General features: G+C 42.8%; 6 protein-coding genes and 3 long non-coding RNA genes across 16 annotated transcripts in view; 4 read left to right on the top strand and 5 right to left on the bottom strand.

Annotated features, from left to right (window-relative positions):
* Positions 1-78,750, bottom strand: part of ETV6 (ETS variant transcription factor 6) — a 143,320-nt gene extending 64,570 nt beyond the window's left edge. The window contains exons 1-2 of one of the 3 annotated variants that reach the window (XM_087764668.1): positions 78,269-78,749; positions 31,479-31,608 (exon numbers count right to left, since the gene is read on the bottom strand). In XM_087764668.1, coding sequence (XP_087620794.1) covers positions 31,479-31,608; positions 78,269-78,301 — 163 coding nt within the window. In that variant the 5' untranslated portion in view covers positions 78,302-78,749. Of the gene's footprint in view, positions 1-31,478; positions 31,609-78,268 lie in introns of all 3 variants that reach the window. The other 2 variants (XM_087764669.1, XM_087764670.1) reach the window with 2 other exon arrangements.
* A 38,624-nt stretch (positions 78,751-117,374) lies between these two features.
* LOC104012712 (protein mono-ADP-ribosyltransferase PARP12-like) lies at positions 117,375-147,213 on the top strand. Its single transcript, XM_087768127.1, has 12 exons — positions 117,375-117,791; positions 121,167-121,299; positions 127,989-128,241; positions 130,735-130,836; positions 133,199-133,322; positions 134,520-134,685; positions 137,189-137,309; positions 137,867-137,963; positions 138,402-138,480; positions 142,557-142,687; positions 144,445-144,596; positions 145,231-147,213. Exons 1-12 carry the CDS (start codon positions 117,505-117,507, stop codon positions 145,512-145,514), a joined length of 1,929 nt encoding a protein of 642 aa, XP_087624253.1. The 5' UTR covers positions 117,375-117,504; the 3' UTR covers positions 145,515-147,213.
* Positions 147,214-150,889: 3,676 nt separating this feature from the next.
* On the bottom strand, positions 150,890-171,914 carry TTC38 (tetratricopeptide repeat domain 38). Of its 2 annotated transcripts, none has more exons than XM_087768128.1 (14): positions 171,777-171,914; positions 168,425-168,502; positions 167,892-167,973; positions 167,356-167,527; positions 166,307-166,480; positions 163,976-164,051; positions 162,826-162,945; positions 160,268-160,327; positions 159,126-159,164; positions 158,203-158,284; positions 157,039-157,204; positions 154,076-154,235; positions 153,714-153,787; positions 150,890-152,885 (listed from the first exon to the last, which is right to left on the bottom strand). In XM_087768128.1, exons 1-14 carry the CDS (start codon positions 171,798-171,800, stop codon positions 152,792-152,794), a joined length of 1,401 nt encoding a protein of 466 aa, XP_087624254.1. In that variant the 5' UTR covers positions 171,801-171,914; the 3' UTR covers positions 150,890-152,791. The 2 variants fall into 2 exon arrangements, with proteins under 2 accessions (XP_087624254.1, XP_087624255.1); XM_087768129.1 differs by having other exon boundaries at positions 152,860-152,967.
* Positions 171,915-172,262: 348 nt separating this feature from the next.
* Positions 172,263-180,227, top strand: PKDREJ (polycystin family receptor for egg jelly). The gene has a single exon (XM_087766529.1). The coding sequence runs from the start codon at positions 172,263-172,265 to the stop codon at positions 180,225-180,227; it is 7,965 nt and encodes a 2,654-aa protein (XP_087622655.1).
* Positions 180,228-181,610: 1,383 nt separating this feature from the next.
* On the top strand, positions 181,611-208,491 carry CDPF1 (cysteine rich DPF motif domain containing 1). 2 transcript variants are annotated; one of them, XM_087764358.1, is made up of 5 exons: positions 181,611-181,735; positions 182,035-182,173; positions 192,542-192,665; positions 194,923-195,034; positions 200,955-208,491. In XM_087764358.1, the coding sequence occupies exons 3-5, from the start codon at positions 192,553-192,555 to the stop codon at positions 201,102-201,104; spliced, it is 375 nt and encodes a 124-aa protein (XP_087620484.1). In that variant the 5' UTR covers positions 181,611-181,735; positions 182,035-182,173; positions 192,542-192,552; the 3' UTR covers positions 201,105-208,491. The 2 variants fall into 2 exon arrangements, with proteins under 2 accessions (XP_087620484.1, XP_087620485.1); XM_087764359.1 differs by having other exon boundaries at positions 182,035-182,378.
* PPARA (peroxisome proliferator activated receptor alpha) lies at positions 204,801-250,212 on the bottom strand. Of its 4 annotated transcripts, XR_015706268.1 has the most exons (10): positions 249,591-249,848; positions 249,151-249,350; positions 246,623-246,749; positions 224,965-225,209; positions 222,080-222,240; positions 220,563-220,701; positions 217,780-217,982; positions 214,394-214,841; positions 212,293-212,667; positions 204,801-206,436 (listed from the first exon to the last, which is right to left on the bottom strand). XR_015706268.1 is itself a non-coding variant. In XM_087764356.1 (9 exons), the coding sequence occupies exons 4-9, from the start codon at positions 225,170-225,172 to the stop codon at positions 212,420-212,422; spliced, it is 1,407 nt and encodes a 468-aa protein (XP_087620482.1). In that variant the 5' UTR covers positions 225,173-225,209; positions 246,623-246,749; positions 249,151-249,350; positions 250,075-250,212; the 3' UTR covers positions 204,801-212,419. The 4 variants fall into 4 exon arrangements, 3 of the variants coding, with proteins under 3 accessions (XP_087620482.1, XP_087620481.1, XP_087620483.1); XM_087764356.1 differs by lacking the exon at positions 249,591-249,848 and adding an exon at positions 250,075-250,212 and having other exon boundaries at positions 204,801-212,667; XM_087764355.1 differs by having other exon boundaries at positions 204,801-212,667.
* A 963-nt stretch (positions 250,213-251,175) lies between these two features.
* LOC148054720 (uncharacterized) lies at positions 251,176-252,474 on the top strand. The gene is made up of 3 exons (XR_015706272.1): positions 251,176-251,250; positions 251,453-251,595; positions 252,343-252,474. It is a non-coding gene; the product is annotated as an uncharacterized LOC148054720 (long non-coding RNA).
* A 5,248-nt stretch (positions 252,475-257,722) lies between these two features.
* LOC148054719 (uncharacterized) lies at positions 257,723-261,921 on the bottom strand. Its single transcript, XR_015706269.1, has 5 exons — positions 261,637-261,921; positions 260,521-260,849; positions 259,493-259,635; positions 258,335-258,482; positions 257,723-257,800 (listed from the first exon to the last, which is right to left on the bottom strand). It is a non-coding gene; the product is annotated as an uncharacterized LOC148054719 (long non-coding RNA).
* An 803-nt stretch (positions 261,922-262,724) lies between these two features.
* Positions 262,725-284,623, bottom strand: LOC148054718 (uncharacterized). The gene is made up of 4 exons (XR_015706271.1): positions 283,189-284,623; positions 282,848-283,089; positions 282,044-282,142; positions 262,725-263,090 (listed from the first exon to the last, which is right to left on the bottom strand). It is a non-coding gene; the product is annotated as an uncharacterized LOC148054718 (long non-coding RNA).
* Between the last annotated feature and the right edge of the window lie 3,735 nt (positions 284,624-288,358).

The raw sequence follows: 288,358 nt of genomic DNA, 5'->3' as shown, positions 1-288,358 counted from the left end.
GTAGAGGACTTGGAATTTGATATACGGATCATTTGTACATATGCAAGTACCTGGGGTTAGTTTCCACTCAGGGTTCCAAGACTTTTAGGGACATTTAGATGTGTAATAGGATTTTGTTTTCCCCATTACATCTCTCTAAAAATGTCCCTGGCTTCTCACTATTTCCATTCTTCTAGCTTTCAGACACTATTTCCTCATTGGCAGCTCCCTATCTTCCTCTCCCATTCTCAGACAGTGAGACATAAAGGCACTGAATTTTAACTATATACTTAAACACACCCATCTGCAAGTAAATGCAGAGAAAGAAGGAGGAATACAGTGCAAAGCAGCATAGGGATGACTGTAGTTTCTGAAGCAGGCATAGTACATTGTATAGATGAAGTGAATCAGGTAGCCAGGATGATGACTGGCTATTTGATCCAGATCCATCTTTTAAAATCCACGGTAGGCAGCAACAAATTTCTGCAAATCATCAATAGTTGACGAAGCAGATGTATACACACACACACTGAATGACCTAAAGAACTCAATCAGCACATCCAGCTATAAACAGAGAACATGGACGTATTAGGTGCATATACTGATAACCCCCTCGCTCCTTCCCACTGACAAAAAATTGCTGACTGACTCTGAGACCTGCTGTGATCTACATCACAACAAAATTCTTCTCGCTTATTTATCAGCTGCTGTTAAATGCACACATCAGACAATCAACAAGCGAGAAGAGTTATTGGTAGGGTGACCTCATTCAGCATCTCATTCCTGTCTCAGAAAAACAAGCCTCCTGGCGTTTAGAGTGAAGTCCTAATGGTCAAAGCTTACTATTAACAATCGTAACTATTTCTAAGAGCAGTCCCCTGAATTGGAAGACAGACCAAAAGCCGAGACGTAATTAAATGTGCTTAGAGATGTGAGCAGGGCTTGTGTTGCAAGAAGCACTCTCAGAGCGGGGCACAGCAATCTAGGAAATTACAGCCTGTGAACACCAAAACCTGCCCTCCTAAGAAAACCACCAGGAAGCAGGCCTGATAGGAGGAAAATACTACAGCCTTTTCTTCTCTGCTCCTAACAGCATTTTGCCAAGGACTTGCATGTGTTTTAGAGTCAAGAAGCAGGAGAGGACAGACAGGTGAGGCGAGACAGCTCCTGACCTCTCCTCCAGTGACAAACAGGAGCCTTCACTAGCTGCAGACCCCAGATAGATAGCAGGCAGCTGCAGAAGCCTGGTGCCACCAGAGCTCCTTGCCCTACTCTTTTATTCCCTGACACCATCCCACCCACAGCAATACCTGAGCTCAGTACAGTGGTCTTCCGACAGTCCTAGGTGGGCTTAGGAGATATGTCCACATCCTCCAGCCTCTCCCGGGCCTGACTCACCCAATAGATGAGTTACACTGAAGGACATCACTTGGAAGTAAGTTCCTTGCTGTAATCTCAAAATCATTACTTCAGCTATCTATTCTCTGCTTCCTAAAAGCTGTTACTCTTATCTAAACCAAAAAGCGGCCATAAATCACACTAGTAGAGGAGGTGTGCAGCCTCCCTCGTAGTACACGTAAGGGTAAAAGCCAGAACCTTCAGCATCCAAAGCACAGCGGTCAGCTCTGCAGTTAAAAACCATAAAGCCCCTCATTTACATGGCAGAAGCTTGGGTGACGTTGACTGTAAAGTGATGACCAGCACCAGGGATATGAACTCCTGAATTTCGGATGAGCCTCCTTTGACAAGCTGCAAAGAACATCTCCTACGCTGGCTCCATGCATGGTGTCTGCCTCTACATCCACCTCAGAGGGGTGGGACATTATTCGCTTAGTGTCATCAGCAAAAGTCAGAACATTGAGTCCCAATGTTCAATGTTAAATATGCCCATGCACACACCCGTACACAGACCACTCATACAGGTGCCAACCAATGCTTTTATAATGCAGCGAAACAAGGACCTTGCCTGAATAAAGCAACATAGCAGTTTTTTTCCTGCAGTACACTTAAAAAAAAGCAGATGCTGGACAGATAAATAGTAAAGCAAATTGCGGACACAGAGTTTATTGCCACTTGACTTCTTTTGATCCCCCATCACGCTTCTAAGAAAGTGAAGTTGTCTCATTCTTCTGAGCTGTGTACTTTATTGATACCTATTCAGCTGTGGAGACAAGGCGGAAGGGCTTTTACAATCGCACAGCAGCAGGAGATTGAGACATCTTCCCGAGGGGCCTTTTCCAGTCATGTTTATTCTAACTTTCCTTGGGATGATCTCAGCTTCCATGATTTTTAGATTAAAAGTATTTCAGAAAGCAGGGGGAGGAAATAATGAAGACTGAGGTTTTTTTACAAGATCTGATACAGCCTCACTTCTTGTCTCTTTTTCTTCTTTGTGTGTGTGTATGGAATTTACAATTTAATACCAAGTTCCTCTGAGAGGACAATGAACCACAGTCAGTGTTTTCCTGTGAGATTTAGGCTAAGGCAAAAGCTCAAGGAGCTTTGGCAAATGTGAACACGTTTACAGGGCTTCTTTCTGCCCCATACATACTTCTAAAGCTGAAAAAACGTGCCTTGCCAGGAAATAAGCCTCAGGAAAAATTGCTTCCTTGTCCCTTTTTCCCCGGCTGCTCTCACTTTTGAGGAGTAGAGGCTTCATGCCTGTAAATCGGCTGTTTTAAAAAGAAGGGGAAAACATCATAACCGATTAAGTACTATTATCAGGCTGTGGGGAGTATGTTTTTCACTGTTTTGGAGAACACAGATGAGGATTACTGGATTCTGCATCTCGCACTATTGATGACAGCTCTGCACTCACCGCTTCAGCTGCAGCCGGTGGGAGCTAGCCAGGCTGGCTACAATTCAGATGCAGCAGCAAAAGACAATTTGACTGGGACCCTGTGCATGCTGGCTCACTAGACTAAGGCTGACTTGGGGATGCCCATGAGAGTGGTGCGAGCAAGCCCTTAAATAGGCTATTTAACTGTACCTCGGGCCACAGTTTTATGAGTACTTTAGGTTGGTTTAAAGTGGCACTGCCACAATAAATCAGTCCTACCTACTCCCATCTCATGTTCCAGTTTTCATACTGCTCCCTTGAAACCTTGTTAGTGTTCAAGTAGCTGTACAAGCAGTCTGATCAAGGAAATGACGCAGGTAAAATAAAAAAAAAAAAAGACTATTTTCTCCCAACATTAGTTTTAACCCAGAGGAATTTCTCAGTCTGAATATTTGCACAGTGAAAAAAGAAATTTTGCCAGTGGCCAGCATGCAGGTGGGAAGAACAGCCAGAGCAACGGGAGGGCGGGACTGGCATTTTTCAGCAGTGGCACTACATTACTTTGGTTTACAGTATTTGGGGGAACTGCAGCCTCAATTTTCCCCTTCTCTGAAATGGACAACGGTAATAACACTAATACCACCTTCCTCAAGAGGACTGTACAGGTTTTGGAAGACCCGCAGCAAAAACAGTATTTGGGGATCTTGGGATGAAAAGCATCATCGTAATATATACTCACTTGCTTTTATTAGCAGCCAAACCAAGGACTACATTAGCAAACGATCTCCTGTGAACGCTACTTTTGTCAATGGCATGGAGCATTACCAAGGCTTTAATATTGCCTCTGTGCCAGATATAGACAATTACCATGCTGTCAAGGTCTTCGACTCCTTAATCCTGCGAAAATAATGTCAAACAAATTGTCTTCGGCATACCAAACAATTTATTCATAAAAGAGGCTTAATCTCTTAATGGTTATTTGTTGAACAGTGTCTTGCTGTGTTGAAGAGAATTACGATAGTTGATAGTTGGACTCCTTGTACATGTTTTGTTATTATTGTGTTACTGATGATTAAAGTCCTAACCATGAAGGAAATGCCGGGGGGTGGAGTGACGGACAAAATGCTGAGTTTTTAATTTGTTAATTGGGGATCTTGGGATCCCAATCTTACGTTTTTAATTTGTTAATTTTTTAATTTGTTCAGCTGGCAAGTGGGGTTTTCTTGGCTTCCCTCCCCCTTCTGATGCTGCACCATTCAGTAAAGTTTCCTCTATCACTTTCTATGACACTTCTGCATCAGTAGGGAAGTCAGTGCTGTGGCAAAACAAGAAGCACCAGCTCTGAAGACTGGCATGATCAACAAGGCCTCTACCATGTACACTAGAGAAGAGCTAGTTTACATGACTTTGCCTCAGCCATGGGCTAACCCTGACACAGAGAGGCCATCTTGAGCTGTGAGAACCTGTTTCGCTCTCTGATTCCCCTGAGCCTGGCAGATTAGCCCTGAGCTCACGGCTACACCTACAGTTGGTTTAATGATATGGGGTGGATGCACATGGACAGTTCTTCACTGAGGACAGGGCAGAGACCATCCGCTCATTTAACAGAAGCCACTGAATCACCATCAAGTGTTTATTTACGATCACTGCTAGCATGATTTGGACTCAAACCAAATCTATTAGCGTTCCCCTGAGCCAGCTTGTTCTCCCTTCTCACTGCCCTCCCCTCCTCACTTCCCCCCATGACTGGAATAAAAATTGATGTTTAGTGGGTCTGTGATGTACGTTACATGGGTTTTATACCCCATCTGCTAGGCCATCTTGTGGGTTTTGGAGAAGTAGAGTTGGTGTGGTGCTGAGCAAACAAAGTGTATACCAATAAGAAGGGCAGAATAACAAAGTTAAAAAAGAAACGAAACCCAAAAACCCAACAGATAGGAGGACTAAGGCATATGGAAGCCCATCTTCAAAACACATTTGAATGCCAGTGTGTTTGAGGGTATGGGAGGAGAGGGGGGAAAGCGATGAGTCAGAAAAAGCTGTTGAAGAAGCAGCTTCAGGTCTTGCAACCAGAGCTTAGCCAGTTGAAGCTGTTCAGTGTCCCTGCCTATGGCTGCATGAGAGGCTTAGAGTCAGAGAATATGGATCATCTCGCTGGAACAATTCCTCCAGCGCAGCCTGAGATTCGCTCATCTACCTTCTTTATTATCTCTGCAAAGGAGATTCCAGTTTCAGTGCCTTGTTTCTCCCACAACAAGCACGGAATATGATGAAGCAGGACCTGGTCCACAACAACCAGGGCTACAGGAATAGTAGACTCCGACTGAACTTCCTAATTTCCTGTAACCTTAAGAACATCAGAGAGCCTCATGGGAAAGAGCAGACTGGAAATATTGGCTCTGAATCAACCCCGGCAACACTGTTTCATTGTTTTCTGAAGCTCTTGAAGATACCTGGACTATGGAAAGCTTACGTCCTCCACTTACAATGGCTTACTTAAGGTGGAAATTTTTGTGCGTTACTGGACTGATTCTGTTGAATCTCCCTTAAAACAACGAGACAACTTTATGTCTTTCCTAACTCAGTCAGTCTTCTAAAGTTGAAGACACCTCTGTGGCACTGCCAAGGAACTTGGCTTTTCGAAGACAGCTACTGTCTTTTGATAGCCATCTCTTTATACTTACATGTTTAGTAGTTGTTTTTATATTTACCTGGAAAGTAAATAGTTGGAAGTCTATGACCGATAGAAACCACCCAGGTCACTAAACTACTAATAACGTGAGGTAACAAAAGGGAAGTAATTAAGTGTAATACATATCAAGGCCTTTAAAATAAGACAAAAGATAAATATTGGTACTGGTCTCCAACTTGGTACCCAAGCTTAATTCTCCTTTTCCTTTTACACAAGTTCTGCATTGCTGCAGATCAGTTCAATTGCTGTCCTTCTGAAATGACATTGGTAGATCGAAACCACCTTTACATCAAACACAGTCAAATCAGTGCCTCTTAAAATGAATTAAGATTATATTGCCTTTCATACTACAGAAACCCTGCGGAAAATACAAAACCTGCATTTGTTTTTACGTGCTTGAAGAGAAATTTGCAACAAAATCCCACACAGGAAACAATGTCAGAGATACTCTTTCTGAAGTTCCCAGCGTGCGCATTCACCACTAGAAGTAAAAAAAAAAACAAGCCAATTAGCCTTGCTTACAGTAATTGCACCAGAACATTTTCCAAAATGCAGCCATCATCTTTGTCAGTGTACGCAGACTCTTGTGACCATTTTGGGGATGGACCATGGAGCAGAATTAAGCTGTCAACAGCAGTATAGCCACATTCAAAGTCCTGATAACTACAAACGAGGAAAGATCTCCCTGGATCACGTTTTGTTTGTTCTCTGTGCTCTCCTGAGTCACTGTTGTATGCTACAGACTCGCCATCCATCTAGGGCAGGCTTTGGAAACACAGATGCGGTGAGATAAGACATTACGGGGCTCCAGCCTCTCTCAGCATTGCTCAGTGCAAAGGCATGCTCCTGCGTTCAGTTACCCTTCCTCAAATGGTCGCAGCTCTTTTACACTAAAGGCAGGCCTGTTAGATAAACTTATAATTGCCAATGCCTTTTGACCCATATTCCCTATTCTTCCAACCTCTTCAGACAGAATTATTGCTAATACTCCGGGGATACTGGCAAGAAGCACCTTTCATCAGCAGATTTCAAAGTATTTTCTAAGAATTAATGTGTTTATCCTTGCAAAGGACCTTTTTCTAGGTAGGGAAAGTAAGTAGCATCCTGCAATAAAGTGTCACAGCCAGTAAAGGATTGCAGAAGGCTTGATAACCTGTAGATCATTAAATACAGCAAATGGGACAGTTTTTACCAATAATGCAAGCCTTGGGCAAACTCACTTAAGTGAAGAATGACACATAAACTCTCTGTTTGACAGTCAGATAAAGAAACCACATCCATCATTCTGCTGAGGAGTCTCACCAGTTGATTATCGCCCAATAAAATGTAAGAGTATATTGATTCATTCATATTCATTGACTAAGCCTTCAGAAAATCAACCTCTTCTGCTGGAATAATGTGTTTTGCACACATTTGCAAGTCACATGATGCCAAATATGCCACTCTCCTGTCCCAAAGCAGGTAGCTTATGCCTGGATCCCTGTTTTTCTTCTTTCACAGAGCTGACTGGAGGTATCTTGCCTACCCTCGCTTCTTGGTTTCACAGAAAACACCTATTCTATAATTCCCTAACTCCAGATGTAATCCTTTTGCTGATCTCACCGCTCTCGTTTTCTCAGTCTCAACTCTAACCCTTCCAGAAATATACACACCTACAGTCTGCAGGGGGCAAGGGTTTTCGAGGCACGTGATAACTACAGGAAAGTCAATAAATCTCAAGTTTTGCACACATCTCGGGCATCCTCGTAAATCTTGACTTGGAAGACTTCACCGAGAACTCCAGATTTGTGCAAGTAGCACACAGAGCTTTAAGGCCACAAGGCACTGGTTTAGAAGGGACCTCTAAGTGGATCACCCTTCAGAAAGTATCCCCAAATTGAATCCTCTCTATGATAATCCTGTTTAAAATAGTACCAGCTCCATCAGCTGCTTAGACTGCTTGAGCCATTAATCCTGCTGGATGGCTCTTCTAGAATCTCACTCCTCTGATAGCTATACACCTTACATATCCCAGATCAATTTGTTCATGGCCATTACTGGTTTTGGTTTTCACTCATGCAAAGTCAGAGGTTGGTACTTTACTTACCTTAATCGCTTAATTATCGTAATTTCTGTAAGACTTATCCCTGCCGTAGCCGAGCACCCTTGTAATAATGAAAGCTCTAGTACTGAGAGATGAAAAAGGTATTCTGCCCTTCCAGGCGTAACATGCGTGACAGGGCCTGATGTGAATTTATACAGTGGAAACACCAGTAAAACAATACAGCCTAGTAGATCATTTATGGGAGCATACCTAGGACATAGGCTGGTGGGCAAGCTTAAGGTTTCTAGGTGAGAATACAAGGTTATTTCATTTAAGTCCAGGATGTTGCTGAAAGCTGAAATGCAGATCATTGCCGGGTTGGTGCCCATGCATCTTTCACAGAAATCTTCGTGGTGGAGTTGGAAATTCTTATTATATCCTAGAGCTAGCTATCGTCACAGACCATACTGAATCCTATGGAAGTACAAAGGAAAATCTCTAATGCGCTAGGAAACACTTTAGATTCTCATTGCACAGTTTTAACACCTATAGCAGCATTGCTCGTATCTCCCCCTTAGTGCTACTTCTTTGACTGAATGGTAAATCTCATGCACTAACCCCCCGAACAACCCCTGTGGTTTGCTACTGCACACAAACACTTAGCCAGGTACTATTCATACCCACTTGTGTGTTCAGTCAATGAACAGGGAAGAAGAAAGGTATATTTATTCCCTCTGCTGCAACAGCTACAGAGAGTCCACAGCCCTTCAATGCTAAGGCATCAGCGCTCACATTTATTTAATAACTCAGATTGTTTCTTGAAATTGTGCAATTCAGCCCATGGAAATTTCCTTGTTTGCATAATTCTGTCATGTTGATATTGTTGGGGTTAAACTCAAAACAAAATGTTGCACGATGATGATTTTAAAACTGAAAAATCTCTTTTGGTAGAAGTAGGGGGAGGATTTTTATTTTTTTTTAAGTTGACTTCCAGTAAGGCTTGGAGGTCATTTTGAGTTGAACAAATTGCAGTCACAAGTCATGCTCTTCTGAGCATAAGCAACACAATTCCCAGAGTCTTAGACATAACAGCTAAAACGGTATTTAGAAGTTCTGGCTCATCCGCTCCCAGATTTCCTGGACACTGGTTTAACACATGCTAGAAAAATCTGACTTAGTAGCGATGGAATACAGAAGTTCAATTCTACCGTTCTTCTGTTTCCTGCCCAGAATTTCTCATGCAGGCACAAAACTCCACCCGTAACCCCTAGGCAGGGACTACAGAGCTCTTTGAGGGCTGCCACTCACCAGTAGCTAAAGCATCATCCCGATTTTCATGGGAAATCTGACTGATCTGCTGTCATGCTTGTTGTGCCTCCTTTGTGCTTCTCTTCTTCCTTTCTGCATTTTAAGTTGTGGCATTAAGCTGCCCAGCCACATTACTCACAGTATGATGGCAAGCAGGCTTTGATTTTACTTATTTTGTTATATCAGAATAGTTCAGTATTTTCCAATCAGGACCATGAATCTGTAGCTGCTAATGATGTAAACAGGCCCACTGATGGTGGGTTAAAAAAGAAAGAACAAGGAGATGTCGAAGACCTGTACTTTTAAAATACTCTTGCCTTTTCAAATAGTTAACAGAAAAGAGCTACTTCTAACCGGTGAGTTTTCATTAGTCAATGGTACGTCACCAACGGCCTTTTCCAGGAAATGTGTAATCAGGGCACTCCCTCGACTCATACTGGATTTAAAAATAATAATAATTATTTTATATGACTAACTTCCTTAGAAAGGAAATTTCCCTAAGAAAAATATCACTTTGTGTCTCTTACAATTTTTTTCAGGTATAAGCAATTAGTGTCAGCATGAAGAGAGAGATCACCTCTCTTCACGTGCTTCAGAAAGGCTAACTGTCCATCCCCAAAAACATTTAAACCAGACACTTATGGTCACATTAGTCTAGCTAGGCAGAGTTGAATCTCTTGACACGTGTAAAAGGGACAAGGGAAATTCAAGTGATTATGGTGTCAAGTATTCCAGCTCTCGGTCTGTATGTGTTTTGAGACTACTCTTCAGTGTGAGCCTGCCACAACTCCTGCCATCCTGCTACAGTCCCGAGGCTGCTGAACTGAGAAGACATTCTGTGAGAAGGACATATACTTCCTTTTCCAATTCTAGTTTGTGGATTTCAGGGAGTCTTTTGAACTATTTCCAAGAAGGCTTTGAAAAATAATCAAAAAACCAAACCTACTGTCAATACACCTTGCTTAGCTACATACTGGTGGCCACCTGCCCTGGAAAAAAAATGAAAGAGCGGCATTGAAAAAAACCTGTAAATTACTAAAGACGATGAAGGGTCTGACTTTGCCTATCTTATCTCTGCCTTATGCTGAATTTTAATCCAGGTCTTCACTACTAAAAAAAGTAGTGCACTGATTCACTATGTTATCCATGCTTTAGTAAAGTGAGGTACGTGGGAAGCTGCATCTTTTTTCACCCTTTCCCTTCAAGTAACATTTGTTCAAATACTGAGAGACAGATTCCTGGAGAAAATCATTACATCCTTCAGCCGTTAAGGAGTTAAGCATTTTCATATACAATCAGGCAAAGGAACTGAAAACCCCTAAATAGGGATTGTGCAAGAGAGGAAATGCACGTCCATAATTTTCACTTTCAACCTCAGGGTTCTCCATGCCAATCCACTTTCTCATGGGAAGCAAATGCAGCTGGTGTAGAGCTGTCTCTGATGCCATGTTGAAATGCTGTCATAGTGACAGCTTGGGCAACATACCAACTAGCACTGCTGCACATGTAATTCTCCCTCCCTCCAGATCCCCAAGAGATGAACCTGTCTCAAAGTTAGGCTCTCGCAGGGTTGACTGGAAAGCTTTATTTTATTCTTAATTGAATAACTCCCTCAACACAAACATATAGATATTTAAAGGAAGTCAAACACAGTCAGAGTGTTTACATTTCTTTCCTGTTAACATTTCTTGCTGCAATATATCTGCGATTGTAAATTACACTGAGGTGAAAAAGGAAGCCTTTCAAATGATCGGGATGAGATCCAGCTTGATAAAATACCAGTTACTCTCCCAACAGCCTGCGAGTCAGAGTAGTAGAAGAATCCAAAGAATGGCTACCTTGAAATGATCTTTGGCTCACATATTCCTTCCCCAACTTTTCTGACACCGAGCCTGCTGAGCTTTCAAAAGCATTGCACATAACTTCTTGCAGCAGCATAGGAGAAGCAGACAGTACAGTGAGAGAAACGCCTGCAAATATTTGGTGTAAGCACCCCACAAGCAGAGATTTAGAGTGGTCCGAGTCAGTATAATTCAGAAGACGGAAACCTAGCTTGATCAAAGGAAAAGGGAGGCTGAATGCCAGCCTCCTATGGGCAAGACTTAATTGTCTCACAAGGGAAGTCACAGAAATTCCACCGAAGCAGACAAGCATATAACGAAATGAACTATTCTGGAGCGGGGACATGTACCATACCCCTCGCCATCTCCAGCTTTCTCATTTCAAGCAGAAATACACACTACACAGAGGGACAGAGCTCACGATAAGGCTCTAGAATGTCACCTGCGAGAACAAGTGTAGTAAGATGCATCCAACCTCACCTCTCCAGTCTTTCCTTTGTCCTCAAAGACCTTGCATTGTAGGAGCTACTCCTGTGATAGGAATAATTGCCTACAATTTATTTAAACTCCATCACTGCTAGTTTTTAGCTGATTAGAGAAATCCCTGTTGACCCACTACTACCAAAAGTAAAAGATAAGATTTCCGTCTTCTGCCAACCCAGCAAGAACGTCTACTAGGAATCTCTGGGCTTTCCACATGGAAGTAGGAACAATACCCTTAGAGATCAGTCATGCGGTTGTGATTTTCGTGTCCTTTTTCAACCTCATTTCCTTCCAGCACTCTTTTGATATCATGCCAAGAACAAACAGTGTGTGCGTTTAAAGCAATAAAAAACCAGCACAAATTAAGTGTCCTCCCACCCGCATTTTACTGGAACTTACTATCATTAAGCTGAATAGTGAGCTTGGAGTGGCACCTGATTAACAATGCAAACCTTTGTTACAAAAAAAAAACAACCTTGGTGGAACCGTTCTGTCCTACGTGCAGCTCAACAATTGTGCTCCCACTCAGATTTCCTCCTGGTGTGGCTACAGCTGCCGCCATTGCAGAACGTTACCTAGATTTTAGTTCTGAGTAGATAAGAAGTAATTCTGTTTAGTTTTCACTAAAAAAGAAAAAAAAAGGTTACAGAAATTAGTTCTTTGTTCTTTGGGGGGAAAGATGAGAGACTGCGAGTTCACAGTTTGGGAAGGAGGGATGGCAAATCCCAGAACTGATTGAGGCTGTGTCAAGCACACAGAGAGGCATACATCACCCTAGCCTAAGAAAGAGGCAGGCAATAAGTTTCTTTAGGTGGAGATTAGCTGAACAAAATACATGAGCAAGGGCAGAAAGAAGAGCAACTTGTGCAAACAGTATATGGTATGTTGATTTTAATCCATGTAATGCTATCAAAAAGTGGTGACAGCATAAAAGTCCTGAGCCCAGTGTTTATCCACCCTTTGTAGTCAGATTGCCTATACTTCCGGGTGCCTCACTCAAAACGAAACAGGCTGAGCAGTAAGCCTGTCAAAATGTCCCACACAAGGCTCCATCCAAGGTATGTGGTCCACGTTAGGCAAATGCTAACAATTTAGCCTCTAAGCCCTTCCAAGCTGAGGAGGCACTGTATCTGGCACGGAAGCTGTTTCTGAGAGAACATCCTCAACTCCAAATCTACCTCTACAAGAAATCTCAATGCAAAAATTACCAAGTGTCTTACAAAACAGATTTAAAACAACACAGGTATTTCCATACTGTTCTGTGCTGATCTATACCTTGACTACAGAATGTCTTCTTAAAACCACTACTACTTATAACTATATCGGGTGTTGCCATTTGAGTATTTCCACACAACTTTCATCAGTTTAGGAAAGAGAACACCTCAAAATGCAAGCCATGGTGAGGATCTTTCAGCTATGAACCGTTTAGTTTTCAACCCAGTGTGGCGCAATGATACACCTGAACGAAGAAGAGAGTCTAGTACCATGCAGCAGAAGTCTGGTTCCCTGAGGACCTCCAGCTCCGAGGCTGGCATGTCCATAGTACAGGCTTCTCAGGACAGATCCTTCCTAACTTTAATTTAAGCAGCAGCGCCATCTCTTTGGACAGCTGTAAGACAGCCCTGGCCGCAGCACAGTCGGATTTGCCTTCATGGTGCTGTCATGCATCGTGGGCACATGCTACTGTGCAGTATGCCAATCACAACGAGCAAAGTTCTACGTTTCAGACTTTACACTTTGCATATCTGTACAATGTGAGGAATGATTACACATCGTTATTGATGAGATAACTTACCAAATTAATACTGGAGTCCTGTTTCTTGAATACCTCCAGGACTACCAAACCCAAGAATCTGAAAATGAGGCAACACGCCTTCAACAAAGAGAAGGTAAAAACTGCTGAAGCTATAAAAAATATATCATATACATATGATCACACACAGACATATTTTTCTTCGGCATCCTTTGTATCTGACTTCTGAGCCCTGTGAATCACCTTTTCTAGCTTTTCTTTACACAGGCCAGAAACTTGCTTTAAAAAATACAAATAAAAACTCAAATTCCTTCATTGTCATGTGACTCCAGCAGATGCATTTTTAAGAAAAACTTCCCAAAACTGCAGCACTCACTACAAAATCATGCAATGTTCCGCCAGTGATTTGCGTGTTTCAAAACTCCTAAGAAACTCCCTAAGCAATGGAGAGGGATAAGGCCTCCTTGGCACAACAAGGTATGTAACACACACCAATTTAGGGGACTCTTGCAAAGAATTAAAGCAGCTTTAATTGCCAGCTGAATAGGAGGCAGGGAATAAAGGCCTTCTCTCAAGGGAGAAAAGAAAATGCTGATGCCACACTTGTAGCAGTGCACGTCAGATCACTTTGTGGAACTAAATATTGTGAGCAGAATCACCCATCAAGTTTACAGATGATATAGTTGAGACAGAGAAAGATGACGTGAAACTCTTGCTTGTTTGCTCCCTCTGCCCCCGTGCCACCTGAAATCACATCCTCCATCTGCAGTTACAATGTGCTCGGCAACCTAAGCAGTCTAATCGAAGCTCTTCACCCAGTTCACCTCAGCTCACAGCTATAGGCATCCCTTAGGGCAGAGAGACCCAAAAGCACTCGCCCTCACTTTTCAACAGATTAGGATGGTGCAGAGCAGGGAAATAATACGACCCGGTTTGTGCCTATTGAGAACTCGGCTGTACCAGCCTGAGCTCTCTGGGGATGCCCTCCCTCCATTGTGTCTTGGCTGGGATGGAGCAAAGGTCCTTTTTTCCTCTTATTTAACAGGAAATAGATATCTGCAACCCTTCCTCCCAGCTATTTTCATGACCATACCAAGACGTTCCTTATTACAGGCACTGACTTAAACTCTGTTAATACCCCTAATTTCTCCTTGTGACAACCATGTCGGCAGCCACGGCACCCAGTTTTCACGGCAGCCACGTGCCATTTCTACACCTTACATCCAGGGCCCTCGCTGTGCCGGCTAGCAAAGCAGGGCTTAAACCAGAGCTGCCTGCTGCATGGGGAAAGCAGTACATTTAGCAAACCATCTCCAACATTACACTCCTTTGCCTCTTGGTTAGAGGGGGCTGCAAAAGATAGATGAGAGGGCAGAAAATAGCAGGGGAGGGAGAAAGGGGGAGGGAGGGTAGGAAAGTGAGATGTACAGGGAGGAAGGCTGGGGGGGAAGGACATGCTCCACTAAGGAGAATCCTGTCAGGATGCAATTTCTTTTTATTCTGCACGGGAGTATAATGGTGCACTGCCTGAGCTCTCTCAATAGCTGTTTTGAAGCGAACCAGGCTGGTATGTCTTTAATTTATCATTTCATTATGAAACGGTTTCCCTTCCAAGAAGCCTTCAAGTCAGGAAGCTCTGTCTGCCCACACAGGAAATTCCTTTGCAGCAACTTCCCCAAAAAGGAAATTTCCCTCAGAAGTGAGCCCAGCTCACGCCTTTGAGCAGAGCTGTTTGAAGAGACTCTGGCATGCAAGCCCCGCATACACCCTTGCTTGCTTACTGCAGCTGGCGTGCCGGGATCAGCGGCTCTGCCCTCGCACAGGCGTGCAGAGACCCCACCGCACCCGGCTTTTCTCCTGCTCCCCCCTCCCCAAAGACAGCCAGGAGCATTCAGAGGAGATGAGTTGCTGAGCTTTTACTAGCAAAAAAACTCTCTATTCAGGAGACAGACACAGGACACACATAGGGAGCTGAGAAAGAGCAGGGGAAGAGGAGGGGGAGCTGTAGAAAAAAGCTTCCCAAACTACTCTAATCCGCTTCTTGGAAATCAGGGGGAAAATTTGCACCATATCTTAGATCTCTTCCGATGGCACGTCAGAGACTGCACTCTGTCCCTTACACATACTATGGGTTTTATTTAATGAACTTCTGCAGTGAAGACTCACAATAAAGGAGGGGAGAATATACAGAGGGAAGAGGGGGAACCACATTTACAAAAATGAATCTCACAGACATCTTGTGAATCATTAAGCGGGAGACAGCCAAGAACATCCAGGCCAGAGTGAATAACAACATACGGTATTTTATGAAGCACCTTAGCAAAGGGGACACAGATCAGAAGCACTGCCAGACTTCCAGTAAGTTTTTAATCTACCATTTCAAATCACAAGTAATACTGAATAATAACTTTTTTTAATGACTACACCCAGAAACCCAAACTGTTGTTTGAGGCAAGAGAGGAAGCAGAACTGAAATTTGTGTTACACATTATATGGATGAGACAAAGCCATAAGAAGGGGCACAGGCCACACTGGATCTTGGACTGGACAACAACAGGAAAATGAACGCAACCCTTTGCGGGCATGCGGGAGAAACAAGGGCTAGGGATAACAGAATCGCATACGGGGGTGATCACAACCCTTTGGGGGCCTGTACTCCAGGGAGAGAGACTCTCCACGTTTCCCCCTCAGTCTCAACTTCAAAATTTGTTTTTCAGACACTTGATGGGGGAGATCTGGTCCTTGAAGCTGAAGCTCCAGCAGGTGCCTGCCTGCCCTCCTCTCCCATTCCCTCCTTCACCAGATAGCTTTGCCCTGTTCTCTCGCCAGCTAATTTACATGACTTTTTTTTTCTATTGCTGCCCTTGGCATTACATTCAGTGATTCAGTCAGCTGTTGTGTAAAGAGACTTTTGTCAGAATTGCTTAAAGGCAAATCCCCCCACTTAAGTTTTATCCGTGGCCTCTAACTGATGACTTAGTTATCACCTAAAAGAACCCTCTGGCATAGCATATGCATACTGAATATATATCTGCTTGGATGGCATCCACACTACTGTCAAGTCACTGGAGATGATTACAAGATGGGGTAAAATACAAAAAATGCCATACTAGAAAAGATCGCCGACCCATCTAGCCAAATGTCTTCACTAGTGGCTGCATAAGCAAAAAGCATAAGGAATATGGAAACATTAAGCAATCTTGTCTATATTGCTTATTTCAGTCTCTGGTAATCTGTGGTTTAAGGGTGTCATGAGCTGTGGTTGCATCCAGACCACTGTTTCCATACTGACCAAATGGCCCATCCCTCTCTCCACAGGTTTATCTGGTTCCTTTGAGAGACCTGTTTACACTTTCAGCCCTTAAACATCTTCCTGCAATGATTTCTTTCATGTAGTGATGCATCCTCATTCTTGTTTCTTTTAGACATGTTGCCCAATGATTTATCTCGGATCTCTGGATTTGCTGTTCTGTAAGGAACTGTGAATAAACATTGCCTGTTCACCTTCTCCATACCAAGTATGATTTCATAGCCACATGATAACATTCTCCCTGCCAACCCATTCACTTACAAAAGCACCTTTTCCTCAAACTGCAGAGTCCCATCCCCTGGCTCCTGGGAATGGGAAAACTGGGGAAGTGGTCTGTTCTGGCTAGGCCCCCTATCATATTAAAAATGATTGTGTGGATGAGACCACCACACCTGAGTGGGACTGAGTTTGAACAAACTCAAGGTGTTAAGAAGCCTCTCTAGAAGTTCACGAGCTTCAACAAGACTGTGTTAGAACTTCAATTTCGTAACAATTTTGGTGCAAAATCATGAAATCAATGCAGAGTTGCTAAACAAATTTGAGACTGGTGACTGATTTTTGACAAATATCTTTGCTTAACTCTACAGTCAAGGGACATTCACAGGCTTTACTGTAAAACCACATGAAAAATTCATGAGCTACTCACATCAATAATTGTTTTCTGCTGAACAACCACAACATCCTTCTGGATGAGATTTCCCTGTACTGTGGTCCCATATGAATGAGTTGCTGTCTCTCAAGAAGAACTGAGAAAATATTATTAAAACAAGAATAATTCACTTTCATCCTAATTCTGAGTGACACTGGGAGCAGTTAATTTAGTAGATGACCACAACTTCAAGTGCTAAAGGCACACTGGGCATTTTATTCATACAGAGAAAGATGATGTCCCTTCTCTTCCAGTTGTCAGGATCTATTAAGGTGTGGCTTAAATTATACAAAGCATACGTGTAATTTAGAGCTGGTTAAGAGACAGGTTTTGTATCACTAACTGTATTTTTACAGCCTTTACATTGTTCATGCTACATCAACTTATAAAACTGTACTGTGAAAATGTTTCAGAGTAGGGGCCCAGTCATTTCAGGATAAAATTATCAGTGTGAGCTACCTTTATTCACAATAGGTTATATCACTCTGATCGTTTCAATTTCCAAAGTGGTGCCAAGACTGTTTGTGGATTAGCCTTCACATTAGTAGTCTTCACAAAGTGGCCCATGGAGTGCACTCCGTGAGAAAGCATTAAATGCAGCTGATTGAGCCCTATCTACAATTTTAAGCCAAGTTAGAGATTTCAAACCATATACAATACTGCTGACTCTGCACGCTCGATCCAGTAAAAACAGATTGAAAGACCCGTTCAAACCTGGGCCTCTAGTCTCAAACACAGGCTAACCCTCTGGTGCCTGCTTGACGCAGCAGAGACGTGGGGAGGACAGCATTGCGAGCCTACTGGGCATACTGATCATAGGCAGTAATTACTGATCATAGGCAGTAATTTTACAACTTTGCCTAAAAGAAATGGTTGTAACACATTGTAAGTGTTAATTAGCTTCAAGAGAAAAAGGAACAGTAACAGTCTCTGTGCATAAAACCTAAGTACTTGAGCAAGCCTCCTTTCTGCAAGAGCTAAATATGTACATGTACACAGAGATACATGACTTGTGTCAGATTTAAAGAAAACATCTGAAACTTCTCAGCTTTGAAATCAATTTTAATTGTTAACTCTTTTCTGAGCTCAAGTGGTTTTTTTGTGCACACATGTTCTCACTGCAAATGATGGAGCACCAGAAAGCCCGTGGGTGAGAAGCTGTGCTCTCAGGGTTACTCTGGACTAGCTGGATTCTCCCAGAACTCTCACAATACAATCGTAATTATGGAGAACTCACTACAACACTGCATATCCAACCAATTTGAAAGACATCTGGATTTACTTCTGGGTGTTCTGTTGAACTGAATCAGCCGCCAAACTTTCTGAGATTCAGCCATCGTTACTGCACACACTGATAATGGTGTGGCAGGAGGCCAACAGCAAATATTGACTCCTTTAACGGCCCAGCTGCTTCAGGTCTGCCCATCACAAACACAGCTCCTCTCGCTGCCACTGTTACTTTTGCTGTCACTCCCAGTCCCTCTGCTTGCTTTTCATTCTGCATGATTTTAAAACTGAGAGAGGGTGTAAAAATTGGAGAACTGTAAATGTTCCAGCTCTTACAGACATTGAGTGCTATCCCTTGTTCCTATTTCACTGACCTCCAAGGCTTCAATCCTGCACCAAATCTTGAACAACTTCTACTACATGCGACCTATTCACCACTACCCCACGCCATGCATTGCATCCCTGAGAACAACACAAAGTGGAAGTAGAGAGTGACTCCTGTGATTTGGTTACGCTCACTTTCAACAAGTGAAAACAACCAAGCAAGCTGTAGAGCAGTGATGAAACAAGCCTCGAGTATTTAATAACAATATTTGTCACCACTGCCTATTAGTACTTAAAGAGCAGTAAAAAAAAAAATACGTCTAATAAAAAGATCAAGGTACCTTAAACGACTACACACCCAACAACGCAGTAATGACTACCCAGAGTAATGCAGCTAAAAGCCCAGAGGTAATAAGACTACTAAGGAAGTTTCCAAGGAAGCGAGGTACAAAGAAGTATGACACAGAAAAAAAAAAAAAAAAAAAGAGGAACAAAGAAGTATCTGTGTACAGAGGGGTTTTTCTGACAAAATGCCTTCACTGAAGCATGGAGAGGAAGCGAAAGCTAGCAAGGAGGTTAAAAACTGAAGGAGTCAGATTGCTTGGAAGAAATCAGAACGAAAGAGAGAATAGGAAGGAGGAACTTACATACATAAAAGGAGATTTCCCCCACTAGGAAATATACGAGGACCCACTCAAGCGGCAGAACTGAAATGAGTAACTGGTTTGTGGACCGGCAGGGACCGGGGCTACTTCCTTCTGCACTACCGAGAAGGAGGAAGTAGAAAGGGAGAAATTCTCAGTATTGCAAAAAACCAAAGAGGCACAGTCATTCCTTCATCTCTCTTCCCCCAAACACTGGCCAAATAAGTAGAAGCACAGCACAAACCTACACATTTACTCACACACACACATTCTGGATAAAACCATGGCAGCTGCTGAAGTCAGTGAGACAACTCCTATTCATTTCAGCGGGTCCAGAAGGTCACTCTTTTTTCACACTGCAAGCATCTATTAAGCTGGCTCGACAAACCATTTCTGGTTCAGCCCCAACATTTCCACCTAGGATTTGTGCTACTTTACTCATGAGGGTCGATCCCCAGTTGTGTTTTCTAAATCCCCCTTTGCCACCACTATTTTTGTTGTTAGTGCCCAGGGTGGCAAAACCGTGAGCTCTGGAGTCTGTACGGAGGGAGGGTTTAAATATCACAGAATCTCTCTGCTGGCTGGAGTTGATGGAAACGTTCTTTAAAGCTCAGCATCAAAGCATTCACTTTATAAGCTGCAAGCCTTGGTTCTTGTGCCAGCAGCAACTTCTCCCCATAATTAATTAATACCGTATTAATTGTGCATGTTCCACAGGCCTGTTGAGGAGGTGTGGCAAGGCCTGCACATGCAGATCAACCTTCCCGGTGCAGCCAAGAGAGGAGCACAGGAGGGAGAAGGTAAAATCCCTTCAGATACCTACAAAGGAAAATGGAGTACAAGCGATGTGCTCAGGGGCTACGCAACCGACGTTTGAGGAGAGGTGCGCGCTGAGCCCTGCCGTGGCGTTTCAGCGAGCAACGAGCGAAAAGGGCAAGGAGGGATCTTCCACCAGCTGCACCCTTGTGCAATCTGTTCGGCTCTGGGCCAGCTGGGAGCACAACCAGCGGGCCAAGAGGAGGGGCCCACGGCAGCTGAGTGCCCTCGCGGGTAGGATTTGGCCACAAGTCATAAGATCCTGTGAAATCGCTGGAAGGAGAAAGGGGGAGGAGGAGGAGGGAAAGGGAGGTTACTCGACCTCCTCTCTGCTGTGCTGGGCCTCAACTCTCCCCTGACTCCCAGCACCGAGGAAGTTGCACCCTCACCCTTCCAGGGGCTTTGCCCGTGGTGCAACTGGTGCCATGCACGCACAGCAGGGAGCCCACCATGGGCACCTCGCCCCGCTCCCCAGGAAAACGAGGGAGAGCACTCACAACATGAACAAGTGAGAAAAGAGGATGCCCCAGCCACTGACACCCCCTGTGTAGAGGCCCGTCCCCAGACATGCCTCGGGATTTGGCTGGAGACACCTGCCCATCAGCCACGCAGGACATGACAGCCTGCAAGCAGGCCCACAGACCCTTCCCTGCTGTAGGACAGAAACGAAGGCCCAAGTGCTGATCAAGGTGATTTACCAAGCAGGCTCATCCTCTATAAAACAATCAAGCTAGTGGCCACGTATGTATTTTCTATTGTAACCTGAATGACAGGTACAGCTGGCCTGAAATCTAATGTGCAACGACGTCTTCACACTAACTCTTGCACCAAATTTATTCACCTTTATAAACTTTTCTGTAGGTAAATGGTTATTTGTTTTTCTGAAGGTACTGTGTGTTTGTCGTTGTTAAAAGAACAAAGAAAAGCAGGACTGGCAAAGGAAAATTTTAGCAGAAGTCCAAAGTGAAAGGCATTAAATTAAAAATACAGGAAACAGAACTATAAAAAGGGGGGAGATAATGCAGAAAATTCAGAAGGTTTATAAACTAACTGCACAGAATTGCCCCAGCAAGTTACTTTTATAAGAAAGGGAATTTATGTCCAACTATGAATTTGCTACAGCACATCCACAGTAAATGTGGAAAAATGCAGTTGAAGATCATGCTACTTATTCTGAGATGACAAGGCACCTTAACAAACTATATATAGAAAGAGAAGCACTGAAATATAGGCACGCAGCAAAAGCATTACGAATTCTGCTTAAAGCAGGTACTACTTTTCCCTCATGAGGAAGGCAAAATGCAATTTACGTTTACCATATAAAAAGGAGGTGTTTTCTTCTTTTACTGTGTTGTGAGGATAAGCAGAAATAAACAAACATCTAAACTTTATGTAATTAAATGTACAGATGCAGATTAAAATCTGAATTTGTGGATCTGGAGAGCCAATGGGTGCCAAACTTAAGACTCTCATCCTACACTGTCCCTTTCTTTCAACAGTCTGAAAGAAAGGCTAAACAAATCTCCCTACATTTTTAAAAAAATAAAAAGGTAACTATTTTTAGCTGCATTTATTGGAGCTGTTTCCTTATCAGGAAGTATGTAGCTGGGAATTACTGTCTGCCTACATCGGAAATTCTTTCAGGGATACAAAAACCCAAAAAGGAAATTTCCCTTCAAAAATATTCTGTGTTTTTTTGCTGCTGGTGGGTTTAAAATAAAATGTCAGTGCTCTGACCAGGTCACAGCCCCTTCGGGAGGTTTGTTCTGCAAACAAGAAGCTTTAAGACACCTGAGGGAAACATAAAAAAAACATGTTTCTGGAGAACTGAAAGAGGGAGAATGCTGAGAACATATTAATAAGTTAAGAAAATAAACCTTTTCTGCAGAATGCTGAGATAATACAATTTCATAACCAGCATTATAGTATTTTCCTCTGAAATGAGCATGTTCCTAGAGCTTATCCTTACCAGAAAGCATTTGCAAAATTTACCACTCTGGCAAAGAGCTGACTCTGACGGTGCTGACTGCAACTAGGTTGTTCAGACCAGGTCTTCACTGTGGTCAGCAGAGTTGTCAGACCCTCCCGACTGAACTCCTGTCGCCCAATTCACTGCTTCCTTCTCCACCCCCAGGGCATGCCCAGGGGTGCACAGTCCAAAAGTCAGTGAAACTACTACTCTTCATTTGAGAAGGGAGTATCTGATGCCAAAAGCCCCTATTGGGATACCATCCTTTCCGCATGTCACAGCACCATGACAGGGCAAAGCCCATGTAGGACATGGGTAGGTTATTGCTTGCCTGCAAGAGAGAGGTCCAGTTTTTTGCAGCACATGTGATCCAGTGCTACAAGTAACTCTGGGACTTGGATAGTGAATCTCCAGCGACAAGGATCCACTCAGAAAACTCTCAAATAGGAAGACTTGTACTGTCCCTAAATCAACCAATATAACACTGAGGATTTTGCCACAGAGTCCCTCATCCTGCCTCTCCACTGACTGCAGAACACCCCATACTATGCCTGTGGACTCTAAAGGCAGGAAGGATATGTTGGTTAATCATTAGAGATGTTAATTTCATTTTAACTTGTCATGGTGTAATTTAACATTTTGATTTTCTGGTCTGTATAATTGCCATAGAACTACTTAACCCTGCTGCCAGTGCAGAATGGACACTTTTTTCAGTGGAATACAAAAGCATATGGACATCAAAACCAGACGGGCATATTCAGTAAATAAAGCAGGGTGCTTAGGGCAGGGTATGATTTTTATGCATAAAGACTCATAAACAATGATTTGCAGCTGCGCAAGTATCCCAATGCTTTGACTCTAGAAAGCCCATCAATGGTGACTGTACTAGCTCACAACATCACCAGCCATATGCTTATTAAATATATAAATAACTCGTAAGCTCTTGAACAAAGATCACTGCTACGTTAATAGCAGTGTGCTAGTCCTGCCTGAAACAAAGTTTACGTGAGGAGCGAACACATTCAAACTTACTCATTCCATAAAAGACAGACAGCGCACAGCACCCATGACAGTGGAACGGCTGATGCACAAGTGCTTCCCCCTCCCCAGTATCTTTAGAAAATGAACTCGAGAAGAGGTTCTTGGCTGAGGTGTTGGATTGGGCCTCCAAATCTGGACAGAACCATTTTAACAAAAATTTCTTCAAACAACGTATCATTTAGTCCTCCTCCAACAGTAAAATGGGGAGTTGTAAAATGGATGTAAAACCCTGTTTACTGGAGATTCTGTCAGGCTGTATTTGGTAAGTATCACAAGGAGTGCTAGCACAGGGGAGTGAAGACATACAAGTACAGCAGAAGGAAATCCAGCCTCTGATAAAGGACACAACATAATTGTTTTCTCTGTGTGTGTGTATACACATGGCCTATTACATTAATCCCTGGTACCTTAAAGCTGCAGCAGGCTTCTCCTCCCACACTACATGCTCCTCTAAATGCTGGACAGTGGTGCTCTCTTCAATATTCACAGGCTCAGCTCTGTTTTTCATTAGAGGAGTGGACATTGCATGCATGCTATGTTGTTTCCGCAGGGTTTTCTACCACACTTATGTTTTGTTGCAAGGCGCTCACCACACAATGGTTTGTTATTGTGGAGTTGTTAGTCATGGCTTACACACAGTTTCTCTTCTCTGTTTTCTTTAATTGTAGGCTATTTATGAACACTGGGTTCTTTAGTTTTATTTCTTAAAAAAAAAAAAAAACCAAAAAAAACACAACATGGAAGCATTTATAACATAACGCAAATGAAAAATCAAACAGACATTTGGGATGGAAAGAGAAAAGCAAGCTAATTTTAGGTTCACTGATCTTGACAGCGTCCCTTTAAGACAAAGCTAAAAATGCTTCAAACCCAGCAATACCATAAATGTCCTGCTGCTTTTGCTTCTTATTCCTCCCCACACTTTCCAGGGGAATTCCACAAGGGATCGGCTTGAATCCCAGATTAAAGTGACATGGCTCCCTTTCCTCTCTGCATAGAGGTGAGTCTGCATTTCGAGGATTTAAAACCTTGAAGTGAAGCTTTCCAGGAGGGTAAAAGACTGCCTTAGCACCACTGGGACTCTCACACTGCAGGCTGTCCGTACCCTGAAGCACAGGTCTCTCGCTCTCCCACCTCAGGATTGCTTTGCAAGTTCCCACCGGGGCAGGAAGGATCTCGTCCTTCCACACACTTCCACTGAGGACTGTCGGTGCAGGAAACTGCTGTGTTAACTCCGTCTGGGTAAGAACCAGGTACATTTAAAAAAAAAAAATAAAAAAAAAAAAAATCACACGACTCTAAATTACTCTCTCAAGAAGCAGAAGCCAGCTCACAGCACTGGCACTTTACGACAAGTTTTTTCACACTTAACCTGGATGCCTCTGCCACAGTCACCAGGCAGCAGTAAGGAGCTAACAGATTTAGGGTTCAACTCGCCAGCTGTTTACATCAAGGGTGACAGCTAAATTGGCTCTGAGTCACCCCGATGCAAACCAAGTGACAAGGGGCTCAATTTCCCACAGGTGATGAACAAAGACCATGCCAGAAAATGTAAAGCAGGATTTTCCTGGTCCAAAAGCCCCAACTTTCCCAGCCAGATCAGTAATGAGGTTTCACTCTTCCCAGTCCAACATACTCTGGATAAAGCTCTTTCAAGTAAAATAGCCGCATCTATACTGTGCCCAGCCATGGTCCAAGAGCGAACCTGAGACTGGGCTTCCCACCTATCCAAATTACCCGCCTGTATGATCGCTTCGAAGCTGTAAGAAACACCCAGGAGGCAGGCTGGAGTAGGTAAGTTAAATTCAGAGGAGCAGCTGAGGCTGACTGTGGAAGAGGCCACCTTAGGTAGGAGGCAGGCATAACCGACATCTCCCTTGCTCGTGATTTTCATCCTGTTTGCCTCACCTAACAACTGGATGTAACTCACAATCATGAAGGAGCCAGGCCCAGTCACTTCACTAGGGCTGACTGAAGTAATGGTCTGTGAGGCTGGCGGGACGGCTGGCCAGGATTTCCACAGTCCAGCCAGGCTGTCAGTAGATTATTACGAGTTATGAATTGAAAGACCTGGAGGCACTGCTGAACAGAGGAAGCAGATGGACCCTGCCCTGCATAGCTCACAACGTAAACGTGCAAGAAAAGCCCATCATGGAAGAAGATGATGCAACATCAAGAAGATTAAATACTGCAAGGAGTCAGGTGGTAGCAAGTAGGGCCACTGTCCTGGCCTAATTTTTTTTTTTTTTTTTTTTTTTTTGTAGTGGGTTGGGATTGGTTAGGAGAGGACCCAGAGGGAGAATGAAGTACAAGGTGAAAAGCAGATTAGAAGGAAAGGCAAGCATACAAAGGAGAGTAAGAGAGAGGAATGAAGCTTAAGTGGCCATAATGTTAGAGAAGAGCAAAGAGGGGGCTGGAAGAAGCCAATCATTGGAGAAAGAAGCCAGTTCAGACCCCAGTAAAAGCAGTGGGAATTTAAGCACTCATTTCAGTGGGACCAGGATTAGTCTCAGCATCATTAAATTGACATTCTGGCCACCTCTCACAGTCCCTTTGTCTTATGCAGCTTTTATTTTATTTTCCCTGTATGTGCGTCAGTCAGTTTTGTTCCACAAAGATCCTTCCAAAGCAAATATTTTTATTGCTTGCTGCTCTAAATGTGGCTTAGGGTGAAGGGCTTTTTTTCCTGTCTCACTACATACTTTCAGTTCAATGCATTTAATATTCTAGTAACTAAATAACAATATGCTTAATGCTTCGAAGTGGCTTTCCAGCTGCTAGCCAAAATTGTAGAATAATTAACAGGTGCCAAAGGATTAATAAAAGGAGCAGCATAATTAATAGACACTATACAGAAAAAAAATGGATCCTTGGCAACCCTGACAGCGTTGTTGTTTCCTCCTCCACTTAATTGTTTCCTGCATTCCTTAAAAAAAAAAAAAAAGTGCCCTTAAAACACAAATGATGCATATAAGCAACAATAGGATCAGGAGAAAGAAACTCATAATAAACTGCTTTCAGGTCTGATAAATGTCTTAATTTAAAGAACCTGCCCAACTGACAGCCCAGCTGCCTGGCCTGCCCTATTACTCATGTCCACACTTAGGGGTTATACAGAGGGCTTTTTGGCAGAATGTGGTACAGCTAGGGTCACAAAGATGTTGAACCAATACAGAGCCACTGGACTGGTCCCCACCAAATCAGAGTACCAAATACCAATATAAATAGGCATGCAGAAAGATTCCTGTGCAACACTCACTAAAAACTTAAAGCCTTTAATATAATAATTGCAGAAAACTAAATAAAATTTCCCTTCTGCCCTCCTTAATGAAGGCAGTAGAACGGACAGTAATTACAAGGGACACAGAAATACTGAAATAAAAAATGTGATCTCACTGGCTGTATGCGACCAGGTCTGGATACTCTGAAGTTCATCAGAATCAGCTGTAGCCTGGAACACATCGCACACTGGAAAACCAAAGACCAGAACCCAAGCCTATGTTTGAAACAAAAAGTACTCAAGCGATTTTACAAATAGGTCCTTAGCTTTCTCCACCACCACGACTCTCCCAAGAAGTGACTACAGTCAAGACAACACCACTGCAGTCCCAGTGTAACAGTTCTCCCCTGTGAGGTGATGCATGTATCCTGACATCTAGAGTGTGTTATTTTACTCTGAACATCAGTGCAGGGTTCAGAAAAAAGCAACAGCAAAAAAACCTAGCTGCTGCCAAGAATAATTGCTTCATGTATACAAAAAAGTACAGAAAAGCATGTGCAGTGTGCCTTGCTATGACAATGGGCTGCAGGCCTATGAAGGATGCCAATGCTAAAGAAAGAAAGAGTAATTAGTTCAGAGGAAGAAATGAATTCTTGTTCATGCTTGTATCAATAGAAAACACTGTGAAATCTTTGCCCATGAGGTTCATCTCCCTAAACAAACACACACGCGTTCCCAAGGGAAGATGCCCTTCAGAGATAAAAATCAGACTGTACAAACCAACAGAAAATGTGCAAGGGGGAATGCTGCTGCACAGGATCAGAGCATGCAACGAGTCCTATTTCGGCACTGATATTTCTGTGTCTCTTGTTGAAGAAGTTTATGTTGAAGGAGACAGAGAAAACCATGAAGCTTTTAGCACATATTTACAGTTGCTGTTGTAGAAGGCAAACCACCTTATTTTCATCTTGCATGTTACAAAAAAGGAAAAAGCTATTTTCTCTCTGATTCAGAGCATATTAATAGACACAGGGAAGGGTTCTCATATCCATCTCTTAAATACTGCATCCTCTCTCCAGTTCCAAGAACTTTTTACCACAAGGTATTGGCCATAGCACAAAATGAGTAACTAATGACATTGTACCACACAAGACAAAAATATTGGTTTTAAATTTTTTTTTTAAATAAGACAGGGGGGAGAGAGAACTTCCTCTCCGTGGTAATATGGAGTAAGTATCCTCAGAGATAAGGGGTATGCAAATAGTTTCAGGACTTCCACCTATCTCGGCATTTTTCATTATCACAGTATCTGAGCAGTCACTGTGCTAATTTTCACAACTTTTAAGAGTCTTTGCACCTGTGGTTTTTTTCATTTTACAGCAGGGAAACTAAAACAAGATGTCCAAGGTCACAGAAGGCACGAAGGGCAGAGCCTTGTGTGAGAGCTGAACTTGCTTCTCGTGAATCCTTGGTAAACATCTCCATTTTCCCTACACTTCTCCTATCTGACATTAGTGCAGTCTAGTGGAGATCAGATATGCTGCAAAGCTACCATAGCATACACACCAGGGACAAAGAGAGAACTGGAGACCACTGTACTTTCTGACTATGTACCTAAAGCAGAAAAAACCATATTCTCCAGCTCCCTTCTGATACTTGGTTTACAATGCCCCCAATACTCAGTAAGAAGTGGATGTTAGGCAAACAAGTATGTTTAAAAGTATGGGTCAAAAGTCCTTTACAGAGAAGTACAGCAGAGAAGGGTGTGTATTACCAGAAAACGATTCCCACCCTCCCGAGCTTTAAAGTTAAGACTGAATACATTGACTTCTATACTATAGGAATAGGGCAGGCTGGGAAGAAAGCAGCTAATTAAAACACGAAAGGCTGTGTGAGAAGGGGAAAGTGCCCTCCCATCACCCCCAGGAAAAGGGGTTTCTTTACATTTCTAGCTGTGTTGACCAAAGAGAAGGAGTCCTCCTCTGCACGCTTGTAGCAAAGAGGGATCTGCATTCCACCCTTCTAGAGTTCGCACTTCTCCCTTTTCCAGTCTCTAGATCAAATCAGCTCAGCATAGCTGAGACCCATTTGCTCACCAAACAGTGAGAAATAATTTATTCCACCAAAGGAAATTGCTCTACTAATTGTCCCGATACTATTGGCTGTTAGCGCCTTCAGAGTGCTCTTAAACATTAGAAACAGTGAATTTTTTAATAGGAAGGCATAAAACCCTGTCCGAATCCACAGAGTGCACTTCATGCTCCATCTGAAACATTTGTCTCTAGTCCTACCTTCACTTGGGCCAACTGCTGTTTTCAGCTGCACCTGTAGCATAGCTCTTGAACTTGCAAGCTGGCAGAAATGAAGATGTACGGGTTAGGATGGAACTCTGCCTTTATTTCGGTAAATGCCATCAGAACGTCACGGAAACAGAGAAGGAGTGGAGGCCTGACAAGCTATTGGCTCTGCGTATGACTGGAGAAACTGACCATACCTCCCTGTGGCAATGCAAGGAGTGAGGGTTGAGAGAAGTTATTACACTTCACCTAATCAACACAAACAACAGTAAGGCTGGAACCAAACAAAATCTCAGACCTAGAAAACCCTCAGATTTTGCAGCTCTAAACCCAACCTTCACACACAGAACCACAGCCTGAACTAGAAATTAGCTACTTCGCCTGACTTCTAAGGCAGTTTGGATTTAGGACCAAAGCCATCTCTCAGACACATCTGTAAAAAAAAAAAAAAAAAGAATAAAATGAGAGGGGTCCATGCAGGAATTGCAAAATCCCATGCTAATACCTCGTAAACCTCATGACCCAAGATCCAAAAGGCGCTTAGTTATTTCTATACCTGGTATTAGGAAGACTACTCCTGAAATATCATCTTCAGTTCTGTTGTCCTCACTTTAAGAAGGTTGTCTGAAGTGGGAAACAGTTCACAGAGATGATACAAAACAGAATCATGAAATCTGGAAGCTTTACAGGAAGACTGACAGCCTTAAGAACCTCTGTTCCTATCCAGTTTAGCCAAGAAAAGGTTAAGAAGTGACTTTATCTAAAAGCACCTATATCAGGAGTAGTCTTTTGACAATATTTAGCAGGAAAGGAGATAATGAGATCTAATAGTTGGAAACTGAAGCTTGACTAATTCAAACTATAAATAGGGCACTTAAAAAAAAAAAAAGGCAAATAAGGAGGATAATTAAGCATTGAAAGAACATCTAGAGACCTTATATCCTCCCCATCACTGGAGTCTTTACATGAAGAGCAGAAATCTCTCTGCATAACACGCTCTAGCTCAGTAACTGGACCTAAACACAGGAGTTACCGAGTGAAGTTCTGTAACTCAAGTTATACCAGAGATAGTTTTAGGAATTCATAATGGTCCCTTCTGGCCTAGCTATGAATCTATATACTTTAAACAGTGGTTCTAACAGTGTTTGGGTCAGCTGGTTGGTGACAGTGTTTGGGTCAATACTGACTGCACGCTGAGCTACAAAATACTATACTGCCAGGGACTACAACTAGTAAGGCTATGTAAATGTGCTCCATGTTGTTTATGACCTGAGACACCAACTTTGTGGAAGACTATTCCACAGATATTTAATGATTAATTTTCTGTGTTTTTACACTACAACAAGTCAGACTGGTGTGGAAATGCTAATGGGAAAGAAGCCTCCTTGCAAGTTTAAAAGTGTGCCAATCAAAAGAAAAGAAAAACCAAAACAGAAATCAAGGTGAGAGGTTGGATCACACCTAAAAGTATTGGATAAAAAGTTTTCACTGAGAGGAAGCGTTATAAGCTTCACACTAGCTAGCACGCTGGCTAGCTGATGGGAAGGAAGCAGGCAGCGAACGCAGTGCCCCACCCCTTTCAGTATCATGGGTCTCTGCCTTCCTGCCTTCTGCATCTGTCAGACCCAGTAGGGAAGGCAATAAGTAACTGGAAAGCCAGCCGTGATCCTAGCTGTGGAAAGGACAGACAGTGGCTCCCACAGCGTAATGCAATGGCGGGGGGGGGGGGGGCGCACCTCAGGCATTAAAAACCACAGTAGGGAAAAGAACTGCTGGAGAACCGCTTCTGTGTTGGTTGCTTTGTGTCCAAGTTTTGGGCGAAGCATAGAAATGCCCTGTAAGTGTGGCAGCAAGTCCTCCCTGGGCTGTGGCAACAGGCCCACAGCCACACGCACAGGCAAGCAGGGCCTGGGAGCTCGGGGATACTCAGGCAGCGTCCAGACGGTCAGAAATGCTGCAGCGCCAGCTCCCATTCCTGTCAGAAAGCACAGAAAAGGTACAACCTGGGCTACGCTACAGCACAGGCAGGAGAGAGCAAGAGGCAGCAGCAGGCAAAAACAGGACCATGCAGAACACAGTGTGGGCAACCAGTGATCTTGGGGCAGTGCAACTCGGTGGCCAGCAAGGGAGCAAGCACGGGATTACAGAAGCACTGGGAGCACAGTTTGCATCCAGAAAAGGAGACTGCCTGGAAGACAGCTGAGGACAGGAATGAGAATGTCTTGTGATAAACATGGACTTTTTTTTCCTCCCTCTGAAATCCCAAACCCATTTGTCAGATGGCAACGCACAAAGTTATGTTTGCTCCTGGCCCTGTTGCTTGTTGTCGCTCAAGTACCCCAGGAATGTAACACCTGACAAAAGTTTACTTAAAACCTCTGGATTTACATCAGAACTGCTTCCCCTCCAAAAAGGAAAATTCCACTCTTCCTTGTCCCCATCCTATCTCACTAACTCACCTCTCGCTGGCCAACAGCCCTTGGCCTTTCCTATTCCTCAAACACTAAATCATCTTAGCAAGGAAGCGCCTGGCTCTTGCCTTGCCCCCAGCTCCAGTTTTTGTTCCAATGTCAGCGATATGCCCTTCCTCCTTTGCAGCATCCTTTTGTGCACAGCGAAGCTCATTCCTTCTCCCTTCCCACTGCCTCTGTCAGCACACACGCTCTGTAGGAGAGAGCCTGGGCACCAGGAGTATTTAATATCGAGACCCATAACGACCTGAAAAATACCCACAGCACAAATGCACTCCACTTGCCACAGTTTGTGAAACTCTGACCTTGTGTCGCAGCACATCGCTGAGCAATTCCTATACCGTGGAAGGAAACATAGCACTTCCCGTCAAAATAAAACCTCCACATTTGTGCCTGTCATGAGAAGTCAAATCCTTGGGGGGGATCCAGGGGATAGGGGATGTAATGTACTGTATTTAAGAGTAATTTCCTTTGGGTGAAAAGAATATTTAGAAAAATCAAACCAGCTAGAGCTTCGGAAAAAAAAAAAAAGTGTCTAAAGCCAGGGGGCTTCCCTGCTGTCTTCCATAAAAATAGAAACACCTCCTCACCCCACCCCACCCCGCACCCTCCTCAATCCAAGAACGTAAGAAGCCTCCGCGCTGACACTCACGCAGGTGTGCTGGCAGTCTGATCGTGTCTTCCTCCATCCTGATCGCTCGAGGCACTGGGACATGTAGTGGTGACGAGGAAGTGTAATTTGGTACCGGGCTCACTGGAGGTGTGTACGAAATTCTTTCCTGCTGTTAAAAAGAAAGCCGGGGGTGAGGGGGGGGGGGGGGGAAGAGAGAAAGAGAGAGGACAACGTGAACTTTGGAAGAGAGGTGTGAAACCAAGGCCGGGGAGGGGGAAGTGGGTGGAAGGAAGGAAGCGTGCGCGCGTGGTGGGGGCGAGCAGCGCTAGCGATGCACCTGGCTGCCCAGGGAGCCACAGCCTGCCCGCTTGCGGGCGAGCCCTGCACGGGCGACGTGCTGCCCAGCACTGCGCCCAGCGGCCGAACGGCTTTTAGGGTGACGGGTTTAATTTCTGAAAGGGCCGTGAAGTTTCCGAGGGTCTTCTCGGAAATTTGCCAAGGGAGGAAAGGGAAGTGACACACAAGCGGGGAGACTCCGAGGGTTTTATGTTGGTGAAAATCTGACAGCAACTCCATGATACGTGCACAAGTACCCTTACAGAAAGTGCCAAAACCACTTAATCTTATGCTAACAAATCAGTCATAACCTGAACACATTTATTAAGTATTCAACACTTTACTCCTTCATAGCATTTTAAAAGAGATTAAGCAATTAGTTTTGACTTTGCTGCAGAAAACCACTCTACAACTAAAAACTACTCTATGTACCGTCGAGTAACATAGTACTTTTCTTTTTCTTGCCTAAGCTAGTTACTGGCACTTCCTTTGAAGTAGTTTAACTTGCAACCAAATAAGTAAGTCAGCATACAGAAAGCAGCTATGCAAGGACAGTCAAATAGAGTTAAAGGGCAATTTGTGAACGTTGCATTAGTTTCATAATTGTCACTTCAGTTTTTATTTCTGAAAACGTCTGCCAAGAAATTTAAGACTGAAATTTCATCTGCTCTGATGGGAAAATTCTTCCATATTCTAAGCCTGTACTCCAATCACAGCACAAATTATACCCTTTGTAAATAAACATAGCCACAATTTTACAGGAGTATAAAAAAAAATCATTATCATATGCTTTCCTGGAAGGCAATGCGTGTTATTCCCCAAAACCGTGCTGCTGACATTTAATGATGGCAGTGCAAACAGCATGGATTTACATCCACATACATACAGAAGCAAAAGAAGCTACCTTCATTTCTGAGCATTTGCAGGAGAGTGCATGTGCAGCTCCCCACCCTGATGTCTGGCAAATAGGAAAGACAAACTTGGTGCTGGAGCAAGAAAAGGCAATTACTCCCATTACGAACCACAACATTATCACGGCTGTGCAGCAGGGAACTAGACTGAGGCTGACGGAGGCACCTGCGGAACGTAACGTTAGCAGCCTCGCCACCAGGAAAGGAACAAGAGGTTTGTACAACATGAGTAAATAACTACCGTGTACCAAAGCAGAAAACTCCTCAGGCAGACTAGGTGACATGTCGAAAAAGAAATGGGGCATGGAGCACCTAGGAAGTCTTGCACCTCTCAGCCACCACTTCAAAGCAAGCCCAGCTCACTCTGGCACAAGGTGTTGCCATCAGCTGGCTGCTCAGGAGCTCACGCAAAACCAGAAGTTTCGCATCAACATCTGGAGTCCCACCACTATACTATAGCCACCACTGCTGACAGTCATGGCAGAGAAGACTGACGGCATGTGGAGAATAAATGATCCATCTCAACACTAACCATTCTGGGTTTAGATGGAGTGGGAAGACAAGCCTGGTGCACTCCACCAGCACTACGTTGTTATTTCTGCAAGTACAGCCTCCGTGGCTTTCAGCTCAGTACTTTTTAACTAGAAATTGTTCAATCTTATATTCCAGTCTCCCACAAAGCCTTTTAACACCTTACTGTATTCACTCAGTTTCTTTCTACTCATCACTGTCCAGGCAACAGCAATCCATGAGTTCACATGAATTTAGTTTTTCTTAGTTAACAAACAGGGATGTTCATTGAGACGTGGTGAAAGACATACCTGTGGAGCTACAAAACATTATTCTGCTTTCAACTTACGCAACTCCTTCCCTGACCTGAAGCGTCCGACCCTGCGCCTCACGTTCCCGCGAGGTGCAGCGCGCTCTGCCCATTCTGCAGCCTCGCTGCCCATTTGCACCTTCTCACCGCTGGCGCATTTACCAGCGATCCGCAACGAGACCAGCCACTTCCTAGCATTTCCTGCTGCGATCCACAGCTCAGATAATCGAACCACACTGCAGCTGCTCGTTTTGTTTACTGAATGAGATATTTATAAAAAGAGGAACACTTCTGAGACATCGCCACACAGATGCCTGCCGCTGCAAACAGGCACTAGAGGATAGATGGGAGACCTGAAGTCCTTCTCCTCCCTCCCGAAGAACGCAGGATACAGCCCAACCTCGGGTCACATTTCATGCTCACAGACATAATGAATCACCGCTGCAAGGACAAGGGCTAACTGGCTTCAAAGGGCCTTCTCACTGGCCAGCAGCAGGAGGAAAGCGCAAGCAGAAGACGAAAGTAAATCCAGAACCCCGTGCACTTCTCTCAACGCCCAGGAGGCACTGTATCAAACTAAGACATAACACTTCCAGTACCTGCTGCCTTTCTCTCTGCACTGATCAACCTCCTAACGGCATACGGTAACCTGGTTTATACCAAGACAGCTTCATTGAGATTTACTGTTATAAACAAACACATTTGATTCATTGTTTCCCAGTATTCATAAGAACAGGACAGTAAAAACCAAAAAGAAGTTGTGGAAACGCACAGTTACTTTTTCCACATGCCTTGGAGGTCCACAGTAATGTGTGAATTGGTAATATTTGCAGAACACATTTTACAAGGCACAAAGGGGAGTTAGCTATCCGACTCTTATTACTGCCTTTGAAATGCCCTCTCTTACTAATCCTGCATTTTTTTTCCAGCACCTTTAACCCAAATATCAAAGCAATTTACAGATATTAGGTAAGTCTTTTTCTTTTTATTAGATACACGGACAACCCGAGTTACAGAAAGAGCAAAGCTCAAATGAGCTAAGTAATTTCAGAGTTAAGCTCTCTTGGAAAAAGGAGAGCATGTGCCTCTCAAGGGCAATACATTTAACAAGTGCATCCTGAAAGAGTAGCCTTTGTAACTGTCCTGGCCACATTTCCAAAAAGGTGTGGAATGGTAATGTCACAGGGAGGTCAAGGCACTGGGCTTGTGGAAAAGTGAGCTTCATCCCTGTTTGCAGCGTGAGTCAGTAACATGGCTGGAAGCAGAACTGCAAACATCAGTCCAGTTCTGCAACCGACCGTAGCTCTGTGCTTCAGCCGCACGCGACTCCTGGCCTACACAGACGCGCGAACGCACAAGGTCACATTTGCTCCTCCAGGCTTTTTGAGGCTTTTTAGGGTCACGCTTCGAGGAAGTACCTGTTGTGCTCACACTACTGAGAACAGATCCGCTCTAATCTTCACCACTCCAGAACTGCCTAGGGCTTCTGTCTATGGGATCCATCGAGCGAAAGCATGGCTGGTATCTCGTGCTTCTAAGGTTATGCAACCAGATATTCCACTACTAGGAATTTTTCTGAAAGAATCTCCTAATCAGTCACTTGAATATTTCCCTTTGCATTAAGGCCAAGAATAGATGGTTCAATGGTAGGGTTGTTCAAGGAGGAAGGATAGTAGTGCTGGTGGCAGAACCAGCATGAACCTTGTGTGTATTTGAGCAAACAGCCTTGCTGCAGCTTAGTCTACTGGTAAAAGAGACTAAATCAATACACATTTGTTGTGGTCCTTTGAGATCATTGGTGATGGGTGCTAGGAAAGAGCTTGGAAAGAGCATTACTACATTCCAGATTCACTGCCTGTCAGAGAACTCTATGAACATTTAAACCCACATGCGACCAAATGCTCAGCCCCAAACACAAGCAACTTCAAAACAGCAGCTCCCTAGTATTTTGCCAGTAGCCACAATGAGGTGGATAAAACAGTTGGCATATTGCTTGCTGTCATGGTTTCTGAAAGGCTTCTTCAGCTCACAGTGAGTCAGGAAAGTCTCACCATGAAATTTCACCTTGACTACAATAACTGAAGAGATACATGAAGTCAACCTTTACAGAGACCCTCCTTGGGGTTTACTCTAGTAGCGGCTGGTGCTCCAACAGTGCCACCTAGACAACCAGACAGGTCTGCTGAGACTAGGGCATGCTCTCACCTGCCCGACCTAGCAGAGACAGATTGAAACACATGGTTAAGAATCAAGACAAGCTATGGTTTTGTTCTCTTTGTACTAGAAAAGTACAAAGCACTAAATATCCAGGTGCTGAGAAAACCTTAGATCAAACCATCCTGTCTAAAAAAGGAAGGTAACTCAAAAGCTATATTGACCATGAGTATCCAGTAGGAGTGTACGTAACAGCTGACTAGACTCCCAAAGCCATCGAAGCACACACTGATTTCAGTTTGAAGAATTGGGGTAGATCCTTTACAGACAAATTCTACCTGAACAGTTAGAAAATCCTGTCAGGAACACAAATAATTCATATTGCTAAAATAATAATAATGAAAAAATGCCAAAATTGCAAAATTACATTTGTAGTTACTTTTAAAAAAAAGTCTAACAGTTGAGGATGAGTGAGGCTGCAAGTAAAAATAGCTTCACGCTTTTGCTAAAATTACGCCCTTCTAAACTCCAAAGCAGCAGCCTTCATTGCCAATGTTCTCCAGCTTGCAGTCTGATAGTCTTTTTGTCCCTTTACTAACTCCACTCAGATGGCAGGCACAAAGGACATACATGTTTTTGCAGAAATGAAAATAAAATATGTAAGAATGCATGCTATGCAAGCCCTCACGTTGTCCCAATGACATGACTACTTCAGTAGTTGGATAGGATGGTATGCTAAAATGACTATTTTTAATTGATAAAGCAAAGAAACATATGACCTATGCAGCAGTTTTGAAGAAACCAGAATGGCCAACGTGGTCTGCAAATACCCTGCGTGGACATAAAAGGCAGCTGCCTCTTATCACTGTGTAAAAACCTACTCCTATATTGCACGTAATGGTACTACCCAGGGCGAAGTTAACCAAGAGTGAAAGCTGACACACGCTTGGCCCCCAGGCTGGTGGTGTATGTGTACCACTCCGTGCCTGTCTTGGTGCATTTGCAGTTCATCTTCGCTTCTCCCAACAGCCCAGACTCCCACTGCTCCCCAGAGAAGCCAGCATTACCGCAAGGTGGAGAGACACCAATTTGTGCTGCGGTACCTATCGGGAAGCCAACAGTTAGAAGTAAAAAGGGAGAACGTTACCTGTCCTGTCCTCGCAGGCCACCCTTGCTTACTCTCAGGACGGTGGTAGTGGGATGCTGCTTTAAGGGAAGCTTAGATTTTTGGGGAAGCCCTAGGCTTAGGCTTTTGAGGAAGGCCCTTGCCTTGTGCAAATCCAGGCTTGAAATGTATGGTTGTAGCTCTCAGGACTGTGAAAGCTGGTATTCTGGACACAACACTGTATGCTCCAAATCACAGAGGATGTTCAGCTCTGCAAGTAGATGGGACCAGGGCTGCTATCTCTTCAGCAAGCACACTGAGACAGAGAAAGTGGAAAGACAAGCCAAGGGACCAGGAGCTGGGGGAGCCTGAGGAGGTCTGGTTTTGCTACTGTGGATCCGCCTAGGAGTAGCAGTAGGTGCCTTGGTTACAGCAGAAGGGAAGAAATGGCCTTAGAGAAAAGGGTAGCTGGAGGGAAATGAGGTGCTTGCAGGAAAGATTCAGAAAGCCCTGTACATCTGGGCATTCAGCAGGGCAATACCAGCAAACTAGCCGCAGAGTAGCACAGGGGACAAGAGCAGGAGACTCAAGTAAGTTAATCATTAGGGAAGCAAGTGAGGGGAAGAGGAAAGTGAAGGAAGACATATGCAGTGTTCACCAGTGTTCTATACGCAATGCTATAGCTGGACATGAAAGTCCAAGAGACCTCTATGAGATGAGTTACAGGGTCTGACATAGGGAGGAGGGGGGAAATCAGAGCCCCTAAGGAACTGTATGGCACAGGGTACACAATTAAAACATTTGGGGATTTTGGTCCATGTTATAGCTTGCATACTCCAACTTCTGCCAGGGACAAAGGATCAGGCTCCAGAAAAAGTAAAGCAGAGCTCTGCAGTACCAGGGTATGAATTAAACTCTCCACACCTCCCTCCCTTCCCCCAGTTGCTGTCGTCCTCTTAATTTCCATGGCAGACTTCTCATTTTTGATCCCATTAATACAGCAATTCACATCAAATCTATAGCAGCATAATCAGCACACTATCAGTAATTAGAGAAATTAAAACAAACACAGCTCTCTGGAATGGACCTTATGCAAAGCAGCACTGGGAAAAGATTAACATCTCATTTCCTGCGCACAGAGAGCAGAGATTGTCTCGGTGACCTTAGTGATTTTGTGAAGATCAGATCCTCCCTGCCTCCTCCCTTCAGCCTGCTTCTGACGAACCTCCCGGCACAGGGGCAGGAGATGGCTACCCTCTCACATCTCAGTCCTTACTCAAGCAAATTAAAACAAACAAACAGACAAACAAAACACACACAAAAAAACCAACCAAACAAAACAAAACAAAAAAACCACGGAGGTGCAACAGTTCATCACGAAAGGGAAAGGAAAAGGAGACAGTGGGGAAGCTCATGCTTCTCCCAAAATGATTACAGCCACTGTTCTAATTAAATTAAAATCATACAGTCAGCCATATTGACGCACTCAAGTGTTGTGAAAAAGCAGCTTGCGGAGGTCAATGTTGTCGTTGAAAATGCCATGATATGGTTGCATTATTGTCTAAGCACTGCAAAATATCTCAAATTAGCAAATACAAATGAAGAAAAAAACTAGCTGAACCACATGCTCAAAAAGTGTTTCTTCGCTGAGGTCACTGATAATATGGGGGAAAAGAGAGTAGAAACAGGCTGTGGGAAGATAATATCAGGTAAAACTACAAGATAGTACTAAGGCAAAGAGCTTAATAAGATTCAAGAAAGGATTAGTCAGTTATATTAATAATGAAGACTGTTATCCATAGATATCCCAGCTAGGCAGCACAAAATATATATTGGAGGCAGATTCTGGTTCAGAATTCAGAAGCTGAATCGTTGCACTCAAAACAGGAGTAAAGCCTTATCAGTTTGAAGTGGGAGACCCTTCCAGCCCCCCTTCTGCAGCAAAGCTCTAAGAAGAGGCAGTAAAGCTGGGACTTGGCCCACCCGACCTACTACTTCAAGGCAGAAGTCAACCATGGATTCAACTGCCTGATGTTAAGAAACTATCTGCCCCCGGCTCCTTTCCACATGCGACTCCAAAATTTGCGTTATGGGGTTGTCACTGCAACATTCCTCCAGAGAACTTGCTCCTTACCTCTGTTGAAGCAGGGCACGGAGAAAGGTGAGCCACTGCTCTGATCCACAGGGCAACCCCTTTTGTGCCTACATCATGATTTTGTTAGCACACTCGCTTAGCATAAAGCACCACAGAAGGCTAAGAGAGAGTTTATTGCACAGCTAGGAAAAAAAACACGTGAGGCTTTGAAGTAGTGGCCAGTGAGTAAGCAGCAGGGAAGCAGGGAGGGCAATAGGAGAAAGACCTTCCAGGCTTAGATATCTGCGCGTCAGATATTTCACTGCATGATTTTCAAGTTCTCTTTTCTAAAACAGGGCGGGCTGGGGAGTCTCATCTCTAACATACGGTGGTTGTACAATCCTGCTTGTACGCGTGGGAATTCACACCCTGAACACCCGTGATTGGAGTCATGCACTCATTTCAGTGCAAAATTTCTGGAGGCCATGAAACTGAGATGGGAAAACTAAGGGGAAACATGGTGTGCAGGGAGCTGCCCTCTCACGTGTTATGGGAAAGGAGAACCCTGGAGCTCCTCTGCAGCGTCTCAGGGCTGGCATGGCAGCACAAGTGTTTTCACTCAGTTGCATTACGGAGCTGTCACTGTACTGGCAAGCTGCAACGCTACTGTGTATTGAACACATTTCCAGGACAAGCATCATTTCTGGTCTTTCTACAACAGGTGAGTGTTGCTTTCTGAACATTTTTACCGAAGCTACAATTTCTGTGAACAGGATCCTTCACAACAGGGGATATCAAATATTTCCATAGCATGAACCACAGGTCAGAACTGTCACATGGACGAGGTCAGCTCATTCACCACCATGGATTATCTACGCGCCCATTGGTTAAGTAGTGGAAAAATCATGGGAGAGTAATTCACATGAAAGTCATAGCTTCTTTTAATCCTTAGCCACTGATGGAAACAAAATTCCTGAGCAGCTATAACACTCTGAAATACACATTTTAAAAATACAATTTAAAAACATAAGAAATGACCCTTCGCGTTCCCATTGCACGACTGGACTCTGCTCCCATCTATACCTGCAAAATTCTCCGGTGATTTTTTTAAAACAATGACTCTGGTCCTGATTTACGTTAGTGGAAGTAAAGTCCACATATGGGCCTCAACCTTCTTCTTCTCCAGTTCAGTCACTTAAGTTTATTCTCTCTCCTTATCTACATGAAATCAGTTTGAACCTGATGGTGAACAGTGTGCATATATGCCTGTTTGGAAACAAATTGCATCATGATATGCCATAATTATCTTGTATCTGTTACCATTTGAAAATATAGGCACACCCAAAAATCAGCTACTATAACAAACTGAAAAAAAGTTGTTTGTGTTTGATCACATAGGCGCCTACCCTGGTAAGCATGAGAGCATCTCTCCTCTATGAAGAAAAGTTATCCACTGCTGGAGGCACAAAGAAGACAACCCTGATAGCAGGCTTGGGTTCTGGCACTGGAAGACCATTTCAGACCAGAGAACTGGTGAACCTACTTATTATCTTGTGAAACAACAGTTTAATCCTGCAAGTTTGACATCTTTACAACTTTCCTCACGGGTAAAACAAAACATGATTGGCATACACAGCACCACCGCATTTTCATGACAGCATTTCATCACATTTCAAACTTCTGGCAGAATTCCATGAAAAAGGACATACCAAACACAGAGAAACCTGGAGGTGCCATGATGAGGTCTAATCCTACACCTTACAGTTGCTGCTCCTAAAGGTTCATGTGGTGCAGAAGTAACCCGGTAAAGTAACCCACAGCACAGCAGGGAGTATGCCATACCCTCCTGTTCAACACCACGACTAAGTAGGTAAAGGCAACTTTCCAGAGGGAATCTAGGCCAGCCCAGGAAGAAGATAGCTATAATAAGGGCTGTTGGTAAGAAAATGGGCAGATCCACTTGGGTGCTCAGGAAAACTGAACAGAATGCATGAAGAGAGAAAGACGGCCAAATAAAATACCCATTTCCAAAGACTGTCCTAATAAGCTAGTCCAGAAACAAGGGGCGATGGATGTTTGCCACTATAAAATATCAGAAGGATTCAGGTTATTTGACCCCCAGCATAGTAAATGCAGAGAGAGGGAGTTCCTAAAAAGGACCACACTTGCACTGACCTTGTCTACTGTACCGAAATTGGATATGGAAGAAACATCAAATTACGATCTTCCCCTCCCACTATCTTTCACCTACTCCAGCCACTTTAACATGAACAACATGAGATCAGTGTGACTAAAAAGGAAACTCTAGCTGACAAAGAAGAGCATATAAAAAACAGCTGGTAGGATTTCACTTAGAATATTGCATCCTGCACATTTGCAGGCTCTTCATCTGCATCATACACACACACACACACAGATGTATATATGCAAGATAGACAAGTTTTACAAGAGTCAGAAGGTCTAGCTTATAAGGAAGGAATAAAGGAACTACAGAGATGAAGTGAAATATGACAGATATAGCTCAACAGCCAAAAGGAAATAAAAACAGAGGAAAGGGAAGATAATCTGGAAGACATATTGCAGAAGGATGAGCTAATGAGAAGCTGTGATTAAAACATTAAGCTGCAATGGGAGACCACTGAAGGCAGTTGAATTACATCAAAAGAAGTAAAATCTGCAAGCAGGTCAACCTGTACAAGAGTCAGGTTATTTTTTACAATTTATTTAACAAGCTATTTAACAGCTTTTGGAAGGTCCCTCCGGTCAGCAAGCTATGGGTATGAGAACACAAACTAGAAGAAACTGAACCTTTTGCTGATCAATGCATCAGACACAGGATATTACTGAGAAAAAGTAAACAAACCACCTGGGGGATAGCTTGAGGCACAGCAAAATCTTTTATTTCCTCTAAAACATGGCCCTTCCGGCACAGAACCATCGGGATTGGCAGAACTTTAAGGAGACTTTTTAAATATGTTTTGTACAGAAACAGCTGGGCATGGTACAGCATATCTGATTCAAAAGAAGAAAAGATGAGCTTGCACATGTGTTTGAAAAGAAGCTGAAGCTCCCAAGCAAGCCGTCCTTTTAAGAAGGGGTAGGTGACAGAAGGAGAGCAGAGCCTGATTTTGACAATATGGTCTCTATTCCAGGGACAATAACAGGGTCGAGTGATGGCTCTTTATTAAATGCTTTCTCCTCCATTAATGCTGCACACTGATGATTTGGCCATTACCATTAACAAATCTGCAATGTCCCTGCCTGAAGCTAATAAGTAATGAACTAAGCAGGTGAATATTCTGTTGTGTAAGGAGTGCTATTATCAGTCCTTTCCCAACTGCACTGAAAACAAGAGATGCCTTCCAGGTACGACCTGTCCATGTGACAGGGTACATCCCACACAGCCCTTATTCCTTCACTCTGGAAATTCCAGCGACACTCCCAGCACTCAGAAGGGGAACAAGTGGATCACCCCCTGCGTAGTGGTGCTGTACGGGGCTGGGCAGCAGATGCCGCACCGCAAAGCGCAGGAAAAAAACAAGCTCCACAGAAGCAGTTCGAAAAGAAATGGTGAGAAGGACAGGAGTCTGTTCCCAGACCTGCTACTGACTCCAAAACAAGTTGTGGCATTACCACAGCCCTCATTGCCTTCATTGTGCCAACAGGACAATGGGATAATGCTGAGCCCACAGGTCTGTCAAGCCCTGGGATGGCTCAGCACAAAAGTCTCAGTTTAGCTGCTCTCCTTCTGCCATAGCTTTTCCTGTTCGTTAAGTTCCCCAATTGTTTTAATTGTTCCTTTCAACCTTTGCATCACTTCTTGTTCTTCCTCAAATTATTATTTTGTTTTAGTTCATAATCCCAAAGCATTGGTTATGATGTTGCTCCTGGCAGAAGAGAAGTGCTGAAGTTTCACTCTGGTTATCTTTGGCTTGTTTTCACAACTAAGCACTGCTGGTTCACAACTGAATGGACACTAGTGAGAGCCACTCTACCCTTACCAAGACTGCTTATGAGCTGCAAATATTGCCTCACTACAGAAGTGACAAGCTTGGGAACTGAGCCAGCTGAAATGGAGTAAATTGCAGCCATCTTTAAGAAAAAGAGTAAAGTGTTAGTTCTGGGCCTGTTTTGACTCAATATGAAGGCTTGTCCATGGTCCTCATCATTACACTATTTAAATACACCCTATACTACCTTTACCCCTTTCCTGCAACGAAGAGAAGCCTTATTAAACTCAACTTTACAAGTGGAGGGACCAAAACATATGCAGATTAGGTCATTAGCCCATCAGGAGCACAGGGGCTGAGCAAAAACCTACTTCAACACCTTAGAAAATAATATTCTCTCCCAAGAACTCTATCGGGATCTGAACCCAACTGTTAGGACTTGACATTTATACAGCGATAGCACTCAGAGGCAAACTGAACCACGGGGCCACTGTCCAAGGCACCACAGAAACACCAAGCAGAGGACAGCCCTGAAGAGCTCAAAGCCGAAATAGTCAAGACAGAGAAGCATCAGCGAAAGGATCTTTTTGAAGCCTATTTTACAAGTAGGAACAGAGTTGCAGGAAGAAGCAGCAAGTTGCCTAAATCCCATTTTGACCCTCTGCCCACACAGCCATGTTTCTGGAGTTATGTTGCTGCCCTGGAAACAGAAGGATGAACTACAAAAGTAAGTAAAATGCCATGGACATCACACAGAAGCTCTGAGAAGGCATCATTTCACTTTGCATTTTAGCACTGATTTTAAATACCCTCCCCATGAGCACTTCTGATTTCTAATGCTCCTCCTTGTCAAAGCATTGACTGAAATCTTTGGACTCACAAGTGTGTAGCAGAGATGGCCTGCACCAGAAGAGAGCTGTGAGCCCGTTCCAGAAATGTGTCCCTCCTCTGCCACAAGAATCAGGACAGAGGCACTCCAACCCTTCGCATGGTTACGCAACAGCACAGATCCAGTTAGCAAAAGGCAGGTCTCCTTCCTCCGACCCAACTCACAGCTAAATGGCCTTAAAAACCAGCGCAGCTTTCTGCTGGCACAGGCAAAGCAAAACAGGGGGGCATCAATCACCCCCATGTAATCAAGCAGGGTGTGTTTAACACTCAAGCTGAGCTGTAAGACTGTCAGAGGAGATGGGGGAAGGAAAAAAAAAAAAACCAAAAACCAAACAAAACCAAACCTGCTTACAAGAAGCATGACAAAACACTTCTTCTGTTCCTACAGCCAAGAAGGTGACTGGGACAATTGCCCAAGAATAGGAACGTTCCCAGCATCTGAGGACACACATGTCCCTTCTAGCAAGCATCCCCCAGCCCCATCCACCACATGCCCTTCCCGGCAGTCCTGCTCATACATAGCGACGGCTGAGGTTTTCATTAGGGGAAAATTAATCAGATTTTTTCTTTCTTTCTTTTTTTTTTTAGCTGGCAACAAAGATATTAGACTTTTCCTGGCATTTCTCCTGTTTATACAGGACCTGCCAAACCGGTTGTGTGATTTTTATGCTGCTTTCTTTTCCACAAAGTCCTTCGAAAGGCAGAATAACAGAAAGCAAATAAGGAAAAAGTTTGGTTATATAGGTCCAAAGATCAACCCTTGGTAATGCAGCTGAAAAATCAAAAATTAACCAGAATCTTCCTAAATTTATTTTGAATATCCAAAGACCGTGGTTGTTTATGTTTATTATTAAGACTGCATTGAAGTAGAGCAGTTGTTTTGAATGGTGAGAGGCAGTCCCATTTCAAATTGTTTAACATCTAAATAGATACACGGCAGATAAAATGAGAAACTAAGGCACCGAGCAGTCAAATGAACTGCTCAAGGTCAGGCAGAGCCAGGGACAGAAAGCAGGACTTCCAAGCACCCACTTGGCTCCCTGCATATTAGGTCACGCCACTTCCCCTATGTACATGTGCCTAATTCCCAGCCGAGGCTGGGCTACTGTATGTGGACGTGGATGCCTCACCTCCAACACCAAACAGTTCCTAATCCTAGAAAATTATGCTGCTTTCTCCTCCTACCACACACTAGACAAAAAATAATTCGTCAATTGCAACTGCCTGGCTATAAGTCCGTTGCCAGAGATCTGAAGACCAGAAGTGGTAACAAATTTTATAGTAAACATTTCCCCCAATACATGCAATCTTGCTAAAAATCAAAACATTGCACCAAAAATAGCCCTTTCAATTACTACATAGGGTTGTTTGGGGTTTTTTTTGTTTTTTTTTTTTTTTTTTTAAACGTTGAGGTTTGTTGGGGTTTTTTCAGAATAACTTATCTGCAGCGCAGCAGCACACTGTGCTGCTACACTTTCCAAGTGGAACATTTGGTCTTCGATTCAGAAGAAATTTCCGTTTCAGTATCAGTTTTGCTATCCACATTCAAAATCCTGAAGCAAAATGAAAAATAACATGCAAGTTCAGTTTTCCATTCGGAGTGCTCTTGTCTTGCTCTAATGTCAGAATTTCCCCACAGAATGAAAATGTTATGGGCATTGAGGAAAAAAAAAAAGCGCGGGGGGGGGGGGGGGGGGGGGCGGGCAGGGGGGAGGAATCAATCAAGTGTACCAAAACAGTCATCCTACCCACACAGCCCCGGGTGCCCACTGTTTACTCAGGTGTCCCTGTCTTCTCCGATGACACAGAAAGCACGGCCTTCCCCTCCAACGCTCGCGTATCGCTCCGCTCTCTCACCCTTGAGGCCACCTAGCACACACGCAGTCTGCCACTCAGATGGCCCCAGTTTAACTGACACAGTAAATATTCATTTTCACTGGGCTGTATAATAAAGGATGAGATAAAACCTTGAGCAAATAAACGGGCAAAGTTCGAGCTTACAGCTGCTCCTCGTGGGCCACTTTGAGCTGACACACCTGCTTCTTTGGCAACTGGTTTTGCTCCCAAAGACTTGGGCTTTGCAGGGCTGCCTCAGCAGGGCTGGGTGATGTGCTTATACAAGATCTGCCTGTCAGCCAGAAAGATCCCAAAGCGACTTACAAACAATTTATGAGGGATTTACAGGCTCACTGCACAACAAGTGAATGGGCACCACTGCTTACACACCTGCAAGCAAAAAAAATCATTCACCAGGTTCCAGTTACACCAGCAAGGCAGCTGTTTGGGAGCCCTTAAAATCAGCTTAAACAAGAACAGCCAGCCCTCCCAATCCTGCGAGCTCCACAGAAACACCATCCCCTATGGTTGTAAGCTGTCTGAGCTGGTCCAGCTCCCTCCATGGCCGCCATGGAGGGGTTCAATAGTAATATCCACATATGTAACCACATAGCAGCGTGAGAAAGGATCCCTCGTAACAGCCTGGATGCTTAAAACTTGCGTGGATCAGACTTCACGGGCATAACGCAGCCATCCTACAGAGACTCCTCCTCTACAGCACACATCCTCGAGCTGCTTTTAGGCTCAGACATACAGACATCCCACTGATGGCAAGCGTGGGTCTTCGCACCAGGAGAATCCAATCTGAACGAGACCGAACGGCGCATGCTGTATGCACGATGGAACACTATCCACGCAACAAACTGCATTCATCGTGCAACCAGCAACCACTCCGCTTGCCTCCTGCCTGCTAACCCAGTGCTAAAATCACATAACTTTGTGAGCTGCCACAGAAAACTATAATTCTTTATTTATTTACCCCAAAAGCTGCTTCTCTTCCTATCCCCATCCAGACCGGAATCCTAGCAATAAAAATACAATGATCCAAGGCCCCAGACTGGAAATGCTAAAGCTACTGACACATTTAAAAGCAGAGTAGCCTGGTTTGTAAGGAAACCTAAAACTTTTCGTTGGATTAGTTGATGTAGGTGGAAGAGTGGACAGGCTCTCAGGCACAGCTCTGCTATCTTTCAACACATGCGTGCATATGTGCACATACGCTTATTTATATATGCGTATTGTTACGTATCGCCATTGCAACTTTAACCTTAATGTTAAAATTTAGAGTAGTAATCAGGAACCTGTGCTGAAACTCATCTCAACCTGCAACTCTAAAAATAAATGCAAGATCTTACTCTTTGACATTGAATTAACTAATCTTAAAAAATAACCGTGAGCAAGCATGCGCATTCCTACTGACATAGGGAACTACCAGGTTTTGCTGAACATTGGAAATTGCAAAAGTGGGAAATGGAGATACTAGTATCTTTAGTGAGCAGAACTACCTGCTCCTATTACTTGCAATAGCTGGCTGGTGACATAGCCTGTGATACATGGCAGCATGACAATACCCCTTGCCATAGCTAAGCCCATAATTACAGACCAGCTGAAAAAAATGCATCACCCCTGTTGGGAGATGCATATAGCACCATTGGCACAACAGAAATTATTATTAGATGTATGCAGAGCTCCTAGTTTGGGGAGAGAATGAGGAAGCCTGTTACTGACAGGTGAGAATTTAGGGGCACAAATTCTCTACCACATGGGAGAAAAGAAAAATGGGAAACATTGATGGCCCCAGATATATCAAACAACACAAGAGAATCAGATCTCACTGATGGGGATGGAAAGGAAACACAAGACACCCATGAGAGCAAGTGGGAGGAAACCCCATGAGCTCCCTGGTCTGTAGTAGCAGCAAAGATTCCTACCTTCAAGGTTTAACTATGAAAGCTATGAAAGTCATAAAAAAGCATAAATATCTTTTTTATTAAAGGTGGCGGGGTTTTTTTCCCCTCTCTGTGGAAACGGAAAGTTCTAAAGGCGCTAGATGCGCAGACTTCAGATGCAACAACTGCAAATCCAAATACCTCAGCAAATCTTAGAGAACAGAGACCAAAGTATGTGTGTGCTCACTATTCAGAATACCTACAGGTGCCTATTAATACAATGAAGAAAGCAGTCTCTTTTTCTGAAAGAAAAACATTTTATTGCACCCTCACACCCTGGCAAAATTAGTCCTTCTGATTAAACCAAAATCAGAAGTTTTCTTTTGGTCAGTGTGGATCCATTAACACCAGCTGACTTAGACAAAGCCTACCCCATTCTGCACAGAGAGAACAACTCAATGCTAATCTTGTGATAGAACTCATTGCTATGCTAGGGGTCACCGAAGGTATTTTTTGTCCTGTATTAATTCAAACTAACTTATCTCAGTACGCACGAGAACAGACACTACACAGATCCTGCACCAAACATACAGCATGCCATCGGTCTCAAAAGCAGTGTATGAGCCTAGGAAAATCACCCAAAGCAGTCGTCCTGAAGCAAACGTTGGCTAGTAAATTTTACAACTGCGTTAGTTAACGCGAGTCAATTGTAATCTCTTCCTTGCAATTTATACTGGACCACAAATTCCCGTCTAGTCAAAGCTCAGGGTTTAGTAAACAATTGCAGGGATTTAATTGCTGTTCCTTACCACCCTGCCACCAGGAGTTACAATCCCGAAGCAGACTAGGCAGAAGGGAATGCATCAGTGCTCTTTATCCGCTCCAGAGCAAAGTCCAGGGGCTTACCTGAAGCCACTGGGGGCTCAAATCCAAGCAAAAGTGACCCTCAGGTTAAACAGAGGCATTTGATTAGCTACACACAGTGACTGCATCAGCAGCTGCAGAGTTAATGTAACTAGGAGTGCTCACTCTCTACTATTTTCGTAACTTGAGCTTTGGTGACAAGGAGTTTCAACCACTCTCAAGGAGAAAGCAACACTCTAGTGGAGGTAAGGATGTGCATATAAACAGGAGAGAGAGTAGTGGGGAAACTGGAGTTTGAAGGTATACTGCCAGGCCAGTGAGGACAAATCTTCAGTGGTCAATCTCTCAAGACTTTTTTTTTTTCCTACTAAATGATGCTATTTAAGGCATGCAATCTACACCACTACTCAAAAAAAACCAACAACAGAACCCCACACCACACTCCCCAACTCCAAAAAATCTAGCACAAGTGATACAATCTGTGTTTTCACATATTACATATACATTTAAAATATCTACCTCCCCCTCCCGCATGTCTACAGATTATTCCTAAAGTCCTGGCAGCCAATTTGTACAGCAATGAGGGTAATCCCAGGTGCAAGTGCTTTTGTTCCCTAACACAGATTTACACAGGCAATTTGTATCATTAAAGAACATTAGCATCCACATGACTACTGGCCTATCTATCTTTTTCTTTGTATCTTTTTCTACCCATCAATTTCAGAGACTGTTGTTTCAGAGAACGGGGGAGGGGAGGGAAAAGCTTTGTTCGCTTACACACACTGACACCAAATCTAGGCCAAGAGTAGGTAAATAATCAGCACCCAGAGAACCGGGCCTAATTTCTAAACATATACATAAGGCTGTAGTTGTCCACGCTAACTATTATTTGCCACACCAGTGTAGACAGCAAAAGCCTAAATAAGCTTTGATGGCTGAGGAGTAGGGTCTGATTGAGCTTTGAGAGCGCAAGGGGTAAGGCCACGTAGATCCTCTCACCTCTTGCACTAACACTTGAGGTTATGATTCTCTGCTGCATCTATACAAACTTTGGCCAAAATGCCATCCCAGTCTTCAGAAAAATTCAGGTCTATCTATATAAAAAAATCCGTACCCAATTATTCCATGGGATATATGAGCACTTTAAGGATGATTGTGCAAACAGTAGATGCCACACGCTGTTTCGTTGCTGTCATTCAGCTAGAACTTAGAAATAGAAATCTTTAGTCAAAGACCTCTGAAGCCAACGGGGGGCAGGGGGATCTTGCAAGAAAAAGACAGAAATTATTTCTTTAGTTAAATTTTACCTACACTGACGCAATAGATCTCCTTCACCATTGTAAACCCCCTAAGTCTACCTGAACTTTGGCCTCATTTTCTTCAAGTTTCATGCAAAAAGCAGGCTTCCAGACAACTTGGACGTGGTTTCATCCCTTTAAAAGTACTTGAACCATAGATTAAACAAACTTTGACTCTTCTTAATCTACTTACCATGGGGATGGCTGTTCACACTTCCCTTCACAGCTTGCCACTGCTGAAGTGTGTCTAATGTCACCCACGGTAAGTTAAGATTTCAGGTGGGGAAGCAGCAGCAGGGGCAGACGGATTCTTAAGACGCAAAAGACGCTGCTCTTGTGGTGACATAATTTGTAATGAAAAGCCACGGGAGAAATCTCCTGCCTCTCTCAACTATGTCAAAGCAGAATTTTGTCAAGTAAAAATCTTGTCCAAAGCTTCTCATCAGTGGCTCTAATGGAGGAAATATTACAACGTATTTCCTTTTAAACCAGTGTCAGCTGCTTCTGTCAAACCACAAACATCTGATCATGGAGCCCTTTATAAACATTCAGCACCAGGCAATTTTGGGAGGCAACTAAACCGTGGCACAAGAGAAGGGCTCCAGGCACTGAAGGAAAAGCCTGCTCTTACACGATAGGTCACAGCCACCTCCCCTTGGACAGAGCTGAGGGAGCGAACAAGCCTGTCTCTCACTACGGTCATTCCACTAACGCCCATGCTCATTGCTTAATCCTATCTCAAGTCCTGCGCCACGTCCTTCCTAGCAAAACATGAAATCAGCAGGAAACAGAGGCGGTTTACGGACTACACGCTGCTGCCGAGTGCAAGCCTGCTCATTCGCAACAGCAGTTAAATTTAGTACAAAAGAGAGGGCCTGAAAGAAGGGACGCTTTGCACCACTGGGCTCACAAGCCCGTTTGCTTTAGCTCTTTTCCTCCCATCCTTCCCCTGCCCTTTTGGAAAGCACAGTCACTTCCTCACCAGCTAGCAGGAGGATGAAAATTGAGCCGAGCAGATGTTGCAAGGCTCGTGATAGAGGGTGATGAACATTAACATACAGAGTACATGCATAATAGCCGGAGAGGCAGAGGAGCCCGGGTTTGAAGGGAAGACCTCCCGACCCCAGGCGGTAACTCTGCCCAATCAAGCTAGCAGATGGGTGGCAGCAGGTCAGCCTGAGCTACGTTGGGATCACAAAATACATCATGGCAATGAACCACCTGCTGATTAAAGTTACTGGGGGATAATTTCAATATACCTGAACTTGAAACTCTGCCTGTAGGCAGACAGGAACGGCACCTCAGCCGTACTACTCCTAAACCGAGCCGTGTGCCAGCAGTAAGTAAGTTCGTAGCACGGTATAAACTATGAGGGAGAGGAGTCTCTTCGCCCCCATCTGCCCACAGAACAAGGGGACTCTGCTGCAAGGCAAACCCTGTACTAGAAATGCTGAGAGATTGTGCCAGCAAGGCCTGGGGTGGGATGAGGCCAGGCACATGGAATTGCCCTGCATGCCTGGCCAACAGAAGGACAACTGGCAGCCGCCCTCGTTACGCTGGCTTCAGCCTGCGTGCTTTCTTTTCATCTATGGCTGTGAGAACGTGGGGGCTCTCAGCAAAACATCCCTTTTACACCAGTTCTGTTTTGACAGTCCTGGGCGGATTTCAGGAGCACCCGCACGGCCAGTCACAACGCATCACGTCAGCAGCACTGCCGCCTTCTCCATGCAGCGCCTTTCAAAGGAGACCCACATCTTACACCCACCTTCTTCACGCATAAACAAGTGAAGCATGTTTCCAAGTTCGCCTCTCCAGCCAGCAGCAGAGCCAAGTAAAGTGGCCCAGCTCCCTCTCATCATCACCCCTGCATGGCCATGCCACATGTAGGGACACCGAAGCATGGCAGATGTGTTTGGGAAGAGGGGGTACGCACCCAGTCTGCAGTAGGGACGGTCGCCGCTCCAAGGTGCCACGCAGTGAAGGGCTGCCACTTCTAAAGGAAATACAAAGAGATGGAGGCTCCACAGAGAGCGAGGTCTGGGCTGGCTTTTGCCAAGACAAGCCGTACCCGAGAAGGCAGGCTGCTGCCCAGCACACCTTATCTAGGCAGCCTCTCTGAGACACTTCGAGCTCTGGATGCAGTGGGGGTCAAGATCCATCTGGGATGGCTCTGCAGCACTGGAGCACACGAACCAAGGGTCCCCCCCACCCCCCGCACCCTCTCCAGAACAAGCCCTTTTCCACCAACAAATAAAGTAACTCCCACTGCCAAAAATTCCTACCATCTGCTTTCCATATTTCCCTATAATGGAAAAATAGATTCTCTGCTATTTTTAAAATGGAATTAGTTTGCAGTCTTAACTTCTTTGCTTTTTAATCAACATCTTTACCTCGATATTTAGATGCCACTAAGAAAACAGGCTTTACATACAGGGAAAATCTGGCTCAGGAAACAACAGACCCCAGGACCAGTGGGAGGTAAATCCCACTGAGATGGGAATCTCAACTTCCCAATTTCACCATTTAAAGAAAATGACAACTTTCTAACTAAAAAAAAAAAAAAATTAAAAAAAAATCTGATATCCAGAATACATTAAGAAAAAAAAAAACCCTCGTAATTTTAATAGAACTGGATTAGGAAGCAACAACAGAGGCAAAGATGAGCAAATAAGAGCCTTTTGTAGGCAGGTGGGGTGGAGGTGGAAGGGACAAATAATACGGTGATAAGTATTTGAGGCAGCACCTCTTCAGTCTGGATTAATTGCAGCCAGAACATCATGTCTGACCAGGTCTTCAACCCAATTTCTCCAAGTCCAAACCAGTGATATGCTGATAAGCTTCCATATCTATTTTAATTGATGAGAGCTGAGGACACTCAACAGTTTTTAGGACAGACATTCACAGCAGAGACCTTAAGATGGGAAGTAATACAGAGAAGTGGCTGATTTTCTGTTTGTGGTTAACAAAATAAGTCCTTGTATTTATGGAAAAATGTGTTTCTTCTGAAAATGGATTCAAAAGAACTTTTTTTTCATTACAAAGGAAAAACCTATTAAAAAATCATTTGTTTTGACATTTTTCATGGGAAATGCCACTTAATACCAGTTCTATTTCTATGTAACAAACCCGCTACACAGATGTAAGAACACGCACCACATCCAATGTACTTGGTTAATTTAAAAAAAAAAATGGCAGAGAAACACTAACTCGTCTCCTCCTGCAAATTCCATATTTGTGCATGAATTTATGTACTACAAAGAAAGACACTGAATAAGTCTCACTTTAACCCTTTTTTTTTGTTAAACTCCTGCTTTATTTCTGAAGTGCATGCTTTAAAGTTAACGCATCATCATGGGTGAATTTCTAAAAACTGTCTTGTGAAATGCCTGGAATTAATATTGTATATGTGCATATGCGTAGTGTATTAGCCAGTACTCACATTAACAGAAAATTTAGGGTGTTAAAGGAACAGCTAAGTAGACAAGAGTAATGTAGCAGCTTTGAAAACGAACCTAAAATGCTTAGGCCTACAGGTCTTGTTAGATCCATGGGTCCAGGCACCAAACATGGAAACTGTAAAATCTCAGCCTTGGAGTCTCCTCCAAGTCCATTCACAGCATCCATACACACATTGCAAAAAGAGTTAATTCACTGAGTGTTTTGCTTCATCTATACTAGTGCAAAAAGGCAATGACAGATAAAGCTTTTCCTCCAGATTGCTTATCAACATCTCCATAAACAGGGCTCCCATTAAACTATGAGAGTGGGTAGGTTTGCTCAGGGATCTCAAAGATAGCACACTTTCAACGCTTTGAACCGCCTGGGTCATACCCCACATTCCCCGTGCGCTCATCCCTAAACAAAGGGCAACGCCTGTGCTCTCTTACTAGTGTGGGGCCGCAATCCTGCCATCAGATCTGCGTAGGTGGGCATCTGCACATACAGAGAGTCCCACTGAAGTCATACGCACAGAGGTCCACCTACAAAGATCTGATTGCAGGATCCAGAGTTTGGCTGGAGTCCGTATAGTAAGGGCTTACCTACACTTGGGTTTTGGGGGTTCGGATGTTTTGTTTTGTAGTTAACCTAGTTTATAAAACAACTCAGCAAGAATTTGCAGCAGATAGGCTGTGCTGATGTAAAAAGGGATTCACATTACTGCCCTTCACCTCTGTTTAAAAAACCTTGCCTACAGAAAGGAACCAAGTAGCGCAGCTATTGCAGATGAAGCCATTGCCTGATTTTTATTCCGGAGTAGTTCCCCATATGGAGACAATTCTGGAATCAAAGTATTTTTGTCCCAGAATAATTACGCTGCTAGTAACATGGGTAATCTATTCCATGGTAACTAAACTAGCCATTCTAGAAGGACTAAGATGGTTATACATTCCCAAACACACACCCAGTAGACTAAGCCATAAGGAACATGGGATAGATCCAAATGCCAGCTAAAAAACAGTGGGAGTCTTCCCAATGACTTCAGTGGGCTTTGACTGAGGCACTGTGTAAAGGAAACTGCTTAATTCTTGTGTATTTTTAAAAAAGATTCTAAAAAAAAAAAAAAAAAACATATAAAACTGAGCTGCAAGCCTGCAGGCATTCAGGCACGTGAGTAATCCCACTAAACCCAGTGGGACCCATGTGCATTTGTAGAACTGTGTTCTTGGTGTGTGAAGACTACATCTATACATCAAGAGCAGAGAGAGCAAATTATTAACCCTTAACTTTCTCACTGAGACGCAGTCCAAGAGAAAGTTTCCAAGCATGTTCAACCATGATATACACCTTGCTTTAATCTACTGTCCTCTTTTTTAACTTCAGCAATGTGAAATTAATAGTGTGAATTAAGGACATCAAGGTGACAAGCACTGCAATCAATTCCTTCCAAAAAAATTCACTCCCTACAATGTTTTGTCTTTCCTGAGGGATTTATTTTGTGGTTGTTTAAGTTTAAGCATCAGTGATTTTTTTTTTTTTTCTTTAAGGATAAAATCTTTCCATCTAAAAATTCTAACCAGATGTGGATTTCAGACTTCCAAATTTGGGAATGTTCAGATCAAGAACTGTTGTTTTAGTCTTTTAGCTATGATCATCACTGTAAACATAAAAGTTTTCAATTATTTCACCCTCAAACCATCAAGATGCTCAACCTATATATGGCCAAAACTGAGGTCCAGAAGATCTCAGTAGATATTTACAGGACCCAGGCCTAAATCACAAAACCTTAGATCACACAAGTTTTGCACAATTCTGCTAATTTGGTTATGAAAGTTTAATAAAATTTTTGATGCAAATCTCATGTATGGCAATTACCTGGGTGGCTAAGGACAAGTTTCAAAATTGGTATATGTGCCTTCCCTCAATTTGCATCACAAGTTGCGAGTTTCTAAGAGGGGGGAGTATATTCCTTTCTCTTTCTTCAGCTGGGCTCTGTGAGTTGCTAATCCTGACCTTCTGAGATGTTGCAGAGATGAGCAATCCCTTCCTGAACCATCGAGTTCCCTCTGCCCTGTGCATCTCCCAAAACAGAAGAGAAAAATGAGAAAATACTCCTTGTATTATGGCTCTAGCTTTCTACTAACCATTTAATAAATTTAATTTAACCTTTTAATAAATCATTTAACCATTTAATAAATCACTGTGTAGCTGTTATTTAAATAATTCTTAACCCTTCTGGCTGTGGAATTAGATGTTAACCTGATGCTTCCCAATTTGGTAGTACCTTTATGGCAGTGACCAAGTTCTCTTCTCCTTCCATGCACCAGTCTTCCCTTTCACCTTTCACTCATCTTTAGACATGAATTCACCCCCTTCAGTCCTTCATAGAATTTGCTTCTCCTCTATGGAAACTAAGTTATCTACATGTTTCAAACATCACAGACAACATCAGTCCATCGTTGCTGCTAGCCTGTGCTTACGTTCTGTGGAACAAGATGTTTGAGGATTGCTGCATGCTGTACAGGCAGCAGCACGGTTAAAGCCTCCCAGCACTACAAGGCAATAGAGCAGCATTTCTCTCTCCCTCTCTCTCTTTTTTTTTTTTTTTTTTCTTAAATGCAGAGGATACTGAGGCACAGACAAGGAGCACACAAGGAGCTCAAGGAGTCACCCATAAGAAAATCCAGCTGTTCACAGGATTGGACGAGAAATCCACTTCAGACTAACTCTTTACAGAACATACAGACGTCTCCAATTTTAGAAAATAACATTACTTAAATGTAAATTAACAGGCAACAACATATATTGCACATAACATTATGATATATATTATATATATATTGCACTTAATGCAGCATATAACAATAACATACACAACACACATTTTGATCCCAAATTTATAAGCTAGAATTTATGTCAGTGGCAATTAGTAATGGAATGGATTAAGTCCTGATGCTAAGATTGCAACGCTCAAAAAAAATCCTGTATCTATAGATAGAAAGAAACAAAAGTACATAAATTCCTGAGATATGATCCTGAAACTCGTTCTCTCATAAACAATCTCATTGAGAAAATCCAACGCACGTGAAAGTTCTGAATCATATCCTTCTGAAATCAGTGGCAAAGACCCCAAGATGATCAAAATGCCTGGAGGGATATACTGAACTGAGGCTGGCTGACAGAGGAAAAAAAAATCAACAGTGTCTCACATGATATATGAGAAGAACTCAAGCAGCAAATGGAGTTGTAACACTCTTTCTAGGCGCTGTAATCCCACCACCCTGCAAAAAGCTCCTGAGTCGAGATCCTGGAAAAGCTAATTTTCTTGGCAACAATAAATTGCTGCTCTTACAAAAGCTAGGTTGGGTTGTCAAACCTTGGGGTTCATTAAAGCAGCTTCCAATGCTGACCTAAGTCTGCCTCCTAGCACAATCGTGAAACATTTTATGCCAGGATGATTGCGAAGACTGAAGCTCTCTTTGAAGACAGGCAAGCAGATGTATTGGAACAGTCATTGGTCATTTGGTTTGGGGTTTGTTGTTTTAGGTTGTTGACTTTTTTAAACAGAGGTACTATGTCACTTAAATGCTCAAGGCATGACTAACAGGGGTCATTACACTGCTGTATGAAAGTGTTTGCTTGGTGACCCTGTGCTGCCCCAGTGTGACTGTTCTGAGCCCACCTGGAGGTTCAGGAGTTTCTTTTCAAGTCAACTTCATCCAAGAGCCAATTGTCAGGACAAGTTTGTTTGTCTCCATCTTCTGCAACCCAACTGGTAACACTTCCTCACTGTAAAGATGACCCAAGGCCTGGCTACTGCCCACCACAGGCTTTAAGGCAAGGAGTTTAATCCTTCTCAGGAAGGACCTTATAGAAGCTGGAGGAAGGATCCAAGAACCAATGGACCAGTACCTAGCGTGAACCATACATTACAGATCTGCAATAGGAGAATACCCAGCTATCTCATCTCTCCTCCCAGAGGCAGTGCACGTCACAAGACATGATCCGAGTTGTTCCTCACACCTCCTCCATAATTTTTAGAAGGGCTGCACGTACACTACATGAAGACCTATCGATGTCCATCAGGTCTGACTAACATAGCTATGCCAGCAGAAGTGCATACTGTGGATCCAACCATACCGGTAAAACTGCCCTCACACTAGAAGAATGTTTCACTAGTGGACAGTAGTGATTTTTACAGCACTAACACTTTGCTACACGGCCACATTTATCCTCAGACCGCTGTGTCAATACGCTCTGTCTGCTATTCTTGTCCGTGTAAAGCACTGATATAGCTTCAAAAAGATTTCTCTTCCTTTCTCTGGCCTGTACTCCCACACTTTCAGGAAGCTGTTTGAGCCTCTCAACCTCTCATTTTCTAATCTGCTATTCCTATACACACACACACACACAGAGTCCTCAGCAACTCTGCTTCAAATCACAGGTGGCCAAAAATCCACCACAACTGTAGGACCATGGAGTCAGGACGGGTACACGAAAATACACAGCACCAGTACTTGAGATGTAAGTGCTGAGCAAGCCCCAGTTCCAAGAAGTGCAGAGCAGGGTACATTTGTACTCACCACAAAGTGGCTACAAGTGCAAGCGAAATTCCTCAGGGATCCCCTGGGGAAAGAAAGCTCTTCCAGGAACCTATCCCCCTGCCCTTTTCAAGGCATTTAAGAACCAGCAGTTCTTCACAGGGATACCCCGCAGGCAAGGGAAAATGCTCAAAGGGAGCTCCCTCCCCCAGCACTTCAACCACCTTTTCATAAAGCTTCCGACTGAAGCTCAAATTGGCACCTAACTTCCAAAGGAAACCTCATCTCACCAGTAAAACACGCAGGAACAATCTTTGGGAGTAAGGGAAGAGGAAAGAAAGAAGTGACCTGCAAAGAGTTGGAGATTGTAATTTACAGGGCTGAAAACATCCTCCCACACACATACACACACCTTTCCTTGTCTGCTGTACTGGTCCCAAGTAAAAATTGCACAACAACATTGCTTGAGCTGATTTAATTCAAGGATGGATCCAACAAAAATGACTCTCAAACTTAAGTAAGTCTAGCAAGGGCAGCCCAAAAATCTTCTGTCCAGCTGCTCAAATCACCTGAGAGGGATGTAGATTCTGTACGAACAGCTGCTGCAGCTTGGAAAGTGGCTGTTCTCAAACGAGGTGGCAAACATCAACCATTTCAGCCTAGAAAAGGAAAAGGAAGGGAGTAATCCCTGGGAGCTGACTGTAGCTCAGAGCCACTGTCCCTTAACAGAGCCGAGAGCCCACGCTACCAGTGATGCAGCAGCACTGGCAGGACTTATTTCAGAGAAGCAGGGAGGGCGATGAGCAGCCATTCGGCAGGACTAGCGTGGAAGCTACATTTCTAAATCAAGGATTTCCATTCTTATGTAATTTTTTTCCACCCCAAAAAAATAAAAATCTCACTTTCGGATATTTAGGGGTTCCCTCTGGTAAACAGAATGTTCCAAGAGCTAATGGCTATCTATTCATAGGGAATTGTTCCAGCCAAAGCTTCTTTCCTTTTTTTAAATTAAACAAAACAAAAACATTCAGCATTCGACCTCTTCACTGTCTGATATCCGTTCATTCCATGGTGAACAGGTCTACAGTACTACTAGTGTACCTTGGCACCTAGGTACTTTTGTATGGTGCAAAGTGTTTGGCGAGGGGTGGTAGAAGAAAGAGGAAATCACATCTCTGAGATGGGACAAGAGACAAAACCAAGACAGAGAAGCACTCCAAATAAATCTGAAAGGGACTGAACAACAGAGATTTCTTCCAATCGCAGTACACACAAGGAACTGATAACAAAATAATAGCCAGATGAATGGAAGACAGGTGGATAGCAGCCAACCAAACTAATGAAGTAGCTCCTGCACCAATTTCATACTTGTCAGAGGTGTTCTGAACGTTTTACGTTTTGCAGGGGGTGGGGAGAATACAAACCCTTCCTCAGTATGTCAGCCCAGTTAGTTTTCCAACTTGCAGGCAATGCAGGGGCTCAGGAGGAAGAGACGTCTCCATCTGATGCACTGAGACAGGGCAGTGGAAAGCAGCCTTGTATCACAGCCAGCGAGCATCCCTGCCTCCTTTCTCTCCATCAATAGTGCACACACTTCAAAGAGATGACTCATCTGGGCAAGGTCAGCCTTAAAATCTGTTGAGCCTCAAGTTGCGAAGTCTTGAGCTGGTGCAGGGGAGGAGACAGGTAATCAGACAGCAAGTCACTTCTTGCGGCTGCAGAGAAGCAACAGCATCAGTGCTACCCACTGTTTGGGAGCAAGAATGCTCAGTGAGCCGCCTCCCTCCCTGACCAGGCTGCCTGTCAGACAGAGACATCACGCAGGCTCAAGAGGTACAGCGTCTGCACAGCTTCAGGCAGTCACCAGTGTTACTTGAGACTGGACGTGGGATATGGACAGGTAGCTAGGTGGGTGGGTCAAGAACAAAGAAGTCTGGAGGGTTTGTCATCTGCCTGCCACACAGGCATCACGGGTAAGATATAAAACACTGGTTAAAGAAATGCAATGGGCTCATGGCTTCTTACCAGCCCCTCTGGCTTTAAAGAAAATTAAAAAAGTACTACTTCATACCGTCATTTCCTATTTTTGTTGCTGTTGGTGCCATCATCTGCTAATCAGAAGTTATCAATATTAGAAAACACATTGTCTGTATTCTGAGGGAAAAGTGTTGTTTCAGTCAGCTTCCTCAAGCTGAGTCAGGAAAAAAACAAATGAAGAATGGAGTTCTGAAGTGCTGAATCTTTCTGCTTTGTATGAGAGTACCTCAAAATAAAAAAAAAGAGTAATTTACAAAAACAGACAAACTGACCTTGCTGTTAACAAATCCCTAGGAATCTAACCAGACTTCTAAGAGTTTGGGTTTTTTTTAAACCAAAACATTCTTTTTCCCTCATGTTCAAACTTTCAGAAAATTAATTAGAAGTAGTGATGTTACCTGTGTGAAAAAAATCTGTCTCTTGACTAGCTTTCATTATGGTCAGTGCCACTGACTAATAATGAATTTTCCTTTATCAGTTATCCCTTGCTCAGTTATCATATAGGCTTCAGCCAAATCCTTTTGAACTCAGTGGAGCATACAGGTCAGGTCCAATAAAACATGATTGTCTTATAATCTCTAGTACATACTTGGGTCTTGAAAAGTGACTTCTTTCCTCCTTTAGCTGCAAAAGTTTCTTAGGTTTTTCAAGTAACTTTGGAGGAGGGAGGAGAATTTCTCAAGTCTTCACCACAACGATCATCTAAGCTGCTATCAGCCGGAAGGAACCATTTCACTAAAATCTACCCAAATCGCCAACGCTGAGGTAGTACCAAACTGATAGCTCGGCAGTTCTACACTGTGCAGATACTAATATTAATTGTCATTAAATTTTAAGTTCGTTATCCTAGCCATGGTTCAGGCCCCCTTTTATGCATCAACCAACACAGTGCTACCTTTAGGAGTTCTTCAGATAGAGTTCAAAACAGCAGGTTTGGGGGGGGGGGAGGGGGGTTGGGGTTTTTTTGTTTGTTTGTTTTTTAAAAAAGGCAAACTACCCAAAATCATACCCCAGTACTGTTAAACCCTGGGTCCTACTGCCAATAATCCTGCAATATTAATCATCCCAGCAAGGGGTTAGGGCAAGATCATTATTAATTATTTGAATTACAGAGGCACAAGCAGTTTCCACTCATGATCTGACTCCATTTTGCTGGGCGTTAATGCTTTATGGAAGGGCAATCACATTAAATGACTTCAAGGTCACAGAGAACAAAGTGGCAGAGCAGGGACTGAACTAAAACCTCCTGTATCTCCATACAGTACCTTTAACCCAACCCTATCCTCCCTGTCCAGGATAATGAGTATATGCGCCAGGCTGGTATATTTTTATAACCTATGTCGCAAGGCCAGCATAGAAGATGTAAGAAAAATAAAACAAGATCTATGAGACTTGGCTTAGTTTTCTATAGAAAGGACGTAACAAATACCTTTCACACCAAATCCAATACAGGGCATATATACCAAGCTCCCAGGAAAGCTGCAATGAGCATGGCTCATGAAGAGCTAGCATTTACGGACCGAATGTATCATTTCCGTGTTTGCATGTTTCGAGGACACAATTTTAATAGATAATTGAAACTCTGAAATGACCTCTAGATTAGGCACGTGGGACAAACTTCCTCCTCTGACCCAGAGAGGCTTCACGCTTTGCTGCACGGTTAAACAGGTCCAGACTGCCTGTCAGCATCAGCGGTACAGAACAGCATAAATTTGCAATGAAAGTGGGGGGTTTAGCATTCAGTGTTCTCAGTCTATCTCAGAAGACTCAATACGTGCAAGTCCCTCCTTTTATTAAAGCAGCATTCTCCTACTATTAAACCTAAACGGCACAGCCAAGGTGTGTTCAGAAATGCAAAGCAAGCCATAGCACGGTTGGAAGTCCGCAGATGACAGCAGCGGGGCCTCACGCTGATACCAGAAGGCTCATTCATACCTCCAGGCAACAGCTCTACCCTTCACACTAGAAGAGCAAACCATGCTGCTTCACACCCTTGGTGTCTGCTGATATAAGAAAAGGAGAGATGGCTTCTCGGCACAAGAACCACCACGTTTTCCTGAAACAGCGACCAGTTTTCCTGTAGCTACTCTATCTAGCCTAAAGGAACAGTTCTTGTAAAGAAAGTAGGCGTGAATCTTTAAAAGCTTTAGTTCTGATGTCAGGTAACACAGATCTGGCCAAAGTTTTATTCTGAGTTTCATCAACACTTTAATCCCAGATCAACTGGCACCGCCACTGAAAAAACATGCCCTGCCCTCTTCATGTTCCCAGCTGCTCATTCCCACCTCCACACCATGCTAGCACACCTTGCGCTAGCACAAGCTGCCCATTTTAATCCAGATTTGCTGCCCTGTCAAGCACAGGTCCGCCCAAACATTTGTGCCAGCCCACAGGAGGAGGAAGGGGAAGGGTGGGACAAGATTTTTCAGGGTGCTGCCACCTTATCTCGAACTAAGAGTCTCATCAAACTACTGCTTCAGCGAAATAACAGTGATGCACTTTTGTACTGCCTTTAAAGAATGGTTAAAAACCTGTGGAGAAGTAACCGGCTTCATGTCAGCCCAAAGTTGGATATGGGCAAATACTCCTTCACAGAGACACTGCCAGAGGCAGGGAAGGATGGTATGACAGGATCATACAGCCACACCATAGAAGAATTCAGGAACTAGCAGGGCCAACCTAGGATGAAGACCCAGGACCCCTGCTCAAGTCACAATTTTCACTTGCCTCACCGTATCTTGAGCAGGACTCTTCTTCATATCACGCTTAAAGAGCCTCATCTCTTATGATGCCAAATCCACTGTACTTCAAAAGAAAACAGGTTATAGCATAGCCTGACAATATAGTCCACGACCTCCTATGTGCATTTTACAGCAACAAATAGAGCAGAGTTTAGGGAGAATACCCTTACCCTGTGAAAAGGGAAATGACAGAGCATACAAGCAAGAAGCAGAGCAGGAGGAGGCTAGACACTAGTCAGCCACAGGAAAAACAAACATCTCAGCACAAACAACTTGTGCCTGGAAAAATGCTTGGTGTTCAGGGCTTCTTAACGAGCCCACAGCCAGAATAATTAACAATGGACAGCAGCGAGACCCGAGATCGAGAAATGGAGGGAAGGAAGTTAACGACCTGGCCACGCGAGCAGCCTGCTACTTTTGCACGCTGGGATCTGTGCGCTGCCTTTTCATTTTAGGCAGATGCTATGCAAGCCAGCAGCAATGGGAAATCAGACAGGCTAAGATTATCCTTTCATCTGACACACTGTTAAGAAATCAAAGTTAAAGTACTTTCCATTAACGGTCTAAATCACTCCAAGTTTACCACTGTACTGCCATATAGATTATCAAACCCTCGTCTTTTTTTCCACTGGAAGGACAAGATCAGATAGAATACTGCTGCTTTCTAAAACCAGGCATATCATTTAGCTCCTATTTCAAGTGACTGGAACAAACGGACTTCGCCATCTCCAAGGGCTGTGTTTTCCCAGTAGCCTTGTCACCAACACTTTTGAGGACCGTGGCTTCAAACATGTGAAAGGCGAGGTAAAACTTGAGGTACAAACCTGAAGGAAAACGCAGCACGGTGACTGTGCATGAACGAATAGGCTATCCATTTGGAAATGTGAGAAAGGGGCAGGCTGAGCACTGGAAAAGGCAGGCATGAGAAGATGTAGCCCTGCTTCACCAGCCTAAAATGAGGGCTGCATTCAAGAGTGCATTGTTAACTGTTCATTTGTCCACAGACGGCATTCCAGCACCCACTCCTGCAGCACCATGAACCATACCAATAGCCAAAGCCTGAGTGGGAAATTCAGGAGTTAAGTAATTGAGTGCAAACCGCTAGGATATCAGTAAGTAAGAAATTAAAGATGATCTACAAAACCCAGGCACATAATACAGTCCTTGGTCACAGGATCACTTTACTGCTGTGCTTGCACACTGGGTTAGGAAAGTGCATGACCTGACTCTGCGTGTGGTAAACGGACATACTTTAATTCACTTTTGTACAGAACGATAAAATTAACTTCCTTGTGTTTAACACCAGGAAAACAGAATTCCTTCAGCTATCAGCATCTTTTGGGAATTTCTGCTTCTGTTTTACTGTGTTGGTAGTGGGTATAATGTCTTCAGAGATTCAGGCTCTACAGCCAGCACTTGGGAACAGCAAAGGAAGAGCCTGTCCCTAGAGGGACCGTCCAGGCTGGTGTGGTGGGACAGCACCTCAGGAGACAGTTAAAGGTGAGCAGCTTGGGCAGCACACAGATCACAACTAAGTTCAGCCTAAAGACAGGCAAGTACGTACCACGTGAGAGCAAGCTGCTATGGTATCTGCCTGCTGTAGGACACCATTCCAGACGTGGAGCTTGGTAAAGGACACACAAGCATTTGCAGGTTTGGTTTTGTTTTTTTTTCCTTTTAGCCAGCTCACCTTTCTAGTTCTAACTGCCCACTAACTGCATTAGCGCAGGACAAGCATGGTTGAGAAAAAGCTCAACTTGCACTGAAGAAAAACATTTGGTGTACACAGGGTCTCACGAGAAGGTCTTGTCTGCCGGCTCACTTATTTCTTAATCGTTATGTGTAGAAAAATGAAGTCCAGGCACTCAGTAAACAACACTTCCTCCTCAATTTTCTCAGCTATTAGGAACTTGAAAAGAAGAGTCAGGGATTGAAAGGCAAAGAGATTGAACTATCAAATCAAGATAGTCACTCCAAAGCAGGTTTCAGGCATGCTGATGGAATAAATTAATGGAAGTGCTGGAATTGTCCCTGTGTTGTATAACACCTGGTCATCAGCCACGCAGTCACGTGGTTACGTGTTTGTGCCATCCAAACAAACGCATCCTCGTCTTGCAAGGAACTGTGTTCACTTGTCTCTTATCAGCCATCAGAAGAGGTGCGGCTGACACAGCACGTAGCATTTGCATTATCTAAGAATCTAATTATTTTTTCCACCCTCTGTCAGCCAAATCTTGGGAAAAACCTAGAGAAATAAAATAGGTCAGGGCACTTTATACCAATAAATGGCGTCATAGCCCAAGAGGAGAGTCAAGGACAGGAAAATCCCCAAGAATTTTCCCGAACAAAATTAACTGAGAAGTCCTTCATAACCTGAAGAACATTCGTCTCGCGAATTTCAGATGGTCAGGTTACCTCTTCTGAGGAAACATCACAACAAGATCGAGAAACACAGCAGGTCTGATTCACTTGAGAGGTTTTCTCAACTGTTATTTTTCCGCTTGTCAGAGGCATCTGTAGAGAATCCAGCACCAAAGTATGAAAGCCCCAAATGAAAATGGAAAATCATAGTCGTTCTGGTCAGTACCACATCTCCAGCGACACCCAGCAGGAAATGCTCAGGGTAAGAGCACAAGGGATAAACTCTCCCTTGCAGACTCCCACAGCAACCCACAGGTTAGGGGCTTTCTGAGCCAAGGACTGCAGCTGTATCTTTGCAATTAATAGTCCCAAATAGATACATCTAGTATGAACTGTCTTTTGAAACCAATTGCCTGTTTGGCCCTACATTATAACTCCTGGCAGTAAGGTCAGTAACCTCACTGTATGTTGTGTGAAAACGTTCTTCCCCCTGTTTAAGACTGCCAGATGCTTCCATCTGATCCTCCCTGTTCCCATACGATGAGAAATAACCCTTCCCAATTCAGCTTCTCCCTGCCTCTTCCTCTCATGACCTTCTAAAGCAAATTTTTATGATTTCCACAGGAGTCTGCAATGGGCCCAGCTGCTTGCAGTTGCTGCCACAGAAAACCACCCACCACCCCCCCTGCCCCAGTTCTTAATTCCTTCACTCTCAATCCCACCCTATTTCCCTGGCTCCTGTCTCCTTCCTCCACCAACCTCCAGTCCCATAGCTTAGAGTAGGTGCATAGAAATATAGATACCAGATCTCTGTTTGGTTCAAACAGCTCCCTATCTACATAGGCATGGAGAGCTAGCCCATGTCAAAGCTCACATCTGGCGGCAGTGCCGAATATCTCTAAATCCCTGTGCGCCTGGCTGTTGAAGGTAGATGGGCTGAGAGCAGCATACTCTGGGAGCTCTGGTGGAAACCACGACAGAAGCTCCAACCCTGAAGTGCAGGACTGCTTCACCTGGACTCTTATCACCACCAGCACGTGTCTAGAAAAACCTGCAGGTGACCGGTTTCTTGGAGCTTTCAAGACTACGATAAGCAGTTTTCTCAGAAAACCCACAGGGACAAATTCTGAACAAGAAACATCTATTTTTCAAGCATGTGTAATTATTTTATTTCCAGAAGCACAGATACCAACCAAGCCATTCATTTTTGCGAGCAAGTAATTTGAACAGTGGGCAAGAAACATTTTGCTGACCAGTCAAAACTGTTCAGGCTGGCTCTGTTTCTCAGGTGTTACATGGAAAGCAACTCAAAAATGGAACTTCCTCTATCCTCAAAAGTTATCATTCTAACCACCTCTACTAATTAACTCCCTTAATTCATTTTGGGTTTTGTTGTTGTTTTTTTTTTCTCTTTAGAAGATGAAAATTTAAATATGCATGTGCTCACTATAATGCTTAAATTTAAATATGCACTAAAACCAAGCCCTGCTCCAGGCCAGCTGCTCACTGTCCTTTGTACACAAATCATCACAGGAGCTATCTTGATGTCTTCGATCCATGGCTTTCACACTTTCTTCACCGCTGTGCCAACCACCTTCTGACAACCTGGATCTACCTATGTTTATTTTTTAATTGACATTAAGAAAGTGACAGAACTTCAGTTGTTGTTTGGGGGAGGATTTTTTTTTCCTCTTTTTCAACAAAAAGGAGGCCAAGGCCCATACGGCTGAACGAGTATTCTGCATATGACAAAGTGCTCTGTGGGCCACTGATGGAAAACAGACAGGGAACCAGGAAACTCCAGTCTAGACTGAAGGACACTGGCCCTCTCCTTCATCAGTATTTAAGTTCACCTTATAACTGGACTAGGTGAGGTGATGGTGACATAACTCTTCACCTCCCAGGGACACGCAGTAGGACCATGAGGTTCTCACCCCAGCAAGCAGGAAGGGCAAGCACGAGTGATGGGACAGGCCAGCCTAAGACCAGTTATCATCTGCCAAGCAAATCATGAGGGGGAGTCCCCGGTGGGCAGCACGCAAAGGGCCCAAGGAGACCGCGTTGGAAGACCACAGCATTATTTTGCTGCAGCTGTAGGTACCGAGAGACTACATGAAGCCACTCTGCTCCCCATCTGTGAAGCTGGGCAGTCCTAGTTCCCTACCTCACAGGGAACTGGCTGTGACCACAAACATCTTAAAACATTGAGCTAATGAAGACTTTTGAGTATCTTGGAAAGCATACAGACACCTCTACTACAGGACGCAAGTTAACACCTGTTTTTTTCAGAGCCTTTTCTTTCCAGGAGCACTAATACTAGTAGGGGTTTGGTTTCACTTGGAACCAGGAGGGTTGTCCTGCATCTACAATGGCTTCCTCTGTTGTTTGCAAAGCCAAACCTTCACACTGAACTAGAGAAATACCCCCCACGTCAGCTGATTTTCCATTGCTTCAGCCCTCCATGGCTAAAGAAGATGGGTCTCACCACTCAAGCATTAAATGAAAACTCAGTATAGAGAAGAACATGCAGAGGACAGAAAGAGGTTCTGCCTAGTGCTGTATTCAAGATCCACCAAGGCATTATGTCTAAACATGTGTACTTTTTCTAAGCCACTTCTTTTAAAATTTCAATTTTAAAGTTGGGGTTTTTTTTCATTTTAAAAAACCTAAGAAATGTGAAACTGAAGTGTATTGAGATGCAGCCATAACTATAATAGCAGAAAATAATTTTAAAGGTAAATCCCAAGCACAAAACTTTGTGCCAAAGCATAAAAAAGTCCTACAATTCAAATGAGCGCAACCCACTATTGTATACCTAGAGCCTGAGCCTGCCAAAGAGCCAAGCCAGCTTTTGGCAACAGATACAGAGAGAATATTTTCTTCTTTCAGTTTAGTCAATTAGTTCATTGCAATGACTAGTTTACCCAAAGTTGGAAAATGCTTTGGAGTTGTAGAAACAGGAAGCTTGTTTTCTTCCTCCAGTCAACAAATAAAAATGAGGGCTGAGGGAGCAAAATCTACTCATACTAGATCAACATGACAAGAAACAATCAGTGTAATTAAAAAAAAAATACAATATTTCATTTGCTTAATAAAAAAGCTTGTTATATATTAAGTAATATTACCTTAAAATGTACCAGACACTTCCTTTTCATGTACAATTACCAAAACTTTTTTTTTAAGAACTACTTTTAAATGCCCAGGGTTTTGATGGGGGAGACTGCACTTGTAATTACATTTCACTGCAAAGCCAAGTGCAGTCTATCATAAACACCATGTAAAATTAAAAAAAAAAAAAAAAAAAAAAATCACCCAGCAAACAAAGTAATTTGTTATTTTCCAAAATAAAAACCTAACTAAATCTGTATGAGACCATCCAATTACTTAAATAGATACTTGCAGGCATTGTATAGATTAGCAGAAAGGAGAACTAAATTTAGGTTAAAGGCCATATTTAGCTGCACATCAGTAATCGGTATGTTCTAATGGCTATCCAACACTGTGAATCACACTCTCTTTAGGAAAAATAACTAAAAAGTACACACACAACACAATACCGGAATTGATTTTGTATATCCATTCTTCTGTTTGCCATTTAAAAAAAAAAAAAAAAAAAAAAAAAAAAGTCGTCACAATCAAAAGCGTGATGCAAGGTTTGCACAAACGACAGCACTGCTTCGCAAGGGAGCCAGTTCAGTGACTGCTTGCAACATTTGGCCAGGCAGCGAAAGCAGCAACTCTTACGGCCCTGGCTGCGAGCTCCGGTGGGGACACCATTTGTCGTGTATGTGAAAAAGAGTTAATGCTTCAGGAACACATTTCACATGGGTGATAATGAGAACTGGGAGACCTTTGGAAAAGCATAGGTCAACCCACATTTGGCTCCTAGAAGCAAACAAAGTCTCTTTCCCATTACCAGAAAACTTTCCTTTTTCAAATGCTGATCTGTAATTCCTCTTCCATGTATTCCCTGAAGGTTTTCCCCTCTTTCATTTAAATCTGGGTAATTAAAGCAACAAAGCCAATCTCTTGCTAGTCCTAGCAGTCCAGAGTTCACAAATCTCTCTGAGTCACAGACACAAATTCTTCCTTAGCTCTCTTCCCACTTACAATTAACTAGTGTTCTTGAAATCAAGACTGCTGGGGCTGAGACTTAGGAAACAATCCGGAGGAGACTAATAAGCACTTGAGACCAGCCTTCCAGGGTGCAAAATTTTACATTGAAGCATCTGAATGCCTACACATCATCAGAGCAAGCCTATCTTGCCTGGGATCTTGTCCACCAAAGACAAGAAGTCTCTGTTTCAGGAAGGGCTTAACAGACAGAAAAAGCAATCTTTCCCCTATGTAATTATAGGGCTTTTTCTACCCATACAGGCTCTCGGGCTTAATATCTTCCCTCTACCCTCTAGGTGTTCCTCTACCCTCTTTTTTAAAATCCATTTGTACTTTTAGCCTCCACAGCATCCTGCAGCAGTGAGTTCCGCAATTTAACACAGATGGAAGAAGTACTTGTTATAATCTTGCTGGCTGGTAATTTAATTGCCTGCTCTAGTTTTGTACTATCAGAAATAATTGCTCCCCATACTACACTATTGTGTGATTTTATAGATTTCTGTTATACCTCCCTCAGCAGTTGCCTTTCCAAGCCGAAGAGTCCTAGGCAATACAGCTTCTCTTCCTATGGAAGTTTCCCCAGGCAACTTCCCTGCTCATTTCTGTATCTTTTTCAGTGCCAATACAAACCTTCCTAGCAGTCAGGAAAGAGCACTGTAATCAGAGCTGATACACAACATGGATTCAAACTGCAATATACAGATAATTTCTATTTTACTCCCTGCTCCTTTCCCACTACAGTTTTATTTGCCTATTTGACCCCAAATTGAAAACTGAGTTCAGTTTTCTCTTTTGTTCACCAACCAAATCATTTCCTAAAATACAATCCCAGCTGCCAGACCAGTTCAGGACCAAACAGCTCAAGGAGACCTCACTGTTTCTGTTAAGCAGAAGAGCCATGAGAGCGCCTCACTCAAAACTACCAAGAGGGAAAAAAAAAAAAAAAAAATACTGCACTTTCTGCCCGCTTCTCCAAGCCTGCAAAACTCAGCCACTGCCCATCAACATGGTTCAGTTGGCTGTGCTAATTGGCTGTACATACGCTATTAATTCACTCTCTTCTTACTTTGAGGTTTAAAAGAAGTTGTAATTTGTCCCAGTTGGGAGGTAATAAAAGCCAGCGCACGGTCAGTCACGGATAGGTCTGATGACTCAGCTGGTGCGAGGTAGCTTGCTAAGACACTATCTCCAGTGTGTTTGAGCCCAGTGTTTACTGTGCAATGTGCGATACATATCTCAGGCCACATGCCATGCAATATTTTACAGCCCATAACCTTCTTCCCCTGGAAGCCGCTCCCACAGTCTTCCCCGATTCCTCTTCCAGAGAATCCATTTGCTCAAGCCATTTGACAATGACACAACCACTCAGACTGCCAACTGAGAAATATCTTTTACACCCATCAGCACTCCTGTTCCTGCAACCTGGTGCCCTTCCTGGCACCCTGGGACTTAGCAGGAACGAGTGCATCCTCATCCCTCCGTGAAAACAGTTCAGCCCTTCATCTCCTCACCCCCAGGGAGATGGCAGGTCCGTCACTCCACAGTCACGGCACAGCCCCAATTGGGCACCTGGCACCTACATGTGCCTACACCAGGCTGCCCAACCCAGCACAACGGTGCTCTAAACTGGAGGGCGCCGGTCCTCTGGAGCTGGGGTGAGGCTGCTGAGACCAGAGCCGCCACGGCAGAAAGGCAGCGGCACAGCTGACTGGCCCATCAGCGCTACCCCCCCATCACGCCGCAAGCTTCAAGTTGCAGCCAGTCTCGTGCAGTGGCGCCCGCTGGAAATAACCAAGCAGCTTCTCATGGATGGGGCAGGGAGGACCCATCTGCCAGGGAACGTTTTTTTCCAGTAGCCTCCAGTGATGACTGGGACCAACACCCTCACCTCAGAGCCTCCAGATCCTCAGACCCTACCACCTCTAACCTCAGCTGCTGGACAGGTCGGAGAAGGCTTGGCTTTGCCCGTGTTTTAAAGCACAGGGCAGGTAGGAAGATGAGAACTTGCCATTCAAGAGGCAACAAGGTGAAACAACATCTCCAGTCCTAATCCACCAGAAGAAAAAAGGATTACTTCTGTCACGGGGGCGAATCCCAACGCAGACCTCAGATGCATTCCTAGAAAGTGGGAAGGAGCTCCCCAATATTGCTGTAATGCTGGGTTTGCTCCGTTTGACCTCCAAGCACATCAGCAGAGCTTCACAGTGCTCCATCAATGACAGAAACCACTTTTATGCGAAGTCCTTTTTAGAAAAAAAAGGAGAAAGAGAAAAGGAAAATGTGGTTTGCAGATATTGAATGCCTTGTTGTGGCCCTACTAACTGGATAAATCTGTCTCTGAATTCTAGTACTACTATCTCTGGCACTTTTATTAAACATTTCATTTATCTGGTAGAACTCCAAGCTCCTGGATTTCCACAGAATCCCATACCACTTAGAAAACATTCCTAGTTTCTGTTAATAGATGTTTTGGAGGATCCCACTGAAGACATAATGGAAAAAAATCACTTCAGCCATACTCTGTTGAAATTCAAACTATATAAAGAATCTCACTCTCTGCTGCATTCCATCAGTTTTAAGGATACTCTTTACTGGATACTAGTTGGTTTCCTCCAGATTAAACTCTCAAGCCTTTTCAAAACAAATCATTTCCAAGCTTGATCAGACCCTACCTGAGCTAGCTAGAAAAAAACAAAACAAAACAAAAACCCTACAACAAAAGCAGACAAAAAAACCCAAAAATAAATTAAAAAAACACAACACCAAGAAATCACTCATCATTCCTATTTATTACCACATTTAATTTTATTTTAAAATTAAACATCCAAACTCTGGATTTAATATTAGCCAGCTGTTAATAGTTTAACATGTAAAGCCCAGTTGTCACATTCAAAGTATTTTTGTGGAATTGTCCTAACACTTAACTCTTGCAGTCACACCCAATGCTACTCTTGACATTATACACATCTTTAAAATGATTTACAATGCTATTTATTTCCGTGTGCAAACATTCCATAGAACACCAACATAAATACCACAGTGAGAATCTCTTTCATACCCATTTTCTCTCCAGACTGTCTTAACCAGGATAGTATTTGCAAACCATACAAGAACAACACTGAAGCAAAGAAACTGCACGTGGCTTAACAAGGAATAACCTTTGGAAAATCATTTAGATGAAGAATCATTTATAGCTTTCCTTAATTGCTATACCCAGTCCACTTTGGAGCTCAGTAGCATTACAGGAGAGGAGCAATACCATCTATCAGTGAAAAGCTTAACTCCTTTCAAAATCCTTTATTTACCGGGGCTCCAGACATTCCATAAACAAGTTCAACTTCAGTGAGAGTTTTCTGCATTTATTTTCTTGCCAGCAGTGGCATTTTTGGGCAGAGGGGGGGAAGGAAAAAAAAAAATCAGTATAATCTAGGCTTGAGTTCCATATGTTACTAAAGAAGAAGATAAAGAGAGTAGCTGTCCTCTGCGCTCCAACAAAACACTGCCTGAAGACAACTCGGCAACACCAGAAGCAATATGGTCTAAATTTGGCTTGGGTTGCAGACCTAAAAAAATAACCCACGATAGCAGGAATCGATTCCCACAACTCTGCTGTTAAAGGCACAGGAGTTTTGGTGGCCTGTCTGGTCTCTTTGCTTGGGCTGAACATGAGCACACACCTGGGCTCGGTTTGGCTTCTTCATGATTGCCTAGAGGAACATCCCACCCGTGGGCTGTCCTGGGTGGCCTCCTTCCCTCAGGAGGCACAGGGATACATTGCGACCTAAAAATTAATTGTTGTGACAATGCTAGCAGCTGACCACCAGCCACTGCCTTTGCCAGCGGGTCCTCCCTTGTCAGATGATGAAGTTGTATCTGATCTAACAGAGAGGGATGCCCTCCTACCCCCACGAAAAAAATAACACCTGGGACAACCAAATATGCAGCCTGCCCTGCATTCAGCTTCAGGGAGCCCTAGGAAGGACAGTGGTCAGGGGAAGGCGGCAAGAATTGCTCTGGCAGCCACATCTGGCTGCCGTCCCTCCCAGGAGCTCCTGCCCTGGGCCAGAAGCAGGATTGTGGCAGAACAGCTACGCCTGCCTCTCCCAAAGCCATGTTCACTGCGGGCTGTGGACACAGAAACACCACCCTGCCCACGCGTGGCTGATCCAGCCACAGGGACATGGTGAAGCAGTAATATCTTTGTTCTCTCCAACTGCTCAGCAGAGGTAGGTGGCCCCTACCAAAAAAGCCAACAGCCAAACAACACACACACCCACCCCTGCCCCCAAACACCGTGTGAACTAAAAAGCCAGGAACAAATCAGATCACTCTGTCACTGATTTCTGTAATAAACACAATTTGTTTCCATGCTGCATTACAAATACTAAGCCTTGCTACTGCCTTGCAGAGGTATGTTCATTATTATTTTATGCCTGTTTCACAGATAGGGAAAGCAAAGGCCAAAGCAAACATTTTCAGAAGCACTTGTTCTGAATTGCTGTTGCTCTGGGGATGCCCAGCTGAAGGCACTGAACCACAAATACTGCAAAACAAATGCATGAAAAAAAAACCAAATTAGCCAATGTTTGGATTGTAGGTCAGAACCACACTACTGGCCAAAAACACAGGTTGCCTTAGCTCTCCCTTCTTGCCGTAAGCATGTTATTAGGAAAGCTTTTGTCAGGAGACTTCAGAAGACAAGCTATCCCCAAGTAAGCACTCAAGGACCCAAATAACTTTTCCAAAAGACAGAAACCTCACTTCTGTGTAACTGTACAAGACTTCACCTCCTGCTTATCATCATTTCTATCAGCAGAGCGCTGCTTAGCCACCTCCCTCCAAAAGGCACTTTGAGATGCAAGGTGTAATAGTCATGTAAATTATCATTAAAGTATCCTCTGTTTAATTAGGGCATTTCAGATTGGGGCTGCTGTTTTAATGGGTTGCCTCCCAGGAAACTGACTTCACCTGTAATGACACAGTGAACAGTAATGACCACTGTTTAATTGGGGCAGTGTTAGTAAAATTTTGCTTCAGAGGGATTACATTTAGCTGGTGCCAAGGAGTTAAATGATTAATCAGGTGTTAAATAGTATGTACTTCTAAACAATGGTCTTCTCCCATTCAATCCCACACCCACTGAACTTAATGAGAGTTTTGTCATTGACACTAATAGAAGAAGGATCCTCCTCCTAGTACACAAGTTCACTAATAAACGTTAAGGAAAATACTCTGCGCTAAACTCAGCCATGCTTAAGGGTAACAGGATTCTGGCTGTGCAGTGCTGAAGAGTCCCTCAGCACAGGAAGCCTTCAGTGGGAGAGAGCTCTTTGCAAAAACAGCATCAGTGAAGTATCAGGAGACAGTAAAAATTAAGCAAATCTGGGGAAGCCAGTTAAGACTGAAAGCTCAAACACTATGCTGATTCTTTGCCCTTCGGCTTACACGATCAGTCTTTTTTTCCCCCTCTTCCTTTTTTTAAATGATTACAAGGTACATCCTCGAATCCGAAATGAGCACCAGTGAGACAAGTCCTCAAGCTACAGGGTTCTGCGCCAACTCCTGCGGTGCCCATGCAATCACAAGGGCCACTACGTACAGCTCACTGCACAAGAAAGCGCTCACATCCACCAGCATACGGCTGCGTAAAATCTCCACTGGAGTCAGTTGTGAAACCTGACTCGCAGGAAGGCTCCGTGCCTTCAGTGCTGCCCACAGAAAGCACTCTCAGCTCAAGCATCAGCCAGGCGCACGTAAGGGAGCCTCGGCTGGGAGAAGCCCTGGCCTGGGAGATCTGAAGCAGCTGATTCCACACACACACCCCTATTCCCAGTTTTAGTTCCCCCACAACTCCACACTTGTGCCAGAACAATTGTTTGTATGGTCGCATGGTTAATCAGACTGAGCAACTGAAAGTGCCAGATTTAGAAAAATGAATATTAACAAATTAAACTGAGCCCTTTGGGACCCTTCTATTTGCTTGCTGAATTTTGAGCCTCCACATGACACCGCGATGATATTCTCAAGGTATTATAATTTCAGGAAAAAAACAGGTATTATCCTCATAATCAGAAAGCTCCAGGTGAGGTTTTAAACAGAACTCAGCACCACAAGGACCTTAATTAATCACAAAAATCATCACCTGTGTCTAAACTTCTAGTCCTGTCTCCCTTTGAGCTTCTGCTCTCGTGTAAGTCTTAGCAAAGATGTTTACACTCTCCCCGTGCCTCAGTTCTCCCATCTGGAGGAGGAGAGGTGAGGCCGTAAGGATCACTTGCCAATACTGTAACGATTGCCAACATCATGGCAATATTTACAATAATATACTCAGCTAACTACTATGGCTCAGGATCAGAGGAACAGGTTTACTATCAATGCAGACATCCCAAAAACTGGGATGAAAAAAGCGTCCGAATATGACAGCCACACCAGATGTCCCTTCCCAATCCACCTTGGAGTCAAAGCCCTCAGGCCCTTGCGGGCTGGAGTCTGCCACAAGCCTGAAGCCTATCGGTTCCCGCAGAGAATACGCTGGTGCCTTAAGCTGTAGCGAACTTGATGCTCATCTCTGACCCCCAAGATCTTATTTTCTAAACTCCAGCGATGACTTCCCTCTGCAGCTTTAGACACTTTACGCACACACTTAACTTCCTTGCCACAACAGGTCTGCTTGCCATCAGCCAGGCAAACACACACCCAAGTGCTGGCAAGATCAGGATATTAGCATTATATTTCTCCTCTCTCGGAGAAATAGTTAATGTAAGTAAGCACACATACTTGCCACAAAGCAAACACATATCAATATACAATCACACATACATACTGATAAGTACTTGACAGGAACAGAGATATTACTGCAAGTTTATATTGATTACCAGTAGTTAAATATACACCAAAACTTCACCTCCTCAAAGTTTTTCTAAATCTTACTACAGCGCTTCTCTAATAAGGTGAGATAGAGAGGCCATGGACTGAGCAGCTCGGGCGAAAACAAAGCACTAGCCTTCACTCCCTCCCCTGAAGCTTTCCGTGGTTCATCACCCCAGTTGCAATGGCATTTACTGCACGCACCCTTGCCCTGTGTTGGAGGAGGAAGGGAAAAAAAAAAAAAAAAATACAAAATACATCCACCAGCACCACCGCTTCCAGTTCGCAGGCTCCTAATGAAACTCTGCAACACCCTCGCAGCACAATACTTGGCTACTTTTCAGAACAACACAGCAGCAAAGTTTGAGTACGGTGCGGAGCTTGCTCCTCTGCCTCGACCTCACGCTCCGTGCTGCGAGCTGGACTTGCACGGTGAAGAAATAATCGATCGTACTTGTATAATCACACTACCATTTAAACAAGTGCTCTTAAATCCAGCTGCTGATGGCAACCACCTTTAACTCTGCCTGCTTGAAACAAGCGTCCAAAAAACAATGGTAGTTAGAAAAACTGAACAGAAAGTTACTCGGAATGGTTTGACTGGTAAAGAAATGCTATCATTTGAAATTCACATTTCTGTCTGAAAATACATACTTTCTACATTTGAAACTATTAAAATAATCACCAGCAGAGAAGCCAACAACAGTAGTTTCTGTCTTCTGACAAAGGTAACTGCAAGGGTCAGCATGTAAACAAATCATATATTAAAAAATAAAATAAGTTCAGACCACGATGTTTAGAAAGTCACTTCAAAAAAAAAAATTAGTTTCCCAATATCTCTCTAAACGTAATGAAAAATTGACATTTAATCATTTCAAGACTCAAATAGAAGTTTGCATGTATCTCTCCTGCTATGTAGCTGATCCCTTACAGTATGACTCTGTAACATACTTCAGTGAGGTTAGGGAAGGACCAGTTTTACTGTTCCTGAAATCAACAGCAGTTTTGTTGCTGACTTCAGTAAGAGCAGAAGTAAGCCTCGTATTTTCAAAATGACACACGTCGAAAACAAGGAAACACAACTTATATGACACTACTTTTTCATGACATTCGTGTTCTTCTGTCCAGAGAACACATCCTACCTTTCCACAGGGTTTACTAGAAAAAACAGTAACTATATTTCAGTTTATACATATCAGGATCTGCTTAGTTAATTGTACGCATTTTGCCTGCATTAGCATTTTGCCATACTGTAACGCACATACAATACCCTATTATCCAATTTGTCCGTCTGTGTTATGAAAAGTCAAACTAGACTCTCTAAGCCACGAGACTTCACGGGACGCAGGCCTGAACGGATTTAACTCAGCAAGAGAAAATACACCCAGAAGTTTTCAAATTGTGGTCACACCGTATAGAACGCAAGACTCCCACCGCAAACGTACACACACACACCCCCCACGGGACAAGCAAACAAAAAAGCGTCATGCTTGTAAGCTGAATAAATAAGTGTTTATTCTAGGCTCTTTGCCTTAGAGAGAGTCTGGAAGTCACCTTTTCCTCCCAGGCAGGGAGAGACAACCGCTCGGACAGAGTTAGTCGGGCAGAGTTAGTCGCAAGCAGAAGGCAGAGTCCAGGCTGGCAACAAGGCAAAGCAACTCCTGAAGAAAATGCATAATTGAAACAAAACCGAGGGGTGAGGGAAGGAGAGAGGAAAGCGCTATTTCTAGCGGGCTGCTAGATAGGAAGGGTCTGGACAAAAAAGGAAACTCAGTTTTGTTTCCATTGTCTCAGCTTTATACCGCCTCCACTTAAAACGAGAAACTTCACGGGGCAACCCCGTCTTCACCAGGCCAAGTCACGGAGAAACGCATCCCCCGGGCCCTGGCAGAGTGGGGCCGGGCTGCGCAGCCCCGGCTCCCCTACCTGCTGACGGGCAAGCGATGCCAGCAAATGCAGCGATTAAAAATAAAGAATAATACTAATACGGATGTTATTAAAAAAAAAAAATAAAGCAAGAAATAAAAAGCAAACCCCACAACCCACTGTCGGTGGAAGCAGCGGCGGCTGCATCTCCCCGACGGCAGGAAACTTTCTGCGAAGTTGCCGGCGGGGGACGGCGGGCAGCCAGCCCCGCGGGAGGCCGGGCCGGACCCCGGGGCTCCCTTTAAAGCTCCCGGGGCTCCGCCGGCTCCTGCCGCGAAGAGCCACGCCGCGGAACCCCGGCGGCGGCGGCTTTGCCGTGCGCGTCCCCCCGGGGCAGGCGCACGGCGCTGACAACCGCCGGGAGCCGCGTCCCTGCGGCCGCCTCCCGCCTCCCCCCCGCCCCCGGCCGCCGGCCGCCGCGGGGAGCGCGGCGCTCCCGGCTGCCGCGGCTGGGGGCTGCGCGCCCCGCAAACCTGGGGGGACCCCGACCCCCACCCCCCCGCGACCGCCCTTCACGGGGGGGGGGGGGGGGGGGGGACGGACACGACAAGAGGACGAAACAGTTATTACCACCCAAATAAGCCCGGGCAAAGCACAGCGCCCGCCGCCCTGAGGCGCCGGCGGGCGCGTCCCGCGCTGACAGGGGCCGGACAGACAGAGGGACGGGGCTTTACCTTGATGCAACACTGAGCAGGAGCCTCAGACATCTCTCAGGAGGGAAACGGCGAAGCCCGGCGGGGCGGGCGCGGGCGGACGGGAAGTTCTCGGGCTTTCCCCACTTTCCGCTCTTCTCCCGGCCCGGCGGCGCGGCGCGGCCCGGCCCGGCCCCTCAAGGGGAAGTTACTGCCGCCACCATCGCCCGGCGGCGGGCGCGGCCCGCGGAGCTGCCCGGGGGGAGGCGCCCCGCCGCCGGAGTCCCCTCCTCAGCGCCGCCGCCGCTCCTCCGAGGGCGCGCGATCGCTCCCGCCCCGCCGCGCGCGCCTGTGGCTCTGTGTGCGTGTGTGTGACTGCGCGCGCTCAGCCCGTGCGAGTCGGTGCGCGCGCGCGCGCGGCACGGGGAGGAGGGAGGGGGCGCAGGGGGAGGGGCGGCGGCTGCCGTCGCGGCCCCGCTCCCCGCCGGTGTTTTCCTTCCTGGAAGAGAGAAACCGAAAGGCGGCGGGGGCCGGGCCGGGCCTGGCCGGGCGCTGCGCCCCGCCCCGCCCCGCCCCGCGCCGCTCATTGATCCGGAGTTTCGGGGCCGAAACTGACGTGGGTTCCCGGCACCCCGCACCGCCCCTTAAAGGGGCCGCGCCGGCAGGAGACGGCCGCCGGCAAGAACGGCCGCCACCGGGGAGGGGCGAAGGCGGGGCGGCGGTGCCCCGCGGCCGGGGCGGTAGTGCGGCGAGCCGCCGGCGGTCTCGGGTGCCGATGCGGGCCGGGCGCAGCGGAGGGGAGGCTGGGAGGGCGCAGCCGGGTCGCCTTGTCTTATTTAGTGTCACTTGACCGGCGCGGGCCCTTTAAACGCCGCGCGGCGGTAGCGGCCTCCAGCGCCGGTCCGGGCAGCGGGATGGGCGAACATGGCGGGGGGGGGGGGGGGAGCGGGGGGGGGGGGGCAGCGGGCGGAGCGCCGGCCGGCGGGCGGGCAGCACGGCGGCCTTTGTTCCACCGCCGGGGCTGCCCCTTTAAGAGCCCCGACCAGGAAATGAAGCTCGGGTTACCGCGGGGCACGGGAAGTCCGGGGCGGACGGGGGGGGAACAGCGGGCCGCCGGTGCCGCCCCCCCCGCCCCGGCCCGGCCCCGCCCCCACCGGCTACCCCCCCTTCCCCCCCCCCCCCCGTGACTGCAAAGCCACGGGGACCGGGGCGGGGAGCGGGAGGTTGCCGCCTCGTCCGTGGCCGGGCGCCCCAGCCCCTGCCCCAGCGGAGGACGGCCGCCCCGGGGGAAGCTGCCCGCCCGCCAGCCCGCCGGCCGGGGAAGCCCCCGGGGCTCTGCCCGGGTTGGGAGCCCGGAGCGGGTCGCACGTAGCTCAGCAGAGAGGTTCGGGGGCGGGGGGGGGGGGGGGTTGTGTCAGCCGCAACGTATGGGATGCATACCCTAACGTGCGCTGTTTCCAGCTGCAGCGGTATTTTCCTTCACCCTCCAGCTCCTGGAGCCACAGGAGCGAGTGCAGCCCCAGCCCTCGTGACAGCGGTGAGAAGAGGGGGGAAAGGCGAACAATAACTCGGCCCTCTCTTCGTCTAAATTGCTCTTTGTGATTTTTAAAGACAGTTTTTGGTGTCCTGGCTGGTTTTTGGATGCACCCGCTTTATTGCAAGTCCCGAACGTGCATGCCCACGTCAGTGCGAGGCAGAGCCACCTCTGGAGCCTGCTGTGAAGATGCCGCGCGGTGGGATAGAATAGGCTCCCGTTAAGTGATTCAGTACTCCCGAAAATAGCAAACGAGAGGGAATCCTACCACGGTGTTTTAAAGCAAGCCTTAGCTCACGTTACGTGGCGTCTGCTTAACCGTGGCACGCTTGCATCAAACGCGGTGCTGCTTCGCCTGCGTGGCCATGAGGCGAGACTGCTGGGATCTCCTGGTAGGCATCCCTTGGTGGGCTACCGCAAGCCATTTTGCAAACCAGGACCAGCTCCCTGCCGCCTCTTACAGCTTCGTTTTGACCAGTCCCTGAAACTAAACAAGGAAGAGGGAGGGAAAGTACTATTCCCTCTCAGCCTAGCGCCAATGACCCCTTTTTAATATAGGGCCGACTCAATAATAAAGGATTCGTGTTTACCTGTCTTCCCTCAGCATAGATGAACTGCTGGAGTAGAGTCATTGCATCTCTGTTGCTTTTGCAATGTGGCTCTCTCCCCTATTATTCTCTCTGCTTCATCACTATGACATTTTCCTTTTCTACCTGCATGATTACCACTGGCTTTCCCCAAGTGCTGAGTCATTATTCTGTATCTCATAGCAAGTTGGGGGTTTTTGTGATTCCTTATATTAAATGTAGAAATTGGAGATGGAAAATACCTGTTAGGTCATCTGTTCCGTTCCCCTGCTGGTGGAGGATTTACAGCACATGCTTGATTGCTTTGTCCACTTTCCTTTTAAATGCCTCAGGTAATGGGGCTTCCACCTCTTTCTTTTGGAGACTATTTCATGGTCCAGCAAGTCCCATGGTCAGGAAGATATTTGGCCTGTATTTTCATTTGCCCAGTTTCACCCAATTACTCCTGGTTATAACTATGGATTGTACTCCCCTAAACAATTTTTCTACCTGTTTGTGCCTTGCACCCAGGTATCACTTCTTTTCCTAGCCATTGCTGTTGGTTCTTTTTATCTCCTTTCATTAATCAGTCCCTGCAGGCACTTTATCATTGGCGTTGGTCTTCTCTGATTCCCATCCAATTGGTCATCAACTCCTCAGCCCACGGATGCCCGCGTTGAGGGACAAATATCTGCCTGATCCTTTGTGAATGCAGCCAAAACCCCATCACGGTTTAGTTTGTCTCCAAGTTGCCACAGAAGTTTGTACAAAACTTGTCACCCACCATCGCCCCGAATCAGATCTGGTCCTGTTAATCCTCAGTGTTCCCTCTTGCAGTGCAACTGCAATCTGTTTTTCTCTACGGAGACTGTGGCGAAGCTATGTGGCACGAGTCTCATTTTTCTGCCTGGAGTTTCAACATCTTTTCTTTCTGTGGTCACTGATATCTGCTGTTCTTCCCACTTTGATTAATGGCCCTTACAAATACAGGCCTTGATCTGTCTTGGCAGACCTCTCAACCAGTACGAATGGTTGCAAGTATCTGTCCAAGTTCACAACCTGGTTTAGAGCTGTTCTCTTCCAGCTCCTTCTGTTCTTTTTTTCCCACTACTCCACTAAATGTGAGTGCAATGGATGGTAACTAGAAAAGGTAGGGAGAGAAGTGGTGAATGTGTAGAGAAGGCCACAGGTGTGAGTGCAGCACCTTTCCAGCCAGAAGTCAATCCCGTTGCAGCTGCTCTAAGAAAGCTGGGGAAGGAAATGTGGCTGGACAAAACACACGCCACACCACCCTGTGGTCTGCCCTTGCCAACAGAAGCAGGTATGCTTCAACTGTGCTAGCCAGATGCTAACCACAGTGACTGGAGAGCATCTTTGAACCCTTTGAACAAGGAGGGCCAAACTCCTTGTAGTGCGTTAGCTTCTCTGCTTGGTTCTGCCCTTGTTTCTCTGACCTGATTTCTTAAGTTCCTCTCATTAGTTCCGTCCCTTGAGACCTCAGACTATATGGTCCCGGCTGCTGCTCTGTGCAGGAGAGGAAAAATGCTACCAAATCTCCTGGTGAGCAGGATGGTTTGTGGCTGCAGGACAGTTGCTCTGGAAATGGGAGGAGAAAGCTTCTCCAGCTGTCAGCTCCCCTTTAGATCCACCCCACGTGGAGATTGCGCAGAGCGGAAAGGAAGTCCATTAGCTCCTATTAAACCTTGAACAGGTTCCCAGTTAGTTTCCTTCCCTCTCACCTACAGGCTACTGCTTAGCTTATCTCCAGGGAGGACCCTTTAGTTAAAAGCAGGATTTACGATTCCACAGAGCCACCTCTCATCGACATCCTAGCCAGAAATCCCCTAACTTTTTGCTCGGGTAGATGGCAGCAAAAAGAGGCAAAAGGTAACCATATTCTGGCCTGTGAAGTGAGGCCAAGTTCCTGCCTTGCTTAGGGCTCTCCCAGGAAAGGGAGATGGGTGGCATGTTGGGGGACAGCAGCAGGATGAGAAAACCCATAGACAGAAGTATGTTCTTTCTTCTCGTAGTGGCCTGAAAATATGGCTTTGGATGCTTGTATTTTCTGGTCTAGAGTTTGTCCCTGAAAACAGAGCAAGCCCTGAAGAAAAGGAGGCAAACCAGCCTTTCATTGGGACTTTTCATTTTCTGTCTGCAGCGGTGCATCTGCATACCAGCTTCCACTGATTCTCTGTCACCTGGGCCTCTTTTACAGCCATGAGGCTCCCAAAGTCTTCCTACCTGCACTTTCTCAACAGCTAGGCTAGTTTTTTTCATATGTTCCTAAAGGGTGTTGGAGCTTTTTTCCCAAAGGAGTTAGACACTTGGGAACCTACATCCAGCTGAAAGTCAAGGTTTTCATTTCTTCTTTTGTATACTGTTTTTCTGGTTTCAGCAGTGTAGAGCAGTACCTCGGACGTTTGCAATAATCATTGACTTCACCTCGCTTTTATTAAGTAGACTTTGTTCATGGTAGTATTTTTTTCTTTCCTCTCTGTATTTGCAAAGGCGCTCATTAGTTCCCAGCACCCAGTTACTGTTAACTCGTTCTACTGTTTCTCCGCTGTTATCTTTTCCTTCCCTTTATCTTTCCCCAGCACAACTTAATGACTGACTTATTTAGTGCTCACTTCTTTGCTTCATTTGTATTATTAGTTTTATTTTTGTCTTCCAGTGTTTGAGCAGATACAGATAGTCACTTGATGGGCCTGCTGACATTACTGAGCCTCGACAGAGATGACTCTTCCAGATTGAGGGACAGGATCAAGCTCTCAAGGCACAAAACACAATAGGAGACAGTAGTAAATTCCAAGAACATGCCAGGACATGTTGATGTTAGCATGCAACAGAGTTTTTGGTCCTAAGGACACACCAGGAAATCCATGAGTGTTGGTGCACAGAGGTGCTGTGGAAGTGATCCCAGTTGCACATTTAGTTCTATGATTCTTTTTTTTCCCTTACCAAAGTGGTTTCTGAAACCAAATTACATTTTATGGCCCTAGTATGCATCTGTCATGCTGCTTCTCATCATTAGCAGTAAGATTAGCTTTCACTTCATATTCTCAGGCACGTCCTTTTTCCAAGACTCACCCAGGTTAATGTTTGTTGTGGTAGAAGTCCCAAATCCTTGGCTTTTTAGGAATATCTATGAAATTCAGTCTGAGGTGTTAGAGTGAGAAATGCTAGATCCATGTTATTTGCATTCTTGTTTGTTCACCTAAGAGCCTGATCTTCTTTGAGATTCAATGGTCTTCTGAATGCTCAGGGCTGGCTCTATGAATAGGATTTGCACCAGCATAATGATTTTGCTAAAAGGTTTGTTTGGGTTTGGTTTTTTTTTTAATCAAAATAGCAATACTAGTGCATTCCCTAAAGCTGCAGGCATTTTCATATAGAAATACTTATACAATTTACATAGTCACTCACATAGCTTTCCCATTTCAGAAACCTACAACAGTCAAAATGGAAATGCAAAAATCCTGGTATGACACCTATTCAACCAGTAGCAAATATATGTAAAAAAATAACCCTGAGCATGCTTAATGCTCTAGGCTGTGTCATCCTCACACATCGTCATATACTGGATTATTTCGAATCATCTAGTCTATTGCTTCTGTAAATAAGAGAAAGGTTTTTCTACCACTGTAAGTGGGACTATTCTGTTAGGAGAAAGGGGAAGGGGGATTGAGGACTGTACTGATTTAACTCCTCTTCGTTGTTCAAAGCAGTGCAGCCTCTTCTGAGAGACAAGTTTACAGTCATGTTTGAAAAGTGGACTTCATTGCGCAAGTCACTGCTTAGACACGTGTTGACAGTGCTACTCCTGGTACATACTTTCATGTTGCAGCATGTAAAAATGAGGCAGCGAGTGGCCCTGACAGAGCTCCTGAGAGCACTGACTCCAGTGATACCAACCTGGCAATAGCTAAACCTGACTATCAGGTTGGGCTAAACTGCATGGGACCACGGGCCCCTCTCCTACCACTGTGGAGCAACACCTTGGCACCACCAGGCTGTTACAGCCAAGTCCTTGTCTTCCTCTTCTAGTGTTCTGGTTACAGTATGGTGCCACAAAGCAAAGTTTCCAGGGCTAGCACCCTGTAAATTGCCCCATCCCACCCTACTGTGCTGTGCAGGTCACAGCACACCCTCCTGTGGCTGTGCCAGCAGCTGCCTTTAGCACTGTGAATATATCGTGTGTGTGTCTCTGTGTGTGCATCCCTGTGTGTAAAGCCAGCTCAGCTCTCCTCGCTGTGGTGCAGGCAGATGGAGACTGGCAGGGATACCTTAAACTGGAATCTTGTGGTCCCTCAAAGCCACAGGTGCAGGTTCTCCCCTCAGCTCATGCTAGTAGCCCTCTTGCCCGCTGCCAAAGAGACGAGAGGCTTGGCCAGGTGCCGCTCCTTGCCCTGACCCTACAAAATCTTGCCCCAACAAAGTGCATGGAAGGGCTGTCAGGCATGCAAATGCTAAGGACTAAAAGCAGGGGACTTCTGCCTGGGGCTGGAGATGGGCAAGGCCAGGCAGGCTCTATCAGAGGCTCTTTGGAGGAGGGAGAGCAGCTTCTGAGCCTGGGAGGGCTGAGGGAAATGGAGGGAAGTATGCTGGGGGAAGATCAGTAGCAGGGAGTTGCAGAGGAGCTGGGGTAAGAGACTGGCCTGCACTGGCCGAAACCTCCCCGCTTGACCTACTTTAGCAGGGGTGGTTGTTTAAATGGAATTTAAATCTCTGCAGATATGTGAGGAACTTCCCGGCATCACCCAAAGACGTGCAGTGACAGGGGCAGGGCTATGCTGGTCAAGTATGTGCGCAACCAGAGCCAGGACCAAGGTCCTTGATGCCGCAGAGAGATTGCCATGGACGTGGGCTCATTTCTTGAGCAGGCAGGGCTCCGCAGGGTGCTCAAAACCACCAGTAACTGAGGCAAAGCAAAAAAGGTTCCCCAAAATAGGATTTTGGGAAGATAGTTCTGCAAAGGGCTAGATCCCCAGCTACCAATTTCAGACCTAAGCTATACCTTCATGTTTTGTTCTTGCATAGCCCAGAACAGTGAAGTGTATGTCAGTATTGACAACCTCATGAATTCAAAATAATGAGTTAGTTGCCTCTCACCTCAAAGTCACAAGATTTTGAGGGGAAAAATTACTTCGGAAAATCCTTTAAATTGTATGTTTCTGCATTTTCTTATCTTGCCTCTGGATTTTGTCTTGTAAAGTACATGTTTTCAAAGTTTTCCTCCAAATTTTGAATGCTAGATAATGTCTTTCTTCTCTTTCCTTCCTTCTTTTCTTCTTTCTTTTCTTTGTTATTTTTCTCTCCCTCCTTCTGTCCCTCCCTCCCTCTGTCCCTCCCTCCCTCTCGCCTTCCCACCTACCTTCTTATTTCATATGTAATTACATGATTCAGACCAGGAAAATTAAGGAATAGTAAGATATATGATGAAACTCAAGGTAAAAGTAGAAAAACCATCAAGCTATATACTGTTACTGCAAAACATTTTAAAGGAAAATAAAGATAGACGCTGAAGGGACAGAGTTCAAATTCTGTGTCAGATAAGTCCAAATTGATTTACATTTTGCATGTATTGTGGCTGGTTTTTACTTCTCCAGTTCACTCACCTCAGCTGCAGAGGTGAAGCAAACTTTTCTCAAAACCCAGTCTTCTCTATTAGTAATATTTTCCCAGGCTCACCACCTCCTCCCTCCTTTTTCAGCATCATTTTCTCCACGGAGTGACAGGATTACAGCTGTCGTGCCCGTTCGGAGTTGTGGTGCACACTCTGTCATCCATGTCATTGTAACTCTATATCTTGCTGGCAGTAAAAGAGTGACATAAATTGTTTTCCTGCCAGATAAACATTGTCTAGTAGATTTAACGCTCATAATCTAATGTGAGGAATAACATTATATGAGCAACAGCAGTCAATCTGCTTACAATGATTGCCCGGTATCGCTGGAGAAAAAAAATTGGGGACTGCTGCTCCAAGCCTGTTGGAAGCTCAGCACCTTTCTGCCCCGTTCTGCACCCTGAGGGGCAGGGGCTTACAGCAGCGTGACAACACAGCTGCAAAGCCAGTGGGCTGATGTGGAAACTCAAACTTGGAAATGGAAAAGGAAAAGGAAATGGAAACTCAACTCAAGGCTGAGTGAGAGTAGCACGGGCTCAGCAAACGGCAGAATGAAACCCCAGCAAATGAAAAAAACCAGCATGAGTACAGCTTGTTGAACAGAATTGTGATTTATCTGCTTTTATTTTCAATAGTTCCAGTGGCATCATGATGTAGGATTTTATAGCCTATTAAATCATGCCTGACATTTATGGATATAGTTTAGAGTGCATGCATTATGGATAGGCAGTAGCCTCTCCAGGGCTGAGCAGCAAACAGTTTCCACTCGCAGGTCTTACTCCATCCTCACGCCCTTTGATAACTTCAGCTCAGAAACTGTCAAATACACCCCAAAGACAAAGATTTTGGCCAAGGATACAAAAAATAAACAACTTTTCTATTCCCATTGAGTTACAGGTCATTCAGATTGCCCCGATCTAAAATGGCCTCTATTTCTGTTGTTGTCTTCCATTTCCAAAAGCAGGGCCGCATCCAGAAGGGTTAAATGCAACTTCTTCAGGTGCAGCATATTCTGCAGTCTCCATCAGAGCAAACAGGTCACCCTTTCACAGGGAAGAAGTGGTAATCAGCGCAAGCTGCTGACAATATTTTTTGGTGCATGTAAGGAGTAGTGTAATTAAGACCAGAAATTTGAGCTGACCCCAATATTAGCTTGGGAGACAACTGAGAAGAGGTGCAGAGGTGGGTGGACCTGGGTGCCAAGGCCTGACCTTGGCCCAACTCTGCACGGGTCTCTGGTGGCTGTGGAGGGCTTCCAGCCCCTTCTTGCTTTTGGCTTGAGTGCTGTTCTTGGCAACATCAATCCCAGTGGGTTTTGTGTCCTTTTTGGGTGCAACGAGCAGGGGCAGTATCTGAGGATACTTCTTCTCCCCCTAGTTAATGTTGGACGTGGGTGGTGCTGAAGAACCAGACTGTGGAGCCCCCATGTGCATGCGCGAGAGGACAGAGCCATTGGGCTCTGGATACATTGCTCACTGCCTTGCGCTGTCCTCATGACCTATGGTTCATCACTTGGACAGCGGTGGGATGGCAGCATCACCGGTGCTGCCCGCCTGGCACATGGTCCACCGCCCCTTCCCACCCTTGCCAGCAGACAGCATCTCACTAGACAGACCCGTCTTTGTGGCCACTGCCTGAGGAAAGCGGAGGCCAAGTCTTGGGCTGTACCTTGGGCTGTACCAGTCGAGACAGGCTGAGAGGGCAGCAAGGAAGGAGGAGTCTCAAGAGCAGGGAGGGCGGCTTGGACAGGTCCTGTCAGGCGTAGCAGAGGGAAAGGGAAGAGCGAGGCAATGGGTGAGGATGGAAAAGGCAGTCAAGAGGAGAGGAGGACCAGGATTTTAGCTCAGGAGAGGTCTCACCAGCAGTTTCAGGGGCAGACAGAGGGATAGAGTGATTGGAGGAGCTACTGGATAGGTGACCTTGACCAGAGGGGAATTCAGCCTCCCTGCCTGTTATCCAGGGGGAATAGCCCATGGCCAGGGAGACTCCTCGGTGTCAGAGGACTATGGCACAGGGACTTTTGTGACCAGAAAGAGGGAAGACAGTTTTATATGCCAGGGCTTGAACTAAGCACAGATTGCAGTGGTCACGGCTACCACCGCGAGAGATAAAGACACATTTCACTCTTAGATAGCATCTTACAAGCGGTAATTAAATTTTTACAACACCCATGTGAGGTAAGTGCATAATTATCACTCCTATTTTAAAGCTAGGAGAGAAGAGAGGCCGAGCCGCTTGCCGAAGGCCAGGTGGTGAGTCAGTGGCGGTGCTGCCATCACCAACCAGGAGCTCCCGGTTCCCAGCCCGGCCCGCGAACCGCGGCGGTGGCGTGGCAGCCTCCCTGCTGAGAGATGAAAGCAAGCTGATTTCTCAAGCACTTTGATGAGAGAAGGAAGGTTAGAAATAGCCTGCGGCTGTTTCTAGAGAAAGTGGCAGGGCTGAGGGAGTATTTCAGAGGAGGGAAGCAGGAAAGGGGATGGTGGTGAAGTAACTATTGGTACCAGCGGCTATGAAGGGAAGGGAGGCGACAAACCAGAACCCAATGGCAGGGGAGGAAAATGGGTCAACAGAGAAGGTAGATTTTCATGAGAGAGGCCTAGGGGAGAGGAGGGGAGGCAGCAAGAAAGGAAAGAGTGGCAAGAAGGGGATGAAGAAGGAGAAAAAAATCCAGCGAGAGTGTGTACGGCAGCATTTGAGAGCTGTTGCGTTAGGAGGCAGAAAAAGAAATGCCACTGAGCGTGGGGCCTTACACTGCCTGGGCGATTATAACCACGCTATTGTCTCTTGCACAGCAGCTGGAGATCTCAGAGCCCTCCACGGAGTGGGATAAGCATCATTACCTTCGTTTCACCTATGGGAGAACCGAGGCTCGGAGCAGCAAAGCTGCTTGCCTATGGTCATGCAGGAAGGCCAACACATTATTCTGGTTTAAACTATTACGATAAACGCAACTTGACGTAGGAGTAGGACAGACAGGGACACACAATTCTCAGTGGCATAGGAGAGAAAAAGAGAAGAGATGACTGATGTCAGCCATCCAAATCTATTTCTTATAGCTCTGGAATACATAATGCCAAGTAAAAAGACAGGTGGAGGCTGTGAGCTTTGGATCCTCTGTGCTTTAAACTACAAGCTAAGGAATACTAACAGGCAGACACACCACTATATGCATAAGCTCAAAAATACACACACACACAATAGCCCTGACGCTGGCATTGGTGTGGTCTGTGCCCTTAGACAAATTATTTCCTCCGTTTTCCTCCTTTCAGCAAAATTAAGGTAACAATTTTTACCTACAACTACAAAATGGAGACACACCTATACTCCAGAAGACTTTCACAACACCAAGTATTCTTACGTTCCCAAAGTGCTTTGAGATAGGGTAGGACAGGACAGGACGGAATAGAATGGAATAGAGTAGAGTAGAGTAGAGTAGAGTAGAGTAAAGTAGAGAAGAGTAGAGTAGAGAAGAGTAGAGTAGCATAGAGTAGAGTAGAGTAGACTAGACTAGACTAGACTAGACTAGACTAGAACAGAACAGAACAGAATAGAACAGAATAGAATATTTCAGTTGGAAGGGACCTGCAATTGTATGGAAGCTGCACACGACCACCATCCTGGTGGGGCCATTTGTCTGTGGTCGTTATGTGCCACAGGGCAGAAACTATATGTCTGACAGCCTATGGCTGCCACATCAGAAGGAGCATCATCTGAAAAAGTAGAAGCATAGAAAATAGCTGCCAGTGTTACTGGTGGATTGCACTGTCTGATGTAGCACAGTGGTTTTAGGGCCTAAGAAAGTGAGACATTTTTTGTAAAAGTTCCTCTTCATTTCAAAAACCACCTTTCCTCACCTCTTCTTCATCCTTTTCCTCACAAGAAATGAAGAAGTCACAGCTATTTTTACCTTAGTTTGAGGAGGGCAGAGAAACATCCTCCAATTTAAAGTGAGAGGAGAAAACCAGTGTAACACATCCGCTGAAGGCATCAGGAAAGAGCGGTATAAAAAATAAGGCCTATTTTTAGTAACACTCTTTTGGTATTAAAGTTTCCACCATTTATTCCAACCTCATCACCTCTTCTTCCTCAGCTACTCGGGAGCACCAGAGGCTCCCTCACCCCAGCTCTCCCTCCTCCTGGTGCAGAGGGCCATGGCACTTCAGCTGTGCAGTGCTACCACCCTCTGGCCACCGTCAACACCACAGTTCTCTGTCTGCAGGAGTGCCCTGAACTCAATCATCTGCCTCGTACATCTTCTCTGGTCCGCTGGTCCAGCGCGTGTGGCCAGTGGGTTCATCTCCTCATGACTCCTTGTAAGGATGCACCATCCATATTAGAATGGTGGCTGATTCCTACTTTGAGGATGTCTCTTGTGGGATGAGACGTTCCTGGGTCATTTTGAGATTAAAGCGTTAGCATGGCACTTCCCATGGTACCCTGAGCAAGACACTTTATATTTTAGCACCTCAACTGCACAGCTGTAAAACAGAGATTGTAGACCTTAGCTCTTGCACATGGATGATGCTGCGATGAATTCATTAATGGTTTTGATTGCATGGGCATGAAGATATAAAAATGCCAAGTTGCATAGCGGTCCGTCCATGTCGTTCTGTACTGACACTACCAGCGTTGAGAGTCCTGCGGAGATATTTGTCAGTGGGGACACCTTCTGCCCATCAGAAGTTGCACTGAGACCACCAGCTCATTTCCCGAGGAGCAGCAGGAAGTTATGGGGTGGGAAGGACTGGAAGAGTAAAAAAGAATTTGTGACAAAAACCCAAAGTACTTGGAATACAAGAGCTATTTTACATACTTCTACTACGTCAGCAGACTGAACTTATTTTGCTGAAAAATTCCCAACTTTTCATGTTTTATGCAAGAAAGTATGCAATGAAAACAGGCATAGAGAGAAAAACAGTCTCATAAGCAAAAAGGTGGCTTCAAAATTCAAAGGGCACATTCCTGCATGATGCTTTTTTTTTGCGGCAAGCAAACCATGTTCTTTTTCAACCATTATAGGACAAGGAAGTGTGAAGAGCATAAGTGACAAAGTGCTTTCCTGCAGAATCATACCAGCTTTATAGATCTTCAGGAGTGATGGAGGATCACTCTGGCCATGTCCTGTTTGAAGGAGCAGTGAAAGCGTCCATTGCTCTTTATCGTTTCCTTGTTACAGCCTCTCCTTACAGGTAACAGGTCAGCACACCCTTTCCTACAAGTGTTGTGGGTAAGGCTACAAGGAGGGCTTAGTCTGTGTAGCGCTCACTGGGACTTCACCCAAACTCCTCACCTGCTCTCCAAAATCTCTTTGAAGATGCTGTTACATTTGTGACAGCAGCATACAGGTAGGAGCCAAGTGGAAGCATACAGGGTCACGTCTCGGGGACCCTGTAGAGATCCTGGTTCAGTAAGATGTCAGAAATGGCCATTTCAGTCAGGTAAGAATTTAGCTGCCCCAGTAAGTCATTTAAGCCTATTCATAGATTTTTCTATTGGTAGAGCAATTCATGTTGGAAGTAGTTTTGGACTTTTTTTTCCCTTGATGCAATAACATTATGGTGCAACCTTTTGTGCGGACAGCAGTGTTCCAGTGTAAGTGTATCCACAGTGTACAGTCTATTTTTTGCCTAATAACAGCTGTATTGGCATTAGTATTTTTATACAGGTGTTTGTAAATCCATATTAGAAGGTTAAACTACTGCCCCAGCGGCAGGGTAGTTAAAGTCCTACAATTTCTATGTGTAGACAACTCCTTAGTGCCAGCAATGCTATTTCATTTCTTAGGTTCAAAGTGGGAGGACTGTTTAGAGCTCTATTGTATCTTATGAACAGTGTCTCATTTTGTAGCAGTTGAGATGTCCTTGGGAAAGGGAACTGTTCTGTGTTCCCTATGCTGAATTCCCCACCAGAAATGGGTCTGATCCAAACAGCTGACAAAAAAAAAAATCAGATCTGGGGTTGCTGGTGCCATAAGTTCTCACTGATCAAGAATCTCTTTGTTTAGAGAGTGTCTGTGTAGTCCTATGGGCTTGGCATTAGAAAACGATGGAAATGGGGACTGGTTTGTTACATTCCCCTTCTAGGCCTGGGAAAGTCTCAGAAAGCAAAAGTTCCCAAGCAGCCAATTTCCATGTGGTCACATTCAGACACCACACTTGCAGATGGTGTGGCACTCCAAATCTTCCTCAAGAGGAATATAAAAACATAGGAACAACTATACTGGCTCAGACCAAGGATCCATCTAGTGCAGCATCTTATTTCCAACAGGGTCCATGAGCAGACACCTAAGAAAGAGTATTAACAGGTGAAGCACATGTGATGTTTCCCCCAAGTTACTTCCCAGGCTTTGACTATTTTTAGCTCAGACCATCTTCTCAACCTCATGTCATTTGTCAGTAACCCTCAATAGATTTTTCTTCCAAGTAGTTGGCTAATTGCTTCTTGAGCTCCTGTAAGGCTTTTGCGTGCACCGCATGCTTTAGCAAGGAGTGCCACAGGTTTACCAACACCTGCATGACTGCCATTTGTTTGTTCCCAGCCTGGGTCCTAAAAGCATCATCTGATGGCTCCTGGCTCTTGTAATGGAAAAGGTAATGAAGAGTAGCTTTATTCACTCAGTCAACAGCATTCATGGTTAGTATAGACCTCTGTTGTATCCTCCTGCCCTTTCCAGGGACACCAGAGATAGATACTTCAGCGTCCCAGTCTGGCAGGAGCAGGTCTCATTACCAAAGCTTGCTGAGCCGAAGAGACATAAACACAAACAGCCGCTCATCATGTCTTGTTGCTTCCACACTGGGCAGTCACTTGCACTGTGGGAAGCAAGCCTATCTAAATGGAATGATGGTTTTATGCACAGTTGCTATTCACTGTACCAAGGCCTCCGTACCATGTGTATGTTACCTCATATATAACAGTGTATATCTGAGTAGGTCCATAGTTTCCAACAGGCAGACGTGAATATACTGGAAATCAACACCAGTCTCTCTTTTTACAAATTTGAATCACTCCACAAGGAGCACAGAGACTCTGGCCAACTGTGGCACATATAGACATAAATTATTTCTTTCTTTAAAAATCCATTTCCCTTTCCTCCTCTTCTAGAGGAGGGCCCTTGTATAGATGTGTAAATTTTGTATGCTAGGCTGACATAAAAATAATGCTGGACACAAATGTATATAAATGAGTCTCTATCTGTATCTGAATGCTAAACAGCTCAGAAATTTTTCCGCTTTGAAAAAAAGAGAAAAGTCCAGTAGCATTTCTAACACTTCTCAAAAACAAACTACCCCTTCTTTTCCTCTCATCTGCCCTCCTGTCCATAACCAAGTGCTCATTTATTTAAAGAACAAAAACAGACAGAAAAAACTCACATCTACTATGCCCACCATTTTGCTATGGAAATGTGCTTCACAAAATTAAAACCAAACAACTTTCAAAGCAGCAGCTCTTGACACATCAGAACTTGTCTTTCCCTTTTTCACCTCCACCCACGAGAGAGATCCTGGGTACCTGCCCAGACGAAGAGGGAGCCACGGCAAAGTGAGGCATCTTGCATCATGCTTTTCAATGGCCAAAACTGGCGTGTCACAGGCTGCGAAAAGGAACGAATTTCAAAGTTGGAGGAACTTTCTACAAAGACTGTACTTTACCTTTGGTTCCTCTCTGGGGACCAACAGCAAATGTGTGTCTTCAGGTGACAATATTTGTGGCAAGTAAATCTCTTGGCTCTCTATGCCAGGGTTTGATTTTGGGGGCACTGCTGCTTAAGCCATTTTCTAACGTTGGTGACATGATGCCTTAAATAATAAAAAACAAAAAAATCCACAACTTAATCATCCAGTAAAGATGATTAATAAGTTCATCAGTAAAGATTTCCCATACTGCAGCTTATTTTCTCAGATGACGTGTGTTCCTTTTGGGAGACAGATGCCTTACTTCATTATATTTGACGAAAATTACAACACCTATTTGTAACCAAGATAAGGGATTGGATTCTCTTGCTCTATGACTCTAAATCTTTCACTAGCTGAGCGGGAAAAAACATGTGTAAGGCTGAATGACACATCCTCGTGCTTCACGGGTAGATATGTCTTTCATCAAAACCTGCCCAGACAGCAGAGGTGAAGAGGGCATGTCCTAGATGTCCCTCCTTGATACACCTTCCCACAGATGAATCTCCCAAGACACAGAGAGTCCTCTCTCAAACTTCCTTACAAGCTGGAAAACTTCAGAATATCTTTGCAACAGAAATAACATGTTTGTGGGTTGTTTGTTTGTTTTCTTTTTCCCAGCAGCTTGTGTAGTTTCTACAATACCTTTGTCTCCAAAGATTGCAAATCAGCAGGCTGGCTCCTATATTGTTTATTGAGCCCCAAATCCTTCTAGTTGGCCACCAGCCAGCAAGTCTGACCAACACAGCATAGAGGAAAGGATGGGGAAAATCGATAAGTATTACAGTTTAAAGATACCAAATCTGTAATGAGGAAAGTGAGGAAAATCACAAGTCCAGGCTTCCTCCCTGAAAACACTTGCCACCAGCTGGCTCTATTTAAAATGCTTCGTTTGATGCCAAGTGTCACATTATTATACGAAAAAGAAGCTGATTGAAAGGTTGCTTCCTAGTTTGTGTGAGACAGAACTCAAATAGCCTAAAACTCTAGAGGTCAGTGCCATGAGTGCTTGATGAGTGACAAGGCTTTCTGCAGTTTGCTTAAGAAAATTTGTTTTTATGGATAGGTGTGTGTGCTCAAGCAAGATAAAAAAATTTCACTCCAAATGAAAATAAAATCAGAAGCTGAATTTTATGAGATTTTTCACCTCTTTTCCCAATCAAAATAGATGAAAGGAAAAAAGTGGGTGGGAAAAGCCCAAACTTAAAAATATTTATTGATAGTTAATTTACTAAAAACATCAAGTGATCTAAATCAGTTGTGAAAAATTTGCCGATATTTTCAAAAAACTAAGAATATCAGAATAAAAATTAGCTGCTCTTTTATGAAATAACACTTCAACTTCTTCCGGAGGCTAAATGGCTGGCACCAAGACCAGCAGAGTCCTATTGGAGTCCCAGGGAGAAATAACATTTAACTATACATACAGGCTGCTGCAACGAGTGGATCTCTGTGGCAATATAGAACTGGCTTGTTTCATAATCTGACATTTTAAAATACGGATTGTCTATAAATCCTCAGTTTATAGATGGTTCAGTGGCAGCAAATGGAAAAGAAGTTACCTCAAGCTGTTTGTAAAAAGGTAAGTTACATGGATCCGTGAAGACTCTCTTAAGGTGCACAAGAGGTGATTTCTCTTTGTGCTAAGGGTATTAGGAATTAAATTTGTCTTTGGGAACCAGAGATAGCTTATGAAGGAAAATGCTGTAATCTTATGTCATTTTCTAGAGAAGGAAAATTGAAACAGCTGATCTTCTCAAGGTATTTTAATCTATTTTGCATATGAGTCAGTCTAATTCAATGGACCTCCTTCAATAAATTTAATATTACTATTCAGTCATTTAAATCACAGTCCTTGCCTGTCTACACTCTACTCTCCCCCCTCCCTCCCCAATGGATGTGATATTAGCTTTCCTGAGGCAAAGGCACAGGAACAAATGGGAATAAATGTGCAGGCAAGAGCCACAGGCATAATGTCCCCAGAGGTGATGTCCTTCTGTAACCGTATCTTCTGATCTCTTGAGCCTATGGTCACCAAAGTCATGTTCCTGGCCACATGACAGGACAGGAGCTGAGTCCCTCCACAGTGGGTCACTTTGGACCCAAGGGAGGTTTCTCATCATTCTGTCCCCCATGTAGGTCTTCGAGTGCCCTGCAGAACTTCGGAGCCCACAGGCCACATGTGGTAGGTCTCAGCAGGTCTGTGGTCTCCGGCACACCATGAGGCGGCCCCTGGGCAAAAAGCAGAGAAGCAGCAGCAAAGGCTGCAAGAGGGGCTGAAAAATCAGGGGCATGAATTTCACACTCACCTTGTGAAACTTGGCAGGTCTCTGTCCTTGAACCAGGCCAGGGCCTTGACTTAATTGCTATGGCTTCCCAAGACTAATTTTGGGATTTGCCGAGGCCCTAACTGGATTGCAACATGATGGATGTACACATACCCTGACTCTATAGATAAGATAATTAGGAAATGGATCAGGCATGTGCATGTTTCATGTTTCAGCATTGTTTATGCTGAAACATGCCTATCTGTGGGAGGACCTCCTTGGCCTCTTTGCACCAGGTGGAAAGCACAAATCTTTGATCTGAGCTCCAGGAGATGAAGCAGTTTGAGATGCCTGTGCAGAGCATGTGCTGATGCGGCGTGATGAGGATAGACACATCCACGTGTCTGACAAGTCTATAAAAAATACCATTATTAGCTGGATGCAGTCAGCCACAGTGGGTGAAGTGCCCAGCTGGGCAATTGTCCTCCAAATGGTGATGGATGGCTGATAAAGATGGGAAATAGCTCCTTGGTCCTTTCAAATAGGCACATGATTTTAAATCAAAGCTGCCAGTTTGCCCGCTGCTGGTCATCAATTTGTCCAATGTGCCTGGAGGCACTGGTCAGCCCCAGAGTGCCAGACTATACAACTGTCACAGTGCCATCAGCAGTGTGGTACTACGGTGTCATCCTTACCTCCAGGGTCCCAGAGAACACAAAAGCTTGGCATTTAGTACCTTGCTGGGGGAATTTGTGCATATAAGCTCACCTCTCTGTTACAGCTTTCTCACGAAACATAAGTGAGAATGGTGGTAATGCAGCTGAGCTTGTACAGAGGAAAAAGACAGCACGGGAGCTAGATATTATCATTGCATGAGAGAAAAGGTTTATTTTGTTGCTTAATTTACCACCCTCAGAGATACAAATTCAGAATGCACATAAGCTGTAATACAGCCAGGTCACATGATTTGAAAGGTGAACATGTTTGTATGGATCTGGCAGGTGTTAATGACGGCTTTCAATCAAAAAAGGAATCCTGGAAAAGAAATTGCTCGTTAAACAAGTCTAACAGCATTAGCGTTTTCTAACAGCATTACTTTCTGGAGCCAGGTGTTGCAAAATATAAAGTGCCTTGCTACTTTTATTTAGGAGAAGGTCTTTATGAATGTGATAATCTTTTAAGGTCCAATTTTATCGTATAATGTGCTTCAACCCATGTTTCCTATGTGTGGTTCATAATGAGATGAGTGGAGTGTAAATCTTCATGCAATTTAAATAAATAGTCTCTTGAGTGTCTGGCATTAGAAATATATTGTTCTGTATTTCCCTGTGGGCACTGATGTTGCATCGCGTAATTGTAAAGTATTTATCTGTGTCGTATTACAAGGCATATGATTTAATTTTAAATGGGAGAATTTCATCTTTTCTTTGTTTTGACCATAATAGAATTTGGTTAATTACAATTTGTTGGATCTTCTTTTTCCATTTGCCACAAAAACGCCAAAGTCTTTCGTTTAGTATTTCCAAAGTAGCCCATATGGAGTGGCCATTGGCACAGTGCATGGAGTAGCCACTGACCCAGTACAGAGACCACTGTTGTAATGTCAAATTTACCCCATTAATCTTGTCTTTCCAGATTTCGATTTATATAATTTCCCATTCACACAATCTGAATGGTTAATTCCCATATTAATATTCTTATCTGTTTGTTTTGATACCTGGATATTTCCTAAGTGTCCTGACTCTATTGACTCATTCCGTACTGGTCAGTTCTTAATATAGCCAAGCAGAATTCAAAGTATTAAAAAAAAAAAAAAAAAAAATTCAGATGCCCTTTCCTTCCTCAAATGGGGTTTAATTCTGCTGTTGTCTTTACTGATGGACATCAAGAAAAAAAAACATTCATTGCAATCAATAGAGCTGGGGGTCCAAATCAGTTGCTCCTCTATCACTTTGTGGCATCAAGAGGGAAAGATCTTGCTTTAGTGACTGGAAGTTTATCTCATCCTACTGCAGGTGTCTGAAATGGGTCAGAGGAACAGGCAAATTCTCTCTTTGTCTCCACTGACTGTAGCAGGAGTTTATGTAATTAGCCAATGTCATGCAAACATATATTCCGGGCTGTCCCATTTGTGCTTGCAGTGTATTTGCCTTTGCTTCATATTACTGTGCCAGGTCCAGCACAGCTCCAAGGCTAAAAATATATCCAGCAGAGGAAACGGTGCTGTGAAGTGCAAACAGTTACAGGACCATGGCATCTATTGTAATAAGGCCAGCAACTTCGCATAGGAGGATGTATATCAGCATAAAAACTGGAGTAAACTCCAATAACTTCATCAACCCCTACCTATGTTGTGATTATCTTGTCCACCCCAATGCATTTCACAGGATGTATAGATTTCCCTTGGTAACTCCTGCACCAAGCTCCAACAGTTTGAGACTCAATAAGACCAACTTCTTCCGAAAATTAATATCCCTTCTTGGTTCAAAGTCCCCCAGTGTGAGTTAACTCTTCCACATCCTAGGTAAGAGTCTCCTATAGCTTGTTGCCCCACTGTTAGACACCGTAATAGTATCATCTTGATTCCTGGTAATATTCTGCTGGTGAAAGAAACAGGCGTAAAGTTTTTTCTAGAATTCATTGTTAATATTGAAGTTACTACAAGTAAACAAGAATTGCAAAGGCATTGTCTCACATTACAGAACGTATTTTTTGCCAAGGCACCACCATGATGGGTTTAACAGTGTTAACAGTCCCCGTGATTATCAATCATGGTAATGTTTGATCAATGACGAAGGGTTTGCTTCCTGTGTAGACACTTACTTAAAACCAGCAAGCTCTAAAACACCACCAGCAAAATTTACTTCGTGATGTTGCTTTGACAAATGAGGGATCTGTGATTAACCTGCCCTTCCCTGCCTCCTGCTGCCTGCTCTAAGTGCTCATAACTCTCCAGTTCAAAGCCCAAGGTTACAGCGTGCCTCTGCCTGCACTGGAGCCAGATGAGGTGATGCAGCCGGGGGAGAGGAGGAGGAAGAGACCTTCCTCTTCGCATAACTGGATGGCCTGGCCTTTGGCATGTGGCCTGGCAGAGAGGAGGGTGTTTCCCTTCCTCTTTGTATGACTGGGTCTGCCACGGGCCCTCGTCACATGAATTGACATTGAGGTTGCTCCTCATCAGATGATCTGGTGTGGGGACATGCCACCCAGCATGTGGCCCAGTCAGCTGTCATCCTCCCCCTTCACATCCATGCATCTGCCCCTGTGTTTTTTATTTAATTTTCTTGGTTTGCCTGTTAGAATTAGTATTTCCATGCCTTTATCCACAGCTGTTGTTATAATTTCTTTTAAAGCAAGAACCAAGTTTCTCAGGTAATTACTGGGCTGTAGGACCTGAGGCTTTAAGAAAAATAAATAACCATGGCAACTGATTGACAACAGATCCGTGGCTTCTTTTACCACCGTTAAAGAAATATAACTAAACCTTTAGAGGTTTTTTTCAGTTTTCTGACTCCTCATCTAAACCAATTGCAAATTCTCCGGAGCAACGCCACGAAGACACTGACCTCTTGAAGCACAGCAAGTTCATTTCCCCTGTGAGAGAAAAGGTACATGCACCCGGGAGGACCAGCTGGGGCTGGCACAAGCGGCAAAGCAGGGGGACGGTTTGGGTGGTGAACTTCCAGGGATCTATGCCCAAAATAAGATGAAATAGCCAGGGCTGAGGAGCTTGTCTGCATGTGACTCCTCATCGGCTGGAAAAGGCAGATGCTAAGGAGACTTTGCTAATTTCCCCTGCCTGGAAACCTGTAATGAGCTCAGAGCAGAATAGCAAAAGGGCACATCTGTTAGTTTCTCCTAAGCTAGAAAGGGCTGAAAGCCAAGAGAGATGTCTAGGGGCTAATTTGCTGGCCTGTCTACAGCATAGGAGAAAGTCTGAGCCCTGGAGAAAGCCCAGTGCGCTCTGTCTGAGAGCGGAGAAAGCTGGTAAGTGTCACTAGGAGCTTAAGGGTGATACAGCTTATGGGACAAGAGAAAGGTTTGTTTCCTTCATTCATGCAAATGTTCACGAAGAACTCCAGTCGATCACATCATACACATTCAGCGCTGCGAAAGTCTATGTTAGTCCATGGAAGGGATGCTAAAAAATATGCTACCTTGGCACATGGCACCAGCCGTGAGGGAAACTGCTGGATGCAAAGCCTTCCTGACAGTCGGGAACGATCTGCGCCTGGACAGTGCCTGTCATGACAGGACATCTAGCGACACCCAGGGCACTGCAGGTAATGGAGGTGCTGCAACCTTGTTAGTGTAGTGATTTAACTGGGATAATATCTTCCCTTTCCCAGCAAGGTTAATTAGCCAGTGCATCCAGACTGTATCTAGTACTCATGGGTAACGTGTATACTAGTAAATGCAGCGTCCCCAAGACAGTTCTTTGGCCCTGCTGCCGACTGGCGTAGGACAGCCAACAACCTCACTCTTAAGCTCACCCCTCCAAATCAGCCTGATTGCACCCAAACCTCCTTTGAGGAAAGGTCCCTGGCCCACATTAACTCCTGAGCCATGCCCAGGCTTTGCTCAGCAGCATGCTGGTTGGTACAAACCAAAAGGTGCCACCAAGGGCCGCTCTAACGACTGAGCAGTGCAGGTGACTGTGTTCCCATAGCTGGGGACATTCCCGGAGGCTCTTTAAATTGCCAGTATAGATGCAGCCACGGTGGCGGGCCTTTGTAGCACTGATAGGTGCTGAACTGAGTTAACCACTGAGCCTCTGATGCTGAACGGCCCTGCTGCTTAGGCGCTACACACGACGAACAACAAGCAACGACACCTTTCCACTTAGCCACGGGATGCTCACAGCTGTGGGCAAGTGCTATGTAAGATTTGCAAAAAGTCTAAAAGCTCTTGAAAACAACTCTAAGTACATCTTTAGATATTTAGGTATGTAAATATATGTAAAAAACTGTCCAAGTGATGACGAAATCTAAAGGAAAATTGCAGAAAAACTGAAAACTTCAAATGCTGATTCCAATTTTTTGCTGCAACTTTAATCTGTCCTACACTACACTGGCTTGATGATGTCCTACATGTCTGAAAAACATCACTGCCTTTTAATCCAGGGTAAATGCTGCCATCAGTGTGAAGTTTTCCTCTTCTCTTTCAGCTTTTTGTCCATTCTAACATATGTTCCTACATTAATTTGCCATATTTATATTTTCTATCATTTCAGCCTCCAAAGAAGAGAGTGTTGGTAATATTTTTCAGGTAAAATGCTGATTACTGCTGCATCATCCTCAGATCGAGTTTCTGCATCTCAGAACAGTCAAGAGGTTTCCAGGATTGGTTTGCAAACAATTGCCACTCTTATTCTCCATCAGTCACCACGGCATAGTAAAACTTGTGGGCCACCTTTTATTTTTTATAATATCTGATTCAGATCAAAGCTTCCAGTTTTGCCTTTGTTAGTCAACCATACTTCATATTTTATGAGAGAAAGATTTGGGGCTCTAAGGGTTTTTTAGTCTTGAGTCAGTGGTCTAAGGTAGTCTTTCTATTGATCTTTCTGTTCATTCAACTGTTAGGGAAGTAGAGAGCTCCTCTGTGATGTTGTCACTCTGTGGCCTTACTGCACACCAACTGTGCAATGCTTTTGACTTGAAGCGTCACTGCTCGACATGCAAAGGTTGGACTTCCAAGATGTTGTCGGCCTCATAACGTTAATGCAGAAAAGGGTGGAAATTTGCCTCCAGATAAAGACACCCACTCCTACACGTCTGTCAGTCTGTATGTGTGACCTAAGCAGCCTGAGATAACAGGGTATTGGGACTGGTGGATATGGCACAAGGTCTGTGGGAGGTTCAGTGACCTTTTGTAGCATTGGCGGGAAAGCTGGCAGATATGGCATGAGATCTTAGAGGGCCCTAGGTGCCTGGGACTGAGAAACTGCATTGCACTCCTAGTCAATACGGTCAAGGGGACCTAAAGAACAGTTCATCTCACCCTAAAGAAGTCACTTCATGGCTGATCAGATGAGTCACCCTCTAGGATCCTTCAGTTGTATCATCTAGAACCATATTGATTATGGAGACCAGGGGAGCACAGGCATCATACACACCTCTTTGAGCTCAGTCCCACCTACAGAGCCTTGTCATTGGTCCTAGTCAGATGGAGCTGCACAATGCGTAAAAGGCCTATGTCAACTAGTGTTGTGAATTCTGGCTTATAATCACAACTGATGGTTAAAGAGAAAAAAGCTTGACAAAATCCACAGCATTTTTTTTTTTGTTGGAATCACCAAAACTAACTCATCTCACTCCCCTTTCTGTTTCTGATCCCAGCACTCACCATCTTTTCACTTTGTCTCTGCAGGCATTCAGACCTGCAACTGAAAGCATCCTGGAGCTGATAAGATCACACTGTAGTGGTATGCAACCCCCATGCAATTTCCAATTTCTTCCCAAGCGCGAGAGTACAGTCTGCTTGGAGAAACACGTGATCCTATATTTAATTTTTAAACTTGTTGTTTGTTAAACTACTATTTGGAAAACCAAAATCAGTTAGCTGCCCTTTCCTGGAGGCAGAACTATTCCAGAATAGTTCCTGGAACAGGATTCAACTGAATGTAAAGCCGTAATTACTTGTGAATGTTGCACATCAGTACCAGGCTTTCTTAGTACAGACTTGTGCCCTCCAATAAACAGATGCCTGTATATCGCAGAAGATAATCAAGCCCAAAGCCCAGGAAAACTGTCTCCAGCAAAGACCACAGGGATTTTATAATTAAGCACAAGTTGTGAATGCTTGTCTGTAGTCTCAATCTGGAGGACAATATTTCTGTGTGGTCAGTGTAAAACACAGTTTTATGAAAGTGAAGAGCTGAATGGGCACTTGTTATTTACTCTCTTAGGAGGATCAGCAATGAGTCGTTAAAACATTAGTTACTGTTTTAAAGTTTTGCCACTCTATATCAGATGAATAAAATTTATCATTAGAAGCACAGTCTCTTTTATATACTGAGACTGCTGCTACAACAAACCTGCTACTCCCTTTTCACAAGTCATTTGCTTTCTTCATTTAATTTCTGTCCTTATTTCCAAGAATACTGCAGAAAGTCTCTGAGGCAAGCTGCCTTTTTCCAAGAGCTGGAGAATGGAGTTGTTCAGTTGTTAGCGTTTGTGAAACAGAAGGAGAAGGGCACTGACCAAAGCCAGGAAATTCAGAATTGGTGTGCAGAGCAAGACTTCAATAAAAAAACCCCTTGTTCAACCTATTCTCAATTCAAGTATTTCATTCGACTGATCTTCCTGTAGCTGCTAGCATTGCAAAGCGAAAGTTTTGCATCTTGCTTTAATAACACCGCACAGACAGGAAGAAATGCCAAAAGTGGGAGATGCAATGATGTCCTTAGCTTGGTCTGTGAATCAGGAGGACTGGCTCGCTGCTTGGATAGTGCTCGTCCTCTGTCTTTTTCTATACCTTTTTTGTGCGACTGGTACTAACTCTGCTCAGTAACTTCTTTTCTGGAGTTTTACTCTCCTAGTTGAACCCCTCCAAAGGAAACTTCAAATTAGGTTCTGTAAACTGTTCCCATTAAACCCACAGTCTGAATTTGGAAGTCTAAAAGACTAAACACTCTACAAACATTTAAGTTACAGTTTTGGACTGCTCCACTATCAATTCATGTATTTCATATAAACTACCAATTAATTCACAAATTAAATTAGGAACTAACTTGCCCACCACTTTTCCTGCATGCTTTTGGCAGTTGGCAAAATGTACTTGTAGGAGGTTTGGCTTTTCTTTCTCTGAAGGACAGTACACCAGAGGGACCATTAGTCTCCTACTAACAGAGCAGGTTTTTGGTGTGCCTTTTGTTTATACATACAAATTGATAAAAAAGTTTCTTTTTTTTTAATCTTCAGCTGGATACCTTATAAACAGTTCTCAAAACTTACCAGTTATTCCTGGTTTTATTTTGTTTATTATTATTTGAAAGGTAAAGTAACTGTGAAGAAATATTTTGGAGCCATCTGCCTCCCATGTGTCTTGAGAAATCAAATATCTCCATATTGCACTGTGCTGCATGGCTGCTATTAATATAGTCACAATATCACCCCAATGCAGGTAAGGAAAAAGAATCTTTTATGACTTTTACAGGCTGCTAATTCATCTGGAGCAATATATTCAATTAATACACGACTCAATTATCTGATAAAAGGCTAGACAGCAATATGTCACACTGTATTCAGTGAAAAAAGACAACATTTAATCATCAAGCATCACTTTGAATATGCATTTATTTTTAAAATTTGCTTGGTAATAGTGAGAATTCTACTTTCCTTCCACCTGACACTCCTTCAAAACCACGAATTACAGGTTTTCAGTCTCTTCTTTTTCAGATCTGAACTAGTCTTTCTCCACGTTACTGTGTGCCCATCTAAAATCCCAGCTAGGTTCCTACAAGCTGTGTGCAATGATATTTCAGCTGAGTCCTCAAGGACCACAACCTGAGACAAGCAATCCTCTCTTTCAGGAGCTGGCCGGTGGGAACGCAAGCGTGTGAAAAGGAAAGCCTTGTGATTAGGATTCTGAAGATCTGGTTCAACTCCAGGCTAGGCTTTGAATATGACATTAAGAAAGACACTTCACCTACCTTAGGCATATCCTCAGCTGGTATAAATTGCTGTAAACTCACAGCATCAGTGGTGCTATGTCAGCTTTACAGCAGCTGCTGAGCTACTCTTTTCCCTCTGAATTCCCTTACGTAAAGTGATGGCTTGTTTGCATTTACTAGGGCACTGCTTGCTTTCTTTGTCCCCAGGTACATTTTTTCTATGAAGACTGTAGCCTGCTTAAGGGAAGAAATTCCTCTTACTCTATGTTTGTACAGGACACGGTACAACAGAGACCTGATTTTGCCTGGGGCCTCCAGGCTTCGTAACCTCTAGGCCTTGTAACTGGTTATTCTTTAATGATAATTAAACATTCTAAGCTTTTCAGAAATGAGTAGTAACTCTCCTTTCGTTTGTTTTATTTAGTGGGCTGTAAGAAAATAAGTCTGGAGTCTCAGCTTCCTGCTGCCCAGAAACCTGGGGGACAGCAGAGTGCAGGGTCTGTGGTAGAGCAGCAGTTTCTAGACATCAACGTTTTTGTCTGCCATTGTGTATTGGCATGATGTACCCCACCTAAGAGTATTAAATCATTTCAAGAATAATGTATTGGACACTCAGCACATTTCAATGCAGGTAGTTTCAAAACTCACTTTAGTGATGGGGAACCAAGCCACAGTCAGGTTAAATGACTTACCCAAAATCACGGGCTGGTGGTCTGTCTAATGGAGGACGTATCCCAGCACTCTTCATCAAATCATCAGAGGTTTTTGTGCCATGCAGTAGGAACCAGTAACATTTCCATGGCTTGGACATAAAATATTCAGCGTCCCTGCTCACCATAGCGAATGAATTACTTACCTATATTTTGGGAGCACTAACTGTATTTCCATACAAGCCTTATGCTACGGAGCACGGGTGTTGACACTCGGCTACCAGAACCACAGCCTCACCTAAAATCAGGATTAACTCCCTACAGCGGATGAGTGAATTAATGCAAAGTGTTTGGGTTCCATCTAGTGGTTACAAACTCACCAGCAGCTGTGTCTCTCAAATGGGCTGCTTTTATCCCATGCCTCTCTCCAAGGGCCCAGGAGCAGCCGAGCAGCCGTGACATAACACAATTTTTGCTATGTTATCAGCACAGATTTGGTCTCTAATTTAATTTATGACCAGTCTTTGACCCCTTGATCTTCTGAGTTATTGATACCCTCAGGACTTCTGGCTACCAGCCACTGTTTTAGCTTTGTTCCTGCTTGTGGGCCCGGAGGAGAAAAGCTCCAGCCTGGTACCACGGCTGTGCAAGATGCTGGTCCTGCAGCTGGAAAAGGAGATTAGGAAGACCCAAGTGAAAAATTCTTGTGCTTTGCACTGACAGCATGAGATTTGGTGGGTCTGATATTAAGGAGAGAACAATCCAGCCCGCAAACTGACATATTATTCCTGACAGTTTTTTCTTCATTCAGTTTCCATCCTTTATAACTGGAAATTTTGTGGATTTCTTTTTTTAACAATCTAAACATTTGGTTTGGGTTGGAGCTTAGTTTCATCTTCATTAGCTTCATTTTTCCTTCTCTTTAAATTCTTATCATTTTCCGCTACTATTAGCTTACTCCACAGGCTCTAAGTCATAGTAATCTTTCATCTAGCCCAAAGATCTGCAAGCAGCTCCTGCAGATTTTCAGCATCCCACTGTCTCAAAGCAAGGGGGATTACTGAAGAAAGACTGAGGTGCTCAAGAGACTTGCCATCCTGCCTTCACTGTGCTGCTAACTCTTGTGAATTCAGGCTTATGACAACAACTGGTAAATACTAGGCAATGTTTGTAAAGACTACTAACAGAACAAATGAGCGACTGGGATAAAACGACTGTAGCACAGCATGCTGGCCACTGTAACAAGCACCTTTAGCTGACGGCTGGAAGGTTTTGGCCTGCGCAGAACTAGAGCACTAGGAGGAAATTGTAATCTCGGACAATGCAGACAAAAGGGACCTGGCTAATGAGAATATTGGAGTACAGAGGTCAGTCCATCTGTCCTTCAGAAGTTCAAAGACAGATAGCTAGATAGGAAGAGCAGCAGCCAAGGTCAGCTGGCCTTGAAAAAGGGCCTTTTTGAAGTAAGCAAGAGAACCTGGAAGCCCAGAAAAGGGGGTAGCTGCAACTAGGCAGGTCATAAAAAGCTACAAGGAGGCCTGAGGCAATAGGCAGTGCTAGAAGGATCAGCCCCTGTAACAAAACGCAGAACATGCTAGACTAGATGGGGCTGGTAAGAACAACATGTCCTGTCCACTGTCCTCTGTGTACCTGTGTTCATATGACTGCAGGATCACATGTGACCGCAGGATCACTGTCCTTAGTAGACTACCTGAGGTTTCAAGAGGAAACGTTTAATGGAGGATGGAAGCTGCTGTCACTCGTCCTTCCCTCCTTACAGAATCACAGAACAATTCAGGCTGCAGGGGACTTCCAGAGGTCTGCTCATCCAGCCTCCTGTTCATAGAAGAGCCATCTTCAAGGTTAGATGGATTTTGCTCAGGACCTTTTCTAGTCAAGCTTTGAATAACTCCAAGGTTGGAGATCCAACAGCCTCTCTGGGCATCTGCCTCAGCGTTAGACCACCCTTGCTGGGAAGAGTTTTTTCCTTATATCTGATTGGAATCTCTCTTGTGTGTGTCTGTTGCCTCTTGTCCTTTCCCTGTGCACCTTGGAGAAAAGTCTGGCTCTGTGTTCTCTGCATCCTGCAACTGGGTAGTTGCAAAGAGCAATAAGGTCGTCTCTTTGCCTTCTCTTCTCCAGGCTGGACAGACCCAGCTCTCTTAGCCTCTCCTCATACATCATGTGCCAGAGCCTCAGCCAGCTTGGTGGTCTCGTGTCACTCTCATGCCAGGACACTGACGGGCTTCTTTGCCACAAGAGCACATTGTTAGCTCATGGCCAACTGGCTGTCCACCAGGACCCCCAGGTCTTTTTCTGCAGAGCTTCTTCCTAGACAGTCAGCCACAGCCTGTATGGTTGCATGGGGTAATTCCATTCCCGGTGCAGACTTTGCTTTTGTTGAACTTTAGAAGGTTCCTATCAGCCCACTTGTCCAGCTTGTCTAGGTGCCTCTGAATAGCAGCCATGCCCTTCAGCATACTGACAACTACTTCCAATTTGGTGCCATCTGCACTCTTGCTGAGAGTCCTATCATCAAGGTCTGTAATGAAGACTTTAAACACTACAGTCCCAGTACTGATCCCTGTCAGAGTCCAATTCTCTCTGGTCAGGTTTTTTTAGATATTCCATGTGGGAAGAGTGTAATGTTTAATACCAAATTTACTTATTTGAAGATAGTTGATGTTACACAGGATTTCTGATTTAGCACGGAGATACAAAATATACTGAAAACACAATACAAACAGAAGTTACACTTAGAAAAATACAGCAATTGCGATACACAGTTCAGTCACAATACCAATGTGATTCCCATTACAGGTCTGTATAACATGCTCACCATCATGACGGTCTGTGTCGCCAGTCCCCAGAAAGGAATACGTGGGTTGAAGCCAGCTCAAGCCCATTTCTCTCTTCGAAATTCTTTTGTTAGTTGTTTAGTTTTTATACGGCTATGTTGGGCTGACCCCCATATTGACTCCCCCGTGCTGGTCTGGCTAACTCAGGGAGACACTCATTCTGTTTTAATGAACGCAGAAAGGAACATTTACACCATTCAACTCACATAGCCATTTATCTGCAACGAAATCCACCCTCTGGTCCCCTTTGTGTTGAGACAAAGCCAGCTTCTTTGCGACAGCCATGGTCAGTCACGCCCTGTGTTACTCTCTGAGCTCCATGGGCACATCGCCCTTGGCCATCGCCACTGAGCCTTCTTCCATTGTCGGGGTTTATTGGTCAGTCACAGTCCCTGAGGGACCCCACTAATATGCCGGCTGACAACTGGACTTTGCACCACTGATCACACCTCTGACATCAGTAGGCCAGCCAAGTTTTCACCCGTCTTATCATCCACTTATCCAGCCCATACTTGTTTATACAGAAACTGTAGGAGACTGTGTCAAAGGCCTTGCTAAAGCCAAGGTATAAAACATCCGTTGGCTTCCCCTTGTTCACAGGGTCAGTCACCTTGTCAGAGAAGGCAATGAGGTTCATCATCTTCCTTTGCCCTTGGTAAATCCATGCTGACTGCTCTCTGTCACTTTCTTGCCCTTCTTATGCCTGAAAATGGCTCCTATGAGGATTTGCTCCAATGGAGAAGGCTACGCTGGAACAGGTGCACCTCAAAGCAACTGTGGCTGTGGATAAGTCTATGCTGCAGCAAGTAGACCCCTGGCGAGACTGTGGCTCATAGGTAAGACTCCACTTGGAGCAGGTACACCCCTAAGGAACTGCAGACTGTGGATAAGTCCAAGCTGGAGCAGGGGCAAGGAGAGGAGTTCATTGCGATGCTAAACCCTATGGTCTGGTCCAATCTGGAGATTGTAATGGAAGTACCTTTAAATTATTGTAACCCATGATTTGAGTTGCATGTTACAGGAATTACTATAGCAGTAACCCCTTGTTGCTAGCCAGGCTAGGAGCAAGAGGAGGAGTTCATTGCCATGTTAAACCCTGTAACCTGGCCCAAAGGGACCAGGGGTGGAGATTGTAATGGAAATACCTTTAAATTGTTGTAACCCATGATTTGAGTTGCGTGTTATAGGAATTACTATAGCAGGAACCACCTGAACCAATGGAGGAGAAGCCTTACAAGAAGCAGTGCAAGTGCAGCAGTGACCCAACCTGAGCTGGCTTTGGTGCCCAGTAACTCCACATGACACATCACCTCTCCTGTCCTGAGTGACCACCATCACGGATGGACCCCAAAGTCATGGACTAAATGAACTCAATGGACATTTTGTGGACATTTATGGGCATTTATGGACATTTTACAGACATTTCACAGGGGTGGTCCGTAGACTAAGGGAACGATATCTGTGTGTATATATTAAAAGACAGGAAAAGTGGTGGTGATTAATTGGAATGTATTGGAAAGTATGGGACCTGAGCATGACGTAGATGGCCTAGAATAATGGGTGGCAAATGCACTGGTTTTGGCTGGGATAGAGTCGATTTTCTTCATAGTAGCTAGTATGGGGCTATGTTTTGGATTTCTCCTGGAAACAGTGTTGATAACACAGGGGTGTTTTTGTTACTGCTGAGCAGGGCTTACACAGAGGCAAGGCCTTTTCTGCTTCTCACCCCACCCCACCAGCCAGTAGGCTGGGGGTGCACAAGAAGCTGGGAGGGGACACAGCTGGGACAGCTGACCCCAACTGGCCAAAGGGCTATGCCATACCATATGACATCATGCTCAGCATGTAAAGCTGGGGGAAAGGAGGAAGGGGGGATGTTCAGAGTTACAGTGTTTGTCTTCCCAAGCAACCATTACGTGTGATGGAGCCCTGCTTTCCTGGAGATGGCTGAACACCTGCCTGCCCATGGGAAGTAGCGAATGAGTTCCTTGTTTCACTTTGCTTGTGCACACGGCTTTTGCTTTACCTATTAAACTGTCTTTACCCCAACCCACAAGTTTTCTCATTTTTACTCTTCCGATTCTCTCCCCCATCCCACTGTGGAGGACTGAGCGAGTGGCTGTGTGGTGCTTAGTTGCTGGCTGGGGTTAAACCACGACAATAGCCTTCCCAGGGACCAAGGTGAGGCTGATTGACCTGGACCATCCTCCTTGCTGTCTTCTTGCAGAGGGGTGTGGTATTTGCCTTTTTCCAGTGATCAGGAATCTCCCCCTGACTGCCATGACCTTTCGAAGAGGACAGAGAGCAGCCTCACGATGCCGTTGGGCTGTTCCTTTAGCACCCTCGGACCCATCTGCTCCGGTCCATGGAGTTCTGTATGTCCAAGCAGGTTAAGTGATCCCTAACTCCATCTTCCTTTGCTGTGGGTACTGCTTCATGCCCATGGACTCTGATAAGAGGGTCGGGGACCTGGGAGACCTGAGAGGAAACCCTACCAGTTTCTACATGCCTGTATTACTCCCAAATAACCTGTCCGTGCTTCCACCTTCTGTGTGCTTTCTTTTTGTGTTTTGGCTCAGTCTGGTGCTCTACGTTCACCCACAATGGCCTTCTGCCATGCCTGCTCGACTTTCTGGACACTGTAATGGACCATTCTTGGGCTCTGAGGAAGTTTTCCTTGATGTTTTCCTGGGTCCCTTTGCCCTTTAGGGCAGTTTCACATGGGATTCTGCCAAGCAGGTCCCTGAACAGGCCAAAATCTGCTCTTGGGAAGTCCAGGGTTGTAATTCTGCTGTTTGTATTGCTCAGTCCTCTCAGGATCTTAAACTCCACAGTCTCATGTTTGGTGCACAAGAGGCCGCTCTCGACCTTCACATCTTCAACCAGTGCTTCCGTGTTGGTGTATAGCAGGTGTATAGCCTCCTCTTCGGCTTCCTACCCTGTCTTTTCCAAAAAGCTTCTATCCACCGATTGCAGCCCTCCAGTCAGGAGGGCTATCCCACCATGTCTCTGTAATCCCAATGAGTTCAACTCTGCAACTACGCATGGACTTCTGACTCCTGCTGTTTGCTCCCTGCGCTGTGTGCACTTGTGTACAGGCATTACAGCTGAGCCCCAAACTGTGCTGCTTCCGCGGGGGAAGTGTGAGGGCCTCCCCTGTCCTGCTGTCCCCCAAACACCCTCACCCTGACCCTTGTGCCCTCGCTTCTCTTCAGGCTGTGGTAGCCATGAGGTCTAGTTGCTGCCGTATGCTGATGCTTCTGAAGAAGACGGAGAATGCCGCATAACAGAATACATTTATGCAGCCATGCAGCAGGGAAACAACACATTTCCCTGGCACCTGCAGGTGTGAGCATGAAGCTCACAAGTGACACAATTATTTATAGAGAGTTACGAAGTGTTTGTATTTATTTATTGATATCCTTATAGATATGTAACTGCAGGAAAACCAGCAATTGCCTACAACGTCACAACCACCTTTAACACTTTAAGCATATTTGGAAGAGAGCTTCCATGTCAGTCAGGACAAGTGGGATTAGGGTTTGCCTTCCATTTTCTTTCCAGCCACTGTCCTAGATGACTTCCTAATCTGTCTTTGTAGCCATTGATCCCTTTGCCATAGTTAAGGGAAGACAGCTGGGGAGCTACAGAACAGAGGGGGAAGGGGGTTTGGGCTTCAGTAAAGACTCTTTTGCTAACGAAGAAAATGAAGAGCAGCGGCTTGCTATAGGAGCCCATACTCTGTGGAGTTAAACTGGACAGGATTGTCTGTCCCAGGACAGTCACGGGAACTGTGTCCTGGGAACACAGGTCTTCATCGGCAATACAGGACATTCTGCTGTTTCTTCTGGTCCTTTCACACACATATTTCCATTCATGCTGCACTCATATCAATCTGCATATTTCTGTTTAAAATCCCTATGCTGGTACAGCTTTAACACAGAGTCACAGCCAGCCTTACGCACAGAGCTTCTGTTTCTTCTGTAGAGAAGTAACTTCTTAGGAAAAAAAAATCTGTTAGGAATACATTCACATTATGAAGTAAAACGTCAGAGTGCCATTCTGGTTTTAAGGAAACTCATTTCCTCAGCACAGATTTAAAAGACCCACAGAAACAAAAGCCTCTGCAGTAATCTCTGGAAGCTGAAACCAGTGGAATTGTTTCTGGTAGAGGAAAGTATTTCATGCCAGAGGCAACAGCTTGAGAGAGGCAAGGCTGCTGCAGCTCCCTGTCCCCAGGTCCAACCAGTAGTGAGGCTGCAAATGTATTCCCGGCAGGCACACGCACACAGGGGACACGCATACACCACATACATACACACACATATACACGGCCGGTCACACAAATCACAGATGCTCAGAGCACTCACATGAACACAGACAGCACCAACGGCCTCATCCTGCTCCCCTCTCTGGCTGAGCAGGATGGAAGTCCACTAGTGAGAATATATGTAGGTATATATACATGCACATATACCAGAGGGATCCCTCCAGCAACTGGGCTCAGACACTCAGTCTGCCCAGTCACTGCCTCTGGATCCCAGTCTCCCCAGTTGCTGTCACCTGGACATATAAGCCCCCAAGGCACAGCCCTACTCCAGTTGCCAGTACAGACTGTCACACACGTGTGCACACACACACACACACACACTCAGAGCTGGCCAGGACTTTCCAGGTTCCATAGCTGACCCCCCTGTGCTCTCGCCCCTAGAGACAAGCAGGTCCCCTCACACCCAGAGCTGGTCCCTAGAGATCCACTCGCCCCCAGCTCCCAGGCCACTTCGCCTGTGCCCCAGCTGGTCCATCACACGCTCACTCGCACATCCACCCTCACTCCAGTTGCTAGCTACCCCTTTATTTTCCCGCACCTGTTCCTCCTCTAAACATCTCATAATAATCTCATAATCTCTTGTGCAATCTTGAACTGCTTTTCCCCTGCATCCCACCCCTTTTCCATCCTGCTCCTTTTCCTCCCCCCTGGACAGGTGCCCGGGAGGGGTGTCCCTGCCCAGCCACCCCCATACCCTGACCCACTCCAGCAAGGGACCTGCGCGGGGTCACGGTTACGATTCACAGTGGAGCCAGTGTCAGCCCCAGCCCAGTCCCCGTGTGGGGGACAAGACCAGTCTGAATCGATTGCAGTTATTGGGGGTGTGTGAGGCAGGCATTTCAGGTGAGAATAGAGCTCCCACCTCCCACCAGATGAGCTTTTATCACATAACCTAACAGTTTCCACAGAACAAAGAACTCAAAATGATTTTGAAATCCTCAGGCAAATGTATACCCAACTGTTAGCTGATTAAGCAAACAGTACAGAGCTGGGGGAGGGTTGTGCAAGAAACAGACGAGGGACAAGAAAGCAAAGGTCCCAGCATGTTCTGCAAAATGCTATTTGAAAGGGTCTGGGGAAACCAGAACAAGAATAATGGTTGCGTGGCAGAGAATAACTATAATGTGAGCCAAAGTTGAGACCTGAAAGAGGGGTCTCAAGAAGTAGAATGGGGCTGCTGATGAGCAAAACTGAACTAGCTACATGCTGGAAAAGAGGGGAAGTCAGTTTGGCAGCGTCATTCCCAGAGTGTTTCTGCATACTTCAGCCATCCTCAGAGGGACAGAACTGCTGATGTGGTCAGAGCTACCACGCAAGCCGGGCTGTGCAGGCTATATGGAGCAGGAATAGCTCCTTCACACACAGCAGAGGGCTTCCACAGGACTGAGCATAACAACATACTGCGCATTCGGACTGCAGATACATCAGGCAAGGTAAATTTTTTTTCAAATTCTGGCTGCGTCCAGTTAAGCTGCAGAAGTTGCAGTTAGGTATGCATTCATTTCACTCAGTCCCCTCACTTTCATTCACTTTCATTCACCTTATTCAACTTCATTCACACTGTCAAACCCCACACTCACAAGCACCAAGGTGCATGTGCCCAACGGGTCTGGCCAGGATCTATGTTGCATGCAGCGTAGGGGAAGATGGGCACCAACTATCACACCCTTATGGCATCTCTTGTGTTATTCTTCACTGGCAGTGGCAAACTGCCTTGGATGGGTCTTTTATGCCCAATAGTGGGTACGAAAGCTAGTGGGACCCAGAAGTTACTCTGGTGGCATCCTTGTGCTTCACAGTCTGGCTACTTCTGCCTCCACACGCTTCTGGCAACTTGTTTGCCCATTTTCTGTGTTTCTTCATTTTGAGCTTCTGAGGCTACGGTCTGCTTCCAGTTGGACCAACAGGAAAAGAAATGGCATTTGTGATGTGCTCTATCTTCCTGCCACGTCCAGCTGTCAGGGTCTTCTGCAGACAAGTTGCCTATGCTACAGAGTGCAGGTCTCCTTTGTTTGAGAGAAACAACTTATTTCTCAATTTTACTGCCTCAAACTGTCTTTGGTTATCAACACAGGCCATTCTTTTAACCTTTGTTCTGCTGTTTCTTCTAGTGCTTACACATACGCATTTCCATTCGTACTTCGCTCATACAAATCAGTACTTCAGTTTCAAGTCTCTGAAAGCTGATTCATCTTACTAAGGAGTCAGGTGACTACCCAAGCCAGGGCAAACAAGGAGATGTTACACCTGGAAGCAGAGGACACCAGAGAGAAAGATGTACAGGCGTTACATTTTTAGCAGCAGCAAGAGGTTACACCAACCCAGCCACTTTTTCAGTGGTTTCTAACATTAAACAAATGGCTTGATATTTAAGGCTGGAATCACTCACTGCCCTGTGAAAATAAGACTCATTTGGGACTCCTCGATACGGTGATCCCTTCTGCCTCACCCAGTTATGTTCTTTCACATAAACCGGTTCTGTTTGAACTTGGTAACGAAGTCAAGTATTTGGGGCATTTGTATTTGCAAAACATTATACCAACAAACAGAATAAATCCAGTAACATTTCTTTGTTTGCTTTCACTCAGGACTGATCCAAACCCCTTCTTAAGTGTTTTTAAGTGTAGAATAGAACACGCTTGCCAAGACTGTATTTGCAGCTTCTTTCTGCTTGCCATGCTTCACTTTGCTTTCCTGCTCCATGCTGTTAACACTGTACCAAAAAAGTATCCAGGAAAGCTCCTCTGCCCACATGGTTCAAGTTTCTGAGTGGATTAATGCACTAATACATGTTTTCACTGGAACTGGCTGAAAAACAGAAGACAAATATAAGCAAATGACTGAAAGTTTTGCCTGATTCATGATTATTATCTGCTGTTTGGAGTTGGTAATACAACAAAGTTGGACTCACTGAATCATTTTCTACCTTATCAGTCAGTCTTGAAACTACATCGAGTATGCATCTGAGTTTTATCATTCTCGACAACCTGTTCACAACCTGAGAATGCATGTATGCATGCCTAGAACATAAACCAGCCCAGAACTATCGATTTACCTTTCTAAAGCTAGAACTGATGTGATAAACTCCTCCTTCTACCTCTCCTTTTCTATTGATTTCCTTAAATCAGTTCATTTGTTCAAGTATAACAGCAAGAGGGCAAATATGGGAAAATATGCCCGATGAAAAGATCCTTTCATATTCCCTTCAAGAAAGAAAGCAAAACAACGGGCTGTACCACCTTGATCCCATTCCTTGAGGTGGTTCTCTTTCTATGACCTGAACAGCCATGGTTCATACGGTGACTGTGTAGTTTCGCATGCCTTTCAGATTAGGCAGTAGCACCAGGCAACACCAGCTGACATTCACTTTACTTTTGAGGTTAACTTCCTGATCCAGAGGGAGTGGTTGATACTTACTATTTCTGAAGCTTGCATTGCCAAACGGTTTGAATACGAAAACGCATCTTGAATGGATTTAGTACTCAGCCCTCTCCCCATCTTTCCGATGTGCTGTTCGCCGTGCTTCTCCCCAGTCCCACAGACCCTCCCAAGCCCTACCTCAGCATTAACAGGAACCAGTCATTTCTCAGCTTCACATGCCCTGCCAGGACACGACTCTGCAACCAGCCTTGATCAGTAGCTGACTGCCAGTCTGAAAGAAAGAAAAGTAATGGTATTGCTACATAAATACTATAATTATTTGGGTATGATAAGTTTTTCTCCTACATTATGGGCTGAGACCAACTGTATGAGGTTCAACAAGGCTCAGTGCCGGGTCCTGCACTTGGGTCACAACAACCCCATGCAACGCTACAGGCTGGGGGAGGAGGGGCTGGAGAGCTGTCTGGCAGAAAACGACCTGGGGGTGTTGATTGACAGCCACCTGAACATGAGCCAGCAGTGTGCCCAGGTGGCCAAGAAGGCCAACGGCATCCTGGCTTGTATCAGGAATAGTGTGGCCAGCAGGACCAGGGAGGTGATTGTCCCCCTGTACTCGGCACTGGTGAGGCCACACCTCGAGTACTGTGTTCAGTTTTGGTCCCCTCACTACAAGAAGGACATCGAGGTGCTGGAGTGTGTCCAGAGGAGGGCAACGAAGCTGGTGAAGGGTCTGGAGAACAAGGCCTATGAGGAGCGGCTGAGGGAGCTGGGGTTGTTTAGCCTGGAGAAGAGGAGGCGGAGGAGTGACCTTATTGCTCTCTGCAACTGCCTGAAAGGAGGCTGTAGTGAGGTGGGGGTCAGTCTCGTCTCCCAGGTAACAAGGGACAGGATGAGATAAAATGGCCTCAAGCTGCGCCAGGGGAGGTTTAGGTTGGATATTAGGAAAAACATCTTCACTGAAAGGGCTGTCAAGCACTGGAACAGGCTGCACAGGGAAGCGGTTGAGTCCCCATCCCTGGAGGTATTTAAAAGACGGGTAGATGTGGTGCTTGAGGACATGGTTTAGTGGTGGACTTAGCCGTGCTAGGTTAACATTTGGACCTGATGATTTTAAAGGTCTTTTCCAACCCAAATGATTCTATGATTATGGGCTTAATGCTCTGAACTACATTTGTGTTAGTGTTACATATAGGTAGAGAGAGCAGAAGTTAGTGGGGAGGCAAGGAAATCCTTCAGTGGACGCGGGTGCTCTGCTCTGTGTATGCACTCTGGGAGGGACTAGCTGGGATCCATCCTCGATATCTAGGGACCGATAACAACACGATATATGAAATTTCATCCAGGTGACAGCTCATTGCCAAATCCAAACACCAGAAACAGCAAAGAATCCGTCATTAAAAAAAAATAAATAAAAAAGAAGAAGACGAGAAGTCCACACCCCTTGCAATCACTTCTCGCATGGTTTGTCTCCCGGCTGCTTTCCAGCCGAGGAAGCCTCCGGGTTCCCCTCGCCGCGCTGGGCGCCGGCGGCCGGGCCTGGCGCCGGCTTCCCGCCTTCCCGCCTTCCCGCCTGCCCTCCCCCGCCGCGCTCCCTCAGCGCTGCCGCTGCCTCAGCCGCAGGCCCCGCCCGCCGCCGCGCCCGCCCCGCGCCTTCGGTTTCGATTCCTGTCGAGCCCGCCCGGCAGGCGGTCGCGGAGTTTCGTCCCGTCCCGTCCCGTCCCGTCCCGTCCCGTCCCGTCCCGTCCCGTCCCGTCGCGCCGAGGCGAAGGGGGAACGATGAGCGACCCGGCGGTGTGCTGCTTCCTCACCAAGACCCTGTGCGCCCAGGGCGGGCGGCTGGGGCTGCCGGAGCTCCAGCAGCACATCGGTCTCTCGGCGCAGCAGCTGGAGGAGACGCTGTCGGCGGCGGGTCCCCAGCGGTTCCTGATGCTGCGGGAAGGCGGCGGCGCGAAGGTCCTGGCCGTGTCGGCCGTGCGGCTCTGCGTCCAGAAGGAGTGCCGGGGCTGCGAGCGGCTGCACCTCTGCAAGCTCCACCTCATGGGCAAGTGCAACCTGGGGCCCAGGTGAGCGCGGGGGGACGGCGGGGCGCGGGCGGCCGTCGGCGCCGGCCGCCCTCACGGAGGGGAGCGGGGCGCCCCCCACACACACACCCGCGCCCCCCGGGCTTCCCCCGGGAACCGGCCGCCGTCGGGACTGGCCCCGGGCGGCTCGGCGGCAGCCTGCGGCCGCTCCCCTCGCTCGGCTGCGCCGGGGGTGCCGCTCCGGCCCCGGCTGCCTGCGGGCGGTGAGGGCCCGGCCCGCCCCCGCGGTGCAGCCTCGTACCGGGCCTTTCTTGCTGGGGAAGGACTCGTTCGCTGCTCTCGCTGGTTTGGTAAGAGCCGGCAGTGACCGCCGCAGGCTGCAGTTTTCTGACGCCTGCTTTTCTTTGTCAGTATTACGGTTTTTTGTTAAAGCCGCTTGTCTGCCACAGCCATCCCTCCGCCCACTGGCATCTGGATGAAATAGTTTACAAATATTTCTCTAGTAAGAAAAAGCAAAGTGCTAGCTAGCATGCCGCCTAGTTTTAATCCAGAAAGTTACGAACACTTAATTTTGCTGTAAGTCACTGCTCCGCCTACAGCCCTTTCTGTGAGAGACAGCGTTTGGTTTCCTGCATACATCAGTCCCGTTTTCTGGAATTACGGAGGACTCGCAGGAAGGGTAGGCCCGGCAGCCTCTCTAGGCGCAGGTGGGCCAAAGGTGGTACCTAGTTTAGAAAAATAACGGTAAAGGAAACCAAAACCAAACGTGGAAGGGAAACCCAGAAGCCTTTCAGTGACAATCTATGGCAACAGCCAGCTCTGGTGGAAGAATTTGCAGTTGTAAGCGCCCAAGCCCCAGGTCTTGCGCTGTTGTGGTGTTAGTAACATGCTGATACCATGCCAGATTCTTCCTCTTCCCAGCAAAATAGCTCGTTGTGCGCTTGGATCCAAAGAGGATGGAGGGGAAAGGCCGTGTCTGTCTCAGAGCGGTACTGGCAAAGTATTAGGGTGCTAAGATTTTCTTACTGTTTCTCGCTCTACTGATGGTACGATAAGTTTCCCTGTGATTCACTGGCAGAAATACCTTCAAGTGCATATAGGCACTTGCACTGGATGACTCTGTGTGAACTAAAACATGCAACGAGGTGATTCCCTTTGTAATGATAAACCATTCTGTTCTCTCAATAGCGCTAAGTATTTAAAATCACCTTTGTATGTGTTAATAATTAATAAAAGGAAAAGTATGCCTTTTGTAGGAGGGAGGTTGATTAAAATGAGGGTGCAAAAATACTGCTAGGTGGACCACATGGATCAAGACAGAGAATATTTTTTAACTGATAAGGTAAAAATCTAGCTGTCCTAGTTTCAGTTGGGATAGAGTTAATTTTTCTCCTAGGAGCTGCTACAGTGCTGTGTTTTGGATTTAGCATGAGAATAATGTGATAAAGCACTGATGTTTTAGTTGTTGCTAAGCAGTGCTTATACTGAGCCAAGGACTTTTGAGCTTCCCATGCTCTGCCATCGAGGAGGTGCACAAGAAGCTGGGAGGGAGCGCAGCCGAACAGCTGACCCAGACTGGCCAAAGGGCTATTCCATACCATGTGATGTCATGCTCAGTATATAAAGCTGGGGGGAGCTGGCCGGGGGGCAGTGATTGCTGCTCAGGGATGGGCTGGGTGTCAGTCGGTGGGTGGTGAGCGGTTGCATCACTTGTTTTTCCTGGGTTTTGTTTCTTTCTCTCTTTTTTGTTGTTTTCCTTTTCATTACTATTATTCATTCATTGTTATTATTTTGTTTTATTTTATTTTATTTCAGTCATTAAACTGTTCTTATCTCAACCCACTAGTTTTCTTACTTTTGCCCTTCCAATTCTGTCCCCCATACCACGGGACGGGGGGAGGGTGAGTGAGCAGCTGTGTGGTGCTTGGTTGCCAGCTGGGGTTAAACCATGACACTAGCCTTGCTTCCAGTTCTTGCATCCTTTTTGGTTTAAATTCTTTTGAAACAAAAATGTCTGTGCAAGTTACTGGGGTCTTCCTATTTAGTGGAATCAGGATCTTAGTGCAGTTAAACCCATTTTTAACTTGTGTCTGGCAAGTAACTTTTCACTGCTTTTTTTCCGAATGTGTTATTAAGTTCAGCTGATTAGTTATCACTGTATTTGTGGACTGTTCCACTGACCTAGAAATATGTACTCAAGTGATGTAGATCACTGTGTGACTGTCAGTGGAATCTGAATTTAACTGTGGAGGAATGCTGGTGATGGCTCCCACCTCGAATACTCTGTAGCTCTCCTACCTTCATAGCCATTAATTGAGTGTCTACAGAGTCTAGTATCCTTAGAAGATCGTTTCTCAGGACCAAAGATGGCACACTTCTGCCCTTCAGACTTCATGTTCTTGTTTATTTGCTTACAAAGCAATGTGTCCAGCAGGGTGCGGGGGTCAGGGGCGAAATGTCTGCACAAAGGTCTGTACAGAAGGATGGGATCAGACACAGCATGAGGAGAGTTTCAGGAGTTAACTAGAGGCTAAAAGGATAAAGGGAACAGAGACTTGAGCCTGATAGATTAACAGGTACTTTTTATTGGTTGAGTATCTCTTCTTAAGGCTGTATCAAGTCATGCCTTTGAAGATCAAGACACGAGGAAGCTGTATTTTACTGCATCAAATTAATGTACAGGTTGACTATGTTTCTTATTGTTGATTTGTAGTATCTTTTCAAATAGATGCAAAAAATAGGCAATCTTTCTCTCTCTGTAGTTCATACTCACTTCAGACATTTCTCTTAGTAAGTGGCACCAGCATCGTCGTTATTGACCTTTAATGGCTTTTTTATCCAAAACTCAAAAGTTAATGAACTTTCCTGGATTTTTTAGGTTTTTTTTAACTTCCCAGATAGCAAAGATAAGAAATCGTGTCGTTTTAAGCTTCGCTATCTCTTTGTTTTGTGCTCTGAGACTTTTGCATATTTCTTTACGTGCCATTCTTGGGACAACAACCTTTTACGTTCACAAAATCAAGGGTGTTGCAACTTCCGCCATTGTTGATGTATTCCTCTAAAATTAGCTTTCCTTCCAGCTGTTCAGATCGTGTGACTTGACTTGCCTCTTACTGGAGTGGAAGAAAGTGCGGGGTCGACAGACTTGCCTTCAAATCTGTGCTGCTAGCTTTCTTAGAAGTGGTCTGGCCACACCCATGTTTAAAATGGGGATAATAATGCTACTGTATTTCACAGTTATTATGCTGTTTGGTCCATTCTGCAGCTAATCACAGAGACCATCTAAATGTTCACAGACTTTTGCCAAACTGCCTGTCTCTCCATGACTTTTCCCGAGCTCAACGTTATCTGAGGTTCTTCTTTAAATCAACTTGACTGAATAAGTAAACATTGATATTTCTCTGTATTTTCTTGCAGATCTTGTAAGTACTCACACGACATCATCAGTGCTGAGAACAGGAAAGTTCTAAAGACTCATGAGTTGTCTGGGCTCGATGAGAATGAGCTGCGAGTCCTGCTTCTCCAAAACGACCCTTTTCTCCTCCCTGATGTGAGTTGTACTGATTTCTTAAGAGAAGCTTTTGTTAATTAGGAATGGGAGAGGGCAAGAGGTGGTCTGATCTCAATTTCAAGCTGTTAAGGTATGTAGCAGAAATATTAAGATTAGTCTGAATGAAGTACGAATGGGAATAGCTGCGTGTGAAAGCACCAGAAGAAATTATATGGAGCAAAGGTTGTGAAAGTGACATGTACTTATGATCAAAAAAAAACCAACCAGCAATAAAACTGTTAAATACTGAGGAATGGGTTGCTTATGTAAATACCAGAAGGCTTGCACCTTGATAAGGACACGTCATCTATGACTTGTCAGGAGAAGACCTGCCCTCTGACAGCAGGCAGTGCACAGCAAGGCTACAGCCTGTTTTGCGTGCCATTCCTGTTATCCCAACAGGACAGCCACAAAGTTACTCAAAGCAAGCAAACAAACAAAGTCAGCAACTTCACCAGAGATTTACAGACAGTGAGGTAACCAAGGCAGAGGTGAAAGATCACAGTAATTGTACATGCTTACAGGGTAAAAGGCCTGACCAAAACCATTTTGTTGGCTCTTCTCCAAGAGATGATAGAGACTAGGAAGTGAGGGCCCCTTTCTTTTTCCAGCCAACGTAGACCTGCACATTTTGGTGCTTGAGGGTATAGGGGAGCGAGAAAAATCTACGAGAAAATGACCAAATGACTGCAGTCAGCTTTGTGTAAAATCTGCCCCTTCCAAAGCACGCTGAGTTTTTGTGCACTAATTTTCTACAAAGCAACCTTTGTCCAGTTTGCATGCAAGTCATTGATTTTGTTCAATTTGGCTAAACAATCCATTCTGGTTCTGCATATGTGTCTAAGGGCAGTGCTATCTGCAAGGTATGGCTGTTTCAAAGCCAAGAATATCCTGTTCTGGCTACAGCTGTTCCTGGTTAAGAAACTACCAGAGTCCTGCCTGTTACCCTTGTCTTTTGGGGGTTATAATCTCCACAGATCTGTTGGCATAACAGTTCTATTGTTTTCTTATTCCCTGCTGTGACAGTGCTGGGCTTTGACAAAATAGATTTTTTTTTTTTTTGGTAGTGTTTTAAAATATGTTGTGCTGGCAGATTCAAGGAGCATGATGGTGATGAGCAAGGAGGGTTAATAATATCTTTGTCCTGCTCAGCTGCATCTAAAACTTAAGTGATTCTTTTTTAATTACTCCCAGTAATGGGCAGATAGTAGCAACTATCATCGATTGGTATTACTCTTTAGCTCTTACCCATAGATCTTTTCAGCCCTCACTGCTGGCAGGCATCATTAATTGCCTCTAATTGAGCACCTTAATGCATATTATGGAGCAAAATAGCAGAAACAACGGAAAACAGCGATGGATGCAGGCCATTCATAAACCTGAGAGCTGGGGAGAGGGGTGTGGAAGCCAGCTTGGCTGTTTCTTGCTGACTGGCTGTGTGTCTGCTGACAAATGGCATGTATGAAGCTCTCAAGCAAGAGGAAACTTTGGTCTTCTGTGACCTGAACTGGGGTGCAGGGTAAGAAAAACATAACAGCACCTCAAAATCAGGGGCGTTTACACTTTCTCTCACCTTCTCTCTGGCTCTCCTTTTTTTTTGTTTCTTGGCAAATGCAAGAGGCAGTGTGCTTTCTTGATGTAGCTAATTAGTGGATTCCCTGTTTAGCTGAGGCAGCACTTTGTTCTGGTTGGGTAGTTTATTCTGATGCTTCCATATAAAATTTTCCGTGGCATGCTAACATCATCTTTTAATGCATTTTCCTCTAGATGCTCTACAAAATCACTGTCAACTGGATTTAGTGTCTTTAAATCTCTGAGAGTTTTACTTTGTAACTTAAGTGGCTGGTATCTCCAGTACCCTAAAGTGATATTTTGTGCAATGGATACTCCACAGAAAATGTTCATATTTTTAGTACTGTGGTGGGTTGACCTTGGCTGGACACCAGGTGCCCCCCAAAGCCACTCTATCACTCCCCCTCCTCAGGGGAGAGAAAATATAATGAAAGGCTCATGGGTCAAGATAAGGGCAGGGAGAGATCATTCACCAATTACCGTCATGGGCAAAACCGACTCAACTTGGGGAAATTAGTTTAATTTATTGCCAATCAAAATCAGACTAAGGTAATGAGAAAATCTTAAAACACCTTCCCCCCACCCCTCCCTTCTTCCTGGGCTCAACTTCACTCCCGATTTCTCTGCCTCCTCCCTGCCTGTGGCACAAGGGGACAGGGAATGGGGGTTGCAGTCAGTTCATCACACGTTGTCTCTGCCGCTCCTTCCTCCTCAGGGGGAGGACTCCTCACACTCTTCCCTTGCTCCAGCATGGGGTCCCTCCCACGGGAGACAGTCCTCCATGAAGTTCTCCATCGTGAGTCCTTCCCATGGGCTGCAGTTCTTTATGAACTGCTCCAGCGTGGGTCCCTTCCACAGTGTGCAGTCCTTCAGGAACAGACTGTTCCAGCGTGGGTCCCCCATGGGGTCACAAGTCCTGCCGGCAAACCTGTTCCAGTGAGGGCTCCTCTCTCCACGGGTTGGCAGGTCCTGCCAGGAGCCTGTTCCGGTGCGGGCTTCGCACAAGGTCACAGGCTCCTTTGGGCATCCCCCTGCTGCGATGTGGGGTCCTCCACGGGCTGTGGGTTGATATCTGGTCCACCGTTAACCTCCAGGGGCTGCAGGGGGACAGCCTGCCTCACCACAGTCTTCACCATGGGCTGCAGGGGAATCTCTGCTCCGGTGCCTGGAGCACCTCCTCCCCCTCCTTCTTCACTGACCTTGGTCTCTGCGGAGTTGTTCCTCTCACCTATTCTCGCTCCTCTCTCCAGCTGCAGTTGCATCCGTTTCCGCCCCTGCCACCTTCTTAAATGTGTTATCCCAGAGGCGCTACCACCGTCACTAATTGGCTCGGCCTTGGCCAGCGGTGGGTCCGTCTTGGAGCCAGCTGGTATTGGCTCTATCGGACATGGGGGAGGCTTCTAGCAGCCTCTGACAGAAACCACCCCTGTAGCCCCCCTGCTACCAAAACCTTGCCATGCAAACCTAATACAAGTATTCTCTCAGCTTTTACCCGATTCTGTATTGTAGTTGCTTTTTTTTCCTGCTCTCTTAAGCAGGAAGATGCAAGCACGAAAGCAATTCCTATGCTCTGGCCCCCAAAACCAGTGTCTGGCATAAGTCTTATGCTTTTTTTGCTAGTTCTTAAACCAGCTTCAGGCTGAGTGGCAAACTGTGCTCTCTGTTTCTGGTTTTGATTAGCAGTATTTGTGGAGGAGAAAGTTTCTAGAAAGGAGAGGATATTGAAGTTAAGGGGGAAACATTGAGTTGGGAAAAGACCTATTAAGAAAGCAGTGATTTTAAGTTTTTCTAGAAACATCCAGGGAACTATATTACTCCTTTGAACCAAGGGACTACTGTATAAGTTTGTATCACAACCCTTAGTTTGTGCTTGATTATCTGTCTCTGGTGGATGTTGGACTAACTGTTTGTTTCCAGCTCAGTAACTTGAACAGTTATCTCCACTTGGAGGGATGGAAAAACAAGCTTATATTTAAAGCCTTAACTTATTTTTCTTGTTATATAGGCAGTCAGATGAGACGTATATTTTAGATGAAAGTAACACTTGGAGTGGTATCAGGCCCCTAAAATAGAGCAACAGTCTTCAACTGAGGAAGAACATCCCTTGGCAGTGGTGTAAGATTTGAGTTCTTTAGTGACTGAAGTTGCAAGGCATCTGCCACAAGACTGTTTGGTGTTACCTAGCACTTGCATATGTTCTCGATACATAGATCTTTGAGTGCTCTGTAGATGATAAGCCTTTCTGCATTCCCCTCAAACAAAGTTGGGCAAACGAAAGAGAGAAAAATGAAGTGACTTACCCAAAATTCTGGGGTAGGTGAATAATTGCTTTGCATTGGCAGGCGCTGGTACTTTTGGATCTCATTAAGAAAGGCACATGATTCTTAAGATAAGTAGCTGGTTACTACTAAAGGTTATAATGAGAAGAAATCTTATGTGCCCCTTCTGATGTTGTGGGAACCCATGACAATACAGCATCAAACAGAACTCTCTGGTAGGACCATGGCTTGCTGTGCAGAATTCCCATCCATGGTGAGGTTCAGCACCCTTGCTGTTCTTCACCTCTTTATAGTATTTTTCTGGGAAAAAACCCAAAGCTATTGGCCTTCTATCCGTATAAAACTGAATGTTCTAGATGGTACACCAAGGTTCACTGAGAATATTATGCTCTTATGCATCTCTATAGGAACAAGCTCTTACAAACAGTATGTACGGGCTGTATTGTTAAAGGCAGTCGATGCTAATGGCATGGTATGTGCTCCCATTATGTGGCTGTCACTAATGATAACGCATGGGCCTCTGCAACCAAGGCCTACAGGTAAACTGCCTAGATTTGCTAGAAGTCACTATCTCCTCATTATAATATCTTCCACAGTGGCCTGCTATGTAAGCTGAAAATAGGTCCAAAATTAATTTTCCAAAAATTATTTTCTCAGTGCAAGAGAGTGATGGAGCTACTGGAAGGAGTTCAAGCGAAGAGCCACTAAGATGATGAAAGGGCTGGAGCATCTCTCACATGAGGACAGGCTGAGAGAGCTGGGACTGTTTAGCCTGGAGCAGTGAAGGCTCAGGGGATCTCATCAATGTTTACAAACACCTGAAGGGGAGGGTGTAAAGAGGACAGAGCCAGGCTCTTTTCAGTGGTGCCCAGTGACAGGACCAGAGGTGATGGGCACAAACTGAAACACAGGAGATTCCCTCTGAACATGAGGAAGTGCTTTTTTACTGTGAGGGTGACTGAGCACTGGCACAGGTTCCCCAGAGAGGTTGTGGAGTCTGCCCCCTTGGAGATATTCAAAAGCCATCTGGACACGGTCCTGGGCAACCGGCTCTAGGCAGCCCTGCAGAGGAATCTCTGCTTGGGCACGTGGAGCACCTCCTCCCCTTCCTTCTTCTCACCTTGGTGTCTGCAGGGCTGTTTCTCATGCTTTCCCCACCACCCTCCTCACTACCTTGCAGTGTTTTGCCCTTTCCTTAAATGTGTTTTCCCAGAGGTGGCACCAGCTTGGCTGACGGGCTCAGCTGTGTCCTGCAGTGGGTCTGTTGGAGCCAGCTGTGTCCAGCATGGGGCAGCCCCTGGCTTCTTCTCTCAGAGGCCACCCCTGCTGCCAGCATTTGCATGAGCATCCAACTGATTGTAACACCACTGATAGCATTTTGTGATGCAGCTGAGCTTAAATATATAAATAATAGCCATAATTGCAAGGGGGAAGTGGAAAGTTGTGATATAGTTGCACAAATGGTGCAGGAAAACATGTAGAAGTAAAATCTGCAAGATACCTGGTAAAACTAAAATCCTGCAGAGCAGGCAGGAAGGGTGCATGATGGAAGCAGAATAATCCAGAACAAGCAAAACCAGAACAAGTCCAGATCCCAAAAAGAAGATGTCAAAAGCAAATGAGAGCATTCCTTGGGGCGTTTGGGGTAGAACAGCATAAAGCATCCACAATGACAGAGGGAAGATGAGGAAGAAAGAAGACAACCCCCTTTGGTTTCTGCTTCCCTCAGAGGCTAAGAACCATTGAGGACAGTAGCCATCAGTGCTTACTGAAATGACATCAGGTCCATGGCTTGGTATGCTCCCACCTAATTTAGAGTAAGTTTGTGAAGGCTAATTGTTCTGTACATGATACTGACTGATGATGATGAGGGACTTGCCTTTGGCAATGGGTATTGTTAATGAATATGAATCCAGTGAAGAGTTGTTTTGCAGTTGAAACTGGCCTGATTTTTCAGTCTTTTAAACACTGCCGTCCCAGCAATCTCTAATTCCCTAGTTGGTATATAAATCTATATATATTCAGTTGCAACACAGCATAAAAACTGTCTCTGTTGCTTGGTACAGGAGTTGGGAAGAGATCTGTGACAGTTCTGGTGTGATGTTGGGGCTGCCCGCCAGGCAGCTGTGTGTCCTCAAAGCAGCTTTCTTGTTAGGGGACTGCTCCTCCGTGGTGCAGGAGCGGAAGTGTTGCTGTGGTGCTTCGTGGACCATATGAAGGAGTTTTTGGTGTGTGACTTGTTCCCTGGTCCAATTCACTGCATATCTGTTTTTTTTGGTGAGCAGAGGAATAAAGAAATGCGTTGCTTTTTCCATATGTACTCTAACCTCAAAGCATTCTTCTTATCATTTTTAGACGCCCAAGTCTTCAATGCAGAATAAGCTTTACAAATAGGAAGTGCAAATGCAATTTCAGCTCCATGAAATAATACCTCATTTGATACAGTATATGTTTTTATGGATACACTTGTTCTTTATTATGTTGGGTTTTTTTGGGTTTTTTGGGTTTTTTTCTTTTTAATAGAATAACTGTAAACAAGTCAGTTGTTATGTAACTGTCTTGCTAAGGAGCGCCAAAAATGAATGCTTGTTGGACTGGCTTTTCTTTTTCTTGGAAAAAGCCTCTGCAAAACTTCAAAACTGAAAATGCATGAGTCAGCTGAAAATGCCTGCTCTTCCATGCAAGAAATCTGTCCGGATTAAAGAAGTCACAATGAACACATGCTTTTTAGTAACAGATTTTCTGCTGTAAAAGCTGTATGCTATAGACCAAAGATGAAAATTACTGATTCTAATGTGCTTTTCCATTTCGTGTTATATCTATCCTCCCCACTTCTAGGTCTGCCAATTTTACAACAGAAAGGGTTCTACCTGCAGCCAGCACAACAACTGCAACAAGCTTCATATTTGTCGACACTTTCTCCAAGGGGACTGTAGATTTTTTCCATGCAAGATATCCCATAACCTCTTGCACACCCATGCATTGAGAGTGTTGGAAACTGGAGGCATTGATGTGAACATAGCTTCAAACATCCAGGCTATATATGATTACAAGCATCTGGAATTCATCAAGGAACTGAAGAAGGGAAAAAGTAAGTTGTAAGAAACACTGAGTTTAAACAGAATTCTGAGTTTGATAGAGGTAGAAGGTGTTCTTGCCTTACATCACAGCTAAACCCCATCATCCTTTCTGTGCTTTCAGTACACAACTACAAACCAAGAGAAAACGCATTGAAAAATACACAGCCCTACAGCTCCCTGTGGTAGTTGGAGTGCAGCTTATGTGCTTACCCTACCATATGCTGAAAGCCATAGTACCGGACGGCCTGCAGAGGAGTGTTGAGATTTCTGCCCAAGCATTGTGCAGCACAATGGGGAGTAGTCTAGGATTGATCTCAGTACTGCTCTGGACACATTGCTTCCTTCCTGGGAAGGAGACAGAGTTGTATCTCTGCGTGTGAAAACTTTCCTTGCCTTCTGTCCCCAGGAAACAGATATAGCTTTGTCAGTAGAGCCGTTGTCTTGATATATCTTCCAGTGAACAATATGAACTCGTAAATCTCCTGTCCTCCTGGGCAGAAGGACCTTGGCTTTAAAACCTGTCAGAGTCCAATACCCTCTGAACAGGTTCTTTTAGATATTCCATGCATGTCGTCGGTTTAACCCCAGCCAGCAACTAAGCCCCACACAGCCGCTCGCTCAGTCCCCCGCAGTGGGAAGGGGGAGAGAATCGGAAGGGTAAAAGTGAGAAAACTCGTAGATTGAGATAAAGACAGTTTACTAGGTAAAGCAAAAGCCGTGTGCACAAGCAAAGCAAAACAAGGAATTCATTCACTGCTTCCCATTGGCAGGCAGGTGTTCAGCCATCCCCAGGAAAGCAGGGCTCCATCATGTGTAACGGTTGCTTGGGAAGACTAACGCTGTAACTCTGAACATCCCCCCTTCCTCCTTCTTTCCCCCAGCTTTACATGCTGAGCATGACATCGTATGGTGTGGAATAGCCCTTTGGCCAGTTGGGGTCAGCTGTCCCAGCTGTGTCCCCTCCCAGCTTCTTGTGCACCCCCAGCCTACTGGCTGGTGGGGTGGTGTGAGAAGCAGAAAAGGCCTTGCCTCTGTGTAGGCCGTGCTCAGCAGTAATGAAAACACCCCTGTGTTATCAACACTGTTTCCAGGAGAAATCCAAAACATAGCCCCATACTAGCTACTATGAAGAAAATTGACTCTATCCCAGCCAAAACCAGCACAAATATTTAATATCAAATTTACTTATTTGAAGATAGTTGATGTTACATGGGTGTTGTGGGTTAACCCTGGTGGGCGGCTAGGCACCACACAGCCACTCGCTCACTTCCCCCTGACCCCCAGTGGGACAAGGGAAGAGGAAAGAAAGAATAAAAGCAAGAAAACTTGGGTGTCAAGATGGGGGAGGGGAAAAAAAAAAAAAAGCAAAGGGTAAGTGGAAGAAGAAGAAAACAAAGCAAAACAAGCGGTGCAATGGGAATCACTCACCACCTCCCACAGACAGGCTGATACCCAGCCAGTTCCCGAGCAAAATATGGCTAACCCTCCTAAATCTCCCTCTTTTCCCTTTTATTGCTAAGCATAATGTTGTACGGTATGGAATATTTCATTGGTTAGTTTGGGTCCTCTGCCCAGTGGTGTCCCCTCCCAACCTATTGTGCACTCCCCAATCTATTTGCTGCGGGGGCGGAGTGAGAAACAGAGAAGGCCTTGGTGCTGTGCAAACACTGTTCAGCAAAAGCCAGGGCATCAGTGTGTTATCAGCATTGTTTTGGTCAAAAATCTAAAACACAGCATCATATGAGCTGCTATGAAGAAAATTAACCCTATCCTAGCCCGGCCCAGTACAGTGAGATTTCTGATGTAGCAGAGTGATGCAAAATACGCTGAAAACACAATACAAATATTAAGTTACACTTACCAAAACATAGCAATTGCAATACACAGTTCAATCGCAATACCAATGTGATTCCCATTACAGGTCTGTATAACATGCTCACCATCATGATGCTCTGTGTCACCAGCCCCCGTGAAGGAATACGTGGGTTGAAGCCAGCTCAAGCCCATTTCTCTCTTCGAAATTCTTTTGTTTGTTTAGTTTTTATACTGCTATGTTGGGCTGAGCCCTGTATTCACTCCCCGCCCCGTGCTGGTCTGGCTAATGCAGGGAGAAACATTTATACCACCGGTTGATCCATGCAGCTGACATAGCCATTTATCTGCAACAAAATCCACCCTCTGGTCCCCTTTGTGTTGAGACAAAGCCAGTTTCTTTGCGACAGCCGTGGTCAGTCACACCCTGTGTTACTCTCTGAGCTCCATGAGCACATCGCCCTTGGCCATCGCCACTGAGCCTTCTTCCATTGTCGGGGTTTATTGGTCAGTGACAAAGCCCTGACTCATGCAGTGAGCTGTACAGGGGATAGTCAGATCCTGAAAGTGCTTGACTTGGCCACTGCAGTCAACTCTTTGTGATTTCTGGGATGAAATACCAATTGCAGTGTCTTTCTCTTAGAGTTGTATTTTGGTAGGGCAAATAAGGACTGATGTGTTCTTTCCTGTAGATAAAAAAGATGATTCCTCTGCTAAAGTTTCGAAGGACAATAAAGAAGACAAGTGTGATGAGCTATGCGTGTTCTATGTCTGGAAGTACTGCAAACATAGAGGTAAGCTTTATAAAAAGTAATGTTATCTTCGGAGAGCAGCGTCTGCAGAGGCACTCCTGGCTCAATGGCTCGGACTAGTGGTGGCACATGGAGTGGCAGTGGCGACTGTGCCTTCTCACTCGTTCGCTTTGTTTCCAAGTCACTAATAAACACTGTCAGAATTACAGACATCATCAGAGGAAAGTCAAGTGGGTACACTTAAACCCTTTCTCCTCTAGGTGATCCATCTATGGCCTATTTCAGTCCTGTTGATGGGGACAGGCTTTGGGTATGTTTCTATGGCAAAAACCCTTCAAGTGTTAAATGTTACACTTTCTGTAACTATTAGATCAATTGAAGAGCCAGCCTTATGCTGTCATCATTGACAACTGGTAACACTATGTCGTCCTTTATTCCTGCTGTATCCTATGTACATCAGATAATAGCCATATTCTCCCCCATTAAGTCCTTTAAAAAGTGATCTGAGGTGTTACAACATCTTAAGAAAGCACAATAGTTGTACCAGCTAAGCTAAAGATAAATCTAGCCCATTGTCTATCTGGCAGTGGCCAATAACAGGGGTCTGAGGGAAAATATAAGTATAAATTGTATTTGGTGGCTGTTCCTGAACAGTTGCCTGATCCCCAGGTTAGGTTTTTCCTTGGTTATGAGGAGGTACCATGAGATTTTCTTTCAGTGAACTTGTCCAGTCACTTTCTAAAGGACTACTCCTTTTCTGACCTCCTGGTCTTGGTAAAAGATCCACTCAAATTAGATCAGACTGTGTTTGCTTTCGCTTAGGATATGGACAATAAGTTGCCTGATAACTGTTTGGTCTGAGATGTTTGTGTGTATTCAGCATTTCTGTAGTGGGTTTGTGTTCTGGTAAAGATGCAGTTCTCCTGTCAGAAGTTCCTTTTTTGCGAGGCAGATGAGTAAGTTACTTTAGGGCTTGATAATACCTCCTAACCATTACTTTGAAGAGAGACAGTACTTTAAAAAATAAATTATCTCTTCTGTGGGTATTTTATGGATCATAGAAATGAAGTCTGGCCAGGAAAGACCAAGTGTGGTCTTGTCTACAGCTTTTCAAGTTAATTTAAGCACAGTGCTTTCAAGACAGGGTGCACTCCAGCCCTGTTAACAAGAAGAAGGAAGAAAGGAGTGAATTACACCGTTGTCTTCATAACTGGGGTTAGTTTCCATCTGTTCTGTGGTCAGATGCATCAGGGGTGAAACTCCATTTGGCTCTGTCTGGGCAGCAGCTACTCCAGCCTTGTATCACATTTCTCAGACTCTCTGCTTCTTTAGGACCAGACTTGAGGCTTAAGTTTATGAAGTTTTGAACCTGTGTAATGTGAATGGTGCACCCATGTGCTAGCTGTGGAGGTCAGGCTCAAAGCAGCTGTACTGTGACCACCAAATAGCTAAACTCAAATAACGATTGGAGAGTTAGTGTGCTTTGCCATGCCATGTTTGACTCAAAAGTTGTAAATGAAAGGTTTGGTCCATACTCGGATGTGGAGTGTACGTCAGCTTCCCCCAGCAGGGAGGCCTGGAGGTCAGCCTTTGCCTGTATCCAGCAGCACGCGCTCATGCAGGGGTGTTAAGCAGGTCTGAACTCAAACGTGCAGACGTACATGCATTGAAAACATAGATGATTAAAAAAAAAAAAACCAAAAGACTTAAAGACTTCCTCTTCCTGCATGAAGGGTATATAGCACAACTGCAGGTCTTCTGTGCAAAGCAGTTACAAGTTGCTGCTTCCCATTTTCCAAGAAGTGAAGCAACAATTCCAACAGTGCCTAGCAGTCTTGTTAGTAGGGCAGTGCGCTACCTGTTCAGGGGTGACTGCAGGGTCCCTCCCGGGGGATGTTCTGTGGAGTACTGCAGTCCTTTATGCTGCCTCATTCCTTGGGCTGGGCCTAAAAAAACGTTCAGGCCTTGGTAACCACCCCATAAGCTCTAAGAGACTAAGAGAGAGAGAACCAAATATATCAGAGCGCTTATGCGATGCATAGACTACAGACTTTTTACAGCTGAGAAACATGGTAGTATGACACACAGACACGCACTTCCTATCTGTGGCACTGCTCTCCCAGCTGCCAACGTCATGTCTCAGCAAAGGGAAGGCTGTGGTTTCTTGGAAATATATTTGGCAGTATGAGAGCTTACGTTGCTTTTCCAGATAAGACTGGAGAGACACACACCCTTGTTGTTCAAACATATTTCTATTTTCAGCACTCTGTCTTTATTGCTCATACCAAAGCCCAGGAGATAAAGCCAGGGTGTGAAAAATGCTTGTTACTTTTTTTTTCCCCCCCTCGTCTTGCTCTCCATGTAATGATTGCAGAGCTCTTGACTATGTCTGATCTCATTACAGATAAATGCAAATTTGTTCATTACCATTTGCCGTATCGATGGCAAATACATGATGGGAGCACCTGGAATGACCTTCCCATGATGGAGGAAATTGAAAAGGCCTACTGTGACCCAAAAAACAGCAGGTATAATGATGCTGGACTGCTTGCTTAGAGTACTGTGGTTGAGCCCCTGAGGAAAAACTCGTTTTCTTCCTAAAGATACCTGACTTCCATAACTTCTGATTACCGAGCTTCTCAGAATCTGGGAGGATGTACAAATAAGAGGGTTTTTTTTTTTAAAGAAAAGTAAAAGTGATTGCATGGAAATATCACCCCATTTTTGTCTTCTAAAAATAACACAACAATATCTTGCATTTATTGCAAACTATACAGGGTAAAAAGAGGTGGGTGGAATTTAGTGCTTATAATATTAGTATTTCAGATAATGAATCATGATTTATTTATAATAATTAAGTTGGGCCTTTTAACAACAGTTCAGAGCTGGTCCTTCTGTATGGCTATTCCTTTCCTAATGCAGGTAGTATCTGTAATAATAATAATAAAATATAATAATATCTGTAATGTGCCTAGAGGAATTTTATGAAATGACCTTTGTGTAAGCAGCCCATCTCTTTTTTTTTTTTTTTTTTTTTTTTTTTTAAGAGAGTGCATTTTTCTTTTAATTCTTTTCTGAAAGCCCCACTGTAAGCCACCTGGACTTGTAGGAGACCCCAAGTTTGACCTCAATAAAATGGTATAGTCATTTTGGTCCATGCCTCTTCAGACAGCAGATGATTTTGATTTGCAGCTTGACTAGGCTGCTGGATGGCACAAATCACAAGCAAGATTCCTGAGGGGAGGCTGCTTTCAAAGTCTTTCTGCCTGAGACTTAATTTTTCAAGCCTCGCAGGAGTAAGACCCCAGGTGGCTCCAGTGACGAATGCTGTTTACAGAACTCACAGCTGTGATTGCATCCTCTGTAACCACAGAAGAAGAACAAAGTTGATAAGCTGCAGGTGTTTGCTGGCAAACTCAGTCACCTACTTACCAACTTCTGGTTTTGTACTGAGAAAAACTGTAGCCGTGCTTATTTATTGCAGAAGTACCTTTTGCCATATTGTAGCCCCAGACTGTCTGTAAAGCTGGCAGTGCAACATCTGTCTAGTGACTGAGATGGCATTCAGTGTCTCACAGGCCATAGTTTGCTTCTGAAGATTGGAAACTGTTTTCAGAGCTGCCATGCATGCTGTGGGAAGTACTTTTCTTTCAGGCCTGAATATATATATATATATATATATATATATACTGTTAACTATAATAAACCTGAATTTGTCCTTACAGCATAGCAAGTAAGAGCATTGATTTCCAGACAATGACCCAGTCATGTTCTTTGCTTCGACGCCTCTCTACGCCATCATCAGTCACAAAACCCACATTTGTATTGACCACGCAGTGGATTTGGTATTGGAAGAATGACCAAGGCCAGTGGATTGAATATGGAGAACAGGTGAGTCCACATCCTGTGCTTTGAATCACTTCTGAAATGTGTGGAGCCTCTTCCCCCACTCCCCTTTACTCAGCAAGGTTAATTAAGTAAATACTTGTGCTTGAATTTTACAATGTCAAGTAAGGCAGTGAAGCTACAGATGTTCATAACAGATGTTGTTATAAAATGATGACAGGCTGGAGGGAAGGGAACATGCCTTATCTCCTTGCAGTGAAGTTCAGTACGAACAATTGTCTGTCCTTGTGTCTGGATGATTTGTTATAACTACTTTCCTGGCAAAGACCTTGTTGGAAAATGCAGGAAAGCAAAATTCCTTTTTTTCTGACTTGTGTTGATCAGACTGTTTTTGAAGATGTATGCTGGTTTCTCTAGTCAGAGTCCCTTTTGGAGTTGTCCATGGCTTCTATGCAGATTTAACATGTATACACTGTCCTTGAGATGTATTGCCTTTAAATTATTCAGTCTTGCCTCTCTTCTAAGCATTGTCCTGCTTCCTTGGACATGCAAGGATTGCTCTGCTCTCAGACTAAATGTTGCCTTTTTCCTTGGGTGGCCAAGTCCTCTTTGATGAGAGAGTGATCTATCCGAAAAATGCAGGAAAGGAGATAAATAAGGAATCTCTCCTTCCCCCAAGGCAGATGAGTTTTCCTCATCTGGTTTACAGTATAGCTGCACAAATGGCAGAACACAAAGGTAATCCAGGGACGTGGAAAAGTAGGCAGGGAAAGATGATGGATATAGTGGCTCTGGCAATGGTGGGCCTTGATTTCAGTAGGCAGCTTAAATGGAAAGCATCTCCATCAGCATACCCTCATATTTTACATTGTTTTGTGCATTACAGAATTATACTTGCATTGTGGTTTAACCCGGGTGTAACAGAGCAGTCTAAATTTTAGTCTGCCGACTAAAATCAGTTCGTCGCGGGGGAGATTTTAAACCATTTAAAGAACCACCGCCAAAGGTAGCAGCAAAAGTAGTTTTATTGAAGTAGGATTTTGTAAAAGTGAGACTTAACAAAGTCTGATGGCAAGGTTCATTCTGTTACTTACTGCACAGAGGATATAATAATAATAATAATAATAATAATAATAATAATAATAATAATAATAATAATAATAATTCATAGTTACCAATACAAAATCTTAGTACACTATAATACAGGGTTATGCGCGATATTGGTCACGTACCAAAGATCTGGAGTTGGTAAGGGGTCTCTCAGCCTCAAGGAGTAAGCTTGAGAAGTGTCCCAGCTCAAGGGGAGAATGCCGCTGTGCAGCCTGCTCCTTAGCAGGGAGAGCTCAAAAAAAGCTCACTCAGGCTGTCATATTTATGGAATAAAGTGGTTGGCTTGTAGTCAAATTACTTACAATGGGAAGGGTAAGCACGAGACTCCTTGTGCCCACAACTTTCTTTGTTCCTTGACAAATTAGTCTTGGAAGAACCACCTGCTATTCATGTGTTAATCGCATGATTGGTGTTCCAGTTTCCAAGCTCATACACATCACTGCTCACCATGTCACCCTGTTCCTGTGTGGGTTTTCAGAGAACAGGTTGGAACTAGAGAAGTTCATGGCCCGATCATGGCCTAGGTACCTTTATGTCCTCTGGAGCCTGAACCAAACTAACACGAGTTACGTCAAGGAGTTAAGTGCATCCGTCACACCCGGCCGGCAACTAAGCCCCACACAGCCGCTCGCTCAGTCCCCCGCAGTGGGAAGGGGGAGAGAATCGGAAGGGTAAAAGTGAGAAAACTCGTAGATTGAGATAAAGACAGTTTACTAGGTAAAGCAAAAGCCGTGTGCACAAGCAAAGCAAAACAAGGAATTCATTCACTGCTTCCCATTGGCAGGCAGGTGTTCAGCCATCCCCAGGAAAGCAGGGCTCCATCATGTGTAACGGTTGCTTGGGAAGACTAACGCTGTAACTCTGAACATCCCCCCTTCCTCCTTCTTTCCCCCAGCTTTACATGCTGAGCATGATGTCATATGGTATGGCATAGCCCTTTGGTCAGTCTGGGTCAGCTGTCCCAGCTGTGTCCCCTCCCAGCTTCTTGTGCACCCCCAGCCTACTGGCTGGTGGGGTGGTGTGAGAAGCAGAAAAGGCCTTGCCTCTGTGTAAGCACTGCTCGGCAGTAACGAAAACACCCCTGTGTTATCAACACTGTTTCCAGGAGAAATCCAAAACATAGCCCCATACTAGCTACTATGAAGAAAATTAGCTCTATTCCAGCCAAACCCCATAAAACTTGTTACAGAAATTTAAATGGGATACATGTGTGTCCATCATTACTAATTATGTATTGTGTGTGTTATGAGTGTTTGGTAATCGCACTTTAGGCCACGATAGTTCTGGGTAGATTTTTCTTCATCCTGCTCTTTGCCTCTTCTTTCCCTCTACCCGAACTAGTTATCCAGGGTTTAGTCCTGACTGTGTTTACTCATTACCCTTCTCTCTCTCTTTTTTTTTTTTTTTTTTTTTTCTTTTCTTCCCCTGCCCCCCAAAGGGAGAAGGGGATAGTGTCAGCTCACCATCTTCTGATGTTATGGAGAATTTGTATCTAGCAGATCCAGATGCCACCGTATCTTTCCAGGCTGGCTTGCAACATTACCAGCTCAATTTTAAAGGTACTCATTTTAAAGGTTCTCATTTATAACTATGCAGTGCTTTACAAAGAGTGACTTGCAAGCTATTCCAGGATTTAGAAGCTATGACTTCTTTTACTAACACTACCAGATTTACTCACTGGAAGGGGAAGTTAGGTAGTAATGGCCCAGAGGAAATTCCTTACAAAAGTAACCTTCCCCCTTATTCCTTGACGCTATCCAGACTCACATTGGGCCAGAAATAAAAAGATGCGTAGCCTTCATATAAAGTCATAGTAAACCTTAAGTAAAGCGAGTTAACCCTGTGGATGGTAAAAATGAAAAATGAAGCATCTTTCTGTGCTGCTGGGGCAACATTTAAAGAGCATGAATGACTTAAGGGAGCAAGCAGGATAAGCACAAGTTAAATAACAGAGTTACAGGAAGGAAAAGAAGCTTACATAGGCTTTGTGCAACTATTCTTCAGCAGACAGAATTTACAATGAATATGCATTTTTTATTAATGAATGACTGTCATTAATTAATGACCCCATCTCGTAGACTTATTCATGACTTTTTCCTTCTCTTTTCTCCTCAAGAAATGACCCAGACAAACATGTCTTCTAAAACTCGAAGACAGGTCTGCAGGCGACCAAAGTTTGTGTCTGCTGAAGATGTGCAGAAGATAAAGAAAGGGTAAATGATGCTCTGGGTTTTTTTCATATTTCAGAAGTAATTCTAAGGCAAAATGGCTGCCAGTGTTGGCAGTAATTGTGCAAAGAATGCAGCTGTTGCTAGAAAAAAACATATCCATTTGACTGAACAGAAGCTGTATCACAAACTCTTGGCTTGGTGCATCACCTGGTTTCTGGGGTACATGCTACTCCAGGTGCCACATCCACAGGACTGGTGATGGATAGTTGCTTCTTAAAGAAGCAAGTGGAAGAGGAGTGTGACAACTGAATGGCAGGATCCAAAGCCCAGCTCGCAGAATGAGGCCATTTCCCAGTTTCTTTGTGGTTTATTTTGTTTATTTTTAAATGTAGGAATTGGCCAAAGGGGATGCTGCCAATTTGAAAGTTCAGAGCAGGACTAGAATTACTAACACCTTGTTTTCTGCCTATTTGCAAACAGCCAGAGGGATTCTTCTATTCCAAATCAAACCTGTCCCAGCCACTGGGATCCATCTGCACTGCCTGACTTGGGATACAAGGTATCTTTTTTTTTTTCCTTTTTTTTTTCCCTCTTGTAATTCTGATGGAAAGGCATGATTCAAAGAAGAATGCTGCTTAACTGAAGCAATTGTAACTGGGTAGATGCTAAAAAGTGACAGGAGTGACTTCTTGGGTGGGTGCGCTAAAGATCTAGGTGACCTCCCAAGAGCTTCTGAAAAAGGTGCCAAATTCCCATGAACTTCATCTGCATTTTAGGCATCTATCCACATGTAAAAACAAACCTCACCAAATTCAAGACAAAGAGATTCACTGTTAAAAATGAAAAAATGGCTTACCTTGGTGACTTGGTGGACCAGTTAAGCAAGGAGCTTCTATGAAGCATGTATTTCTTCACTAGAAGCTGGGCTGAGACCAAGCCTTTTCTGTGTAGGCCATTAAAAAGCCATCCAATAATAATACCATCATGGCTGTTGTTGGATAAGTTTTCATTGGAGACCTAGGAAAGGAAAATCTCTGTATGCTCCTTCAAGTCACCCAGTACTGTCACGTACATCACAGATCTGAGCACAGACCATGGCCTCAAGGAACGGCAGAAATAAGGAGTTACAGCCAAGAATATCAAAGAACATTTGCAGTGATCTCTTCAACAAAACAAAACAAAACAAAGCCCTGCCAGCCCAAAGTCTATATGTTCCTATTTGGTCTGCCAAGACCAAAAATGTACAGGTGTTTTCTAAATTGCTAGGTCTAACGGTATTAAGAAGCAGTCCTTCTGGAAGAGAAACACAGACTCTGTAAGTGCTACAGTATGCTAGAGAAAAGGATTTTCATTGTTACACTTGTCCTTTTTTGTAGTGGTTTTGACCCTGATTAAGGAACAGCACATAATGTGGAGCGTAAGAGTGTGTCACAAAATCTTGTGTGATGCTGACCAAGTTATATTGGCACAGATATCGTGATGGCTAGGGACAAGACAGAATATAATACCGTATTTCCAGAATTCTTTCTGGCTACTTTCGGTTGACAGAGAGCTCCATTGCTATTCTCACTCTTTGTATCTTATTTTCCGTAGTGTAGTTACGTTGGCACTGGCATTAGAACCAGAAATATCATGTATCTTAGCTTCTGTGGGCCAGTTTCTGTTATTCTGCTTTGTGCTGAATGTTTCGTTTTACCCCGCCTACCCTCTTTTGTTGGATTATGCCTTACTCAAGGTAACACCAGTATGTGGCCATGTGTGTATGTAGCAAATTCCTCTAAATACAGTTCTGATGAAAAATCAATGGGTAGAATCTAAGTCAACTGCTGTGTACAGTAGCTCCCTTCAATAGCTGTTTTTCACAATTAGCCAAAACCCCCTAGATTTTCAAGATTGTAAAAGTGTCAGGTGTCCAGCACATGCCGAATGAGCTAATAATGAGTTAGTGTGGGAATCTGGCAGCCAGGCCTTTTGAAGATTTGGGCCTGTGATATTATGAGCTCTGTCAAAATAATAAAGGATATAGCTCATCAGCTCTTCCCTTGGCTTATCAGCAGCTTAATTGATTAACATCAGCTTAAATTTTTCAAAAGAATGCCAGGAAGACAGGTAGCTCAGTTCTTTTTAGGTCTCCGAGTTGTATGTACTTAACGGTTTCCCTTGTTTACTCTGAAAACTTCAGTCTGAATTTTGAGTCCATTTGTTTGGGTGTTTCTGGAGTCACTGAGGTGAGTGTGAGAGGCTTTGGAATGCGATGTGCCTGGTGTCGCTGGTGGTACTTGTGGGGATGCGTGAAATACAAGGATCATCTTGTTTCCCAGAGCTCAGTTTGCTTGCTGAGTTGGCACCTAAGAAAACCGTCTCTTAACTTGTAAGCTCAGTGCCTTTCACAGGAAAGGAGAAGTTAATTCTGTACCTAAAATGTGACAGTACCTGTTGGCGCTAAAAGTGAAAGTCTGGGCTAGATTAAATATTTCTGTGGGACCCTAAGCTTGTTTTTTTGCAGTAGGTAATATTGGGACTGACTGGAATTCTGCATGCATGTGGTAACCATCATAACATCTGACCATTACGACTTGATGAATTCCCTTCGCTTCAGACGTTGACAAATAATCCTGGCAAAATTTGCTGCGCTGGAAGTGATTCATTTTAAAAAGGAACACCTATTTGAGATAGGGAGAAAGTAATCTGTGCTTAAAAAGAGCAGCTCTGTTTTGGTAACATTGCTTATTTTTTGAGTGTTGCAGTGTCTTCATCTAAATAATTTAGCATATAGAAAGTAGAGTGTATGAAATGCACAACGGAAATCGGTAACACCAATTGGAAAGTTGGTGTGGGTCTCTTCTGTCTTTGGTTAACAAAGTGGAATTAGTAGTTTTTAAAGGAAAAAAGAAAAGGAATTGATATTGTCTTGGAACTTCATGCTGGGTTTTAAATTGTATCTTTAATGTGCAACTGAGAAATGTGTGCAATTAATGTGTGTTTTTCTATCAGAGGATGTCTTTGTGTAGCTGCTATGTTGCTGAATCCTGACACGTGTGCCAAAGATTGCTGTGCTGTAAGAGGAATGGGAGCTGACGCAACGGGAAGCGTCTATCCGTGTACTTTATAGGCATTAGTTCTAGTTGGGTCACTGGCACTAATGCAAACTATGCTGCTTCCAAAACCTCGGTTAACCAGAGATCAAGGTTCGATATCACAGAGTACTGTTCCTGTACAGTCATACGCTAACAGAAATTATTGCCAGGGCAGTGATTCTTTCTCTGCCTCAGAAACTCCACTCCTTGATAGTGGGTTAGCAAATGCTTATCCTCTCTGGGATTTTCCCTTTTAAGTCTGAAGATGAAAAGAGCTAAAGAAATTACGTTGCTGTGAAGTATCAACCTGCAGTAGCAATGTGGTGTTACCCTTTATTAGCAGGGGAAGCGTCCTTGGGGAAACGAGCACAATCCCATAAAGTTTTTATGCAAAAGAGAACTGGCTTTGCTGCTTGGAGGCCATCATACGATAAAATAATTGAAGTGCCTTTCTTACAGGATTAGGCCTTGTACCATGTGGCTGACCCTCTGTTTTACCCAGAAAGGTTACAGTTCCTCCGTCAAAGAAGCAACACAGCAAAAGCATATTTGTACTCTAAATAAGTACTGTTTATGTATAAATAAAAGATGTAGTCTGAAATACAGTGACATAATTTTCATCTTGTAGGTGATGGTGAGCAACTTGAGCTGTGGTCACAGAGCATGCAGATAATAAATACTCGCCCATCCGAATTGTTTTATGATGTGTTGTGTTGTAAAGAGGCTTTGCAAAATACTTTTGTATTAAGACATGGGAAATTTCATTCAACCTTGTAAAAGCTTTTTAATAAATTCAAAGAAATAATTCTTCCTTGTGTAGCTGACTATTCTTAATCCTTATAGAAGACTTTCCTATGGTAGGCCTTTTCTTCAGTAAATATTTAATGCACAAGCTGGACATCGTGTCCAGAAAAACACTTCTTTATTTATATGTGGCTGTGAAATATAAGTCCTATTTTATCTTCTCTCTAAACTCAGCCTTCTAAAACACGGAACTTTTGCCTGACAGGTTAAGATGTTGATTTCGTATTGCCTCCTAGGATGACCACAGCTTTCTTGCTTAAAACACAACTTTGATACCTGGGATGTTGGGCATTTCACTTTAAGACACCTTGAGTCCCCACTTGACTTAGGCAGCGGTAAAGTGGGAAGTATTACCAAGTGGCATCAGTCTGCCAGCATTATGCATTTTCAGTTTAGCTTACAGAAGAGATGTGTTCGTTCTAGGAGGTTAAAGACACAGATTACTTTGGAGAAAAAATTGGAAAATTTATGCATAAGTAAGCAGAAGAGCGTGAATCATGTTTTAATTACGTTTTGCCTTAACTTTTCTTTGGGAAAAATGTGCATTTCTTGATGGATTTTTAACCATGAAAAAAGTGTGGCTTTCCATATTAAGTGTCTGTCCAAATTATTCATATAGTCACAATCTAAAGCATTAAATTAACCTTCGTATATAGTTTGGGGACCCTTCTGAAAGTATATCTGCTGTAATTAGGCTTCTGCATGCTACAAGCTAACTGAAGCATCATGTCTTCTTTTGGTTTGTATTTTATAGGCAGTGGAGATCAGTAATACAACCTCTGAATACAACAGAATAAAGGAGCTGTTTCTTCAGACTATGAAAAACTACAATGTCCTTAAAATACAGAGGATTCAGAATCCATCCCTCTGGAAAGTGTTTCAGTGGTTAGCATTTGTTTCCTCATCCTTAAGGGGAGGGAGTCTCCAAGAGCTGGTATCCTGTATCTTCCCCCTACGAAAGGGAAGACTTTACCACCTGTGCTTTAACGTGACTGGTATTTCCTTCTTAGGGGCAGTTTCAGGAGTGAAATTAAGTGTCTAAGGCCTTCCAGAGAATGCCATGCTCCCCGGGGGAGGTTCTCTTGGCATGACTCCTTGGAAGATGGGGGGAGGGGTACGGACAGAAAGACACAAATGACGCAAAATTGGGATGAGGATACCCACCAGTGATGTCGAATAGCATATTGTCTCAGGGATTGAACAGTAGCTGCCTGCTGCACATGCTACAAATGTTTATCCGTTAGAGTATGTGAAATACTTCCTGAAAAAGAAGTGTGCGAGGGTAAGGATGCCTAGGCCTTTTTTTTTTTCCCCAGATTTATTTAAGGCATCTTCAAGAGTTTGAGTACCTTTGCTGAATGAAGTCAGTATTCACTGAGAAAGAATCCTAATGCTTTAACTTAATGATCTGTGAGCTCCAGAGCTCCTTTCTGGTTTTCAGCATCTGCATCAGTGATATTGAACTCCAGGTACTTACACCAAGCTAGATACCAACAGATTTGAGCTGGTGCTAGTGACAATAAACGACCACGTTCAGGTTAATTTGGTAGCAGATTAAGTTGTTGCATAGAACCATTGTCTAGTTTAAAACAAAAGCACAGATACTTAGTGGAAGTATTCAAGGACTGTATGGAACGGTAATGGAGAAAAAAAATACTGCTCAAATAAGTACTTTCACCTGTGAAGTGACTGAACCCAGGAAGTTATCAGCTAATAATTTCATAAGACACTCCAAAACATGTAATAGCGCATAGTTTTTCTCCTCCTCCAATGAGATAATTAAGCTAACCAGGCAGAGTTTAACATTGGCAAGTTCTCAATGAATGAATTTCAGTCCATCGCTCTTAACTTTTCATTTACGCAGTTTACAAGTTGGAAGGAGTCCCCCCTCTCCCTGGCTCTGTTTACTTCGTAGCTGATCACTTCCTGAAGACTATTACTGTCTTGTCTGCTTCAACAGCTTCTGAAAACCCGTGGGATGTCTGGACGCTGTGAAATAGTGATGGGAAGTGCTAGTTGAGCCTTCCGTCGTGATTCCTCTCTTGATACTGGTCATAGCTCAGTCTGACTCTGGCCTACATCTGTAAGGTCTTCAGTGATGAAAGAAGGTTCAGTTTCTCTCTTTCTGGCTCTGTCTCCTCAGCTGCACTGATCTCGCGGAGGGGCAGGCGCTCAGGGTGTATGGTATGAGTTCACTAGGGGAATGAAGAACAAGCTGCCTTCAGCTTTTAGCCACTGCTGGAGCATGGAGGCTCTGCGGTTAGTACAGCCTGCGCTCCGCAGAGAGTTTGGGGGTGGGAAGAGACTGGAGACGTTAAAGCAGAACTCGTAGGACCCTACAGAGGAGCAAAAGGTTGGTACAGTGGGGACTGTAATCGTGTCAATGCTTACTTAAATTCACTGAAGAAAGCCGGGATCATCTAGAATTCCTGGGCAGTGACATCAATATATTGCTCATCTTGTAATTGTTCATCGTCCTGCTAGTCTGTTTCATCTTCCAAGCTGAGAGAGGAGAAAGCAGACTGGAAATCTCATCCAGCTGATATTCACATGTACATTATGTACTTGTTTTTTCTTTTATAAACGCTTTTCTCCCATTTCTTCCACGGCTCACGCTCTCCTCCCCTGCATTTTTCTGTTAGGCAAAAGGAGCAGATGAAGAGGGAAAGTGGAGGGAAGGAAGTAAACGAAAAGCTCCTGTTCCACGGAACCGACGCCTCCTTCATGAAAGCCATCTGCATTCACAACTTTGACTGGAGAATTTGTGGAAGCAATGGAACTAACTACGGAAAGGGTACGTAGAAGTGACTCTGTGTGTTAGACGTTTACTTAGACTCCTCTGATACTAGAGCAATCAAAGTTTTTAAGTCTTTATATAGAGGGTGAAAAAAAGAGGTAGGAATTGGTATTACGATCTTCCTTCCCTCCGGAGAGGACAAGAATTTGATTTGTGTGGGGGTAAGTTTTTTTCACAAGGTGAAACAAGGTTAAGAGAATTAATGTAGGGATTTGAAAAAGCCTCTGGTGCTGTAGGTGGGATCTTCTGAAGGCTCAAGGTCATAATGTGAACTTGTCAGAGAAATGGCCGCTAGTCTTCATGGAAGGGAGCAAGAAGGGTGTGCATTCCCTCAGTATGATTGTGGAAGGTCCTCATGTTTTCTTGTCTGTCCCTCTCATCATAACAGACATACCTGTAGTGTTTTCATATGTTTTGGTTTTTTAAAAATTATTCCTAAAATAGCAGATTCTGAAGGGAAATTATGTGGTGGAATCCTTTCTCTTGTAAACGTGTCTATGGTATTATGTACACTGAGTAAGAGGAGAGCGGAGAGTTGGGTCAAATACCTTCTGAAAAACGAGGGGATGCTCAGTTTTCGCTGTCTCTTTATACGTATTCCTTATAACCATGTTTTCATATAATTTTCTAGGGAGTTACTTTGCTAGAGATGCTTCCTATTCCCATGCATACTGTCAGCCTGCGATGAAAACAAACATCATGTTCGTGGCTCGTGTATTGGTTGGAGATTATATTAAGGGCAATGCAGCCTATGTTCGCCCCCCGACAAAGTCTTTTGACAGGCTTCGGTTTTATGACAGCTGCGTGGACGACGAGTTAAATCCTTCCATTTTTGTTGTCTTTGAAAAACACCAGATTTACCCAGAGTATATAATAGAGTATAAGCAGGATGAAAAAAAATGTATTATATCGTAGAGGGACCAGAGCTGTTGGTATCCCTCATCTTATTTTCCGTATTGCAGGTGTTCTCATACTTGGTGACTTCTTTCTTTTTAATACAATCCTTTGGAATGTTAAGCCAAAGAATTTCTGTATTGAGGAGGGCTGGCAAAACAGATGTTACATTTGTTGAGACTAATTGCCTTGTCTTCTCCTCTTCCTCTCTTAAATGAAGCATAGACATTTGGATAACCATAGCAGAAAAATAAGAATTGTGGGATGGGAAATCGAATGTTACAACTTCTGGGGGTAAATAATTGTAAATGCATTTTCTTAGACATAGAGAGGATTTCTCTTTGCAAACAGTTCAGTTTAGAGAAAAAATTAACAGTACAGTAGTTTTTAAGCAAACTCAAGTTTTTAGTAGTCGCAGATTCTTTTCAGCGCAGAATACCGCTGTTCTTGATCCTCTCGTCTATCACAATTCTAAACAAATCAGTGTGTGTAAGAATGACTTGACTTAGTTTTCAAAAAGTGCTGCTTGTTAATGCTGATACTAGTTTCAACTTTAAACTGGTAAAATGAAAAAACCAAAAGCTTATTATAAATCCATGTCGTCAGTTCTCAAGTGGAGAAGTTTCATCTGTACAATGGCAGTTACTGTTTGGATCAGACAATTGTTGGATCAAATTCCTTTTGCAGATCTGCAGTAACTTGCTGTGTGACCTATACAAAAATAGCGCTCAAGTGAAACTGTGAAAGTCACAACGTATGAATAAGCAGGCACTAATATTTGGTGGTTTAGCTGCAATAATGGCCGTAAGCATATAAAGGCTGTGTCACAACAAGCCAGGCTTTCAAGTGAACGTGGCCACGTATTTTCTCAACGTCAACATTTGCTTTGCAAATGCTATAGGACAGGAGAAACATCTTAAGAAGCATTGATATTTTCTGTCCTATTCGTATACGTCAATTTCCGTTTTTCGAGAAATACGACATGACTGGAAGAGACCAGTTATGTTCTCTCGAGGCCAGCGGTACGACTGCTGTCCTAAGACACTTTGTACACCTGTTTTGGTGCCCACATGGCATTGGGCAACGCACTGAGAACTCGCTGACAAGTGTAGTTCCTCTTCGTGTTTTGAGGTAGCTGTGGGTGATCCTGGATACTGCTTCCCTGGATCTGCATTTGACAAACTTGCTTTGTCTCTCAGTGGTGTACAACCCTACTAATGGTGGTTAAGCCCTTTTTTATTACATGCTTTTTATTGTCCTAAAAAGAAAATATAGAAATTCGTATACAGTTTCTACTGAATTTTAATACGGCGTCTGTAAGTTAATCGACCTGAAGACCCTCTGTACAAAGATGTCTTATTCAGGCGGCCTAGCTGTGAAGAGGGAAACTGCTGCTGAGGACAGAGGAGCAGTAACTTTTGCTTTCAGATAAGCTTTACGGTAACACAAGTAGCCTCCCAGTTAGTTACATCTTTGATACAAATCTGTCAACCACACCTACTACTCAAAGTTTGCAAGTTACCAAGAGGACGGAGAAATATATAAAACTGGGAAATCTTATTAGAATTACTGTCTTAGAACTAACTGAAAACATGCATCAGTAATACATTAAAAGGGGAAGATTTTACCGCTTTTTAAGATGTCTCTCACTTTTGTTTGCTTGTAGAGTTCCTGAATCATTGAGTTTTGCCATATTTGCAAATAAAATGTGTTTTCCCTCGCTTTTTGCTTGTTGGTGTGCAGTTTGTCTCCGTACGTAAACTTAGGGCACAACCGAACAGACCTGGTGAACTAGCCACTGAATACACCCGCTCAGCGTCTTCCTCTCATCTGTGTTTCTAAACTGGGGAACTGCATGGATGTCATTTTGCATTTTAGTGCAGATGCTTAGCTAAGTATGAAGGGTAGAATACAGTCCGATTCATGGAGAATATTTCTGTAAATGAACTTCCTAACTAAGACACCTTTAATATTAAGTGCTGTGGTAGTTTGGTTGGATTCCATGTAATTAAACAGCTGCTCTGAGCAGTTGTTAAAGTCCTAAGAAAAGGGGAAAGAATAAGGTGAAGTAGTAGCAGAGCTACTGGTTTTAATATGTAGGAGTAGTCAGGTATTGACTTATTCTAAGGGTGTACTTTTTTGAATATCTAGATGAGTAACTTTTAAAGAATCGGAACCAAGCACCTATAGGACACAGTGCTGCACTTCACCCACCCCGTAAGCTACAAGACAGGCAAATACCTGGAGAATGCCAGTGAGATGCTGACAACTTAAAATCAGTCCGAATGACAAAATCTAGAGGAAGGACAAGGGAGGAAACGGGAACTCCAGTGATGCGCTTCACGTTGTCAAAACTGCCCTTCCATAGGCCTGGCGAGAAGCGCCGCCGGCTGGGGGTACAACTCTCTCGTGCAGAGGATATCGGCTGTTTCGTCGGTGCGGGGTTGGGCTGTAGATGAGAGCTGCTCGGGGGAAGGAAGGAAGACAGGAACTTTGGTCAGGGTAACTAAGCTGAAGAGGGAAGAAAGCTAGAAAAAGCATACTCTGAACGCAGGAGAATGGAGAATAAAGAAAAAAGGGTTCTCCCACCTACGGGCACCTCAGCCTCTTCCTAACTGATGCCAAGAAAAACACCTTGCGAGAGCCATGCAAGGCTGACGGTAATCCTTCGCCCTTTGAGCGTGCTAACAGGCAGAGTGTGCGAGAGGAAAGGAATGATGCCTTGCGCGGCAGCTGTGCAGCCACTGGGCCGAGTTACGGTTCCAGTTGTTGCTGCAACGAGCCAACTTCAAGGTGAGACCGAACCAAAGTGTGTTTTCATCACAACCAACAGCATTTTGGAAGTAATTTTTTTTTTTTCATTCCTAGTGATTCTGAGCAGAAACCACATTTGCGCTTTTCTGGCAATCCTAGCGCTGCCTAGTCAGACTGCCACTTGTGGGCCCTGGTTTTGTCTGAAATAGCCTACGTCTGATAATAGCACTTCGATTTGTCGCTGCTGATGCTTTTCTTGGATTTCTGGATTGGCTAAAAGCAGGCTATTGACTGCCCTGCTGTATCTGCCTCGTTCGCTAGCCTTATATTATAATCTGATCAATGGCTTTCAGGGAATTCAATAGGTGCAGAACAAGCTTGTTCAGAAAAGGTTAAAAATGCATTTGCTAAGGGCACATTCTGTGTTTAATCCAGTTACTTCTTCTTTTTGGCACGGCGTTACAGGGGCTCTGCACGAGCACAGATACTGCTGCTCTTCACTTCTGGATGCCTTCTTTTTGTTCTGCCTTTAAACTGAGGGAATAACTCACGTTTCGAGAAACAGAATGTGTTGTGTGAATGTGAATGTGTTACGAGCAGCACCAGTGTCATTTTTTTATTTAAAAGAAAAAAAAATCTTAGCAAGTTTGTTGCATTTTTTACCTCTGAATATAATTTTTTTCCAGTCCTACCCCTGTGAGCTGGGGTGCCAGCCAGCTTGTTTGCTTACAGGGAAGCGTAGGCCAGGTGCCATCCTAGCAGTCAGCTGGTCAGCAGCTCTGTTTGTTAGCCGCCTCTCCTCCCTCCAGCCCGCCCAAAACCCCTCAAGTATTAAGATGGAGAGTGTTGTGAGGTGAGCCGTGAAGCGGAATGGCGTGAGCACAGTTCCCTAGCCCCTGCAAGGCTCCGGGGCTTCGGTTTGCTTCCTGGCGCATTCAAGCCTCCGCAAAAAAAGATGCTACGCTGGCAACGGCTCTGAAGAAGCGAAAGCTGTGAACGTGCAGCCCTCTGGCACAGCTGCCCTTGGGGTTCTGGCATCGCAAAGACAAGGCAGCTGCGAGTGGGAGTCCGCAAGACAGACGCAGTGCCATTTTTCAGGAAAAAGACGCGAGGCCTCGGAACAAGCCCGTTCACCGATGCCAAATGTTGTCGTGGCCTGCGAGACTGCACGGTGGCCGTACACAGGCAGGCACAACATCTTCTCGGAAGGCCTTGGTCAGCAGCTAGGCACACGTTAAGAAGCTATCACTTGCTAAGGTTCCTGCAGCTGGCCGAGGCCTTTAGTTTGTATTTGAAAAAAATCTGTATGTATGCCTTAGGTTGAAAACTTGTTTAAAAACCCTGGGTTAATAAATCTGGTCTTGATTTGCAAACAAACAAAATTACTCAAACCCAACGTACCTGCTAGGACAGTTGGTCATGATACCACTGATGCCGTGACATGCTTTCGTCACCAGCAAACCCCAGAGGCTGCAGTACTGGAGGGCTTTGGGGTTGAGTGGCAGGAGCCTAGGCAAAGCCTTAGATGATGGGTTTTCACAGCAGTCGCCTGTATCTACCACAAGTCATCACGGCAGGCTTTAGTACAGCCTAACAGCACTAACAGTCTGAACCAGACAGGCCTTTAACAATTCTTTTAATGGGTCCTAAAATCTAGACTTGCTGTAGCCAAGATTTTTCTGCAGAACCTTTTGGTTCAGCTTGCTTGCTGTTAACAGAATTGTTACAAGTACTGCAGTACCAGCCGGGCAGTCGTGACGTCCAACAGAGCGTCACCAGCTCCCCGCTCCGTTGTGCTGAGCTACAAGAAACAGCCAACGCTGAAGAAGCTGTAGAGGTAACCGAGCTGTGGTGTACGTGGTCTCAGCACAGATGCCTAGGCAAGCAGTTCTGAAAAGGCCTGTGAAGTGGGGTTACTGCCCTTGCAGCCGCTCTGGGGATCATGAAAAATATCATCAAAGTTAAAAGTAGATGTTTCCTGATGTAACGCTGGCGGGGGAGTTAGTGCCCAGGCTCAAATTCGGATGCACAGCACAAAGGACTGTTACCTCTGCCCCTCTTAACCCAGAAAAAGAAGTGCCACGGAGGCTGGGAGGGTTGGCCCGCTAACTTTTAACGGGTGCGGCAAAGATAGAACACAAGCAAGGACGGGGATGTGTCTGTGTTTGCACAACCTGTGCAAAACCAGTATCTCTTCTGTAAGCAGCAGGTGTCTATATATAAAGTTTGTATCAACTCCTTTTCAGCTGCCCTGCTGAGATATAAAAAGGCGAGCTTTTAGGAGTCAGCGTGGTCCTTGGTCAGGTTCTTCCTCTGCTTGTTCTTCCTCTCCTGTTGTTCTTCCCACTCAGCTACCTGCTCGTTAATTGTTTTCCATAATGGTAACTGAAAACGACTCAGCACAGCGTGGTGAAGCAAGTAGAATGGTTTGAGTATTTTAGACAAAAATAAGGGGAAGATAAGGCAGAAAACCAGAAGTTCTCATTTATGGGCAAAATGTATTTTAGTAGTTGAATGAAAAAGCTTATAGTCACGTTCATGGAAGCAAGGAGTTCACATACTGTTACAGGTTTATGAAATTAAGCTGAATAACCCTTTTAAAAGCTTCATCCATACACACAAAGAAGTCATACACTTGCTGCTCAACTGAGCACGTCTTTGAATTTATTGATGTAAAGCAGACAAAATTCTCAATCACATTATATCAAAAGTAATACAAATGTCATTCTTAAATTTGTACAGCAATGGCTCACACAGACTACACACTTCATAGCCAGCCAGCAGATTTCCCAGGCTTTTGTTCCCTAGTAAGATTTGTTATATTCCTTGAGTAAAAAGTTATCCGTCTAAAGTCATTGCTTGAAATGCACTGATTAAAAATAATACTAAAAATCTAGTGTAACTTTAGCACAGAGCGAGCCAATCACAGTCGTGGCTGGCCAGATAAAGCAGTGATGAAGCTGAAGAACAGGGAACTACGACTGTCCGAAGGATTCAAAAGGCTGCAGGGAAGGATGCAATACCCTTATCTGGTTTCACAAATTACCATTGATTTAAAAATAAACTATTTTTTCCTCGAGTGAGGGCTGGGGGAAGAAGGGTGGCAGCAAGGCACTTCCTCATCTTATTCCTCTATGCAGGAACTCCAGGGGCAGGGCAGGGCCAGCTATGAAAGTGCTTTTTTAGGTCAAAAGGGACCTGTATGCAGGAGGGCGCTGCTGTGGGACGTGGGGAAGAGCCTGAGCTGGACAGGAAGGAGGGGCAGGCATGTGTGTGTCCAGGAGAGCTTGCAGATGTGATACCAAAGCCAGAGCTCGGGCAGTTGAAGAGTGTGGCATTTCTATTCGGGAAGAAGAGGAGGACGTATTGGTTCCATTTCAGTTTCAAATATCATCTTTCCCTTCGTTAGGGATTTCTGGATTACTGGTCCAAGACAGTCTGTTAGCTCTGCTATACTGCAGGAATCCAGAGGCACTGGAACTTCACAGAGGTACATGGCTCATATTGTGCCTCTCTGGCAGCACCAAAGCTTGGCACATCACTTGTGCCAGGACAAAGCTTTGTGTCAGTTCCCCTGAGCTCTTTCTATGGCAGAAGCTCCCTTCCAGTCTCCACCTGCTCTGAGATACCTCTATAAAGCGCACGCTTTAATGCTGGTTTTAAACTCTGTTTTGCTAACATGCAGGGACTCGTGCTATTGGTAGTAAGGCCTGACTTTCCAAAAGCTCAGGTAAGCACAAAGACGCCAGTCCCAACTACCCTTCAGAGATGGTACTGTTTTAGCTGAAATCCAGGATTTTTCTTTTTTACTGAAAGACTTAAAAGTGCCAAGGGAGTACTCGTGTTAGAATAGTCGCAGTCAGCTGTTATCCCTCTTGCCTGGTTTCATTCACATAGTAATTTCAGAGAGCTCTGAGGTGCTATACTGAAAGGAAAAAGGTTAACATTTTATGAGAGGGAGTTTAAAAATATGCACCTGGAAAGAGATCCTGAATGCAGACAGATCTGTAACGCCAGAGCCTGTGACTCATGCCTGAATGGACTGGAAGCTCGATACGGAATTCGGTTTCTGCCTGTATTGGCTCTGGCCCCATGCTTTCCTATTAGCTATGTTTAAAAGGTCCATGTGAATTACCTGAGCAGTTTATTGATTATTTAACGTATTAACAAAGCAACAAATTGGGCCAATGAATGACTGAAATCCAGGCACTGTTACTGTACTGTATATAATTGGGGTCAGAGGGAACTTTCAGGAAAATATACCAGAAAAGCAGCATCCTGGGATGCTTCAGAAAGCTGTGCAGTATCAGCAGGTTATCTTCTTTCCTTGTGGAATCATCTAAGATACAACCTCCTGAAGCGCAACAGCTGTATTTTTTGTTTGTTTGTTTAAGGAAATCGTCATCAGATCTCTGACTCATAGGGTACTCTCACCTACTGTGAATCTCTAGCATGGTTTACAGCATAGCACCCCTCCACTCCCGGCACCCAGACTTTGATTGGTAAGCTTATTGCTATTTCAGCTGAAGCACAAGAGAAAAGACTTATGCCATTGAATGCACGGCTGCTGCCTTCCTAATAAGTCGCTCCGTCATGGGTGAATTTGGTCTCATCACATCACGTTCTCTCAGGAGGCACCTGAGAAAGGAGAAGAGGTAGGAGAGAAGCGGGAAGGTCATGAGTACAACATCAGTTTTCCTGTAAGATCACCAGCAGCATCCTTGTAAGAGAAGGAAAACAGTACGTGAAGACCTGCTCTTGAGGTGCAGATTTCCCCTACTGGAATCATGTGGCCTTGGCAGTGAGTTTAGGCAGAACAGTGTTGTTTTCAGCACTGACAAGAGCCCGAAAATGAGCACCCAGAGATCAGAGTGCACAGAAGAATCATTTTAATATTGTATCTAATTTTTACGTTTCAAAGAGACTTCAGGAGGGGAACAGACAAGGCTTCATATTGTCCCAAGGATCCATTCTTTTAAGCGCACAGGCAGACCCAGTCAATACATTTCAACAGAACTCAATATGGGTGAATAAGCAACACCTACAATTTCTACCAAACAAGGCTCTTGTGAATTATACTCCGGCAAGCTCACATATCAGACTCTGCAAATCTTATTTCCCAATAAAGCAGATGTCATCATTAGGACAGATTTGATTTTCAGCAGTTCACAGAAGTTTAGCAGTCCACTAAGGACACTGATCAACAGGCAGGAGGGCACATTTTAAGACAGAACCGTTTGAAAATCAACTGCCCTTGAGCAAATACAGGTCATTCATCCAGACTGCAAGAGCGTACTTTTGGAACTGGAAGCTATTGTACTTTTTGTCCTAGTTAAGTGTTGCTACACTTAACAGAAACGCCTGCATATAATTTTAGCCTTAGTTTATTGGTTTGAGTATACTCACTACTTCTTACTTCTAGTAACAATACTACTTCCACAAATATTTATCAGGAAAAATACTCACCTTGCAAGGTTTTGCTTGGCTTGTGATTTAGAATTTAAAGCAGCATGAATCAATAACTGGCTGAAAACATCTCTCTGAAAAAAGAAGTCAGCAAAAATACAAAGAAGTAACTTACAAAGCGTTGCTGGTTACAATGTCTTGTTTACCAAATTATTAAAACACTGAGGAAGGAAACGTATCGACAAGAAAAATTAAATAGCTAACACTGCTAATAAGTGTTTGTGAAGAGGATTCAGTCACAAGCACGGTTCAGCTGTTACGCCTTCTCAGAATGAAGTGTTGTTAATAATGTGAAGTGCCTGACGGAGGCTACTGAAAGAGGATTAAGTTGCATCAAAAAGTCTTTTATTGATCTTCTTTACCTGAGCATTACTGCCTCCTAGTTGGATTAGTTGATAACGGATTGGGTACAGCAGGTCTACAGCTTTGTCACAATTTCCATTTTCGAACTCTACAAAGGCCTGGCACAGTGGCAATCCCAAACTAGGAGCCAGGGAGAGCTCATGGTCTTCACAAGGTGCTCTGCAGAATGAGAAAGTGGTTAACTCCCATAAGTCAAATTATAAATATGCATATTTCAGTGCCAGTCTGTCACTGCCTGCAGACAGATTTTTTTTTTTTTTACTGTACAAAGTTTGATGTTTCAGGTACTTTATTTAGATAGGATCTTTTGGTGTGGTTATGTTACTTTCATCTTTTGTTACTCATCAGTCAATCAGTTTTCATTCTTCTGAATATATCCGCAAAAGGCACAAGCCCGGCCCCTCCTGCCTTTGCAATAAACTGTTTCGGCTAGAAAAGTGAGAAAACTGCAGTTTGTCTTGTGATGATCTCACCAGAACATCCTACTGCTAGTTCTTTGACTCTCCCCATCTCTGCGAAAAGCGGCAATCAGTCCTTTGCAAACAGCTCCAAATAATAATCTTGCAAAACAGCTTGCCACACAGCCCAGTGCCTTGCTGTCTTTGTAATATAAACTGTATTCCCAACGACAGCTCTCAAAGTCTGCTCTTATTCTAACCATGACAGACTGCTTTTAGGCCCACAAACAGCAATGGGCTCTTAAGTTATTTTTTTTTCTCTTTTCTTTTTTAGTGCTTGTATCCTAGCCCATCTAAGAGTGGAAGAGGCATATAGCGTGACAATATGCCTGCAGAAGAACGTATACATTCTAGCAGGCATCTTTGCCCGTGTTAAAAAGAAAAAAATACAAGTAACCAAGCTGTAGCTCTTCGGTCTATAGGCAATACCTGCACGGGACAATGTGGAATTGTGCTTTTCCGCTGCTACAGAAGCGGCTGACAGTCATCAGGCCTCGGAGGTAGTGCCATTTCAGTGCCAAAAGGTTGGCTGGCAATAAGAGGAGAGGAGGGAGGGCTTTCTATCTCAAGCAATATAAATTATTCCTGAGAATACAGTCCACAGGTCAATGCTATAAATTCCATCCATTGTTTAGAACAGATTTTTCTGTAAATTTTCCAATTAAATCTTTAACACTGAGGAACCTTAGTCCCTGGCTTCTCTTTTGAGTGCTTGCAACAACAGCTGAGAGTCACACTCCCACATTAGTGCCTTAAATTTACCAAACGCAGAGCATACTCTGTGCTCTCCTTCTTGAGTCCGTCTTACGAATTTCCCATTTCTTCCACCAGGTCAATGTTGATTTTTCAGTATGCAGTGTTGCCCTATGTGTTTATCATCCCTTAAACAAAATACGGCATCCTGGAAAGTTAGAAGTGCACAACAGATGTGCATTTTAAGTAAGTAGTTTGAGATAGTTCATGACGAAAATGATGAAACAATTCTTCATTTAAACATTTATTCCAGCTCTCTGAGAAAATGCACAGAGATGGAAAACTGCTCTCCCTCCCCTTTCTCTTGCAACTGATCTGAAGTATTGCTTCATGAAGAACAACATGCCCCCTACATTAACTAATACTTCCATCCATGAAAATAAGCATGTGATACCAACCACCAGAGAGCGCCATGGAATACTTTACAAAAAAAATTATTGTCAACCTTGAATTGCAAAGGCTAGGGAAAAATATTAATAAAAAGCCAAGGATGACTGTTGTTTGTGCCAAAGTTTTGTGACTGCTTTTTTAACACATACAAAACGCACCTTGGGTATCATTTAGCTATTACACATTTGTGATACACAGAAATTAATCCATTAATCCTCTCGTTTATACAATCTCTTCATCTCGCAGTCTGTTTTCTCAAATAGTAAAACTAAAGCTTTATAATACTTCCAACTACAGCTAAAATGTACAGCTGTATTACTACAAAAGGCTGAACACATAGGCAAAAGGAAGCACTGGGTGAAAGGATAAGCAGCATATGTTCATTAAAGCTTCCCTGAAGTGGTGTGCATGTGCAGTTTTATATACTTTATATATACTTATATATATTTCTATACTTATATTTGCCATTTCCTACTTTAATCAAATCAGACATGCTTAGGCTTGATTTGACAGTTATTTGTTTTCATAAGTATTCTTAAAAATTACATTTATTTTTTTATAATTTTTGATTGATGGGTATTATAGTCAGGAACAAATAGTGACAATTTCAGGTTCTCCTTCTTTCTTTTTTAAGGCAAGGGAAGCAACAGATGCTGAAACAGAGGAAAAACAGGGTGTAGGGAAGGGAAAGAAATTGCATTTAAAGCATCTATATATCACCCCCCCTAAAAAAATCAAGGCAATTTACACTTATTTAATACATAAAGGAACACGAAAAAACCATTGTTTAGATGAAATACTTAAATATTCAAATAATTCAGTTTGAAAGCAAAATATTCTCTATTATTACTTTAGCAGTACTTGAAATTCAATTTCCTGCAGAGGTACTTCACAACACATCAAACAGTAGGTATTAGAATATCACTACCAACTAATGCTCCAGTATTAAAGAGCCTTTTAAACCAGAGCAAAAAAGAACCACCACAGATAGCTGACATATATTGTAGAATGTCCTTACTAATATACAGGTGAAATACTTTATTCGCTGTATGTAACATAGCTTAGTGTGAGCCCTTTGGAAGGAAATATACAGCAACTGTTCAGTTCATGTCCATGACCTCGAACGTAAAAGATTTCTGCTTAACAGCATTAAAAACCCCTCTAGACATTAACTCATAAAAATAAATAAATATAGGGATCTCCTAACTGGAGGTTGGCCTACTTAAACCAGACATGTCCCAGTGACATGCTAAAGCAGAGAAGAGCGTGTTGTAGTACTTCAGCAAGCCAGAGACATTATCACCCTGAAGTTCAGAGGACAAAATATTTATTGAATACAACACTTTAATTCACTTGCTTACTTGGCAAGTTCCTGAAGAGTTGTTAAAAGCTCATCAGTAGTTTTGTGGTCTTTGGCTCCAAGTGAGGACATCAAGATGTGTACATCATTGAACAGAAGAACGTGATCTTTGGTGTGCTGCTTTGTAAGCTTGAGAACATTGTTCCACCTGTCCCCAAGCTTTACACCTAAGAGTAAAAAATATTTTTCTCAATAAAAATACCACATGCAAAAGCATGACTTTGCAATATACTTTCAGTCACCCAGCATAAACAACATTCCTACTAAACTCAAGGAAACATTCCCTGATGTGGCAAAATTTATACAGTAATGCTCAGCTGCAGCTTGCCATATTTGGGCAAAGAGTTTATTGACTGTCAGTGATTTATCACCAATATTCTAGATTGCATTATGTGAGGTTCTGGCTTTATTATGAGATTGCTCATGTCTTCTTGGAGATGATGTTTGTAATGAACCGTCTGTAGCAGTCAAATTATACAAAGCGATAATATGGATTTCATACAAACCCAACGCATCATTAGTTTTTTAGCAGAATACTGTGAAAATAACATCCATCGGTCTGTCCGTCCTTCATGAACTCTAGTGTATGAACACTAGCTTAAAAAAGTTAAGGAGAAATGCCACTGAGTTAGGAGAGTACACAAAAGTCAGAGGCTAATATAGACGTACTAGCTAATATAGATGTACTAGCTATTTCAATCGGTATCAAAATAGAAAGTTAAGTATCTAACTTGAAACTTACTTCAAGGAAGCTCTACAGCTTTTTAGAGGATTATGTGCTTCATTGTTCAGCCTCAAATCTCCAGGGACAATAGAAGTGAATTTGTCAGAAAAGAAATATGTGACCTATGCTAGCTTGAGCTGAATGAAATACCATATTGGCATGGGGGAAAAAAAACAAAACAAACCAAACCAAAACAAAACAAACCACACAGCTCTTGGAAAGAGTAAGGGTTATGGACATTGTTTTGAATTTCACATTGAGGCTTTTCTCAAGAGCAGAGTTTTCTTCTGTAACAGAAGATTTCTTCTGTAACACTGACCAGGCTTGCTCTGTAAGTATCTTTAAATACTTCTCCAACGTGCGAGGCAGGGGAAGGGAGGAGGCAACAAGAAAACTGTTCCCCTTACAGTTTTAAAAAAGAATGGCAGGTGGATATCCTACCTTCCAGATGAAGCCTGTACAGCATCGAACAGTTATCTACTACATCCAGCATGCTTCCACTTGACAGACATCGGGGAGCAATCTGTAATCATAGGTATTCATAAGCTGCCCAACTGATGTGCTAGTGGGAACCCAGTCAAATAATCAAACTTATTTTCATGGTACAGAATTAATTTTATCTTTTTATTCATTCAAAAATACCCGTTTTGCAATATCCCTAATTGCATCTTTCCTGAATTTGCAATGACAAACACTTATATTTCTTCGTGTTATGAAGTTAAACTGGGTAAGTATGGAAAGTCACAAAGGTATTTTATTTTTCCCAAAATAGTGCCATAAATATTACTTGACTTTGCCAAGGTTAGTAGATAGGAGTCTGTCCAGCACCTTTCTTAATGCTTGCACTATTTTTATAATCCTTACAAAGATATATGTTATCCTATCTAATTTGATATTGCTTATTTACAAAGATTGTTTTGAAATCCAGACAGTAAAGAACGATAATAAATTAACTAGGAATGAAAAGACATGCTTCTGTTGACTTAGTAGCTAACATGCAAAATCAGTTCTTTGTAAAGGTAACTTGACTTTATACGAAAAGTATTTTACATCCTTTTAAAAAGCTTTTTTTCAGCAGGAGCATTTAGACCTACAGAGCATGAATAAGAAACATGGACAGAATAGAAAACAGTACCAACAGTGCCATTGTAGCTCTTTCAAGCACAAGTGTAAGAAACATTTGAACTATATAACACACAATTTTTTGGGGGCATTTTACCAGTTGAGAAACCGTTTCCCTAAAAAACTGTAAATATATGTACATATGTGGCACGCTGATAGGTTTCAGTCTCATACAGAAGGAAGAAAGCACGTATCATGGTCTTAAGCGTGTTCTCAGTAAAGAAAAAAAGGCCCCTACTCACATGATTGTCATAAATTGTCAAAGCAGCCTCATATTCACCCTGTAAAAGCAAGCAAGGACTGCATGATTAACATTCAGATACAGTAACCAAAAGTGACTGGTAGTAACCAAAGACATACATACAATTAATAGATACCGTAATATTACTTCACAACTGCCTCAGGACTTGATCAAAACAAACTGAGACAAAGTAACCTTAAAAGAAAGAATGAAGCCTAAGATAAACCAGGATTTACTAGGCAAAATAATCAGTATGTTTAGGTTTCATTTAATAATAGGTACCAATACTGGTGTAAATTACACATGAGGAAGAAAGACAAGGTATTACCTCTCATTCTAACATTCCTTTCAGGGATCTTTGCAAAAATTAGTGCATCCTATGGTGTATGCAAAGAGGCAGGAAGAAAAATAATTTTAAGCAGGCTACAAAAAAGTTGTATAGATAGAAGGTGGCAAAATAAACAAGCTATTAGACTAGTATCGAGAATTATGCTCCTTCTATGTTAATAATACCAAACTCAAGCAAGCTGCTCTGTTTTCAAGTACACCGCCTTCTCAATGTTACATTTGTCTCCCTGCTGAACTGAACCCCACAAGTACTAAGCATTATTAAATCCAAGGAAATTCTGCATTGCAGCCTGACATTACCGTTGGGTAAAATTGCAACCATTTTTAAAGTGTTTCAATAATAAGAATTAGTAGCATTAATAACATTGGTGACCAAATTTAGAGCTCACTGCCTCTTTCTTATAGTCAGCAAATTTTTGGGCCAGCAAATTAGTATTGAATTTGAAGAGAATTTTGTCTAATTTTTGGCTGAAAATTAGAGATCCAAGTTCATCTTTCTATCAAATAATTGTGCCAAGTGTAATTAGTGAGACTGATCTTCAAACGTGCAATAATCTCACAGCAATTTTTCAACATTCTAACAAAGATCCTGGAACTTTGACTAACGTAGTTAAAACTTCTCAAAATAATTGTAATAAAGGACTAACTTATAAAAATGGCATTGTGCTATTTTATAAAAACATCCCTTTAAATAGCTGGAAAAAAAAACCTACAAATGTTAAGTCTGCCTTTGAAATAGCGTTAGATGAATGACCTATCTGGACCATAAAACACCTCTATGAAAATATCTCATACCTTTTCAATAAAGTACAAAGCCCAGTGCCAGTAATTATGGCAAGCAAGCATATTACTGTTCTGGAAAAAAAAAAAAAGAAAGAGGAGAAAGTATTATTTACAAAATAACTTCCCATTTAAACATATCTAGTCAGATTTCTGTTGCCTTCTTCGGCAGAACTGAGTACTTCATCAGACGAAAGAGACAAGAACTTTAAATCAGCTGGCCCCAATACCTTCTGATTTGATACACTTGCTCCTTGCAGCTATTCAGGGAGACACCTCAAAAACAAGGTTTCCCCCACGTCATTTTCCAGAGAAGAATTTCAGTCGGATGCCTCAGAATTCACCCTTCTGCAACTCTTTTTTTTTTTTTCTTAGGAAAAAAACCCACATCTATAACAAGAGTAAGATTTGTCTCATCTAAAATTTAGGCGCCTTGTCTAAAGTAACCTGGATAGATAGTGGAGAGAGATACCCACCTTATGAGGGCCATTCATCCCACCCGCCTAGACATCCAGCTCAGACAGAGAGGAATCACTTCTTAAACGTATGTTTTACTATGGACTACAGAAGCTGCACTAGATACCAAACACATCGGCAGTTCATCAGATGAGATGAATATTTGCTGGACTGTACCAACTTTGCACTGTCCTTTTCAGCTGGCACCAGAACTTCAAATACTCTTCCCTAGCCTGCACTTTGAGACAATGTCATTACAGTTCACTCTTGCGAGTGCATTGAGAATAGACAAACAGGAATATAATTCCATAATCCTTTGGTGAAAATTAAAATACCAGAAAGCTTCATCCCTCTCTTCCCATTCTCTCCCAGTGCTGTAGTTAAACTTAATGTTCTCACAAGTGGAAAAAGTATCTCCATTTTCATGGTGACAACTGTAACACCCACTTTCAGGAAGCACAAAGGTTCCCCGTGAATGTCAGAACTTTACGGTGCTAAGATAAACATTCTAGTAATCTTTACTTGTTTAATATTAAATCACAAACCAAACCTGAGCAACTGAAGTAGTGAAGTGCTTGGCATAAACCTGGTAATACCAAGTTTACTACCATACTACCATTCCAAATATCATACAAACAAGAACATGGGATTACCTCACTGAATAAAAACAAACACCTTTTCTGACGCTGATTTTGAGTTCTGAATGAGATGTCACCTGTTATAAATCTTAACTATACTGGGTCAGGCACAAAGGTATATCAGACAATTCTACTTACTGATCTTGCACTTTATTACTTTATTTTAGTTGGATAAAGGGTATAAATGACAAAGGCATGCAACTATTTTAAGAAAGAGTTCAAAAATTGACCCAAAAGTCTGTGATCGGGGGTTTTTAAGGCATCACCCAGACTGTCAGCCCCCTGCATCACTCTTTCATTAAAACGAATAGATCAAAGGACAAAATGCTTTCTGAGAAATGATAGATATGAACCTGAAACAAGGGTTTTCTGCCTGCACTTCCAAGCTTAGTATCTGAATGCTTAACTTAAAAAAAAACAAGGGTGAAATAAACAGTCCTTCTAGCCTCGTTATCCATCCCTGCTCTTTGGGTGAGGTGGAATGGTCAGCTCGGACGACTCTAAAATAGACTCTTGTGGGTTCTAACAAATTCAAACTTCACAGCCTTCTGCTCTGAATATGACACACTTAATCATTGGGAAAACACATGCTGTCCAACACAAATAAAAATTAAGCTTCACTTAACAGCAAAGGACCATATGACTAATTAAGCTGTTCAGTACACTAGAAAAGAGACAAAAGCACCATTTCGCTTTTCTTTACAGCTGACCTTTAAAAATCCTTCCCTATCCAGAAGCAAACAAATATTGCACGAGTCTTCTGAAACATTTGATTTGACTGTGTCATTTCACACAGCATCTTAGGTTCCCGTGAAGATGTTTAGCCAGGTTCCTCAACTGACTCTCAGTGCTCACCTCAGTCTAAGCAAAAAGCTTCTGGAAATATCACTGGTCACTTTACTTTTATAAACCACGCAACAAATCACATATCAATAAATCACAATTTTCACATCCTGTCCACAATGGCCGTGTCTTTATGAGACGTAAAATACCTAGTCAGCTTCACCAGGAAAAAGAAACTACGTGGGTGGGTGGGTGTGTGTGTGAGAGAGAGAGGGGGGTGGGGTGGGGGTGGGGTGTACACATGCACGTACAAACCACACACTTGTTGAAAAGCATTATTTATTACAATATTCTTGGCTAAAGTAAGGCAGTATGAGAGGACGGACTGTGTGAATCCCGGTGTACCGACATGTTTGGCATTTATGTAATCTCAGCCATCGTAGTAACAATGGCTTAAAGTGGTCTACAGTATGCGTCCCTCATAATATGCCATTTTTTTTCGGCCTCTTGCTTCAAAAGCAGCATGGATAGTAACAGTACCTCAAGCCACAGTTTTTTCTAATATGTAAGATTTTCATTGCTCGTAACATGTCTGTAGATAGGAAGGAATTGCGTGCAGAGGAATCAAGAACTTGGCTGGAGGAGATAAAGAAGACCTAGAAGGAGCTTTTTCAGAGATGCTACAAGAGTGTTTACCTTCCAGTTGGCTTCCGTTTCCTTCATGAATTCTAACCCTTTCTTCACCTCTGCTTTCATTTCATTTATGTGAGCTATAGTATGAACAGACCATGCATCTGTCTGATTTATAGCCAAAGCCTATGAGTGAAAAAAGGGAAAACATGATGAAGCTTGCAAACAACAATATTTATCGCTGCTGATATAGAAACAAGAGACTACTTTTTACTTGCTGCGTGTTAAGTACATCTTTGTACCGTTCCAACTAACCACGGCCAGGAAGTGATTTGGACAGACGACATGCATCAATATCAACCATGAAAGAACTGCATGTATAGACGTGATATATTCCATGACATACTGCCTTGCAGGTAATTGTTTCTTCTTCAAGAATATGGCCAGCTCTGAGTATTGAGCAAATTCCTCTTTCTTGCTCCAACAACTCCCACTAGGTTTTAGGCATTTTGCGAGGTCAGTCATTAACCTCGTAATGTTAAATGTTAATGTTCGGTCTTTGTTGTCACTTTCAGCAATCTGATGTAACAGAAGTTTAGCAAAAACACCCATTAAAAATTAATTGGATCTGAGACTCCTAGAGGACAGGGATAATCCTGAGGACTGGAGAAAGCCAAGTATAATTACTATCTTCATAAAAAGGAAACAGGCCGGCTAATATTGTTCCCCAGGAACATTGTAGAGTTAGTTGTTCAATGATCAAGGAACTAGCATCTGGGGAAAAAAGGGAGAGAGAACCCAAACAGGATGGATTGTCAAGAGCAGATTACACCAAACCAATCCAACATTCTTTAATAGGAGTAAACAGCCAATTGTACATGGGGGAAACAGCAGATGGGATAATATATGGATTTTATACAGGTGTTCTGACACCATCTGACAAGGCATACTCACAAGCAAGGGAAGGAAATACAGTCAAGGGGAAACTGCCATGGTACGGCATAGATGTGGGAATCTTTCTAAGGAATAGTTACCGGTAGTCTCTTATGAAACTCTGTGAGCGTTTCCATGTTGAGCTTTATCTCTTTGCTACTTCTACTAACAACAGAGAAGATGGAGAGAGTCACTTCATGGTATTTGCGCAAACCACCACCCAGAGATAGGGACCAGGTTTAAGAATTCTAAAACCTTGTAGCACCAATAACAGGCAGCTTACCTCACGGGCAAGCTCCTCAGCACGATCGAAAATGTTTGTTTCCATGAGTCCAAAAGAGTAGTAGCCCTTCACGTAGCTAAGCAAAAGGGCAAAAACAGTGCATCATGCCTTTAGAACTAGATTTGAGCTACGACTGAAAAACCTATTAGAAATAGCATTTAACTCAAAACAGTCCTTACAATGCAAGTTACAATGAGGGTTCAAGCTTGCAGAATACAGAAAAACTAACTAGTTCTCATACGAAATGAGAGGCCCAGAGATACCAGCATGGGAAACAGTAACAAGATGCACATCACCAGTGTTTGGAGAACACTGCAACATTTACATCTTTAGATAAGCTAAAATTAAGAGCTGCACAGAATAATCCACTGATCTCCATAACAGTTGCAAGATGCGGAATTAGAAGGCTACAAGCAAGACAGTGCTGTCACCAGTTATCTCAACATCTCAAAAGCAACACGACTGTAGCCTTCTGCAGTTGTTCCAGTGCCTGCAAAACTATAGGCGAGCACTTTCATGTGAAGTGGCCTTTTAAAACCGGTTGTAAAGCATCCCCATTAAGCCATAAAGGCCCAACGTAAAGGAAAATTAGGGATGTTATATGCTCTTCTGCACATACCTGATGCAGTCATTTTAAGAAATACTTAACAAGCAATAGGACAAGAGGAAATGGATTCAAGTTGCGCCAGGGGAGGTTTAGATTGGATAGTACAAAAAATTTCTTCACCACAAGGGTTGTCAAACACTGGAACAGGCTGCCCAGGGAAGTGGTTGAGTCCCCACCCCTGGAGGTATTTAAAAGACATGCAGATGTGCTGCTTAGGGGCATGGTTTAGTGGTGGACTTGGCAGTGTTAAGTTAACGGTTGGACTCAATGATCTTAAAGGTCTTTTCCAACCTAAACGATTCAATGATTCTATGATCAACTGCTATTCTATTTGTAGATTCATAGATTGCAAAATACCACAGGATATGTTTCTGCTTCTCAAAATCTCTGTTGGGGTTTTGGTTTTAAACTCCTGAGGCCAAGGAACTACTAAAACGCGTTGGATATGTTGCAATGGATTTATTTCATGGATCGAGATGAATGAAAGTTGTTTTTTTTGTTTTGTTTGGTTTTTGTGGTTTTTTTTTGCCAATGTATCCATTCACGTGTAACTCTACATGCCTGTAAGTTTGAAGACAAGGGGTACTTGCCAGGTTTTGATATTTCAAGAAATGCTTGGCATCTGGGTATTTCCTGTTGCTTTACAATTAAGCGGACAACAACCTGCACTTCTGTAGCATTGTGTCTAGAAAACTTTATAACAATGCAGTCAAACTTGCTAAGTCATCTTACTCCCCCAACAAATGAAACCAGCATATTGTAGTTAAAAAGAACTAAGGGGTTTAGATTTTTCTGAGTTGAGGTAACACAGCTGGAAAAATGAGACTCCTGACACCACCCTCTGTGCCATGAGATTGTGGGGTACCTCAGTTAGCTTCATTACTATGTTAGCATTCAGTCTGTATTCTCTGCACTGTTTGTGGAAGGAAAAAAAGGAGAAAAGATTGTGCTGGATATGGAGGTACAGTGCATGGGTCTATAGCAACATTCATAAAATATTCAGAAAGTTACAGTTGCCTGTGGATCGCCTATTCATCTATCTCTAAATGTATGTCTTGACTTATAATTTAATGTTAATTTTTATATAAAGTTAAAAGCTTTAAAATAATTTAACAGGTCTTAAAAAAACCCTAAAAATTATCCTAAGTTAGTTTTTATTAACTATTCACTTGTCAATAGATTCAGATTATCCTGAATTAACTTTTGGAAACCAAAACTTTCAGGACTGAACTAAAGACATTTTTTTTATATTCTGCCTTCCTGTCAGTCTTTGCTGCACCAGCTGTTATGGTATATCCCAAAGTTTTATTCCAGAACCACACTTTGGTATTCCAAGTTACAACTCCTTTCTTCCTTCCACTGATGTGCTCTATCACCCACAATGTGAGCCCCTAGTGAAAAACTGGACCCATAACAGCCCAAAGGAGTTTTGCTACTGCCCTCAGTGAGGACATGATTTTATCCTGTTTGTTACATGCCATGTGCCATATTTGACAGCAAAATTTACTAATTGAGCCACAGCTCACTTAAGAAGAAGCCCTCAACAACAGTGTCAATGGGGATACAGGAGATGTTCTAGCTGTGATCAGGTTTGATTCACTTCTAAGCCCTTGACTTCGTCTACATGTTTGTTTCCAACAGATCCTGCTATTTAGACGTGTCTGAACTTAAGAAACACAAAGTACATACATAAAGAGCAATTTTCAAAATGAAGCATGACTCACCTGCTCAGTGGAATATCTGATGTCCAGAAAGGATAAACCCGGGCAACAGAATCTCGCATCTGTATCTGATATCCGAGGTAGAAATAAGTGTCCTGGGAAAATCTGAGGGCTAGCAGGTCAGTTGGGTGGCTCTGCAGAATCTGTTCCCATAGATCACAAGCTTTTGGAAGCTGGCTAGAAATAAAAAATTATTTTGATTGCTGAGAGAATGCACACATACCTGCCTCTACTGTCAGTTCTAAACTCATGCTATTCTGAAAAACAGAAAACTCAACATCAAATGACTTTTTTCTTTCCTTGAAGGAATTTCTTAGTCTTTTTTAAAGTAATAATTATCTTCACAGAGCACCTTCTGGGAAATCTTTTGAAAGAAATGACCTTGGGTTACAACAAGTCACTGTAACACACAAGGAAAATGAATAAAGCTTAAACCATAAATCTAAAGATTTTCCTACAGGGCTGAACAGTTTTTACAGAGACCTACCATAATTAATCTAACTTCACATGCGCAAAGACACCTTCCCTCTCCTCTAGTGGGAATCAAACCCATAGTAACAGGGCTTCAGTAGCTTCCTCTTTACCTTTGCTAAGAAGTATGTGAGGTAAATTCATGCTCACCTGTTTGACAAACAAATAATGAAAGCGAATCATTAGCCCATACTTTCTGCAGCACACATGAATTCATCATGTTGAATGGAACAGCGAGCCTCTATAGCACTTCTGACACTCTGCTATCTCCCTGTTTTACAGAGGAAATAATATTTGACGCAGGGAGACAACAGAGAGAAGAAAAGTCTGTTTGTAGCTTTGCTTCTGTGGATCCAAGTCTGTGTTATATCATATTGGACCTTACTGTAGTTAGATATTTAGTTTCCTAGTTCTAAACCATATATTCCACTGATGGATCTATGACAGGTTTAACACATGGAGTGCTTAATCATATGAAGCAGTGGCAACTGAGCACTTCCCCTCCTACAGTGCTGCTCACTAACTAGTCATGGTGGCTAAAACTCTTCACAGTCCTTTAAATGGGCTGACAGTGGACTTACCCATTGGCAAACATGTCCAGTGCTGAGACATGAAGCTTCTCCCGCTCAGTCAGTGGCTGTGATTTTGAAAGCGTCATCATCGTTCTCATCGCACTGTCCAGCTCTTTGTTGAGCCGCACTGAACTTCCAGTGCCAATCAGCTCCAAACCATTAGCAATGACATGTCCCATTGCTACAGAAAACAGCACATCACAACTTGAGCTGTACAGCATTGAAGGTAATTCGCCTCTACATAAACACGAGGTGGGTTGTTTGCTTGTTTGTTTGTTTGTTTGCAACAAGACTTGTACTCACAGGAGTCCAGGAAGTCTTGTAAGCCTAGTTTTTACAGGCTTTTCATGATACCCATTTAAAAAGACTTGAAATGAAAAGAAAAAACCCACACAAAACCATCCCAGCCTGCTCTAGACTCTGAAGAAGCTTTACAGAATTCTATAACCCAACACTTCCCACTTGCCTAAACAAAGTAAGTCAAACACCAAGACACAAGGTATTATCCAGCACTTTCCATGCTAAGAATTAAAGGTTATACTTACTAAAATTTGGATCTGCTGCTTTTAACTTTGAGAGACACTCCTCAATACCTCCAAGGCTCTCATTATTGGCCCAGGTTGCGTACTGTAAGAGAGACAGAGAGAGGGTCGAGGAATCCCCAATAATATTGGGCTTCTTTTCGTTCTCCCACACATGCAAAATCCAAAAGTAAGCAAGACAAATGAATAAAAGACGAACTCTGGATTCAGATAGGATTAGCATGGTAGGAAAACAGAAAAACTGTTTGGCCACCAGCAGAGCTAATAACCATGGATTTCTATGTGGTTTATGTCGACTGGTTGATTCTCCTGTCAAGTAGGACGAGCACACTGGCTGACGTTTTCCCCACAGCTGCAGCATCCGGCATAGCCCTCTGCTACAAGGGTTTTCTGCTGCCTGCTAACGGCTGAACTCCTGTAGCAGCCTGATTGTGAGGCTCTCCCAGCTGCTAAGAAATTTAAACATCAACTACAGCAAAGACTGTTCCATGCATGAGTCCCTTCAAACCACATTTTATTACACTTTCTGGTCATACCTGGGTCAGCGCAGCATCAAATAGTTTACAGGCTTCATTGCTAGTAGTGGACAGGACAAGTCCAGCATCCCGCCAGGCCTGCACAACAAACAAACACAAACCCGCTCATTTTACACACTCGTTTTCCAGACTAAGCCAACAGATTTTCAAATTGACGGTATTCTGATATTTTTGTCAACTATGCTCTTTTTTAAAAAAGAGAACAGCTGGAAGGACAATGTGAGCAGATAGACAAACCTTTTGTGTTTGTTCTAGTTACACCTGAAGTTTCAGTAAGCTGGGGTTAACAGTGGGAATAACGAAGCAACAAATTATGAAGTGTAATAGAAGATCTTGATGAACTACACATCTCATTATGAGAGACCCATTCTTAATTCATTATAACTCAACTTTTGGCTGGTCCCTCTGCTGCAGACACACCTCGTGTGAAGTAGAGACATAGTAAAATAAAATCCTGCTTTTTTATAACTGAAATCAATACCTTAAGTAACTTGTAGGTCAAACAGCCCGACAGAGCAAATCCACCAAGTTACTGGAGCTCAGCCAACAAAGAATTTGGACCACTGACTTGTACACGAGCCTTACGAAAGGGAAGAACACAGGCATTTGATACAGCTAAAATGCAAAACAGAATCAGGCTGCCATAGTTTCTTAACAAGCTATGTAACACTGACTGAGGTGCTACATCTCCTGGCTAGCTGCTGGAGAATGAAAAGAATTTATTAGACAGATGTGCAGTTTACTCAATGGCGGAATTAAGCTGCAGCAACTATAGCATCCTGGTTCATGGTTGTCTCCATGACTGCTCTCTTAAGTAATTCAAGCAACAAAATGAAAAATCCAACGCGTATTTCAAAATGCCTAACTTATTCATGTGGGTGCCTCCAGCAAACAGGCATGTAATCTCTAGTTGCTTGCAGGCCTTTTCCCCCACGCAGGATGGCCACGAAACCACAAAGCCTGTCATCTCACAAGTTGAGGTGCCTCCCATGGCAACTTATTCATATATTTTTCATAACATTTGGATTTATTTCTACTAATCACTCTCCATTCAGCATTTCTATACTGCACCCATCACTGCCTCTAAGACCATAGGCTTCTCAAGCACAGACTTACATTCAGCACACCATATATATTCTTGCTTAAGCATACACACATTTGAGGAGCTGCCCCAATCACCTCAGCATCACTTTTATTCCAGTACACAGAACATTCAGGATAGACATAAAAAAAAGACCCGAGGCAAGCCAATTCAGATTCCTCCTAATGGGGGATTAGTCCTTGCAGATGCTGCAAGAATTCAGTTTGTCGCATTTTACACTTTCGGGTATTTCCTGGTTTTAATGACCCAACTGTCAAAAATTTTAAGTAACCAGGCAAAGACATCTTTGCTAATAGTATCCTAAAGCTTTGCCACTGTGATTGGATTAAAGGCTCACATTCCAGCAGCTCAAGCACTTGCATATTCAATTACAAGCCTGAAAGACTAGACTGGAATGTAAAATTACAATTTTTCTTTACAATCCATGCTGTATCCAGAAACGGCGTAAAGAGAAACGTCAAGAGGGTAGCAAAGTTAGGCCTGCTACTTACAGGCTACCTTTCAAGGTGCCCGGCAAAATAGGCCACAAACCACTTTCCTCACCATTTGTCAAAAAAGCTCTGTTTAAAGCAGCTCTATGCCACTGCCTGTTTTGCACAACAGCTCAAGGTACTTGCCAAGTAGAAAGCTTCATCCCATTTTGAGGAGAGCTGTTAATACTAAGATTCACTGGAATGAAAACGTGAAAGCATAAGAAAAAAACGCAGAACTAAGGTTAGTAAAAAAAGGCCTGCATCCATCACTAAGGACACTGATGAGCTAGCTGAGGTACATGCTGTTTCCATCCACTCCAGAAAGCCTCTGCTCTGCTAAGGCTACAGCCTAGGTAACTCACCCCTCACTGGAAGACTCCCATTCTGGCAACAGGAGGATGGCAGCAAGGCTGCATCACGTCATGTATGCCACTACTCCTCCTGTTAGCGTGACAGGACTGCAGGGAAGAACCAGCCCATAACAGCTGCCAACTCTTAAAAGACATAAAAGATCTGCCCTAAACCTAATCTGTTGCTGCCAACCAAGAACCAAACTGCTACGGGGAGCACAGAAGAGCCAGCACCCCCCATCCTCTGCGACGCACACGACACTCTGGTCCTGCCCAGACTACTTGGGACACTCATGTCTTGGGGCTTGTCTGTACTCAGGTATCAGACTGTAACTGAAGAAATCCATGAGAGAGGGAGTGCCAGTAGGTAAAAATCAGCCTGGAGAGTTTGTAAAACAATTATCACCTCCCATTTCCATAGAGGCTGCCTTTGAGTTCCGTTACACTAATTTCCCACAACCTTCCCCTCTAACTCCAGAAGAGACTCTTCTCTGTGGTGCTTCTTCAAGGAGAGTGCCACGGCTTTGGCTCTTCTTACTGCTTCTTGGCGAGACCAAAGCGTTGCCCTTTCTCCTGAGTTTAGTCACATGATCTGGCGATTGTTTACTTGTATTTTTGTTCCTGCTAGAATCCCAGCTGGCTCTGAGGAATCTCTGCTCTTTGCGGGTTGCTGTCAGCACACCCTCTATTACTCGAGTGGCAGCTCTCCAGAGCTCTGGAGCTCATGAACCTATGACACTCAGAAGATCTTCAAAACTTTTTTTACCTCCCCCTGCCTAATTAACGAAGAAACAACAAGAGGAGTGACAGAACAAACTCCATCGGGAAGAAAGCACGCAAATGACTAATCAGTAACTAACTCCTGCAGGCAGGTTTTGAACCCTTGGACTTGAAGCTGGTTTAGAGTTAAAAGGCGGCCTGACCCGCTTTTGAGGCCCACAGAAAGGGCAGGCGAGTGCCCGTGGGGCCAGTCTGCACCACCACCAAGACCCAGAGATATTCAGACACGAATTTGCTTCCCCCGCGGGAGGGAAGGGTGCAGCGACGCGTCCCCGTTTTCAGATCCCAACCCACCCTGAGCGTAACGTTACTGGGGGCGAAGGGAGACGAGCTCCAAGAGAGGCCTCACCACACCGGGTCTGGCTCTCCGCGCCCTCGCGTCAGCCGCAGCCGGCCCAGCTCAGCTCCCCTCCCGCCACACACCCAGGCCCTGCCAGTAGCCCCCAGCCCGGCTCTCGGGCGGGCCCGGGGCCTCCCCAAGGCCACACGGGAGAACACCGCCGGCCCGAAGGGCGCACACCCGCCGCCCCTCTGCGCCCGGCAGGAGCAGGGGCCACGGGCAGAGCGGCCGGTGGCTGCGGCGGGACCAGGCCGGGCGGGCAGGCGAGGCGCCTCGCCGTCCCGCTCCGCCTCAGACCTGCCCTCACCTTGCAGTCCCTCAGCGGCGCCATGACCCCGACAGCCGCTACGCTGCCGTCGTCCGGCGGCCCCAGGCCTCCCGTCCCGTCCCCGCAGGAGGAGGAGCCGGAGCCGGGGCCGGGCCAGCAGCGGGCGGGGCCGGCGGCGGCGGCGGCTGCGGCTGCGGAGAGGGGTTGGGCGGCGCTCGGCCCGTTGGCGGCCGCTCCCTCCCGAGCACCCGCGTCACTGAGAGGGGCGGCGGTGCTGCCGGCGGATGTGTCTCGTGTAGATTATTGGCCCTGAATTACTTGTTTCTTGTGGCATCGGGTATAGGCGCACACGGTGTGCTGTTTCTAAAGTTAAACACCTTTCTTAGCCGCTGTGCCGGGGAGGAGGGTGGGGAGCAGGCCCTGGTCTCCCCGGAGCCCTTCTCCGGCAGTTGGGAACTCCCCAGCTGTGTTCCTCCGCCGCGTTCCCATGGCTGCACTCCCGCCTCTCCCCCACCTCACACCGCAATGACAGCGCTGCGTCTTCTCCTCCTTCAGCTGCTCTGCTGCTGCCCCCGAGGCTGGAGGGCCCCCTCTCCCCGCCTCCAGCCACCACCCCTGGTGGTCTCCTGCTGGGGCCCTCACCGACAAGTCTCTCAGCGGCGGGACGATGAGCGCTGGGTCTCATGCCTGTGGAACAGCACCATGAACTTGCGTTACCAGCCTGCCCCAGGAGCAAGACCGGAGGCAGAGAGGAAAGAGGGGCGGCCACCACCCCCACCACGCTGCTTCTGGTACCTGAACTCGGCCTGGGTGAAGAACACCTCGCGCTGGTCAGGCCAGGTCATGCTGCAGACAGGCCTCCTACCAGCAGGTGCTCCTCCACCTGTGGCCTCCAGCCTCCTTACGGTGCAATGCTCATCTGCCTCATGCGCTGCACCCGAGTGCTTTCACCACAACGTGAGCATTGAAATGTCTGGGCAGGATATGCGGCTGTTCGTGCTTTGGCCGCAGACGCACCTGATCCGCGCGTGGCAGCCAGTAGAGCTGGGCTGGTGTGCACGCCTCAAGAGTGCCAGCTGGCAGTACCGCTTCAGCAGCCAGGGGGGCAGCCCCTCTACCCTTCTCCTTCCCAGCAGTGAGCACCAAGACACGCCACCACCTGCTGTCTACCCAACAGCCGAGTTGCAACAGACCTGTGCCACCTACTACAGCTACCGCTTGACTGTGCGCTATAGGCACCATGGGCTCCACGTTGCTTCCGTCAGCATCAAGCAGATGCCTCACGTAAGCCTCAGCCTCTCTCTCAAAGTAGAGCCTGACTTGCTGCATGTCCTCAGTGTCGGCTCCAAGCTCCTTAGTGTCCCTCAACAGCCCCTCAGCCTCTCCTGGAGGCTTCAGCCCCTTACACCAAGGACACTGGCCTACAGACTGGTGGACACGCAGGCTATAGGAGGTTGGCTCCGTTCCTACAGTTCCTTTACTCTGCAGAGCAACTTCTGTGGCACTCCCACACCTCAGAGCCTGGGTGAGGTGGTGGTGGCCAGCATTTATTTTCATGTTGATGGAAAGAGGTTCGAGGAATTGACAGGAGAACTACATCTACTCAATGGTACCCTGAGCCTATCTGCAGGCAAAGAAACTCCCACCCATGTCAACCTTCACCCAGGAAAGACCAACAGGAGCACTTACATTTTCAGGTACAATCACAGAATGTTTTACACAACCAAAGAAAACAACAGCCCTATTTCCACAGATGGCCCTAACACACGGACAGTGTTCTACCAACACAAGGAGCTCTCCTACCTACTCTCCATAGAGTTCGTGGCCTTCCAGTGGTACAAGTTCAATATGTACCTTTATATGAATCAGAAGAGGGCTTTGTTTAGGTCTCTGGCAGAAAGAGACCTTGAAGTCCATGTTTTCAGCAGTGGCCGTCCTTCTTTTCTGCAAAGCTTTACTTATTTAGTGTGGTTTATCCCTGCACAACATCCGATGCTACAGTGCGAGTGGACCTTCCATCTGCAGCTTTTTGGAACACAAAAAGACCACCTTCTCCAGAATAGCACATACACATACAACGATCATGTAAGAAACGCCACACGTTTTGTTCGTCGCTCTGCTTTACCCTTTGATCCAGAGAAATACACGGGGTTTGTGGCAAAAGTGAACTGTACCAGAACTGCACATACACCAGCTCTCTTAGGAGTCAGAGTCAACAACTATGCTGCAAAAACCATAGAAGCACCAGTGTCTTGCCAGAAACAAGCCTGTTACATACACACCGTGTGGATTCAGAGACCTGTTCTTCACACCTCTATCCTGCGCCAGAAAAGGGGGACATCTTTCTCTCTCTTTGTCAGATTGCTAGTAGACTGCAGCATCGGTATAACTGTCAAGCCCTTGTGGCGAATCTATCCCGTTCCAGACACAACAACTATTCCAGACTGGGAAAAACCAATGAACTCTTCTTTGATGTATGGTGTAGACATGATACTCATAACTGTTCCCAGTTTTACTTTAGATTATGGGTTGTATCTGTTTTATTTCACTGTTGAGATAATTCCAATTAGGACCAAAACAGTCCTCAGGGGCTCAGATAAAATTTTTGTTCAGATCGAGAGGACCGACCTAGTGGCAAATATTGCAGGAGGCACGTTCCGCGCAGTGGGTTTTTCTGATAATTGGACTCTTGATGGCTCTGCATCCTACGATCCTGATTCACAGGAAGGACTAAAGGGAATCACATTTACTTGGTACTGCACTAAAGACGTGTCAGACTATAAAAACATGAAATTCAGCCCGGCAAAGAGATGCCATCCAGCCCAGAGGGATTTGAAATGGTTAACATCCTCAGGTCCAGTTCAAGCAATGCCACCAGAATCCCTCCCAGGAAACACTGTATACTACTTTCGTCTAGTGATTCAAAAGGATAGAAGGAGCAGTTATGCCGACCAAACTGTAGATGTGCAGCCCAGCTCCCCACTCCTTCTGGACATGACATGCCTTGAAAACTGTGGCAGCACTCTGATTCCAACAGAGAGATTTACTTTGTCTGGAAAATGCCTAAACTGCAGAACGAACAGCCAGCCAGTCTACTACTGGTCCCTTTTTTCAGAAAACTCTACAGAAATTAGCTTTGACTGGTCTTCCAGAACCTCAACAGGGAGGTCTGGGGCTTACCTGTCTATACACGCTCTGACTTTTACAAAGACTGCACATCGATCCTACATACTTCTGTTAAAAGTAACTACCTGGGATGGTAGGTCCTCAATCTACAGACACGCATTTAAGGTAAATTCTCCTCCTAGGGCTGGCAAGTGTACCATCAACCCACACTGGGGTACAGCCTTTCTGACAAAATTTGTTGTTCAATGCAGTGGATTTTCTGACAGCAATTTACCTCTGATGTATAAAGTGATAGTAGCTTCCAATGTACCGAAAACTACCAAAATAACTTCTGTGGAGGAAAATACATTTGGCACAATTCTGTACTTTGGTTATCAGCCTAAAACTCCTCCATCTTTTCTCCCAATTGGAGTGCCCTCCCAGAAGTACACCTTGACACTTTACGTTCAAGTCTGTGATTCCCTTGGGGCGTTTACCCAAGTGAATTTATATGTCCGCGTACGGAACCCAGTTAACAGTCGACCACTAGCTGCTGTGTTTCATGAACTGCTGGCCTCAGTGAGTGGTTTAAGCGCACCGATGACATCTTATCTCCAGACTGGAGACTATTTTAGCTCAGGTTATTTGGCTTATCTGGCAGCCTCAGTCTTAAACTATATTAAAGCCTCACCACCTTTCGAGCTCCTTAAGGCTCAGTTTCGGGAAAGCCTGATTAAAACAGTCCTGAATATTTCAGTTGAGAGCACAATGGAAATCAACCAAGTAGTTGCTTCTCTTTCTCAAGTCACAGAGGAAGCTGATGAATTGAACGTTAGATCACAAGACCTTGTCATTAAGAAACTGATAGAAGTAACGGGAGTACTGAAGATAGAGAGGAATGAGACCCATTGGTCTGAGGAAGCAGAAATTCAGACCAGTGGAATACTAAGATGCTTGTCCAACATCCTGAGAGCCGCTCGCCTGCATCGCAGGAACGTCAATGTACGTGGAGTTAAGCAAGTCTTCTCCATCATGGAAAATTTAACAGAGATAGTTTTCCAGGGCAAAGTCCCTGGAGAAACAGAAACTCTAATGGAAACAAAACACTGGAATATCACTCTGAGGAAAGATGAAACCTGGAACATCGCAAATGCTTTCTCTACCAGAAACACCTGCAGGAATTGCTTTTATCCATCACTGAAAAAGGGAGATTATTCAGGATTGCCCCACGAGGCTGTGATTTCCACTGCCCTTTTTGAGTTTGATGAGAACCCCTTCCCTTGGCTAGGTTACACATCAGAAATCACAACAATGGTCTTGGGGTTCAAAATGGCAGAGACCAAGGCTAATGGGGATCTACTAGGGATTGTGCCTGAAGGAGCAGAAATTACTATTGCTAGGAAAGATAAGGAATCTTCAGCTTTTCAGTTAGCAATGGGACCTGATAAAACACAAGCTTACACAACTGGAGGATTTAGTTTCGAAGTCAACAGAAATACTAAGAGCATATACATCCAGATCCTGACAAAATTAAAAGTTACTTTTAAGGTGCTAGTATTTACAGGTGCCAATGTCACTCATGCTCAACCCATAGCCTCGTTTTCTGCTTTTCACAACATGCCAACAGTTGCAAACAAAAATGAGACGGCTAGCACTGACTGTAACATTAAGGCTCCCTATATTATCTGTCTCCCAGAGTCACTGCTGACAGCCACAGCTCAAGGAAGCAGTACAGGCACTCATAATATCTCCATTGTCTTACTGACACCCTATGTCGTAAGGTATCAAACCCAGAGACTGGTGAGCATACACGTTTTCAGCGATCAGTGCTTATTTCTGGATGGGGTTCGCAGTCTGTGGAGAGAAGACACGTGCAGGCTTGGCTCCTTGACCGACTGGCAGAGGGTACACTGTGTCTGCAATATGAAGCGGAGTCGCAGAAGTCTGTCAGTCCACACTGCGTCAAACGCATCCACGTTCGACATCAGGTTCCTGGCAGCCAAAGTAATAGTTACCCCCAACACAGTAGATCTGGGAAGAGCCCTGATAGCAGACATACCTAAAAACCCAGTGACCCTCTTAACAGTGCTCTTTATTTTTGCTGTCTACTTTCTTTTGTCCCTCTGGGCCATGAAAAAAGACAGGGCTGACAGGAACAGCAAAGACAAGATTATAGTTCTGCCAGACAACGACCCCTTTGATAAAGTGAGTTTTTTGGTCACTTTATACACAGGCAGTCGCTGGGGAGCTGGAACCAAAGCAGATGTCTTTCTTCAGCTCATCGGCCAGAATGGCATGAGTGATGTCCATTGTTTACGGCACCCACATTTTCCATCTTTCCAACAAGGAAGCACTGATTGCTTTCTGTTAACTACTAAGAAAGACTTGGGAGACATTTGTTCCTTCAGGGTCTGGCACAATAACAAGGGCCCATCTCCAAGCTGGTTCTTAAGCAGAGCCAAAGTTGAGAATATGTCCACCAGGAAGACCTGGTTCTTTATGTGCAGGAAATGGCTTTCTCTTGACAAGGGTGATCACTTACTAGAAAGGACATTTTCCGTCACAAACCCCAAGACACCTCTGCCCAGAATCGACTATTTTTTGATTAATCTTGCCAACAGCCTGACAGAGGGCCATTTGTGGCTCTCGATTTTTGCTCACGTTCTCACTGGCACTTTCAGCAGGCTCCAAAGGTTGTCTTCGTGTTTAGCAATATTATTATTAAACTTGCTTGTTAACATTATGTTCTTTAATGCTGACAAGAATGAAGAATCTCCAATACACTTGAGGTATTTGAGATCAATAACAGTAGGAATTGAATGTGCTTTGGTTACCATACCTGTGGAAATTATGATAATTGCCTTATTTAAGTATTCCCAGAAGGAACCTTCTCCTCATGGTGTGGCCCAGACGGACCCACATGCAAGTTCACCCCTCCTGTCTCGATATCTTAAGAACTGGAAGGAACGTTTTGAAAAATTGTACCTTTCAGAAACTTCAGCACAATCGAGGAATATTAGTCCCCTGGAGAACCTTCCTGGTCCCAGCAACTCACAGAGCCCACCATGTTCCAGAAAGACAAGAAGCAAGGGAGCTCCCCAAAACTGGAGTAATTGCACAGTTTCTGAAAGAGATGCAAATGTAATTGGAACGGAGGAGCAGACGATAGCCACGAATTCCCCTCCAATGGCTAAGGCCTGCCAGAGAAGACCACCATCAAATTCCAATTTTAGTAATAATTACGCAGAAGAAGGGGACAACTTTCAGAAAGAAAGGAAACCACTAAACATTACCACCATGCCCTTTCACAAGAGACCGCGCGTTATTTTTTGGTGGTGGTGCGTCTATCTCTCATGGGCACTAGTTATAGCTGTCACTGGGCTATCATCATTTTTCATTGTGTTATATGGTTTGTCTTATGGCTATCAGACTTCACAAGAGTGGCTTTTAGCGTCTGCAATCTCCTTTATTGAGAATGTGTTTCTCCTTTCAGTTCTAAAAATCAGTTTTTTCTCAGCTATGAGTACAATTCGTCCAAAATACTGTGAAAACATCACATGGTTAACTCAGGAAAACTATTCTGAGATTAAGTTGGCTAAAGAAACAATGAGTGATGATGAGATGAGAGAGATGCACTTGAAACTTGCTAAAGTCAGAGGCACCAAGCAGTATAAGCCTTTAGAAGCTGATGAAATTGCGATCATGCTGAAAAGGGCAAAAATTAAAGTCAAGGCATTTATTTTTGTAAAAGGTTTCATCAGCCACCTTGTCTTTTTAACACTGCTATTAAATTTTGCCTATTCCCCTGAGAACACCAACAGTTTCCACTGCAACCGATTCATCCGTAACCAATTCTCTCCACAACTCTCCAGTGTAGAGAAGCTAGAACATATCTATGTGTGGGTGAAGGACTTGTTCTTGCCTTTGATCCACAATGACATTCAGCCAACCTTTCTTCCCGACAGCTGGTCCAAAATCATTGGTTTGCCTAGGATGAGGCAAGTGCGGGCTAAAGGTACTGAGAAAAAATGTTTCCATCCTCACAGCTTTGTAAATAACTTTGTGATCAGTAAAAGCCACTGTCTTCACAAATACGGCAGTGACATCCCAGAGAAAGGTGACTACGCTGGCACTTGGGCCAAGGTTGCCAACCAGTCTGTTTCCAAGGATGCCAGCAGTTACGGTGGGTTCACTCACCAGCGAAACAGGACTCCGTGGATGTATTATTCATATGGAGATTTGCACACATATGGACCAGCAGGGTACACGTTTTACTTTTTCCCTGGAGAAGGAAGACCTAATTCAACGACAAGGCTGGATGCTCTACAACAGAGCAACTGGCTTGATGAAAAGACATGGGCTGTGATCATTGAACTAACTACATTTAACTCAGATGCAGATCTCTTTTGCACCATCTCAGTCATATTGGAAATGTCTCCTTTTGGGATCATAAAACCAAGTTTGTCAGTACACTCTTTCGCACTCCCCATTTTTCATCAGCAAACTAAAGCTCAAATGTTTGTGTTTGTAATTGTTCTTGCCTTTCTGTTCATTTACATTGCAGATGAGCTTCACATCATAGGCCAAGAAAAAAAAGATTACGTTAAAAACATTTCCAATATAATCAACTTTGGTTTAAAATCAGCATTCCTCCTTTGTGTTTTTTTAAAGGTCATAAAGTTTAAGGTAGGAGCAGATATAGTGAAGTTTTACTTACTTCACCCAAATGATTTCATTCCTTTTCATGCAGTTTCTCATTTAGATCAGATTTTAAGGATTACTATGGGCTTTTTAGCATTTCTTGTAGTCTTGAAAACTCTAAAATATTCTCAATTTCTTTATGATGTGCGCCTGGCACAAAGATCGATCTCGGCAGCCCTTCCTGGAATCTCCTCAATGGCCCTCGTGGTGGTGGTGTACTTCTTTGTATTTATGGCTTTTGGCTACCTTGTGTTTGGGCAGCATGAATGGAATTACAATAACATGATTCACTCAGCTCAGACCATATTCTCTTACTGTGTGTCAGCTTTCAGAGATACCGCATTTTCCTCCAACAGGTTGCTGGGTGGTCTTTTCCTAGCCTCTTTCATGTTGGTGATGATCTGTGTCTTGATCAATCTCTTCCAAGCTGTTATTATGTCTGCCTATGGAGATATGAAACAACCCGTATATGAAGAACCATCTGACGAAGCACAAGTGGTTACTTTTGTATTGCAAAGGCTCAGAAGCATATTTTATCTTCTCATCTGTAAAATGTCCAAAACCAGTGAGCCTGATCTTTTTCACAGTGTACTCTATGGGCAGCCTGAGAGAAGACATCAGCAACGTTTAGGGCTCAAGAACAGAAAAATAAATGGAAAAAAAATGGTTTGTCTTGTCATATGAGCAAGGAAAGATTTTGTGTTCAAGATTACCTTCACTCTGTAATGCTTACATTTCAAATAAATGTTCATAAATAAATTATTTACTTTTAAGAATTTTTTAACATTCAAGCCCTTACTATTGATTGTGCTCAGATTTTCTCCAGACTATTTTGCATCAATTTCAGTGGTACTTGGCTGTCACGGTGTGGTGGGTTGACCCCGGCTGGCAGGTAAGCCCTCACCCAGCTGCCCGCTCACTCCCCTCCCAGCAGCATGGGAAAAGAATCGAAGCGCAAAAGTGAGAGAAAACTTGTGGGTCGAGATAAGTTTACGAAGTGAAGGGGGAAAAAAACCAAAACCGCAAATGATGTAAAAGCAGTCGCTCACCAACTGCAGGCGGATGCCCAGCCGGTCTCTGAGTAAAAGTCACTTTCAAAAAACTTCCCTCGGTCCAGCTTTCTTGCTAAGCCTGACCTTAGATCTCATGGCATTACTAACTCCGTGCCAGCCGGAGCCGGGACACGCAGGAACTGATGCCAGTGTCCCAGAGGTGACGCGTAAGGAGTGAGCTCAGGAGCCTGAGCAGGACCTTCGCCTCTGGCTGAGCACCTGCTAACACAAGAGCAAAAATGGCCTGAGATGTGAAAATGCCGATAAATCCTTCCTACTCAGAGCATAAGGACAAAAAAAAGACAGGACGAGTGAGCAGGGTGCGACCCGGCAATTAAAAATAAACCTTCACAACACCGCATTGCATCTGTATGCAGAAGACTGTCACGGTGTCCCTTTGGAAGAGGTTAACCGCGGGCTATCAAATCCCGTTAGATAGCCTGGGGGGGCGGGTAGGAGACTTCTGCATTGCAAAACCCTACCTGCGTGCTGGTCACTGTGTGACCGCCTGTAAGGGAAGGCTGCCCAAGCCAGCTGGGGAGACCGGTCAACTTGGTCAAAACCCCTGCTTCTTACTCATAAAGCTGGGGGCATCCTCCGGGCAGTTCACTTTGAATACAAACAGACCACAGAATATTTATTATTATTTTTTAAAATCTCACATGCTCTTCGCAATGCAATGAGTTCCCATCCAACGATGGGATGGTGTCGCCCACCGGCCCTCCGCCACCGGCTCCTCGCTGCGCTGGGCACGGCCAAGCCCGACCCGCCCTTTCCAAAGCCAAAACGCCTTCCCCCGCCTTGAGCTCCAGCGCCTGTCGCGATCGGCCCGTCCCGCACCGCGATGCGGGTCCGCCGGGGCTGGCGACCGGCAGCTGCGGGGGGAAGCCCCGGCCGGGCGGCGCCGCGCCCCCCGGGAGGGAGCCGAGGCCCCGGCGGCGGGACCCCGCGCGGGCGCACAGCGCCGCCTGCCGCCGGCCTCCCGCGGCGCGGGCCCTTTAAGGAGGAGCGGCGCCGGGCCCTGACGCCGCTGCGCCCGCGCCCGCAACCAGGAAGCGGCCCGGTGGCCGCCAGCCTGTCGCCACTCGCCTGTCGCCACTCGCCTGTCGCCACGCGTGGGTGGTGGCCGCGGCGGCCCTGGTGGGTGCCGCGCAGTTCGGGTGGGCGGGAACCGGGTGGCTCTGGCTGAACCAGGCTGCGGCCTTCCCCTCCCCGCCCCGCGCAAATGGGAAGAGGAGGGCTGAGGGCCAGGCCCTTTTGGCAACCAGGCCCCGGAGTCGGGGCAGCGCGGGAAACCCGAGCTCCCGGCAACAGTTCCCGCCAGTAGATAACGTTATTGCTAATAAAGGGGTATGGGCATGAATGAGGCTTTGATCTCTCTCTCTTTAGCAGACAGCGTGCCTGGGATCTGAACTAGGTTTGTCTTTCCTCCTTACCAGCCGGGATCCCTCTCTGGAAGACGGTGGCGATAGCCCTCCTGAGGGCAGGCCCCAGACTGGCCCATCTGTTGCTGCGGAGGCAGAGCGCAGGGCTTCTCCATCACAGAAGACAGCGAGTAGACGAAGCCTTGCTGCAGAGGTGGGAGAGCAGCGTTCAGACCCCTGCCTTGCCTGGGGCGGGAAGGGTTTCGGATCTGCACTTCCCACCTCCAGGGTGCCCGACTCACTAGAGCAGAAGTTACCCTGAATGGAGGGACCCTCCCCTTAAAACTGCAGAAGCAAACGTGGGGAGAGCCTAGGTCAAAAGGCAGCATGAGCCTCCTGAGAGCAGCCTGGTGACCAAGGTGACTGCTTAACAGGAGACGCTGATTCTGGATCCAGAGCCAAAGCTCGATTCTGATCTTTTTTTCCTGCATGAGGGTTTTAGTGTAAAGTATATTCTTTGTTTAATAGAATGTAGTGGCCACAGATTGCTTTTTATGAGCAACTTCAGGAGATGGAGCTACAGGATGCAGCCTTGAAGGGGACTGTGGAGAGGATTCCAGGGAGGTTCAGAGCTGTGGGAGGGCTTTTGGACATACACAAAGAAGGAGCTTTAAGAAGCCTAGGCAACTTAGGGGAAACTCTTATTTCCTGTGATACGTAGGCATTTCCAGTATGAGGTTGCACCTGAACAAGGTGGTTTTGGGATCACAGCTTTGGACTTAGAGGACTGTAGAGCCATGGAAACAATCAGGTACTCAATTCCCCTTGGAAAATGAGGGGGAGGTAGGAAGTTTGCAAGATGCATGAGAAATGGGGTACCACAGTTTCTTTCTGAATCTGCTCTGAGAACCCCAATAAATATCTCCATATCTCGGTGATGCTAGAAATGGTCTCTCTGCTTAAGGAAAGAGGTTAATCATGTGGCTTCCCTTCACACTTAATCCAGCCTTGCTCGCTGACCTGTTACTTGTCTCTAAGGCACTTGGGCTGGTAGGAGAGTCTTTATGTACACTGCAAAATGCGATCAAAATAATGTCAGTTGTGCCTTGGGTGTGAGGGACTAAATAATCTCTTGAGCTGTCTCCCATCTCTAGGCATCTATGAGTCAAAGAATTGGATTTATGTCCTAGTAGTTAGTTATACCAGTACTTGTGGGTTTGTGCATTGGTTAAGTGTGGGGTTTTTTTTTTCAGTTAGGATTTTTCCCCTGATGTAATATTACCAATATACCACCTTGGAGGGACCACTAGAAGTATAGCAGTGCAAAGATACCATATGCTGATTAATTTCCCTTAACTGGTACAGTTTAAAAGTTGTATTGATATGAACCCCTTTTTGTCAGCATAACTAATTCTACATGAAAATGTTACACTACTTTAACTATATCCTTACAATTAAACTGGTATGTTTTATATAAACAAAATTTAAGACCTTCATGCTCCAGGAGCCCATGTGAAAAACATTGTTTTCCTCGTGCCTTAATTTACCACGTAAAGAGAGAAGTTTGCCAGGCAAAGTAGCAGTTACAATGAGAGCATTACTTTATTTTTTTGCCTCACGTTGTCTTGCCTCAAATAGAGTCAAGATGTACGTCTACAAATATGACATGATTCCCCAGGCTTGTTGAGATGCTAAACTTTCTAGCCTGTACATTACCTTTGCACTGGCCTGTTTGCTAAAGCAGTGCTTTTACTGGCACAAAAATCAATAAACCAAAAAAGCTGTGAAGAGCCCCAAAACTCCCAATAGATAAGCACAAACCTGAGATTTGGATTAAGAAAGAAATTAGTTACCTGTGTGATTGCAGCAGTTTGGGGGTTTTTTGCTCTAGGCCGGGATAATGCAAGAGAGGGCCAGTGAGCGTTTTGTTATGTTCCTTTTCTCAGTGCCTGGGGAAAGCATTTTTCACCTGCTCTCTCTGTTTTCTTTTTTACTGGCCAGCTAACACGTGAACCATGCTGCCTCCTATAAAGTCTCCTTCTAACTACGTACCGTAATAATTTTCCACTAAGCCTTCTTCCCCACCTCTTCATTTGTTTTGTCATAACTTTCCTAACACTGAGTAAAGTTATTATTAATAACCACACTTAGAGGTGAGCATACGTGCAAAAAGGAAACATGCATTTAAATCTGTAACAAACATCACAGTGTTCTTAAGCCTTATCTGTCTATCTATCTATCTGTAACTATAGCCAGTACTTTTAAAAACTTAAACATACAGCATATGAATTTTTTATCAAGACCCCGTCAACTCTGCTGCTTAATTAGCTCCACTCTGCAGTGCACACTTTCCTCTTGGACCTCAGTGAAATCTTAGTCAGACCTATCTATGCTTGCTGAACAGATGGAGATCTGAAGCCAAAGGAAAGTTACTTAAATATCCGTGACACATTGAGGACGCTGCTAATTCTCACTGGATTTTGAGCTGCTTGGGCAAAAAGACAGAACTGCAAAGATTTTGCATGCCTGCCCTCCTGGCATATGACCCAGTAGGAGCAGTCCACTCTGGTTATAGTGAATTTTAGGATCCACACATCTCCATCCATGATGAAATCTGTCACGTGCGAAAAACCCACCTTCCTCATGTCTTACCTGTGATGACCAGAGCAGTAAATTTGCCCAAAAGAACTTCTGGAGGGGAAGAGCATAAACACACGTGCTCTGGAGAACAGGCTGTGCAGACTACAGAGCATGTACGAAAGAAATGGCCTGGCTGTCTATGGTAAAATATGTCTCCAGCTGTCTAAGAGCAAGTATCATTTCTTGGTGTCCTACAGAAAATTACGGAAGCGGTTCTTGTATATGTGCCTGGATACCTATTTGATGACAGTATCAGGTGTTGAAAGAAGTACAGCCTTAGTACCTGCATGTTTTTTAGGCAAAGTAGTCCAAGTACTGATTGGGAAGCAAAGTCTGTCTGAGAGGAGCAAACAGGCTAACCTGAAAACATGCTAAAAATTGATGGTGTTTGTGCCCGGCTGAATTCACAGAGCATATTTCATATTGCTACATGGCTAGAAAACAGGAGTTTACCCTATGTGTAAGTCAGGAAGTCTTGAAGCCGCTAGCCCCTGAGTGAAGGACTAACTTCCACTGTAAACTGTAATCAAAGAGGCAAAACCAAAATGACCTCCACGTGAAGGTGTGAAACAAGGCACCTATTTGTCAGTTCTTGTGACAGAATGCCCAGCAAGTGCCCTGGAAAAGAAAACTTTCTAAGCGTTGAGTGACAGTAGACTTCTTTGCTTTATCGAACATGCTGGAAATACCTCTTCGGTGTTTTCTCATGCTCACCGTTCACAATAGCTGGGACAATAAACTTGAGGAACGTGTCTTTCAGAGGAAGTGGGCATGCCTGTGAAAAGGTGTGTGGGGCTATGTGCACAAGGAAGTGTATGTATAGTAGGTACAAATCTTTATTCTCAGGCTTTCTTGAAGCTGACACTCTTTACTCCATCCCCCCCTCACACCCGTCCAGTGGTTTTTTGTTTTCTTTTCTTTTTGAAGGTTTTGCTTTACTTCGTTACGCAGTCCTCAATTTGAGCTCAGTCCTAAGAAACTGAGCGCCTCAGTCACATTTTACTGGAAAGAATTCTCTTCCCCAAGTATATTAACGCTGAACATCTCGCTGGTCACAGGGGAAAGCGGGCACTGGCTGTCACAGCAAGCACGTGGTGGGGGCTGCGTATTTCCTTACAGTAACAACTTTGCTTTCTGTAGGGAGATAAATCACTGAAGCTATATTTATTTCTTTCAGGATTATGTCAAGTTGCAGTGTCTTATTTCCCGAAACACTCTGTTAGCCTCTCCTTGGATATTTCCACAAAATCTTGGTGTTCCTATTTTTAGACTCTGTTGGAAAGTGTTGCACTAAGTTTAGATTGTGCTTAACCAAGCTGATGCTTTCAATGGTACATGTGTGGCCCTCCATAACTTCTCTTAAAAGACAACTTTAAAGGCATCATCATCACCACTTATAATAGAGCATTACCATCTTTTTCTTCCCCACTATGGATATTAATCTAACAAAGCTATAATAGGCAGCTACAGTTTGGAAGGAAGACAAACTCAGTCCAGGGCAGGGGGTAACCTAGGGCCATAGCATGCTTATTTATCGTGGCTGTACCAGAAGGGAGATTTAATGAAATCAGACCTCAGGTCTGGTTTCCCTGTTTTGGCAAGGAATAACTGTAATCCAGAACTGATGTTCACTTCAGTGAACGCTTCAGCGTTTGGATCTCCTGCGCTACCTCCTCTCCAGTAAGTCCCTAGAACTGTGCTGTGAGAAGAGCAACAAGCTTGCTTTGTCTTCCTTTAATTTCTAGGCCATTTTACATATAGAATGTTAGAGTGGCGTCAGGGAAGATGATGTGATAAGCTTTGTACTTAGGACTTTGTACTTTCAGGGCTTTGTGTGTAGGAAAGCCTGCTGGAGGAGAAGGAGAAGAAACAGGAATGAGGGGGATCGAGCAGCAACCCAGATGTGACCACAGATTAATTTTGGGGGGAGGAAAGGAAGAACTAACGACGCGGCAGTTCTCCCTCCCTCCTCTGCCAGCATTGCGTGTTCTGTTACACAGCCAAGAGGTCCGCCATTCGCTGTGCCTCTGCAACCAGGCATGGGGATGGCCTCTACCATTAACGCCTGGGCAACTTGCTTTTGTTTTATTCTCTCACTCACTCTTAGCGTGAGATCCCCTTCACTGGGCTTTGGCGGCCGAGTGGCTCCGGAGGGCTTGGGGTGCTGCAAGGGGCGCTGCCGGCCCCCGGGCTGTACCGTGGCGCTGCCTCCGCTAGAGGGCAGCGGTGCACACCCGCTGATCCCTGCCTCCTTGCGGCATTCCTGTGCCAGGCTGTCAAATTCTCACCTAATTTGAGATTCTTCTTTATTAAATGCTGTCTAATTCAGAGCTGGCTGCCTGCCGTGTTCAAGTAAGGAGTGCTTGGGCTAGATTTTTTTTAAGTGTTGGTTTCTCAGCTTTGTTAAATCATATGCATCAATAGATGCCTTTTTGAGACTCGTCTTGTGTTCGTAAAGCCTTTTTACCTAAGGAAGGGATTTGATTTGCTTGTCTCCTCTCTTTCTGCTGACACACCCTGTTCAGACATTCCCTACAACTGTTCAGAAAACACGCTCGGTTTCACATCTATGGCTGTTTATCATACAGCCACAGGGAGTCCACCCAGCCCCTTGTTAAAAAGCAAGGCCTGGGGCCCACTATATGACCTATACCTAGAGGGAAGCCTGTGTGCTGCGGTGGTCGCAGTTCCTTCAGAGCAGAGAGAGGGTAGCAATACCAGCACAATCCCCCTGGCCTGAAGGAAGAAGTTGCTGCAACAGTCAAGGTTTAATTCAATCAAATGATCTTTAGGAGAGGTAATAAGGGTAAAAGTTCCCAATGGCCACGCTTGGTGAAATTGCATTCCTGGGCTAATTTGTTATGCGGAACCCAGGGTAAGTCACCTCAAAGGAAGAGCAGGGAGACAGCCAACAGGTGACCAAAATATGCCTTCAGGGCAATAACATGAAGGAACTGGAGGGAAAGAGTTGTTCACCTGGGGATTAACTAGCACGTAAGAAGGTTCTGCTGTTTCATCTATTACCTGAGCAATTAGGCAACAGATCATTTTTCTGAAGGAGGTGCATGCATTCCTGGTGCTGAAGTATATTTAAATTTATATCACACCAAACACTGCAAAATAACTTGGCATTTACCAGGCTATGAACTCAGTGGCTCCTGCCCTTCTGTTAGAGAGCACTCCTTCCCATAGAGAATCAAGCTGTGAATATTTTCATAGGTCATCGTCATCAACAGTGGATAGCGCAGGAAAATCTTAGCAGGGAAAAGAAACAAGGGTTTAATTGGAGAGGATTAAAGGTGTGTCAATGTTGGTTTTATCTGACACCCTTTCAAATCAAAGTCTACATCTGTTTGTAGGCAGTTTGTTTCTTGTATAGTTTCTCCAGTTTATCAGTGACTCAGAAATACATGAGTCTCCTGTGGAGTATTAAGAGGGGCTTAACCTATGCATTGTAAAGGCTTGTGCTAATGAGGTTTGAAGGAAAGAAAATCAGATTACTTATCTGTGCCACTACTTTGCCACTGACCCTGACAATTTAATGGTGATTTATTATTTCTGGCATGCCTTCCAGGCCTGTTAGCAGAATGCTCCGAGCAGAACTGCCCTGAAGTTTTTAGGAGTCCCTAGAGAACTGCACTGAGAGCCATTTCCCCACATCCATATCATGTATCAGTCACAGCATGGAGAAACACTCTTAGAGCACCGCTGTCTAACCTGCGCCTTTCTTTCACTGCAATTACTTCCGTAGTATGGCATTCAAATTTGTGTGCTTTAACTTTCGCCATGACACGTGGGCCAGCCTCACACACGTCCTGCAGTATTCTGGGCTTGACTTGGCAGGTTTCTGCTGAGCGTGCTAGTTCAGTCTTTGCTTCGTAATCAAGCATGTGTGGGTAGCTGTGTTCTTTTCAGAAGAGCTATGCATGTGCTTGAAGTGAGTGTTTAAGTACCTTGTGGCTTCCAGCCAAAATGGCAAATGCTTGGGCAGAATTCAGTTCTAAACAAGCTGTTCTAGAAGACTTCTTCAGTACATACCAGCCAGGCAGGTATTTGACATGTTACTGGGAGATGGTGCAGCTTCACAAATTTTCAAGGAAAAGAGAAGAAGCCAGTGTTAGTGCTGGTGCTGGTTTGAGTCACTTGAGGTTACAAATTTTCCTGTCATGATTATGAAGGGATTAGTGCCCTAGACTTTTTATCTCCTCGAGAGATCCTTCATCCTGTTGTTGGTATGCTAGAGAGAAACGAGTTCTCACTCATGCTTCGTATCTCTGCTTGGAGGGGAGGCAGACACCTTGTCATAGTTGTCGTATCAGGCATCTTGCTAAGATGGTGTATGGGGCCAAACCAATGAGCTTACTTTGTGATAAACCAATGTCTGTCTCGACTGTGGTTTTATCCCAGCATTGCCTCTGTGCACTTGCTATCTGACATAAAGATACAGTTCTTTAATTAATTACAGACAAGCTTTTTGGAAGTACTAGAAGCTTTGTCAGAGAGTGCATCTTAGGCCTTGTCTGCCTGGTGGTTTAGAGTAAAGGTGTGAAGCACATGCATAAACTAAAGGTTTATTACATCTGCCATTAAATTTCTTTCTTCAGAAGCAAAATGGCTTTATTTTGTTTTATAGCAAACTCTGCTTCTGAAAGGGAGCATTCACCCTGAAACCTGCATGTGTATTAACTTCACACCTTGAGTCAGTGACCTTAATTTTCCCAAGTGCTGCTGTGTAGACAAGCTCTCAGGACAAATGATGTTCCCAGTGAAATAAAACTTGGTACAGCTGATACCAGTGACTTGTAAGCTGGGAGTAAAATGGAAAGCGTCATAAATTCATGTGTGCCTTGCAGGCAGGATCATATGCTTTTAAGCTGGCATAGCCAAAAATCTGTTTGTACATAGATACCATTCCTTCCCAGTGGTAGTCACTGAACAGATTCTGTTCTACATGCCAATGGTCTAATAAGAGAGCAGGTGTTTCTATATCTAACGTACTTCAGCTCTGAACCCAGGGCTGGCTGTTATTTTGACTTGGAATCAGGACACATTCATTCCAAAGTCTATGATCCTCACTGCCATAAATACTCTTTTTTTTTGTTGTTGTTCTTAGTGTTTTGCTTTATTTTAAAGAAAAGATCACCATGATGGTTTTCTGTATTTGATTCAAGTGACTTTCCATACTCTACCTTTGTGGGGTTAATTATTTCCTCTTTTTGAAAAAGATTGATTACAAAAAATCGCATACAATGTTCGCGACTGAATCTCATTCAGACAGGTGAGTGTCTTGGTACTGCTCCTGACTACCTACAGAAAAGGTAAATTTAAGTATGTTTGAGGGACTTATCTGGTAAACCTAAAATACAGGGTTCAAAAAGCAGACTTCTTAGTTGAGTTTGTGTATAGTTTGAAGAATCCCAGTTTTAATACACAGGGAGAAACAGGTAGCATGTACATGCCTTATATCTAACTGAAAAATCTGAAAGCACTTTAGTTAATTAAATTCTCTCAAGCATCCCTGTGAGGTAGGGAAAACACATGATATCCAAGGGTTACATCACTTTCGAAAAAATGTGGTTGCCTAAGGTATTCACGAGTTGGATTTATTTATTAAACCAGTACCCAGCCCCATTTGTGTTACATTTGAAGAACTCCCTGTACTACTGAAATGCCAGGAATGGCAGTGAAAAGGCTGGTGGTGAAGGAATGATGGGGTAAGGGAGATTATTCCCAAAATTAAGTTTCGGGATTTAACAGGCTAGGGCTTTCTGAACTGGGTGTCTGTTACGAAGCCTCAGTAACCTCTGAGGATCTTGGGGCTCCTTGTTCTTCTGGAACAGTAGAAGATAAGTAGTCACAGCTCTGCTTCACCTTGCCCCTGATTCACCTTAGCAGCATATGTCTCTAAGGATTCAGTTTCACCACACAGAGGGAGCAGAAATAGCAGCTTACTGTCATTGAAAGAGGGAAATACAGGTCCCTCATCTCAGCCTGCCCTTTCTCCTGGCTGTGCAGTTTTCCCTCTCACCTTGTATTGCTGTTAGCAGTTGTTGGATTCCTCTGCAAGCCAATTTAGTTCCCTAAAACAAGAAAAAAAAAGACATTGGAAGAAAAAAAAAAGTTGTTCTTTTATTTGTTACCGCATTAGTAACTAGGGTGATGCAGTAAGAGTAAAACCATAGACCAAGGTGTTCCATGTTGGATACCAGCTGCCCACTCTCTATGTTTTAGGGTGTTTCAGACTACCTCTGGTCCTAGCCTGTAGGCTGAATGGCCATTAGTTGGGCATTCAGGTTGGAGTGTATTAGGTGCGCTTATGGAGCACATCTTTCAGTTTAGTTTCGTCTGAAACTGTCCGGTTTGTGTGCCTTAAGACTGCTCCACAACGCAAACCAAGTGTGATAAGCAGGGACAGTCAGGCAATTTGTTCCCAAAGAAAACCCCTGAGCTGAGCTAAAACATAAATAGTGACATGGCCGTAGTGAACTGAATCAGCTCTGTGGGGGAAGGGTATGACTGCAAAGCTAGAAGAGTGGGAATGACCTGCTGTCCTTTGGCAGGCTGTACGTCTGCTCAGCTGTGAGCACACACGACCTAACTGCTGAGATATTGCCCAAATCCGAGTTCCTAGTGCTCACCTTCCTGACAGCTTGATGCCAGCTCCGCTTCACTTAAAAGAGGTGGCAGGTTTGCAGCAGAAAACTGCATGCCTTGAAAAGTGTGAGGGCTTTTAGCTAAAAGCTTGAGTTTTCTTGCTCACTGCAAGGTGAATGTGTCTGCTCAAGAAAATGGTGCAGGTGAGCGAAGATATCCAGTGTGCAAACAAGCGATCCCATTTCATTCACAAATCGGTGCAATTTTGGCCATGCACATGGTTAGCTGTGTTTTATCTGATCATGCATACATACCAAAATCAGTCCTAAAAGCATACTTGCCATACCATGCTTTTTGAAAACCACAGGGTGTGACTCTCAACTCAAGTGGTATCAGTGAAGGATAAGCTCCCAAATGTAAATCAATGGCCAAGATTTTAAACAAGTCATCTTGTAAGGACCAAAGCTGATGAAGCACGGCTTCCTACGTTTTATATCTCGTGACTGATAGCTACACCTTTGTAAGGGGTGTCTGAAATCTTTCAGACAGATGGACAACAGCTTTCCCATGTGCAGATTCTCTGATTTATAGAAATATATGGGTATCCTCCATGAGGATAAAGCAGAGTCTGCCTCTTCTGCCTATTTTCGTAAATGTTATAGGACCAACTTTTTTGAAGGTACCTCCTCCGCTGTCCTGTGTGGCTTGAATGGGCCAACACTCTATCTAGGCACAGGGTGATTACATCAGCCTCATTTCCATAGGAAGGCAGATAAGAAAAGGGAGCCAGAGTTAAGCTCCCAAAATTCTATCCAAAGGTGAACAAGAAGCAAAGAAAAAGACATAGCAAATCATTGCAACACCTACCTTTCTGGCACCTGCCTCCTGAGCGGGGTCCCAAACCCTTTCATGGCTCCATTTGCAGTTTGTGGGAGGAGACAGGCATTGCAGAACTGCATTGGGATTCTGCACAGCAGACAGGGAGTCGTTTCCTGGGAAGCGCTTAGGGAGCGTAGGCCTTGGTTGAGCAAAGGCTTTTTCAGTCAGAGCCATACACTTTGTTACCTAAATTCTTTTATGGATCAAGTTCTAAATTAATATGTGAACTTTTATAGTTAGGCTCCTAGGCTGCAATTTCTAAACCTATGTAAGGAATTTTGAAATTTAACTGGGACACGGAAAACCAACTTTATTTGGGAGAAAAGATTTACTAATCAAAGTTTGCAATAGTGAATTTTCCATTGGATTTTAATTTGCATAGCCAGATGTCCCACATCAGCTTAATCTTCTTGCAGGCATGTTCCCAGTACTGCATTTTGAAGCTAAAAGATTTTCGTGTTTTTTGTAGGTAGCTTAAAGATGGATGCTCCCAAAGAAGCTCAGCCTACAGGAGAGTTCAAATGTCAGCTATGTGGCTTAACAGCTCCATATACGTACTATGGGCAGAAGCCACCAAACACGCGCTCTATCGTGTAAGTACAGTCTTTCATATGACAGACTTCATTTATGCTATGACCATTAGAAGCCTTGTACTGTGGAACGACGTGCACTGCATGAACCCAGTAACATGCCATATTGCCCCTGAGTATGAGACTTGGTACTTTAAGTGACCTTCTTTTTCCAAAGGGAAGAAATGCTAAAAATTATCAGCGTGGATAGCAAAGACAAAAATCAACTTTCCCATCCCGCTACAATACCATGCAAAGATTTGTATTTAACCTATTTCCTAACCCCACTGGCCACCCTACTATTTACCTATACCGTAATTTTTTTACTAGAATACTGTTGACTGTCAGCCTAGCATTTCTGGGAATAGCCCTTTCCTCCCAGCTGTGTCAGCTGGGCAACACGTAAACACAGCATGAATTAAATACATATGGTAAAAACACTTTTTACGAGCTGTTTGACATGACATGGAATTTTGAACAGCAATACTTTTTTTGCATGAATTAGACAATTCTTTGGCAGATTGTATGACATTAAAGTGTGTGGAAATTTAGTACTTATTTATATTTTAGGAGACTGAAACCTTTTCCATCTCTTCCAGGTAGGGATAGTTTGACCAGAAACTAAGCAGTTACAACTTTGTCTGCAGACATTAAACTCCCCATAAAACAAAGCTCTTAGCTTTAAATGTACAAGTAGCTCTGCTGAGGGCGTCCCGATCAACGAACCCATCAGGCAAACATGGTCAGGAACTCACTGGAACGGGAAGTCAGATGTGTACTCAGCATTTCACCTCACTAAGACTGCTCAGTTTCTTATATAATGGGAACAGCTGTTGATCACCACCTACTTGGACTGAGATCAGATCTGTTTTCCTTGGGCAGCTGTATTTTTATCATTCCAAATCCTGTGGTGCTACTGGTTTTCCCTCTTTTACTCAGCAGAGCAATGGCCCACCTTTGATCAGGTCCATTCATAAAGAGTCTGAATCAAAGCTGAACATGAATCTTAACTTTAGGTTATCCAAGCTCAGTGTTAACATCTCAGCTTTATTTGGATTGTGGAGATTCAAAAAGCAAAAAAATAATGCTGAAGCATAACACTTCTGTATGCATGTAAGAAATAGCTTTACACACTCTCTTTATTGGCTTACTTTCTGGTCTACTCACATGTCTTAAATGCAATGCTGCAGGAAACATGCCAGACATGAAGGCTTGTACAATGGCCAGGTGTCTGTATTGATGATGACTACATTAAGACTGTGAATCTTGCAAGGGGAGCTTTGCAAAGGTAACCCAGTCTTCGTACACTAGGAGACTTGTTGACAAGGTGATCTGCCATGTTAAGATGCCTGATCTTTCCTAACAGTGGAAGGCTTGAGCCATACCATTTTTTTTAGTAGAGAGGAAAAGGAAAAAGGAATAACACTCCCAGACGCACACGTACGTGTGTGTGTGTGTGTGTATCTGTGTATGTAGACAAGGAGAAGGCAGTATGAGTTAACAGAATATCTTTTAAATATGTATTGTACTCCATATTACTACAGAATCCAAGTTGATTATAAGTCCGAGAATAAGCCAGCCTTGCAGGGTGCCCTGTGCGGACAGACACCCAACTGACTTCTGTAATATTTTGCCTGGAGCTCCTAGGAAGAATAAGGCCTTAGTCTTTCCCAAGCAGGTTGCCAAATTATTAATAAATGCTCTCCCTTAATACCCCGAAGCAAATGGTACAGTCTCTGACATAAGTAAGTGTATTTCAGGTCACTGTAATGTTCTGTGCTAGTAGCTCTTGCTTGCAAGAGGTGGGAACCTTAGTTTTACTGCAGTGACATAACTAAGAGCAGTAAAAACTTTTTATTTTATACTCACATGCATACAGCATTGGAAGAGAACTTCTAATTAGAAGCTGTGCAATTGAAATGATAACTTGACGAGGTACTGAAGTTGGCCATGCAAAGGAGTGCCTATCGTAAAAATGGAAGATAAGAATACTTGAAGGTAGAGCACTGAGAAAAACCTAGTAAGACAACATTGAGGTGATCACCAATTGCCCTAATTCTGGAAGACAGATAGAAGGTGCAGTATAGGACTGAAGGCAGCCACAATATTGGTTTTGAAGAGGAAGGGAGCTGCATAGCTGCTACATTGCCTCATGTACAACACCAGGCCGAGCAACTCAAGTAGAAAGGGCTGATACTTTTTCCGCCTCCACAATTTCCCCATTTCAACTCTCCCATACTGTGAAATCTACCCTTAACAGCCTGAAATTATTCTCTTACAGGCTTTTGGAAGAAAGCTATGTCATGAAGGATCCTTTCACCCCTGACAAGGACAAATTCCTCATCCTTGGGTCTCATTGCAGTTTGTGTAGCAGATCAGTGTGCGTTGGTACAGTAAGTAACAAGCAAAACAAGCTTCTTCAATCATTTCTTTTTGTTCCAGTCCTGGTGACCTGTTAGAGAAAGACCAAACAGCAAAAAACCAAACAGCCTCTTTTTAAGGCAAGCTACTTGTATGTTCTTGTTGATTCCCCCAGATAAAGCTCTTTGTATTAAATGAAAATGATCAGCAACCTTAAGTGTTCTGTTTACAGATGAGCACAGTCCAGCCTCACGCTCTCTTCTGCTTTCTCAGAACAAGAAAATGCAAGGGAGAATCACTTCAAGACCTTTAAGGTTCAGTCGATCACGCTATACCAACAACAGATTTTTTTCCGTAAAGGGAATATGGATTGCTAGGTTTGCATCCACAGCACAGGGCTGCCATCCTATTTGCAAAAGCTAATGTGGAAAGTGGGCAGGGAGGAGAGTTGTGCAATGCCGTGATAGCTCTCTGAAGAAGAATGAATTTGAGTAGCAGCTGGTAGGCAACCTTAAAACTATGAAATCTGAGTGCGGTCCAGAAAGGTGGTGTAAAATTACAGTTGTCTTAATTCCTTCTCCTCAGTGCAGAACTGGCCCCTTTGTTTGCTGTGAGTTCAAAGCAAAAACGAAGACAAGTTATTACACAATTATCAGTGTCCGGAGGCTGTACAGTGCTTCTTTGAGGCAGTACAATGAACTGAGAAAACTTAGGTTCCACTCCTTTCCCTCGGCAAGCCAGTTCTGTGGTTGAGAGAGACTTGGGACTCATGCAGTAGTCAGGACTCATGCATGACTCAACCCATGAGGAGACGTCACCTGATTGTTTACACGGGCAACGGCATGTGTTTGTTATAGCAGACACCATTGCCCTAAGAGCAGCCGGATCCTGGCCTTCTCTTACAAAGTGGTTGGTTGCTATCCTAGAGTAACGTGCTTAAATCTAGAGTGCAGCTAACAGCATGAGCTGTTAGCAAGAGCACACCTTGGTCTTAAGGGTCAGCTTTAGCAGTTTTCAAATTCAACCTTTTCAGCCCATTCTGTAATTGCAGTGGTTAGGGGCCAGCTCCAGTGACATGGTGCTTACTGCAGGTAGCTAGTAGTGGGGGTTTTAAAACAGATAGACCTGCTAAAGACTTTGTGAAGATGTAGAAATTTTTTTCGTGTTTGGTGGCCAATTACAGTTCTGATAGGATGAAGTAACACCTCTTGCCTCCTTAGAGCAGGAGGTGAGATAATCTGGGCAACTGAGACAGCTCATATGCCAATGCCAGACAGTTTCTGTGTGGGGACTTGAGGAAATTCTCTTGAGCAAAACAAAGGGTCAGATTACACTGACAAAATTTAGAGGGTTGGACAGACACAGCCAAAAGGAAATTGGCACACTTGGACGAGTTTAGCTGCTATTCTGACTTGCAGGGAGTTAGCACCAAGGACGGATTTGGTCCACTGTTCTAAGAGGAGCATGCAATAGCACCTTTCTCCTGATTAGCTTTGTTTCCTATTTCTGAAGTCTCTTCTGTCATTTAAACGAATGAAAATCACCAAAAGGTCAGACTAGAGATTGCGACTGAGATTTTTTTTTTTTTTCCTTTCTGGAACTACCTGAGGACTATGTGGGAGTCAGATGAAATTCCAGTGCTCTCTGGTTACGTCTTTGATAGCAGGGCTCAAGTTTCCAGAGACAAGCAGCTCAAGGCAGTTGTGTGGAGGCAAAACTCACATGTGAGCAAGATCTTCCTAGTGACTATGTCCCTGTCTTGGCTGGTAGTTGACTCACTCCCACGCACAGCCAGAGGAAGAGGCAAGTGCAGCGAGTCAGATATGAGCTTGATTCCTGCCCTGACACGTCAGGTTTATCCCTCCTTTTTAACAGCAGAGGATTAGCAACTTGGACACATTTTGAGCAAACTTGAGCACATTTAGGTATTTTCACTCCCAAATGAAGTGTCTTGAATTTATGAAGAATGCAACAGATATTTCCAAGTCTGGCAGTTAAATCTGTCAGAAATACAGCGTGTCAGCCTCTCAGTATCTTTCCACACAATCTGCGATTCTGCGTTTCTGAATGAAGGTGGGGCTTTTTCTTTTAAAAGATTTATTAATTGTTTCAATTAATCTAGGGCATGGCAATGTATAAAGGATATTGGCAGTGAGCTAATAGAAGCCTCTTCTAATCTTTTTGACATTCCTGCCTATTTTGCCTATTGTGGAAATATGTCAATCATTTACTTCTTGTTATCTGAGTCTTCAAGATCCCCCTGGTGGTATCACTCAAAGCAAAAACTTGATTGTAAATAACTGAGAATAAATTTCTTACCAAACTGGCCAGGCCAGATAGTGAATCACACCTATGACTATGGTTTCAAAATGTATTTAGCAACACTGCTTAGGTAACATTGAAAGAGATCTGCAGAAATGATAATTAGTGCTTTAAACACCCACACCACAAAGCAGGTAAACACATACTATTCCTCTTTCTTTCATGTAGGGAAAATTCAAAGTCCAGAGAAGTAAAAACTTACCCGAGGCAGCAGAGAGAGCCAAAGTTAGGATAATATCTCTGTGGATTGGTTTTGGTTCCTGCTTGTGCTTGACCCAAGTAGATCAACTCAGCCCTGCGCTGAGTGTTTCCATAATGTTATAAGAATTGAAGCTGAAGAAAATCATGCTTTCTTGGGCCTGTTTGGCAAAGAAGCTGGACCAATTTGATGGAAAGTTTTCAGTGACAGGTTGCTTTCATTTTTATGTTAATTCAAAATAGTACTAGACTAACCTGTGGCAAGATTAAGACTTTTCTGATCTTAGATTTGGCAAAGGGATTGGATTTAATTTGCTAGCTTTTGTATCTAAGGCGGCTCAGATACAGATCAGATTTTAGGCTTTTCATGAGACAACCCATGCTGGCTGAAGTGTCTTTCCTTACAGTTGCTGTGCCAATGAAAGTCAAGACTTAGCAACTGTTCTGTATAATGTTCATAAACTCACTTCTTCAAATATTCTCTTAAGTCTCGCTCAGTTAATTTACTCCAGTCAGCTTGCAGCCTACATCACCCTACTGAACCAATCTTTAGCACAGTGTTTTGTTAAGTGCCATTATTTCCAGTCCAACCGGAAATAATTCTAGTGATGATCTATAATGTCTTAAAACATGTCAAAACCCCATAAAAAGGAAGATAATAAAAATGCTTTTAAAAGTCCTTAGGAAGGTCAAGTGCCCTTCTTCCTGCTTCCCTTTCAGAAAAGGGGAAAGGAAATTATATAATCTGACCATATGAGTAATTTGAAACAGTTATTTCTTTTTTATTGCAACACTTACTGAACATAGGAAAAGAAAAGAGGTGGCTTTCGAACAAGAAAGGAGGAAAGGGAGCAAGTTTCATCCCTTACTGCTCACCTCAGCAGAAGGTGACTAAACACTGACCTTGGACATGATTGTAGGTATTGAGTGATAAATGTAACACTACAGCTACTTTCCACTCAACTTCCAGTCATGCGGGATAATCCTGGACACGGTTAGGCAGAATCTTTCCTTTACATAGAGTTTCCTTTACAAGTGTGGTATACTGTCCCTGTATATATTACTTTCAGACATGATCCATGTCAAAACAGAAATAAACTCTGGCAGCATGCTTTGGCAGCTCAGTTTTGCCTGAATTGGACTATTAAGTTTGAAATTGAAATGGCCCCCTCCTGCCTTGGTCATGGAAGGGGTGAAACGTGTTAAAGAATTATTCGATTAAACACAGAAGCCTATCAGGATAATGGTCAAAGAAGAGCTTGACTGTACATAATAAGTGTAATTCATAGTGCTTTAAAACAACAGCTAGGCTGAATAAGTCCATGACTGAGAGAAGAGGATTAAGGGTACGTGGACCCAGCACCCAGATGTGCAATAGTTCACATTCATGATTTGCATGAGTCCCATTGGCCAAAAGCGGCAAAAGTTGGCAACTCATTTCAGCTGAAAGAATGCAAGTTGAGCCCCTGTATATCTGTGAGGAGCTGCGTCTTAACATCGGAGAATCCCCATCTGCAGAACGGGGGAAAAGCCTCTCCCCTCCTTTGCCATTGCCCAGTGGTTCAGTGTCCATCACGGTGGAGCCATGAACTTAACCTGGAGGCGGGGGAGCTGTGTGCCATTTTGCAATACAAACAAGAATAGCAGGGCCAACTTAAACTCTAATCTTCCCTTTTTAATTGGCAGCTTAGAGTATTAAGGATACCAAGAGACAAAAAACAATAGGCTCTGGAGGTTGTGCAACTGAAATCCAGTTTCAGGGCTTTTCAGAGACCAAGGCCTCACACTAGCTCTGAATATGAAGGCGCCTGGCAGTCCGTGCAGTAAAGGACAATAGATGAAGAGAAGTTGTTCCTCAGGCTTGAAAGTCGCAGAGAAGCAGGCGGCTTGTGATTTTGATATAATCATCTGCTGAATCCACTGCTGAAGTCCAGATGGTGACATGGGAAACAAAAGCAAGAACAGAAACACAGAATTATCATCAAAGCCAAGCCCCCAGAGAAAGGCCAGCCACAAATGACCATGGCAAGAGGAAAACTTTGCTATTTAGGTAAAAACGCATGGAATCCATTACTCCCCAAAAGATGTCCTGATCCATCTAAACTGATGTCTTTATTCATGCTTAAATCCCCAAGAATAATCCATCAGCAACACCAACTCCAGCTCACCCATTAAATCCTATTTGGAATTTAGCAATCAGCACGCCAGGAGAACTGTGGACTTCAGTCTCGCAGCAGGGCAAAGGAATAATACATTAATAAGCTTCTCTTCCAGTTGTCCAAACTCTGTACTGCAAATAGGTTAAAATATTCCATCAGTTTTTCTTCTTCCTATTCAATAACTAACATCTGGTTAGAGCTAACTGGTTGAAAAATAAATATTGGGTCTGTAACACTTGCTAACCAAACCAACTGTGAACAAAACGTGTCAGATCATAGTGTCATTCCATTTCAAGGGCAGGGAAAATACCTTCTTTGTGCACAACAGCTTTTATACTTTGCCATCAAGAATTCAGAGAAGAGACATCAGCTCACGCTTTAGTACCGAGTATGTTTTTAGTTTTTCATGGACGAAATCTCAAGTGAATTGTCTCAGCCGAATTAAATTCATGTAGCTGTTCTGGTTATTGGACACCTCTATGATATTGATAAAATACTTATACTTTCTAGTATTCTCTTAGGGCAATACAAGCACACAGATTAATAGAAAGAAGAATAGTTTTTTGGAGAGTTATGGAAAAATATGCAGCTCAAGTCTGTGAGAGCCTACAGCCCCTGGCCTATGTTCTTTGTACTTGGTGGGGGCCTTTAGGCCATTTTGTGGAGACTGGTGAGGAAGAGCATTCTGAGACTTCAGGTCTCACATGCCAGTGCAGGAACTCGGAAGATCCTCCCAGGAGGGAGAAATGTTCGTAAGCTAAGATTTAGCTGTAGAGGAAGACTTTGCTATTTAGGTAAAACCCATGGAATCCATTACTCCCAGAAAGATGTCCTGATCCATCCGTACTGATGCCTTTATTCATGTTTAACTCTCCAAGAATAATCCATCAGCAACACCAGCTCTAGCTTACCCATTAAATCCTGTTTGGAATTTAGTGATCACACCAGGAGGACCATGAACGATGCTTGAAGGACAAGCCAGTTGTAAGGAAATGTGCTACTGTTCTCTGTAGCAGGTGAGCTGATGATAAAAGGAGCAACATGATAGTTGATTTGTTTAGCGATTATTACAGACCCGGTTTTTATTTTTCACCCAGTTAGCTCTAACCAGATGTTAGAATTATTGAATAGGAAGAAGCAGAATTACTGGAATATTTCAACCTAGAAGAACAATTTAATTTAGAAGAATTCTTAATATAAATGTGGTTTAATGAGACTGGAACTTAAGCAGTTCCATTTTGTGTATCCTGCTAATATGTTATTTTCTTTACAGGAATGTAGTCTGTTCTACTCCAAAAGGTTCTGCCTCCCCTGTGTGAATGAAAACCTGAAGGCCTTTCCTTTGGAAATACAAGAAGATATGGATAAGAGGAAGCCCCAACAAAAGTCCTTCCCCTGTAAAAAAACAGATACAAGAACATAAATACTGAGGGACCAAGAGAGACAGTTCGTTGGCTGGGTTTCTCCTCTCCCCTTTTGGAGACTATCATGTTGCTCCTTTTAAAGAAGTGACCTTCATCAGCTCACTACTACACAACACAGTAACACATTTCCTTACAATTGGCTCGGCTTGAAACATCATCATGCAGCGATCGCATACTGCCAGCAGTATGGCCTTAAGGTGTCGAAGAGCCAGAAAGACAGGCAGACAAGCCTGTTGTCACCACGTAAAACGCGTGTAGTAACAAACTAAGCAGCGTATGGCGTAGGAACCATGTCCAAATTTTCGCACTTGTTATTTTAATGTTTTGTGTTGTTCTTGACACTCCTACAGTGTTATGAAAATCCAAGACAGATTTATCTGGCTTAATTCAGTATACATCCAAGAAAGTCAGTATACACCAATTGTTAACCTGACAGTCCTGTCCTAATAAGATTACAGTAGGCAAGGAATTCAAAGCTTTATTTTTAAGTAGGTCTAAAATAAAACTGTTATGAGAAGGTGTCCCAGATGATACCCACAGAAATATCTAGATTCTTCAAGATTATAATCTCAGTACTATCACAGCATTAAGCCTTCTGAAGGTAGGTGCTCTTAGAATAAAAGATGCCTACAAGTCACTTGCACTTGCAGTCACTTCCCACTCAATCTTCCAGTCCACGTCAATACAGCAACAGGAGAGGACCCTTAATACGTCTAGTTTATGCTGTACAAGTAAAGATTACTTCCTTTTCACTTTGACATCACTTAATCTGGAAATAGAAAAGTTCAGTTAATGAGCTCAATTCTTTCCTGAACTGAGCAATTAAACCGCAGCTAGAATAGGGATTTCAGAAGCATAGTTTCAGTCAAAAAAGGGTAAAAAAGTTTTAGGGAAACAGCAGTTTGTTCAGCTCAAAAATTAGCTTCACGGTTATGTGTGTTGACTTTGTCTTAATTACAAGGAAGATTTAGGTGGCATTTATGTGAAACCACTTAGTCACACACCTTAAGGATATGTCTAGAATGCGCCCTAATCACCAGCTCACATTATTTACTCAAGCTTTGTTGGTCATTGGTTCAGAACCTGTTAATGCCTTGGTTAACATCTGTTTCTCAACTCTTCCATCCATATCATTTGTCAACATCTAAACTTGATCATTTTAGTAGAATGAACCGTGGGTCTGTTAAAAGAAATCAGCATTATTTCAATGAGTTATTTTTAGTTCTTTAGGACATCGGAGTGTCCTAAGATCGATCTTTTTTTTTTTTTTTTTTGAAGGTAATATATTGGTGTCCTCTGTTGAGAACTGGAATTTCTTGCGGTTACTAGAGGAGCAGTAATGGACCTATTAGTATGCATTTCAAGCTCTAGGTGCTTTAACACATAAAATACGTACACATCTTTAATCGTGGAAAAAAAGATACGTTAGAAGTCAACATTTCACGTCCCTTTTTGCGGTAACAAGAGACTACACTTTCAAAGAAAGTGACATTAAATGGGTGGTATTAAATTTCAGTTTCAGGTTAGACACGCTGACTTTAAAAATTGTAGTGTATCTGTCTCCTCTGTACAAATAACAGAGGCATATCCTATGCTAAAGCCACAACCGTAAAGAGAAAGAGAGATGCTAGAAAGAGACTCACAGCGCTTTTGCGCCTTAAACTTGTGGTCTTATAACCAAGCTGACAAAAAAAGAACATAGTTACGTGAGATATGTTTATACCAGCAAATGTCTTTTTAAAAAACATTTTATTTGCTGTATTTTATGATGTTTGCAACAGGTTGTATCTTAACTCTCAGCCTGAAAGTAGGTTTTAAAAGCCTGGCTAGCGCAATTCCCGTCTAAATGAGAACATGCCTCTCGATTGCGTGACGTGCAAGTCTGTCGTGGGCCGGGGAGATGCGCCCACTAATGTGCTGGGAAGGATCCAGTGTCGCTGAGCTGCTTTCCCTCCTGTTCAACCTCCTCTGTGCCCTTCACGAAAAATGCAGCTAAAACTCGTTTATTCATAGTCATTATCTGTGCCATCATGATATGACAGAAGAATCATTTAAAGCCCTCAGAAATGACCCTACCTTTAAGTACTTGTTAAGTTGAACCAGAGGGGGAGTAGACTCAGTATTAAAAGGGAACAGCATCTGTAACTACAGAATTTTTAATCTGGTCCAGTACAGCTCATTTATTTATCTCGAGTACAACAGGAGAAGCCAAGTTAAGGCTACCTCTGCTTCACAGCTACCTGGTTATGCATACCTTTCAGGTGAAGAAAAGCATACTTCCAGCAAGTACCGCAAAGTGGTTCGGTAGCCCAGGGCCGTCAGATGTGTTCTGTCACCTCTGGTCCACGCTTTAGGGAAAGAAGGCTGACCTACATGCGATACGGTATTTCCTGGGATGACAAAAGATTATCATCTGTGCCCAGCTGTTAAAACTTACTTATTCCACCTTCTCATATGCCCATTGAAGACGAGCATTATGATCTCTGCATCATAATGTTTTGGTACGTATGTGATTTCCCAGACCAAATGCCGTCATGCCCAGACTCACCAGCCATGAGGCTACTCTTCAAGATACGCACAGCCTTCCCAGGTTGGTTTCATCAGGTTCTCCGCGTACTTTCTGCTGCTCAAAATCAGGCCTTCAGTGCTCCTGAGCACAGCTGGTGAAGAAATGTGATTCTTTATCCTCTGCTGTAATTTTTGCTTCAGCACTCTCTTACCAGCTTAATAAATCCCCAGATTCTTGAAGGAAAACAATTATCTGTGACAGACCCTCCCGACGGATTCAATTGAAGCCATGCCTATCAAATTAGGTAGTATGCTACACTTCATGCAGAAGCGCATTCACTGCATGTTGAATTCAACAAACGTGTCAGGCTGGTCATACCGTCAATGAGAATGGAAGGACACGGCAGGACAGTGGGTCAGCAGACTGATGAAATATATATATATATATATAAATATGTGTGCGATTTGCATACATATGCTACGTACACATTCCTAATTTAAAAGGCGTGTCTTAAATCTCTAAGTATCAGCACTTTAAAGATGCTTCAAATATCATTCTGCCTTTAAAATGTCCTTGCAAGACACACATCTTATTATTAGTAAACATACTTAATACAATTTGTTAACAGGTATTTGATGCTAACCCAAAAAATTCTGGGCACCAATCCCACTGAAGGTTGCTTATCCACTCTTGTTCACTACTGAAAATCAGCATGATTACTCCCCGGTATAAAGTTAAGCAGCTAAGGGTTTTCTGAAGCAGGGCTTTGTATACCAAATTAAGGCAAATCGGGTTAAGGCAAAATCCTTCAAGTTCTGAATTACAGTGGAGCAGTGCAGAACACAGGCTCGTGCCACCGGCGCTACCGCAGAAGGAGCAACGGGCGTCGCCCTTCCCAGGTGCGCCGGCACCCTGCACTCCCCGCGTCCCGCTTCTGCAAACGTTGACACAAGCTATCAGCTGAGATCGTAAGGGGTTGTACAAGAGCGCAGAACAGAACCACTTTCGTGTACATAAAAGTTACTCGTGCGTGCAGGGTCAGTGAATGAGGGACTCGGTTAAGAGTTGGCAGCTGCTCTGGATAACGTACAAGACGCAGCCAGCAGAGGGTAACAAGTATGTTTTAAAACCGTGACATTACAGTGAATTACTTTCCTGGAAATAAAAGATCAGCACAAGTCATTAAATTCACTTTTAAAAATACTTTATTTTTTTAAAACCATTAAGGCAAAACCATATTTCAAATTAACTGCGTTTACATTCAGTCTTAAAGGATGACTTGGTTTTTTTTAAAGCACATAGGTTCCTACCAGTCTCTATACAAACACTGTGAATTCAACCTCGTATTTTCAAAGGAGACAGAAAAAAAATCAGAATGTAGAAAAAGACGAAAAATGTTTAGTTCAAGTTTTTTCATCCTAGATCAGTAGGCTGGTAACATTTGAGAATGCATCATCCTGTTTAGCTATATGTAATTTTTACATTCACAAGTGCAAGAGACACTGTCTTTCCTATAAATCCCTGTGAGACCAGGGCTTCCATTCTTGAAAATGTCATTTGCATTGTTCGGACAGAAAGAAGCTTGGGAACTTGGCTTGAATTAGTGGTATTTTACTGGGAAACAAGCATTCCATGAGAATTAGGTTTGACTACTCCCTGCAAGAAATGTCTGCTCTTTCTAAGTTCCATATTCACTGTAATAAAACGTACCCAAAAACGCCTAAAAACATAGGTGACTGGAAACAATGGTGATCTGCGTTGGGTTTTTTTTCTGTTTAATATTGATATCTTGATTTAATTAAGCACTTGTTAGCTCTAGTGGATTAGGGTTTGGCAAGGTTAACAAAAATGCCCTTTTTTGTGTCACATCAGATAACAGACAGTTTAAGACGTGATAAAAGGTTTTAATATCATGATGTAATTAAACTCTTGTGCTACATTCCTAAGGAAAATTCAGAACAATTGTTTGTAAAAGCTGTGAAACAGCAGGAGCAATACGAAACGCGGCTCATCCGAGGAGCTGACAAAACAGACTTTGTCAAACATGTCAGAGGGGTGTTCTTGTTAAAATCCGTAATATTAAAACGTTGATTAGACTTGTTATTACTAAAGAAAGAACTAAAGCCACAAATGTTCTTCCACTTCTGAAACCGGAGGAAAGTGTTTTGTGGCGACTGAGATGGAGCCATGGCTTCACGTACCCACCTGTCCCCCAGGATTCGCTTCCCAGGGGAGCGGGACGAACGGCGTGCCCGGCAGGCGCTCCCTCCCGCTGTCCGCGCCAAGGCCCCCCGCAGCAGAGCCACAGCGGCCTGCTCCGCACCCGCCCGCGAAGGGCGCCGCCGCCGAGCGCCCACAGGCGCCCCTCAACGAGCACGCGGCACGGCAAACGGCTCCGTCGCGGCACGGCGAAGGGCTCCGTCGCCAACAGGAGGGCAAAGGCACTGTGTCTCCACGAAGCCAACCCTGCGCTACCGCGTGGCGAAATACACCTGGAGTATCCGAGCGTGCCAGGGGTAACGAGGTGGGGATCGGAGCAGCGCTCTACGTGGTTATTTGCATATGAATCACCCACCAGGAGGTTTGCTAACCTTCTTACAGTTCCTGTTGCACATCGCAAACAGATTTTGAATGATTATACTGCACTCCTACGCAATAGGGGTAGAATGCAGTACTTGCGTGTTGCCAATATTTCGGTTGGTTAGTATTTTCCCGTACCACCATTTTTTTTTCAAGCGTAAAGAATGCCATGAAGCTTCTTGCATTGATCATAAGGCTGGTGTCTTTTCCGCAATAGGGATTACTGCACCTGCGTATCCAACCTGAGAAAATATACCAAAATACTTAAAAATAAGTACCTTGCACTTGATCTTGCAGTCCTTATTTAAGGCCCAGCCTGTAATCAGCTTAATCTCTTTTGTGCATGCAGCCTGTCCCCTGGGCAGAGGCAACTCATCTGAAATTGAGGTCCTTGCAATAGGAATTCTGTTTTGAAACATCCTTGCAATGGAATCTGACAAGATCGACTAACACAATAAAGGAGTTCAAGAAAAAAAAAAACCCAAAACAGCTTCAGAAGCTGGAAAAGATCTAAAAAACCTGTACGCACATGAGAGAAAACAAGAGAGGGAACACCCTTGCCCTAGGATGGGTTTAGTTAACAATGAATTTCTGTCACGTATTTACAGTGTAAAGTGACATATCTGTTAGTAGCTTTTAAAGTTGTTTTTTTTTTCATTGCTGCCTACGAAATTGAGAAAAGAAGTAGCTGTAGGTTACCGCAAGGAAGTCCCGTAGAGCTTTTACAAATATGACACAAACATCTTAGTAGACAATACGCCTGGTATGGTGACACTGAGCAAGTGAAAATGTCAAGTTGCAGCCATTTGGGGAAATAAAATTTTATCTATTAATTACAAATAAAATGCAGTAACCACAAATCATTGCGGGAACATTTGTAATATGCTGTGCTTGTACTAGATGCTGTGTTTTGCCTACGGCACAATAAAAGGCCGACCTGTAAAAGGTAACTTTGTTCCTGTATCCGGATTCGTTAGCAGGAATGCTGTAGGCACAGATTGTCACACCTGAATCACAGGACACAGAACCCCTATGAACAGATTCTGAATTCATCTCTACTTGAAATCATAAAGGGAACGCTCCTATAGAAAAGCCAATAATGGCATTTCAACATTTTGTTTTGCGCTGCCAAATTACGTATTTTAAAATACACCTATAAAGAACTGCAGCTCAACCTCAGTGCAGGTAGCAGGAAATAATCCTGAGCACACATTCTTATTTCTAGTAAGCCACAAATCAGTTCCTCAGAAAATGTAATCTAGCTCTTTTTAGCTCTCTTTTCAAACTTGTAAGGAAAATGAACTACCAGGCTGTAAAGCAAAGATGAACTTAGTTCTATACACTCTCTTTCATATTGGTGAACTCGAGTTAAAATGTTAAAAATATTAACTCGATTTTGGGCTTACAGTTCTTCCTCACCCAGACTTACTTTTATTAAAATTAAATAAAAGGAAGTCTATGTTCTATGTGACAATATATTTTGAAATTTTGTTACAGTCGTCAAGACCAAACACTGATAAGTTGCAGAATTTGTGATACTTCTTCACAAATGATACAGTAATAAAGCGCAGACAGGAATAAATACCAGTTTGTCTTTGACTTCAGGCCCATCATCCTTACCCCATAAAAGTAAATCTTTCCTCACTGTACAAAAGGGTTCACAAGATAAAGTATGAAACAAATATTTAAATTAAATAATTTACATATTTTTCTTAAAGCACCTCTGCAATATAATTTAGTGAACCTTTATACCTTGCAATTATATTCTTGTATTTTACAAATTGAAACATGAAGAAATGGTATTACATTAAATTAAAAAAATCCCACAGTACATAACAATATCAATAATCTTAGATCAAACCCACATATAATTTAAATCTCTAGTAAAAGAAGGATAATAAAGCTGATTAAACCTAGATAAAAAAAAAAAATTATATGCAACTGATTATCAAGAAAGAACTTGAGATATAAGCAAGCACCCGATACCACACTACACCTTACATTTCAACACTTACTAAAGGATCGGGGTTTTCAGGGAAGGACCATTATTCATAAGACCTTATGCTTAAGCGATATCACAAGAGCTGCAAATGCATTTGTTAAATGTAATTGCAGATTTTCAACTAAGTAACGGGGATGCTTTTAAGGAGAGACAGAGCTGAAATTGTTCCTCTTCGGACACAGTACAGGCAGCTACAGTGTAATCTCCAACTGCTTTGTCTGAGACGGTTCGTAAGTCGTCCAGGTTTTCCATCAGAAATAAGGCGGAAATTCAAATTTAATAGTACGTGACCTAGCTCTCATGATGAATAAATCTCCCCAAGTTTTAGCACTTTGAATAAACAAACAAATGTTTAGATGCTTATTATAAGCTCTTTGATTTGCAAACTTGTGCTAGCTCTCTCACGAGAACGGACTTAGTGCAACTGCTTGGTATTTCTTAAATCTGTGCGGGCCAGAAATAATGCAAAAATATGCTCTTTGGCAACACTTCAGCTTTCTAGCAGCTGGCTAGAACCAAAGCACAAAGGCACGCGGGAATGGCAATTAAATACAAAAGAAGATTTCTTTAAATGCGAAGAAAGATTCAATTTCTGTAAGTGGAACACATTCCTATCGTCTGTCAATTTGTGTTTAATATAAAAGTGGGATTGTGAAATTTAAAAAGGTAGAATTAACTGATTTTTTTTTTTAAATGGCAGTTATGTGCTGTTACACTGAAGACAGTACACCTTTAAAGAAAAAAAATATTTAAGGAGATAAAAATGAACATCAGATTTCCCCAACACTTGACACAAAACCTTCCTTTTTTTTTTCTTCCCCTTTGTCAAAGTACCTAGGGCATCCCAATAAATAAATTTAAAAAAAAGAACAAACAACGCTCAAAAAATGAGTAAGCTGTAGGTTTGTTGAAAACTTAAGTCGTACCACTGTTTCCTAGGACTTTTCTCTATCCATCTGTTGTCTCTTGTCTTAAGCTGTTTGTGGGTACCTCGTTGCTAACCAGAGTTCTTCAGTGCTGTGATAGTAAAATAAGTTATGTTGATAAGAATCAGATCAAAACTATATCTAACAAGCCAGTAAATCTTTAATAGTTCTTTAATCCTAAAATCTGATCGCTTTATTTCCCTCCATAGAATGGGTATTTTAAAATATTAGATGATCTGTACAAGGCGGAGATGCTGAAGGCTCCCCAGTAATGTATCTCAAACTAGTTCAGACTGCAAACATCAAAAAAAAAAACCCCAAAACCCTAACGCTAATGGAGTAATTTTGAAATCCAATTGACCAAAGCCTGCTGCAGCACCTACCGAAGTAGCTAAGGTACTTCGGTAGAAGTTTAATGTAGAAATTAAGAACTTTTGCCCATTAACACTTGGGGAGCGAACCGTCTGCCCTGTGTCGTTCTTTGAAGAGACTGCGGATATGTGCACAATGCAGCAGCGTGGGCAGTGGAATCTATCCAGAATTTTGGGCTACATTAACATCTTGTTCATATTTCTGTAATTCAGAGATGCGTTCTTTCCATTTTTTTTCATTAAAGGTCTGCAATTTAATTTAAAACAGAAATCAGACTTCAGTGTCCAAGGAACTAGTCAAAAAATGCTTGCCGGTTTTCAAATAACAAAACAAAATGGATCTGGAACAGGGAAAATGCAAATCACGCACTTTCCTAATGCCGGTAATAGGAACCTGTTACAGGCCTGTTACAATGCCTTCCACTGAATGATGCTGTTTTCAATTCTTTATGGTTTTGCTGAGAAGTTAAGTATTTATTATTACGTTTTCCATGTTTTTTAAAAGTTTCAGTAAAGTGTTTTAGCCACTTTTGAGAACACGAGCAGGAAAAATAGTTCTTGTCCACACTGACTGTGTCTGACTCTCCTGAGAAACTCCAGCACACCATAACTATGGACCACAACAACTTTGACATTGGCTTTTGCATAAATCTGAGCTTTGGGGGAAAAAAATTTCAGCTTGTACTTTTTTTAGAAGATGAACTTAAAACAGTTGGCTATTAGAGTTTCAGTATGCCATCACAGAATGGCTGCTATTTTGACCGTGTTTTTTGAGTAAGCAATATTGTGTATCAATTATTTCGGTGCTCAATGTCTTACCCCTAAACCCCACAGTTCCTTAGTAAAACATGGCTGACTTGAAAAATAAAGCAGCATCATTGCTAAAATCCTCTTCTTATTTCTGAGGGCATACTACGTACTGCTGTAAGAAAGACAACCTATTTCTCATCTGCTGTTTCCTGGTAAGACCGACAATCTTCTCTTAGTGAAGTGTTAGAAGTAGCTGTAACGTAAGGCCGAGTCGTCCCGTTGCCAACTGGCGACCGGGAAGGGGAAAGAGTTCTGTGCACACGCATTTAGCGTTTCTGTCCTGCCCCAGCTGGTCACCAACATTTGAGGCCTGTGCTTCAATATTTTACACTAAATATATCTGACACTAAAACCTCTGCTAATGACCGTCGCCTGCATAAATACCAAATTGCTTTTAAACCTCTAATTTATCCAGTGTCTAGCCATGCCAGCGGGCCTGTAAAGAAACAAACGTTGTGACTAAAATAAGAATCATAGTGTGATATTGTCACTTTCTCGATCTTACTTAATTCTTGCAGTGAAGGTTTAAGATTCTGAAGTCTTCAAACGTGCTACAATAAAAAAAGTACAAAGTGTCCTCCTGTGCCACTGCAAGCTTAACTTGTGAAAATGCTAAGATTGGCTCCTGAGATCCTTGGGTTATGAAACAAATAGGAAAATAAGGAAATAATAATAATGTGAAGTTACCATATTAAAAAAAAAAAAAGAAATAGCATAGTGTCTTGCATGCAACTAGCACTTTTGTGTAGTACTCTGATAAAAGATCCTGTAAAATGGCAAAGTCAAGCAGTTTCCTTATGGCTTATTTTGCATCGGGAGTAAGTACTATTGTAAAATCATAGTTTGCTCTCAGGAACATGATAAACTTACCCTCAACTGTGCTCTCTTTCATAATATTACACAATCAACACCTACAAATGCTGTTCTTGGTAATATTGTCACCTTATCCACTATGGCTGTATGGACAAGGACAAAATTTGGTGAAATAATCTAACTAATACTTCTATTGACAAGGCCTAAGAAGGAATAGAAAGAAATACATCCGAGTGGATAACTGGCAAAAAACAAAACCGTGTACGCATCAGGAAAGTAAACAGGTCCAAACAACTCTATACTGCCAAGATACTTATCAAGAAAGAAGGCGCCTTTCCTATACAATCATTTCTTCAGAGTAAGCTATCACTGCACTAGAATGCCACACAGTTAAAATTCTTTTTTCTGGGCTAGGATCAGATTTTTCAGTCTCTCCACAACTCTTGCTAATTCAAAATAGTATTTTTAAGTTCAAAACTGCATCTTGAGCTACTACAAGTTCTCCAAAATACACGTGGTATGATGTTATTTTTCCTCAAAGACATTTTCATGTTTCCTTAAAACACTTCTGAAAAAAGGGTTCCATTGCTTTATCACATTTACTCTTCAAGAAACACCTGAACGGAGCATCTCTGCTGTATTTTAGATAACTCTTCTGATTTTATTTCATTTCATAGAAGAACCCTCTTTTAAACATGCTAATCCTAAGGTATACTAATATAATACTATATGAGGCTGTACTGCATTTCATGGAATTAAAGCAGCAGCGGATCAAAGGTCTTTCAAATTTTTTTTCAAGTGTATGTACAGTGACATCCAACCATTTGATACACCTAGACTGACTGCTGTAAGAAAAAGTGTTAGTTGGTTCTCAGTTACTACCATTAGCCAAAAGTGCATAATCTTCATGATTGTGCATATACCTGGAGAGAATTTGCTGAATTTGTTATATTAATTCTAAAATGACTAAGCCAAGAGGAAATGCAATTTTGTTCATGTCTGTTACTTAACATTCTGATTTATTATACAAATATGTACTCCTTACCAATCTGCAAATTTCCAAATTAAAGAACCATTAAGACACTTCATGAGCACTATAATCAGTATTTTTCTGCAGAACTCTTTCAAAAGAAGACAAAAGATCCCAAACCAAAAGAAGTGTAACGCTCCATTTACCCAGCTTTTAGATTTTTCATGCTCTGGACTGAGTGAACAGCAGGTAACTGTGCAAGTAGTTTTGCTCCCATCTGTTATTAGTATTGCTCTTGTCTTTAAATATCGTGGAAAAAAATACTAAAAATCCTTAATACATATCCCTGTAGATTTCCTGTAGTAAAGGGTGTAAATGTGCATCAGATTCAGTCTTCTTAATTATCTGAACAAGTTGAGCATGCTCTGTGACAAGTTGTCGGAGATCAGCCATTTTTTGGAGAAGTTTCGGGAAGAGGAAGATGTCATCAGGATGGTTGGTTTGCAAGTGAAGTTTCAGTACATGCACAATGCTCTCCTGCATTTTTTCAATGTGTCCTACATTTACGAGACCAGGACGATCTGTTCTCAAGGCAAACAAAAGAATACTTGTCATAATTTTATAATTATTCTTTAAAGTAGGCTGCTTTATAGATTCTATATTGGAGGCTACAGCATATATTTACATTATACACTGAGGGCAATGATGATCAAAATGAATCTTTTTAAAAAAAAGAAAAGAAGGGGAAAAAAAAGTTTGGCCACGTTTTTTTCAACACCCACAGTTATTTGAGGAGAGATTTCATACTACTAAATACAACCCATGCTACAAGAAAAAAAAAACCACACCACCCTCTCACCCCAAAAACCAGCAGAAGTATCCAGCCTAGGAATCCAGTTCTATATTCTGTATGTCTTGATAACAGAATTCCAACAGTAAGGATGGAAAAAAAAGCATGTGGCTATTTCTAGAGAGTTCTTGAAGTTTGGTAGCAATACAGCAAGACATAAATAACAGGCTTTCACTCTTGGTTCCCATATATATGTTGCCACAGCACAAGTTATTGACAGGATGTAGAGAAGCACCTATTGAGGATGTTTCACACTTTCTAGTATATGATCTCGTTTTCAGCTACTCACAGTCCTGTAATACCGTCACTCTCCACTTTACTCCTCTGTAAGAAGTCTGGGACAACAGACTAAATATGTTTCTTGAAAACTTAAGCTAGTTCCAAGGGAAGGATAGAGGGGAAAGAAAAAAAAAAAAAAAGAGAAAGAAAACACTTTGCCTGCAAAGAACTCTCCTGACTTTTGAAAATGTCAAAATACTAATATATTGTGCAAAAGTAATTCAAGATTTGATGGGAAGTTGCTGTCTAAACTAGCACATGAAGCTTTTGAAAGTCTACGGATGGTATCTCTCTTCTTGTAATCGCTGAGGATGCAACCAGGGCAGTGAAGCATTCTATGAGTACAGCAGAATGCAGAAAAGGCAGGTGGGAGCAGTTGTTGGAACTTCCTTGATCTTTTATTTCCCTTTATCAAAATGTTTATGGATGGTTTACTTTCTGGAGAAAAGACAGGATTACATTTGTGTTCCTTCACTCACAAAGACTTCAAACAACGGGCATTTAAGAAAAAAAAAAAAACAAACCAAACCCCATATCCTTAGGTACTATGAAATAATTTTTAAAAAATACCATCAGCTGATTTTTTTTAATTAGCTAAGTAAGCTGTTTGTTTAAAATAGCCTGTGATATTGAAATTGGAACACAGGAAGTGCATCAACAGAGCTGTGCATTTGTGCAGAACTCGTTACATGATGCAATCAGCAAGTGTCAAAGATGAGCAAAGCTGTAATCTGCACCTGCCTCCAGTCTCATTACATGGTATTTTTCTGCCCGTTTGGCAGATACAAATACTGTTTCCAACCCAGCCTTAAACATAAAAAAAAAATAATCCTCCAAACCCCAAACAAAAACCCCACCAACAGGCTTCACATCCCGCTTTTAAGAACAGAGAGTAACTAGACCCCTCTCTAAGTGAGGCTAAACAGTAATTCCACGCACGTCTACAATTCTGCAAAGCAAAATACAGGATCAAGACTGTTAACAGTTACACAGTATCTTCCGTGAAACATGATAAAAGGGAAAATGACCCTGTTAGTGGTAGAACTGAATCTTCAAGGAATATATAAGCTTTTCCATTAAAATTATTAATTCACATGAATAAAATTTTAAAATTTACTAATTCACATGAATAAAATTTTAAAATTTACTACCTTAAAGAACAAATACGTAGTGCTTACCTCCACAGCAAATGATGGCAGCAACAAAAAGGGATATATCGCTATCGTCCAACTCCAGTGCATTGAATTTCATTGCAAAATCAAATTTTGGCTCCATTATATCACAGAATGGCTTTCTCAGGCTTTTCAGGAACTCCCGGGTTATAAAACCATTTCCGTAGGCTACCAGCATCCCGTCCTTGTTCATCACAGATGCTAACATGGCAAATATGGCTTCATAAACTCCGTATTTTAACAGTGTCACTTGATCATTCAAGTCGAGATTGGAGAAGCCAGGGATAGATTTGGCAAATTCAGTAAGTTCTGTGACAGTCTCTACGGACGTACACTGGCAGCAGTGGAAGATTCGAACTTCTGCTTCCTTGTTCTGAATTCCATTGGCTACCAATTTTGCCACCAGGGTCTTCTCTGCCATACACAAGGTATCCATATCGTGTATAACAAAAGGCTACAGAGGAAAAAAGATACTAATTCAGTTACAAAATAATGGTAATTAATCATTGGTTTCCTAAAGAACAGGAATTTTGCCAAATTTTAACTTTCATGCTAATGAGTCTTCAACTGTCAATAAACCATGAGTTCTTTCATATTTCTGCATAAAGCCAAACCACGTGTTACAGAACTATGAACTGCAGTATCTAAGAACAAGTCTGCTCTGCAAACAACAATGCAAATAGTAAAATGCAAATATGTATGACGTATCTTTAATCTAGTTTTATGTAGCAGTTATAGTGAAGATCCAGAAGTACTGTGCTTAGTATGCATATATCCATCTCAGAGCAAATCCCAGAAGGTTCACAAAAGACTTGTATTACCTTCTCCAGAAGTCCAGGTTATTCTGCCTACACTCCTATCGATTCCTAAACTAACTACACTTGATGCACATCATGATGCTTTCCTGAAGTGTCCTAGGGGGAATACAGACAGTCATTTAAATATAGGACAGCATATTTGCACAAGAATGTGAACCCTGTACTACTCTTGTGTTTTATTATCAGATTTTCATAGACTATGCCCCAGCTGATCTTCCACAGAAATTCAGCTCATCTTTCTAGCTACGCTCAGTGCTAAGTCATCTCTAAACCCAGAATCCCACTAGAATGTCAAACACAAAATCTCAGTCTTGATCATGGTCTTTTCTGTAACCCCCTTAGTTTAAAAAGGTGCGTGCATTACAAACTGATGAGTCAGTCTCTTAAAACATTGTATAAAAAAATTCAGACTTTCTTAAGAACAATCAGAACTCAAAAATATTTTGATACATAGCTGAAGAGCAGCAATCAAAACAGAGGACAATCCACTAAAGAAAAACAACAAAACCCAATGCTTCCCAGCCTACCAAAGTCATGGCAACTGACCTTGAACATAAATCTGGTTCCATAAATGCTAAGCAAAGCACCTTCCCTGTGCTGTTTTGCTCATCTCAGATTAAATATCATGAGGAACAATTGGTGTTCTGTTAGAAACTCATAGAATTCACTTATTTCACTTAGAAAACTCTCAAACATGCTAGTTTCCCACAGTTATCCATTCTTTAAATGCTTATGGCAAGGACACATTCCACCTCACTTCAGTACTTAAGAGTTACACAGAACAGAACTTTCTGTGTGCATCTGGATATGAGTGGAAAGTGGCAAAGCAATAAACCCACCACATTTCTAAAACCTTTAAAAGATGTAGACTACCTTGTAAATCTTTTTTGAATTTATCATCATTTCACTATGCAGAAAATAGGTATGGCCAAGGACTTAGGAGCTAAATTGAAAAATGATACCTTGTCATCATGAAAAAAGCTAGTTCATTCTGAAATGAATTACAGTGGTGCCAAGAATTAGGATTCACTGAATCAACTGTTAATGCACCGTTCAGAAACAGGTGGATTACTAATTACCAACAACAACACCCCCCCCTTTTTTTTATTTTTCTGTGAAAAAGTCAAAAGAAAATTAAAATGTCTGTTTTCCCAAGAGATGATGAAATAGCTTAAAAAGCCCTCTCCTCTTCCCTGCATATTGAAGAAGGAGGAAGCAGCCTGTTTATAACATACTAGGTCTGATTCCTCATTAATTTTTACTTGTAAATTCCCCAAGACACATGCAAGTCACTATTAGCTAGTCAATCGGATGACTATCATCTGAGAGCCTTGATCGCCTCAATGCAAACACAAAAATTAGGATGCAATGATCTAAAATCCCTGCATGTACGATACGTGTTGTAACTTATGATTCTGACGTGGTAACAAGCTTGAAAAGGACATTATGCAGATACCTACTTGGTAAGGTGTTAAAACATGGTATTTACTGTAGGCTTATGTCAGCTTGTGCCCCAAAAAAAGTTTAAGCCTGTGCTTAATTTTATGCACCTTTTTAATCCAATGAAAAAGACTGGGATTATTCATATGCCTCTCTTTTAATGTAGAAGCCTGTAAGCTTGGCTAGACTAGACTATAATACGCCAAATTCCATAATTTTGAAGACAGCTTGCTTACAATTTTTATAACACTTATCCCCACAGTTACATGGTTTTTATTACGGCATATCTAAAACCTCTTCCCTGCAAATTTTTACTGAAGTTAAAATTGTTGGTAAAATAAGATACTTATCTTCTACATATAATTAACATAAATCACAACGGAATTTAAAAAAATATGCATAAAGTGAAACAAGTCAGTCCTTAAAATGGTTATACCATCTCATGTGCTACAAAACAAAAAGCAGTTGATAGCATTAGGGAGACCTTGGCTAAATTATCCTGAAAGAAAAATAACCTCTACAGCATACGTGTCTTCACAACCTTGCTTGCTTCTCCCTTTCAAAGTAACCATACAGTAAAGACCAGGAAGGCTGGGTGAGGAAATGGCCAGAACTGTAAACAAATAATTACAAACTCAAGTTTTCTTTCCCCTCCTGCCATTAGTATTGTGATTAAACCAAAAGTCATACAGAGCTCCTGTACACCCTAAAAGATAACAGTATTTATCCTGGCATTTGTGGCATAAAAACATTATCATTTTTTTTTCCACTGTCATAATAGGAAATTAGTTTTGAACCATTCCCCCCACCCATGCCAAGAGGTATTCACATTCAGATGTCTTTTTTTTTTGTTTTTTTATTAAGAACTAATTTTCTTTCCCTTGTGTGTCTACTATAATTCAAGGTTATGAGCTTCCATTTACAAGTTAATCACCTGATTTTCCTAAAGCTTCCTATTATACTGATAGTGGCTAAAAGAAACCATATTTACTATAGGTATTCTTTCCGCATATTTCATGTCTGTATTAGCATGACATTTATTTTCTAAAAGATTTGCGTAAGAGTTTAACAAGTTATTATAATCACCTTATGTACTTGCGAGCTTTACTTTAAAGTTACAGCAAAAGTACTTACTGGATTGTTGTTAGTTTTCCCTGCAAGGATGATTCTGGCTTTAACCTTGTTCATATTGAAGTTTTTCAGGTAAGCATCATGAATTCTTTTGGCAAGTGATTTAAGATCTGCCATTTCTGAATCTTCTACATAACTTTCACCTGTTAGAATTTCTGCTTTCAACTTGGCCTTCTCAGACCTTGGCATTCGTCCAAAACGTATTGCTGATGGGAAGACATAATTGTAAAACAAACGTAAGTTATACAAAAACCTATGCCTTTTACTGTTGCTGATTAGAGCAGTAAGACTTTCTGTCTAGAAAAACTGAGGTAGAGGTAGTATCTTTATTGTGCTAAATTCATGAGTGAAAAAATCTCATCTTTTCCAACATAGTCAGTGACTAATTATCAAGACAATATGTTAAACTGAAGGTAATCAGATGTTTCGAAAGACAAACTGGTACCTGCAATGAGCTAGAATGCATGCCTTTTTCCTTCTACATTACCTAAGTAGTTGTATTTTGTTTTCTCCATATTGTGTTCTACAACGCCCAACATGAAACTCAAAGTCCACCTGGGGAATTCTAAAAACCTGAGTAAACTCATGTCGGGAGCTTGGCAGAGAGCACACACGCCAGCTGGAGAGCTGCCTGGGGAGTTACTCTGCAGGGAACGCTGCAACGGAGTTGGGCCCGAATCCCATTTCTGATTCTGAACCTGCTGGGCCCTTCAGTTCCTTATGGACTGAATGTTCAGTTCAACGTATCTGTACTGCCTAGTGAGAACAATACAGACCAGAGACCCGGATTTATGCTCAAAGGCTATAGTCAACAAAACCTCCTCCTAGACCCAGAATTTTATGCTTCTTTTTTCAGCAGAGTAGCCCTTCAAGACTGGAGAGGATGAGGATAGAGTTTGAGCATCCAATATAGCCATTAGGGTACTCTTCTGAGAGGCACGAGATGCGAGTTGGAAACACCGCTGGATATGGAGGTCTCCCAGTTCTTGGGCAAATGGTCTTGCTATTTAGCAATAAAATAGGCGTGTCCACATCCTTCTTCAGTTTCAATTTAAAACTAAAACAGCTCTATTTTAAAAGGGCCCTTACCCTCTGATGGTGTGCGAGGTTTTGAGATGGCTAATATAGCTGGTTACTCCTACCACATTTCAGCATCGAACCAGTGAGAGGACAGAACCTCACTGCTTAGACTGAGCAATTCAGAGCATGTGCAGAATTAGCCCTTCAACATGTCCAAGGAATTTTCTCATGACATAAGGAGGTGTCTCATGACATAAGGAGGTGACTCGAGGCATGACCTGAAATACAGTTTTGGACTTCAATGGAAGTCCAACATGGAAGGCCTGTTTGGAATCTGGCCATGGGTCTATTGGAAAAGTGGAAGAATATCTGCTCTAAACTGAAACTTACCGTTTTAAGGTCGTGGCTGTAAATCTAGTTCTAGCTCTTTTCCTGAGAAGTATCACCTGCAAGTTAGCAGTCATCTCCTTCTCCCACTGCCTCCCATGTGTTTGCTGCAGTAAAACTGCTACTACTCCCTTCAGCTGGAACACAGGTGCCCACAGCATTTTAGCAGGCTGAAAAAGCTTCAACTGAACGTTAATTCCTGCCAACCAGCAGAGTTCCCTGCTCAATTCCTGCCCCTGAGATGTTACTTCATTGGCTGGCACACTCTTCCCAAGCCTGCTGCTTCAGGAAGGTTACCACCAGTCTTGCAGAGACTATCATCAGCCCTCTCCCAATGGGCCTTAATCTCAGTCAAGGCTCACCACAAGGGAGCCAGACTGCCCCAGAACCAGAAAGTCAACTCTCCCAATGTCTCTTGCTCTAGACCTCTAGACTATAATGGCATAGGCAGATTCCCCAGCCACGTCCCCACCCCAGCTATCTTGACTGCATAGTTTCCTTAGGAAGTTCATCTCCTAACCCACAGCTTTTCACCTAGCCCAGCATTTTCACCTACTTTTCACCTACCCCAAACTGCACCTGCTCCCCAGTTCAGCCTTGACACTATCAGACCTACGCAGGGAAAGCAAACTACTGTCATCTGGCCAACCAAAGTGTTCTTTCTCATGGCTTGGCCTCTCCCTCTTTACCAAAGTTGCTTAGCAAGCTACATACTGTGCATAAAACTGCCTTGTGGGTTGAAATCGGCCTGTAAGCCGCAGGCTTACCAGCCTTATCTTAAATCATTAACACAAACAATAACATAATTTTTAAACTGAATATCTAAACACTCTGAATTTTTACCATTCCATTTCACAAGCAACCTACCAGATTCCTGTTCCACAGTCAGCACAGATCTTCGCCCTCCCCCCACACTCCCTGAACCATCTGCCCAAGAGCTGTTGCACTGTAAGCTGAAAAATAATGAAGTCTGGTTTCCTACAGATTTCTATTCTACGTCATTCCCTCCCACAATGAGCTAGTTGTTCTCCTCCTACTCCTCTACAATGCCCTTGATCAGAATTCTTCCGGTATTGAAATTTATTTCAATGGGAGCAATGGTGCCAAAAGTTCTGGGTGAAGAAAGCAACTAAATGAACATTCATATGGACAAACAGACATCCAGCACAATTGTGTAAAGCTCATAACAGTACGTTTGGCAGCTGTGTATCAATTACATTAACTACTCATTAGGGAAACTGGTGTCCCCCACCACGATCTATACTGTAAAAATCTGAGGGTCGACTCCTATGTGTAAGTAAAAACGCTGTCGAAGTGCCTGCTTCCAGAAGCAGACTCTGGGTAGGAAGAAACAAATTATTAAGGACACTCTTACCTACCATTATGTGACATTCCAACTGAAAGGCACTTTTGAAAACGACAGTATTGGCACTTATTACGATTTTTTTTCTGAATTTTGCAGTTGCGATCACATTTATCGTAGATGAGTTTTAAACGAATTGTTCTTCTAAAAAAACCCTATAAAAAGTTTGAGAAAACAATATGTAACGTTAAAGAATGTCGATTACTAAACTTAATTATACAGGTAAATTTTTTTCTTTTTTATTGTTTATTGATGTCACTAGCAAAACAATATGCAAAGTATAACCTGTCCAAAGGTAAGAATCTATGCAGTGAATTGGTGTGTATGAAGGCATGTATAGAATGGAAAACACAAAAGGAGGGAGTAGCTCTCAGCCCTCTTCCTTGCGAGAGGACCAAGAGCCCAGAGTACCTGAGCAGATTTGTTCTTAAGGATTAAGTAAAACAGTCACATATTGCTTTTGTACGCATTCTCTCAGTGTCCTCTGTCAGAAATAACCTTCATCTTTCACGTGTGGAAGTTAGTTACACAGACACAGAGATTTAACACATCTTTTCTTCATCCAGCAAACGTGAGGGGTATGACAACACAGCACAGCATATAGAAAAAGCCATGGACACAAAAATGAGCATTACAGAAAAGCCTGCAACTCAACAGATCTTACCGTGACGTCTTGATACTGCAACGTTAAGGTTAGTCTCGTACCACGAAATCACAGGGTTAGCAAATTTAGCGACATTGCAACATTTTGCTTCATATGACATAACAACATGTCATTTAGACTGTGGGACACAAGTGACTATGATGTGGCTCCCCATCTCTAATAGATATTCTAGCATTATTCCGTAAGATTTATATTCAAATTATCATATTCTAACATTGTGCATGAAAGAAAAATGTACACATATACAATTATTTCTCTCACCTTACATTACAATTTAGAAAAAAATGGAAAACTAAAACATTAGAAACAAAAAGATTCTTATAATTCATGGGCCATATTATCCCAAAAATTATACATTAATGATAACATTAATTTTCCCTAGAGACAGGCACTGGCCCCAGAACTACAAGAGGTACAATACTAAGTGATTCAGGCAGAATGTGGTGGAGATGAGAAATTCAGGATTTGTTACTGTTCTGATGGAAACGTAGCAAACTGGCATGCTTCTCACAGCCATACTCCCAACACAAATAAAACACTAGTGGAGCATGTAGGCTTTGATTTTTGGTCACAGTTTAGTGTTTTAAGTTGTTTTAGTGTTTAACTAATTATATCTGGAAAAGCAGCATTAAAATTGTCATTGTGAATTGCCCCTGCTTGATGAAGGTTTGGTATTGAGTTATGGTATCCAGTTATGGCATCTGAACAATTTATTTCAGAAAAACGATCACAGATATGTTTATTATTTAAATAATTGTAATAGTAGAATTATATTAATTAAACATTTATGTAACAAATGTTTATCTTCATATAACCCTGTAAATAAAGCAACATGATTTAGGTTCTTAAAAAGAAAATTGTGACTGTACCTTACAACCTTCACAAGCATGTACTCCGTAATGGTAGCCTGAGGCTTTATCCCCACAAATTCTACATTCAATGTTTAATGCTCCACTGGGTGATTCATCTATGCTACCTGGAGCTGTGGCAAAATTAATGGATGAAGGACTGGATGCTGGTGAAAGGGTGTCTAAAAGAAAAAGGAACACTTCATAAATACTATACTATCAAGATTGATACCATTTCTATACTAAAACCACACAAAAAATGACCTTATTTTAAAAAAATAATCATGAGTTAACAATCATTAAGTGAACTAATAATTTGGCCATAAGTGTTTGAAAAATAATTAATATTTATTTTAACAGTGCAAACACACACAAAATACAGGGTGTACCTTGCTAATTTTGATGAGACATACAATGTCAACAAACAAAAAGCCTTACTGAAATAACTGTGATAACAAGAACTAGAAGGGTGATAGTGGTTCCTGAGGATTCAATAAATACGCACCACACAAAATAAGAGAAAACCAAGCTTTTTTGGATTTTCCTGTGTTCCATTTTTCACTCCGAATTTTTCAAATGTTTCTAATGGTTGGACTTGATGATCTTAAAGGTCTTTTCCAACCTAAACGATTCTATGATTCTATGATTCAATTTGATGTGAACATAAAATTTTTTTACCCCACAACTTAAAATAAGTAACTAAAACAACCTGAATTAATATTTCATTTAAATCAAGGAAATTTTCTTAACTATAAAAATGCAGATATACCATCTTTACAAATAACATAAATTTGAAACTGAAAAGCAGTATTCAACATGTGTCTACTGCTTAAGACAAACAGTATAAAATTTAAAAAGAAAAAAAAAAAACCCACAATGAAATAGAACCCTCCGTGACTTCAAGTTTGTATCACAATATCCGTTCAACCTGTCAATTGCTCTTTCCAGAAAGTTTATTAACAGCTCATCTTGCCATTACATCTTCCATCTCTTGTGCCATAGCGCTGAGCATCAGATCTATCACTATGGTATGACAAGAGACATATTCCTAGCTCACGCTGACTTACACTTAAGATACACTTAAGGTCCCTCTGACTTTTGAAGAGCTACTCATAGTTTTAAACGATGATCTAAACTGCGACCTAAAAAGCAGTTAGACAACTTCTCTTTCTAAAATGATTTTCTCAAAGTGAAAGCATGCTCCTGCACACCAGAAAGGCTGAACAGACTTTAAAAGGAAGGCAACACAAATGTCTGCTTCTAAGATAATCTAGTAATAGAAGCCTTGCTCAGATATTTTATGTTTTGATTATAATGGAAAAAAACATTTCTGAATTGTTATCTGAAGAAATACACTCTCCAGACATTTTACTACTGGATGAACATGTTACAAAACGAACACATTCCAACCTTAATTATTTCAATTAATATTTCCACCTTGTTTGAGGAAAATATTTTCTGAGGCCAGAATTTCTTTTATATTCCATCTTGCAACTTGCACTACAAAACTTTAGCAAATTAATGGGTGTGTTATTTTTAACAGAAAGATTAAGAAACACTCATGAATGTAGGTCAGCAAGTATTACGTTGGAAAAAACCTTGGCATAGAACTCAGAGTCTACATTGGCAGCACTGCCAAGCCCACAGGCATCAGAGTCATCAAGAACAGCCTAAAACCCAGGATTTTTTTAAAGCGTGATTTTCATTTCTTTTTACTTCCCTTATGGAATGTGAACCTTGAAAGTTTATGTTTTCCATCTTCTCTAACAGCAAAACTAGAATGTTCTGCAAGGAATACTGAATATTCAAATTAGAAGGTGACACTACAAACTGATCTAAATTATTGTAGGACTTGTACACACATACACACAAATAATTTCAAAAAATCATGTCTCTGGAGGACTACGTTATAAACCCAGCACGTAACAACTTTTCCTGTAGAAGGTATCTCTCTAATGTGAAGGTCTGCAACCAAAAGGGACCCAAATCATAGTTCTACAAACATGCCTTTGGGCAATAGTGCCAAGAGGCAGCTCTCCCTTCTCCCTTCACCACTCACACTATTCACTTCAACCACTTTAGCACAGAGGCAGTTGTAGTAGTGCAGTTTTTGAAAGGTAAAACAGTGATCACAGCCTGGGAATCGATTTAAAGCAAGAAACCCCCAAAACAAAACCAAGCAGAAAGTTAATCATAAACTGCTAAAAATGGCTCTACTGATTGCTAAAACCACAGTTTCAAAAGGAATACCTTACTGACATTATTGCAGTGTCCCATACCACTTCAATGATTTCCATTTTGATCTCTCAAACAAAGCCACTCACAGAGATCTTTTCACTAAAGACTATATGTAATGTATTAGCACTCTGAGACTGTTACTTTAACCAGGACAGAAGTCAGTAGCTGAACAATGCTACTCTTGAGAAGGGGGACAAAACAGCATGTTCAAAATGTCAATACACTAAAATATACTGGAATTCTAGGTGAGCTTTTAGGGGTTAGATTATAAATTGTTGGCAAACTTTTCACAATACTTTTTAAATATATGTAATTCGAAGAAACTTTAAAACATGGGGAATTCCTTTAGCGCAATATTGTGACTTCCTGTATGAGTACAACACATAGTAACTTCCTTGCTAGTAAGTGATTTTTAAAAGTTATTTTGAAAAAGGTGTTGATACTAATGATAATTTAAAACAGCAACTTCATGTTACAGTCATTTTTCAGTGACATTTGTCTAATAAATTAACTTTAGCCTTAAATATTTTAAGACCATGCTATAATCAGCTTATATATTTCTAGTGTCACTTAGTCATAAATAACAATTATTGCATTAAAGAAGTTTTTAATTTCTATCACTGCGTATTTATAAAAGAAAATTTTATGGTAACCCAGAAGTCTCTTACCTGTTATAACTGATCCATCAGATCCTGGACCATTTCCCAGTGACTGGAACTCTGTTAAACTTAAAGCTCCAGAGCTATCATCACCTAGAGACTGAGAGAGGTCTTGAATATTCTCCATATCTTGTAGGAACTCTCCAGATAAAGGGCTGCCTATATCATCCTCCTCCAAGGGAGTAAGGGGATAGAGCTGGTTTTCGGTGTCCACCATTTTGATCGAGTAGAGTAGTCACTTAAACTTCTTTACACTGGTCAAAGAATAATTAAAAAAAAAAAAAAAGCCTGTACTTACAATATCAGATTTATTTTTTTTAATATTTGAATCAGATACAGCACACTGAATACATGAATTCTAATCCAATAGTGCAATATACAACATTCTGTTGCTCCAGAAGCTTTATGCAACATGAATCATCAACAGGACGGGTAAAAAAAAAAATCCCCAAAATACTTCAATAGGAATTAAAGTTATGACAAGATCAATCTGTAGATTGTTGTTTTCTCTCCTTTGCTGACAAAAGTTACATATTGTGTTTCTATAGCAGGCATTATGCACTTCACACCAAAATTTACAGAAAAATAACAAATACCAATATGCATACATATTATTTTAAGCAGCCTTTTCTCACCTTATCTAACAGGTTTAGATATGTTGAATTGGTCCTCTGTTCTCATCTCTTTTAAATTTGTTTGATAAGTCTTATGACACTGCAGAGGACAACCAACTGTCTTATAACTAAAATCTTTGTATAAGTGGGCCAAACTAATACTTTTTCACCTACTGCAGTCAAAGAACACCTTCAGCAAGAGTGCTCCAGCACATACAATCCAATATATCTGTAATTCTTAGAGTTAGTTTTATTTCCTACAGTGAAATACGTTTTTAAAGTTGCCTTCAAAACTAGCCACCAGTGTCATCAACTTTGAGTGATAGCACAGATTCTTAAGAATATGTGGCAAATTTTAATTCTTCTTCTATTGACTTGTCAGATGAGGAATTAGTACATGTACTGCGGAATGTTACTACTGCTGCATATATATACTTCTGCTAAAAGAAACTAATCTTTTACACCGAGTAACTTGCATTACACTCTGTATGCCTACAAACACATACTGCTGCAGCCTCCTCCATGCAATGAATATGCACGGGCAGTTAGAGCAGCTCTGACTGTTACTGTGGTTACTGCTCAACACTGGCCTTTGCAAAGAACACGTGTTCGCTGCAGTTTATTGTGAAGCTTGAGACTGCCAATAACTGGCTATATAGGGATATACAAATGCTGATTTTACAGTAAAAGTGCTATGTTATGATATAAAAAAAAAATCTTCCTTGATGTTATTTAAAGTTTCAAATACCAACTAGTTTGATTCCTATGACACTAAACACTTTATATTAGGAAATCAATCCTTTTCTTTGATAATCTGAGACAGATTCATCCTATGAAAATCAGGCATTTATTCTGGAGAAAAAACATTTTTTTGGCTATGTAATTCACCAAAAGGGTACAGTTAAAAGTAATACAAAGTGCTGACTGCTGCTTTACATACTAATGACAAAAGACAGCCATCACTTGTATTCAGTTATGTAAAAAAAAAACAAAACAAACCCTTCAAAATGTTTTGAAGCAAAGTACCTCCAATCAAGCCTTTTATCCCCAGGCTGATGGCAAAAGTCTGCCTTCAATTACGTTTGCATAACTTTACAAGGTATTACACAGCTGTAACTCAGGGCAGAATGACCTACTCTAAAGAAGACTAAAGATTATGTTTGTAGCAACGTGTACATAGTATTTAAATTATTTCTTTTTCAGGTGCACATTCCTACTTCTTTCCGCTATTTCATGGAAAACCAATGGTGCATATATAGCACTCCTATTGTGTTTTCCAATGTGTTCATTATATGACTGTAAGGCAAAACAAACAATTAAAAAAAAAAAATCTATATTACATGAGGCTTTCTGTTCCACAATTTGCATCCTTCCAGCTAATCAATGTTACTTAAAGTATATACATTCAACTTGGCAAAACTTTCCTTTGATTTTCAGAGTACCCAAACTTTTTAATTGTGATACCAAATGGCTGTAGTGGTACATCCTGTGTACCCATTATTCATTTTTAGCCAAGTGAACAGACATAAAAACGTTAACCCCTCAGGTACAAGGGGAGATTGAAATTGTAGTGTAATCATAAGCTACGATGATTAGAACAAAATGATGTTTTATATATCCTTGGGCAATTTATTATTGTGCACTGTTGTACCTGTTTTTGAAAGAAACGATGTTGAGGCTAAAAAAAGAGTTTACTTAAACAGTGTCCAGTTAGATTATCTTTCCTGCAATTCATGAAAACAATACTGTTATAGTATTTAGCTTGTGGCACATTTTTTCCAACCCAAATACCATTATAGAGCAAAGATACAGATTTTTTTCCCCCAGTGTAATAGCTTACCATGTACCTGGAAGGACAGAACTAAAGGAGTAGCAGACACAAACACATAACAAAATCCAGAGCTTCTACTCATTTTACTCAGTTCACACACTGAAATGGAGTTCTCTATGAAAGTAAACACTGAAGATTTCAGGATCTGTTCAACATAACCGAGATGACAAAAGTTTTCATGAGGTTCATTGTGTTTTGGCTATTAAAACTGAGCCAAATACAACAGGCCGTTCTGAAGGCTGAAGACTGAAAGGAATCACAAATTACAAGAATCAGATCTCTAAATACCTGATTTTATAAACCAAACAAGATAGAATTCCACTCTCCCTTGAGTAGGAAAAAACCCAGATGCTGTCACTATTACTAACTTGCCATCTCATACTACAAGGACCCTTAGTAAAGATCTATTTGCCCCGTTTCTTTGAAACAAGATAGTATTAACTAGAAAAGGAAAATATATTCTATAGCACATGGTGTAGCAAATAAGAATATCTAGGATACTAAGAATGGGAATTTATCCACAATTTCTAACACCAGTTACAGACAACAGACATGTTACTGTTGATTTTACTTGGACATGTCACATTGCTACTCTATCACTATGCACAGCTTAGCTGTATTTAAAAATAACAGTCAAAGTAAGTTTTCCAATTTGATATATCAAATACTCATTAGGACATTGTGCCAGATTGCCAGCACTGTAATAGAATATTTATAAGCAATACAAGAGTTTTCATGGACATCTCAGCTTCTTCCTGAGAGGACCAGCTGAACGGCTGGTGCAGCTTTTAAGAGCATCCAAGCAATACTGACTGTGATGTGTAATTATTTTACAACGTAACAGAACTTTATATTGGAAAACTGAAACAAAGTAACTTCTTTCACATAGAGGACTGAAGTGGAATTGCTATCAGTTATAGTCCCTACAGAATTTCCATAATCTGAAACTAGTAAAATAAATTCCAATTGTCACTTTCTTTTAAAGCTCAACAGTTGTCCTGTCTCCAAGAGCCAATTTTGTTTCTCTCATAAAAATCCTACCTGCTTGTAACCTGACAAAGTACTCAGAAATATCTACATTTGATATAAACCTGTCAGAAGACATAAAACAGAAGTTGAAATGATTGTAAGATACGTGCCCATGGTTATGGAAGAAAAAAAATAATCAGAAATTATATGAATGAGGACCCTAAATAAAAGACTACTTACAAATAAAATAATTAGCCTAATGCGTTAGGAATGTATGCTCACACACCAAAGGAAAACAGCACAGATTATTGTAGATTATCTGGCTAAGATTTTATCGCTAAACCATCTGCATTCATTCAGAGAAATGCTTCCAATCTCATGAGGACTCAAGATGCAGAGTAATTTTGCAGATGCAGAGTGCATTTACAAAACATTACTTTCACAAAGTAAGAAAAAGAATCAACTGCAAACATTTCTGGTTAACATCATCTGTTATTCTCTGCCAATACTTTCAATCTTGAATATCTTTGTACAATTTCTCTGTGGAGGCAGCATGAACCAGCTCAGTAACACCTGGAACCAACTGCTGTTTGCTCTTAGTTATCTAACAGAGCCCAGAATATTACATTATGCACCTGATATCCCTGATAAAACTGGAAGATAATATATTCCAGCTGAGAAATGAGAAATCACTTTTATGTATTTTATTTGTGAAAATGAAGTTAAATTGCTATCCCTGTGACACGGCTATTTTGTGGTGTGGGAAAAGAGTAAAGAAACCTTGACGTAAGTTGTAAGTTGTTTTTGTAATGATAGCCGAGAATAATAACAACTGTTCTCCGGCAATCCAAAGGAGGCTACCACATTTGTCTCCCTAAGGAGCCATCAACAAAAAAGGAAGAAAGGAGTGGCAGAGCATATGACCAGCACTGCTCCTCCAGTGTGCTCTTCATGAAGTTCTCCCAGGCTAAAATAGTTGTTCACGGCACAGAAACATTATATTCCTCTGCAGGTATGTAGCAAGAGTGCTCTGCCCCAGGATAGCTGGGGCGGTTCCAAGAGGTGCTAGGCTCCTTGTACCCAACGTTACTTCAAGTTCCTTACTGAATCACGTACATCTCTCCAAGTATGACTTCTTCATCCAGCACAAGTATTTTTAAAATATTAAGTGAACACTGAAGTCTACCTTGAAACAAAATAGGAGTTATTTGACAGGAAAGCAAAGGCAAGGCTTGGTGGCAGAACTCTGATCGTGGCAACAGCTCTTTCAGCAGCGCGCCTGGCATTGCCCAAATTGCACCATACTTTTCCACATTTACAGTAAATATTTAAAATTCTTTTTAGCTGAATTTATATAGGAATAACCTAACAGGTAGTGAAACATCAATGAAGTGCTTATTGTTTTAACTATTAAATTACATACCCTTTTGTACTTTCAAACACTACTACTAAGTTACAGATGCTTAATCATTATGGCTTTTGTCAATGATTAACTAGCTACCTTGGCAAGCATAGCCATTACATAACCATTTCTGAAGACTGTCAAAATATACTAATATATTCATTACTGAAAAAGTTATAATTAATTTTTTTTCATAAGCACAAAAAACCTTTAAGTAAAATGTCTAGTATTCATGCAATAAACCATTTGCCTTCTGTCTTCTCCGTATTTTGTGCATGTTTACACAAGTGTATGCTTTCATTGGCAGGTTTCACTTAATATGCATTGATCCTTGTTTTTATGAAAATAAAAACCCTTCTAAACTAAAAAGGATAACGAGTATGAAGTTCATTTAAGTAGTATTCACAAAGAGTATTTTGCTTTACAAAAAAAGCTGTACATGTTACAACAGCAGATGTAGTAGCTGCAGCGTGATGATTCCACTCAAGCATCTGTATAAGTCAACATTTCTTCTTGCTCCTAAGACTAGAAAAATTCTGCGCCACAAAGACATTGGCAGAGGATTTTCTCAGTTTCCCATACAATATTTTTGTCTCCATAACCCCTTTCCTACACCCACATACAAACACACACACAGAGTGAACTCAAAACAAGAGAGTACGACATCATAGAAAAATAAGAACACAATTTCATGGAATTATGGTTTTACTGGTGCTCTCTCATAGCCTGTTATCTCTGAAACATGTCTATTTTCAGAACTCCTCCTCCTTTCCACCACCACACTGAAAATACTCAATGTGTAACTTACCTACAAACTTGAAACAGGTCTTAAAAGAAATCACAGTCAGATTATCAAAGTACCTAATCATGCAGCGATCGGTTATTTGCTTCATTTTTGGAAAGAGATGGTGGGAGACTAAACTCCTGGCCCTTCCACATTTAATATTTGCCACGCTAGGGATAATCCCTGTAAGGAAACAGGTCTCTGAGATGCAAAGGTCTCTGAGAAGCAGTAACAAAGTCTGGATTTACTGCAAAAACAAATTGATCGTGTAAAGGGCTTGCTTGCAAATATCAAGGTTAAAGTTGAAACAATCATTACCTCTAGGTCAGTTTGAGAATGTTGTGGCTGAACACAGCACATTTAAAACTAGTGGCTGCAGTAGATGTTTTTAGAAAATTTAGGTGAATAGGAAGAGCCTGAAATATGTAAGTTGCAGGATATTTCCAATATCCTGATTCAACACATAAAAAACAACTGAAAATAAAAATAACAGAAAATAAAATTTGTCACCTAAAATATGAAGTCCAGTCTCCTATCTGGGAAAGGATGCATGTTTTCTCCTCTATCCTGTGACATTTGATTCAGTTTTCATACTTTGTAACCTTACATACTAGTAATATTTTATAATTTACAAAGTATTAAGAACTTAAGAGAATCTACTATGCATGAGATGAAAAATTTTCATGAGTCACCTCTTCATCAAGACTGCCAGTTGCACCCCGCGCAAAAAAAACCATAAAAACTTTGTATTTTTTCCCCTCTACACAGTTGTACTCCAAGATATCATATACAACTTATAAGCATCCTTGCCTTTAAACCAAATCAAAATTCACGTACCCTAATTTTGAAAAATTATAGTAAAATTGCAAAGTTAAGCTCTTAAAAGTTACGTAATGAAAAATTCTATGCAACCTTGATTATGCTACGTTATTTTACGTTATGCGTTAAACAGAAGTGGAATTACACAGCTTGTAAGGCAAGCTGGTCTATATTAGTCTGCAGCAGGAAAAAAGCTGTTAATTTACTGGTTGATCAAAAAGGAAGAACATTCTTTGCCTAAGAAGAAAGGGAGAAAAGACAATCCTCTTTCTCTGATCCGTAAGTACTTGCAGAAATGGAGGAACACTAGAGAGTTTCTTGAAGGAAGAATACACTCCACAGAGGCAAGTCTACTGGCTTCAGAAAGCAGGGACCATGATGAGTTTTACTTTTCTCCCCTGAACACATTTCCCTAATTGCATCAGAAGATGCAGAGATAACACACTTCTAATCTCACATGGGAAGAGTTGCTAAAGCTTTGAAACACTGCAAATATTTTGCTGATTGATATTAGAAGCGGTGAAAATAATATGGGAATATTTTCTGAGCCCGGCAGCAGCATTTCTTTGGTTCCAGGACTTTCCTTCCCATTGGATTTTAAAAGACACGATCCAAAAGGAGAGAGGAAAGGCAAGATTTCCTTCTTGAAAATTAACAACTTTTATCAACTTTTCCAGACAAGTAATTAGCCAACACCATAAGCAAGTACTTTTAAAGACAGGACTGAAACAGATGAATTAACATGCTGTACAAGTAAGTTAGCAATAAGAAGATGTACACAAAAGCAGTGCTGATTAATGACAGGTCAGGTGTGAACAGTACCACATGACCACCTGACTTTGTACGTTACACCAAGCAGAAGTATTCTTCAACTAGATGTACTCTGTCAGACTGTGAGGAGCATATATGATTCTTCTATGTTGCAGCACCAACTTCTATTAGCCCACCACAGGTCAAAGAAAATGCAATGATAAGGCCAACGTGGCTTATTTAGGCAAAGTATTGGGATTTTAAAATTAAGTTTATTTTGTGGCATACACAGAACAGGTGTTTTCCAGCTATATAGAAAGGTATAATGGTGTTGCCAGAAACTCTTGTATCATGCAATACACATGATATATGGCATGCAGGTTCCCACTATTCTAACAAAAATCTCAGTTCTTAGGATGTCACTGTTTTGTTAGTTGTTCAGTTATTTTTACTTTGAAAAAATAAGGAAATGACTTAATAAGATTATAAAACGTAATTTACAAGTCAGGGCTACAAATCCACATTTTTCCTGGTGCGAACCACTTTTAAAAGTAAGAACATATGTAAGGCAATACTAACATAAGCAACACCTGTCATGTGGCAAGAAGAGTATTATCAACAGTAAACCATAACATCAGGATACAAATTCTGTAGAGAAAACAAGCAAGGGTTGTCAAAGAGGAGGTAGCCATACTAAACATGAAAGATTCCTTACATATTATTCAAGTGCAAAGCAGCCATAATGCAGAATCTGCATTAATAGAAAGTTAAGGCCCTAGGAACATCTGTTTAACATTTATGTCCCTCCCAAGCAAAAATCTAAAACCTCAATCTGTATGATTATAAAAACATTCAGTCAAAGGCAAGACATAGAAAGTCATCTTGGATTGCTAGACAAAATGCTACCATTTCTCTCCTGAAAGAGAACTTTGAATTGCTTATAATTGCAGTATATACAAAGACACAGTTAAAAAATTAGCATTGGCACCAATATCACAACCTACAAAGGCCAAAAAGCCCAAAATACTTATTGAAATGACTGCTTAACACTGCTCAGCTACAAAAATTGGGGCAGACCCTACACAGAAACAAACAGAAAAAGACAGCAAAAAAGCAACTAATCAGCCAAGGAAGAGGGGGAAAGCACAGACTGAAAAAATACAGAGCACAATCACATAATCACTAACAGTCGCTATTCAACTACTTTGCAGTTACTGAGCAGCTTCAATCCCTGTTGGCATCTCCTTGTAGCTTCTTTCCAAGATTTAGTGGCACCCGATAGAAGCTACTTCATGGGTCCTGACTCTCTGAAGTGGAGCCTCATTGCCTAGAATATATTAAGGGAAGATAAATGTCTCTGAACAGGGCCGCTCATCCCCCTCTTAAATGCAACATTTCTGCTTTAAAACTCTTCAGCTGCTTTCTATACCTTCATGATTATATATTCACAATTTCCTCCAATGTTTTCTTTCAATTATGTAACACATTCATTATACTCTGAATAGTTCTAAAAATTGTTTGTTTTGCCAAGATTACTGTTTAAGAAGTAACTAATAACAGGACAGCCACGAAACTATTTGGGAGGTAATTAAACTATTTATCCAAATATCATACCCTCTCACTTTCACACAACAGAAGCAATTACTAATGGAGAAAAAAAATTACAAAGCAGAAATTAATTTTCAGCAAACAGACGTAAGAGGGGTATTCATCTCACCTAATGTCAAGCACCTCACTTTTACATGTTTAGGTTGAGTGGAACTCAATGGACTTTCCACAGCCACGACTGACCTTTGAGGCCACGATTACAAATTAAAAAGCAGTACTTTTTGATCCGATCACTTCTCTGATCCAGTTAACTGCAAAGCCTTAACAAATATTTGTGCTGGCTCAACGGAGGGAGCAGAAATAAGCGGCTGGGGAGAGGGATACATGTGCTGCACAGCCAACAAATACTTGTGTATGTGCAGCCTGAATCCCCTCTGAAGAATCCAATGATTGTATCAACAGGCTGGACGTGTAAACCAGGCACTTGCATTGCCTGAAGTAAAGCAGCCGTGCCTCTTAAGTCTCTGATGAGAGCGGAAAACCGCTCTACAGATCAGACAGCATCTCTGTTAGATTAAGCAGTATCATCTTTTGACAGGGCCATGGAACTGTCATATAGGCTGGGGAGATCATGTCCATCCCACAGTTATTCATCATCCTTCCAGCAGTAAAACTCCCACAGAAATCCAGTAAATGGAAGATACAGGCACTTACTCTGAGTTGAAACAACATGCTCCAATAAATCAATAAAATTAAAAAAATAAAATAACAATTCAATGCTGGAAACTCAAGCAGAGAGTAGAATCTAGCTCAAAGAAAGACTTCAGCTGCTTGTAAAGAATAAAACAAAATCCTAGCATCAAATGGCTTTCTAATGGGAAATTTTAAATTCAACAAGTCCCTCAAGAACTTGGTAACCAGGAACTCAGTTGAGAATACTTTACATTTACATATGTGACTTTTACACTGACTTTATATTAGACCAGAAAATGTATTTCAACATATTTGATCCACATTAGACTAGTCAACCTCAAGCAGACAGAGCTCAGCCTAAGAGGTAAAGAAATACCACAGTTCTAGCTTATCAGTACAATGAGATCTGAAGCCCATCTTTAAATTAGCCACTGCTAACCCCTTTAACAACAGGAGCCAGATTTGACTTCATCATCAATGGGACACAAAGGTTTTGCAACCTTTGCCTCCAGGCTCCAGAGACAAAACTTACAAGTCTGTCACCTCAAGTTTACATCTATCTAAAGTCATGCTTGCTTTCTTCCACATAAATGGACATCAGATGCACCAAATGTGACATTACTCAAATTTGCAGCAAGGTCCTGCTGGTAAAAGAAAAATCTGGTTTTCCTACCTCATTTCTGCAACGAGTGGAGATTGGACTGTTGCTTGAACTGATTTCAAGCTCAAATAGATTCAAGTCTGCACACAATACCAATACGACATTTAGCTTTTTGATGCGTTTTTTTTCTCCTCTAAATGTGAGTTTTCATATCCAAAAAGTGAATACTTCAGTGATTTCTGTAATTGGGAACAGGAACAACTGCATTTCTTTCTAGTGAAAGCTGAACTGAAGCTAAAGTCAGAAGCACCTATATGTCAAAGTAAAGCTTTCAAATCTCTCTTTTAAGTCTATATCTGCTGAATCCTTTAAGTTCTTGTAAGAGTTGACTAGTCAGGACTTCAGTATCAGTCAATAGTAATATTAGTTAACAAACTATATAATATTACATTAGGGTTATTGGTAACCTATAATGTTCTTAACTTTACAATTTTCTTCAAGAAGTGTTTTGGGTGGGGTCTTTGTTGGGGTTTTTTTTGGTTGGTTGGTTTGGCTTGTTGAGGTTCTGGGTTTTTTTGGAGGGGGGGTTGTTTGGTTTTGGTTTTTTGTTTTGTTTTGGTTTTTTTAAACTACATTATGATCCAGTCTGATGTCTAGATGATTCCTGACTCTAAACCAAGCAAGCACTGTCAAAGACTTAAGTGGAAAACTGTGTGTTGAAGTCTTTAGTCTTGCTTCAACTTTTATTGTAAAATGCCTAGGAATCCTGAAAAACTGGCAATTTGTAATTTTTTTTCTTTCTCTATTTATCCTGTCTCTGTTTCCACTTTTATAGTAAATAATGAGCTCTGACACATGGTTGAGAATTGACTACAAGCTTAACCTATAGAATAAGAATACTATTATTAACATGACATTAAAAAAAAAAAAATCAGCCTGGACAACAGTATGAGGGAGGTTTATTCAATTTATCACAGTAGTTATTAATGCATGTAAAGCAAATATTCGGACTGGAGTTAATAATATCCAGGATTTTTGAGGCATGACTAATGAAGCGAGTATATTTTATTAACAAGAGATTCAAAAGAACAATGGGATTTTTTTTTTCCGCAAGAAACTAAGCCATGGCAACATCTTAGTAACCACTATGTTATAGAGTACTCTGTGTACGTCTCTGACACGTGCTCTCTTTCAAGTTCAAATACGGTTCCATAAGTACTACTTACAGCTCACCACAGTTTCTAATAAAAACCCCACTTCCCTGTTATATATACCTTTATGCTTGCAACACACTCTCCCTTTTTCTTTTTCTCTCTCTCCAAAGAATCTCCAGGTCTTGCTCTTTATCCAATGTGTTTCAATGTCAGTATCTCTTCAAGTCACTGTTATATTCTACTCAAATTATTCTATATTTGAGCAAGATTCCAATGATTACACATGTTAATCATAGCAACCATATTAATGTGGGCTTCAAACTTTTACAGATTCTAAATCATTCATGACAACATTCTGTAGGCGATGAAGCCTAAAGAATACAGTGTTTAGCACACAGATGCTCCATGTGTTTGCTGAACACTTACACATGAAGACCACAACTACTGAGAAACAAAGATTTGATGCATCATTTAAGAGGCTGTTTTCTTTACATGTACATTAAAAGCTAGGATTTGATTTATTGATTGATATTTGAACCAATGCAAGGTCACATTCGGACAAACACAACATTTATGTATTTGCTATTTGATCCAAGGTCACGTTCACACAAATGTGTCATCTGAGTATTTGCTATATTTTTATTACTGTATTAATGAACTCAAAGCTCTCTTACTTTCCCCATGTGTCCCAAAACTCTTTATCCATTTATTTGGAAGTCATCTGTTTTTTCTAAATTTTGCAGCACTGTACAAATGTCTTACAAGATAATTACGTGAGCCAAGATTTTTAATTGATTAACAGTTAGGGATATGTCGACTTCAGAAATCAGTGCTCAGATTGAGGCTAAATCTGGTTGTACGGTATACCCAGAATTGAGAGCATTTTAAAAAAAGGAACAAACCAAAAATCCCACAAAAACTATGTCTTATGAACTGCATGCACATATTAGATGTCCTAAACCATTATCCATTTTTTTCTTCCTAAAAATAATATGTAAAAATAAGTTTGAGTGGTGTAGTCAAAGTTGATTCCGATGTGTACAGCATTTACAAACAGCCTACACATCTGTCCTAACATGCTGCTCACTGGAAACTAGATCCTCAAGACTAAATTGGAATGTTGCAATTGTTTCCTTACACATGTGATCATGGCATCTCAGATTATGCAAAGTGGCCTCTCAACAATTTTCTAACTATACCCTGATATTCTACAGAGACTTCATTTGTTGAAGGATAAAGATATCTGAGGGTAAAAGGCAAATACAAATTGCATTTTAGTGTGGTGACTAAATGATTACCTTTAATATAATCAATTTTTGAAGTAAATAAAATGTAAGCCCCTTGCTAAGCCTCCTGCAGAGTACATTTTCACTGCATATGGTAAAAATAAACTTCAGAGGGTAACAAATTAAAGACATCTGTGCAACTAAAAATGTCAATTAAAATTATAATCTAATACATACAGAGGCAGTGCCAGGCAAAATTTTTGGCCATTTTCCATTAAACATATTGACTGTGCCATTACATAAACCTCTGTAACTCAGAAGCTTTACTTGCTCACATGCTTGATCAAAAAAAAAAAAAAAACCAAAGAAAAAACCCCCCACAACATATATGACCGTTCTGTCCAGAAAGACATCATAACTTTTACAAGCAAAGCTGTCTAGTAACTCTTACTAAAAAACGTGAAATTTTAGACATACTATATTTATGAAAAGAAATAAAAACCATTTGCCACTAACTTAAGAGTCAAGCAAAAACTTTGATGCACTTTCTAAAACTGTGATAATATTTCAACAACCTTTAGGGTTCATGTATATGTATGGATACCTTAAAATGTGTTTTTATAAACTAGGATATAAGAATCCCTTTTGTTTTATATCCACAGACCACTATGTGTGATTGCAATTGGTATCTATTGTCGATAATTCCTTATTGGCAGGACTGGTAGTAACATACTCTTCAGAACTTAGAATCCGTGCTGTGTTATAAATAAAAATACCTGCCTTCAGTTTAAATTTATAGTAAAATGAAAGATAAGAAATAATTAACTGATCTTTTGTTCTGTGAGCATATTTATTATTCCTGTATGATTTCAACCACAGCATTCTCCTGGAGAAGCTGACTGCTCATGGCTTGAATAAGTGCACTCTGCGCTGAGTTAAAAACTGGCTGGACAGCTGAGCCCAGAGAGTGCTGGTGAATGGAGTTAAATCCAGTTGGCGGCCAGTCACGAGTGGTGTTCCCCAGGGCTCAGTGTTGGGGCTGGTCCTGTTCAATATCTTCACTGATGATCTGGATGAGGGGATCGAGTGCACCCTCAGTAAGTTTGCAGATGACACCAAGTTGGGGGGAAGTGTCGATCTGCTGGAGGGTAGGAAGGCCCTGCAGAGGGACCTGGACAGGCTGGATCGATGGGCCGGGGCCAACTGCATGAGATTCAACAAGGCTCAGTGCCGGGTCCTGCACTTGGGTCACAACAACCCCATGCAACGCTACAGGCTGGGGGAGGAGGGGCTGGAGAGCTGCCTGGCAGAAAAGGACCTGGGGGTGTTGGCTGACAGCTGCCTGAACATGAGCCAGCAGTGTGCCCAGGTGGCCAAGAGGGCCAATGGCATCCTGGCTTGTATCAGGAATCGTGTGGCCAGCAGGACCAGGGAGGTGATAGTACCCCTGTACTCGGCACTGGTGAGGCTGCACCTCAAGTACTGTGTTCAGTTTTGGGCCCCTCACTACAAGAAGGACATCGAGGTGCTGGAGTGTGTCCAGAGGAGGGCAACGAAGCTGGTGAGGGGTCTAGAACACAAGTCTTATGAGGTGCGGCTGAGGGAGCTGGGGTTGTTTAGTCTGGAGAAGAGGAGGCTGAGGGGAGACCTTATTGCTCTCTACAACTACCTGAAAGGAGGTTGTAGCGAGGTGGGGGTCGGTCTCTTCTCCCTTGTAACAAGCGATAGGACGAGAGGAAGCGGCCTCAAGCTGCGCCAGGGGAAGTTTAGGTTGGACATGAGGAAAAACTTGTTCACTGAAAGGGTAGTCAGGCATTGCAACAGGCTGCGCAGGGAAGTGGTTGAGTCCCCATCCCTGGAGGTATTTAAAAGACGGTGGTGCTTGAGGACACGGTTTAGTGGTGGACTTGGCAGTGCTAGGTTAACGGTTGGACTCAATGATCTTAAGGGTCTTTTCCAACCTTAATGATTCTATGATTCTGTGAACCTTGCTTACTTTTTGACAGAAGAGCAAAGGAATGTTCCCGTGACATAAATACTTCAATTGAATACAACCTAATTCAAGGCCACATATTATATATAATAATAATATATTATTATTATGCCACATAATCTAATATTTTACCAATACCAAATAGTTTTGAGTTTGTTGACTGGTAATGAAAATTTTGAAGTTGTATATAATTTTGTGAGTTTAAACAACATGATAAAAGCTTGAGAGCATTAAGTTGTAACAGTACACAAATTTGAGAGGTAGAATTCATATCGGGTTTTACTATTACCACCATTAAAGCACTGGGAAAGGGCCAACTTTGGGGAGAAGAAATAAAAAAGCTTCCATTTCTATTGATCTGCTCCCAAAGACATAAAATTTTAATTTCACCCCACCTTCTCCTATCATGTCTCCCTGCCCTTTCCCCTTCTCACTACACTTACAGTTCCCCCTCCCCACACGATGTCCCTGAACTACTACTCCCTATGCAAACAGCAAACACATTGTAGCTGGTTCAGAGCTACATGTTGCAACTGGCTTGCAAGTGCTCCTATGCTGATTGGCAACATACAGGCCAAACAGCACAGGTAATTGTTGAATTCATATTGCATCATTTCCTCAGTAGGGTCAATAATGTGTTTTCCTTTCTTCTTTCCAGTTACCAACTTTCATAAAAATTACAGAACTTTAATGCCTTTGCAACCACTATTCCTCTGGCAAATTTGACAAGACTTGCAGGTTCAAAGTTATTGGGTGGGGGGAGAGGACAGCAGACCGCACTGCATATACCTGACTTTCTTAGGTAACTAGACTAAAAGAGATGAGAAAACAAACCTGAAAACAGTTTTCAGTATAGCAGTTTTGGAGCATAACTTTCTTCCAAGATAGATCTGGACTTTTGCCCCCTCTTTTTTTTTTTCACCCAGTTCACTTTCAGTATTTGTTTTATATTTACTAAGGTTTGTAGAACACACAAACAGTACAATGGGTGCCTGAAGTTATGTCTGTACTTGGAGTATTCTACAATTTTCCAGGGTCTCTCACTTTGACTCCTAATTGCATACTTTATTAAGAAAAAGATAATTGGCTGTCCTTGAAATAGTGGTTAAATATTCACTTTGGCTGAGGATTTCTGACCTGTGGGCAAAAATTCTAGTTCTTACAGACATCTTAATGGCAACATTCTTCCTGAATAAAGAGCTGTTGTTTTGGAACAATACTTTTCATCTAAAAAGAGAGAGAGGAAAAAAAAGGAAAAGATATCTTAAATTAAAATTACTTAATGCAAAATTTGAAAGATGGTTTGGACTTTTTAGCGTATTGGTTTAAGATCATGAAAAGCTTCACTTGAATTTTACCTACCCTTCAACCACAACCTAGGCCTTGCAATCCCCCTTTTTTGTAACAACTTCTCCACCTGGCAAACTCCCAAATTTTGCCACCCCGATCTCATTACACATGTCGTGCTCAGAACAATCAAAATAAAAACCCCACAACTCTGCATCTGTACCTGTTACTACAATAGCTCTCCTACTTATGACCAGCATTCCTTTAAAAGGAACATGAAGCCTCTTAGTTTTCTCTTTTCATTTACAGCTTAAACTACCACATCTAAACTCAGTCTCCTCCTTGTTTTGGCTTGGGACAAAAGTCCAGTTACTTTGGCATCTGATGCTGCAACTTTTGCTTCAAAGATCAACAACAACAAAAAATATCTTTCTGCCTCAAGTATACCTCCTTTTCAGTCTCCAGCACTCTCCCCATCCCCGAATCTCAGGTTTCAGTTTTGGCTTTATCCGGCACACTCAGCTTCAATACTCTTTCAGCTGTCTTATCCCTCTCTTTCATAAGCCATGTCAACCCATCCTCAAATCACCTCCTTCATCCCCTCAGGTCCTCTAGTCTTCTATCTCCGCCCCTCTAGTATCTGCACAGCTGCACTCTTCTCACCATCTGCAACCCCTTGCATGATTCATCACCAAACATAACAGACCATGATTATTCACTATTTGAAAAGCTACAGTGGAATTTACATCTGTTTCTGGAAGAGATTCAAGAAGCCTGAATTCGCCTTCTTAGCAGAGAACACCACCACTGTGTATTTTTGATGGTTTGATTTCACTGATAAACTTTATTTCCTTGCCCAGACATAATAACAAGATATATTTGATAACATAAATTCAGCTTAACAGAAGGATCTATATCCTGTAAAAGAGAATGACCCTCAGACAAGATATTACAGATTTAGGTCCCTTCTGCTTGCAAGTGTCTTTTTGAAAATTCATTGGGTAATCCCAATGGGCTAGCTTTCATAGTCTTCTACCAGTAGACAAAATCTAACGTCTTCTATAAACAGCACCTGGAGTTGTGTAGTCGACTTATTCTTCAGTGTACTACAATTTTACTTATTGCTTCAAAGTATTCTAACAGGCTCTTGTTGCTCAGCATTACATTTAAATAAATAAATAAAACCTGCTAAAAATAAACCTACTTTGATTTAATGGCATGCCACAACTCAGAGTATCCAGAGTGGAATGTGAAACAAAATTCTTTCACTTTTTGTTGTTATTGTTATTGGTGTTTTTTTATTAAGAAAAAGGCTTTCAGTTTTGTTCTGGTAATTCAGAAATTTCTACCTTAAAAAGTTTTTCTTTGTGATAGATGTATCACACAAAAACAAAGTTTACACTGAATTAACATTGCTGACAGGAGTCTTGGCAACAGGTATGAATGCAATGAATCTACATTTTTTGGCAAATGGACATCAAGTACTTGTACTTCCAAGCTACTGACATGTCAGATAGAGGATATACTTAGGACACATGACTTCACAGGTCTAAATCAGGTCATTCGCTACAGTATAGAGATCACAAGCCTCACACTCCTGCACCATCAAAAAATGTCAAAATATAACCAATTATTTTCCTGATATCTAAGCTCTCTGCTCATCCTTCGTATGACAGGAAGGGTGTCTACTTACCAGCTTAACAGCCTGCTAGTGACAATAGTATCACCACTGCTGCCTGCCTGCCACCCTACTTCTCCTCCCCACTTCTTTTAACTAGGGAAGCACCTGAATTACAGAAAGGTGGAAGAAAAACAACAGTCCAATGAAACAGCCAGGATAAGAAAACCTGTTTAAAAAGTCATATATGTACTTACATATACCAGTTTTAATTCACTTTGTAAGGCATGTTAGCTGAATGAATCAGACTTTGAAAAAGCAGTTAGGGGGACACGGTACTCATAGCCCTCTGCAGAGCCAAACTGAAGTTGTTGGTTGCAAAATAAAGTTATGTTAAGGGTACAGTTAGACAAGCCAGCTTAAGTAATGTAATAGCTCCCTGACATCAAAAGGATATCCCTTCCTTAGCTCCCTGACATTGTCAGCCCTGCATCTTCCTTCTCCCTTCTTCATTTGCAGCCACACAGCTCCATTCTGCCTGTGCTGGCTCTCACACTTGTCTGACCTCTCTGGCCACATCTATAATAGTAAATAAAACAGGGCCAGAGCACAGGCTTGAGCCATGCTGTTAGCGTCCTCTCTGACACCATTTTGGCCCATACCAACTTGGCACTCTCCCAGACAAATGTGCAGGCACAGTTAAGGGGACAGCAAATGCAGAGCACTAAACTGCTCTCCACTGGCAGTTTGGATGCAACCGTGCTGTTCTGGGAGGAAGACTGTTAGGTGTGTGCAACCTTGCCACTTTGTTCCAGGTCCAAAGAACAGTCCCTGGCGTATTTTATTCCCTATTTTATTCACACTGCCCCAGTGAAACAATTCAGCTCATCATTAAGCCAGTAGAAACGTTAACGCAGGAAAAACATAGCTAGAGATAGCTGAACAGACTCACTAAGGGGCAGCAAAAAAGGAAGGATAGAAACACAAGGACGGTAGCAAAGGAAAGCAGCATGAAGAGGGAGCGTGACTGATCTGTAACAGTTGCTAGATCAGGCCATGCTGTGTAACCACACCTCTCCCTGTAAGCCTCATATTTGCAGGGCTATCAGGAACAACACAGAGAGGCGACATCCTATTCTATTTTTTTTTCATACTTACGTGTTCATATATGTATATACACATGCACACGCAAACATGCATACCATGTAGAAGAGAAATAAAATGAATGATAGCTGCAAAGCGAACCATTCTATATTCTTAAAGGATAATCACTATTACATTTCCATGGGACTAATTACAGGATTTATAATCTTGAGAAAATGCAACTCCTTGTAAATTTGATTAGCATTATGGCAGCTCAGTATGCTGAAAATCGGTTGCCCAAAACATATATTTAAGTTGAACGTTTGACAGCTGTTTGAAAATACTGGCCTCTTTTTGTACAGTCCCATCTCTATGGAAGCACAGTACACAAAATGTACAGCTGCTGTTTTTTTTCAACAGTAGTATCCTGTGCTCCTTGTCTCTTAGTTACATATATTCTAAAGCTGCTACCTGATTTGCTTCCAATCAGACTGGCCTGCTTAACAGCAGTCTTTTGTCCTGAGGTGGAGAAGAACAAATAAATAAATAAATGAATGAAGAATTCATTTCAGAGGTAAAAAACAGCTCAAATTTCTTATGTGCTCTTCTCTTTGGGCAGCTATGTGGAATATGAATATACACATTACACCATTTTTAAATTTCACATATATACAGCATAACAACATAAGTCTACCTTATGCCCACAGAGCAAAATGTCCAACAACCAACTGGTCAGAAATGACCACAGACAGAACATTCTCCTGTTTACCTAGCTCTCTTATAGTGAAACTGCATCCATACAGCAACTTACACTGACAGCAAACCCACTCAAAACCCCCTCACAATGCAGCACACTTACTCCAAAATGAATGTTTACTTCCAGGCTGAGAAAAAAGATTTGAAAAGCCACACTTCTAACCATTTTCAACTTTGCTGAGTAAACTTCAATGTCCAACATTCTGTGCATACCTACATTGGCTAGTTTTTCAAATTATTCTTAGAACTCCTAACCTTCACCAAGAATCTAGTTCTAGCCTCCATTAGAAACATAATTTTTATGCTAGTAGTGCATAGTTCTTATAATCTTCCCCTGAAAATTGCCGACAAGCCAACAATATTCACTACGACCTGCGGGTTGCCATTAATTTTATTTTATTTCAACATCAGAGTGGGTGAATTCATCGACCATTGTAATGGAGCATTCATCGGCCCTATTGTACAGAATGCTATCAAGCGCTGCCTGCTAAACAGCCCCGGAGTCTCCAAAGCAGTCTCTTGATACAACACCCACCTTCTCCCTCTTCCTCCCCCTCAAATTCAAATGGTTCCGTATTATATTTTTCAGCCTTACTACTCTAGGGAATACTTTCCACACATGTTCAATAAAGATGCGAGAAGGTTTTGTTTTGTTTAATACAAGCCTGTACCGTGACTCCAATGCCATGTACTTAATAACATTCCTTCTGAAGCAGTAACGCTAACAGGAGGCTAGGAAACGTCATCCGTAATTCAAGTCTTCACTTTCAAATAGATTTTGCAAATAGACAAAAGTTCTTCTTACCATCTGAACACTCACATTCTGGTTTAAATTCAGTGTTTTCTTCTATGAATTGCTACAACAATCATTTCCAGTAAATAATTATTTAAAACAAAACAAAACCAGGCATGTAGCACTCTTATTTGTGTAAAAAAAAAAATGAATGGCAATACAATCCTATATGCAGATAACAGAAATTACTCAGACAACATAACCGTGCTGGATGCATGGATACATACAACAAGACAGTTAGCCCTGCCTCCAAACCTTAATCATAAGCTGTAGAAGAGTTTCAAATGATCCATTTTCTTCTTAAATCTAAATAACATCAGGACAGATTGTGGTATCATTTTTCCATGCAAAATACATCAAACTCTAAACTATTCACAACAATAAATGCTCTCAGCTCCAGGATTTTGTACACTCATAGATGAGTAAGAAGTTACTCAATCAGCAGTTAATTTGCACACTGAACAGCAGCTCTGGTTTCTTTTTACATACTTATCAACAAACTGAAAATGGACTAAGGAGATACGAAAATATGAAGTAATACAAAAATATTGGACTAACTTGCTTTCACATGTGTTTCAGCTACCTGGCATCAAATGCCAAAGAATCTTACAACTTCAGTAGCTGCTAACTACTCTGAGTTCCTCAAGGCAGGCAGACTTATGAACAAGTTCCTTTTACTATTTGGAAAGATTAAGTGAATAATCTCTTAGTTTATAATTTTTTTTAAAAACCATGATAGTATATCAGCATTTCTAGAAAGGGATAGGTAATTTGCCAAGTGCTTGCAAATTTATCTCGTACTGTTAGTGTTTCCACAAGCATGAGACAACTTGAACTTAAAACAATAAATTTAGATGAATATAGTACCACAGAACAAACTATGCCTGTTTGGTAGTTCTCCTCTTTCAATCTGCAAAGTAAAAAAAAGTTTCTACAGCTTATGCTTACAGCATTTTAAAACACAGCAAACAATCACACAAACCAGTCATGTAACAACCTAAGTCTAAATCAGGATTAGAATACCAGTGAATTGTATTTTATAATTTGTATTAATCTGTGCATGAGAAGCCCTTCACTGGACACAGAGATTATACTTCCTAGATACTTAAGACACATGCAATGCACTTATAAATAAATATTGTTTCATAAGCAGAAACTATTAGAACTGGTATGAGGAAGTGGAATCAGATTTGGCAACATTTCAATGCCACATGCAATCTGGTCACACAACAATCTGCTCATATCAATTTAACATTTTTAAAACATGCCAAATATCACCTTCTTTAAGATTGAGAGATTTTAGTTTTGTTTTGAGGGTAGTGATGATTTACAGCCTAACCTTACCAGATAAGTACTTTTTCATTCAGTGAATATTCAGCATTCTACTTCATAAAAAGTCGTTCAATATTTAATTTTACAGAGCTGGTCCTGTGAAATGCTGAGCACTCTACTTCTATAATATTAAGAATTCAGAATTCTGCTGGATTTTTACATAGACTTTTACACAGAAGTCTAACACAGCAATAGATATTGGAACACAAAGAAATTTCACTTACTCTCTTCTCCTGATTCTGCTACTGCTTTCCATTTATCAACTATTTGTTTGCACTACTTGCTCAGATTTCTTTCCTTGTCAGTTGACTATACATTAATCACTCTTTACAGAAAGTCTACCTTAAATGTTTTTTCTTCTCTAGTTGTTCAAAAAGAATGCCAAGATAGCTCCCAGTCCACATATGTACTCACCACTTCACGCAGCATCTTGCAAGGTTGAAACAGAAGTTTTTTTCCAGAATCTGTTTCCTTTCCATTTCATGTGCACGCTGGTGATAACAAGTGGCTCTTCATTAATAAAAAACTGCTGACATTCTTTCTTAAGAAAAAAAAAAAAAAACCAAAGAGTCAAGAAAATTTCCCAAAGCTTACTATTCTAATTTTATAATGATATCATGTAATATAATGATTTTTAATATTTATTTATGCTTTTCAGAAAAAACCACTGTCTTTTCACTTGAGCTAAAATTATTTTTTAAATGACTGAGGCTTTTAATACAACACCTCGTTTTACAGCAGGACTACACTGACATCTAGCTAACTAGGGTATATGACTGATATATCGCAGTATCATTCTGATCTTTTCTTCTTCATACTAGAAAAATTCAAAAGCACTCAACTAAGACCACTACAGTGAACGCCTTGTGCTATTTTAATTATCTGTTATAAAGGAAAATACTTTTACTCATAAAAAGCATTCTCACAAATGTCCAAGTCTTTATGTGGACAAACTGTTAAGAGTAGTTATGGTTTCCAAGGTGCACACACACACGTCCCACAAGATGTCTTTGCAATTGGCCTTTTAAGTACCATTTACACCTCAAAGGTAGATGTCTTTTACTTTTATATACTTTATAAGGCCTGTTAAAAAGAATTAAAAAAAAAAAAATGGTTTGATTAAATTGACTCCCCTGCCCACTCAACTAAAAACCAAACAAATTAAAGATGCAGGGAGATTTTGCAAAAGCAGTCAGATTAAATTAAAAATGTTGAAATTTAAAAATGCTGTAAGAAAATATGTTTGTATTTATAATAAATATGAATTCAACTTCATTTATTTTCCAAGACAAGCATGGTGTTCTCTTTTTTCCCCCTTGCAACAAAGGTGCCATGTGCAAGAGAAACAGAACTCAAAACTCAAATCTCAGCAGTTGAGCTAAAGCAAAGTAAAAAGTGCTATTTGCAATTTTGAAGTAAGAGCTGCTTCTAAAAAAATACTAAGAAAATTTACATTGCCATCCCTGACTACTTCAGGTCAACAGTGAGCACTACAGTCTATTTTCTAGAACAAGATGAATATCCTAGGCCATGTATCCTACTCTCCTATAGGACATTATCTTCTCTAATATTTTTATAATGTTCAACATAAAATATTAAAAGCATACCGATACGAAATCACAACTGAAATGCCACCTTTCTCTATGGTTTAAAATGCATAATGCCCTTTAAGACGACTACAGTATTGAGGGGTACAAATAGAAAATAAAGACATTAAAGACCTACTGAAGAGCAAGTGAGAAAACCACAAGGCTTTCAGGACATACAGGTTTGTAATAGATAGCCAAAACTCCCTATGCCACCGGATTGTAGAGGATGACAGTCAATATAAGGCATCAGCAGATTGATAATAACTTTTTTTTGGGCTATGCCAAGTGTTCCTTCCAAACATGGGAAAAGAAAGGGAGCATGCTGGCTACGCAGCTCTACAAGCCTCTGATAACGTCTGCGCATGCTCTCATCCTCCTGAAACAGTACATGGCGCTGCTCAAAATCCAAAAAGTTGCCACTAAACGTAACTAAGAACCAATGGCTGCTAGGTAGCTCATGCCAAATAACAAAGGTTACGATACTGGTTTAGCTTTGAGTAGACTTGTGACCACATCACATGAACCACAACTGCCGTCAGTTTCAGCATGAGACCAGGTAGCCTCAATATTATAATAATAGTCAGTGATACAGAATTTATAAAGGAAACACTTTTTATAGTTTATCAGCTTTGCTAGCTGCAAAGACCACACGAATTTCAACCCAGTAATCAGTGTTAGATGCCAATAAGAAAGTCTGTGCATGTTCTATAATACAAGTAGTCTGATTAAAACTTCCCTTCCAACAAAACTTATGCAACATCTTTATTTGTGCAGTACTACTAAGACATCCAATGCCACCAAAGTGCCAAACATCATTATTCCAGATAATCCTGTTTGATGAATCCTGTACTCGTTCCATCAGAGAGCTTAGGAACAGCTACTCGTGTCAGTGAGGCTGTACTAATCTTAATATGAATACAAGGCAACACCTTTTAGCACTCCTTTCCATTACTGTTTGAATGCTGTCTTTTTCACTTGCTTTTCAGAAAGCAAGTGGACAGCCCCGTAGGAACAACCAAGAACATATTTTTCTCATCAAACCACAAAAGCAAATACAGGGGGAGCTCCCACTGACCCACTCCTCACTCCAAGGATACAGGGCTCTCCTCTGACCAACCGACTGCTAAAAGCACAACCTGCCTGACCAAGCCAAGCAACCTCCAGCACGCATTTTCTGCCCAGTGCCCGAGTTCATTTCTCAGACCAGGTTAAGGACAATTCAAATGTGCTGCATTTAAGAGACGTGACAGTTGCAAACCAGCACCTTACACGTCAGGACATTGCCTTCTCCTCTGCTCCCCACCCCCCAGCACCCTGAAGTCTCCCCACAAAGTTTCCAAGATCGCTCTTTACCTACAGACGCCAGCCTCCGCCGGGGCCGGCTCTCGCTCGGCCTTTAGCCCCTCCGACCCCGGGCTGCCGCCCACCGCGGTCCCCTCACGGCGGGCAGCCGGCGCGAAGCCCGAGCGCGGCGGCAGGAACGGCTAAAGCATCTCCCCCGGCCAGCTAACTCCTTCTCCTCGCCTTTGCCACCGCCGGAGTTTCGCAGAGGGCTTCACAACGCGGCGACGAGATAAGTAAGTAAACAAAAAATAAAAAGAGAGGGGGAGGAGAAGAAAGGACAGGTCATTAGCAAAACCGCCACCGTGTTAGCGAGGCGGAGGGCGTCACCCAGCCGCGCTCCTACCGCCTCCGCCCCCTCCCCGTGCCCCCCTCGGCGGCCGGAGCCGCAGCCGGGATACGGGCAGCCTCTGCACCGCGGGGGGTGTGGGGGGGCGCCCCTAAGGCAGTACCGTGCACTACTGCCGGCCCGCTGGCAGGCGGAGAGGCGCGACCGCCCGCGGCCGCTCGGCGCCCATGGGCGCAGCGGGCCGGGCAGGGTCGGGACGGGTCGGGTCGGGTCGGGTAAGCACCGCCGCCTCCCGCCGTCGGGGTCCCGCGGGGCGCCCAGCTCTCGGCACACGCCTCCCAACCCCTTCGCCCACAGCCTCGGCCACGGGGAGCAGGCGCCCGGCGCTGTCAGCCCGGCGGGGCGGGGCGGCGCGGGGGCGGCGGCGGGGGCGGCGGCGGGCAGCGGCACCCGCTCCTGCGCCTGACAGACTGGGCGGCAGGCTGACAGGTACCGGAAGTGAGGTCGCGGCACACACCTCCCGCAATGGCCGCGCGCGATTGGCTGCGAGGGGAGGGACCTGCGCGGGCCGGGCGCAGCGTGGGGGTACGCGCGCTTGTCCCCCCCGCCCCACCCGCCCAGTTCCCCCGCGCGCCCCGGCCGCTTACCGGTGACAGGGGCGGGGGGAGCCCGGGGCGGCGGCGGGAGAGGAGGCGAGGCCGAGGCGCCGGGACGTTGCCGTCAAGGGCGAATAAAGGCCCGCCGGGCGGAGGGGCGGGCCGGCTGCCGGCGGGGCGAAGTCTGCGCTCGCCTCCCCTGGCCCGCCCGCTGCGGCCGGGAGAGGCGGCGCGGGGCGAGCGGCGGCGGCCCGGCCCTGAGGGGAGGCGCGGGGGAGCCGGGCGGGCCGTGGCGTAGCGGCTTCTCCTCCAGCGCGGCCGGCTAGGAAAAGCTTTGTCCTGTTCAGAAACTTACCGCGGGACACGTCTGCAAAGCAAAGCCCGAAATCCTGAATAAAACCCAGCCAGCGCCTGAACAAGGCTTCGTCAAGGGCTTTGGCTTCTGGAGGCGCTTAAATCTTGGGAAGCTGACCACAGCGGTTTTAAGAGGGGGTCAGCTTCCCCCCCACCGATTTCTGCTCTTTGACTGCTTAATCAATACGACATTTCTTGATGATCCTCATGGTCATCACTTGACAAAAAATATCACTAGCTTTTTTGGATAATATAATTGCATTTTTGCTTTCATGTTCTCACTCCATTTGGAGAAAAAAAAAAGCACTTTAATACTGACCTGAGTAGTCAATAACATAGGTGCCAGGAGAAGAAAACATGACTCATTTCAGATGTTGCCAGTGGAAACATAGTTTGGGGGAGTTCAGAAAACAGAAACACAGGCCCAAAAGGGAAGGAAGGAGAGCACTGTCCTGGAGGCATTTAGTTCCATAAATTTCTTAAAAATTCGGGTTAAGCACATGGACCTGGGTACTGGAGCACTCAGTATAGTAACAACAGTAACAGCAGAGGCTGAAAAACCACCAGAAAGCAAGCCTCAATACCAGCCAATAAAAGGCGTAAAATAGAAGCTAACGAAAGCCCTCACATTTATTCAGGGCTTTTTCAGACTATTTCAAGCCGATTCTGGTCACAGCCGGACTTCTGAACCATTAGTGCTGCTCCAAGGTCTGTCCCAAGCTAGGCCAACACCCAAAGCCACAAGAATCAGTTGATTTAGTAAGTTAATTCCCAGTTTTAACACCTACTTATTTCCCCACAGTCTGTGTGTAACAGAGCTCAGCTGATAACAAGGATCAGGGACTATTCCCATAAAAAATGTTATCTGTGCAGGTGAGTTTTTCTTTCCATTTGGTTTTCTTTCTTTCTTTCTTTCTTTATTCCTCTTTTCTCTTCTCTTTTTTCTCTCCCTCCCCCCCCCCCCCCCCAAAATATACACAAACAGAATAGGCTTCTGTGCAGTTACAAACATACATTGGTTTTCTTTGGGTATGTGATCGGCTTTTAAAACTGTTTCCCGTCTTGTTTTGGCAAGGAAGCTGTGGAGAGTGAGGACACTTGCGTTTGAGTTTCCATACTGAACTTTCAGACTGGACTTCGGAGGTCTGTTTGCATGTGTACTTGTGTTGCTGGTCCCGGAGGTGACACTGTACAAGCGCTGCAGTACAATTCTCAAAAGTAAGATCTTGGTATGGTTGCGGGCTTTTGCCTTGGGAATATATAACCTTTTGAGGGATTCACCATATCAGGGCATCGCTGTTGCCAGTGAGAGGCATGCTAGGCTGTCTAGGCTTTATCCTAGCTGTCAAGTTCAGTAGGCTTTTCTGAGGAGCAAATAGATGTTTCATACATCTTGTCCTGGCTCAGTCCCAAAGGCAGTAAAAACACAAAATATTTATTGGAATTTAAAATGAGCTGTGGTCTGTTTCCTGTTTATGAGCTGTGGGCTCCCCATTCCACACTCGCTGTTAACCAAACTCGTAGCAACCCCGTCTACAGCGTGGTCAGCGGACTGCGTTATCCCAGACATGGACAAGAGCGCTCTTAATCCCTGTTTTGGAAGTGTTTGCTTCTAAAGAAGTTGCATACATTTTGTCCATAAAAATGGCTGTTGTTGGAGAAAGCATCTGTAGTGAAGGAGGAGAATGTATCCCACATGTAAAATATTTACCCAAGAGACTGTAATGATTCATTTTGTACCGAAAGTGCTTTTCAAGTGTAGATTACTGACTGGATTGTGTAAATGTGTATCGCAGTTCAAATCTTAATAACATAGTAAATATCATAAACATCCATTAGCTATTTAAATGTGCAAGCTTTTAGAAATCAGAAATTAAATTATTTACCAGGCTTTTAGCTGGAATAAGCTTTAATTAGTGTTATATTCTATTAATATGCAATAACCATATTACTATTGCCTAACAGCTCGACAGTTGTGAAACAAGCAGCCTGACTTGTGCAGTCGTTGATTTTCCATCTTTCCAGTAGCCAGCTGGCTTTGTCAGAGGTCTCCACGGTCATGCGCAGCATTTCTGTCACAAAATGCTTTCATTTGCCAAACAAAAAGGCCTTTCCATTTATTTAAAGGCCAGGTACGGAGTCTCTCGTAACAACGCTGTGGAAGCAGATGAGCAGATCCAAGTCAGCACAGGCTCATTCAGAAGTTTTGGGAAACGGACTATACTAGCAAAAATTGGCAGCGCCTTCTCGCGACCTCCTCCGACTACTGGTAAAACACAGGAAGTGGGCTGACCCCGTGCTCAAATATTTGCTGTGGTTTCTCTTGCTGATCTGATGATAGAGATTTTAACAGACAGTGTGCCTCGTTTTGCTGGGTCATCATGAAAGACTTTCCCGACAAAGTCGATATAATAAGTAAAATAGTGTGTTCCCATTTAGGCATTTATTTGAACGGGAACTGCAGAGACCAAGCATCGTAGCCAGCATTTTATAAGCTGAAGTAGCATACGTATGATTCTGTTTCTCTTTGTGTGACTACTGAAGTTTTACTGAACTAACGTGTGCTAAATGAGAATTATTTTAATATTATTGAATTACTCTTCTTAAAAGAATAGAAGTGGCTGGACCGTCACAAGACAACAAGTTTTATGAACAAAGGTCACTAACAGAAGTATAGAAAACTATTCGTGTGTAATTTAAGACTGTTTGTGTACAATTTTGTGCATGCCCATTTGTGCCTGGTCAAAGTAAGTCGAAGCCAAAAGTCCCATGTGATAATGAACAGGAGATGATTACATCTGATTTATGTAAGTTAATACGCGGGTTACGTGCATACGCAGTATGCAAATGATTGTTAAAAGGGCAGTTCTCTCTCACCAAATCAACCCCCTTAAAAAAAAACAATGACCAAGCAAACTGGTGAAACAGAGGAGACCTGTGAGATGTATCCGTTCTGACCTTGCATTACGAAGCTCTGTCCCAGCATAGCAGTCTTGTTACGGAAACCTCTGTGCTACTTTGCTTTGTTGGTTTTGAGGCTTGGTTGTTTTTAGATGCACGTGTCTCTGCTGGATTAGAACAAAGCTCTAAGACTAAAGGCGATAAATGAAAACATTTTAAGATAAATCATATGAGGCTCATCTGCCTCATTTTAATATGACAGGTTTTGGATGGAACCAGGATGCGAGTTACAGATTTACAAGTCTAATGTTCCACAAAACTACTTAGACATTGGATATTTTTTTTCTTTTAAACCTAAGCTGAGATTTTATTTCCCATCACAATAAGTGATTAAAGCTGTTACTTATATTTAATTTTCGTTACAGATGTTTACCATGCCATCCCATCAATGTAAGGTATGGAGTCAGTCATTCAGATCATTTCTATCCATATTTGAAAGTGTCTTTGCTCATTACTCTTTACTTACTAGTGAAATAATTCATTATTTGTCAGAGCGTCAAGATCAAACATTCCAGATCTCTGTACGTCTCTTCCTGTGTTGAAAAGACTAAGAACAGTTGCATGTAAGATGATGGTGCCTTAAACTTTTCAATTAACCCTTCTTAACCCAAAATGTTTAGAATTTCTCTAATAACTGATAACCTTTTTATGCTGGTGCTGTCATCGTCGGTATGGATAGCTATATTATTGGCACCAATGCTGAGAATTGTCGAATTAACATTTTTTTAATGTGACAGTTCTCTCCCCGCCCATTATTAATGTCAATCTGTTTCACTTCTCCATTTTAGTAAAAAAAATCGTCTTTAAAGAAAAACTATTAGCAGTGGGCAAGCACCTTTCTTACAGTAACGCAGGATGCACACATTAAGGGTGAACTGAGAGAGAGGGGGAAAACAGTACCCCCCCAAGCTTTTTCTGAGGGGAAGCCCACACTCGAGCCTTACACAGGATGTGAAGGAACCATAGGGGAAACGAGCGACTTGAAAACAGTTTCTGGGAATAAGCAATTACTCTTAAAACTCCACTGTGCTGTTCTTCTCCAAATGCCCCCTACCTTCTCATCTGAATAGATTCTTTCTCCACTGTAAGATTCCTTTTCTATACATTTCTTTCTGTAGTGGACACTGTATTACCAGATTCAGCAGGATTTAGCAGATTTATTTATGGTTTTATTGTCTCTGAGAACTGCTAAAAAATCAGTTAGACTTAGTATAATAAAATTACACAATTTTAGAAAACAAATCACTGCTCGGTATCTTGAAGCAGGGATAAGTTTTGTTATTCTGTTATGGCTTTTTTTGCTCCTTCCTTCAATGCACATGGTACTTGCCATGATGTGTCACTGAAGGGGTAAGAGTTTCCTCCCATATTTAAGGTTTTTTCCTATTATCCTTGGAAATAGATGTACTCTTAATTTCATTCATTCTTAATTTAATTGCTTAATGCATTTTAATTTATTGATCCCTCTATTTTTATTGAAATACTATTTCTACTGAAATACTATTTCTACTGAATACTCTTTGAATGTTTCCTATTTCAAAGAAAGAGTTTCTTTTCTTATCCAGGCTTCTCACTACTTTTGCTCTGTTGGCTCAACGAAGCCTTGGTTGCCCCTTTTCCCCCCCAATCTCAGTTTCACATTCGGCGTTTTATCTGTCCACTGAGATTCTCTTCTTGGGTGACATCTTTAAAATCTCTTCCTGTCATCACCACCATAACTGTCATTCATATCTTATTCAGTAGTTGACTATTGCAACATCTTTTCTGGCCTCCATTCTTCCCCCTCTCCTGCTAAAGCTATCTTTTACCGTCCCTCTCAAGTCTCTTTATGTCCACTCTATACCCCTCTCTGACATCTGCTTCCAATTCCCAACCCTTCTTTCCTGTAATACTCTGTGTTCTCCCTACTGTCCTTTAATAATCATGCAGAAAATCTGCCCTTTCCCTGAAGAGCTTGTACATTAGCAGGACATCCTAGAACAAAAAAGCAAGAAAGAATGTACGGTGAAACATGTTTCTTAATACAATTATTAGCAACTTCTGCTTGGTTTTCTTTAAAACATGTCCCCCTATATACTTCTGCAGCATGTATGTACTCCCTTGCATGCCGAGATCAGCTTACGCCGTAACTGGTAAATTCTCCCAGCATACTTCGATCAATACTTACTGATTTTTGTCTGGCTGTAGTTGCAGCCTTAATCTAAGCTTCAGTAGTTTCTGCGCCTTTGCTCATGTTTTATGCAGATTTCAAGAAGGAATTACCATGTAAATGTCAACTTGCCGTGATCTCATCTCTTTGTAAATAATTCAGTCCAAGTGCAGAAATTAAAACTGAGTTGGAACTTATCTTTGTCTCCATACTAAGCATGCACACTTCAGACCAAGTTCTTCATGCACCAAAGGTGTAAGCACGTTTATTTAGCAAGCAGATGCAGCGATTTTAAAAGTTGTGCTATTGCCAGAGCACCCAAGGAGAGAGTCAGTGTCAATCACGTGCACGTATATTTGTTTTGGTGCAAAGTCCGGTGGCTTTTGAAGGTGAGTTTAAAGCTAAGTTGTTTTGTTGGGTTTTTTTACTGAGGCAATAAAAGGGAAAGTACAGGTCGCATGCTCCCTTCAGAGCGGTAGCACGTGGTGAGCAGGTGGGATACGCACCGTGCAGCACTGGTACTTTCTATCCACCCCAGTGCGTTTTCCAGAGCTCACCTAATCACAGTTTTGCAGTTCTCCAAGATCCTTAATGCAAGCAATTTTGTTTCCTCTTTGCTTGTACTACTGCAAATGCAGTTTTAGAAAGCCCCTAAGATTTTTCACACACACACACACACACACACACCCCCGGAGAAAGGGCACGTATTTGTCTCATACTATCAAGTAAAAATTTTGAGTTTGGGTTCTAGGGTGTGTAAATCCGAGACTTACTCAAAGCAATTAGCTGAGTAACTATTCAGCTTAAATTGTTTTCCTGCCGTTTCCAGGCCATGACTAACACTCACTGTGCTACACCCAGTCTTTTCCAGCATTCACAACTGACAGACTGAGCGTGTGCTACAACTGCCTTGTGTGAAGAACAATCACATATTTCATTTCTGGGCTCTTTGCTCAATCATTGCATATCTACAAGTCGGATTTTTAAACAAAAGCAACGCACGTATAGTTGGGCTGATGCTTTGCAGGTACCAGTTTTTCCTTCACACTTTGACTGTCCAGGTTCTTGTTCAAGTATTTCTCACTGTTCTTTGCACTGGTCAGCTTTGCTGTGTGAATAGGAACTGCTCGTAACTAAGTCCTAGATAGATTTTTTTAAAGCAAGACTGTACTTCTAAAATTGTTTAAAGTGTTTGCTAAAATAATTTGCAAACAAGGCATTAAATAACGCAGGATGTAACCAGAAGAGGGAGGTCAGATGGGATTTGAAAACACATGCAGATTTACTGTGTTATAAGACATACCAACAAGCTTGTTACTTGCTAGAAATTGAGGGAAGGCTGATCTCAGGCCAGTAGCAGGAAGGCCACAGTTTTCTGATCCTGTGGCCTCGGGAACATCCCAACACCCAGTTCCACCTTTTTTGTCCTCGTGCAATACAGCACCACTCCTCACTTTTCCCAACCCCAGCTCTTGGCAGTGCTGTGCTGTGAACCAGATCAGGGGACCTGTTCTACTGAAAAATAATAAAAAAGAGCAGCAGGAAATAAAAATGATTTCCTGATCTAGTTCACGGCACGCCCCTGCCGTCCCGGAGAGGTGGCGTGCTGTGATGGAGGAGCGCTGGCTGAATTCTTTCCGTCTGCATTCCCTCTGAAACCAGCCTGGCATCAAACCACAGTCAAGCCTGACCAAAGAAACAGAGAAGGTGACTGTAGCGGGTGATCTGAGGGATAAGGAAAGAGAGTAAAGGGCTTATTTTAGTTAGAAGGCGGCTATAGGGAATCCTGGGAAAGCAGGTGATTTTCAAGAGAATCCTGAGAAGCAAAGCCCAAAGATGTCCGTAGGACTGGAGCGTCCGCAAGCCCCGGTTGTTTGGACATAAGGAACGTAAGCAGCGGCAGGAGCCATAACACTGAAAGCCTTCTGAGCTTGGAGAACTGGGAAGGATGTCATTTCAGCAACTTGAAAGCATCAGCTACTAACATTGTATTTATCCAAACCGTAAAGGACAATTTTAAGTAAGACGACGTTTCGGAGCTGTGTTTAGCTGGAAGATCTGTGTGGGAGAGGGGTGGATACCTTTGGACTTTGTTAATAATTAAGTGGAGAAGTATGTTAAAGCCTATGGAATGGATAGCATGGTGTAAAAATACTGTGACTCACTGAAGCTGGAGTTTAGCAAACAGGCAGAAGTAAACAAAATTGCACATGACAAATCCTTGTGCAGCCGACCTGTCTCTCTTTAGTGAAACCATGCCTGAAATGCTCCATTCGCTTCTGGAAACCTCATGGAAATAATCTGATACTGAACCTGCAAGAAATAAAAATTTTTTGCGTTCAGATCTGGATGCAAATCCAGCACGTTTTCCAAAGCTTTCCTATAATATTTGCAATATTCAGTGTATTTTCCAAACATTTTTTTCTCATAATAATCTCTGAGCTAATGTCTTGCCAGTTAAAAAAAAATACACAAAGAAACCCTCTTTTCTCAGATCATTTCACTCATTCCAAATGCAGTGAGAGCCAGAATAAAAATCTGGATATATGGTTTAAAAAAGGCAACAGCAAGGACTTCTATAAGCAGCAGGCCTTTGAAGTCTGCTTTTCTGTAGTATCACCAGATGTTTTTTTTTTTTAACGGAGTTATTTTAAAGGGCTTCCCCCTTTTTTTAAAAAATTGATGTTAACTTTTGCATGCATTAATATAATTCGCTTCCTTTCTCCCTTTTTACCTCCTGTTCATGTCTTGAGGTACATTTGGCTCTAGAAACTGGCGGATAAAATTCATAATGTCTGAACATAAAGCAGCAAATACTCAAAAGCTGGTCTCCTGCCAGCTGCCTACCTCTCAGGGGTCGCATACACTTCTTGTCTGGGTTCCCTGTTTCGAGAGCTGTAGCTGGAGACCCCAAAGGTTCCCAAGCCACTGGGAAACGCCGACGACAGGACAGGCAAACGCACCAGGTGGTTCACCGATGCTGTTCCAGAAGAAGCTAAGTACAAGAAGCATCATACAAGCGTGTTTAATTAGAGCTGTATCAGAGAGTTTTGCATCCATTTTGAGTCAGGCTACCTGATTCCAGTTTCTTTGATTACCTAATTCATTGTAGCTCCGCAAATATTTGCTAAAGAACACAAAATATTTGCTGTTTATCCTGGGGTTCAGCATTACAAATGTTTGTTTAATGTCCAGACTGGGATTTTCAAACGTATCCAATAGCTCAGTATACCTCCAATTTATTTCTATTTAACCTGGAAAGAAAAAACTCTTGTCTGTATACCTACCTTATATGCCTCATCTTGAAATGTTTACATTCTGGGAGTTTACCTGTTGAAGCTATGTAAAAGATAATGGGCCCTGTTGCTCTCCCGCATGTCAGCAGGTTTGTCATCACACACAAACACAGACACAAAAAGCCTTTAATGCAACGTACACAGAGCGAGCTACCTCTGCCACTGAAAAAATGGGGTGAAGGCAAGGCACTGTTATGTTATTATAGGGTAAATGAGGCTAGATTAACCAAGGGTGTGAGTGTGCTGACATCACCTAATTACTTGGTGGTAGAATTACAAGTGCTGTCTCTCCACTTCAGATTTTACAGTTAGATTAACTATTACATATTACTGTGCTCTAAGACAAGGGCCTTGGTGTAAGTAAAAACAAACTCAAGCCTTTTTTTCGACCCGGTAAAGCTCTAATGACAACACAAAGTGAAAATGCATCTTTTTTCTTATTAAGGGTAATGCCATAGGTTAATTTTAGGACTGGAAACTGAGTCAGGAATAAATCCTCAAACCGAGGTGTCACAGGCTACAGAACTGTAATTTTATGGCGTTTTGGCAGCCGACTAGTCTTCTGGAATAATGTCGATGTAGCCGCTGAGCATTGCTGAAAACAGAAAATCCCATTCCCTCCTCCTACCCCTTCCTTCAGGCACGTTTACCTTCTCTGGGCTTTGGTATTTTTCAAACACCTTAGTGAGTCAAAATTTGAGTCACTAACCTGCCAAAAAGACTGGATGGTTTTCTGTAGATTAGTGAGTGGCGTTGAGTCAGCCAGGAGCCACCGAACACCAGAGCAGGCACAAGGGCGAGGAGGGGACCTCAGAAAAGGGCAGGAGGAAGCGAGATCTTCCCCCCTTGCAGCTGTAAAGTATTGCATCAGTTGAGTTGTTTGTTAAACCACACCTTGGAAGAAGGTGGTAAAGGCCACTCGCTTTGGATATTTAAAAGTAGATCGAGGAGTGGTTGAAATCACTCTTGGGTCGTTTGGTTTCCCACAGCACCGATATTAGTTTTATTCCTCTTTTCTTCCCTTCCCCCCCCCCCCCCCATCTTCAAACCCCTTGACTGGGGCAATGTCCCTCTTAACACGCACCCACTGTCCTTTCCTGTCGTCTTTCTGTCAGTCCTTAAAGCCCTATTGCTTTTGCAAACTTTTTTTTTTTTAATTAGTCAACTCTTCATTGACTGCTATCAACATAATTATACTAGAATTCTTGCTCCTGTTTACCCAAGTATTCAGTTCACTGGGGCAAAATCTGATCATTTCGCTTCATTTTGTAGAGTGCTCTTTGCCTATACATAGCTAAAGATCCTAAGCCAGTTTAACAGCTTTCATTTGCTCTTAGAGAAAAGACAAAGACCCACATCAGTCATTATCCCGCTATCAATCCCATAAACTATATACAGGAAAATATGTATTATTAAAAAAAGGTGAACTATACATTTTAAAAAATCAGAGTGGAATACTGGAATCAAAATGTACTTAATCCAAACCTCATTAATCTCTGATTAAAAATAAAATATTAATACGATGCTCATCTTTTTTTTTTAAACTCTGTAATTCCTAGAAGAGCCCAGTTGGAACAACTAACTTTTGTTCATTATCGTTTCTGTTTCTAGCTCTTACGTTGTTTTTTTCACTCCAGAAACAGAAACTTTACAGCTGGTATATATATTACACTAATGATGTTTTGATTTAGAAATACACCTACAGATGTTAAATTAATCTAGACAGATTTTAGTTACCTTCGAGACCTAGGTACAGTGTTTTCTTCTGGAAGGTATTCACATTTTATTTGTCCCCATCGCTCATGAAAGTCGGGCTGTCTTTGGATAAATTATGGTTGATTTCGTGTTTTCCTCAGATATCCACTCATGTCCATAAATTTGAAAGATGTGTATTTTACTACTGGAGAATGTACTTTGAAATCAGTTTTAGACTTGGTTGCTAATCTGGTAGCCCTGCTTTTCTCTTCTGTAAACAATGTTAAATTGTGTCCAATGGGCCTAAGTCCAGCAAGGCTGTTCATTAAATAGCCTCCAGGTAGAGTTACTCCGTAGTGAAGGGACAAACCCTACATTAAAGAGAAGTTTGATAAGACAAACGTATGAAAATCTATACTAAATGCTCTTGCAATATACATCCGTTTGCAGCTTTCTGAATTTGGATAGATGAACGGGATGCTGTTCCAGCAAGAAACAACAGGCTGTACCCAGAGCAGCCTGTACCTGATACGAGGTTTCTGATAAGCTCCTGGATACCAAAAAGATAATTGAACAAATATGTTTGATACAGTGGTCTACTATTTTATATTGTTTTTCCATTCCTGATCACAAGTCATCACAGGGCTAGTAAAAATTAGGTAATTCAATTCTAAGGCTTTGTTGCTCCAGCAGAATTGAAACTTACTTTTAAAAAATATTCATGTGCCTTAGGAAAAAAAAAAAAAAACAAAAAACCAAACACCTTTATTCGCTGGATTAATCACTTGGAGCAATGTGCTAAATACACCGAGCTGTTCTTTTTGTGGAACGCGAGGATCAAGCCTTCGTTCTTGGCAGCCACCTCCTTCATGCCGTGCATACTGTAACCCACCGTTGTTATTTTTTATTCATCACGGGAGAGCAGAGTGCTTTACAGCAAAGAGCAGCTTATGCTACAGCAGGAGATAACACCCAAGAAGAGCAGGGGAACACAAGGGTCACAATAAAGGTCATGATGAAAGCTTGACGTGGCATGTATATTAACGCCGCTGTGGACTTAGCGTGCTTCATCGATTTTTGTGGGTGGTATTCAGATTGAGGCTCAGGAGTGGGAAGCTGGTATAAAAACAAGGAAAATAATGGACTGCTGAGACGTACCAGATGCAGAGACATCGTGGAGGAAGGAAATGGAGACCTTCAAATTGTACTTGGTTGACAGTGAAGAACTTTGAGTGGAGCCTGCAGGCAGGGCGCCTGTCGACACTTCTGTCCTTTCGTCTCTATTAGTACCTGCCCATCCCATACCCTGTGAGCAGGTTTTCTCTCTTTTTGGGGCGTTCTGTGAGATAAAAATGTCGTGATCATTTTTGCCTTGCCAGATTCACCGGTGTAGAAGAGAGACAAAACCAGAAAGTTATTTTAAAAAATCACAACAAACAGCAAAATTACATTCTTGTCTTCCTCCCATATCATTACCTAAAAGTATCAGTGGTCAACACAGCAAAACTACAGCCTATAAGACAGCTGATGGGAGGTCAGTTCTCATGCAGACTGCACAACAAAGTTATAATCCCTGGCTCAGGGGTAACATGCATGGATGCATGTATTTCTTGTATATATTCAGCTTTTATCGACATGCCTCCAAAAAACTGCCAGAACTTACAGAGAGATGAAGGCCGAAGCAGAGAACACATTGCTTTATACTAACCTTTCTGGCATTAAATGGATTAAAAAAGCATTGCTTTTCAGAAAAAAAAAAATTAATAATAACTATCTGCAGTGGCTTAGGTTTACGAAGTGCAATCATCTGGTGTTAACAAAGTTAGTCTTCCGATTTGCCAGCACGCACAGAAACCTTGCACTGCTCACACGCAGAAGCGTATCGTCAGTGTGTAGTCATCATCATCATCAAATCATTTTTAAGAATTCAGCCCTGCAGAAAACAGCAGCCCTCACCGAGAACGCTGACAGGTCGTACTCAGGAGTTGTTCAAGCCATTCCTCTAAATATTAGTCAAAGTGAATTTAGCTACTGCAGCTTTTACAAGGACTGTACGTATGGAATAATTAAAAAAAACCCCAAACCAAACAAACCTTTTGTTTTAACCTCAGGCAAAACTCATCCTCAGACCCCACATGAGATGGTGCACCCTGAAGCCCCAACGGGTCCGTAAGCACACCTTTTTCAGCCCTACAGGACAAATGGAAATTACATCTATAGCACACCGAAAGAAACTGTATTGTAACACACTGCTGTCATTGCCGTACTCTCCACAGCGCCTATCAGCTGCACAAAACAGGAGCTATGAATGCTCTATTAATTAGGACGTATAGCTTCTCTTTACCTGATATTCACTCAGCTTTACCTTCTGCTGCTTTTCAGAAACTCAACTTCTAGGTATGCCTCTTTCCAGTTCAGTTTGTCGTGCGTGGACTGGGTTTAACTGCAGTGTAACAACTGCAGTTCTTTCATATTCTTCTCTGCATTATTACTAGTTTCCTTGTCCTGGCACCATAAACGAGGTGGCTTTTTGCCAATTCCATCATACAGAAAGAAAAGTGACTTTCTCTTCCTTACTGCTGTTCTGCTTGGATACAGAGAAGATGCTGGTACTGTTGAGAAACAAACGGAACAGTTGTCCATGAGGATAAGCATTTCTTGCTATAACAGTTCAGGATATACCACGGTGCTTCTGAAGCTAGGAAAATTTACTATTTTAAAAAAATATTAAAAACCATGCACAGTAGGTATTGCACAGATTTCAGGCCTGATGACAAATTAGTGGGAGCTTGATATAACAGGTGACATTTTAGAATGACTTTTTAACACTGAATGTATTTACATGACTGTTCTGCAAGCACTGACTGCACAAAATGAAGACGAGTGCCTACCTACCAAAATTATATTCAGATTTGCTGGGAAGCACACCATGACTTTCAGATTTAATAGAACCAGTTTTCTCTCATTTAAAAATATTTCTCCTTGCATTCATTTTACAGTATTACAAGAACACAAATAGGTTATTTCCCTTAAACTAATATTTTTTTATTCCAAATAAAATTTTGTCTCTACAAATAACAAAGAATACCTCCCTTGGAAATTATTTAAACCTAAAAAAGAAACATTTTCTGTTTAAATTGCTCTCTGATAGGATCAAACGTTGTAGTCCCTCTTCTGAGGACGTTCTGAGAAGCAGACAAAGCTTTATGGCACAGATAGCAGAATCTGAGCAACTTAGCCATCAAAACCACTAAAGTAAACCCTAAATCCAGTTTTAGCAAACCATAAAGTAGTATTCTACAGTACTCTGTGAATAGTTTCATATTACCAGCAGCTGGTTTAAAATAGTAACAGGACAATTATTCCATCCTCTAAAATAATGATTCTATCATAACAAAAATATTTGCATGAAGTAAACGGACATTGAGTAACTGCAGACTTTTGTACCGGTGATTACATTGCATCAAGCCATGTTAAAAACAAGGTGGAGAGACTAGAAAAAACCTGGACATAAAACAACTGGCACCCTTTTTCCGTTCTGCTGCTTATAAGAATATCCATTTGTCCTTTGAACAAGGACAAAAAGACCTACTTCTACTACCAAAAATCCCCACCGACAAACCCCAGCCCCTCAAAACCCCAAATACACTTGTAGCACCACACTTCTTCCTTATTCCTAAACCATTTGACGGGTACTAAAAGTTTTGTGATTTTTATTCCTTCTTCTGAAATCATTGAAGAGAATTTTGTAGCAGAGAAAGCAGCAATCCATCTCTGATACTGTCTGCAGTTCTTCATATTGGGCCAGATCCTGAAAGATGTTACGAGCCTATGGTGCGCGTCCCTGAATCGTAACCCATAGAAGAACAATTGAGCGTATCTGTCTCCTGAAGAGAGGGGAGACTGACATGGCCCAACACAAAGAAATTTAGGATACAGTCTCCCCATATTTAGACCCTGAAGCTGGAGCCATGTGAATTTGATGTCTTGACTCAATTTCTGCAATGTAAAAATCACTCTTATATTCCTTTCTGGGATTGTAACTCCAGGAATGACCATCTCCAGGTGGCTTTTTTTTTTTAAAATGAAAAAGGCTTAAAATCTCTAACAAATTTCACAGTTCACCTGTGAATATTGTTGATTTTACGGCTGTCTCTAAAGCTCCCTGATTGCAGAGATTTGGTGATTATCAAGGCTCTCTGAATATTCACTGTATTGTTTCTCTTAAATGTGTAGTTCCATGTAAAGTTCAAAAAGAAAAGCCAGACTTTCTTATAGATGCAGTATTGAATCAAATAGGCACTGTGGACCTTATCTTTTTGCAGAGCTATGCTCTTATAACGCTTTTTTCCTCAGCGTAAAACACTAGTGAAGTTACAGGAATCCTTTTACTGAGTGAAAAGCAAGTTTTAAAATATAATCAGGTAATTTAGAAGAGACTTGAGCGGCCAAGGGAAATGGACTCCTGCTTCTGTATGTTCCCTTGTGTCACGACGGCTAACAGCGTGATTACAGGTTTACTTTTTAACTACTGGTGACCTGAAAAATGTATCGCAGAGCTCCCCTAAGCTCTAGAGCAGCCCTGAGGTTAGTCAGGTGCTGTGATGAAGGTTTTAAAAAAACCACACATAATGGGTTTACAAATAGGTTCTGAAGTAGCCTGCATTTCTGAAAAGAAAAGTGCAATTTTTGGAATTATGATCTTGAAAAAGATAAAGGTTTGTTTTCGTTTCTGGCCTACGACTTCCCACAGTAATTTCAACATGTCTTTCGTTGTTCTGGAGCTTGATTCTCTATTGATCAAAATGAACACAAATTAGGAGAAAGTCTAGGAAAGAGAAGAGGGAAACTGCCTTGAGAAGAGAGTAAGGCCCTTTAAAAGTTGGCTGCCAGGTATTTAATCAATTATTGTGTTTATCTAATTGATAATAAAGTTGCATCTCTCAGAAATTTTGAATCGGCACTCTGAGTTTTTCAGCGATCATCCCTCAGGCTGGCAGGATTCTAAAACCTTGCACCGAAGGTCCCCTGCAATTTTGCATGGAGGTACAGAGTGCATCACAAATTCAAATTATGTATTTCAAACACACCTGGGAAATATTTTTAAAACATAGTGATGACAATGAATAAAAGGCTGTGCTCCAGGACATATATAATGATTGCTGTTCCCATCACAGAAATCGTTGTAAGAGAATTTACTGCATTCTGAAAGACGTAGTGAAAGAAAGAGCAGGCTTTGAAGATAGTCTCTATGCAGTTTACACGAGATATTCTGCATATCAGGTGGAATACATTTTAAAGAGAAGCTGGATTCTCTCCAGATTTTCCTGGGGAAAAGTGTCTGCAGTGAAAAGCTAGCTAGCAAAACCAGAAGTTTAAAGTGCTGGAATGGCAGCGATGCTTGGGGCTGATTAGCACACACCCAAAGGGCTGCATCCAGGTAGCCTAGAGCCCCTTTTTTACTAATGAATGGTTTCTGACAAAATACTGATCCCAACTGTTTTATTTAACAAGGGAAGGATAGCAAAGACGATTTTTTACCTCTTCTATAAAAAGCAAAACAACCTACTCTTGCTTAGATCTGTGGAACAGGGGCACGTCATGAAAATAGTTTCATGAAAGAGAAGGTTAAGTGAGGAGTTTCTCTCGTTTTGCTGAGCTGTTTTGGCCCTTTAAGAAACACCATTAATCAGCTGGATGTAGCCTGCGTGTGTTTCCAAGTGACTGTAAGGCTGCTTACTAAATTAAATACCTGTTGCGCAGGCTATCGCGTGCCATTGGCCTATAGATGGCATCACCATAAGATCTTTTAATGAGTATTCCTATGGAGACCTGGTGTTGGGAGCGCAATAGCATAGGTGGAGTCTGCAGAGCTAGATACAATTGCAGTGATGTCACCGCCTCGTGCTGGTTTAGTTAATTGATTTAAATAACATCTTATTTTAACAAATTAAGTTCTTGATTTTTTCCTTAGGCACTTCGGAGCAATTGATATGCTCAGCAAATCATTGTGTTATGATCCTATATAAAAATATATACGTGTTCGCGATCTGTGAAAAGATGATATACTTGGACCTGGAATGATTATTCTACTCGTGTTAGTCTATATGAATATTCACGGCATTCATTGGGAAAGACCAAACCCAATAAACTTTTTACGTTCTTTGTATTTTTATACAAGGTAGTATTACTGATTGTGTGGTTAATAAAGAGCTTGGAAGAAAGCTGGAAAAATGAAGGACTGACTTTAGTAGAACTATTTCTATATGGACACACATTGTATGCGTGCCGGAAAACAAACAAAACCTGATTCCCCATGCATTTTGTGTGATGGGGACATCACCTGGCCACCTCCTCTCCCCTAGTTCCTTTAGCTCCGTGTCCTTTGTTTTCAGCCCTATGCTGAACGGTACTTCTCCAGCATCCCTCATTTTGAAGTAGCTGATTTGTTCCTATGCTCGTGCTGCCTGCCCAGCTGCCTACTCGCTTTTGCAGTGGTAAGACGCCCCGTCGCTAGGCAAACACTAATCTGTGTTGCTTTTGATTATTGAGTCGCCACTTTTTACGTAATTTGTGAGGGCTTGATTTCTTTGAATCCAATATCCCTCTGGCAATTTTGGTTTAAGTCAGACTGAGGGGTCTACGTTGCTAGGTCCGCTTCATCTCACTGTTCACCTACCAGAACCCAGTCTAAATGCAAAGGACAGGAGTATCCATCACCAAGCATATTCACCTACTTTGGGCTGGTACAAATTACTGTAAAAAAACTGCTGTACACAATTCAGAAAGTACAAATCCCGCATCTAACAATTATTTTCATCACCGTTACTCACGTGCAAACTCTCATCGCTTCTCTATTATTTTTGGTACAGCAATAACTCAAATCAATGAACGCTTCTTTGTGTGTTGGGAAATTTCATCTTTGTACATAGCACACTACAAACTACAAATTTCTTACACAAACTTCTAATTAACTTTTAAGTGTTCTGATTTCTAAAGAACGCATAAGCTCAGTGTAAATTCACAATTCACCTTTGCTCTGATTTCTAATTTGTATTTATATCTACATATAAAAAAACAAGAAAGAGAATAATTTTAGGCAGTTTGCAGTGATACTTTCCAACTGTACAGCACTAATGGTTATGAATGATACTAAAGAGCATGATAAACACCTGACCCCTAGCGGCAGCTATCTCAGGAGTGACTAAAGCATACTTCATGTGGAAGAAGTGAGGGAGCTGGAAAGGGGGGAAAAAAGTGGTTCGAGAGTAAGCTGGAATTTTGAAGCGGGGCCTGAACTTTCATTAGTTGCTTTGTTAGTTTTTGTTTAATTATCTTTTCTATCGAAATCCCAGTTCAGAATCCAGGATATTTTTGCTTCTGAAACTTTTTTCCTTGAATCTTCAGCATTTATGACTATGTTTAAGAAGCTTGCATGTGGTCTTCCAAAAAGAGGTTTTCCAAAAGAAATACAGCAATAGTCTAACAGGTTTTATATCTTCATATAGGAAGTTTTTGGTAAGTTTGTCGCTTTGGTTGTTTCCTCTCCATGCACCCACGGTTATTCAACAAGCGCACTGGGATCCTCCTTAGACTTCATTCCTTCTCCTCAACTGACACCTAACATTTCCCCAGTGAAAATACATACTTCACTATCAGCACTCTGTACATCAAAGCTTTCATTCCTATTGGGCTAAAAATACAGAAGCTATTCCATAAACAAAGGTCATAACCTTTCTAATCAAGTGGTTAATCCAAATATTAAATCCCCTCCATGAGAAACAACAGTCTTGTTTTTAACCCCCATAGGATTAAATTTCAAAGCACTAGTTTACACAAACTTTCTCCTAAGCCAAAAACATTATCTGCAAGCTAAGGTTAAACCTACTTTTCACTACAGCTTTGCGAAGCCTTCAGACCACTGATACGGTCTTTTTAACGTGACAGCGGCAAATCTGCAGGAGGACTGGAGCAATATCAGTTTCAAAGGGTTATTATTTTTTGAGTTGGAGTTAGAACAACTTACACTTATTTCCTGAAGCCAGAATGAAAATGAAATTACATACAACTCAAATAATTTTGCACATTAAAACCAAGTCGATACAGCTATATGAAGATATGATTTCTGTAAAAACAGCTGTGATAGCAAATATTTTAGCCCATTTAAATGATCAGATTAATTGGGACATAATAGGGGTAAATTTGTGTTTTCCTTATGGCTGACAAGCACTGATCTGAGAAGGGCATAGACCAAGTACTATATTGTTTAATTTTAATGTTTCTCATTAAAAAAATATTAAATTATCATAGTTATATTTAAACATGCTTTTATATTTGAGCCATTTATGTTTACTATTTAATTGAAAAATTTCTGTAATATTTTTGATCTAGAAGCCTCTGAGAATCAGATTTTTCTTCTGTCTGTTGAGACTAGTTCAAAATCTCCTTCTTTATCTTCAAGGTGCTTTGGCATCAGCCCAAGATACCCAATGTCTTGTCCTACACAAGTTGTCATAGAATCATAGAATGGTTTGGGTTGGAAGGGACCTTAAAGATCATCTGGTTCCCACCCCTCTGCTATGGGCAAGGACACCTTCCACTAGACCAGGTTGCTCAAAGCCCTGTCCAACCTGGCCTTGAAGACTTCCAGGGATGGGGCATCCACAGCTTCTCTGGGCAACCTGCTCCAGTGCCTCACCACCCCCATAGTGAAGAATTTCTTCCTTATATCTAATCTAAATCTACCCTTTTTCAGTTTAAAGCCATCATCCCTTGTCCTATCACTATGTGCCCTAGTAAAAAGTCCCCCTCCAGCTTTCTGGAAGGAATTGGAAGGCTGCTGTAAGATCTCCTGAGACTTCTCTTCTCCAGGCTGAAAAAAACCAACTCTTTCAGCCTGTCTTCATAGGAGAGGTGCTCCAGCCCTCTGATCATCTTTGTGGCCCTCCTCTGGACTCGCTCCAACAGGTCCATGTCCTTCTTGTGTTGGGGGCCCCAGAACTGAATGCGGTGCTCCAGGTGTGGTCTCACAAGAGTGGAATAGAGGGGGAGAATCACCTCCCTCGACCTGCTGGCCATGCATCTTTTGATGCAGCCCAGGATACGGTCGGCTTTCTGGGCTGCAAGCGCACATTGCTGGGTCATGTTGAGCTTCTCATCAACCAACACCCCCAAGTCCTTCTCCTCAGGGCTGCTCTCAACCCATTCTCTGCCCAGCCTGTATTTGTGCTTGGGATTGCCCCGACCCATGCGCAGGACCTTGCTCTTGGCCTTGTCGAGCTTCATGAGGTTCGCACGGGCCCACCTCTCCAGCCTGTCACGGTCCCTCTGGATGGCATCCCTTCCTTCCAGTGCATCGACCGCACCGCACAGCTTGGTGTTGTCAGCAAACTTGCTGAGGGTGTACTCAATCCCACTGTCCGTGTCGCCGACAAAGATGTTAAACAGCGCTGGTCCCGATACCGACCCCTGAGGAACGCCACTCGTCACTGGTCTCCACCTGGACATCAAGCCATTGACTGCAACTCTTTGGGTGCGACCATCCAGCCAATTCCTTATGCACTGAGTGGTCCATCCAGCAAATCCATGCCTCTCCAATTTAGAGACAAGGATGTCGTGCAGGACAGTATCAAATGCTTTGCACAAGTCCAGGTAGATGACGTCATTTGCTCTTCCCTTACCCACCAACGCTCAATTGACAACACCAATTCATGTCAAAGTAAATTAACAAAAAAAGATGTAAATTTAAAGTGAATATAACTCGAGCATATATAATTTCTCTATGGACGCTCATTTAGGAGTCAGCTGGCCATAATTACCTTAACTTAATTCACGCTCAAAGTGAATTAAACTGAAGTGAACTAATGGTTTATCAACATGGGAGAGACACTGTATAATAAGCTTGGTGTAAATTCATAATTCATCAGCTCCTTTGCTCTGACTTCCCTTGTGGAAATACAGCGTGCCCTCAAGGTGTCTTTCTATGAGGTAACTTAATTTTTTTAGGGAAAAACAAGCTATATATGGAAGTGTAGGCTGATTGATAGCAGGTGCAGAAGTGATTGTATTTCAGTGGTGCTATGTGTAGAAAGAAGGTCAGCGTATATCATCTGTGCAGTTGAAGTTTCTCTACCATTTTGTGACCATAATGGCACTTTCTATGCTATAGGGTCTATTTTGAACGGGAGAAAGCCAAATAGCATTTTTGGTGTTTCCATAGCAGGGGAAGAGGCAGCAGATTAGTACCGAGTACCCGGTGTACCATCAGTTCATATTTTTATTCACTGTTCAGGAACTTCACCATGTAGGAGTGTAGAGAAGCCTTAACCATTTCTGAATGAAAACATCCAAAAGCAGTTACATGCTTTAAATTTATACTGTTACCCAGCTTGGTTTGACTTTACTGAGTATCTCGGTATTTTCCCCTAAATGATTTTCCACATTTCTTTCTTTATTCATTAGATTTAATGGCATTTTCTGTTAGCACAAACAAAGCAAAGCAATAAGGAATATGGAGAAATATCCCTACTTGCAGTACCCACTTTAAATTTAATCAGCATCGTCAGGCAGTCTCTGATATTATTATCCAGTTATGAAAACATCCCCAGCCCTATTCATTCAGCCATTTCTGCTCATTTTTCCAGGCACAGAAAGTTTGCGCCGTAGCATGCCTTGTCAGATTTGGAGCCCTTCCAGTACCTGATGAGCATATTAACAGTGCTCCCCTTCATAGACGAGAGCCTGCCAGTTCTATCTAATTTTAGTTAAGTTGCTATTTATAGTTAGATCACTGTGTTTTCTCTTGTGAAAGCCTTGCAACTGCTAGGCGCGGAGGGAATATATTTTTGTGCTGTTTTAGTTGGCATACAAAAAGTTCATGGTTGTAATTTACCTAAGTCCAAAATACTCTGCAGTCCTCCCAAAGTAACAGCAACGCGCCACGTAACGATTTACACCAAAAATATTGTGACACTGTTGGCTATTTGTTTCTCAGTCCACCGAGATGCTTACTGTGTAAATAGTATAGGCGATCCAGAAGTCAGATGACAGTACAAAATCATAGTCTTGGCTAAATATTACTGTATGCAGAAAGGTTTAAAGGTCCAAAGGATGGAGGAGAGGGGGCAAAAGGAGAATTTTGGATCAGATCTCTCTGTGCTGTAACACCTGTAATACAGGTCAATTAAACCAAATTCTTTCTGCTTTGTGCCACTGTATAAGAAAGAGCATATTAATAACAGTAGTAATAACAGCTACCTTTTCACCACCGTATTTGTGAGAATTTATTCACTAACTTTGCAATTAGAGTTAAAGGCCAAGTAATGTTATGGGGAAGAGATTCTCTGCTTTAGACTTGGTGGTTAAATTTATATATCTATAGGTTGTAACAACTTGGGCATTTCATTAACGTACCAAGAATTTATGCTCCACTATGAACAAATATTCCTATGAACATATGAACATGTTCCTATGAACTTGCCTATGTATATATGTACATACGTGTATATGTATACATACGGGAAACTGAGAGACAGCTGAGAGGAAATCAACATTACAGCTCCTTTCACCTTGCAGCAAAACATGCATATGAAAAGTGAGCATTTCAAAACTATTTCATTTAGTAATATAGTGTTCAAATCATATATAGGCTAGTGCTGCACAGTTGTATAATGATCCTTGGGCAAACACAAGTTGGCCTCTTCCATTAAAAAGACACGTCATTACGTGCTTTAGTAACTGGTAATTTGTTCCCAGTTTTGTTGACATGACAGGATGGTGGTTGAAAAACTATATTTATTTTTTGTAAGTTGAAATTGGGGTTCATCTCATCTTGGAATTTCAAAATGAATTCTGATCTCAGCAGAGGGAGGTTCGGGTCACAGAGCTTCAGTCCATATGGGAGCAGTTTGGCTTCAAAACACCCAAAGTTGATAGTGTCTGCTCTTGTTTTGTCTCTATATAGGCCTCTGATATTGGTAATGTATGTCTCCCGTATTTGTAAATGGTGCTTGCAGGGGTTGTTTAGTGTCTTTCTGATGTTATATCTTGCTTACATAAAATACATATTCTGATCATCCCTCATTCTTGCTCCACTAGCTGTGAAGACTTAGAGGCTGGAACAGATACAACTATGAGAGCCACAAAATTCAGAAAATCTTCATACTCATCAATCTTAATTGCATTCTGATTCCTAGATAATACACGTATCACAACAAGAAAGATGCATTGAACCAGCAGAGATTTTGGTTCAGCTGAAATTCATATTCAGCCTGGCTGGGATTATGCCGAGGCGGAGCTGAACTGGAAGTGAACCAGAAAAGTAGTTGAAGAAAGAAATAATGGCGTAAGTCTGTGGATAACATGGTTCACAGGACAATGAATATTTTTTTCTCTACTAATTTGTAGCTGACTGCTCCACATGATAAAGTCCATACCCAGCAATCCAGAGGTCACAGGCTGGCAGAGGACTGTTGTTTCTCTAACTTTCAGAGGCAGAAATGTGTTTTAGCTGCATAGTTACATCAGTAAGACTGCACATCTCCCTCCCTCCTCCTCCAGCTGAGTGCAGATGTTCCAGAAAAATGACTGGTTTAGATGTTATTGCAGATACAAGCTGCAGTGTTGCCTAATGAGAATTACAGGTAAAGCTGTAAGACAGCTTTAAAAGGGCCCTAGATTAACAAATATTTATATTAGTTTGAGCATGATTTATGGCTGATGAGGATGTTCCTTGTGCGTCAGTGGCAGGATAAAATTGAGAAACCCTTGCAGCTGCAGGCGTATTTGGTTCTTTTTTTTTTTTTTTTTTTTTGGGGGGGGGCGTGTAGAGAGGCAATGCAGCACACAGTAAGTAGAGGTGACGGCATCTACTGAGGGCTGGGAGTCCAGAGGGTTGCAAGCTCTCGTGTCACTGGCAGACCCAAACATCTTCATGGTGGGTAAAGCACATACATGTGTGCTTGGCCAGCCTGTGGTCGGCATCATACCTGTCTCACTGAAGTCCTCAAAATCTTAAATGGGACCAAAAGGTAAGTAGCCCTTCTGCCACATGCCCACACCACAGGTTTCCCCTTGCGCGGTCTGGCAAAATCGCCAGCCCCTCACGCCTCGGTCAGACCACGGCTCCAGCTCCTCCGGCAGAAACCCACCCCTCCTCGCAGCCCGCACGCTCTTCTGAAGGCCGATTCCTGGGCACGCAGATTGCTTCCCCACCCCCTGTAGCTCATTGCAATAGATTACTAACCCTGTTCTATAATCACAAAACAAAATTTTTTTCTTAATGGACTTATTTCCTAATGCTTCGATTTAGTCACTTCTGAGAACCTCCTCCAAGCATAGCTTTTCACAAAAAAGCCCACCACAATTTGAGACTTATTCTTACCACAGAGGCTGTGAAATCTCCCTCCTTGCACCACATCAAGCTCTCTTGTTTGCTTATCTTGTGTTGCTTTGTGGTGTCTATTAAGCAAATTAATGATACTGTCCTTGTTTGCATTACTGTATTTTACATGTCTTCGTAGACCTCCCAGAAAAAGCTAACACATTATTGCTGCTTCCATATATCGTACTTGCTTCCACGTTTTCTTGTGACCCATGGAGACATTATGCTATTTTTCATTGTTAGATTCAGGCCCAATGTGATTTCTCTTCACAAATGCCTCTAATGAAACCTAATACATCATCACCTATTGCTCTACACCCTATAAGAGAGAGTAAAAAAATTGTACGTAGTGACCAGCTACGGAAGCTTCTCCTGGTGGGTCAGGGCTGGGTTTTGCAAGTACAGAAATGCAACATCTCCATTGTTCTTCTTAGATTTTATCTGGCATTGGTACTCCTACTCATCCCAGGCATTTAGAGCATTGATGAGCTTAATTACAGTGTCTTTATGAAACGATTTTGAAATAATCGCCCAATATAAAGTTGGTGATGTTTTTCATACACCTGCAGTACTCGAACTGCTGGTGAATTTTCCTTTATGGAGAAGATCTGGCTGATAGCGAGGCTGTGCTTAGAACTTCAGGGAAGGTTTTTACCTATGTGCTGAAATAAGACATTTTCTCTACAGCTAGTATTTTCCTTTTCTAGTTATTATAAGGTAAAGCTTCCATCCTTCCTATTCCCACCCCAACTCCTTATGTTTTAGGCCTATTTGAGTTTATTGTTCCGAAACCAAGAGCAGCAGAATCATTCTGCAGAGTCTTGACGGATGCTGTGTCCCTAGGAAATTTAGACTTTCATAGTAATAACCTTCCACTCTCTCTTATGGCACTCATTTTTGGGTCTATAAACACTAGCATCTGTATCCAAAGTAAAAGAAAATTTGAAATACTGGAAGGACCCATGGCTCCACATCAAGGAATCTTGACAGCTTTTAACTTCTAGACAATCTTTTAATTTCCTTTTGCAAGTTCCTTGCTGCTGCCGTTCCTCTCTGCTGGTATGAGCCAAGGCAGTCGAGCTTTTTTATTCTTCCGTACTTCTTGGGACATTTTCTGATCAGTGGCAGCCAGCTGGCTGGTGCCTTTATCTATCCGTCGTGTTTTTCTGAGCTGGCAGCATTGCAGCTGGGCTTCCTAATTTGCCCAGACGCTGTGTAGCTGCCCCAAAGGTTTTATCTCCTCAATTCTATGTCACCTGTAAGCTCATCTTGGGAAGCTACCTGCTGTTACTTTAAATCTTTTTAGAAAACATCCAGCTCTTATTTAAGATTATTTTGATCTTTTTGGTTTTTGAGAGACTGTCAGAGTTTATTCTTTAGCCCCAGCAGTTAATCATCTTTCCATGTCTTGCATGTTGTTTCCATTGGGAAGACTAACTGATGATGTTACAACCTTTATGTAATTTCTTTTATATAATCCTGTTTATTTCCAAAGAATGTACTCAAAGTGCTGTTTTCCCAAAAACACCTCTCTGCTTGCACTTCTGCTTCTGGCTTTTATCTTGGACACATCCAGCTCCCCCAAAAGAGCGCCTGGCTCCCACATCTGCTTTCAAAGTCAGGAGATCTCTTTTTGAGGCTTCAGCTCACAACATAGCCCAGTATGGCCGTGCTGATTTGCAACTGTTGTAGTAGCATCTACTATTTCAGCTTTCATTGAACAAAATGGATGAAAGGAGCTGTGATGTCTCCAAGTTTCAGTGAGGTTTGTGGCTTCCTAAGGATCAAAGACACACTGCTTGTGGGAGCTACCCAGCCTCAAGCAGAACGATTTATTACTGCTCTAAAATACGATGCACATTTTTGGTACTAAACAAATGACCCCAGAGAGTTAAAAGATATGACAAAAATGAACTGTAATGCTTACGAGGTATTCAATATCTTGCTACTGTGCAGAGCATTGCTAAACATCCCAAAAGCAAGGTGGCCAGTTCAGCAGACTACGTTCTGGACGTGTTATTTGGAAATCAGGAATTTTGGTTCTACCTGTGCAGCATTTCTCATTTCAGTCTGCACATGCAGTTCACCTAACGAGCACATTAAATATCACTCTGCAGCCCTTTACTTGTTGGTGTCGAAGCCTGTCTTTTCCATCTTGCCCGCTCTCCGTGAAAGCACATTGTCTTTTTAGACAAGAACATCAGTTCCGTAATGTTTTTCCCAACCAAACTCATTATGCATTTTTTCCATGAGCATCTAACTGCAGCTTTTAAGATTTCATGCTGTGTAATTCATTTGTGAATAAACTCTTCCCCTGAAAAGTTAAAATTAAACCAAGCAGCTTACTGCTTACATCAAAGCCAATACAAATAGGCCTCCACCGGGGACTGAAGGAAGCAGCTCTGCAACTCAGATCTTGGGGGGAAAGGAGCACAAATTTGAAACAGAAATATTTAGAAGTGCCAAAAGGGAAAGCAACTCTTCTTTCAGAGAGCAGCCTTATATTAAGTCAGTAATGCTTGCTGCAGAAGAGTTGAAACTTCATATAAAGGCACTATTGTACATGGAAAATATGTTAAGTAAGTATGAAGCAAGGAAGGAAGATGTTAAGACAGATTCATATCGGGGGTTTGCAAGCCGTAACTGAAGTTTCAATGCTTTTCTTTTATAATTTCCACTGCTTCTTTATGGATTTTCTTAAATAAAATTTCCTAATATTTTAGGTGTCTCAGTTTCTGTCTTTTGCCAGGGACCTTCACGTGCATCTCCCAGAATCTCAGATGAGTCTAGCAGCTGAAGCTCTAACCCAGATTCTCAATGATTGGAAGTTGAAGTCTTCATTTTATATTTCTAGTGCACCTGTAGATAAACACTTCCACATCCCTGCTGTGATCACTGATGCCCTAGTCTGATCTTTCTCCAGCCTCTCTTCAGTTTATTTCAACTTGATGTGTTATATTAATCCAGCATTTAATTTTTTATCCTTGCCATCTTAAATATACACACTGACAATTTTGACAGTGTTGAAATATTATCTTTCTCAGCAGCTTCTGTGTTTCTCTCCAAGTCCTCTCTGACAGTTCCCCCATATCTGCTTCAATCTTCAGTGGACTTTCACACCTGCAAGTCAATAACAGTGCTTCTAAAACCTCTTTTCCCCTGACTCTTTTTTCCATGACTCCCTCTTGCACATTAGGAACTTAAAAGCTTCAACAGCTGCTGAATATTGAATTGCAGGAGATCCTTCTGGCTCTCGCTTGGCTTGCAGAATCTCACACACTCAAGAGTTCAGATATTGTTTGAAACAAACTCTCAGTTTGAAGACCAATTCAAATGGAGTTATTTTAAGCTAATGTATACTCCGTTCACTAGATGATGTCCTGTTGAGCAGGAGGAATTTGCATTCTGAAAAACTCAAATTGGATTGATCAGGCTCAGCTTCAGACTCTCTCCAGCATCAGATTTTTATCTCCTGACTAAGCCAACTTCTACTACAGGTTCATTTTGCCTCCCAGCTCAACTAATTATTTTTCCAACCTGATCACATTGCACATATGCAATCTCAGTCGCATTTTTGTCACTTGTTGAGTCACTCCCTACATCCTCCCTTCCTCCTGCTTCTAATTTTCCATTTTCAGGATTCCCTCCTCCTTTAGGAGAAAATGGGCAAGTATCATCATACTGGGTTTCAACCTTATCTTGGCTTGCAGTACTTTTAGCCCACTAAACATTTGATTTAGCATCAGGCTAGACACATTTCAGGGCATTAATTATGAACATCAATCCATTAGTGCATATCCAGACCTTATCCTGCTTTTCAGAACACCTGTTATATAGTTAGTCTATGTTAGATAATACAAACTTAAAAATAAATAAATAAATAAATAGACTTTGGTACATTGATTCTATTATTCAATCAGAAGGCGTGTGAGACAGGTAGAATTTTCTCCCATAAATTTCCATTAAATTTGGTATTTTACTGTGTGTATTACTGTGCTTTGAATATTGGTATTTCTTAGGATATGGTTTGAACTCATTTCCCCCCGCTTTACTCTCCATGTCACCCTACTCATGGCAGCACAACTGCCACAAATAAGATGAAACAGGCAAAATAAGTAAGATGAAAAAGGCAAAATTTGCTTTAAAGCCTATGTTTTGATGAAATAACTGCTATTCAGGATTTTTTTTGGTTTGCTTTTGTTTGGGTTTTTTGAGGTCTCATCTTCCTATTAGTATCTTGCAACAGGAGTGAGTTCATCTATGGTTCTGAACTTGTTTTTGTACAGAAAGAAATTCATTCTGTATTTCAAAACTGAGTTTTAGATGTTTTAAGATGAAGTCTTATTCTTTTATTCCACACATTTGGAATTTTACTATTCCACATGAACACAAACTTGAAGCACAGGTAAAGACAAATCTTTTAACTGCGGGCTGTATTTTTGGTTGCTTTGGTTTGTGTGATCACTACTGCAGTAAACAGAGCCTCAGTTAATGAACAGAAACTCTAGGTGGTTTATTTTGTGGGGTTTTTTGTTCTGTTTAAGAACCTCCCCTTGCAAAATGCAGTTGTCTCTGTCGGTTTAACAATAGCTGATTAGGATATCCCTAATTCAATAATCTTCTGGAGGTCTCCTAATACATCCATGAATGCAAGATTTATCTTTATTGATCCAGCCGGGTACATATTGGCACCAAATACATTACTGCGTCTCCTCAAGAACACAAGAAAAGTTTTGGCTATGAAAACTTTATAGTTCACTTTTGTTTAGCAATGCATCAATAGAACGCACACCAGCCAAAACACCACATGGATGTAAGGCAACAAAGACCACTACAAATAAAATGAGATGATTAGATTAATTTTTGCTCAAAGATATAAGGCATTGTGATTTGGTCCCCAATATACATGACCTCTAATTTTTGAGAGCTAGTTGGAACCGTTTATTTCATATTGTGTCAGAAGCTGTTTTGCCTCTGGAATATTGCTTTAATATATTTTAGGCCAGAACTCATTAGCGTCACAGATACTTTTTACGTATTTTTATTTTCTGAGGAAAAAGTATTTTTATTTTCTGAGAAAGCAAAAACAACTAAGCCTTGTATTATTCCCATAAGAATTATAATTCTCCTTCTGTTCCAGGTTCAGAAAAATCAGCACCAAAATATTTTTGGTCCAAAGTCACACAAACCGCCAGTGTCTGCATGAACATACTAATTAGGCCAGACGATGTACACTTAACTCTATTCAGGACTTCTTAGGCTACACCTGGAATTTAACGTCCACTTTTGGCCCCTGAGCTCAAGATATTGAAAGACATTGAAAAACTGGAGAGGGCCCGTTGGAGGGCCGCCGAGACGATTAGAGGGTTGGAGAACCTGGCATATGAAGAAAGGCTAAAGGAAGTGGATTTGTTCAGCCTAGAGAAGAGGCTCAGGATGGACCTAGTCAGTGTCTCTAACACCCAAAGAAGGTAGTTGGAGAGAAGATGGAGGTACTCTTTTCAAAATGATTCCTGGCGGCAGGACAAGAGGCCATGGACCCAAGTTGCTTTAGGGGAAATTCTTTCTGGATGTAAGAAAAAAAAAAATTCTTCAGCCACAGAACAACTGAGCTTTGCAATAGGCTTCCCAGAGAAGTGTTGGGACCTTTCTTGATGGAAATATTCAAGACTTTGCTTGACAATGGCCTGGATAACCTAATCTAAGGCACTGCTTTAAACAGCAGTTTGGACTAGATGGTCTCTAGAGGTCCCATCTAACCCAGACTTTTCTGTAAATCAACTACGAGGCATGCAGCGTCATGTCCAGCAAACAGCTACAGTGCATGGGGGTATGGAGGGAGAAGGGGCGAGTCCAGGCTGAAGTGTGTAGACTTAGGACACAAATCAACAAGAAACTACATTTCATTAAATGTTTATAGAACAGCTTGTCAAACGTTGCTAACATGAGCAGAGCTTGTCTGGTGCTAAACCACCAGTGAGACATTTCCTCAAAGTTGCCAAGCTTACTTATAGCCAAAATATGATCTATTGCACTAATGCTGTCGTACCCATTAACCACCAAATGTAGTTCCTCCTAAAAGTTCAGAGATGCCTGGCTATTTAGAGCACAGGAAAATATTGCCGAGTTTCTTAAATTAGGCAAATAACTCAACAGCTGATACACTAGGCATGTAAAGCAATGGGAGATCAATGCATTTAGTTAACAGAAAGTCTTCATGTAGTGTGTGCACAGACACTTGCTGGATAGTATTAGTTGAGAGGCTTCTTAAGTGAAATTGAAGTCTAAATCATCCAGTGTCTCCAGGAAGAGGCCTATATATATTTCAGATGCAAGAGTGAGAGATTGCATCAGCAGATTTATATATATCAGTTTGCTTTTAATTAAACTTTTTGCTTGGCTCTGGAGTCTGCAGCATTTATTGCAGCTAGGGAATTGTGGTTTACTACAGCCCCTGGTTGAGATTAAGTACGCTATAGAGCCAGAAGAGTGTTTACAGCCCTTCATTATTGATTCATGGGCATTTTCTGCTTGTAGCTATAAAGTAGAAAACTAAAGCTATATTTAGGAATTTTTGGGGTTTTTTTCCACATATAGAACCTGGATCTAGATTTGCCACCAAAAGAAGAACGAACATTTTCAAAGTTTAGAACTGACCAGTAATTTCTGTTATTACTTTATCAGCAGTACTCTCTACATTTGAACCTTCGGTTGCGTAGGAAACAAGAGGCTGCATTCATCTGAAACTGTTAAGTGTAAAGCGACAGCAAGCATAAAATGTTCAGTCCCTTCAGCTACTGTTCGAGAGTTAACCAGTATCTGACAGTTGTTACAACATATCCTAGCCATGCTAAATAAAAACTTCGGGTTTCGTGCCCTTAAACTTACAGTAAGTCTTGGTATATAAGCACACAGCATTATCCCTGTTTTACAGATAAAGACATCATGTGCCCCTTTCTGTGGTGGTGCAGTATTTTGACCTTTCTTTATTTAAATACGCACAGCACAGCCCAGCAAGAAGTGCAATACAGTTTAAGCTATGACTTTATACTTTCATTCTATCGTAAAATCCGAGTTATGTGTCCCACTGGAGTGGTTATAATTGAGCGCACAAATCAAGCGCAAGGGCAAAAGGCTCCTGACAGGAAGAACAGAATCTGAGGAACATCTTCATGTCTCTTGCATAAGCCAAGTACGTTACATTATAAAGGTACTGAAACGTAACGCAAAAATGACTAACTTTCACCCCTAGCAAAGTCTGCTGCCTACTCAAGACTGCTTTCAGCTGGAAGTCTACCCCTGTCCGAAGTGGGGGGACCCACACAAATACAGCAGCTGTGAGATTTATCTTCCCCATGTTTATCTCCACAATCTTCTTTTCAAGCCAAGTCACTGTTGCAAAACAAGCATATCAAAGGGAAAACCATCTAAATGAAAGCAAGTTAGTACTGTGGTAGCTTCTTGCCAAAACCCTTTCAAGCCAGTGCTCCTATCATAAGAAAAGCCTTTCACAACTTTTAAACTTAAGTGAAAAAGTCCCTTCATAAAATTAGACTCTGTCCTTCCAAGGATCCATCCTTGCCTGAGACAGGAGTGCTACATCTGCTGTGGTCATCCATGTACACCTCTCACTGCTCTTTGAGCTGCCAAGGGCACCATGGTGTGCTCAACAGAAAAGATCTCCGCTGTTTAACCATAATAGCTTGGGGAAAAGCATCTCTCTTCGATCATTTTGAATCTGCCATTCCCTTTTACTGCATGAGGCAGGACGCAGTTGTTCCCTGCTCACTTTCTCCACATCATCAATAGTCAAAGACTAAGCTGAGGACAACCACTTAGCAAATACATAGGATCTTCTGATGAGGTAAGTCATCAAAACAACATTAAAAAAAAAAAAAAGGAGGTAGCATGTTCATATTTTACGAGGTCTTACCATATGTCATTAGTGATACAGCATATTCAAAATACACAAGGACTGATTTAGATATTACACTTAAACACATACTGTAGTGTTAATGTTTCAAAAAGATTATTTTTCATTTCATCATAAACAGCACATACTGTGAGGAAACAAGCATGAGAAATTCAGTAATCAGTTGGAAAATAAAGAGCTGGGGAACAGGAGGATCCCAAGGTTAGTGGGAAGGCACGCATCTCCCCTTCTGGTAAAGTTACATCACTCACCCCTCTTTGGATGCCATTTTGGAGGAGACCATGTACCTCAGAAGAAGATCCACAGCTGTGACCTTATAGAGAAAAGCCCCAGGCTTTGAGGCGCTACACCTGGGGAAGAAATGGCAGCGGTGGTGGGTAACTGAGCAGTGTAACAAACCTCATGCAAATTATTTCCAATAACTGGTTTACTTGTCTTTAAAGATATTCTGTGTTGAAAACTCCAATAACTGGTTTACTTGTCTTTAAAGATATTCTGTGTTGAAAACTAAAGAGGTGCTGCTAACTTTATAAACCTGAGTCACCTCTGGACTCAGGTAAACAAATGTGTCTGCAGAAGACCCCAGGGAGGCACTTTTGCGTTGACCGTCAGTTCTGATGTCTATCTTACATCTCATGAGAGTCCAGACTTCCAAAGAAAATGTGCTTCAGATGTGGCCAGTGAAATTACCAAAGAGTAATCCAAGGCATGACCTGTTTTAGCTCTCCTTGCTTTAGAAAGGGCTTATGGCGTGACCAGCATTAAGCAGCTGGAGAACTGGAGAGTATGCTGCTCTGGAAGTTTAGAAGAGCAGGTGAACTATTATTTGGACTGTTGGGTGCCTTTCAAAAAAAAGAAACAAAAAAAACCACCCACCAAAAACCGCATGCCATGGGAGCCTTGCTATAGCCCTAGGCTGTAACCAGAAGGGAAACAAATTTCTTTCTTCAGATAGAGAAATAACGATAATAAATCTGAGTGAAAGGGAGCACACCAGGGCTTGTCTTATTAAGGAAGGGAATGATACTGTAGCTGGAGGAGATTACGGCACCCACCTAGGAGGGAAAAAGCTCCTGTTCCTGGCTTCTGTTTCAAGACCAGGGCCTCAGCAGTAGGTGTTGGCTCAGGAGTCATTTGTTGGCTGTAATTACAGCTTTCCTCCCTCTTGCCAGCTGTTTCGCTTTGCATCTTGATGTAGGGTGTTTAATGCAGGCCGTGGTCCCGCAGGTGACTCTGTGCAGCTCTGCCCCTGTGCTCGTGTCATCCTGTGTGTGCTGCAAGGTCTCACGTTATCCATCTGCAGAGCAAGGGCAGTGCCTGTGTTTTTCCCATGCGCTACAGTTTTGGAATAATTGATGAATATATGTGAATAATGCTATAAAGTAGAATTACTTACAGCATTGCTTTCCACGGCACACCATCATATTGATGAAATCAGGTATAGCTTTTGCTTCGCTTCTCTGTGAAAGACTCACAAATTGTCCTCCTTCAGCACCAAAAGCAGAGGAGCTCTGCAGCACATCATTAACCTAGAAAAGCATAGGTCCCTGCCACAGTCGGAGATGGCATGAGATAGAAAGCCTGTTCAGATGAATGTGGGATTCCTACCTACCCTGCTGCTATGCGTCTTTCTGGCACTCTAGGCCTAAAATTCATTTAATTCACCAATGGTATTTTGGGATTTCCTACGTGTGCTAAATCATAATAAAAGACATCCGCTGATGGCGAAGCGTCTCGGCTCACTGGATTAGAGAGTCCTCCCCAGCCATTGGGGTAGGGCTGCCTGAGACAGCTGAAATCCACTTGAGATTGAAAAGGTGTGAGCAGTAAATAAAAGGAAATCCTGGATCACTGTATAGTGTTCAGCTCCCACACTCTGACCTCCTTTGGTCCCTTCTATATTTTGTTAAGATCATATTTCTTTACGTGCTGCCTGGCTTAAAAGCCGTCATAAATCTGTGGCGTGCAGTAAGAATAACAGAGAAGGCACCGTGTAATACAAGGGGCTATAACTCCATCCCAGGCACTCAGAGGGAGTCGTAAATCAGTGCAGCGAAGCTTTAGCTGGGAGAAGTGGGGGCCGAGGCTGGGATGGCGGCAGCAGCCTGGCCCCTGCCTGCCGCATGGCAGCCACCGGACCCCGGCCTCCCTCGGGCTGAGGTCAGGAGCCCACCTGCCTCCGTGCTTCCTTACTGGGCCAGGGGGGAACAGCCTTTCCCTCCTGTGCTGCAAGGGAAGGGCTCGCCCCTGCCCTCTTCCCCGTTATGGAGAGCTGTGCCCCAAACTCCGAGCCCTCTGCCAGCACGTGTCCCCTGCCAGCCTGGGCCCCTCCAGGGCTCCCGCTCCTCTCCCTCCCTCAGCCATCAGGCTATCTGAATTAAGGTAGAAACTGCAACTATCTAATGAGTAACACATCCTCCGTGTTTCTGATGATTAAAAGCATGGTCTGCAATTAACCCCAAGCACAAAAAAGTAAGAGTTCCTAGGGTTCTCCAGGCTCGGACAGTGATAAAAACGTTTTAAATATTTTTTTGGGAGAAAGTGCACCATACTACCTTTGGGGGAAATAACCTAACGAATGTGACCTACAGCTGCAGGTTTGTGTATCGGCAGGTTGGAGCAAAGATGCCACTCACGTCGTGTGCACTGAGGTGTTTACCTCCACTTGGCATCATCTGTAAAAACGAAGTCACCACGTGTTTTGGCTCACATACAGTCAAACCACATCTTGTCTTCCAGCTGCAGACGCTGAGCGTGGTTCAAGTGGCTGCAGGCAGGAATACACCATCATCCGCTGAGGGTGGTTTCTTTTTGTAGCTGTTTTAGCTTTCTGCGAGCAACAACGGTTTCCTATTGTGTGTTCACATACTTATCCAAACTAATGTAGATGTAGCTCCTCCGTTAGAAATTTTGGAATAGCTTGAGCTACAGATATACCACCATAATACAATCTCTTTGCTGTAGCATGAAAAATCTTCTCAAGTGTGGAAACTTTCTGAGGGAGATTTTCCTAATTCTTGTTTTCCTCGAATTTTAATAAAATTTGGGAATGATCACTTTTTCCTTTGTCTGTCAGCTAGTGCAATATGATGAATGTCTGAAATGTAATGTATTTATAAGGTTTCTTTTTGCTACAGTTAAAACTTCCTAGGCTTTGGAAAAATCTGCTGAATTGCAAAGGGGAACGAAATGGAAACCAATTTGTCCATTCAAATAGCCAAACTCAGACTCTCAGTTTTGATAAGATGGGGAAATAAAAGGTAAATCATTAAATCCTGGGCCATCAATCATTTTACTTTACCTGTGGTAAACAGCAAAAAAAGGGAGAGAAAAAGAAAATATAAGCAAAGTTTTGGACATGTTGAAACTTTAGAGGAAAAAAAGTTTTTATATTGTAGCCATGCGTATCATATGCCTAACCTCAGCGAAGGTCACTGGAACGAGCCAGCAAGCCAAGCCTAAATAAAAATAGGACCTATGGGATTCCCCATCTGATTTTCAAATAGTCACTGCTGCAACACCATTTGTCAAGCTCGCAGGGTAGCTTTTTAACAGATGCAAGAGAGACAGTACTAAATTCAGGTTAAATCCAGAGAGAGGAGCGTGTATGTGTCCACATGGGAATAATCTGCTCAGGAAGGACTGTGAAGACCGAGATTAGGTTGAAACCTCCCAGACCCTGCAGTGCTGCAAACTGTGTTTTACTCTTAACAGTTCCATAAAATGTGAGATGTTCTCATCACTGAAAGCAAGATGTTCGCAAGACCTGTCTTGCTGTGTAAAGGAAGGATTAAGCTGCCATTTTTCACAAAAGGTAAATGACAGTTTACCTTACCAGGAATTATTTTTAGTTTAGATGTTTACATTGAGAAACATGTAAGAAAGGTACTTTTATTCACGTTAGTTTTAAGCACATCAAGTGTTTCTCGCTCTCTTCCAAGTGTTAATTAAAAACATATACTAATATGTAAACTGCTGCACACTTTCAGCTGATTGAGAGACCTTTTTAACACACTAAGGCCTTTGTTTGCATTATAAAAATCTCACTTGGGCTCCTCGAGGATGGAAATATTATTGTTTACTTTTGCATATGCAAGCTGGACAGGGAAAACCTCAAGTAAGAGCCCCAGGCCCTGGCTGGAATACAAACATAAGCCACATCAGGGAACTTAGTCACAACTTGGTTGTCTCTTAACCTGGTTACTCATATGGTTTTGATTTGTGCTGGAGACTAGGCATGAACTGTATTCCACAACCAGACAAAAGCCTTTATACCATCAAATGCTTAGCATGACTGGTAATCATTACTGTTAATTGTAAAACAATTAAAAGTGCCAAAGTGACTTAGGAACACAGATCTATTTGAAAATTAGTGGGTATTTTGGCCTAGGTTTTTTGATGTCTTTGTCTTGCTCTGTTAAGCAGTGCTGGCACTGATTTTTTTGGTGAGATTTGGGTATCCAAGCCACTGAATCCCAGATCCTCACAGACATCTTCCAAGGCTCCCATCTCCCATAGTTCTTGTAATGGAAGTTAATACCTGGATACCTTCAAGGATGGTTTTAAGCCACACAGATCAGAGCCATGCCAATATAGCTTTAAAATGTTATTACTCCTGTCATTCCAGTTTGGTGTGCTGCTCTTAGGACTGGGCTAAGCTTTACTTTTTCCCACTGATTCCACTTCTTGCATCTGCATGGCAGCAACAAAGATGTCTGCAGCTCAGCTGCTCACAGCTCTCCCAGTTCTGCAAAGCCCAGTGCCGGAGGCTTTTTAGTGGGAGCCCATATTTGCTTCCTTGATGTTGCCTCTGTGAAACTCCAGCAATGCACAAGAATAAGCCAGGCAGACACGATTATGCGCTTCAGTGTCACTGCAGGCAGGTGTATCTATGAGATAGATAGATAGATAGATAGATAGATAGATAGATAGATAGATAGATAGATAGATAAAGTGGCGGGGCTGTGCTACAGCCCAAACCTGAACACAACTTTGGGTTCAAGCACAATGGAAGTCAGCTGAGGTTGCATTTAATCATGGCCCTGGAGCATATCCTGGGTGGTCCTAGGGGAAATCCCTCTCTGCCAAGAAGAGGCATGCCCACCTTCATGTCAGTGCAATTGTACCAAAGGCCCAGCTGGGCTGGGGGCTCTAAGAGAGGGGATATGAGCAGACACACTCCTTAAGCTGATCCTTAAGCTCCTTAAGCTGATGTAGCTGAACAGCCTTTTCCAGTGTGAGCAACACCTCCACTCCCCCCCCCCCCCCAAGTTGTACCTGTGTAAAATCAAAGCCATCAGCAGGATTTCCTGGGTGCAGCCAGACAGGTTGTTGCCTCCTTAGAGCTAACATCCTTGTGAAGTCTCTGAATCTCAAGAGCAAATTGTTTGGATTTTTTCCTAGTAAATTTTTGTGAAGTTGGTTGCCATTCTTTTTGCTTCAAAAACCTTCCAGACATTACCAGAGAGTGGGGAAGTGGGGCACAACTTGGTGCATTCTGTTATTGGCTGGCCCCTGTAGGCACCTAGGTGAGCTTCAGCTCTTGCACCTCCATTAAGAGTATTAATTAACGTAGTAATTCAGACCAAACGCAGAGAGCGACAGGGGAGAAGCTCAGCAGAGCAAACACCTCTCATGCAGAGAGAGACTTGAAGATACAAACACTTCTTGGTGCCTGTAGCTCTTGTAGCAGTTTGACGTCGTTCTGCTCCGCCTGCAGTGACGCAGCACATGCGGGGAGCTGCTTCCCGCACTCCTGCCGTGCGAAAGCACTTGTTGGACTCACAGCTGGACTGCTTCTGCCCATCTGCCTGCCTGCTGGAAAAGTGAATTCAGTGCAAGAGGCAGCATCTTCCTGCTTGGATGATAATTTGTTGGTATTCCTGTTGGGTTTTTTGGTTGGTTTGTTTTGTCTTTTTCCTAAGCATATGTAGTTTAACCATGGGGTCCTGGTCAAATTCCAGTTTGTATAACCACCGCCCTGCTTTTACCAGTCCCTTTTGCAGTTTTAATCCAATTCTGTACCCTTCCTCCCTTCCCACCTTTGATTTGCTGTTGTGTTTCATGACAAAAATGATTTTATTTCATCAGTAATCCTGGTACCTGTTATTCCCAGAACTGGTATGCATTCATATTGTGCGAACCGCATAGCGTTAGTTACAAAAACCCCTCCAAGCCCAAACAGGTTTTAGCTACTCCATCTCTAGGTAACTGCTGTGCACAATCACATTCACGGTAATTAGCAATATGCTCAGACCTCTGATTCTCTGAATGGTGCATGTTGTTTTACCACAGATGACTTCTGCTAACGTTTTATTTTGTTCTCATTTAATATTTGTCCCCCAGTATGAGCACAATCCTGGGACCAGGCCCTGTGTGGGGAATCTCTCCAAGCACAAGGGAAGGCAGGCATTTTTTCTTTCCTGATGAGCACCAGCTCTCTCTCTGCAACCATAAGCGCCACTCTTGTTTAGCAATATGCACCGTGTCATGTTGAATCTGTACCAGCACAGACTGGCATGCCAGCTACAGTCTTACTGCATTTTTGGATTCTCTCCCAGTATAAA

Source organism: Nipponia nippon, unplaced genomic scaffold, assembly GCF_047370975.1.
Source record: "Nipponia nippon isolate SJK-2023a ecotype South Korea unplaced genomic scaffold, ASM4737097v1 scaffold_3, whole genome shotgun sequence".
NCBI classification, from domain to species: Eukaryota; Metazoa; Chordata; class Aves; order Pelecaniformes; family Threskiornithidae; genus Nipponia; species Nipponia nippon.
This window is presented reverse-complemented; position numbering and strand designations above follow the sequence as displayed.

Coding starts and splice junctions, on each gene's coding strand:
- LOC104012712 (XM_087768127.1), top strand. CDS start 117,505: ATGAGCGACCCGGCGGTGTGCTGCTTCCTCACCAAGACCCTGTGCGCC. Junction 133,323..134,519: donor TGTGACCCAAAAAACAGCAG/GTATAATGATGC, acceptor TTGTCCTTACAG/CATAGCAAGTAAGAGCATTG. Junction 137,310..137,866: donor TTACCAGCTCAATTTTAAAG/GTACTCATTTTA, acceptor TTTCTCCTCAAG/AAATGACCCAGACAAACATG.
- TTC38 (XM_087768128.1), bottom strand. CDS start 171,800: ATGGCGCCGCTGAGGGACTGCAAG. Junction 168,503..171,776: donor CGCCGCTGAGGGACTGCAAG/GTGAGGGCAGGT, acceptor TTTGTTGTGCAG/GCCTGGCGGGATGCTGGACT. Junction 167,528..167,891: donor AGCAGCAGATCCAAATTTTA/GTAAGTATAACC, acceptor TGTTTTCTGTAG/CAATGGGACATGTCATTGCT.
- CDPF1 (XM_087764358.1), top strand. CDS start 192,553: ATGGATGCTCCCAAAGAAGCTCAGCCTACAGGAGAGTTCAAATGTCAG. Junction 192,666..194,922: donor CCAAACACGCGCTCTATCGT/GTAAGTACAGTC, acceptor ATTCTCTTACAG/GCTTTTGGAAGAAAGCTATG. Junction 195,035..200,954: donor GATCAGTGTGCGTTGGTACA/GTAAGTAACAAG, acceptor TTTTCTTTACAG/GAATGTAGTCTGTTCTACTC.
- PKDREJ (XM_087766529.1), top strand. CDS start 172,263: ATGACAGCGCTGCGTCTTCTCCTCCTTCAGCTGCTCTGCTGCTGCCCC.
- PPARA (XM_087764356.1), bottom strand. CDS start 225,172: ATGGTGGACACCGAAAACCAGCTCTATCCCCTTACTCCCTTGGAGGAG. Junction 220,702..222,079: donor ATGCTTGTGAAGGTTGTAAG/GTACAGTCACAA, acceptor AACTTTTTATAG/GGTTTTTTTAGAAGAACAAT. Junction 214,842..217,779: donor GGAAAACTAACAACAATCCA/GTAAGTACTTTT, acceptor TTTCCTCTGTAG/CCTTTTGTTATACACGATAT.